General features: G+C 51.4%; 6 protein-coding genes and 1 pseudogene across 18 annotated transcripts; 6 read left to right on the top strand and 1 right to left on the bottom strand.

The window, feature by feature from the left end:
• Positions 1 to 9,455: 9,455 nt before the first annotated feature.
• LOC125428041 lies at positions 9,456 to 46,152 on the top strand (annotated as a pseudogene).
• Positions 46,153 to 67,164: 21,012 nt separating this feature from the next.
• LOC125429302 (semaphorin-3F-like) lies at positions 67,165 to 120,625 on the top strand. Of its 6 annotated transcripts, none has more exons than XM_048490299.1 (18): positions 67,165 to 67,399; positions 69,227 to 69,352; positions 85,858 to 86,012; positions 86,832 to 86,894; positions 88,733 to 88,852; positions 90,004 to 90,097; positions 91,531 to 91,650; positions 93,042 to 93,181; positions 95,826 to 95,940; positions 98,573 to 98,642; positions 98,748 to 98,892; positions 100,284 to 100,506; positions 102,470 to 102,558; positions 102,643 to 102,684; positions 105,118 to 105,275; positions 106,333 to 106,400; positions 117,950 to 118,083; positions 119,770 to 120,625. In XM_048490299.1, the coding sequence occupies exons 1-18, from the start codon at positions 67,180 to 67,182 to the stop codon at positions 120,205 to 120,207; spliced, it is 2,520 nt and encodes an 839-aa protein (XP_048346256.1). In that variant the 5' UTR covers positions 67,165 to 67,179; the 3' UTR covers positions 120,208 to 120,625. The 6 variants fall into 6 exon arrangements, 5 of the variants coding, with proteins under 5 accessions (XP_048346256.1, XP_048346257.1, XP_048346258.1 ...); XM_048490300.1 differs by lacking the exon at positions 67,165 to 67,399 and adding an exon at positions 67,874 to 68,317; XM_048490301.1 differs by lacking the exon at positions 67,165 to 67,399 and adding an exon at positions 68,356 to 68,483.
• Positions 120,626 to 122,879: 2,254 nt separating this feature from the next.
• Positions 122,880 to 149,986, bottom strand: KDM5C (lysine demethylase 5C). Of its 3 annotated transcripts, XM_048491422.1 has the most exons (28): positions 149,359 to 149,986; positions 146,626 to 146,703; positions 145,036 to 145,158; positions 144,558 to 144,728; positions 144,100 to 144,234; positions 141,823 to 141,891; positions 141,296 to 141,419; positions 141,025 to 141,206; positions 140,204 to 140,362; positions 139,890 to 140,009; positions 139,524 to 139,682; positions 139,204 to 139,385; positions 135,767 to 135,929; positions 135,556 to 135,675; positions 134,620 to 134,814; positions 133,888 to 134,069; positions 131,868 to 131,992; positions 131,279 to 131,426; positions 130,930 to 131,026; positions 130,417 to 130,775; positions 130,149 to 130,287; positions 129,873 to 130,052; positions 129,634 to 129,774; positions 127,830 to 128,366; positions 126,013 to 126,070; positions 125,540 to 125,739; positions 124,801 to 125,004; positions 122,880 to 123,742 (listed from the first exon to the last, which is right to left on the bottom strand). In XM_048491422.1, the coding sequence occupies exons 1-28, from the start codon at positions 149,845 to 149,847 to the stop codon at positions 123,737 to 123,739; spliced, it is 4,845 nt and encodes a 1,614-aa protein (XP_048347379.1). In that variant the 5' UTR covers positions 149,848 to 149,986; the 3' UTR covers positions 122,880 to 123,736. The 3 variants fall into 3 exon arrangements, with proteins under 3 accessions (XP_048347379.1, XP_048347380.1, XP_048347381.1); XM_048491423.1 differs by lacking the exon at positions 141,823 to 141,891; XM_048491424.1 differs by lacking the exon at positions 141,823 to 141,891 and having other exon boundaries at positions 144,100 to 144,231.
• A 151-nt stretch (positions 149,987 to 150,137) lies between these two features.
• FAM3A (FAM3 metabolism regulating signaling molecule A) lies at positions 150,138 to 178,418 on the top strand. Of its 5 annotated transcripts, none has more exons than XM_048491425.1 (10): positions 150,138 to 150,391; positions 167,398 to 167,519; positions 168,165 to 168,275; positions 170,208 to 170,231; positions 171,654 to 171,777; positions 172,181 to 172,239; positions 172,320 to 172,370; positions 172,689 to 172,773; positions 176,204 to 176,330; positions 177,676 to 178,418. In XM_048491425.1, exons 1-10 carry the CDS (start codon positions 150,285 to 150,287, stop codon positions 177,772 to 177,774), a joined length of 909 nt encoding a protein of 302 aa, XP_048347382.1. In that variant the 5' UTR covers positions 150,138 to 150,284; the 3' UTR covers positions 177,775 to 178,418. The 5 variants fall into 5 exon arrangements, with proteins under 5 accessions (XP_048347382.1, XP_048347383.1, XP_048347384.1 ...); XM_048491427.1 differs by lacking the exon at positions 150,138 to 150,391 and adding an exon at positions 160,544 to 160,697; XM_048491429.1 differs by lacking the exon at positions 150,138 to 150,391 and adding an exon at positions 160,552 to 160,701.
• An 8,167-nt stretch (positions 178,419 to 186,585) lies between these two features.
• On the top strand, positions 186,586 to 192,207 carry SLC10A3 (solute carrier family 10 member 3). Of its 2 annotated transcripts, none has more exons than XM_048487175.1 (2): positions 186,586 to 186,654; positions 190,332 to 192,207. In XM_048487175.1, exon 2 carries the CDS (start codon positions 190,479 to 190,481, stop codon positions 191,781 to 191,783), a length of 1,305 nt encoding a protein of 434 aa, XP_048343132.1. In that variant the 5' UTR covers positions 186,586 to 186,654; positions 190,332 to 190,478; the 3' UTR covers positions 191,784 to 192,207. The 2 variants fall into 2 exon arrangements, with proteins under 2 accessions (XP_048343132.1, XP_048343133.1); XM_048487176.1 differs by lacking the exon at positions 186,586 to 186,654 and adding an exon at positions 186,865 to 186,884.
• A 26,232-nt stretch (positions 192,208 to 218,439) lies between these two features.
• UBL4A (ubiquitin like 4A) lies at positions 218,440 to 228,408 on the top strand. Its single transcript, XM_048491620.1, has 4 exons — positions 218,440 to 219,922; positions 222,692 to 222,797; positions 225,445 to 225,650; positions 227,769 to 228,408. The coding sequence occupies exons 1-4, from the start codon at positions 219,875 to 219,877 to the stop codon at positions 227,877 to 227,879; spliced, it is 471 nt and encodes a 156-aa protein (XP_048347577.1). The 5' UTR covers positions 218,440 to 219,874; the 3' UTR covers positions 227,880 to 228,408.
• A 5,870-nt stretch (positions 228,409 to 234,278) lies between these two features.
• On the top strand, positions 234,279 to 237,300 carry LAGE3 (L antigen family member 3). The gene is made up of 3 exons (XM_048492279.1): positions 234,279 to 234,409; positions 235,720 to 235,848; positions 236,851 to 237,300. Exons 1-3 carry the CDS (start codon positions 234,381 to 234,383, stop codon positions 236,960 to 236,962), a joined length of 270 nt encoding a protein of 89 aa, XP_048348236.1. The 5' UTR covers positions 234,279 to 234,380; the 3' UTR covers positions 236,963 to 237,300.
• Positions 237,301 to 284,363: the final 47,063 nt, after the last annotated feature.

The following is a 284,363-nucleotide window of genomic DNA, read 5'->3' as shown; positions in this document are numbered from 1 at the left end:
CACCACCCCCAGTGCTACCCTTCACCCTGAGAGGGGAAGGTGGGGGTGTGGCAAGCAGGGGCAATGGGAGGGGAAGGTGGAGGGTGGCTGCAGGGGTACCATGAGATATGAAGAGTGAGGTCAAGGGTACCCTGACCTTGAAAAGGTTGGGAAACACTGCTCCAGACAGTCCCCCTGCAAGAAAACAGCTGCACTGGAGAATGGTCACTACAGCATTATGGCCCCTCTTCTCCCCAAAACCTGTTTGACCCGAGCTCCATTCCCAAAATCTCCAGGAATTTCCCAGCCTGAAGTTGGCAACGCTAGAGAGAAACCATGGCAATGAAATTGGTACATAAATCTTTTGAAGGAGAAGTCATTTTGTTGTACAGGTAGATAATAGACTGACCTTATTTGATAGCATCAACTGTGTTGGTGTAAGGAATTCCATAGACGCTTTCCATAGACGCAGAAATAAAAGGCTTTGGGAGTAAAAGTCCATTTATTAAGACATCTTAGAAAGCTCAAGTACACGCAGTGGCAGGAATGACACTTCCCGCCAGAAGCACAGGTTATAATACCAGTCACCCCATCCCCCCTTCCTGCTTCCCATGGGAACAGAGGCTTCATCTCCCCACAAAGATAAAGTCTCCCTGATGCATCTGGCCCCTCGCCCGCGCTGTGGAATCCACTCAAGGTTACTTCACCATCAACACCATTCAATCCTTTACCCTCTGCCTCCCTAAAGAAGACCCTTTCCCCCAGGTTTGTTGAGCGTGAAAGCAGCAATAAGGGTGGGGCTTCAATGTTTTCGAATAAACCCATTGATTATACCCAGAGGAATATCATCCCACCCAAGAAACTAAATATTGCAAGCGCTTATGCATTAAAATGCGAGAGTCCAGGATAGCGCCAATTTCAGAGTGTTTGTGGCCATCAATAATAGTCGGTGGGCCTCTCCGCTGGTCGTACAGGCATCGGAAGCGGAGCCTCCCTTGAGCAAGCTTTTCGGAATGGAAGACAGGATGGATGTTACTAAGAGAGTTAGGCAAATCTAAGCGGCAGTGACATCATTAATCACTCTTTAGTAATCTGAAAAGGTCCCACAAATCTCTTGCCAAGTTTGGAATATCTATGCATCGCCTCTGAGATTTTTTTGTAGATAAATACACCCAGGAGCCCACACGCGAGAGGGAACTGAAATAAGCTTTATCCTTGCAGTTTTGGGAGTCCTTTGCTTGTTGTAAGGCGGTCTCGATCCGACTTCCATCCCTCGGGCTAGGATGAAATCCATTGTTGAAATTCTGGGGTCCAAAGTAGCCGCGGCAGTTGTAGGCAACGGGCGGAAGGAGCCACCAGACACAATTTCAAAGGGGTTTTCTTTGTACTACTATGAACCGGGTGATTGTTATAGGCGCATTCGCAATCGGAATAAGCTCGCTCCAATTGTCTTGGTGGTAGTTGGTGTAACAACGTAAATACTGCTCTAGGGTGCTGTCCGCTCTCCGGCCTCGGCCACTTTGAACGTGGTAGGGCGCAGCCGGGCGCCCCCCAACAACCCCAAAACGCTTCCAGAACTTTGAGATGAATTGCTGCCGGAGACCACCTTAACGGGGGCGGAATGGAGACGGTAAACATGTTGAATAAACAGCCAGCGTGCCAACTTAGGAGCGGAGGGGATGGAAGCACATGGAATAAAATGGGCTTGCTTAGAAAATAAGTCTACCACCACCCACAAAACCAGATTGCCATGACTTTCGGCAAATCTGTAATGAAATCCATGGAGATGACTTCCCAAGGCGGGAAGGCTACCGAGAGGTTTCAATAGTCCATGGGCTTTCCGATGGTTTTGGCTTCTGCACAAACCGAAAGCAGCCTTTAATGTATGCCTTCAATGTCTTTGCGCGAGATTGCGCTGCCACCAGAACTGCCGGGCGGGCTAAGTGCAGAGTTTTCTTTAAAAGCCAAAATGTCCAGCTGAACGGGCATCGCAAGCTTCAAGAACTTGCTGGCGGAGGGGAGGCACGCGATCAACATTCCCTCCTCACCAAACTCCATTCTCCAAACGCACTGGGAGTCTCCCTCGCTGCTGGAGGCTCACGCGAGCCCCGCCTCTCCAATTCCCCGCAGAGGGAAAGGAGAGACGACTGGGAACGGGGTGGAGGGAGAAGTGGACGCTTTGAGATCGGTGACAGCCAACCCCAACTGGGAGGGGTAAGAACAGTGCGCGGAATGTCTCGTAAGGCAGCCCTACCCTCCCTCGGTAGGCGAGCTGCCAGCCAGTTTTGTTGGTTTTCCCAGGGAAAAATGACTGTAAAGAGAAACGAAAGAAATCGCCCAACGGTTGTTTTATGGACATCTTGAGGGGGGTGGAAAGAGCTGCCAAGCTTTTATGATCCCACCAACTTGAAAGGGTGCTTAGCCCTCCAGCCAGTGGCCAAGTGGAGAGTGCTGCTCTTTGATGGCCGCAGTCTCCCTTGTCTCCCACAGTCCAGTTGAGTTCGCACCAGAGAATTTTTTAGACAAATAAGCACACGGAACCAGTCTACCATCTTTATTTTTTCTGCAACAGGGTTGCCCCAAGTGCTTTGTCCGGAGTATGGCCCACGCGGAACCACAAACGGAGATCCAGATCAGGGTGCTTTTAGGATAGGCCTGGTAAATGCAGATTTTAATAGTTGAAAGGTTGTTTGACATTTCTCAGACCAAAAAGGGGCCCCGGCTTGGCGGACAGTGGATCTTTACCCTTAGTGCGAAGAGGTCTGTGAGAGGGAGAGTCAGTTCAGCAAATTGTGGGCATAAAATCACTTATAGAAATTAGCAGAACCAAGAAAACGCAATTGAGTTCTTATGGGTTGGTGGGGCAGGCCATTGGAGGACTGCTTCAATTTTAGTAGATCCATTGTTAAGCCCTCGGGCTAGATCCGTAACCCAAATAGTCAATGGAGGTCTGATGAAAGCAGCATTTGGAGAGTTTGGCAAAGAGAAGCACGTTGCCGGCCTAATACCTCAACCAATATTTCATGCTCTTTCATAGTTTATGAAGTAAATTAAAACGCCATCTAAGTATACAACCACCCTCAGGCTGTGCAATCATGGAGAACTTCGCTGATAAGGGCCATGAAAAGCCCGGGGCCCCTAATTCCTTAACCCGGTAATGGCATTATTAAATATTCAAACTGTCCAAACTTCTGTGTTAAACGAGTCAGGTGTTCATATCCTTCAGCAATTCTGACTCTGTAGTAAGCTTCTCTCAAGTCCAATTTAGTAAAATGCGCCCTTTGCCGAAGTGCATCTAAAAGGTCCTTGATCAAAGGCAAAGGATATTTATTGGACAGGGAGACCGCATTGAGACCTCGGGATAATCTGTGCAAGTCGCGAAGACCATCTTCTTTTGACAAACAAAACGGAGCAGCGCAGGGTGTTTGGTAGCCCGTCGATGAACCCGCTGAAAGAAGGTTCTTATCTAAGAAGGCACGCTCCTCATTGGGACTCATGCAAGTAGATCTCTACCTCTTGGGGCAGTTGTGCCCCTGGTTGTATGACAATTTTACAGTCAGTCTCTGTGGGTGGCAACCTGATCTATCTCGCCCTGAAAAACTCTGCCAGGATCCTGATATGCAGGTGGGATGCCAATAGAATCGGAGCAATCACTGAGGAAAGCCAGAGAGGGGTGTGTCAGAGACGCTGGGCTTTCCCAGTTCATGTGTTCACCAGGGAGGGTCAGTGAATTCTAGGATCCTTTTCCTTCCAAATGAATTTTGGTTCATGTAACAATAACCGCTGCATGCCCAAAACTATGGAGGTTTAGCTACTGGCCAGAATGAAATTAATTTCTTCCCCAATCGTCCGCGCAACGGAGGAGGACCGGCTGTGTTTTGTACTGGGCCGATCTTCTTCGCTCGGTGGCCGCCGCCCATTTGGGTGAATGGTATGGGCTTAGCTTTCAGGGGAATTCGGCCCAAACCGAGTCTCTCGCCACCTGGGGCCGATTAAGCAGTGGGAGCAGCCGAATCCACAAGAGCCGGTGGCTATAATGCGAAAGTGCGTGTTTAGCGGGTTGGCCAGAAATGCTTGAACAGTAATGGGAGCTGCCTTCACTCACCGCCAGGAGTCGGGCCCATGGCGTCCATGGGGCTGAAGAAAGACAAACAGCTGCTTCCTCCTCTGGGTCGCCTTCGTCACCGCTTTTAGACGAGCCAGTGGGAGGCGTCCTGACCTATGGGTGGTTTGTTGACGGAGTGCGCTGAGCTGGAGCGTTGGTTTTGCTTCTGGGACAGTTGGCGGCTAGATGACCTGGCTCCTCCGCAGTAAAGACTACAACCCAAGCCGGGCTACGTCAGAGGTGGTTTCAGGAGCGCTGGGCTTGATTTGGTGGACACAGTAGTGGTTTTAGGCTGCATGGCCTCCTTGACGAAATGATTCCAAACGAGACGCCACTTGAGACCCCAACTGGATCCAATCTGCAATGGTACGAGGGAACCCGTAATTAAAACACCGCTTTCATCGAAGTTTGCTGTCCACAGCATCCGAGAAGTATTCGTGATTTCATGCTCAGGCCACTCAGGAGGAAGTCGAAAGCAGAGCCGCCGCGACGAATTCAATGGACAAATTCTGCAAACGGGCGGTTGCCTTGCTGGATGGTTTTGATGGTATGGATAGCTTCATTCTCAGCCGTTTTGATCTTGAAAGCGCCAGCTTCTTAAAGCTTGGAGGAATGCGGCACTGTACGAGTCCTCATCCTGCAAATCCAAAACAGTCAATGCAATCCAGTCGGGTTGCTGCCCCATCCAGGACTACCGAGCCGATGTCCCGTGATTTTTCGCTCAGACCGGGTATAGATCATCATAGTCTTCCAAGTGGGCATTGAGTTGCAAGATGAAATAGGAAGTTTGAAGCGTCCCATCAAAACGGGCTGGTATCGGGCTTATAGTAGCCCCGCTCGACGGCTCTTTTGGCTTCGCTGGGGAGGTGGTTACGCCTGGTTGAGCAGGTTGGGCAGGCAGCTGTTGTACGGGGCCGGAATCGGGCGGCCATGTGCCGCTGGCTGGCAGAACCCAGGCACGGGCCCCTGGCACCGCATGATCAGTGACAGCATAGGCTCCAACTTGGGGCCCCTGGTCTGCCTCCTTAGTTCCTCTTCTAACGCAGCCAGCCCTCTCCGCAGTCAATGCATCTTGGTGCGATGCAAAGCAGCTTTTCCGGCTCTAACTTAACCAGTTCGTTCCGCTTAAGGGCTTCAGTGAGTTCACTTTGCGGCGCAGAGCCTGAACGCCGCTGCCGCTTGTAAATCCAGTCTGGACTGTCTGTGACTTTATCATGGACTGACAGATTCTGGGAAGCATATTGTCGTTGAGCGCTGCCTTTGGCACGGTCCAACTCGAAGCTGGACTTCTCTTTATGCTGCTGTTCCCGGGTCCCTCTGCAGAAGGCTCTTTTGCTGCAACCAGCCTCGCTCCTCCTCCCATAGCTGGCGCTCACGGTTCCATGCCGCTTAGCCTCTCGAAGTCGCTTCCCACTTTCATCCCAGTCTTCTCTCGATGGGAGAGGAAATCGTCCGCTGGGGAATGCAGGCTTTCTTCAGACTCTTCGTCATCAGGAAGCTTAGCCATCGAGAGACACCGTGAGCCGCTGTGAGCCACCGGTGGCTCCCCTCGAGGCACTCCCAGGTGCGGTCAGCCGACCGGATGGGGTCCGACTGGGAAGCTGCACGGATACCCCTCCCAATTCCAGGTTGAGTCCCGGTGTCCTTTGGACGGGCCCCAGTGCTGTGCCACGGTGGTTCCTTGGGAGCATCACCAAATACGAAGTCCAGGAATCGCTCACCGACTCCTGGGTTGCCGCAGATGAAAGGTGGTCAAGCCCGCCCTCCATGACAGGTTGCATCTGAGGTTTGTAATCCACACGGTGAACCGGTAGAGATCCGGATCCACAGGCGCCATCCATGGATTAGCGCCCAAACGACTCATGGAAATCCCCATCGTCAGCTGCCACGGCCCCTCGCTCCAACGGAGTAAAGCGAAGACTCGCGGTTGATACGAGGACGGAAAGAGCCACCAGCGAGGCCCGCTCTCCCGCCGGTTTCTAGATCCAGAAGGGAAGGTCGGAGCCCTCTTTGGGGCTACCGCATCTTCCGCAGTAACATTCAACCTCTCCATCGCAAGACAAGAGGTCCACTGCACAAGAATATAGATGAATTAGGATTCCTGCCACAATGTAAGGAATTCCATAGACGCAGAAATAAAAGGCTTTGGGAGTAAAAGTCCATTTATTAAGACATCTTAGAAAGCTCAAGTACACGCAGTGGCAGGAATGACACTTCCCGCCAGAAGCACAGGTTATAATACCAGTCACCCCATCCCCCCCTTCCTGCTTCCCATGGGAACAGAGGCTTCATCTCCCGCGCAAAGATAAAGTCTCCGCCGATGCATCTGGCCCATCGCCCGGGCTGTGGAATGCACTCAAGGTTACTTCACCATCAACACCATTGAATCCTTTACAGTTGGATTGACTTAGACATATAATAGATTCTATTATACATTGTTATGTTAATGATGCTACGATTCGTGTATGTATGTTATTAATTATAAATTGCAAATAAAATGTCAAAAAAAATGGGTATAAAACGGTTCTGGGTGTCTGGGGCAGAATTTATTATTTATTTGTTTGGAAGTGCCTCACATTTATGTCAGCCTTTAGCTCATTTGTAGCCCAGGTTTCTGAGACTCCACGTGGATGACAGAGTAAAAAAAGATTTTTTTAAAAGCAGGATAAAGGTAAAGTTTCCCCTTCAGTCGTGTCCGACCCTGGAGTACCACTGCGAGCAGTGGTTTCATAGGCAAGCCTCTTTGTGGGGTAGTTTGCCATTGCTTTCCCCGGCTATTTACCCCCTAGCTATGAGCTAGGTCAGGGGTAGGGAACCTGCGGCTCTCCAGATGTTCAGGAACTACAATTCCCATCAGCCTCTGTTAGCATGGCCAATTGGCCATGCTGGTAGGGGCTGATGGGAATTGTAGTTCCTGAACATCTGGAGAGCCGCAGGTTCCCTACCCCTGAGCTAGGTACTCATTTACTGACCAAGAAATGGATGGATGGCTGAGTTGACCATGAGCCAGCTGCCAGGATATCTGACCCACAGGGGGCTCGAACTCCTGCCCGTGTGAGTGGCAGTGCAAGCAACCGCTACGCCACACGGCTCCTCTAAAAGCAGGATAAAATAATCCAATGGACAATTACTCCTTCCACCTTGAAATAATCAAAACCTGTGGATTGGAGGGGCTGCATGTTAGAAAATAACATGTCCCTTTGTACGACCGATAGCCTTTCTGTCACCTTTCCTCCACTTCCACTATGGGAAATTGTGGAAGAATCGTAGGCCAAAATAATTTCTAATAATCTTTGCTCCTGTTTTCTACTTCCTTTGTCAGTCAAAGGGTAATGATAAAGGGGCGGGGGGGGGGCAGATCTTGCTAGAAGGAAAAACGTTTGAGACATAAGCAGCCTAGGAATGCAATTCTTTTGCAGATGGAATTCCAAGTATATTAAAATCAGAAACCCCCCCACCCCCAGCACATTCCTTTAGTCTGCCTCCCCTTCCTCTTACTTCAGCTGCAGTCCCTAGGATAAAAATTAAAAGATATTTCTGGGGGGCAGGGCATTGATCCATAAGGCTTTCGGTTGTTGTTTCAGAAGTGCAAACTTTGGGAAATTGATTTCTCTCGAGCATGTTCAGTTCCTTTGACCAGTTTTTAGTTGTTGTTTTTTTTGCCATTAAAGGGATTCTGCTTTGCTGAATCCGACCACAAACCCCTTCACAATCTATAACACACAGCAGGATTGCCAACTCCCAAGAGTTTACCAGTTCGGCAGAACACCCTACTGGGATTAGAAGAGCTGCCAAAAAACGGACCGGAAAAATTATACAAAACACACGTATGCTGCTAAAGTGGCATTCAATGTATTACCCTCTTATATTTCTAATCATACATAAAATACAAGTGCAACAATGCTTATTTGTATTTCTATTCCAAGTGGACTTCCTTGGAAGGAGCGCAGAGATTTTCTCACGCGTGCTGAAACAGTTCACTCTCAGTTTAGTGCACACTCAAAACAGTCCAACGTATTAGTCTTGCTCTTCATATATTTGTATCCAAAACCATAGTCATAGGATATTATCCTGACATTTACAAAGTTCTTATTCTTCAAGAGTATGTTGTTATTCTGGATACGTGGCTGAAATCTTACGTGATCTCCTTCTGGAGTCCATTTAAAGGAGCCTTGTTGCAATGCGGAGAAAAATTCCGCAAGCAAAAAGTTCAGCAAGCAGAAGCTAGTCGCGTAACTAAAGCTTTTCGATGCCTTCTTCAGTGCTCCGTATTTGCCATTATCCTTGTCATTCTAAATCTTGTTACTCTCTTAATGGAAGAGCTGCCACATGTGTGAATTTATTTAGGGAGAGACAGTCCTTCAAATATGTGGGCTTTAGAGAGGGCTTCTAGCACCCTGAATTACTCACAAATAAGCAACCAGTGTAAAGACATCAAGGATGTCATGTGTAAACTGAGGTGCCATACTTTGAACCAGCTGAAGTTTCTGGGTTGCCTTCAAGGGCAGTCCCATGTAGAGTACATTAAAATAGTCTAGCCTCATACCATAGCATGGTATAATGTCAGCTGAATCCAAGAAGGAAGAGTTTCTGGGTTGCCTTCAAGGGCAGTCCCATGTAGAGTATGTTAAAATAGTCTAGCCTCATACCATAGCATGGTATAATGTCAGCTGAATCCAAGAAGGAAGAGTTTCTGGGTTGCTTTCAAGGGCAGTCCCATGTAGAAAACGTTAAAATAGTCTAGCCTCATACCATAGCATGGTATAATGTCAGCTGAATCCAAGAAGGAAGAGAACTTGTGTGTCAGGAGTAGTAGTAAGCAGAATGTTTGGCTTCCATTTGCTGGGGGTTTTTTTCCAAAGAACTAGAGCCCCAGAAAACCTCCAACCTCTTAACTGGAGGAGAAAGACTTGGAACGCTTCAAAAATTTCTGCCTCATCACCAGCTTTATTTCTGTTCTGTATTCTTTGGATTCATTTTCAGCCTGTTATCCTTCACCACTGCATCCATATCCATCAGCATGGTGTAATGGTTAACAGCAGTGGACTTTAATCTGGAGAACCAGGTTCAATTCCCCACTCCTCCAGATGAAGCCTGCTGGGTGACCTTGCAGAAGTCACAGTTCTCTCAGAACTCTCTCAGCCCAAGTGGAGGCAGGCAAAGATAAACCACCTTTCTTGCCTGGAAAACCCTATGGGGTTGCCCATGTGGGGTTGTCATATAACCATATGGGGTTGCCCATAAATCACCTATGACAATGGCACATGCACACAGCCCTTCATATCAGTACCATAACTTATGCCTTGCTGATCAAATAATCCTAAACAGAAGCAAACAACTGGCTGTTATGGATTTTCCAGGCTGTGTGGCCATGTTCCGAAAGTTTTGGCTCCTGATATTTTTCCTGCGTCTACAGCTAGCATCTTCAGGGGCTTATGACGGTAAGATGTATTTCTGTCCGTGACACATTAGGGGCAAAAACTGTGCCTGCGCATCCCGGAAAACCCAGAACAGCCCGTTGATTCTGGCCACGGAAGCCTTAAACAATCCATAGAAGCAAATCCCCGAAACTCAATGCAGGCAGCTGCGGTCTCTGCATTCTGACTTGGCAAATTAATATTCTGTTGGCAAATGGCCCTGACTTCAACAGTTTTCTCTTATTCCAGAACATAACATAGAATTATGTTAGCAGCCCTGATCTGCAAATATTGATTTTATTCTGAACATACTCAACATGTTGAGAGAGAGATCAGTGGAAGGCAGTAAAGCCAGGCTGGAGGAGGGCCGGGGAAGAGAAATCTATTTAAAATAGAATGCAAAATAGGGCTGGGATTCATCCACTGGCACAGGAGTTCCCAAACCTTTTCCGGCTGCTGCCCCCTTGGCTCCCAGGCTGCATCCCTAATGCCCCCCCCCCCACTAGATCACACACCCCTCTTTCTTGGTATTAGGTCTACTGCAAATTCAAAACAACTTCAAACACTGTGAACACATGTATGCATTTTCATACATCAAACATAACCTAGTAAAAGTAAAGCAGTGTATTGAGCTGTTCTAGCACCTCTCACGAGGGGTGGGTACGACTGCGTCTCACCAGTTATGGCTTCACAGTTTTAATGGGATGGATGTGCCTGGTGCAGCCAAATCAGCTTCTCAAACATCAGGCTGCAAGGCACTAAGAAGAAGTCTTCTTGATAGCAGAGCCAGAAGTAAATTCGTCCCACTTCTGGACCTTTTGTCTGACTAAGGATTAAACTATGTTTTATTTTTGTGTTAGTTAGGTAGAAGCCAAATGTATTAGATAGGAAATAGGATTTATAAGTTTCTCTGTATCTGTGACTGCATGGAACCTCCTTGGCTCAAGGCAGAAGCCCACCTCGGCCCCACCTGAGCCTGTCCTTTCACGTGTAAAGGTCCCTGATGGGCACACACAAAAGAAGATCTCGAAAAGCGCCTGCCAACTCCGGCCAGCAGGCAGATAAGGCCATCGTCATCAAGCCTCCGCTTTCTGACCCCTAACACCTGGAAGATCCTCTTTTGTGATTCTTCCCGCCAGGGCATAGCGTCATCGCTTCTTCGCCTCTACCCGCGCCAAAACCCGCAAGAAGGAAATGCCTGTTGAACTCTGATTGGTCCCTGCATGTCGCAAATGCATGATTGGTTGTTTTGAATTTTGTTAATGAATGGTGGTGGGCTGTCTTGAGTTCTCCTCAGGCTCCCGACGGGAGGAAATGTATTTAAGATGTTGTAAGGCTGCTAGGCAGCGCAGTGGCCTTGTGGAACGGAGGTGCTGACACTTAGGTCAGCATCTCAATAAACCTTCCTTTTTATTATCATCGCCTTGTCGGGTCTTGCTTGGGTTCCTGGGCGCTGCCGAGAGCTGGGTACCTAGGAGCCTGTAAAAGTTACCAAGAGCAGCGCGGTAACATTCTCTTGCCACGTTCAGTCATTTTCGGGCTGTTTCTCTTCTTGGGAAGAAGCTGGGTGGCTGCACTGAAGCCCCGCTCTACTCGGCAGTGCCGGGGAGCAGTCAGGAAGGTCTTTTGGAGAGAACCGGGGCCCAGAAATTGAGTCCTAAAGATGCCTTTGGTGGCTCTTTGCCTTGGCTGCCGCCACCCACCCTGCTACACAGCAAGGACGGGGCTGCTGCTTTTCCATTGGGAAAAAAATCTTGCCTTGCAACGCAGCAGAGGTGGGGCTCTTCGTCCCTCTCCCCCGAGGAGGGAAGGGTGTTGCTGCTGCTCTTCCTTTAAAACTCGCCAGCCACCATGATGGAAGGACAAGACTTTTTCCCCTTTTTTTTAATAATTTTTTTTTATTGTATAGAATACTTGTACATTTGTTACATTCCATATCTTCATTCCATCTATACATTTTTCCATTTTCTCCCCCCCCCTCTTTTCTATTGGTTATTTCATGCAAGCAGTAGGAGATTCATTCTTCTTATTCTCTTATTCCATAGTTCTTCGTTAAATACAGCTTCTTCCTGTAAGGAACCTGAAAGGACCAGACTTAAAGTAACTGTAACAGTTCTTTATTTCTTAAACTTCCAAGATGCACAATACAGGAAATGCAGACTCTGACCTTTCCCCACCAGACGGCTGCTTTTACGAGCTTCTCTGGCCCCCGCCCACAGCACAAAGTAAAGTCCCCCAGAACTCCAACCTCCAAAGTAGGTTCTCACGCGAACAGAAAGTAAGACTCCACACGCATACAGTAAGCACAGATAGGCAGCAAGGTTAACGATAACAGAAATCCTGGGCACGCAGCCCAGTCGGAGGAATGTTACCAAGGCCAGGCTGGTGGACAGAAAACAGAAATCAACCCACAACCTTACAGTTCCATCCATTTTTCATACACTGTCCATAGCTTCATGATATCTTCTATTTTTTCTTTCCATACAATGTTTTTTGTCAGTCTCTCCAAGATCTCTAACTGTATTTGTTCCCAGATGTATTCCAACCATTTTGAGACTGTCCATTTCTTGTTATCTTTCCAGCCCAACGCCAACACTGCGTGTGCTGCTCTAATAATTATTTTATACATTGGTTCCAAACTTCTATTCACTCTTATATCCTCTATTATCCCCACAATTAGTCAATCTTTATTTACATCAATTTTTACTTTTACCAACTGTTCTACATACTTTTTCACCACTTTGCATTCTATCCACATATGAATATAATATGCTCCTTTTTCTCCACAATGCCAACATTTTGGGCTTAATCCTTTAATCATATAGGCTAGTTGTATTGGGGTTCTGTACCATTTAAGTAAAACCTTTCTTTCTAGTTCCACATATTTTTCAATCTTTAACTTCTTCATACTGTCCATAATTCTTTCTATTTTTTCTTCTTCTAAAAAATTATCTTTCTCCCATTTTTGTTTACAAGACTTTTTTCCTGCCAGCTGGCACAGGAATCCATGCACCGCCCCCCGCTACTGCCTCAAAAATTTTGCTACCCCCCCCTTCTGCTCCCAAATTTTTCACCGCCCCCTTGATGCTTCCATTGCCACCAGGGGTTGGTACTGCCCACGTTGAGAATCCTGGCACTAGCAGGAGCGTAAAATTTAGGGCAGCGACGTTGAGAATTGCACGCTTGGCTCCAAAGCTACCGTCAGAGCTCTATGAAGCTGAAGTCACAGGTGCATCTTCTGTGAGCTCAAAGGTTCCATCCCAGCCTTCTCGGGCACCGGTTCTTGAGGCCCGGGGCCCACTTGGGCCTGTAGACAACTCCATACCATCTCATCGTCTGTAGGATGCCCCTTTATGACTCCCCGGCTTCCTTCTCCCACTGTGAGGAAGGATGAAACTTCTCCTTGGGCTCTGGGCCCTCTCCCACCTGCTTCGCTCCTCCTCCAGTGGTAAGTAAACCAGGCAAGGAGACTTTGCATCCTGTTTTATAGTGCTGAGAAAAATAGGGGAAGGTTAGTGGAGCCAATTTCCAGGTGAGGCCTGGAATGAAAATGACAATTAGTCACTGTTAGTCTTTTGAGCACAGAGATCAGTTCGTCTGGAGAAAATGACCACACCAGAGGGTGGACTCTGTTGTATTGTGCCCCCGCTGAGCCCCTGCTCCCAAGCTCCACTCAATTCAGGCCGTGTCCCTCAATCTGCAGGGATGTCCAACTGTACAAACCCGCTGTTATTTGGGATTAGATAGTGGAATGAGGGGAGTAAGGGCAGTTAGCTCGGAATATTTTAAAAACGCCATTGTGGTGTGGCCCATTACCATCTGTGACTACCAGCCTCCAGGTGAGGTCTGAAGACCTCCTGGAATTACAGCTCATTTTCTGAGACTACTATGCAGATTTACCTGGAGAAGATGGCTGCTTTGGAGGACGGGTGCTGTTGCTTTGTGCCCCACTGAATCCCTGCCCTCCTCAAACTGCATTCTTGATTCTCCAGGCATTTCTCATTCCAAGGTCAGCAATCCTACCATCATCTCCTTTTTTGTAATAAACACCGTCGCGTGTGGGGCTCACCTGTTTGCACATCCATACTGTCACCGCTTTTTCAGTGAGGTCTCTGGCCGTGTGTGAACTGTCCTTGACTATTACTATTGAAGGGAGCTTATCAGGACTGTCCTTATAGTCTCAGTATCTGCAACATCCAAACTTTCCAACTCTGGAGCACGACTGCCTCATTCCCCAAAGGGGGTACTCAGTGACGGTAGAATGTGTCATCCAGTTTGCAGCTGACTTATGGCGACCCCCAAAGAGTTTTCAAGGCAAAAGGTAAACAGAGGTGGTTTGCCATCGCCTGCCTCTGTGAAGCGACTCTGGACTTTCTTGGAGGCCTCCCATCCAAGTCTTAACCAGGGCCAACCCTGTTTACCTTCTGAGATCTGATAAGGTCTGGGTAGCCTGGACCATCCAGGTCAAGGCAAGAGACTAGCAGAGGTGGTTTGCCATTGTCTGGCTCTTCATAGCAACCCTGGAATTCCTTGGTGGTCTCCCATCCAAGTACAAACCAGGACCAATTGCTTTTGAGATCTCATAAGGTCTAGGTACCCTATGCCATCCAGGTCAAGGCAAGAGACAAACTGATGACGTTTGCCATTTTTTGCCATCCAAGTATGAACCAGAATGAACCCTGCTTAGATCTGATGAGATCCAGCTAGCCTGGGCCGTCCAGTTCAAGGTAGCGAGCTATGGTGCAGATCGGTAAATGGTGATGGCGAACCTATGGCAAGGGTGCCAGAGGTGGCACTCAGAGCCCTCTCTGTGGGCACGCGCACCCAGAGTTCATCAAGTGGGGGGGCAGAAAATCTCCCCCCCACACACACACATCTAGGCTGTCCTGGGCACGATCCTTTACCTGGGAGTAAGCTCGGTTGCTGGCAATGGGGCTTGCTTTTGAGTAAACCCTCCTAGGGTCGTGATTCACCCATTCAAAGTGTGGCACGGTTGCTTCACCAAGCTTACTCCTGAGTAATGGGCACCTCAAAGCCAACCGTATTGTCTAAACTAAAACCTCAGTATTCAGATTAAATGGCCGTGTTGGCACTTTGCAATAAATGAGTGAGTTTGGGGCTGCAATTTGGGCACTCGGTCTCGAAAAGGTTCGCCATCGCTGTTTTAGAGTCTCGCCTTATGGCCCCTCCTTTACAGGACAATTTCAAGTGACACGCAAAACCACAGTCTTCTTTTAGGGTGTGTGGCTGAGCACATGAGCCAGAGCCACGGTCTTCTACCCCAGAGTTCATCCTTGACAGCACCGTTGGTACAGGATCCTACCCTGCTCTGTTTCCATGCAGCCTGTGGCAACCAACAACCCTGGGCCATTGGTGACGATTCAGTCCACAAGCAGATCCAAGACCTAGAAGCACCATGGTTGGTGAGCATTGCTGGGAATGGCCACAGCTGCCAAGGAGCTGTTGTGAACAACTGGTTTATCCTGACAGCAGCCAGCTGCTTCCTGCTCATGTGAGTAATGGAAAGTAACGGGGACCTCCTCTCTGGGAAGTATTATGAACTGCAAAACTGCCTTATAATGAGGCCAGCGATTGAGCTGTCATGGTCATTTGTCATTAGGGTCTACGCTGAGTGGCAGCAGCTCCTCAGTGACTCAGGCAGAGAGGCCTTTCCCAAATATACAGCAGTATTCATTCATACCATGCCCCAAATAAGGGAAGTAGTCTCTCATGCACTAAAGCTAAATTGCATTCCAGCTAATAAAAGCTCATATTACATGCATTGTTTTACTCCTCCATAAAAAAATTGAGTTCTTTTTCCTTTTGCACAAGGGCTGTCTCTTAACAATAAACAATTATCTTGAAAGATTGCTTTAAGAAGGAATCATCGAATCCACCGTAGTTGAAAACAACCCAAGAATGTGCCATAAAGATTGCTAGTAAATGCTTGTGTAACCTCAGCTTGTGGGTTCTGTGGGGCAGAACTTGGAATGAGTTTGCAGCAACAAATTTTTAAAAAACAAAATGGTTTACTTTCTTAACACATAACATATAACATCAGCATTTAACATCACGTTTCAAGGTCCTGTTCAGGTTGCATTTTCAAGTCCTTATATTTACAGTCTACTGATACTGCCAAGTCCAATTCTTTTTTGCAAGTGGGTTGGCTCCTGAAGACTCCAAGGGCTTGATGAACAGGATTCAACATGATGAAGGTTTCCAGGAGAACTCTCACCCATTACTACCACAAAAGGAAACCCTGAAACAATAAACTCCAACATTTACAACATAGCAAAAATAAACAACTACCTTCCCAGTAGTTCCCAACAATATTGCAGTTTACCTTAACAAGGTGTTAAGGGCTTATACAACCAAGGTCCGAGTCTGGTAGCCTTGTCTCCTCCCACTACATGAGCTCTGCAGCCTTCTCCTGCCTTGGGTCTCCACCCCTTTCTGGGTCAACCCATTCTGAGCATGGGGGTTACACTTGCTTCAGTGTCTTTATATCCAAGTAGTCCGCAAGGCACTGCATATATCTTTTGGTATTCTGGATAAGGTATTTGCATTTTATGTTATGTATAATTAATAAGAATTAATCACACAAAGAGTCTGATCATTCAGTCATTTATTTTTTCGGTACAGTATTAGTGAAGAGCAATTTTAAGGCCTCTGACATGTTGAGAAAGTAAACAAGCATGGGGCAACAGTGGCCGAGTAGGCATTATTTCCTTGGACTTTCAAAAGGCTCTTGACAAGATACCTCACCAAACACTCCTGAGAAGTGTACTGTCAAAGAAGGATCTCGCGGCTGGAATCGACTGGCTGTTGTGGGTTTGGAGCTATGTCTGGGAGCAAAAACTACCAGACCACGGCCATGTAGCCTGGAAAAACCACATCAGCCACTTCTGAGTAAGCTTAAGACATATTAAATATCTGCTAAAACGACAGGCAGTGAAAGAGTAGGGATAATGGACAGTTCTTGCAAAGGAAGGAAGGAAGTAGTGGGGTTCCACAAAGATAGATTCTGGGGCTGGTACTATCTAATTCAGAGATGTCCAACTCTGGTGCCCCAGATATTCATGAACTACGATTCCCATCAGTCCCTGCCAATTGGCCATGCTGGTAGGGGCCGATGGGAATCGTAGTCCATGAACATCTGGGGCACCAGAGTTGGACTCCCTTGATCTAATTTGGTTATAAATGACCTGGAGCTGGGGTGAGCAGTGGAGCAGAAGGTTGTGGATGATACAAAATTATTCAGGGTGGTGAAAATTGAGTCTGACCGTGAAGAGTTCCAAGGGAAGGATCTCCGCAACTTGGGTGAGTTGCCAGCAATGCAGCAAATGAAATTAGATGTAGACGAGTGTCGGATGCTGCACGGTGGAACAGTAACCCCCAACTTTGAGCTCTTTCTAGTTGCTCAGAGGCTGATTACCCACTGCAGGCTGTTCCCTGCCCTTGCCCCATTCTGGGGCAAAAAGATGCACCAGAAGTGCTCTTGCTTTCCCCGCGGGAAACGAGAAGCATGCATGCACGGGGCAAGAAGAGGCACATCGGGACAAGACATCTTGCCCCAGAGCGCTTCCTCTCTCACCGTGCCGCAAAGAGAAAACGCTCTGGGACAAGATTTCTTGCCCCTGTGTGCTTCCAGTCCCACCACACGCCAAGAGACCCGGTAGATAATCAGCCAGAGTGGCTTTTACTCCACTGCACTTTCAAACAAGGCTATCCGTCTTGCTTGTTGGTTGTTATACCTGTATCTTGTCCATTATGTGTCTGTGGCAATCCTGCAGGAGAAGATCTTGTTCACTATTTATTATCTTTCCCTTTGTAAAATGAGCCAAGGATTCAAACAACACGAGCTCATTCTATGCTGAGATTCAGGCTAAGTTCCCAACCCCTACTCTTGCACTGAGCCGACTCCTCTGTCATAGCTGTTATGTCCTTTTTATTAAATAGTGCTTCCTCAGATCTGTGTGAGAGGGTAGCTCGTTTCCTACGGAGCGCTATAAACCTTTGCATTGTCGGAAACAAGTGCCAGTTTTAGGTACTGTAAAATATGTAATATGTGTATTTATCTAAGTTTGTTTTCTACTCTATTTTATATTACTTTTCAATGTTAATCAACTGTGTCTTCTTTTAATTATTGTAATGAATTATATGTTTTGATGTCAATAAAGGGGTATGTATCTATATATAACAAAATGGCTTGTGGTCATAATTTACTACCAGACTGTGATAAATTGATTTTGCTGCTAGTGGATGGTAACCCCGTCATCATTTATAACACGCCTTTCTTTGCTTCGGCTGCAAAAAAATCCTGTTCCAAATTGATCTTTACAACAAATTAATACATACAGTTGTTTACTATCAGGGCACCCAGCTGATATAGCTCAGTATGGTTTCATAGCTGTTTTACCACTTTTATATATTGCTTTATTGTTGTATATCTTACCGATTATAAAACACTAAGGGATGGAATGGCCAATGATGAACCCTCCACCAACAAGGGAACAGGACTCACGAATTGGTGGAGGGTTCGTTGTCGGGCATTCCACCCCCCCCCCCCCCCGGAGCAGTGGTGCTTTGGCGCTGCTGCTCCAGAGATGCACGTCCACTCGCCCTCCCCCCCCCAGCAAGCTCTCCCAGCCTCCCCCCCAGCACCTTGGCCCAGCAATCAGCTGATCTGCGGGCCAGCAAGTCCTCCCTGCCACCCCCCTCCCCGTCCCCAGCAAGCCCTCCTGGCCTCCCTCCCTCCCACAGCGACCACCTCGGCCTTGAACAAGCCCTCCCCGCCTAGCCTCTCCCACCCCCCAAAGACAACGCAGACTGAGCCTGTTATGAGCCTTCCCATCCCTCTGCCCGCCGTCTCCCATCCTCCAAAGACGCTGGAAAACCCAGTCCCCTGCCTACCCTCACCCCCACCCGTCCTATCTAGGCCCAATGTATTCCTCACCCTGCAGCAGGCTTTACCACTAGTGATTCTATATTTGTATATTTCAATTGATGGGATCCTATATTGCAATGGCCTTTGGCTATAAACAATGAAGTGTATGGTAACTGGTTACTAGCTTGGCTTGCATTAAATGTTAGTGGCTGGTTTTCCTTTGCAGGAAGCCAAACTATGTGGAGCTGATCACGGCTGGTGGACATTTTTCCACGCTAACAGTGAGTCAATTCCTGTCTCATCGGGGCTTCAGTTCATGGGCACAGCCTCCCAATAACGACCTGGGACTCGTCCTGCTAGGCCAGCCAATCGACTTAAGAAGAAGAGGCTTGTGGCCAGTCTGCATCCCTGATGGGAAAGAAACTCTCCTCACGTGGACGCAGTGTCGGATCTATAAACGAGACCAAGATGGTGAGTTTGAGGGTCTGTTATCAGGGTTGGAAGGAGGGATTGTGCTTTTGAGAAAATGGAATCCAGGCTTCATTGGTGGAGGCCATTTGAAAAGATAAGTTCGAAAAGTGATCAAAAGAGCTGAATATGTCTGTCAGACATTTTGACTAGGATTTGAGAAGTGTTATGGGCCCAGCATCCCAAGACTGTCAAGATGGTAGTGCACACAGCAATGTAACAAATCTAAAAACATTTGGCAGTGCTGAGGAAAAGTCAGAAACTAGAACTGAGCAGGACTTTCCGAAAAGGAGAATTTGGATTTAAAAGAAATACTCTTTTTTAAAAAGTGTCAAGTTTGGAAGTGGGGCATCTTGAGCTGGGGGGGTCTTCTCTCCTTCCCCGCAGGTTCCAAGACACGGTTGAAGAGGATTGCTGTGTATATTCTGATGACGTCAGAGTGTTCCACACAATGGCCGGGCACAACGGAGCGATGGAACTTGTGCATGGCAAGACAAATCCATAACGAGGCAGGCTGCAGGGTAATCAATATGAACAGGTTTGAAAATAGGGCTGTGGAAAGGGAAGCAGTGGCGTAGTGGTTAAGGGCAGGTGCATTCTAATCTGGAGGAGCCGGGTTTGATTCCCCGCTCTGCCGCCTGAGCTGTGGAGGCTTATCTGGGGAATTCAGGTGAGCCTGTGCACTCCCACACACACCAGCTGGGTGACCTTGGGCTAGTCACAGCTCTTCGGAGCTCTCTCAGCCCCACCTACCTCACCTCACAGGGTGTTTGTTGTGAGGGGGGAAGGGCAAGGAGATTGTCAGCAACTTTGAGTCTCCAACAGGAGAGAAAGGGGGGGGGGTATAAATCCAACTCTTCTTCTCTTCTTCTAATGCAGGGGTCCCCAACCCTTTTCAGCCTGTGGGCACATTTGGAATTCTGACACACCCCAGTGGGGGTGCAGAAAGCAACAAAATGGCAGCTGCAGGAGGTGGAGCCAGCCACAGAATGGGGACCTCAGGTTAACTTCAGAAACACAGTGGTGTGTTATGGTGGCAGCTGTGGTGGTGGCAGCTGCTGCCAAAACAACATTTTTTAAATCTGCATAGCCAATCAAAACTCCAATTGGCCAAGCAGAATCCTTGAGCAGCAAAAGTCGTATCTGGCCCCACCCAGGCAGGTGACAGAAAAGGTGTTGGTTGGTGCCACGGTGCCCATGTTGGGGACCCTGCCCTAATGAGTAGTCTGTCTGCTTTCTGAGACCTGGCAATACCTCTCGGATGTTCCCTCCAGCACTTAGGAGCAGCGGTGGCATAGTGGCTAAGAGCAGATGCACTCTGATCTGGAGGAACCGGGTTTGATTCCCAGCTCTGCCGCCTGAGCTGTGGAGGCTTATCTGGGGAATTCAGATTAGCCTGTACACTCCCACACACGCCAGCTGGGTGACCTTGGGCTAGTCCAGGGGTAGGGAACCTGCGGCTCTCCAGATGTTCAGGAACTACAATTCCCATCAGCCTCTGTCAGCATGGCCAATTGGCCATGCTGGTAGGGGCTGATGGGAATTGTAGTTCCTGAACATCTGGAGAGCCGCAGGTTCCCTACCCCTGGGCTAGTCACAGCTTTCTGGAGCTCTCTCAGCCCCACCTACCTCACAGGGTGTTTGTTGTGAGGGGGGAAGGGCAAGGAGATTGTCAGCCCCTTTGAGTCTCCTGCAGGAGAGAAAGGGGGGGATATAAATCCAAACTCCTCCTCTTCTTCTTCTTCTTCTTAGTGCCATGAACTCCCAAAACTCTTTTGAGAGATCCCTACTTGTTCCTTCTGTTGTCGGAAGAAAATAAAGGGGATCCTTTTGATTTTATTGCCTTTGTTTCCCCAACCTGCAATTATGCTCCAAATCACTTAGGACTTCTTGTTGTAAGAACCGTTTGGCTGAAATTGTTTGGATTTGGTTTTTGGTGACGCATCAAGAAACAGTGAACCCAAATCAGCTAGCTTTAAAAGAGCACAATGCTTTGGCCAGCGTAGAATAATCACCAACGTCGCCATGCATGACTCTCATGAAGACAGGGGAAAGGACCCGTCCACAGACAAGGTCACGATTCCTACATGCAGAGAGGAGAGGAGGGGCTGTGGCCCAGTGGAAGAGACTCTGCTTTGCATGCAGAAGGCTCCAGGTTCAGTCCCCGGCAGCATCTCCAGTTAGAAGATCTGGCAGTTGGTCTTGTGAAAGAATGCTGCTGGCAACCTGAGTACTGAATGTTAACCTTACTAGACCAAGGCTCTGGTTCAGTATAAGGCATTTTCATGTATGTTTGTGGCGTAGCGGTTAAGAGCAGGTGCATTCTAATCTGGAGGAACCGGGTTTGATTCCGCTTGATGCCGCTTGAGCTGTGGAGGCTTATCAGGGGAATTCAGATTAGCCTGTACACTCCCACACGCGCCAGCTGGGTGACCTTGGGCTAGTCACAGCTTCTCGGAGCTCTCTCATGTGGCCTGTCACCCCAGCCCTACCCCCAGGAGCAAGCTTGGCTGTGTGGGGACTCCCAGTCAGTCCCAGCACATCAGTCTGAGCTCCTCTGACCCACCCATGTTAAGTGCCTGCCCTACTGCCCGGCCTCCAGCCCCCCCTAGTGCAGAAATCCTTACAGGCACAATCCATGGCAAACTCGAGAAGGGGGTGCATTCAGCTTTCCAAGCAGCCAATGCAGCCTTCCCTTTTCCCTATTGGGAAAAAGACCCAAGAACCCTCAAAGGGCTGCAGGAACAAGTGCTGCTTTGAACAAATGAAACAGAAGCCATTTGCTTTGTGCCAATTACCTGTGTGTGGCTTGCACATTCCATGTAGCATGCTTGCTGGCAAGGCTCCAGCCTCTTTGCAACTTCCAGTGCAAAGGAATTCCCACCCTTTCAGAGACTCTGCACAAACTGAAGGGACTGGAGAAGCTTCTCCTGAGAGCCACACAGGCATGAGAGCTGGACTTAGCAACAAGCAGGGGGGGCACAGGGCACCTCTGAAGTCAGGGAAGTTTGAAACTCCTCCTCCTGTGCTCCCCAGCTGGGGGAGAGGCAACCAGGCAGGCTCTGTGTGTGTTGGGGGGGGGGGGTCAGACCTACCTGCAGACTTTTGCTGAGAGTTCAGCTACTTAGACCACCGGGGAGATTTCAGTGTTTGCCTAGGTTTGGATTACTGGATTCTACCGTTAGACAGTTTAGATTGGATTAAGTTCGTTCTATCTATCTATCTATCTATCTATCTATCTATCTATCTATCTATCTACTATCTATCTATCATATTTATTTATTATATTTATTTATTATATTTAGATACCGCCCTCCCTACCTTGAATAACGTCAGGACAGTCCGTCCATTTCTCATGACTTGATCTGTTTTCTTCCAGGAATCAATGACTTGTCATACTACCACCAGGCCAAAGCTCTATTAGGAATCACCACACCTATGGTCTGCGGCACCTAGGTGAACACCTGCTCATATGATGGTGAGTCTAGAGCAGCTGTCGTAATCTGGCTACATAGTGTGGTTTCCTAACACCTGTTTATTTCCTAATAGTTCTTCTCCATAGCAAAGGCCCATCTTTTTTCTCTCCTCTATCTCATTGGAGGGACAAGGCCTTTCACAGAAACCAGGTGGCATTACTGCCTGTATCTGTAGGGCATCCATGGGAGGACAATGCTTGGCCGGAACCTCCCAACATTCTGTGATTGGCCCTAGGGTTTGCCAGGTTACCCAGCCACTGGCAGAGGTGGGAATGGGGGGAGGGGCATGGGATTTATGAATTGAGCTGGGGAAACTCCGGAGGTTTGAGGTTTGGAGCCTGGGGTGGGCAGGGACCTCAGTGGGACACAATGCCGTGGAGTCCACTCCCAAATCATCCATTTTCTCCATGGGAACTGATCTCTCTGGAGATGAGCAAATGTCTGGAGGTCTCAGGCCATATCTGAGTCTAGCATCTCTAAATGGCAGCCAAGTTGTTGGTATTCCTCCCTGTTCTCAGAGAATCCAAAGCATTACACTTTCCAACAAGATGTGAAACCCTGGTCAAGAGAATTATATATACAAGGGTGACAGGTAAAAACAGGAGTATAGAGATATAAGGAGATTTTTTTAAAATTAGAGGGTGGTAGACTGGAGAAGGTATATCAGAGACTTGTAGTTAGGAAAATGGAGCCAGGACAAAATCTGAGTTTTGTGCCCACCTATATGTCTTGGACACCCTCCCCCCACGACCAAACAACATTTTTTGCACCAGGTCATCTCAAAGTCACCATCCTTATTATAGAACTTGTGCCCCAACACACAAATCTGAAAACACCCAGGGCTCCCTAGTTTAAACATTGAAAGTGATGCTATTTTTGAGCCGAGGGAAATCCACCTGAAATGGCATCACTATTAATGTTGTTTAAACTAAGGAGCTAGATTCTCTTCAAATCCACCTTAAAGGAGACTCTGGGCTCCCTAGTTTAAACAACATTGAAAGTGATGCTGTTTCAGGTGGGGTCCCCCCCCCCCAAGTGGCGTCATTTTCAATGTTGAGACTGACCAATAAGGTTTTCTAGGCTGCTACGTGGCGTGGTCTGGTAGATCTTGTTCCCTAACGTTTCACCTTCATCTGTGGCTGGTATCTTCAGGGTGTATCACAGAGAAGTCTGTTATACACTGTGTCCAGACTTCTCTTATAACAGACTTCTCTCTCTGTGATACCTCTAGAAGATGCCAGTCCCACAGATGCAGAAGCTGGCTTTGATAGGAACAAGATCCTACCAGACCCGGCCACACAGCCTAATAAAACCACAACAACAAGAGATGAATCTCTGGTTGTGAAAGCAACTATGTCTTCCAAATATTTGTATTTTTGCAATCTAGGGGCCAGATTCTCCCCTTTAAATCACTCCAAAGGGGTGGGTTTAAAGAACCTAAGGAAAAATTTGAGGGGTGCATGTCAGAGGGCAATGTTTAAGTAACAGTGGGAAAAATGTTAGGCTATCTTGGGAGACTCTTGCCTTATAAAACCACGTAGGTTTGAGTGAAGTTTGGTTCAGGGGTTCCAAAGTTATGTACCCTCAAAGGGGTAGCCATCTACTGTAAGCCCATTGGAAACAGTGGGGATGGGGACACCCATAACTTTGGATCCCCTGGACCAACCTTCACCAAACCTGGGTGGTATCAGCGGGAGACTCTCATGGATGGAACCATCAGGTTTAGTGAAGTTTGATTCAGAGGGTCCAAAGTTATGGACCCTCAAGCCGGAGAACAACACCATCTACCATTAAGCTCCCATTGGAAACAATGGGGGGATAGAAGTCCCCTCCTTTTGGGGGGTCCATAACTTTGGACTCCCTGGACCAAACTTCAACAGAGCTTGAAAGCGAAGGTATCATCCAGAATTGTCACCTGACAATAGCCTGGGATTTCGGTGCCACTAGCCCAAAACTGTGCCCCTGCTGTCAACAAGGCAAAAACACTAAAAATACCCCAAATTAGAAGTGAACCCATTTTTTTCTGCACCGATATTAGTGACAGCAGGACATTTGTCCCCAGATGTCTCTATTGTATCTCGCCTCTGAGGGTTATATAGCAAGAGGCTGGAGGAATTCATGGATTTACAGCTGATCTCAGGTATATAAATGCAGCTTATTTATTCATTATTTATTTATGGCAAAAGCGTCATTATTTAAGTTCCTGGAGAAGAAAATGGCTACTTTGGAGTTAGACTATATGTGTGTACTTATATAACCTGGAGTCTGTCTCCTCCCTCTGAGCCCGTGGTGAGGGAGACTGCGCCTGGGGCGCGTGTGTGCTCAGCCCGCCACCCCACCAGTGGTGGGATCCAAAAAATTTAATAACAGGCTCCGAGGGTGGTGGGATTCAAACACAGAAGCTGCACCTGCAGCACCTCCAGTCCCTATTGGGCAGGGAGGTTGCTTTAGTAACTCCTTCTCGGCACTCAGAAAAAATTAGTAACTCAGTAAAAATTAGTAAAAATTAGTGAGAACTGGTTGGATCCCACCTCTGACCTACCATGCCGGACCGCCCCCACCATGGCCCTGCACCGCCGCGCACCCTCTGCAAGACTGTCCCCTGCACACTACGCCACTGCCCTCCCTAAATGCCACTTTTCCAGGCTCTGCCCTCAGACTTTCAGGTATAATTATCCCTTCCACATTGCGACTTTCACCGTCACAGTTTTAATATATTGTGGGTTGGCATAAGAAATTAAATGAGAAATGTTGGAAAGTTTTGCGGGAGCTGCAGATGACATGCAAAGGCCAGCGGACAACACAGAAAAAGTTAGAAACTCAGAAATGCATAATATATATGTATAGTATTGTATAACATCAACATATTTTTATCTTTTAATACCATAAATATACACAATTTCTTTTTTTTTAAAGTTAAAATTAAAGAAAAATAAAAAATCAGACTTATTCTCTGTACAAAAGGAGGACCAACGTTTTTTATGTGGATATCCTGGTTGCAGGGGGTATTGTACCCAGTGGTGGGATTCAGCCGGTTCGCACCACTTCGGCAGAAACGGTTGTTAAAATGGTACTTGTAAACAACCAGTTGCTTAATTATTTGAATCCCACCGCTGGAACCGGTTGTTAAATTATTTGAATCCCACCACTGATTGTACCCGTAACCTCAGCAATGTGGAAAGGATAAGTGTATGTCCAAACCTGGACTGTTGTAACCCTATTACAACAAATGCAAAAATTAGCAGATGGAGTTTTCTGACATTTTCTCTGTAGCAACTTCCATTGCTGAACAGATGAGATCTCATGATTAAAAGTGTCTGGTTTGTTGTGCCTTAAATCTATTGTTGTGGAAACTTCAGTGCAAGCTCTGGTCCATGTATCTCCTCTTAGATACATGACCATGTTTACTGGAGATAGTCTCAAGCTTTAATTGGGCAGCGGAATAATAATTATGTGACTCTACCATCCCATATGGAAGGAGCAGAGTTAATGCCATAGAAGGATGGGGTTTGAGAACAGAGTGAGGAGCTTTGGCAAATGGCTGAGCAGATAGCTGATGGGCCCTTGGGAGAAATGCATTCCAGGCTGAGAAAAGAGAATAAACACTCGCATTGAGGGGAAAAACAGAACCACTGGGGGAATAAATGCTGTAGAAGAGGGAGGAGGGGCTGGCCTCCCATGTGCCTGATCAGAGTGTCCCTGGGCCCTATAGGCAGAGTGAGGCAGCCCTGGGCAAAACCTGAGTTGGATGCCCCATGAAGTGACCACTCCCTACAACCAAAATTTTTTTTGCACCAGGACATTGGTGCCTGCAGAGGTGCATTTTTTAGACATATCAACACCACAATTTCATGCCATAATCAGGAGACTGTCCTTATGCTGCTCCCCATGTCTGGTGAGGTTTGGTTCAGGGGACCAAAGTTATGGACCCTCAAGGCTGTAGCCCCATCTCCTAATAGCTCCCATTGGAAACAATGTAGTAGGATGGGAACACCTCTTTTGGGTGCTGCTAGCCTAAAGAAATTTCGCCCCTGCAGGCCAAAATGGAAAGCCACTAAAATACCCAAAAACGAACCCAGCATTTTGATGCCCCCACAAGGTGATGCCCTGGGCAGCTGCCCACCTTGCCCAATGGGCATTACGGCAGTGCCTATAGGGCAAATAGTTCCCTGGGAAATTTTGGAGTCAGAGAAAAAATGGTGCTGTGAGGTGAAGTCCCTTCTTTCCCAGTGCCTCAGTTCTAGTCCAAGCCAGGACTGTGCCCACTTTGAAACTGAGTTCCCATGAAGATTCACCGCTACTGCCTGATTGCAAGTCCCTCACGTCAATCACACATAATGTCTAGAGCAGGTCTAAGGAACAGAATCAGGGAAAACTCATGAGGAGTGTTACACATTTTACATCAGATAAAGATAACTGCTGTTTTGATATAAATTTAAGGTGAAGGTTCTCTTTCCATTTTTTAGCATTTTCAAAAAATTTAAAAGATTGAAAATAGGTACAAATTGATCAGCCAAAGGCAGCCTGCCACTCCTCTTTATTTACTTGTTTACTTAAAGTTTGGAGATCATATTTTACCTCAGAAATCCCAGCAGGCTTGCCACAGAAGGAAGAAGAAGAAGAAGAAGAGTTTGGATTTATATCCCCCCTTTCTCTCCTGTAGGAGACTCAAAGGGGCTTACAATCTCCTTGCCCTTCCCCCCTCACAACAAACACCCTGTGAGGTGGGTGGGGCTGAGAGAGCTCAGAAGAACTGTGACTAGCCCAAGGTCACCCAGCTGGCATGTGTGGGAGTGTACAGGCTAATCTGAATTCCTCAGATAAGCCTCCACAACTCAAGTGGCAGAGCTGGGAATCAAACCCGGTTCCTCCAGATCAGAGTGCACCTGCTCTTAGCCACTGCTCTTAGCCACTACGCCACTGCTGCTCCCATGGTGACTTGGAACCATTTTCCAAGTCACACAAGGAGGAAGAAAAGAGGGAAGAGGACAGCCGAGGCTCATAAACATGCTGGTTGTTGTTCCATGTAACTCCTGCTGTGGTATCCTTTCCCAGGTATGGCATTCATACAAGTCCGTTCCCCCCCCAGACAAAATAATCTCTCCCTATTTCCTGCCAGGTACATGCTTTTCAACACCCCGAAGCACAGCCAAGCTGACAAAGAAGCGGGCGTTGTCCATCTCCCCACTCTCTGATGCCAGTATTGACCTGCAGACCGTCATCCGCACTTCACCCAATTCCTTGGTGGCCTACATCAACTCCCGCTGTGCCTCAGCCAGTGGCTCCTACGGACACCTCTCAATCAGTACCGTCAGGTAGGCACTCATTTCTGGGAGAGGTTAATGGAAGACGGGGTCTTCCTCGATCCATCACCTGTGCAGCACTAATTCCCTCCCTTCTCCCCTGATATGCCTCTTCCCCAAAGCCTCTTCCTGGCTTTCTTCCATCTCACTGGTGTAGAAGACTTCAAGAAACATCACGTTGGGGTCCATTGCTTTGAGGAAAGAGGCATGCTGGGAAGAAGAGGCACTCTTTGAGGTTACAGAGTGATTTCTTGGCACAATAAGAATGGAAGCTTGTTCTTCTGCCAGTCCCCAATGGTGAATGACTGCTCAGCAGTGAGTTCCTGTATCTTTTAAAAGCATGGAGTCTAGAAATGTGTTTCTTGAAAAATGAAAACAGAAGTTCTCAGGAACCAAAATTCTGTGCCCAGTGCCACACTTTTTCATCCCAACTGTGGAATCATGGTGGGCTCGTCCACGTGCCCATGCTGTCCTATAAATGCAATCCTATAGCAGCTTTCTTGTGTCATTGTTTTAGCCCTTCCATTGGATTCCAGAGCCCCCTGGGCCGCAGAGAAAGCCAGGGGGATGTCGTTTAGTCTAGCCATCCATGGTTCCCTATGGGTCTCGAGCACCTAAGCTGGCCCGGCCAGGAATGATGCACCACATGCCGCCACCGTGTGGGATGCTCAAGCACTGCCAGGTAAGGGGGTACCAAATCTGCCATCCCGCCCTTCTCAGTGCATCATTTGAAGCATGTAAATACCAAACGCCCCCCAGTGTGATCCTGTCATTCCTGTTGGGCAGAGCATTTAGACTAGGTGGCAAAATCAGGGGTGCTTTGGCGCTCTTGGTGAGCCCATGGGGCCAGGCAGGCCTATCCCGGGGGAGAAGGTGGGGCTGAGACAGGAGGAGATGGGCCTCGTTGGAGTTGTTGGGACCATGGTTGGAGAGAGCCATCACCTGGAGCTCTCACTTAGTCTCTTTCCCACAGCTGAAGTCAGGAGCCAGGCACAGGCGACCCTCTGGATGCCCACAGGCATAGTGCCAGTGCTGGGAGGTGACATTTCCAGCCCAGCCTCTCGCGAGGACTCAGGTGAGCCACAGCCAACCTACTTGCCCTTGCAGACAGACACCTTCCAATGCCTCAGCTCAGTTTCAGGGTCTGAGCAGTGCTCAGAAGAAGAAATTCACATAGTTAACATTGCATAACCGTGGTGTTCTCCCTCTCCCCTGCCCTACTGAACCTGCCAATCTCACTGTCAGGAATATTTGTGGAGTTATTATTATGTCCATCTTGATTCCTATTGGTGGACTGAAAAGGAAAGAACCAATCAACATATGCATAAGAGCACATGGAACACCTTTTCCTTTATGTTTAGTTCCCCCTCTCCCCAGATTCCAAATGATGACAGTAGAGTGTTCTATATTTGAAGACTCCCATGCTAGGTGGAAGAAATGTTATAGAAAAGAAACAAGGCAGGAAGAATGAATTACTTCAGTTTCTTCCCGGGCATGTTGTTTTTCTTTGTGGAGAGCAGGATGAGGGAGCATTCAAAGATGAGATTCTTCTGTCAGCCGTCTAAAGCGGGGTCTGGCTCAGGAAGAACTGTACCCTGTGTTTGTGCTGTACAAATAGCTCTGCTCCAAGAGTCAGGCCAAGAAAGCAGACCACCTGTGCCTGTTAAGAACCCTGAAGGTCGGTTCTGAGGAGCCAAGAAGCGGAAGGGACTTCAAGCCACCAGTCCTTCCACCATCCCTGTGACAGAGGGCCGAACTACATGTTACATATCCCTCAGAACATCTCCAGGTTGGGTGGGGACTCATATTCTGAAGTGGCATGCTTCTGCAGTTTTGTAGGTCCCATTTAGATCAGGACTGTGGCGTATGGAAAGAGGGGACTTAGACCTTCCTCCCCTGCTGTTTTCATGATCTGAAATAGCCCAAGGCAATACTGTTTGTCTTTGGGGGCGGGGGGGGGGGGGGCTGTATGAATGTGAATGAGCCTGACCTGGATGGTCCAGGCTAGCCTGATCTCTTCAGATCCCAGAAGCTAAGCAGGATCTTAGTATTTGGTTAGTATTTAGATGGGAGACCACCAGGGAATACGAGGCTCGCTATGCAAAGGAAGAAGAGTTTGGAGTCTGGATTTATGCCCTGCTTTTTTCAACTGTAAGGACTCTCAAAAAAAGCTGACTTTTACAAACTCTCCTCTCCACAGCAGACACCTTGTGAAGTAGGTGGGATTGAGAGACTTCTGAGAGAACTGTGACTAGCCCAGGGTCACCCAGCAGGTGCATTCTAATCTGGAGGAACCGGGTTTGATTCCCTGCTATGCCGCCTGAGCTGTGGAGGCTTATCTACCAGAATTCCAGATTAGCCTGTGGCTCCCACACCATCAGCTGGGTGACCCAAGATAGTCACAGCTTCTCGAGACTCTCTCAGCCCCACCTACCTCTCACAGGGTGTTTGTTGTGAGGGGGAAGGGCAGGAGATTGTAAGCCCCTTTGAGTCGCCTACAGGAGAGAAAGGGGGGATATAAATCCAAACTCTCCTTCTTCTCTCATGGTATTTTAAAATGACTTTAAAATGGCGGTGGTGCCCTTACATCTAATTTGGCCCTGATTCCCTATCCTTATCTCAGGAAACATGGCACTTCAGGACATGACCTGGGGACATCCCTGAGGAAAACCTCTACCTGACCTGGGAACATCCCTGAGGGAAATGTAATGTGTCAATAGGCCCATGGGCAAACAGGAAATGCGGAGCTGCTGGCTCCCTTCCCTCCCTCTAGTCATCATCTCTCCCTTGGCTGATCTTCTCTAGCAGTTGGTTGAGAAGGAAGCTTAGCTGCCAGAGAGTGTTTGAGATTCCTTGGGTTTGCATTTGCTTGTCAGAAGCAAATGCCTGAAATAGCGCTTCAGTGGCTTTGCCCATAATTATACCTTGTTCCTAGGATGGCCAGCCTCCCACTGGGACCTGGAGTACTCCTGGAATGACAATCAGTCTTCAGACTGCAGAGATCAGTTTCGGAGGGGGAACTCTGTGGCTTCACATCCCTTCTGAACTCCCATCCCTCCCCAAGCTCTACCCTTCTGAAGCTGCTCTCAAAAAGCTCCAGGGCTTTCCCCGACCTGGGGCATTGCCCAGCCTAGAAGTTGGAATATTTCTAGTAAAAGATGCAGCAACAGCTGCTTTCATGTGCCAGTGCTGTCTAGTGTCTAATGCCGTTCTGATATTACTAAGAAAATCCTGGGTTTTCCTTCCATATCTCCTGTGGTGATCCTTCAAAACAAGCAAGCATCCAATCTGATCCATAGGGGTTCACATGCTTAAGGACACTGAAAGAGAGACTGCTCCTTTTCTGCCCGATTCCTTATCGGGTTCTTCTTTAATGGCATAAAGATTGCAGATTATTTTATTGAGACATTGAAATATTGTTTAAAATGTTTTCCAAAAGCAGCCTTAACCCTGCCAAAGATGTCGATGGACTACAATCACTCAAAAGCAAAAAAACGAGTGGTCTGGAATTTAGAATAATGAAGCCTTGGAAGCAGCAAAGGATACATTAAAATCATACACTTGAGCTGCTATAGAAGATGACATTCAAGAGAATATGGGATAATGGTTTCAGGAGATCCACAACTCTCAGGTGGCTACCAAGAGCCCACCCTGAAGGATTTGTGTTTTAGATTGTGTGCAAGATCATTTTTGTCTGGGGGTGGTGGCAGCGGTCACTTGTTCGGGTTGGGTGAGTGGATGAGGGGGAGCTATTGTAATGTATTGTGTTTTATATTTCTGTTGCCCCATAGCCTTGAAAAAGGGGGCATTATATGGATACAAATAAACAGAAGCGTGGAAGGAAGATGATCTATTCCTCAGCTCCAGTAGAGGAGAAACTTGGCCATGAACCCAGGCCTATTTCTGCCCACCCAGCCACACAATGGGCCTTTCCCCACTTACCTTCTGCTGTGCGCTACTCTGGCCAAGTAGCCTTGGGGTCTATGACACTCCCCACTACAGAGGCTGACGACAAGCGCCAGCCATGAGAAAAACACCCATCTCAGCCCCCTCAACACACATCATTCCTGGCTTGTGAGGGTTGTCGAGGGGAAGCCAGGCGTGCCAGAAATGGCCAGTGAGTGGCGTCTGTGAGAAAGGTGGTAGAAGGAAAAGTGGGGAAACGGCCAATGTTTGCAAGAGACCATGGGAAAAGCATGATCGTGCACTCAACATATGGTGCTGCCTTATGGTGAGCCAGATCATTGGTCTTTCTAGTCCCATGGTGGCGAACCTTTGGCACTCCAGATGTTATGGACTACAATTCCCATCAGCCCCTGCCAGCATGGCCAGCCCCTGCTAATTGGCCATGCTGGCAGAGACTGATGAAACATCTGGAGATGGGTCCTGCTCCTGTTCTAATCTAATCAGTGGCATCTCTTCTGAATCTACAGCAGAGGTGTTCTCTATTCCTGCTGTCTCTGAACTGGAAATGTCACAGACTGGAACTGGGACTCTGAAAATGTCAATCTGGTGTGCCCTACCACTGAGCTGCAGCTCCTCTAATGGGCCCAGAACAAAATGGCACAGCTGCAGAGGCGTAGCACGGGGGGAAAGTGCCTGGTGCGCTGGTGCATCCCATGGAGATACCCCCCTACCGCTTAGTCGTCCATCCCCAGCCCTCTTGGAGCGACGCCTCTGCACAACTGCACAGTAGTTTTCTGTCCTGTAAGGACAGCAAAACATTGATTCTCAAACTTCAGGAGGCTACAACAAACTACTACTGGATGCAGAAGCGTGGACAACTGTTTTCCTCTCTTCCCTGTGAACTCTGCCTGTGGAAAGTGAGGGTAAGACGTCGGCCTGGTTATCACCAAGCTACCCCCAAGAACTTATAAATGGGTATCATGTCTTACCTCCATCTCAGGATCCTTTACTAAGCATGCTAGACCCCCGGGACGAGCTGGAGAAGGAAGACGGGAAGGTGGAGGCGGAAGCTGTGTATGAGACCAACTGCCACTGGGAAGGGTGCTCCAAAGAGTTTGACACCCAGGAGCAGCTGGTGCATGTGAGTTGATGGGGCACCAATGCGGGGGACTCTCCGGTCAGCTGGACGGGTTGTCTCACTCACCCCTTTCTTTTGAGACGGGGCGGGCTTCACCAAACGTGTCCTCGAGCCGTTCCCACTTAATCTGTGTAAGACATCAGGATAAGAACCAAAGGCATAACGGAGTATAATAAGGGTAGCCGCCCACCTTCATGAGGTGACGAAGCTGCTGTGATCTTCCAGGCAAACGTCAGGCCAAAGTGTCCTTTCTGCGGTCTTCTGCAGGAAACCAGAATGGCGATGTGGAGACTCAGCCTCGCACGGCCAGGACATGAGCGTCTTGTCTCTGGGCTCAATAAAAATATCTATGTCCCTGCCTCCCTGCTTGTAGGTCAAGGCTAGCTCAAGCCACTCTGTTGCCCAAAGTAGGCCATCTCCCATGAGGCCAGGGAAGATGCAGAGCAGTAGTGGTGGCAGGGATAAGAGCTCGTGTATCTAATCTGGAGGAACCGGGTTTGATTCCCAGCTCTGCCGCCTGAGCTGTGGAGGCTTCTCTGGGGATTTCAGATTAGCCTGTACACTCCCACACACGCCAGCTGGATGACCTTGGGCTAGGCACAGCTTCTCAGAGCTCTCTCAGCCCCACCTACCTCACAGGATGTTTGTTGTGAGGGGGGAAGGGCAAGGAAATTGTCAGCCCCTTTGAGTCTCCTTCAGGAGAGAAAGGGGGGATATCAATCCAAACTCCTCCTCCTCCTCCTCCTCCTCTTCTTCTTCTTCTTCTTCCTCCTCCTCCTCCTCCTCCTCCTCCTCCTCCTCTTGATACCATTGCTGAGGTTCAATCTGGTCTCCAGGTGTGGCACCTTTGGACCCAGCCTTGGTCCCAAGAGACAAAACAAAGTGAGGCTCTTCCCCCGCATCTTGGCTGCTTTTACCAGGCAAAAAACATAGAATCACAGTGTCCAAGACCTCTTGTGAGGTGGGTGGGGGTCTGAGAGAGTTCTGAATGAACTGTGACTAGCCCAAGGTCACCCAGCAGGAATGTAGGAGTGGGGCAAGAAATCTGGTTCACCAGATAAGGCTCCACCACTCAGGTAGAGGAGTGGGAAATCAAACTCGGTTCTCTGGATTAGAGTGCACCTGTTCTTAACCACTACACCACGCTGGCTCTCCTCTCTGGTCTGTCCTGGATCTGAGGGGCAGCAGGGTGACGGGACAGAACACAGGCACCCTCCCATCTTTGCTGCAGAATTCCACAAACCTCTTGCAAGGGCAAATACAAAAAGAGCAACACACCAGGAAAGAATACATAATTCATGGCCAATGAGTGTACATAAAATATTATTTGAAATGGCAGTGACAAAATATATACAATAACTCAGATCAGTTTCTGTTTACAGTGATGAAAACGTAACGTATTCAATAGGCCAGAATGCTTTCCTGTTCTGGCATTTTTCAGCCTCAGCCAGTTAACGCCATATTATATAATGCACTGTGACAATTACAAAACCAGTGAACTTCGACACAGCTGGATGAGGGAAAAGAGGGGGCTTAACTCCCCTCAATCACACTTACAAAATGTGTATTGAGAAGGTGGAGACCTGTCAGTCTTCAATATTTTAGAATATTAAATGTAGACAATTTAGGGGAGATAAGCCCCCCTTTTCCCCCCATCATAATTCATTGGGTTTTAGAAATTTATAACAGTCTTATACAATGGGACGTTAATTGGCTGAGGCTGAAGAAGACCACCAAAACAGGGGGAAAAAATTCAGATCTGTCTTGTCTATTGTATATGTAATGCTTTCATTGTTGTGAACAATGTTGACAGAGATGATGTTGACAGAGAATTTTCTCTCTTTGCATATAGAACCAGGGGGGCATTCATTGAAAATGCTGGCAGGAAGAATTAGGACTAATAGAAAGGCACTTCTTATAGCGTCTGATTGGTGTTTGGAATATGCTGCCACAGGAGGGTGGTGATGGCCACTAACCTGGATAGCTTTAAAAAGGGCTTGGACAGATTTATGGAGGAGAAGTCGATTTATGGCTACCAATCTTGATCCTCCTTGATCTGAGATTGCAAATGCCTTAGCAGACCAGGTGCTCAGGAGCAGCAGCAGCAGCAGAAGGCCATTGCTTTCACATCCTGCATGTGAGCTCCCAAAGGCACCTGGTGGGCCACTGCGAGTAGCAGAATGCTGGACTAGATGGACTCTGGTCTGATCCAGCAGGCTAGTTCTTATGTTCTTATGTTCTTAACAACAGTTGATAATAAAATTATTGTATACATTATATCACTGCCATTTCAAACAATAATTTATGTCTACTAATTGGGCATGAATTGTGAATTCTTTCACAGTGTAGTGCACTTTTGTATTTCTATTTGAATTCTTTCACAGTGTATTGCACTTCTGTAATTGTGAATTATTTCACAGTGTAGTGCACAGCACTACTAGAGAGATTTGTGGAATTCAGCAGCAGAGATGGGAGGGTGCCTGTGCATTGTCCCCTCTCCCTGCTGTCTCTCAGATCCAGGATGGATCAGAAAGGAGAGCCAGCGGGGTGTAGTGGTTAAGAACAGATGAACTCTAATCTAGAGAACTGGGTTTGATTCTCCACTCCTCCACCTGAGTGGTGAAGTCTTATCGGGTGAACTAGATTTGTTTTTTCCTCCACATTCCTGCTACAGGTGACCTTAGACAATCAGTTTGTTCAGAACTCTCTCAGCCCCACCTGCCTCACAAGGTGTCTGTTGTGGGGAGAGGAAGGGAAAGGATTTTGTAAGCCACCTTGAGTCTCCTTACAGGAGGAAAGGGGGGGGGGGTTGTCTATAAATGCAAACACTGCACTACTACTATTGCTAATGCTACTAGTAGTAGTAGTTAGCATATTGAAGAGGCTTTTTCTCCAGTCACTCTCAGCCCTTCTTGTTCCCTCCTCCCTGCCCTCTGCCTGGCTGCAACCAGAGAGGGAATTGGCCGGCCAAGTGATTTAGCCCAATCACCAATCAGCAGCTTTCATGGCCCAGGAAGAACAAACTTTGACCAATTTGATCCAAGTCCAACATTCACACCACCTTCCCATGCCATAGGTTATTTCAATAAAATGAAATCAGCGGAAAGCCACTTTAATCGGTTACCAGCCCTGATTTACAGTCATAGTTTCTGGTCCCGTCCTCAGTGGACCGGAAGAACATCTAGGTTCGCCCCTTAACTCTGCTAATTTAGAAGAATGTTAGGGAAGGAAATCCCTTGCCCCATATGAATGGCGAGCTGCTGACTCCCCAACCTCTCGCGATGCTTCTGTCCCCTGCCTCTACAGCACATTGCTGCTGAGCACATCCACGGGGAGAAGAAGGAGTTTGTGTGCCACTGGTTATGTTCTTTCCTTGAGAGCAGCTGACCCTTTAAAACCCAGTACATATGCGTCCACATGGTAGCCACAGGAGAAGCAGCACAAGTGCACAGTAAGTGGGACTGGAGGGACCGAAACAGCTAGCAGGTTTGGGCTGGCTATCTGGGAGGTCGGCTGGGTTTAGCAGTGAGAGAATGAAGTGTGCCACATCAGTTTCAGTTCTAGAGGGGTATATTCTGGGCCTGCTTGTGGAACATGGAAACCAATAGAGGCAGCAGCTGTGGTTGTATGCAGCCACTACTAGATATACGTTCTTGGCCATGAGCAGAGAGCTATGGGACTGTTGAATGGTCATTACCACCAGTCTATGGAGCAAGCTGCTTCTTCTGACACCAAATGCACTGCGCAAGAACAAGAAACTGGTACACCAGATGCAGGGGCAGCCTTTAAATCACAGTTTTCATTGTTTTCATAAATAAAAGACAAGTGTATAGCCCAGGGGTAGGGAACCTTTAACATTCAAAGAGCCATTTGGACCGTTTCCATGGGAAAAGAAACACTTAGACATAAATAATTTTGACATATAAAATAAAGACTAACACTATATATTGGGGTTTAAACTTTTTTATTCGCTCATTCCCAGAAGTGCATGGATCATGCATACTGCCACAGAGCAAGGATAAGCCGGCTAAGCCTCTCCAGCCGCCGAGCCGCCCGCTCCCCATGAAGGCGAGGAAGCCAGCGGCCAACCGACCCATGAGCAGTTAGTGCGCCATGCCTGCTGCCTGCAGGGCGGAGCAGGAATGAAGACTGTGCTTGGCTCATGGAGCCACAGTGCAAGGGCAGAAAGAAGAGCCGCATGTGGCTCTCGAGCCATGAGTTCCCACCCCTAGTATAGCCCTTACAGAGCAATTAGGTGCCAATGCCATGAGGAAAAAAATGTCTTGGCCCAGCCCTTTAACAGAGGCTTGCGATGCAGAAGCGGGTAGATGAAGCTTTTCTTGGCACAGAGGTAATATCACCTGGTAAGTAGCATCCCATGAACTCTCTGTTAAAGGGCAGGGCATTTTTCTCTCCAGGTTGTGGTCAGCTCAGTAAATAAACCACCACATCCTTCTAAGTCCGTTAAGTATCCGGGCTTGTTTAGAAGGAATTATTATCTCTGTGTTAAGGACTGAACTGGTAGGCTGTAAAGAGGAAGCACAAGGATGGATAGTGCCTGAGTGAACTCTCAAGGCTAGAGAGAGGTAAACAGGTTTTAATGATGGGGGGGGGGGGCAAGGGAGGTGTGTGTGAAGCTGCAGGCGGAGAAGGGAAGTTCCTGCATTGGGGTTGGAAGAGATCACGGCCCTCAAGAGGTCTCCCCTGCCAACCGTCCTCCCTGTTACCACGCCCAGTTCGAGAAGGGTGCAACAAGGCCTACTCACGGTTGGAGAACCTGAGACCCACCTGCTTGCGGCTCCCACACAGGAAACCCTATGTCTGCGAGCCGCGAGGGGCTGCAATAAGGCCTTTCCAGCATACTCGGACGAGGGCCAAGCACCAGAGACGGACATTCAATGAGGGTACAGCGTATGTTGCATTGGCTGCAATTGAGCAGGGACAGCCCCTTGTTGACAGATGTTGGACACCCGGTAGATCCGGTCCCTATTCCAAATCACTGATTTGATTTTATCCCAATTTTTTCCATTTGAGGCTGAATTTTTTTAGAGACATTTTTCCAAAAGGTTATGTACATCATGCACTAGAGGGTCTTCCTGTTTAGTCCCCTCCCAGTGGGAGTCTATGTATCTTGTCCCTAGGTGTGCATGTATGCAAATGGACATGCATGGACACAAAATGGCAGTGCCTGTTTCCATTCCATTCCCACCTTGTAACACCTATCCCGAATGGTTGCATCAATTGAGCTACAGCCAACCAGATCCATCAGGAGATTAAGCATTTTCCTTTAGGAAAACTTTTGGTCTACTTTCCAAAAGTTAGCTGTATGAGATATAGCGACAGATGACTTGACTAGCATTAATAGCCCTTGGTAGGTGGAGAAGTGCTTTAGAAATGTGTTTGTGCAGGGTCACCCTTAATGTATGAGAAGTGGGAAGTAAATACACAAAGCCCTTGTTTGATCTGTATAATGTCAAAGCAGTGATGCGGCGGCAAGCCCTGACACATTTCAAGCGGGGGGATAAGTCGATGTTCAACTCACTTAAAAGGTGACATACAGTGCAAAAGGTGACATATAGCAAGCTTTCCTGGGAGCATACCCCATTGAATAGACCTGAATAGGATTCAGAGCAGACCTGCTAAGGATCCTCTATTACAGTGCAAGCTGAACCAGTTACACCCTTCTCACATTTATGGTGAAGTCAAGAAAGTGTAACTCTGCCTAAGGAAAATGGTGCCTGGGGACCTGCTTCGGAGCCAGCCAGGTCCTTGCACCCGGCTTCTCCTGTGTGGCACCCTGCGGCTCTCTCCCGTGCCAGGGCTACACTCCCGCTGTCTTTGCCTCCGCTGCGGAGCCTGCCAACAGCCGCAGTTGCTGCTGCCTTCACACACAGAGATGCGGTACTGGTGCCTGGGAGAAGCGAGCAAGTGAAGCCTGCCAGGTGGGTCCAGCCAGCCAGCCAGCACCACCCCCTCATGGTTGCAGCTGCCAACACCTGGTGGTTCTCTCCGTGAGGCAGCAGCAGCTGTAGCTACTCCAGCAGTGGTGGTGGTTGCTGCTGCCTTCATGGAGGGCTGGCAGCAGCAACCATGGGGTGGGGTGGGGGGTGTGTGGCTGGCTGGCTGGCTAACTCCCGGCTGGCTGGCAAGTACTGCGGCACTGCGCCGCCACCGTGCGGCACCAGGGCCGCTACCATGTGGGAGGTGATTTTGCGCCCCATGTGACAGGATGGCATGCACCCCTGCTGGAGCTCCTGCTGCAGAACCAGACTGCATGTTATGGTTACCCGCGGGCTTAATCCACGACCCACCAATACTATTTTACAGGAGAATTTGACAATTAAAATAAAATCCTCATGGTTGTTTGGTGCCAGAAAAGGCGCAGGCGGGGGAACAAGCTTGCTTACTCATCAGTATCGACACTCCTGTCATTTTTCTGAATGGTCAGTTTCCTTTGTAAAACGGTATGGATAGCCACGCATGTCAAACCATGGATGCCAGGTATGGTTCTGACTCCTCCCATCCTACAATATGGTTCCAACCAAGACATCATTGGGAGGGTAGATTGACCAAAAGAAGGTTAATGTGTTCCATGAAGCTTGTTAGAGAGTTCTGATGATCGCTGGTGTTCTGGCAGAAACCCTCGTCTGCAAAGATCCCTAGCTGCACCAGCTACGGACCCCAACTCTTTACGTAAACCGCGTCAAGGCCAGTTACTTACGGGCGGATCTCCGTCACCAGAAACATCAGCGGCGACACTGTACTGGCAACCCGGTTGCTGGCTGCAGGAGACATGAAGCAAGAGAGGGATAGCGAGGGGCAGGGAAGGAGGGAGGGCAAACTAATGGTGCCTGACTCCAAACTTGGTAAGCAGGGAGGTTGGTTTACATGAAAACTGGCTTAAATCAATGAAGGAGTGGGTGGAGGCCACACTTGGAGTGACCCTGACCTGTTTTTCAGATATGTACATGAACTCTTCGTTGTCTATTGACTGACTAAGGCCCCTTCCGCACAGTTCCAGGAGAGCAGGTTGCAGGCGGGATAAAGTAACCCGCTCTCCTGCTGTCCCGTTAAGCTTGCCTCCGTGCAGGCAGCAGCCAGGCCAGGAAGCAATGCATGCGCCCAACCATGGAGATCGTCTTTTTTTTTAAGTCACCTCCCGTGCTGCTTGGCTACGGAAAGGATCTTTAAGAAACAGAGCGCTGGGGCAGCTCATGAACGCTGCAATCCCCTGCGTTAAAACTAAAGAGAATCGCTGATAGTCGCGATGCTTGCAATACCTGGGTTAGAGGCGATGGGGCTGAACTTCGCGTTAGGTAGAGATCGTCACGAGTTCCTCCACAGCACAGTTTCTCACAAATGGTTAAGCCGGGTTTATTGCCTTGTCTTGAAGGGGCCTAAGATATTTTACCACTATCTTTCACAACCAGAATACGTTTTTTGGGGGGTGAAGTGCATAAAAGTTCAATTTTAAGAGCTTGTGGCTTGAATCCCCTGCTTAGCCATGCTTTTCACTAGATGCTGCTGGAGATTCACAGGCTGCTCTGACATTCCTTTCATAATGAGGCACTTGACAGCTAATTGAAAGACTCTGGTCTAGCACAAGCAGGGTGTCCAGTGTCTGAGAAAATGGGCTGCCATGGGACCCAGGAGGGAAACAATACGCGAAGCAGCGGTAGAGGGATACGCTAATAACATGCTATGGCGTAAAATTCAGACCGTTTTGAACCAGGTGCTTTGAAAAAAGAAACCTGTAGCAGCTGAACTTTTCCTTAACATCCTGATTTCCATTTTCCAAAATGCAGTTCAATCTAAACAATTAGGATTTTTAAAATCGTGCATGTTTCTATCCAGCTCCTTGGTAGTATTGCAGGCGGAATTGGTTAGGCGGAAGGGAATTTCTGCTTTTTTGTGGGGGCAGAAGTGAGCTCCTGGGGAGCGTAACATGGATCCTCAGAAATAACAGTCCATTTTAATCTAATGTAGAAGGCTTATCTGCATTGAACTTACATTGTTTTAGACCAGTGCGACCATGCATTGCTCCTCCCAAGACATCAGAGATGATAGGAGTTTGGTGGGAGGGGCCCAACTCTAACTCCCTCACAGTATTATGATGATTCCTAGGATACTCTGGGAGGAATGACTCCTTTTCCATTTAAGTGCAGTATGTCCTGACTTCCTGTCTTGAACATTCTCTGAAACCTTCAGCAAGGAAGGTTATCAACCTCAGGTATTAACAGTTGCATTCTTCTGGAGATTGCAGTGGATCTCAGACAACATATCAGCTGCACTGGGGGGGGGGGTTTAGCTTTAGAAGGCGGGGCATCAAGCCCTGTCAATCTCCCCTTCCAAGCATCCCTCTCTGTATCCTCTCAGGTCTCCGTGAATCTCCTAGCTTGAGTTGGCAACCCTGTGACTGCAAGGATCTGCATTCCTAGGCGGGTCGGTTGACGTAGAATGAGTCCCGTCATCTGGCAGAGCTGAGGCTACAGCCTTGAGTGGTGGTCCCGGCACCTAAAATTTGTTCCCACCAGCTGCGACTGGCCTTGACTCACCATGTAAAAGTTTGGTTGACTAGTCTACCAATTAGGCTAGTAGCCCTATTAAAATAGCGATACTTTTTTCTGCGCATCTTTGGGTGTTTTGTCACTGTGCATCTGCCAAACAGCAAGAGGGAATTCATTCATTCATTCATTCATTTCATTCATTCATTCATTCATTTATTTGTGGTTAAACTTATATACCGCCCTCCCGAATCAGGAATGATGAACAACAAAACAAAATAAGAGGCACATAAACCAAAAACAAATCCAATAAATATTAATTAAGTTAGCTCTATATAGATAAAATAGCACCACTCCATGAAAAGCGCCAGCATACTAAATCAACATAATAGATGAAGCCTACTGACAATCCCCTAAAAGGCCAGAAGGAGGCTGACGGGATCCACTGATATTTACAGATGTTTGCAGAATTAATGTGAGGACCACCGTGATCGCTGGCCCCAGTCCCTTTAACCACGAGCTGTGTCTGTGTGTCCCCCCCCCCTCCCACCACCCAGAGAGCCACCCAGCCCAGCCCAGAGACCCAGTCTTCTACAGCAGCAGCTCTCCGCTTGGACAGCACCACCAACAGCGACAGTGGAGATGACGCTGCTTGAGCGGCAGCTTGGAGGACCTGTCCAGCTGGAAGAACCCTGGGAGCCAATAGGGACCTCTGGGCTCGCCGACTGCTAGCAAGCTGGAGAACCTGCGCATCGACAAGCTCAAGCAGATCATAAGCCCTTGTCGGGGAAGGGAGTCAAGCTGCCACCATCTGGAGCAGGTGCGTGGGCAAGGCCTGGGTGGAAGCTCAAAAAAAATGGACCTGGGACAGCAGCAGCAACCTGGTTGTCCAGGTTCTTCCCTGGATACTGCCTCAGGTGTGGCGTGGCAGTTAGAGGAGATGGAGCTAGCATCTGAGGCCTCCCAGTCTAACCTCACAGGGTTGTTGTGGGGATACCACCATGGAAGGAGGCTGCATTGAGTCCCCTATAGGCAAAATGGCAATGCTTATAATGAGCGCTCCAACATGCATGAATCGTGGAGCACTTAGAGGTGGCTATGAAACATCCTGCCAGCCAGTTGCAGCAGTTTTGCTCAGGTAGAGGTATAAAGCTGTGCAGCAAACTGTAAGATCTGTCAATGCAGAGGGCAGTTTAATGCCCCATTAACACCTCCCACCCTTTTAGCAACAGGTGAGAGGAAGCAGCAGTCCTAAAGGCTGGATACCAGTCCTAGCCATATACCAGTGGTGGCCGAACCTATGGCACGGGTGCCAGAGGTGGCACTCAAACCCTCTCTGTGGGCACTTGGCATAAAACAAGATACCCCCATACACATCTAGGCTAGCCTGGGCCACTGGGCTCGGTTATTAGCATTAAACCTAAGACCTGGTTTGGGAAGCAGTGTAGGTAACCCTAAAAGCTGTTATTACTGATTTTCATCACAGAGAACTAAAGCGTGATCCTTTACCTGAGATGGCTTCGGTTGCTGGCAATGGGGCTTGCTTCACAGGTAAACTTCCTCTAGAATTAAGTGATTCACCAGTTGGAAGAGTTGCACAGTTGCTTCAAAGCAAAGCCGCAAAACAAAACCTCAGTATTCAGGTTAAATTGCCATGTTGGCGCTGCGATAAATAAGAAAGCGTGTTTGGGGTTGCAATTTGGGCACTTTCGGTCTTGAAAGGGTTCGCCCGTCCTGCCTATCGTGGGGTCCCATTTGGCTGCCCATAGTGGGAGACTTCCCACTAATTGCAGCCCTTGCCCACCTGTGCTCAGTGGACCAGCAGGTGGGAATTTTCTCTTGAAGAAGAGAAAGAAAAAAAAAAGAAAAAAATAAGGCCACATTTACTGAAAGTTCTGACTGCAGTATTTTTTTGGCAGTGCTAGAGCTATTGTCATTTCCATGCAACTTTAGAGGTGCCAGAACTCTTAGTCAAGAACTTCCTGAGACCCAAGCGTGGTGTAGTGGTTAAAACGGGTGGACTTTAATCTGGAGGTGGACAGATTCTCCTCTCCTCCCACACCTAGATGCAGGGCTTATCCTAGTGAACCAGGGGGTGTTTCCATACTCCCTACATTGCTGTTGGATGCCCTTGGGCTAGTCACAGTTCTTGACACCTCTCTCAGCCCACCTACACTCACAAGGTGTCTGTTTTGGGGAAGGGAGAAAGGAGCTTGAAAGCTACCTTGAGTCCCCCACTTACAGGAGAAAGGGGGGGGGGAATAAATCCAAACTCTTCTCTAAGCTGCCAGGCCTTATTTCTTTTTATTTTCTCCCCGCCCCAACACACTTCTGCTGGTTGCTATCTAAAAGGAGAAACGGTGCAAACTCCCCACCAAAAGAGTCTTGCCTTCACCTATTGCAGTTTTAATTTGCATTTGTTTTTCTCTGTCCTGGTAGCCTATTTGTTTAAGCTTCTTCACAGGCACCCCAAGAGATGCCTGTCCCTGTGTGAGCCCCCTCCCGTATCTCGCACCCGGCGCATCATGGGCTGTCCTCGGTGACCTGCCCTCCTTGCCCATACCAGGAGCATGGCGGTAGCACTACCAGCACCATCAGTTCGGCCTACACACCCGTCAGCGTGGATTTCAACCCATGGTGTCGCCATATCTGCGGGAGGCCCCTAGGCTAGGCCCCAGTAGTGCGACCCCATGTCCCCTGATGCCTCCAAAGGCTCTAGCCGAAGCCAGCCACTGTGAGTGAGGTCTTCCGGGGCTTAGGAACCTGGCGCCAGCCCAGCAGTACCGACTCAAAGCCAAGTATGCTGCTGCCACCAGGTGGAGCCGCCTCCAACTCCCTCTACCCAATATGGGAAAGGGCTGGTCAGCCCAGCTTCGCCGAGGGGGGGGGATTACTCCAGGCGCCGGCCCACCCCTTTCATGCGGAGGCACAGTGCCAATAGGTACCGCGGTTACAGCAGCATCCTGCACCAGCACCTAGCACCCCATCCCACAACCTCGTCGGACCCAGCGACCCCTCTCAGACTTGGTGAGGCACACCCAGCTCCAGAGTGCTTGGTTCAAAAGTCTCAGCAACATGAGCCCAGCCAGCATGGGCAGAGGCGGCGGGCTGGCTGATCCGGAGGCTCGGCGTAGCCTGCAGCGCCACCTCTCTGCGCCCGCGGCCGTAAGCATCCCAGCGAAAATGTCTTTTTTTGGAGAGTGCAGCCATGGAGGCGGCCGGCGGCTGGAGAGCGGAACTGCTTGAGATAGAGCGTTACCTCAGCTACCAGGAACAAAACTACCGTGCCAAACCACTTGAGCATGGAACTCAGAAGCTGATGCTGTCCATCGGGGGGGCACCCCAGGGCAATCTCTGACTTGCAGAATCCAGTCCGGTGAGCCACGGGCAGCTAGAGGTAGCTTTGAGCATGAATTCCTTTAACCTCCTGCCAGATGAACCCAGCATTCCCACCCGGCCTTGCGGCGGTGGGATTCCAACAGCTCAGGGATGAATCCTCCCACCTCCCGCGGGCATGGGGCAGTAGTGCCACTCTGCCCAGTACCGTCCCTAATGCAAGCACCTGGGGTGGAGCCCGGCAGCGATGGCGGCGGGGGGGGGGCATTCAGTTCAAGGCCAGCCGCTTTGTGAACAGCAGTTCCAGTGGCGGCGCCAGCCCTCGCCGCTTGCCAAGGCATGAAGCAGCTGTCCTATAGCCAGGCCAGTCAATGTGCGGGAGAGACCAAGTACCTGCCGGAGAGCCAACGGGGCCCTTGCCCGGCGCTAGGGCAGAAGCCCCTGGCAGGAGAGATGCTTGAACCCGATGCTGCAAGTGAAGGAGATGATAGTGCGGAGTTACGTGCAGTCACCTTGGGCTCTGATGAGAGGAAACCACAGCCAGACAGCGACGTCACGATGGGTGTGGACGGAATGGAGAGCGGGCAGTGCCAGCAGCACCAGCAATACCCGGGCCCCAAGTGCCCCAACTACCCTGCAAGGCGCCCGCAAGTCATGGAGGACAAAGCACTTTCCGGTTCCAACAGCCAGTGTTACAACCCAGGGATGGCCCCACGCCCGCCAGGTGGACCCAAGCCACTGAGTCGGCAGAGCAGCCTGAGCTATCAAGGGAGTCCCTCTTACGAAGCCTCCGGCAATGCCAGCCCCCGCCGGATGATGCGCCTGCCCCCTCTCCACGGCCCCGAGGAGGCATGTTACGTGCAGCTGGGCAAAGCGGCCGGGCACAAGCTAATGGGCCCCCACCAAAGGCATCACCCCCCACCCAGCTGCGTGGCTGAGGATCCGGGAGGTCCCTACCCGCCTGGGCTGGAGGGCCTGAAATCAGACTCTTTCTCTTACCTGCCAGAGGAACAGGTGTCCAACAGCTTGGACACCCTGGACTTGGAGAACACCCGCGGACTTCCGCGGCCATCCCGGATGAGGCTGAGGGTCGCCGGTAGGATTCCCCGCCTGGCCCGGTCCCCAGCCCAGCATGGCGTGGGGATATGAGCTCCATGCTGAACTCCTTGGCCGGGGAGAACCAGTTCCTGAACACCCTGTCCTAGTGGGGAAAGCCCTACGGCTGCAACGACGGAGTATTTCTTCTAACTAGAGCCAGACTGGCATGAGAAGGTACCAAGGTAGCTCTTACTGGCCTGAACTTGGTAACTTATGGCCAGGAAGGAGCTCTCAACTGAGGGAAAAAACTGAGACAGCAGCTTCCAGGTTCTCTCCTGGGACCAAACTGCACTTGCTGTGCCTGCTCAGACCTCCTGAACCAGCGTTGGCCTTCAGTCAGGGGCTGAGCAGATGGTGATGGGATGAAGGATGGGAAAGGAAGTGGATTCTTTTGGTCCACTCTCCCAGCTGGTAGAGCAAACTCAGGAGCTCATAAAGTCTTCTGTTCTCACCACACCATACATGGACACACAAACTACCGCACTGAAACTGGCACGCTTGGTGAGCACAATCCCAAAGTGCCTCTTCCCCCTCTGCCCCCCGCGAGAGGGCTGCCCACAGGCGTGGCTGGTTCCAGAGTTTGTTGACACAGCCTTTCTAGAGGCCCCTTCAACAGCGTACATTTCTCCACTAGCATAGAAAAGATTTTTTAGATTCGATGTTTGTCTCGTCTGGATTTTCCTAGGTCAGGGTCTGCAACCTCTTGGCTCTCAGATGCTCTTGGACTGCAATTCCATCAACCCCTGCCACCAGGGCCAATTGGCTGATGGGAATTGTAGTCCTCGAAGCTGACACTGGTGAAACCATTCTAAATTAAGATGTGTGGGCTTAAGCGGGCAGGATCCTCAGGCCCCTTCCGCTGCATAAAAATAATGGTTTTCCAAACCCTTTCACAACTGTTTTGCAAGTGGATTTTGCTGTCCATACAGCTTCAAAGAACACTTTGGCTTAGTTTGAAGTGCATTATTCTGCATGTCGGAATGAGCCCTCAGTTGTTTATTAGTTTTCATACGGGATCCATGGGAATGGTAGATGAGTTCTTCAGAGTATATTAAGTCTTTTTTGATCAGAGGGCCAGCTGGGTGACCTTGGGCTAGTCACAGCTTCTCGGAGCTCTCTCAGCCCCACCCACCTCACAGGGTGTTTGTTGTGAGGGGGGAAGGGCAAGGAGATTGTAAGCTCCTTTGAGTCTCCTGCAGGAGAGAAAGGGGGATATAAATCCAAACTCTTCTTCTTCTTCTTCTTCTATATACTTAGGGGACCCTCCCTCCTTTGAGTGTGCAGAAATATATCATTTTGTAAATTAAGAAAAAAAATTAATGGCCTGGTAAGGACTAAGCATACTCTTACAGGTGTGGAAGATTAGAGCAGGTGAGAGTCAAAAGTGTGGAAAATCCCTGAGGGAAAGGGAAGAAATCGACCTCCTCAAACCCTTCAGAGATGATAGAATGACTACATTTTAGAATTTGTCTCATCCCATTTCTCCTGCCTCTCTTGTTGCAGGTGCCTGTAGGTAGCCCCGTACTCTGTCATGACCTGACCAGCACCCGCTGGGAGCTGAGGGGCATCGTGAGCCAGGATGTGACCAACTGTACAAGTCCAGTCCTGGCTTCCCAGATTGCTCCTCATCTAGAGTGGCTATGGCAGCAACGGATATTGAAGAACCCTTTCCCTTCAACCCCTGGACACACTGAGACCACTACAAGCACCATACCTACTCTAGCAAAGGAACAGTCTTCGAGTACAGCCCCACGATTACTAGTAATTGAAACACCCACGACAGCTAGCCAGCCTCCCGCAATGGGCCTACAATTACCTGTGACACTCCCATTTGCAAAACAGATATTTGGAGTACCCCCTACAACGGCGCAGGTCAAGCAATCACGATCAAAAGCCGTAATGCATAAAACTGCAGGGCACTCGGCAACTGTCAAATCCTCCACGGTGCAATCGTCTCCCTCAAGAACCAAGCAAACAATCTTTGTAATATATGCATCAACCAAACGCTCGTTGCCTGTAACACCTACAATGACCAAGTTGACTGTAATATCTACAATGGCCAAGTCGCCTGGAAAACCTACAAGGAGGAAGTCCCGTCCCCGAACCTCAACGCCAAGGGCTGTGATTACAATTACTGCACGCTCCACAGTTAAAAAATATCGAACACGGCGGAAATTTAAACTGGCATCAACCAAAGCACGCTTCACAACTAACAAAAAATCCTCTGTTATTCCCTCAAAAAAACATTTACCTCACAAAACTAGAAAAACAACGCCTGAAAAATCTACTACAGCGCAGTCATCCAGATCAGTAAGGACAGCATCCTCTGTAGCCTCCCCCACAAGTAAACTATCCCCCGTAACATCCATAAGTCACTCATCCTCAGGCTACACTAACTGTTGTACATTTACAACCTGTGATAATAATTCCAGCTACCACACGGCCATCTTTGACATCTCCAGCTTCAAAAAAAGTGCCCCCTACAGATCCTCTGTCACACAGAAATCCCTTGCTCAGATGTCTGCAGCTGGTCCTTTCATCGCAGCTGGGCCACACTTCCCTGTCCCCACAACCCCCATACTGGTGCCCCATACACACATGACCATGGAACCGTGTGAGATGGCATGGAATAGCACATCTCAGACCTACCAGCTTAACAAGATGGCAGATCTGATGGACCACAAGATTGGTGAGTACAGGGGTGGTGAGATAGCCAGTAGCTTCCCAGGGCTCATCTCACTGAAGGACATCTGAAGAGTTAGGTAAGAGGACGCTTGATGGGTCAGACCCAGCGGTCCATTTTGTCCAGCACCCTGTCTCACTTAGTAACCAGCCACTTGCTCAGGAGGGCCAAAACAGAGGTCTTACCCTGATGGATCTTAGCACTGCTGTTTAGAAGTTTGCTGCCTCTGGACGTGGGAGTTCCCTGTCGACCCCATGGATGAATCTTCCCTCCATCTAATCCCAAGCTTAAAAAGCCATCTGTGCCCATGGCCATCACTGCATCCTCTGGCAGTGAATTCCACAATTTAATTCTACATTTAAGTCATCACATATCACTGAAAGACTCTACACCAATCATTTGAAGTCTGAAGGCAGACAAATCAATTTATAACATTTCGGTCTTTCCCCGTCAGGGTCCTGTCTGAGGCCTGGCTTTGCCCCACGACGCCCAAGCTGTTCTGAGGCCGAGGTTGGTGAATTTCCTTGGGTTGTCTCTCTCAGGCTGTCCATCCAACGCTTCTGTTCTGGTTCCATCCTCAATTCCTGGTGGATTTTAACCTCCACAGCCAACTGTGGCTACCTGATGTGAGTGCCCTCTTCTCCAGCTCCTGGCAGGCTCAGGTTCAGGTATGTTGTTTAAGAATGCTACTTAACACACTGCTGCCATTTCCCCTTGAAGCCCTGATGACATCAAGAATCCACGCGGTAGCCTTCAAATAATGGTGGTTTCAGAATTTGGAGTTTTCACTTTCTTGAAAGGGTGAGCGGGCTCGAAAGGTCTGTGTGAGGTTTTCAGCAGCCGCACTAGAATTTCTAAGGGTATCCTTCTGATTACAATTCTCAGCTGGGTGAAAAGCCACTTCCTAAAGTGTTGGTGTTTGGGATATGCTGCCACAGGAGGTGGTGATGGCCACTAACCTGGATGGCTTTAAAAAGGGCTTGGACAGATTTATGGAGGAGAAGTCGATCTATGGCTACCAGTCTTGATCTGCCTTGATCTCAGATTGCAAATGCCTTAGCAGACCAGGTGCTCAAGAGCAGCAGCAGCAGAAGGCCATTGCTTTCAACTCCTGCATGTGAGCTCCCAAAGGCACCTGGTGGGCCACTGCGAGTAGCAGAGTGCTGGACTAGATCAGGGGTAGGGAACCTGCGGCTCTCCAGATGTTCAGGAACTACAATTCCCATCAGCCCCTGCCAGCATGGCCCTGGACTAGATGGACTCTGGTCTGATCCAGCAAGCCAGTTCTTATGTTCTTATGGTGGTAGAAGAGAAGGGTACTTGTGTGCAGCCAAAAAAGGGGTCAACAAACAACAAACGCAACCCGAAAAACAAGCTGTCCCTTGACATGTATATTTTATTCAATATATATTTTAATCCACTGTGCTACACATTGTGATTATTGAAATTGCGGCTTTGTGTTTATAGCATGTTTTATGATTTTGTGGTATTGTACGTCTTCTCAGATATGAATGGGTTTTTGGTTGAGATTTTTATGTATAGTGTTTTATTGTTTAGAATAGAGCACAGTGCGATAAAATATATATTTAGCACACATTAAGGGATAGTTTTTAGACTTCTCAACCTTTCTGGTTCCTGGAGAGAATGTGAAGAACTTCAGTAGTGAAAAGAAAATATTTGAAGTCCCAGTATGTACACAGAAGCACTGAGACAAATATTCCTTTGAGCATGTGTGTTACAGACTGTGGTTGAAAAATTGCGTTCCAAATAACATGGCTGTGTGATTCGTAAAACTGTGCCTTAAAGGACACCATGTTATACACCTATACCAACTGAAGGGGGGAGTCCCCAGACAACACTCGTCCCCTCCCCATATATGTTCTGTGACATAATTCCAAGGGAAGAAGAATTTCAGCGGTTTGGAGGATGCAGCTGATAGGCAAGAGAGAGGAATCCTAGAAATATCTTTGGAGTCCTGACACGGTGTTAAGCGCAACCATCAAATGGCTGCTACAAGAGGTAGAGCCAACCACAAAATATCAGGGAGTGAGCGTCATGCATAGCTGGAATAGCAACTCTTCAACATTTCCAGCAGGAGCTCTGTCTAACAGGATGCATTTTAAAACAAACATCTTTAAAAATATTTTCTTGCGTATTTAGAGGTTCCTTTCAGTCATGCAATGAAGATCCATGGATTGGGTAGCACTGACTTTGCAACCTCGTGTGTTCATGTGTATACCCACTATGCTGGAAGAGGTTGGGATTCGGGGCCCTTGTGGTCTCTTCCAACTCTGTGATTCGATTCTATGATAGGAAAGTTTATTATGTGCATATCTTGATGAATGCTAATTGATCTGCAGTTCCTGTTTTAATCCAGATGGCTCAGATCCTACGAAGCAGGAGCAGAGTTATCTTGCAAAATCAGTATCTTTCCAGTTTCCTATGGTTGTCTTCTTTGCCGCCGCCCCCCCCCCCCCATAAAAAAACCCCAAATTCTGTCCTTGTGAGTCAGGGACATCTTGGGGGTCAAAGTGTGTGTGGGGATTGCGGTGAGAATTCTGCCCTCCCCCTCTTCTGTGAGCAGATGTGCCTACTGGAAGCTGGAAGAACATGGAGAGGATTCTATTGCGTGTCCCACACATCAGATGTCTGGAAAATGCTGTGATAAACTCTGCTATTTCAGCATTACAAAGAGGTTCCACACCAATAAATAACGTTTCGCACTGCCTCCTCCCCCAGATGGTGGGATTCGTAGAGCATCATTTACAGGAGGAGAGAGCCCTGTAAAAGCACAGCCGCGCTCACCGCAGATTCAGCAAAGACATGTCTTTGGACAATTGGAATCTCTGGTGATGAAAGAAGCCAAGGACACTGGAGCTGAGACAGCCTCAGCTCAGCGGAAGAACAAACACTGAGCTTGTCTAGGGCTGCCAGCTCTGGGTTGGGAAATACCTGGAGATTTTGGGGGTGGAGTTTGAAGGGAGGCGGCAACTCTGCAGGGTATGATGCCATAGAGCAGTGATTCCTAACCAGGGTTCCGTGGTACCCTGGGGTGCCGTGAGCATGTCCCAGGGGCACCGCAGCAATGCTACCGCCCCCCCCCACCTCACCCTGGGAGGGGAAGGTGAGGGGTGGCAAGCAGGGGGAACTCGGAGGGGAAGGCGGGGGGGAGGATGGCAGGGATACCGTGAGATACGAAGAGTGAGGTCAAGGGTCCCGTGACGTCAAAAAGGTTGGAAAATGCTGCCATAGAGTCCACTCTACAAAGCAGCCCTCTTATCCAGGAAAACTGATCTCGGTCACCTGGAGATCAGTTATAACAGCAGAAGACCGCCAGGTGCTGCCTAGAGGTTGGCAACCCTAATCTTGCCTGAAATCCCAGGTTCGAATTCTGCCTGTGGTCACCCACGTTTTATTTTACATGACATTTCTGTTCTCATTGCCACCTACCGTGTGAGTATTGAGCGTTGCGATATCTTGAAAAGTGGGATGAAACATTTGGATCCATTAGGGACAGAAGTGTGCTTTTATAAGTTTCGTAACCTGCACTTTACGTAAGCTGCCTTGCGCAACCTCCCCCCCCCACTTTTTGGAATCAAAAGGCAAAATAAAAGCTGAAATGTGCTCCAGGCGGACATCTGCCGTTTGTGAGATATTTGCATCTGTTTCTGTAACAAGCTTTCTCTTTTCCTGTCTCTGTGCCCCTGATTCAGAAAGAATTCGGAAGCTTTGGTGCTAGTGCCGGCTGGGCCAGTAGATACCTTGGAAGGAACAGGCTCTGTGCCCGAGCGCCAGGTTCTCAGGTACCGTATATAGTGGCGTATAAGACTACTTTTGAACCCTGGGAAATCATCTGTAAAGTCTGGGGTTGTCTTATACGCCGGGCGCTGAGCGGGTGGTACTGAGCGCCCAGGATCTGGAGCAGCAGCTCTGCTGCTGCTGCTGCTACCCCACGCACTGGGTTCAGTTCCTCACTCCTGAACACGAAACTTGCCCTGCTCTAGCTTGGCCAGCCGCCTGCCTGCCTCCCTGCCTGTGCAACTGCAGCCCGTCGCCACCACCTGCCATGATCCTAGTGCAACTGTCAGTGCGCCCCCCCCCCCGAGGGGGAGATGATCTGGAAACTTGGTGAATGTGAAAGGGGGGGGTCAGGTTTCTCCTCTTCCTCTGAGTGGGAAAATTTCCCCAAGTTGTTCGGAGCACGATTCTTTGGAGTTCTCCTAGAGACGTCCAGCAGCTGCATGCCATAAGCATTTGACGTAGTCTTATACGGCGAGTATATCCCAAACTCTATATTTTAACTGGAAAAGTGGGGGCGGGGGGTCGTCTTATACGCCCAGTCGTCTTATACGCCGGTACCCCAATGCGCTGGCAAACAAGGATCATCCCAGCTTGGGGCTTTTACAGCTGTAGAAACCACTGGCATTTGGGGCCTGCATCACACCTGTCCAGACATGGCACGTATGAGAGAAGATTTCAGCAACTTCTGGCTGCCGAGCTGGACTGTGTTGCAGGGTGAGCAGCAGTGCCCAACAACGGTTTTGAGTTAATTTTCTGTGTGGATTGAGCCTGATGATCTGCTCTTGGTCTCTGGATTACTTAGTGGCTGCGGCTGGGAGCAGATGTGAAAGCAAGGGATTGGACTGAAAGGCCTTTACAAGGCTCTGTGACTCTGGCCCCTTCCACATTGTAGGAGTCGACCTTAGATGGACTTGGGTCCAACCCGAGTCCTCCGCACAGACGTAGCATCGGACTCGTGTCTGACTCGACTCACCCCCCTCTCGCCGTTGAATTTCCGAGCTCAACTGGGGGGTCGAGTCGACTAGCGAACTCGGGTTGCGCTCGAGCCGAAGCCGGCCGAGTGCGGAATATCCTTGCCTCGACTCTGCCAGCCAGCCAATCATAGCTCAGTATTTGCCCATGCGCAGAAATGGGAGACTCGTGGCGGCGGCGAGAAGCTTTGGGCATGCGCAGAAACAGGAGACTCGTGGCGGCGGCGAGAAGCTTTGGGCATGCGCAGGGAGGTGGTCCCGCCCTCTGAGCTCGGCTCCGGAGACACGAGTCAGCTGCTGTGCGGAGGAACGGGAGGACTCGAGCTGAGGTACGATTCCGCTGACACGAGTCGACCCTGAGTCGCCTCGTGTGTCCGGAAGGGGCCTCTGTCAGCTGCACAGGATGAAGCAATGCTTAGAGATCTCTGGAGTGAGTCTTGGAGGACAGGCCTTTCATTCCCCACTCAGAAGCTAACCAGGGCCGGCCTTTGCTGGTACTTGAATGGGAGACCACCCCAGAAATCTATGTAGAGGCAAGCAGTGGCAAACCACCTCTGCTTTGTTTCTTGGCTTGAAAATTGTACTGGGTGGCCATGGGTTGGCTGTGGCTGAACAGCAGTTTCCATCACTGCGAGGATCACTTTCGAGCACTAATTCGGTGGAAGTCCAGACCCCAGTAAACAGAGCAGAGGTCTGGAAGTTTGAGGTGAAAGACCTGAATTCTGGATCAATACATGCATTTCAGCCTTCCTCACCTCGGCAGCACCCTGCGAAATGGGTGGCCAGTGTAGTGAAGTGATGACGGTGTCAGATGGATCCCTGATCTTGAATTCCTATTCTCTGCCATGAAGTTCACTGGGTGACTTGGGGCCGTTTATGCTCTCTTTACCTGACCTACTTCACAGGACTACGGATAAACCGAGGTTGGGAGATTTATGTAGACTGCCCTGCACTCTGGTAGATGGGTGTGTTATGATTGCCAGTCGGCCTCCTTCTTCCTCCCAGCCAATTCCCCCCCTCACTTAGAATTCCTCATTCCTCCGAGCCATATTTTCTTTCGGCCCCTGCTAAGCTTCCAACTCTGAGCTCCTGGAGGCTTGGGGGTGGGGCCTAAGGAGGGTGCATCTTAGGGACGGGAGGGCCCTCAGTGGGGTATGATGATACCATAGAGCCCACCTCCCAAGAGACTTCCTTGAGGCCTACTCATTCTTCAGCCTTAGGCGTAGGATCTTGACATGTGATCTCCAGACTCTGGAGAGATCAGTTCTTCTGCAACCTGTGGCTCTCCAGATGTTCATGGACTACAAATCGGAATTGTAGTCCATGAACATCTGGAGAGCCGCAGGTTGCGGACCCCTGCTCTAGAGGAAATGGCAACTTCTAAGGGTGGATCCTATGCCATCCCGCTGAGCCCCTCCTCAATTTTCTCACTCCTCCAGGCTTCAACCCCCACCCCCCCTCCATGAATTTCCTAACTTTTGAATCCCGGAGTTTGAATCCCTATTGTCACCCTTATTGTCTTCTTGCCCTAGAGGCCCCTCCAGACTGCTGAGACGCCCTGTGACCATCTTGAACATCAGCAGCTGCAATGGCCTGGAAGAGACGTTGCCCGAGGCCATCTTCTGTATCAAGGCCCAAAAGGACAAGGAAGGACTCTGCAAAGTGACAGGGACAAAGGTGTCCTTTTGAGTTGTGCTCATCCTTGATTGAATGCAATTTTTGAACTGATGCACTTAATTTATAGTCACTGATGATATGGATTTTAAAAGCCCCCCCCCCCCCCCGCCATTTGTTCGGGACCAGTGAAATTGGCAGGGAGGTCCGAGCACATTATTTTTCATCTACTGCACACTTAGGAGGAGGACCATGTTGCCTGCAATGATGCGCAACCTCCCACTCGTGGAAGCAGCAGGTGAAAAATTGGGAGGGGGTGTAACTCATGCAAGACTGTAGTTTTACTTTCAGGTACGTGCCCAGAACTGACTCAGTCATGATTCTCTAAGAATTGCCCCATCCAGCGTGGTGTGACTCATTCACATCGGTCCCTTGCACACATGTAGAATAATGCACATTCAATCCATTCTCACCATTGTTTGCAAGTGGATTTTGCTATTCCGCACAGTAAAATCCAGCTTCAAAGTGCATTGAAAATGGATTGAAAGTGCATTATTCTGCATGTGCGGAAGGGGCCATAATTTCTATTTTGGGGAGATTGAGGGACAGGGATATTGGGGGAGCAGCAGTCAGCAATGGCATGGCCTAACGCCCAGGAAAACTCCGGAAGTGATGGGGTCAGCACACAGGCGTAGCTACCATGGGGACATCCGGGGACAAGCGCCCCGGGCGCCACCTTGTGGTGGGCGGAAAAATTGCAGGTTCGTTTGAAGCTTTCTGTATTTTTTACTGTTTTTTCCAATTTTGGTCTGCAGGAGGCACAGTTTTTAGGCTAGTGGCACCAAAATTTCAGGCTATCGTCAGGTGACTCTCCTGATGATACCACCCAGGTTTGGTGAAGGTTGGTTCAGGGGGTCCAAAGTTATGGACCCCCAAAGGGGGTGACCCCATCCTCCATTGTTTCCAATGGGAGCTAATAGCAGATGGGGCTATCATTTTGAGGGTCCATAACTTTGGACCCTCTGAATCAAACTTCACTAAACCTAGGTGGTATCATAAGGATAGTCTCCTTCTGATACCACCCAGGTTTGGTGAAGGTTGGTTCAGGGGGTCCAAAGTTATGGACCCCCAAAAGGAGTGCTCCATCCCCCATTGTTTCCAATGGGAGCTAATGGTAGATGGGGCTACCCTTTTGAAGGTCTATAACTTTGGACCCCCTGAACCAAACTTCACTAAACCTGGGTGGTATAATCAGGATAGTCTCCTAAAGATAGCCTAAAATTTTGGTACTGTTATCTTAAACATTGCTCTCCTGACAAGCACCCTCAAATTTTCCCCTGATTCTCTCTTTAAATCCACCCCCTTTGGAGTGGATTTAAAGGGAGAATCTGGGCTCCCTAGATTAAAAAAAACATTGAAAGTTGAAGTCGACCCACGTGGTCAGCGCAAGAACGAGACGAGACGCGGAGATAACATCTGGTGGAGATCGCCAGCAGCGGGAGCGCGGAGGTCCGTGTTCCTAGCGAGTCTCCCGCGTGCTGGTTCCTGGCACCTTTTATTATGATTCTATCGGGGGCGTGTAGAAGGGAGGAACGGAGGGAGTTCCGGGAGAGCGGGAGGTCGGGAGATCATCATGTGATGCATGATCTCACCTGGCTACGTGCGGAGAGGAGCGTAAGCGTCTGAGCCTAATCCTCACCTGGGGGCAAGACCATTGTCCCTGCGCCCGGTGACTGAGCCAGACAGTTCATGACCCGTGACTCATAGGGGGATGAGGAGTGGGGGTGCGGTGCGACCAGAAGGCCGTAGGAGCGTAGGTGTTCCAGCGCTCGACCACGGTGCTGCTGGGTCAGCGGTGCATTACTACAAAAGTATTGTTGAAGGCTTTCACAACCAGATTCAACTGATTGTTGTGGGTTTTACAGGCTGTGTGGCCATGGTCTGGTAGATCTTGTTCCTAACGTTTCACCTGCCTCTGTGGCTGGCATCTTCAGAGGTGTATCACAGGGAGAAGTCTGTTATAAGAGAAGTCTGGACACAGTGTATAACAGACTTCTCTCTGTGATACACCTCTGAAGATACCAGCCACCCCCCCCCCCCCCCCAAAACCACCCCCCCCCCCCCCCCCCCCCCCCCCCCCACCCCCCCCCCCCCCCCCCCCCCCCCCCCCCCCCCCCCCCCCCCCCCCCCCCCCCCCCCCTCCCACCCCCCCCCCCGCACTTGACCCCCCCCCCCCCCCCCCCCAACCCCCCCCCCCCCCCCGCCCCCCCCCCCCCCACCCCCCCCCCCCCCCAACCCCCCCCCCCCCCACCCCCCCCCCCCCCCACCCCCCCCCCCCCCCACCCCCCCCCCCCCCCACCCCCCCCCCCCCCCACCCCCCCCCCCCCCCACCCCCCCCCCCCCCCACCCCCCCCCCCCCCCACCCCCCCCCCCCCCCACCCCCCCCCCCCCCCACCCCCCCCCCCCCCCACCCCCCCCCCCCCCCACCCCCCCCCCCCCCCACCCCCCCCCCCCCCCACCCCCCCCCCCCCCCACCCCCCCCCCCCCCCACCCCCCCCCCCCCCCACCCCCCCCCCCCCCCACCCCCCCCCCCCCCCACCCCCCCCCCCCCCCACCCCCCCCCCCCCCCACCCCCCCCCCCCCCCACCCCCCCCCCCCCCCACCCCCCCCCCCCCCCACCCCCCCCCCCCCCCACCCCCCCCCCCCCCCACCCCCCCCCCCCCCCACCCCCCCCCCCCCCCACCCCCCCCCCCCCCCACCCCCCCCCCCCCCCACCCCCCCCCCCCCCCACCCCCCCCCCCCCCCACCCCCCCCCCCCCCCACCCCCCCCCCCCCCCACCCCCCCCCCCCCCCACCCCCCCCCCCCCCCACCCCCCCCCCCCCCCACCCCCCCCCCCCCCCACCCCCCCCCCCCCCCACCCCCCCCCCCCCCCACCCCCCCCCCCCCCCACCCCCCCCCCCCCCCACCCCCCCCCCCCCCCACCCCCCCCCCCCCCCACCCCCCCCCCCCCCCACCCCCCCCCCCCCCCACCCCCCCCCCCCCCCACCCCCCCCCCCCCCCACCCCCCCCCCCCCCCACCCCCCCCCCCCCCCACCCCCCCCCCCCCCCACCCCCCCCCCCCCCCACCCCCCCCCCCCCCCACCCCCCCCCCCCCCCACCCCCCCCCCCCCCCACCCCCCCCCCCCCCCACCCCCCCCCCCCCCCACCCCCCCCCCCCCCCACCCCCCCCCCCCCCCACCCCCCCCCCCCCCCACCCCCCCCCCCCCCCACCCCCCCCCCCCCCCACCCCCCCCCCCCCCCACCCCCCCCCCCCCCCACCCCCCCCCCCCCCCACCCCCCCCCCCCCCCACCCCCCCCCCCCCCCACCCCCCCCCCCCCCCACCCCCCCCCCCCCCCACCCCCCCCCCCCCCCACCCCCCCCCCCCCCCACCCCCCCCCCCCCCCACCCCCCCCCCCCCCCACCCCCCCCCCCCCCCACCCCCCCCCCCCCCCACCCCCCCCCCCCCCCACCCCCCCCCCCCCCCACCCCCCCCCCCCCCCACCCCCCCCCCCCCCCACCCCCCCCCCCCCCCACCCCCCCCCCCCCCCACCCCCCCCCCCCCCCACCCCCCCCCCCCCCCACCCCCCCCCCCCCCCACCCCCCCCCCCCCCCACCCCCCCCCCCCCCCACCCCCCCCCCCCCCCACCCCCCCCCCCCCCCACCCCCCCCCCCCCCCACCCCCCCCCCCCCCCACCCCCCCCCCCCCCCACCCCCCCCCCCCCCCACCCCCCCCCCCCCCCACCCCCCCCCCCCCCCACCCCCCCCCCCCCCCACCCCCCCCCCCCCCCACCCCCCCCCCCCCCCACCCCCCCCCCCCCCCACCCCCCCCCCCCCCCACCCCCCCCCCCCCCCACCCCCCCCCCCCCCCACCCCCCCCCCCCCCCACCCCCCCCCCCCCCCACCCCCCCCCCCCCCCACCCCCCCCCCCCCCCACCCCCCCCCCCCCCCACCCCCCCCCCCCCCCACCCCCCCCCCCCCCCACCCCCCCCCCCCCCCACCCCCCCCCCCCCCCACCCCCCCCCCCCCCCACCCCCCCCCCCCCCCACCCCCCCCCCCCCCCACCCCCCCCCCCCCCCACCCCCCCCCCCCCCCACCCCCCCCCCCCCCCACCCCCCCCCCCCCCCACCCCCCCCCCCCCCCACCCCCCCCCCCCCCCACCCCCCCCCCCCCCCACCCCCCCCCCCCCCCACCCCCCCCCCCCCCCACCCCCCCCCCCCCCCACCCCCCCCCCCCCCCACCCCCCCCCCCCCCCACCCCCCCCCCCCCCCACCCCCCCCCCCCCCCACCCCCCCCCCCCCCCACCCCCCCCCCCCCCCACCCCCCCCCCCCCCCACCCCCCCCCCCCCCCACCCCCCCCCCCCCCCACCCCCCCCCCCCCCCACCCCCCCCCCCCCCCACCCCCCCCCCCCCCCACCCCCCCCCCCCCCCACCCCCCCCCCCCCCCACCCCCCCCCCCCCCCACCCCCCCCCCCCCCCACCCCCCCCCCCCCCCACCCCCCCCCCCCCCCACCCCCCCCCCCCCCCACCCCCCCCCCCCCCCACCCCCCCCCCCCCCCACCCCCCCCCCCCCCCACCCCCCCCCCCCCCCACCCCCCCCCCCCCCCACCCCCCCCCCCCCCCACCCCCCCCCCCCCCCACCCCCCCCCCCCCCCACCCCCCCCCCCCCCCACCCCCCCCCCCCCCCACCCCCCCCCCCCCCCACCCCCCCCCCCCCCCACCCCCCCCCCCCCCCACCCCCCCCCCCCCCCACCCCCCCCCCCCCCCACCCCCCCCCCCCCCCACCCCCCCCCCCCCCCACCCCCCCCCCCCCCCACCCCCCCCCCCCCCCACCCCCCCCCCCCCCCACCCCCCCCCCCCCCCACCCCCCCCCCCCCCCACCCCCCCCCCCCCCCACCCCCCCCCCCCCCCACCCCCCCCCCCCCCCACCCCCCCCCCCCCCCACCCCCCCCCCCCCCCACCCCCCCCCCCCCCCACCCCCCCCCCCCCCCACCCCCCCCCCCCCCCACCCCCCCCCCCCCCCACCCCCCCCCCCCCCCACCCCCCCCCCCCCCCACCCCCCCCCCCCCCCACCCCCCCCCCCCCCCACCCCCCCCCCCCCCCACCCCCCCCCCCCCCCACCCCCCCCCCCCCCCACCCCCCCCCCCCCCCACCCCCCCCCCCCCCCACCCCCCCCCCCCCCCACCCCCCCCCCCCCCCACCCCCCCCCCCCCCCACCCCCCCCCCCCCCCACCCCCCCCCCCCCCCACCCCCCCCCCCCCCCACCCCCCCCCCCCCCCACCCCCCCCCCCCCCCACCCCCCCCCCCCCCCACCCCCCCCCCCCCCCACCCCCCCCCCCCCCCACCCCCCCCCCCCCCCACCCCCCCCCCCCCCCACCCCCCCCCCCCCCCACCCCCCCCCCCCCCCACCCCCCCCCCCCCCCACCCCCCCCCCCCCCCACCCCCCCCCCCCCCCACCCCCCCCCCCCCCCACCCCCCCCCCCCCCCACCCCCCCCCCCCCCCACCCCCCCCCCCCCCCACCCCCCCCCCCCCCCACCCCCCCCCCCCCCCACCCCCCCCCCCCCCCACCCCCCCCCCCCCCCACCCCCCCCCCCCCCCACCCCCCCCCCCCCCCACCCCCCCCCCCCCCCACCCCCCCCCCCCCCCACCCCCCCCCCCCCCCACCCCCCCCCCCCCCCACCCCCCCCCCCCCCCACCCCCCCCCCCCCCCACCCCCCCCCCCCCCCACCCCCCCCCCCCCCCACCCCCCCCCCCCCCCACCCCCCCCCCCCCCCACCCCCCCCCCCCCCCACCCCCCCCCCCCCCCACCCCCCCCCCCCCCCACCCCCCCCCCCCCCCACCCCCCCCCCCCCCCACCCCCCCCCCCCCCCACCCCCCCCCCCCCCCACCCCCCCCCCCCCCCACCCCCCCCCCCCCCCACCCCCCCCCCCCCCCACCCCCCCCCCCCCCCACCCCCCCCCCCCCCCACCCCCCCCCCCCCCCACCCCCCCCCCCCCCCACCCCCCCCCCCCCCCACCCCCCCCCCCCCCCACCCCCCCCCCCCCCCACCCCCCCCCCCCCCCACCCCCCCCCCCCCCCACCCCCCCCCCCCCCCACCCCCCCCCCCCCCCACCCCCCCCCCCCCCCACCCCCCCCCCCCCCCACCCCCCCCCCCCCCCACCCCCCCCCCCCCCCACCCCCCCCCCCCCCCACCCCCCCCCCCCCCCACCCCCCCCCCCCCCCACCCCCCCCCCCCCCCACCCCCCCCCCCCCCCACCCCCCCCCCCCCCCACCCCCCCCCCCCCCCACCCCCCCCCCCCCCCACCCCCCCCCCCCCCCACCCCCCCCCCCCCCCACCCCCCCCCCCCCCCACCCCCCCCCCCCCCCACCCCCCCCCCCCCCCACCCCCCCCCCCCCCCACCCCCCCCCCCCCCCACCCCCCCCCCCCCCCACCCCCCCCCCCCCCCACCCCCCCCCCCCCCCACCCCCCCCCCCCCCCACCCCCCCCCCCCCCCACCCCCCCCCCCCCCCACCCCCCCCCCCCCCCACCCCCCCCCCCCCCCACCCCCCCCCCCCCCCACCCCCCCCCCCCCCCACCCCCCCCCCCCCCCACCCCCCCCCCCCCCCACCCCCCCCCCCCCCCACCCCCCCCCCCCCCCACCCCCCCCCCCCCCCACCCCCCCCCCCCCCCACCCCCCCCCCCCCCCACCCCCCCCCCCCCCCACCCCCCCCCCCCCCCACCCCCCCCCCCCCCCACCCCCCCCCCCCCCCACCCCCCCCCCCCCCCACCCCCCCCCCCCCCCACCCCCCCCCCCCCCCACCCCCCCCCCCCCCCACCCCCCCCCCCCCCCACCCCCCCCCCCCCCCACCCCCCCCCCCCCCCACCCCCCCCCCCCCCCACCCCCCCCCCCCCCCACCCCCCCCCCCCCCCACCCCCCCCCCCCCCCACCCCCCCCCCCCCCCACCCCCCCCCCCCCCCACCCCCCCCCCCCCCCACCCCCCCCCCCCCCCACCCCCCCCCCCCCCCACCCCCCCCCCCCCCCACCCCCCCCCCCCCCCACCCCCCCCCCCCCCCACCCCCCCAGAACATCTGGAGAGCCGCAGGTTCCCTACCCCTGGGCTAGATATAGGCACGGGGCCAGTTTTGTGTAGGGTTGTCACTTCCAGAATTTTCCAAAGGTTTTGTGGGTGGAGGCGCCTCAGGTAGGGTGGGGTTTGGGGAGGGGAGGGACCTCGGAGGGGTAGAATTAGGGTCGCCAGTTCCAGGTTAGGAAATACCTGGAGGTTTTGGGGATGGAGCCTCAGCAGATTTGGGGAGGGAAGGGACGTCAATAATGCTGTAGAATCCACCCTCCCAGGAGGTGTATGTAGTTTGGAGATCAGGTGTAACTCTGGGAGATCTCCAAGCAACCCTTGTGGATGGTTTATGGGCTAATGGGATGGGAGTCAAAGCAGAATGGGGGAGGAAATGATGTGGTTTTTTTCGGGGATGGGTGGGTTTATGGATAAGTTTGCAGTCTGCTGCAGATTTGATTAGCCTCCCAGGTTCACCAGTTGCCAATGACTGCCTTAGAAGCATGGGGTTTGTAGAACATGTGGCAGCAGGACCCCTGGCTGTGGGGAAGGCAGGGTGTCGGAGAAAGAGGTTTCGGAAAGAGAGCACACGTAGGCTTGGAGCAAGAGAGAGGAAAGAACACCTGGCATTCCACAGTTGGGGGCCCCAGGCTGGAATCTGCAGCCTGTGATTTATCATCTCTCACTCTTCTGAAATGCCGTGTAATTTTAGGATCTCTCCTCCACACCTTGTCTTCTTCCTGCTTTTTTGTCCGGTGTTTCAAATAGAGACTGTTCGAGTCTCAGTCAATCAATCAATCACGCCTTTATTAGCATAAACTGTTCTAGTCTCATGGGACCCTCACTCCTCCCTTGCTCTTCTTTTCATTCTGGAGGCCCAAGAACACCCCTTTTTAAAAATCAGATGCCGACACAGGACAAGGTGTCTGCCATGGTCAGACTTTGAGCAAGGAGGAAGAGTTTAAGAAGAGGAGGAGTTTGCATTTGTACCCCTCCCCCCTTTCTCTGCTGTAAGGAGCCTCAAAGGGGCTGACAAACTCCTTCCCCCACCCCCACAACAGACACCTTGTGAGGTCCGTGGGGCTGAGACAGTTTGGAGAGAACCTGGGCTGGTCCAAGGTCACCCAGCAGAAATGTAGGAGTGGGGATACAAATCCGATTCACCAGATAAGAGTCTGTCGCTCATGTGGAGGAGCGGGGAATCAAACTCTGTTCTCCATATTAGAGTCCACTCCTTTTAACCATCACACCATGCTGGTTCTCATTCTAAACTCACCATGTGCCACTACCAACAAGTTTCTAAACACAGATGTTTTTTTTTTAATGGGCAAGGTTTTTGCCCAACAGGGATTCTGATTGGCCACTGGAGATATCCTGTCACTCTTCAAGAGAAGAGCATTTGCATATTTCCCCCTAACTCCCTCATATTTAGTGCAATGGAAGAGCGAATGAGCTAACCGGTTGATTTGAGTTACAGGAGCAGAATCTCTTCGTGCCCTCTATTTTTTTAAATCTACCATATAGCAGCGCTGGGGGCAGAACATTGAACCTAGCCAATGATCTGGCTCTCCTAAGGCTCGGGTCCAGCATTATGCACATATAATCTGCTAGGCATCCATTTGAATGGAATGGAGGTGTTAAAGGGTGGATATGTTTTGGATGCTGCTGCAAATAGGTTTTGAAATGTTTCTAGTCATCTTTCAAACTGTTATCGGTTTCAGCATGGGACAACATACCCAAAGATTCACTAGAAAGGCCAATTTCCTCAATGTTGTTGGTCATTCATGGGAGCCGGTTGGAAAATTTGGATTCGGTGATCGTTAAATATAAATAGCTTGAAGGGTCCTGTTGAAAATGGATGCGCGACCAGAACCTAAAAGTTGCCCCACGGGGATTCTGATTGGCCACTGGAGATTTCATTGGTTGAACCGATTTTTTTTTTCTAATGTGGCACTGGAAGCAGATACCCCCCCTCGCCAGAGTTCTTCACCCTGTGACGGAAGGTGATCTGCAGCAACCATTTTGTGACTATGCCCACCATGCTGTGCCAGAATTTGCAACGTGCTCACGGGCTCAAAAAAGGTTGGGGACCTCCTACTCCAGCAGATGGCTGAGAGTTATTTGGAGAGGGTTGACTCCTCAGTCCACGGACCACCCTTAAGAGAGGGGCTGCCGGCCTGGTTCTCTGGCCAAGCCACCCGAAGCAACTAAGTTGCGACATCACGAGGTAGGTGCAGAATGCCCATGCGCAGCAGGGGCTCAGTTCACCCTCAGCCAGCACAATGGGGGAGTAACCCTTGCTCCTGGATTTGCCCTTCTGCCAGTGGGGTCGACTAGGGGGGGGGGTCCCGGTGCATTGCTTGGGGTGAAGGGGGCAGGGGAGACCTTCACGTGAGACCCTGTCTCAGGGGCAGAACTGTCAGAACAAATGTCTGATCTACAAAATCTAAATGACAGGTGTCATATGACCACCTCTGTATGACAGCCTCTTTCTGGAGCTAATTGGAAAGGTTTTCTGATTGGTTGACGAAATGCATATAATGCAGCAGTGTGCTATGTACTGTGAGACTCTTGTCTTCTCGTCGTCTGGCGAAGCCCTTTGTCAGAGAGAGCAACATTGCTGTGAACCTAATAAAGAAGGACCGCTTCTGGGAAGCTGACATAGCTGTGTGCGTCTCAGTTCCTGCTGTGTGTTCCAGTGTGAGTGTTGCGCATCCCTGCCATCTGAGGTGTGAACCCTGCTTCAGTACCGCACCCCTGAACAGAACATATGCTTGGTCAGTGGTAGCACATCACCAGTTACAGGAACCAGGGGGAAGATGGAAGGGGAGGCCTCTTGACTTGCGACCTCAGCTCAGTGGTAGAGCATCTTCTGGGCAGGCCATATATGCATAGGTTCAATTTCCAGCAACTCCAATTACCGCACATGTAGGTGGAAGTAGGAGATCTGAAAGGCCTCTGCCTGGGATCCCTGGACAGCCCGGCCATTTTGAGTAGACAACGCTTTTTTTGTCCGAGGGCGTTCTCAATCTTTGATAGGCCGAGGGTGTGTTCAATCTTCCTTCCAGCCTTGCTGATAACAAGCTTGCCCCAGCTCTGCAGAGCGGAGGCTGGAACATGGTCCTGCGTGGAAGTGGGGATCTGGAGCCTCTGGGATTTTCCCAGCTATTAGCCTATGCTGCTATAGGGGGTGCGGGTTCGCCTACCCCTTGTTCTCGCCCCGTCTGCTTCCGACAGATTTGCGCTCCACAGAGTGTTGCTAGGAGCCTCCGTCCCCATGGAACGCCTTCCACCAGCACCTGCTGGCAATGCGAATAATCACACAGCCCCTTCCCCTAATCGGGAGCTAATCAGCCCCTTCCCCTAATGCGGACCTGGAGCCGTGGGAACTTTTCCTGCTGTGTGTGGCATGTACAGAAGATGGGGGAGAGAGGGGGCAGGAATTGCTCATGCCTGGGCAGCGTTTCCTAACAATAAGCCTGTTGCATGAAAAGAGGCATTTGCTGAGACGTTTGGGCAGGCTGTGGGGGAAGGGGACCTCTTCAGATTTTCCCACTGGGCTTTGCTGCTTTTACTTTTTAAACTGGAATATTTCTCATTCTCTGGGTGTGCCTTTTCTTTTTTTTAACCTGCTGCCGTCCTCCAGGGGAATATTCTAGCAAGCTTGGGGTGTGCGTGTGTGCGAGATGCTGGCTGAGAAACAGAAGACAAAGACAGCACCCCAGAGATAAAAATATGTAAATCTGTTTGGGCACAGGCATATCAATTACCACAGTAAATGGTATGGCCTTCCTGTGTTTGCAAACAGGGATCGTCTGACAATCGACAACCAGGCAGCCTTTAAAGGTGGTGTTTTTGATCATGAAAGACCTGTGAAATGAGCTTAAAACTCCGGCAGGGGGAAAATGCTGACGGTATTCTGCTACCTGCAAAAGAAGAAACTAACAAATGCCTTCCTTTTTGTATAAAGGACAGGACTCTCTAGATTCAAAGATATCTGAACCAAACAAAGGCCAGATATCTGAACCCAAACTTTGCTTTGAGTTATGACACCAATCTAGAAGACCTCTATTTAGGCCTAGTATCCAGCGTACAGAATTCCAGCGAACTCAAAAGCTTGCTTGCTGCTTTGTAGTAAAAGTCTTTTTCAACTATTGCTTTGGGTGTTTTTCTAGCAGACCCCTGGAGTTACCTGCTCCAGTAACTCCCACTTATAAGTAGGCTTCTTGGGTTACTTGGAAATCGACATCCTTGTATGTATTAACGAGAAAACATGCTCACACAAGAATAGGAGGTGATCTTAGTGAACTGGCTTTCCATTATGTGCCAATGAATCAAACACGCTGGGCGTGAACGATATTTATATCTTCCAAAACCGGATCCTGTGCGTAGCGCCAGTCTTTTTACAGCCCCCCGGCCTGCTACGTGCTTGTATTGTCTTCAACTAAATATATTTAACAGGAGTCTTGCAGGGGGCTTAGAAAAGCAACAGGTTTGTATCTGAACATCAGCTTGGAGTCCAGTTCACGAAACCTTATGCCCGCATAAAAACTTGATACTCTTTAAGGCAGGGGTGAATAACCTATAGTTTCAGGGATCTTTATGGAACCAAATATGTCCTTTTAAAAAAAGAAAGAAAAGAAAGTGAATTCTTTCTGTGGATGCAGGTGAGAGGCTGGAATAACCGGCATGTGAAGAAAACAGGAGGAAAAGATCTTTGTGGAACCAAAGAGATAATTTGCAGAACGGGAAAGGAGAGAGGGGAAGAGTTGCCAGTAATGCAAGCGTGCACCACGCACAGATTTATGCCACGCTCTAAAACAATTTCACAGCATGCTGCTGTGTATATTTATTACCTACTGTGCAACCTTGTGTGTGCGCCACTGCCAAATAAAAGAGATCCTCAAAACCAGCATTTGGGCTGCAGAAACGCTGTGAATTACGAATTAACATGTTGATCGTGGGTAAGTTTGGTTGTGTATTTTCAGTTACTACGGTGGGCTTTCTTATACCGGCGCTTGTAGATCTCTCCCTCTGAATTTTGGCGTGGTTTGCTAGTTTGCTTAATTAGAAAAGACTGCTGACCTCCTGCATGCTTAGGGCTAATGGGGCTTCTCCTCTGACTATATACATCTTCTGTCTTCTGGGTGATTGGTTGGCTGTGGACATCAAGAAAATGTGCCAACCTGGAGCTGGAGGGGCAGCTTGCCCAGGAAGGGGAGAGGCACTTCTCAAACCAAGACAGGCTCCACCAAACCAGCAGGCCAGGAGGAGGATGTGTGGCCACCCACACCTGAGAGTCTCCTACACACACACACGGCATGCATGGATTGTTGAACATTGAATCAACCGGCTGTTTTCCGAGTTTTCCAAGCAGGGTGGCCTTGGGCTGCCTCCGAAGATGCCAGCGATAGATGTGGGCAAAACAGTGGGAGCAGCAACTCCCAGAACCACTCAGCGCCACAACCTGGGAACGACCAGCCGGGTCCGGAGAAGGCTGCAGGAGAGGCCGGAGCTTTTTGCAGGCTCCCATGAGGAGTGCCCCTTTCTGCCTGCCACAGGCGCCAAAGAGAAGGTGCAGTGCAACCCAGGCCAGCCAAGCCAACCGGAGCAGCGTCAAGGTGTCTTTCTTCTGGCCTCTTCCCCCCCCCCCCCATCTGCAACACCTGACATCTCGCCCTCTCCAGCTCGCTTGCCAGCCCCCCCTCCCCTGCTCCTGGCTGGGGAGACACCCAAGGCGCGGCCGGCTATTGAGCAACCCTTTCAGAGGCCTGATATCTCCCCCCCCCCCCCCCGCTGGCCTGTTCGCTTGGGGCGCCGGAGCCGAGATTCGCAGCCAAGTCCCGGCAGGGTTGCCAACGTCCAGGTGGGGCCTGGAGACCTCCGGAATCACAACAGCTGGTCAGACAACAAAACCTCCCGACTGCCCTCCCAAGCCCCCCCCCCCCGGGATTTCGCAAGCCGGAGCTGGCAACCCCGCCGCCACCACCACCACCCGCTAGGCTGTTGTTCCTCTAGTATAGCCCGTGATTGCGCGGCACTGCGGGGCCGTCCCTAGGAGGCTGTGCTGTGGCGAGGCTGGCAGCTCCGGGAGGAGCGAAGGGGTTAAGCCGTCCCGGCACGTCTCGGGGGAGGCCGCTCGCCCGGCGCTGCTGATCCGCGGCAGGAGACGGCGGCGGCCGAGCCCATTCGCTTTCGCGCGCCCCCTCCCCCCAGCGGAGCCCGGCCGGGCGGCAGGCCGGGGGGCGGCGGTGTCCCTCCTCGCTCGCTCGCTCCTGGGCCAGGACGGTGGCGCCGCCGCCGACCAGAGACTCTCTCCCCGGGCGCGCCTCTGCGGCACACGCCGGCCCAGTCTCACCCGGGCCCCGGGTCGCCTTGCAAAGCCGGCCGCGCCGCGGGGGAGCTCCGGGAGGGGGGCGCACCTCTGCGGAGCCGCAGCGCCGCCGGGACCCTCCCGCCGCCCGGCCACAGGCGTCTCCTCCCGTCCGGCAGCGGCGGAACAGCCAGCCCCGCGGACGCCGACGGGGCTGAGTCGGCAGGTAAAGCGCGCGGGGGGGGGGGGGGGGGGGGGGGGGGTTGGTGCCTCCCCCCGGGGGCCTCCTGGTGCCGAGCGGGTGGGGCGGCCGTGCAAGCGTGCAGCACCTGGGGCCGGGCGGGGACTCCCCGCCCCGGCATGCACCTCTCCCGTGCCTGCACCTGGGCCAGGTATGGAAGCGGCAGGTCGCGGCACGCTGCGCGGGGGGGGGGGGGGGGGGGGCGGGGGCGGGGGGGGGGCCGGGCGGGGTGGGGTGTTTGGGGACAGGAGCACCCCTCTGGGGACTCCCGCTGGCGGGTGGGGCTGCTGGCATTGTCGCCTGGCACCTGTTCCGGGGCACGGGGAAGATTATAGCCCGGCCGGGGCGCGGGGAGAGATTGCTGCCGTTCCTGCCCCCCCGTGCGGAGAGTGATGGCGGCAGGAGGCCGCGGCCGAGGCGGGGAAGGACCCTCCCCGAGCAAGACGGGAGGGGGGGCGCCAGTAGGGGGCGCCATGGCCGAGGGATCCGGGACCGGGGGGGGGGGCGGGCTGTGGACGCGCTCCCGCAGGGGGCGAGTGGGGGTGGGGTGTTTGGGGACAGGAGCACCCCTCTGGGGACTCCCCGTCTCTGCCCCCAACTTCAAAGTGCCGCCAGCCCGGGGAGGGGGAGCTGGCAGGGCCTTTGAAGTGCCCATCAGCCGCGGCGTCCGCTCGGGTTACAGCTGCTTGGCGGTCTGCCCGGTGGGACGGCCGGGCGAGGGAGCAGCCTTTGATCTCCGTGACTCCCGTGCAGCAGAGCCCTCTTTCCAGCAGCCCCTTCCCTGCAGCAGAGCTTCAGGCAGCGTGCATCGCTCCCCCCCCCCCACCCCGCCGCCGCCCAGGGCACCAAGCGCTCCAGGTGTCCCCAGGTACCCACACCCTTCTCTTCTCGCAGGTGTCTCCGCCGCTCCCTCTGCTATGGGGTCCTGGGCGACCCGCTTCCTGCTCTGGTTGCCCTTCTTCTGCAGCCTGGTCCAGGCCAGCCTCAACGGTGCCCCCCGACTCTACCTAACCTACAAAGGTAAGGGAGACTCCGAGACTCAGGTGAGTCCTGGGGAAAGGCAGGAGCTTTTCAGGATGGGGCTGAAGATCGTGGCTCTTGGGACCCAAACAAGGTGTTCTTTTGACCTAAGGACTGAAATAATGCTCTGGTGGTCAGTGAGGGGCCACGATCCTTTTCATTTTGCCCCATGTAAGCGACAGGGAGGGAGAAGGGGCGAAGCTGTAAAGTGGCCCTCAACAGGACTGCTCTGATTATACTTGTGTGTTTTGTTTATGTTAGAATTTTGTCCGGCCATCCGGTCTGAATGTAAGATTTTATGCTGAGAAACTCATGCCCTGATAAAGCTGCAAGCCCTCCTAATCACTAAAACTGTCCCTCCATTAAAAACTGATGAATCAAATGATTTTTCTGCTGAGTATCTGATTAAAATAACACAGATTTGCATATAAATAAAGCAAAAGTTCTGAATGACATCTTTGTGTTTTGATTTTACGTGCAAAGTTTTGCAACCTACACCCCTTTGGTATGAAAATCAAGGAGAGAGTCCTCTTTGAAGATGCCACATAGTTTTCTGTAATCAATTACAAACTTTATCGATGGTTTTGTAAAAAAAATGTGAGCAATTAAAAAAGGTGTCCCAGTTCACTGTGCGGAACGTTTTTTTAAATGATTCTTTCAAAAAACATTTATCTATCAATTGCCCAACTTGATTGGTTGATTTTAAAGGTTTCTATTCAGCCTTTCCATCCAAATTGGATCCCCAAAACATTGTGACGTGTCTATGTGTGAATGTCTGTGAGAGAATGCATTATTCAGATTGTCAGTTGCGATTCTTGATGGTCTCTTGAGTAACCCCAACTAAGTTGTTTGTAACTTTCATATATGTTTTGGGGGCCAAACAACTCTTCAGAATAGTTTGTATTTAGCCATTGATGTTTCAATGTCGTTAAGTATGCAACTGTCAGTCAGTCAAGTATTTATTGTTTGAGCCATTGGCTATAACAATACAAAAATACATGCAGTTAAAACAGTAACTTAGTTAAAACAATAATTTAAATTAAAACAATAATTTAGTTTTACATTAAAATATAAATTATTAGTGTTCGCAATCTCTAAATTAAAATGCCCCATCAAATACGTCAGATGTTTTTGCAGCTTCTTCACCTAGTCTAAGTTAATCTCCAGTACTTTACAACATTAGTTCAAACAGCGCTTTAAATACTTTGCTCGTAGTTTCCTAGCCGCCAGGGCAAAGAGAGCCATCTTATAAGAAACATAGGAATCAATATCCGATAATAAGAAAATCAGTTTCTCATCATCGGACAAAAAAGCTGTCCCAGGTAGTATTGGCCCCAAAAACCTTTTCCTTATTTCAGAATATAAAGGACAGGAGAGTATGTAGTGGAAGAGATCCTCAGGCTCTTGTTTTCCACAGATACAAAAGCGCTGAGAAAATGGTACTCGTGTGTATCTGCCACTAAGCATGGTGGGAGGGGGCTGGTCATTTAGGCGGCAGGTTTTGTTGCGATGTGGCAGCGTGAAAATAGGTAAACAGAAAATATCTGACTGGATAGAGATAGGTCAAAGTAAATTGACATTTAAAAAATTCTACTTCCTGGCTACGCTCTGTAGGAACAGCAAACAGCAAAAATGATGACAGTATTATATTTAAGTCCACGAAGCAAGACCGCTTAGCTGCACGTCAGATGGGACACTTCCTTATTGTCAGAGATTATAATGAATTTGGATGCTATTAGTGGGAAGGTGACCTTATAGAGAAGCGAGCAAGACTGTTGATACCATACTAAGGAAATGGTCATGCCACAAAATGAGCAGATGCCAGAGGGCTCGTCTGTTTGCATTGATGAATTGATAAAGGAATTGATAATAAAACTGCAAAGATTGTCATGCCCTTATATAAAGCCGTGGTGCGACTGCACTTGGAGTACTGTGTCCAGTTCTGGTCGCCGCATCTCAAAAAGGATATTGAGGAGATAGAAAAAGTGCAGAGAAGGGCAACAAGGATGATTGAGGGACTGGAGCACCTTCCCTATGAGGAGAGGCTGCAGCGTTTGGGACTCTTTAGTTTGGAGAGGAGGCGGCTGAGGGGGGATATGATTGAAGTCTACAAAATTATGCATGGGGTAGAAAATGTTGACAGAGAGACATTTTTCTCTCTTTCTCACAATACTGGAACCAGGGGACATTCATTGAAAATGCTGGGGGGAAGAATTAGAACTAATAAAAGGAAACACTTCTTCACGCAACGTGTGATTGGTGTTTGGAATATGCTGCCACAGGAGGTGGTGATGGCCACTAACCTGGATAGCTTTAAAAGGGGCTTGGACAGATTTATGAAGGAGAAGTCGATTTATGGCTACCAATCTTGATCCTCTTTGATCTGAGATTGCAAATGGCTTAACAGACCAGGTGATCGGGAGCAACAGCCTCAGAAGGCCATTGCGTTCACATCCTACATGTGAGCTCCCAAAGGCACCTGGTGGGCCACTGCGAGTAGCAGAGAGCTGGACTAGATGGACTTTGGTCTGATCCAGCTGGCTTGTTCTTATGTTCTTATGAACAGCTTTGTGTTTGTATTTGACCACCAATATTAGTGCCGACTTCTGTGGCCAATTGTTATTGTGTGCACGTTTATGTAGACGTTAAATATACTATCATTTTGCACCACCAGGTTGCTGTTCCTACCGCAAACATATTTTTTGATGTTGATGAACATGAAAATAGGACCTTGGCTGTTGATTCTTGTGCAGTTTGGTGCATGAGGCAAATGGACATGCGCACCTGGTGTATTATACTGGCTGAAATGTTGGGCTTAGCCTGGAGACATGAAGGTTAAAAGGAGGGCCACGAATCAGTCACTGTCCTGGAGCCAGAACCTCTGCCAAGGGTGGTTTTGAGGATAAAATGATAAACATGCCCCATGAATACCGCTCAAAGAGGAAAAGCGGGAGACGTGCTGGTGCGCAGTCTAGGCGGAGGAAAGCATCTAAATGCTGGCACATGCGAAGCTCAGGACCAGGGGTCTTCAAACTATGGCCCTCCAGATGTTCATGGACTACAATTCCCATCAGCCCCTGCCAGCATGGCCAAGTGGTAGGGCTCATGGGAATTGTAGTCTCTGAACATCTGGAGGGCCATAGTTTGAAGATCCCTGCTCAGGACCCCCAGTCCCATCCTTCTGGCTGAGCGTTTCTGTACAAGTGACTCAATGAAGCGTTTGTGACTGTGCGGCTGCAGGTATACACGTGTCCTGGAAGCCAGCAGGCAGGCGTTTTGCAAAACATGTGGATTTCTCTGACATAGGCGCCATGGAGGGCACTGAACTGCCAGGGTGTGGTTCTAGGGTTGCCTGCTAAGGACTGTCAAGTCCATTTTCATGACGGGATCAGGTCAAAGTCTGTTTTTGCTTCTAGCAGGTTTCGAAGTAGCAAGCGAGGGGGACGGTGCCCCTCCTCTTCCTTCTCATATGGTAGCTGGAGGAATGCAGTTGTTGAACGCGCAGAGGTTTTTCCTCTGGCTATCGCAGCTAGTGGCTGCTAACAGCTCTGTCTCCTGTAAGTTCACTGAATCCTCCCTCCTCCTCCTCACAGCTATTGATATGCGCTAACGTACAGAATGGTTTGGGAATGCCTTTTTGAAGCCTATCGATTTTAGAGACACAGACCCCCAGGATAATTTATTGGATGTACTGAACATTTTTGGTTCATTGTTCTCTGATTTTGGAACCCGTTTTTATTGCATTGTTCATTGTGCAATTTATACCGGCCTTCGTTGCCTTGTTTTCGGATTCTGTCGTCCTTCTTGCGTCTCCATGAGAAAGGCCGGCTACAGATGAAGTAAAGGACCCGTTCCGTAGACTGAGATGGCGGCCCAAGATGAGCGTGCAGCAGCCTCGTGGGACCAGCGGCTAATGTGTCCATGTGCATATGTATGCATTCATGAGGAGTAGAGTACTGAGAACAATGGAACCACTGGTTCTGAGGGTGCATAACTGGGTATGTGCGGTGGCCAGCAGATATACTCCCATGTAGGGTCCTGCTCTGAGGCATTCACAGCTCAGTGCGCAAGCAAAGATCATTTGTGTGGACCCAGGTGTTTTAGATGCATACTGGAGCAGATTGGGAGTGTAAAGCCGTTCTGAAACATCTGGCCAAATGGCTGGCCGTTCCCCAGGCCCACCTTGGCTTAGAGCCTTGGTGGTGAACCTTTGGCACTCCAGATGCTATGGACTACAATTCCCATCAGCCCCTGCCAGTATAGCCAATTGGCCATGCTGGCAGGAGCTGATGGGAATTGTAGTCCATAGCATCTGGAGTGCCAAAGGTTCGCCACCACTGGCTTCGAGCCAGGGTGCAACACATGTTAATTGAGGCTGTACCTAGCACTGCAGATCCCTTGATAGGAATGGAGGGATGGCTCACTTAGCAAAGTTGCTCCTGCCCACTGGTGGTCCTCTTGGGCACTTCCTTCCTGGTAAGAAGAGGAGGAGGATTTTGAATTCATACGCCACTTGTTTCAACTGTAAGGAGTCTCGAAGTGGCTTACAGACTCCTTTCCCTCCCCACAACAGACACGTCGTGAGGTCGCTGGGGCTGAGAGAGTTCTGAGAGAGCTGGGACTAGCCCAAGGTCACCCAGCAGGCTTCATGTGGTGGAGTGGGGAAAATAAACCCGGCTCACGTGGAAGAGTGGGGAATCCAACCCAGTTCTCCAGAGTCGAGCCCATCGCTCTTCCTGACTACACACTGGCTCTCAAGTTCCAGGGCCAATTTGCCCCTGAGCACTCACATTTGTCTGATGGTAAAAACCGTCTTGGGGCTTGTGGGATGTACGTGCACGCAGTTCTGGCTGCGTCTGCTGTCAGCACACCCGGGGCCAAGTCCACATGTCTGCAGAGGTTTCTGCTTGTTCTTGGCATGCGCATAATCTTTACGATCCGCTGTTTCACGCTGCAACTCTGGTAAAGGGCAGGAAAGATGCCTGGGTTTTTACTTTTGTTGTGGATTGTGCCTTAGTACAGGTGTGCGTGCGTGTGCACTTCGGCCATACAGTGCGCGCGTGTGGGGTCTCATGCCTTTTCTCTCTCTCCTCCCCCATATCTCTCCTGGTGACCTTCCTGGGTTGCCCCTATGCTTTCTGTTCTCGGGGATTCCAGGATCTGGTTACTTGCCAGCCACAAGGGGAAAGGATTTCCCAGAAGGGCTTAAAATACCCGGGATGCCTTACAGCGAAGGGGCTGAAGCACGCTTGGATGGATTCCCCCTTCCAGAACGCATTGTGGGGAAGGGGAAGCGAGCCCTCTGGGGGGCAGAGAGGAGACTATTTAATGGAGGGGAGGGGGGGTGGCGGCACATGCCACTCCCTGGCTATGGACACCCTACCCGCTCCTGTCACTATAGCTGCCTGCCCCCTCCTTGCCTTGAATCTGTTGGGGCTCGCACAGTGTGTGCGCGCGCGCAAGAGAGAGAGAGAGTGTTCCTTGGCCAAAGGACAATTCATTCCTTTTGGCAGCGGCAGCCTGGCTATAAAAGGCGAAGCCCTGGACATCACTCGGACCTCTGGGTGTGTGTGTGTGTGTCTGTGTGTCTGTGTGTGTCTGTGTGCAAGTGCGTGCCCACATATGTGCTGGCTTATGTTTGCATGAACACTTCACAAAGACCAGCAGCCACGCGTAAAAGGAAGCCGACGTAAGACGTGGCCACTGAGGGCGTGTGCGTCCTGAACGTTTGCGCGATGGAGGTGTGTTTGGGTCATTTATTTGCTCTAGATTTATTTCCCACCCATCTCCAAAGTCCCCGGGCGTGGCACAGCCATAAAGCACCATAAAAACACCATCATGAAATCATGCTAAAAACTCTCCCCCACCACCACCACTCCAACCTACCCTTCTAAAAATACACAGCCATCCAACCCACATAGGGGAAAATAAACCCAGCTCATGTGGAGGAGTGGGGAATCAAACCCCCAAGAGAGAGCAGATACCAGAATGAAAGGGAGTATAAGGGGAGGAGGGCGCTCATATACCCGGGTATAGAGGGCCATCTTGGACAGGCGCCCGAATTCCTGCAGAGTTGGCACCTGGAGGGCCTCCAGGGGGTGAGGGTTCCAGAACACTGGGGCCACAGCAGAGAAGGTCCTCCGGGCGGCCCCCAGCCCTCTGGATTTCAGAAAGCTGAACCAGAAGGGGCCCCTTGTTGACTTCAGTGCCTGTGCAGAGAGAGTGGAGGAGCGTGGATTAAGTGTGATCATACGTATGGCGAGAAGCATGCCTTCCAATTGGCAGAGGTGGTTGTGCTGTGAACTTGGGCAGGGTCTGCCAAGGAGCTGTGGAAGAGCCAGTGCAATATAGTGATTAGGGTGCCTGACTGAGATCTGTGAGACCCAGGTTCCAGTTCCCATCAGAAAGCTCACTGGGCAATGTTGGGCCAGTCACACACTCTTAGTCTCTCCTACCTCACAGGGTTGTTGTGAAGATAAAATGGATGCAAGAAGAATATAAGGTGCCTTAGATCCATTGGGGAATAAAGACAGGGTATAAATGAAGTAAATAAAATGTGTGGTTGCCCCATGCAAAATGGGTACAATGAGTAAGGGGTTTTTTGGGCCGCCAATTAGGCTGTTGTGTAGAATCTGGGCAGGGGCAGGTCACAGGAACCCCTGGAGCAAGCTGAGCTGAGTGCCCCCTGTGGTGTTGGGCAGGGGGGTCCTGCACTTGTTGGCATCTGGACTCGAGGCCAGGGCTGCGGGAGGTTGCTGCGGCCCTGTCATTTCCTTGACACGTGTGGCCCTGTGGGGTAGCAACCAACCGTGAGCATTCCCAGTCATTCAGGGACCGGTCTGCTCGTGAGTGTAGAGGATATATTTGACAGGCTAGACATTGTCAAGTGGACATGTATAATGTGCTGTCAAGTCATAGCTGACTTAAGATGGTCTCCCTTCCAAATGATAACTTGGGCCGACCCTGGCTAGCTTCTGAGAACCGACAAGATTGGGCTAGCCTAAACCCTCCAGGCGAGGGCAGAGACTATGGCCCCTTCCGCACACACAAAATAATGCATTTTCAAACCACTTTCACAACTGTTTGCAAGTGGATTTTGCTATTCTGCACAGCTTCAAAGGGCACTGAAAGCAGTTTGAAAGTGCATTATTCTGCATGTGCGGAATGAGCCTAACAGAGGTGGTTTGCAATTGCCTGCCTCTGTATTGTGACCCTGGGCTTCCTTGGTGATCTGCCATCCAAATAATAATAACCAGGACTGACTCTTCTTAGCGTCTGAGATCCAATGAGATCAGGCTAGTCTGGGCCTTCCAGGTCAGGGTGTAGACAAAGAAAGATGGTTGGCCGTTGCCTGCCTCTGCGTCTTGACTTCCTTGGGGGTCTCCCATCCAAGTATTAATTCCAGGGCTGATCCTGCTTAGCTTCTGAGATCTGATGAGATCAATTCCCAGCCCAAAAAACCCCTCCAGGTTGTGGCAGAGACAAACAGAGATGGTTGACTGTTGCTTTCCTCTGCCAAGGGCACACCATTTCTAAATCAGATAAAAAAATACTGCTGCTACTGATGTTCGTCATAGTAGTTCATGGTGTCCTGGATAAATAGGTGAGACATTTTTCTCTAATGGGATGCAGAGTGCTTATTGTTGGAAGCAGTTTACTCTGAAGAAGATGAAGAAAAAATAATGCATGACATTTATAACACTTTCTGGAATGTAGCAGTATTGTCTCCAGATTAGAGAACATGTGTGTGAGCGCTGAGGTCATGACACAGTGACTTGCTAGGGCAGTGGTGGCAAACCTATGGCATGGGTGCCAGAGGTGGCACTCTGAGCCCTCTCTGGGGGCATGCGCGAACAGAGTTCATTGTGTGTGTGGGTGTGTGTGTGGGGGGTATTTCCCACATCTAGGCTGGCCTGGGCTGCTGGGCTCAATTATTAGCATTAAGCCTAAGACCTAGTCTTGGGGAAGCAGTGTAGGTAACCCTGTTAAGCACTGTTAAACCCCACTGATTTTCATGTGAACAACTAAAGCATGATCCTTTACCTGGGAGTAAGCTCAATTGCTGGCAATGGGGCTTGCTTCTGAGTAAACCTAGGGTCGTGATTCACCTGTTGGAAGAGTTGCACGGTTGCTTCAAAGCAAAGCCACCAACTACCACCAAGCTTACTCCCGAGTAATGCACGCCTCGGAGCCAACCATTTTTTCTAAACTGAAACCTCAGTATTCAGGTTAAATTGCCGTATTGGCACTTTGCGATAAATACGTGGGTTTTGGGTTGCAAATTGGGCACTCGGTTTCGAAAAGGTTCGCTATCACTGTGCTAGGGTCACCCCCTGGTTAATTTGGGGGCCAAAGGGAGTTTGGGAGGAGATCTGTTTACACAGATGTTTTAGTCCACCCATACTATGTTCAGGGGCATTCACATGATATCCTGCTTCTATTTCCCCCTTGCTTTGCGGCAGTCCTTCTTAAACCCGGTTTGGTACCAACTTTTTAGAAAGATTGCAGTCAAAGGGAATAGGAAGGTGTGTATTTTTCCAGATCTTGCCTGGATTGGCACCATTTTCCTTGGTAGGTCACTATAGCATTGTAAAACCATAATAATCTATTGCTACAACCAATAGGTCTCACTTGCATTAAAAAAAACCTGTACCCCTTTTTATTGTGCAGATATAAAGGGAAATGTGCAACCTAGTTTTTCCCTAATAATTTTGGAACAAAAAGGGACTGGTGCATTTCTGGTTTAAACTATACCTGGGAACCTGTGTATCAGTGTTTCCCAACTTTTTCCACTCCCCCTTGGCAATCATTCCCCTAAAATTGTACCATCATATTAGCAAACCCATTGCTTTTTTTTTTTGCGTGCAGCAATTTGTGTATTCGTGTATATTTTGTTAGAGTGTATATTGTGGACTGTCTTTGAATTCTTCGGGGATAGGGCAGTATACCTTTCAAATTAAATCAATAGTTGACATAATATTACATTCTCCACATTAATTCGTGGTGTGGTACCCATGAGCGCCGTGAGCTCCAGGTTGGGAACCCATGCTGTAGATCATGCCAAAAGATTGTCATGACATCATAACACTACAGTTATCTAGCAATTCTCTCTTTTTTTTAAAAAAAAAGCCCTTTTGTGGACTAGTAGGGAGTGCACTGAAGCAAGGAAATGCAGGGACACTTCTGTTGTGGATGCTTCCTCGCTCTACAAATCCTTCTGCATTCGCAACAGCGGCAGGAACTATGTGGAGGGTGTTCTCTCTGCAGATGCAGCCTAGAGAGATCTTTCTGGCACACAGCTCAGTCATTTATCCACTGGATTATACTGGCTCCTGGCGATACAGTTTGTCATTATAAATATTTCACCCGTGGCCTGCAACGGATGCTCCAGCTGGTTGACAGAACACAGTAAAGCAGACAGTTAAAATGAAAAGGAGAGAGGAAGGAGAAGTCATGTTTCACTGATGGGAATGTGGAATCAGTGAGCTCTTTCACAAGCCTAAGAGCATTCTCTGGGCACCTTTTTTCAGGGATAGCAAAAAGCCTGAAGTTTGGAATGAACTTGAGAGCAGCAGATTCCGACATGGGGGTCACCACACCAAAGGTGTCCTTGTTTCCTTCGTTAGGAGACCCCTTTGGGATTCCCAAACTGGGGACTATATATGCGCCTGGAGGGCATTACAAAGGGCCAATGTCTTGCCCCAACATGCTTCCTCTTGCCCCACACTTGTTTCTCGCTTTCTGCGGAGGAAGCAAGAGCACTTCTGGTGCGACTTTTTATGCCAGAGCGGGGTGAGGGCGGAGAACAGCCGGCAGCGTGAGAATAAGTCATAGGGTTTCATTAACCGAAGAGTCCTTCTTGCCAAGACTGTCAATCTCCAAGGCTGTATTACTCCCTTCAATGAGTTTGGTGAAGTGTTGGTATTTTCTCCTTGTGATATAAGGGTACACGTTTCAGGGAATCCTTCCACCGCACGCCTGTACGGCGAATTCGATTCAGCGTAAGTCACAAATTACGAATACACCGTAAAATTCATCTCAGTATTGTTGTCAATTGGGGTCTCGTGCATGTTGAGAGTAAATGGTACTCTTATACAATGAGAGGGACAAATTTTCCCAGCATTCTTTGTATTTTTGTGGCTACATATGTTACCGCGCTGCCCTTGGTAACTTTTACTACCTCCGAAATGCCCAGCTCTCGGCAGCGCCCAGGAACCCAAGCAAGACCCGATTACCTATGAAAGCATAATAAACAAGGAGCCAGTTTATTGAGATGCCGACCTAAGCGTCAGCACCAACCGCTCCATCAATAGCCACTCCGCTGCCTAGTAGCCTTGGTCTTAAATATTAATTCTTCTCCCGTTTGTTCTGGGGAGAACCTAAGACAGTTCCACCACCATTCATATTAACAAAATTCATAAACAACCAATCCCATTGCATTTGCAACATGCGTAGGAACCAATCAGAGTTCGATTGGGTTTCAGCGCATAGAGTAGGGCGAGGCTTTACTGATGACGGTATGCCCTGGCAGTGAGAGGAATCCACAAAGGGTCCAGCTTCAGGTGTTCGGGGTCCAGGAAATGGAGCTTGATGAGCTGATGGCCCCACTTACTTCCGTCTGCCAGCTGACGGGATTTGCGCAGAATGGTGAGAAAGTCCTCGTTCTTTTGTGTGCAGCCACGTCCATCAGGGACACACGTGAAAGGACGAGCTCAGGTGGGGCCGAGGTGGACTCCTGCCTTGAGCCAAGGAGGTTCCGCGCAGTCACAGATACAGAGAAAATTATAAATCCTATTTCCTATCTAATACAGTTGGCTTCTACCTAACTAACACAAAAATAAAACATAGTTTAATCCTTAGTCAAACAAAAGTCCAGAAGTGGAACAGATTTACTTCTGGCTCCGCTATCACATACAAAACACCATCCATTTTCTGAGGGGCATAGAGTCACAGGGCTAGGATGTAAACGACTGGCATGGCCCTTAGACTAGTGTTTCCCAATCTGTGGGTCGGGACCCAAAGGTGGGTCATGCAACCTCTGAAAATGACTCACAAGCCACCCACTCTGGTGGTCACCTCTGCCCTTTCCACTGCTCTCCTTTGTATTTTGGAAATCAACATTTGACCCTGGAAAACAGTAGCTTCCTTGACATAATTTTTGTTTTGCTGTCAAGTTACAACTGACTTATGGTGACCCCTGTTGGGGCTTTTAGGTCAAGAGATGTTTAGAGGTGGTTTGTCATTGCCTCCCTCCTGTGACAACTGTGACATTTGGGTGCTGGGTGGTTTCCAGGCTGTATGGCCGTGTTCTAGCAGCATTCTCTCCTGACGTTTCGCCTGCATCTTTGGCTGGCATCTTCAGAGGATCTCGTCAGATCTCAGAAGCTAAACTGGGTTGACCCTGGTTAATAACTGGATGGGAGACCACCAAGGAATGTCACAGTTTAATGTATTGTCGAAGGCTTTCACGGCCGGAATCGCTTGGGTGCTGTGTGGTTTCCGGGCTGTATGGCCGTGTTCTAGCAGCATTCTCTCCTGACGTTTCGCCTGCATCTGTGCAGCTGGCATCTTTTCAGATCCACTCTACGACATCAGCCACTAACTATAGGGGATGAGAGTGGGAAGTGTAGTCCACTTGACATCCCTGGAGGGGCAGCCTTGCGGGTTTGACACCTATATAGATGTATTGTCGGAAGAGGCTTTCACGGCCAGAATCCAGCAATAGCAAGTAAACACATGAAATGAAACCAACCCTGGACACAAAGAAAATGCATCAAAGCAATAGCAGAACACATGATAAAACCAACCCTGGACACAGATTATTTTGAGAAAGCCACAGGCCCCGAATTCTGGACCCACTCCTGACAAATCATGCTCCCGTCAACAGACTACTACTAAGAGAAGCTGACTAGAAATCCCACAAGCACATGGACAATTTCAACAGAAGAGGAAGAACCATGAAAAATGGAACAGAACTTGGCTGTAAGTTCTGAAAAACACTAGAGCCAAGACAGTGACTAATCATCTCCACATTGCAAACAATGCGGATGACTATAGAATAAATAAACAATCCAAAGGGAACAAAGGCCAGATACCCTCACCTGTTGACCCTTGCTATCTCCATTTATTTATATGCTACACTTCATTGTTACTCACTCTGCCAAATTACACATTTCCTACTAATATGATGCCCTCATTTCCTATTGACTTTTACTCCACAGGTATATATACTCCCACTTACTTTCTTTTCCTACCATCATCAAGATCCTCTGAAGATTGCCAGCCACAGAATTGCAGGTAGAAGCGTCAGGAGAGATATGCCGCCAGAACTGCGGCTGATGGTTACAGCCCGGAAACCACACAGCACCCAAGTGATTCTGGCCGTGAAAGCCTTCGACAATACATTAAACTGTGACATTCCTTGGTGGTCTCCCATCCAGTTATTAACCAGGGTCAACCCAGTTTAGCTTCTGAGATCTGATGAGATCATGCTAGCCTAGGCCATCCAGATCAGGGTATATAATACATTAGCTGGTATTTTTTCTTCACTGCATCAAACAGATGTTGATCAAGTAAAACATGACCTATGGTTATTTGAATGGGTTTCTAGAATCCCAGGTGGGGATCAGCAGAAAAGGAGAGGGGTGGTCAAAGGATGGAATGTAACCTCCATATGCAAAGACTATATATGGTGAAAGGCCACTTTCTTGGGGTTCCTACCTTGATACTTTGGGTGTATCACGCATACCCGGATGGTTGTTGGTTTCTCAAAAATATCTGGGATTTAGGATACTGTAGATGGGATGTGAATGCGGAACAAGGAGTGTACTTAAGGTCATGAGTTTGTCGCAGAGCACTAAAAGCCTTGTACCGAAGTCCTTGGATGGAGTCCCACCATCCCAAGTAGAAATTTGTTGGACTAGGTGGAGTCCCCATGTACGACAAGCGTTAGCAACTGCTGCTGGCCAAGATCCCATTCGAGTGCACATCCCTATGAATAGCCCAGAATTGTCAGAACTTGGAAGCGAAAGCTGGGTCAGATATGGTTACTTGGATGGGAGACCACCAAGGAAGATCAGGGTCACTGTGCAGAGGAAGGCTATCGGAAACCATCTCTGCTCATCACCGGCTTTGAAAACTGTGAGGGGTCACCATAAGTGGGATGCGACTTGACGCTACTCAGTTATCATTAGTTTAGACCAGGGGTCTGCAACCTGCAGCTCTCCAGATGTTCATGGACTACAGATCCCATCAGCCCCTGCCAGCGCATTTGGGCCAATTTTCGGTGCACAGGGGTCGTAAACAGCCGTGGCTCTCCAGATGTTCATGGACTCCAAGGCTCTTCTTCCATCAGCCTTCCTGTCTTTCAGCATGGGGACCTAGGTTTAGACCACTTCCTGGACTTTCGGGTCAGTCTGCATCCCTTTGCAGTTTCCCCAGCAGAATTGCCATTTTCAGCCAGGTAGATTCCAGGTTCAGATCTCATTGAGAATGAGAGAGATCCTTCCAAGAGGTCTCTAGAGATCCAAACAGATTGTATTCCCTTTCTGGGTTGTACTGTTTGTGGCAGAATGCACAGAAAAGTGGCTCTAGAACAGGGGTCGGCAACCTTTACCACCCAAAGAGCCATTTGGTCCCATTTTCCATGACCCCGAAAATCTACAAAGCCGGAGAGACCCCTCCACTCACATTTCCTTCCAGTGCTGCTCTCTAGGGCCTGCCCGATACTGCTGCCTCTCACGCTGCAGGACGCAGTGGCGCTGGGCAGAGAAACCCCCTCTGCCTGACTGAGCAGGCAGCCGCTTGCTCCGCAGGGCAGAGGGGGGGATGACAGCTGTGGTCTGCCCGGTGCCATTGCCTCTTGCACTGTGGGAGGCAGCGGCACCAGGCAGGGAAACCCCCTCTGTCTGTGGGGCAGAGGGGGGATGGCGGTTGCTCTGGAGGGACACGCCCGTGCTACCCTCCGACCTCCAGGCCATGCGGAGCCGCAGTATAAGGCTGAAAGAGCTGCATGCGGCTCCGGAGCCACGGGTTGCTGACCCCTGCTCTAGAAGAACCTGACCTGGGTGATCCAGGCGAGTCCAATCTCATTGGCTTTTAGAAGCTAAGCAGGGTCAGCCCGGGTTAGTACTTGGATGGGAAACCACCAAGGAAACCCAGGTTTGCTGTGCAAAGGCAGGCAGGCAATGAAGGACCTTGGCTAGTCCGATCCTGGAAGCAAACAGGATCAGTCCTGGTTAGTACTTGCCTGGGAGATCACAAAATAGGTCCATGGTCACTCCTCAGAGGCAGGCAACGGCAAACCACCTTTGAACATCTCTTGCTTTGAAAATCCCCAAAGGCGTTGCTAAGCGTTGAAACTGTAATCTTCTGATGTAGGTGTTTTCACACCGCCGCCACCACCGGATTACCTCACCCACAGCAAGAGACCCTTTCCTCTTAGGTGAAATTGTCCCTCACGGCGTTAAGTTAGAGAACAGCATGTTAACTCGGACTGTACCATTTTACCGAGATATTTTATGAAATGAAAACGAAACAAAACACCCCAACCATCAATACACTTTTTTGCTTAATTTTAAAGCACCTTTAACCACCACCCTTCCTTCAGGAGCTACAAGTCTCCTACAGAGATAAAAGTAGCGAAGTAACTGTTCCCCCTTCTTTTTCAACATCAAATTCAAAACCAATCCCGATGGCAGACTATCCCTGAGATTATACTCCTAAGAGCCCAAGCTTAGATGGATATACACAGGGCTCGTTGTAATTTATTTGCTTATCTCCTGTACTGCAAGGAGAGGTTTCTCTTAAAATTCCCGACTCATAAGCATTTTGAAATGCCCCCACTGTTCTATAGTGGGTGCAATCTATGGAACATATATTAGCTTCTAATTGCCCCAAATAATGCAGAAGAAGCTAGGACCAGGCTTTTGACTTTCCTTCCTGCTAAGTTTAAGGAATACTCTGTTGCTGGGAAGGTTGCATTCCTACTAAACAACTCTTCTTCTGTGATTTTAAATTCTGTAGCTAGGTTCCTTTTAGGAACTTTGGAATAATACCTGTGATGGTTTTATGTATGGAACATTTGCCTGGATAATGCTGGTTGTTATATTTGGTATTGCGTGCTCCTAATAAAGCGTTTTATAGGTAGGCGTATGTATGTAACTACCACTCATGCAGAGTACCACTCATGCAGGGCAGGAAGATTTCTCCAGGAAAGCCTTTAAGGTGCTCAGGAGAGATCCAGCCCTTCTCTTCCATGCTCAGATATTTGTTGAGTTTATAAAATTCCCCATGGTCCAAATTTTCTTACACATGATTAGGGTTTTATGCCTTCCTTTATAATTCATGAAAGTTGAGGTGAGTTTTCTAAAATCTTAGCTTCAAAATAGTTTTTGTTCCTCCAAACGAGTGGGATTTGGCGAGGGGTATAAATATGCCCCAAACGCAGTATGGCTCAGGGTTTGTTTTTTCCCCCGGAGGTTAGTTTGAAGTTACTTTGATGGCTGGTTATCTATGAGCTTCTCTGAATGTGGAAAACCTCTCCCATGAACTCTCTGTAGTTGTTTATAACCACAAATAATCCTGTGTGTACATTCCTGGAAGGGAATTAGCAACATGTACCTTCAGTGTTATATAATGATCATTTACATCAGAACTGGGTATGCATGATACACCCGTCTGCCGGGCACCCAGCCACGAACCTGCCTGCCATTTATTGGGGAGGGGTTTTGAGGCTCACACCTGTCAAGTGTTAAGTCTTGTGGAATTTCATCAAGTTTCCTGAGTTCGGAGCTCTCTCTTGGGAAAGGGAGTGGGGACTGGATCAGAGCAGAGCCAACAGAAGAGGAACTTGGTGACTAGATATTCTGGGGTACAGTTCCTCGATTTCTTTTTTAACAGATCTCAACTCCCGGTTCATTCATGTTGACTTACTCTCCCCCCTCCCCCACCCACAGTCTGTCCTTACCGAAATCCTCAGAAATCTGCTCTTCTCCTGGGCTTTAGCCCACTTATCCGGAGGGATTAGGCCAATTTCTGTCCCTGGTCTCTGAATTCTTGCCCAGAATTGACAGCAGAGCTTTACAGGGCCCGGGTGGGCAATGGAATGGGTCTCTGCTGTCCTCTGGTCCCGTCCCCAAGGTCACCACAGGTGGGAACCACACCATGCCGCTCTCTGATCTGGGTCCGTGGAATGTGGCCAGGGGGATTGCTCGGGATTTAGGCTCTTTGCTGTACCAGCCGCTGAGGGGGCCCCCACACCCACGTCGGCTCCGCCTTAGCCACTTCATGGGACTAAAATACCCCCTGAGCTCAGCTTGGCCCGGCCCAACCCAGCCATCCCATGGATTAACGTGCTCCAGCTGGTGCCCTTTTGGCAAGCAAAGGGGAAGGTTAGGCTTTCTGGGGGGGGGGCTCCATTTGGGAGAAGGGAAGGAGGTCAGAGGATCAAGGGATGAGGATCGGCTATGGCTTCGGTCCTTGACTTTGAGGCACTCTTTCCTCAGAGCTGCTGGAGACCCAGCCTTCGTCCACTGGCTGCCTTCCAGCCTGTGACCTCCGGATCTTGTTGGTGGACCAGGACCAAGGACGGCTCTACTTGGGCGCCCGAGATTACCTGGTGGCCTTGGACCTTCACAATATCAACAAAGAGCCACTCATTGTAAGCTGGGCAGGGGGCCGCTGCGAGGATATTGGGAAGAATCCCACCAGATTGGACCAAAATGCCCGCCATTTTGTTTCAGCTGTGGCTAGCTGAGTTGGGTTGGGGGCAAGCTGCCTAGCATTGCCAATTCCAGTTGGGGCCTAAAGATCTCCTGGAATGATAACCAAACTCCAAATGACAGAAATTGGTTCCCTTGGAGGAAATTCCTACTTCAGAAACTGCAATCTATGGCAGTATCCCCTGCTGAGGTCTCACCCCCACACACATAACACACAGATCCCACCTTCAGGAGCAGCAGTGGCGTAGGAGGTTAAAGAGCTCGTGTATCTAATCTGGAGGAACCGGGTTTGATTCCCAGCTCTGCCATCTGAGCTGTGGAGGCTTATCTGGGGAATTCAGATTAGCCTGTGCACTCCCACACACGCCAGCTGGGTGACCTTGGGCTAGTCACAGCTTCTCGGAGCTCTCTCAGGCCCACCTACCTCACAGGGTGTTTGTTGTGAGGGGGGGAGGGCAAGGAGATTGTAAGCCCCTTTGAGTCTCCTGCAGGAGAGAAAGGGGGGATATAAATCCAAACTCCTCTTCTTCTTCTTCACCACGGGTCCATCCCCAAATACTTGGGAATTTTGCAGACTGGAGTTGGTAATCACCAGCCAAGTCAGGGTCATGAGACACGGCAGGCAGGGTTGGAGGCTGATATCTCATTGCTCCTTAGAAGGGCCGTGGAAAATGACCAGAGTTCTAGGGAAAGTGACCAGAAGATGCAAAGGGGAACCGCTTCACCTTTTCTAACCCCACTATTCCTTTTCCCTCCAGATTCACTGGCCGGCACTACCGACCCATCGGAATGAGTGCCGCTTGGCTGGGAAGGGACAGTGGGTGAGTGGCAGTTGCTTGAACCTGGCCTAGCTGTAGACTTGTATGGTCCATGACTGATATTTATTACTACGGCCTTTTGGCCAACCAATAGTTTAAAATCAGAGTACATGTGAATACATAGCACTCCACTTATACAAAAATATAATATAAATTAAAATCCATTATAAAATCTATTAATAAATAACATTAGCTTCAGGCATTATTACAGTCCTCATCACACAGTGCGGCTCTTTGTTTTAATAAGGAACTACGCTTGTTGTGTACCCAATATACAAAATTTAGCTTCACCTTCTGTGAAATGGGCAGAAACACGATCTTCTTAATAAATATTCTTACAGAGATTCGTATCTGGAGTTATCTAGATGAATGGACACTACGACGAGTTAACAATGGTTGGATCAACAGCTTCCTTTCACCTTCATGTAACTTGCAATGCAGTAAGATATGTGACATTGAGTCTACTTCCCCTGAGCCGCACACACATGTTCTCCTGTGCCTTGGAATATTTTGGAATCACATGACTGTGAACTCTTGTGATGGCTGAGCTGATGCGAGAGGTCTCTGCCTATTGCAGTGGTGGCGACCCTTTGGCTCTCCAGATGTTATGGACTACAATTCCCATCAGCCCCTGCTAGCATGGCCAATTGGCCGTGCTGGCAGGGGCTGATGGGAATTGTAGTCCATAACATCTGGAGTGCAAAAGGTTCGCCACCACGGGCCTATTGAATCTGGCTCTTGAGGGTGAATGGTAGGGAGACAAAAAGGTTTTCCCCCTCCATCCATGGTGGGGAAATGGAAGTTCAGGTGCCCTCCCTGGGATTTAGTATTTATTTATTTCCGGTCACAGACCAATACCATTGAATAAAACAAATCAAGTTCCAGAATACTATCAATCAATCAGTATTTATTTGATAGCCATAGGCCTTTCCAATATAACAATAATATATCAACAGATGAAAACACAAACCCCGCTTTTAAAAGAACTAATTCCATGCAAATACACTGAGTGACAAGGAGAAACTATAGCCTTCAACACTTAGTAGCGAAGGCAGTAGAGAGGAAAACATAGTGACAGCTTGAAACAGTGGGCGTAGGAGGTTAAGGAGCTTCGTGTATCATCTAATCTGGAGGAACCGGGTTTGATTCCCAGCTCCTGCCGCCCTTGAGCTGTGGAGAGCTTTCATCTAGGGGGGATTCAGATTAGCCTGTACACTCCCACACACGCCAGCTGGGTGACCTTGGGCTAGTCACAGCTTCTCGGAGCTCTCTCAGGCCCACCTACCTCACAGGGTGTTTGTTGTGGGGGGGAAGGGCAAGGAGATTGTAAGCCCCTTTGAGTCTCCTACAGGAGAGAAAGGGGGGATATAAATCCAAACTCCTCCTCTTCTTCTTCTTCTTAAAAGTTATGAGGTTTATACAGTATTTACAATTTATAACTTAGCCTTTATGCCACAACCTTTCCAGAATAATAGAATGGAAGATGTTCAAGGGGAACAATAAAAATACATACAATTGTAAGCTTGCTGTAAAAATATTTAGAGAAATAAGTTAATCAAGAAAACTATTTAAATGCAACAACATTTCTTAAAAGATAACACTATTAGTAAAAAATATTTAGAGAAATAAAAGGAAAATATAGTTAATCAAGAACACGATTTAAACCCAAAAACATTTCTTAAAAGAGAACACTATTAGTTTTAAAAAGCAATGTGACCCGGCTATCCAGAAGTTTTAATTACATAGCCACAGAAACTTGCCACCTGACCTGAGATATTTGGCTTTTCATTGGTTACCAGTTTTTCTAACACTTCATGGTTTGCTTGCTTCCTTCTTCCCAGAGCGAATGCTTCAATTACATAAGACTTATGGAACCACTGAACCGCACGCATATCTACGCTTGTGGAACAAGCGCCTACCACCCGGTTTGTGCCCTCATCAACCGTGGCTGGCGCTCTGAAGTAAGCACCTAAAGTCGGGTTGGTAAAGGAGGCCGGGCTCTGCCTTGGGAAATGTCTGGAGACTGGGAGCGCAAAGGATGGGATCTGGGGAGAGGAGGGAATGCAGCAGAATATAACGAGACAGAATCCACCTCCCAACACAGCCATTTTCTCTATGGGATTTGTTCTCTGTAGTCTGGATATCAGATGTAAGATCTTTGCAACCCGCTGGGAGGTTGCCAACTGTAGATGGGACCTAGAGTCTGAATGGAGGGGGCTGTCCTCAGTTGAGGGCGTCAGGGTATATTTGGCTTGCGTGGCGTAGTGGAGTAGTGGTTAAGTGCTTGCACTGCCACTCACACGGTCAGGAGTTCGAGCCCCCTGTGGGTCAGATATCCTGGCAGCTGGCTCATGGTCAACTCAACCATCCATCCATTTCTTGGTCGGTAAATGAGTACCTAGCTCAGTGATGGCGAACCTATGGCACGGGTGCCAGAGGCGGCACTCAGAGCCCTCTCTGTGGGCACGAGCAAACAGAGTGCCCCCCCCCCACACATCTAGGCCGCTCTGGGCCGCTGGGCTCAATTATTAGCATTAAACCTAAGACCTAGTTTTGTGGAAGCAGTGTATATAACCCTGTTAAGCACTGTTAAACCCCACTGATTTTCATGCGAAGAACTAAAGCATGATCCTTTACCTGGGAGTAAGCTCAGTTGCTGGCAATGGGTCTTGCTTCTGAGTAAACCCTCCTAGGGTCACGATTCACCCATTGGAAGAGTTGCACGGTTGCTTCAAAGCAAACCCACCGACTACCACTAAGCTTACTCCTGAGTAACGCACGCCTCTGAGCCAGCCATTTTTTCTGAACTAAAACATCAGTATTCAGGTTAAATTGCTATGTTGGCACTTTGCAATAAATAAGTGGGTTTTGGGTTGCAATTTGGGCACTCGGTCTCGAAAAGGTTCGCCATCACTGACCTAGCTCATAGCTAGGGGGTAAAGAATACCAGGGAAAGCAATGGCAAACTACCCCACAAAAGAGGCTTGCTTATAAAATCACTGCTTGCAGTGGTACCCCAGGGTCAGACACGGCTGAAGGAGAAACTTTACTTTTACTGGATAAATTTCCATGCTAATGTCCAAACTGTCTTCTCTCTTCCCTTCCCTGAAAGGAGTATCTCTTCCGAATGGTACCTCGTTCACTGGAACCAGGAAAGGGAAAATGTCCTTATGACCCTCGGCAGAACAGCATGGCTGTCCTTATCAGTAAGTGCCTTTGAGTGAGTGCCAATTGCCCGGTATGCAGGTCCTTCACTATATGTGAAGTCTTGAGTGTTTTCCATGCACAAGGCGGATGTGGTAACAAGTAGCAAAATCCATGTAACAACTTTTTATTAGAGCTGGTAGAAAGGGCCATCAAGTCACAGCTGATTTACGGTGACCCTGTAGGGTTTTCAACGCAAGAGAGATTTGGAGGTGGTTTGCCACTGCTTGTTTCTGCATGGCAACCCTGGACCTCCTTGGTGGTCTTCCATCCAATCAGTAACCATGGCTGACCCTGATTAGCTTCTAAGATCTTATGAGATAGGGCTAGCCTTGGCTGGTCAAGTCAAGACAAGAAATGAGTAGAGGTGGTTTGCCACTGTCTGCCTCTGCATAGCAACCCTGGATTTTCTTGGTGGTCTCCCAGCTAAGTGGTAACCATGGCTGATCCTGATTATCTTCTGAGATCTGATAAGATAGGGCTAACCTTGGCTGATCAAGTCAAGACAAGAAATGAATAGAGATGGTTTGCCACTGTCTGCCTCTGCATAGCAACCCAGGATTTTATTGGTGGTCTCCCGTCTAAGAGGTAACCATGGCTGATCCTGATTAGCTTCTGAGATCTGATAAGATAGGGCTAGCCTTGGCTGGTCAAGTCAAGACAAGAAATGAGTAGAGGTGGTTTGCCAATGTCTGCCTCTGCATAGCAACCCTGGATTTTCTTGGTGGTCTCCCAGCTAAGTGGTAACCATGGCTGATCCTGATTAGCTTCTGAGATCTGATAAGATAGGGCTAGCCTGGCCCATCCAGCTTGAGACAAGAGACAAATAGAGGTGGTTTGCCTTTGCCTGACTTTGCATAGTGACCCAGGACTTCCTTGTTGGTCTCCAACCAAATAGTAACTATAGCTGTCCCTGCCTAGCTTCCAAGATCTGGCTAGGTCAGGCTAGCCTGAACCATCCGAGTCATGGCACCTTTCTAGCAGGGGCAGCCAAAATGATGGAAGACATTATGCCATGTTTTGACCTCATCAGGCCAGCCGTCAACAAAACATAAAGAAGGAAGGAAGGGGAAAGAGCAGGTTTTCCAGGTCATGTTTTTAAAAACCCTGTTTGTCAGCTTTTGCACTTTAGAAGGAGGAAACAAACAGTAGAGGGGTGTCTTACTTTGAAACAGTATGTACCCGGGGTTTTGTTTTTTGGCATGGAGCTATCGGTTGTCCCAAATGGACATGGGGTCAGTTGTCTATTTCCCCTCATTCTTAATTATATATTTATCTGCTTTTGTGTGTGTGTGTGTGTGTGTGTGTGTGTGTGTGTGTGTGTGTGTGTGTGTGTGTGTGTGTGTGTGTGTGTGTGTGTGTGTGTGTGTGTGTGTGTGTGTGTGTATATTTGGATTAGGCTCTCAAGGACTCTCTTTCCCCGTCTCCTACGCAGATAACACTCTGTATGCCGGTGTGCACGTGGATTTCATGGGCACAGATGCCGCCTTGTTCCGCACCATGGGGCCACGCCCAGCTGTCCGCACTGAGCAACATGATTCCCGTTGGCTCTATGGTAGGACTGTTTGACGGCCAGGCGTTCCACTTGTGGCCAAATGGCAGGGCATTTAGCTGATGCAAGAGTCCATGAATGTTAAAGTAATAATAGAGTATTAATCTGTTTTAAGTAAGTTTGAACATGTCCTTAGGTTGCCTTTAAATACTGGCCGTATTATTGTGGCAAAAGCTTTCGTGGGCTAGAGATGTTGGAAGACTAGAAACTGCAGAACACTGGAGGTGAGAAATCCTGCCAAGTTGCTGCCGACTTTCAGTGACCCCTTTCCTGGTGCCCACGGACCCCTTTCCTGGTGCCCACCATGTGTTTTTAGAAAGTGGGTGAGGCCAGGCGGGGCTTTTGTCCAGGAAAGCTTCTGATTAGCCTGGAGATTTGATTGACTATGCAGGCAGCGGCTGTCATGACAGCACAAAGACCTTTGTTGTGTGGGTAAGCTGTGGCAACCATTTTCAGCCAGCTCTGCCTCTGCAGCAAACTTTAGTGGCAGTCATTTTGTGGCTCCCTGCCACACTGTCAGAATTGCAAAGGAGCCCACTGGCTCAAAACTGCAGGCACTCCGACTCTCCCAGAGGGATTTCAGGGCTAGAGATGTTCACAAGTGGTTTCCCAGCATCTCCCTCTGCATAGGAACTGTAGACTTCGTTGGGGGTCTCCCGCCAAGTACCAACCATGGTAGACCTTGCTTAGCTTGCATGATCTGGCTAGCCCGGGCCATTCAGTTACGAGCTGCCGAAAGCCTGCACCACAAATACGTGAAAGTCCTTAAGTTGCCACAAGATTTTCTCTTTCTCTTTTCTCTCTTGCTGCATCCCACTACCGGGGCTGCCTTTCTGGAATTTCCTTTCTGTAAGTTGCTTTGAGAGCTTTTTTAAAGATGAAGGAAGGCATAATATGTTGATTAAAAAAGTAAATCATGGGGACAAATAGCGGCTAGGGAATGCCAAAGGAGGGGGCAGTGGAGGACTAGAAGTTTGATTGGGTGGGGCTGGAGGGGTAAGGGTTGCCAGTTCTGGGTTGGAAAATTCCTGGGGGTCTGGGGTGGAGTTTGGCGAGGGTTGGTGCTCCGCAAGCCGTAGAGCTCACCCTCCAAAGCAGCCATTTTCTCCACGGTATTTGATTTCTGAAACCTGGAGATCAGGGGTTAGGGTTGTAGTTCCAAGAGATCTCCAGTCCCCACCTGGAAACTGCCTTTCCTCAGAAGGTCTGTCAGTGGATGTCTGTGGATAGCCAACCCACAACATGAGTGCCGTGGATCTCACACTGCTGAGACGCTTCACTGTGCCTCGTCAGGTTCGCAGACCCCTGTGGACCACCTGTGGCTTAAAGCTCTTTCTAGCGCCACCAAGTGGTGAACCAAAGTAACAGCCTTTCTCTCTCCGTCTCTGTCCCAGATCCTGTTTTCCTCCATGCCCACGTCATTCCTGACAGCTCTGACCACAACGATGACAAGCTGTATTTCTTTTTCCGTGAGAAGGCGCTGGAGGGTGCCGTGGGGCCTGCTGTGCTGGCTCGAGTGGGACGGGTTTGTCTGGTGAGCGACCCTGCTGGGACGGTGGATAAACAACCAGATTTGCCTTGAGGCAGAGGAAAATTGGCGGCTGTGGTGATATCAGTGCATGTTTGTTTGGTGACTGTTGTTACTACAGCTGTCACCTAGGGTTGCCAACTTTGGTTTGAGATATAGGCAGTTGTGGGATTCAAATAATTTAACAACTAGTTCTGGTGGTGGGATTCAAATAATTTAAGTGTGTATTAAGCATGTAAATCTCTCACAAAACACCTCCAGTGGAATCCACCCCCAAACAGCATCACTTTCAATGGTGTTTAAACTAGGGAGTCCAGATTCTTCTTTTAAATCCACCTTAAAGGAAGAATCTGGAGTCCCCAGTTCAAACAGCATTGAAAGTGATGCTGTTTTGGGGTAGATTCTCCCCCACCCTGAAACAGCATAACTTTCAATGTTTAAACTGGGAACCTCAGATTCTCCCTTAAGTCCACGCCGAAGGGGGTGGATTTAAAAGGAGAATCTGAGGAAATTTGGGGGTGCCTGCTGTCAGGGGTGCAATTGTTAAGCTAGCAGCACCAAAATTTCAGAGTATATTTAGGAGACTCTCTTGATGATACCATCCAGGTTTGGTGAAGTTTGGTTCAGGGAGTCCAAAGTTATGGACCCTCAAAGGTGTAGCCCCCATCTCCTATTAGCTCCCATTGGAAAAAATGGGGGATGGGGGCACCCGTTTTGAGAGTCCATAACTTTGGACCCCCTGAACCAAACCTCACCAAACTTGGGTGGTAGCATCAGGAGAGTCTCCTGAAAAATCCCTGAAATTTTGCTGCTAGCCCAGGGGTCTGCAACCTGCAACTCCGGAGCCCCATGCGGCTCTATGAGCCTTATACTGTGGCTCCACGTGGCCTGGAGGTCAGAGGGTAGCGTGGGCGTGTCCCTCCAGCCCTCCAGAGCAGCACTGGAAGGAAAGGTGAGTGGAGGGGCTGAACCGGAAGCATCTCCATGCGTGAGGGCGCTGCTTTTCATGTCCCCTCCACTCACCTCTCCTTCTAGCACTGCTCTGGAGGGCTGGAGGGACACGCCCATGCTGCCCTCTGACCCATGGAGGGTAGCGTGGGTGTGTCCCTCCAGAGCAGTCGTCATCCCCCCTCTGCCCCACGGGGTAGGCAGCTGCCTGCTCCAATGGCCAAGGGGTTTCGCTGCCCGGCGCCTCTGCCTTCCAGCACTGGAAGGAAAGGTGAGTGGATGGGCCGATCTGGAGGCGGCTCCATCCAGAGCCGCCTCTCCGGCTCAGTAGATCTTCTGGGCCATGGAAAACGGGCCCAAATGGCTCTTTGGGTGGTAAAGTTTGCCGACCCCTGTGCTAGCCTAAAAACTGCGCCCCCTGCAGGCCAAAAACTGAAAAAACACTAAAAAAATAGAAAACACACACAAACAAACCTGAAATACTTGCGCCCTCCACTAGGGGGCACCTGGGGACATAGGGTACCCCAAGTCCCTAGGCAAATACGCCATTGGCTGTAATTCCAAGAAAACTCCAGCTTCCACCTGGGGGTCAGCAACCCTATACCTGCTAGAGAGCTAAGACTATGATAGGTAATCCTACAAGAGCCCCAGTCAGAATAAGGCTTGTTAGAGCTGTCAACAGATAACTTTTGAACATGCTAGTTGGTTATCTTTAAACTCTAGCCATTTTACTATAGTGAAAACTTTCATGAGCTGGAACCATCGGGAGACTAGATTTTGCCACAGTCTATTGATGCCTTCAGGTTGCAGCTGACTTATGGTGACCCTGTAGGGTTTTCCAGGCAAGAGGTGAACAGAAATGGTTTGCCATCGCCTTCCTTTGTTTAGTGACCCTGGACTTCCTTGAGTGTCTCCTGTCCAAGAACTAACTAGAGTTGACCCTGTTTTGCTTCCCAGATCTGACAAATTTGGGCTAGCATGGGCTATCCAGGTCTCTGTTGAAATTAGCGGAATTTGAATAAAAGTCCAAAGTTCCCACGGCTAGTATTTCCCTGAAAACTCGAAGCATGGCGCATTATGTTGTGGGCAGAGTAAGGAAGCAACTATTTATTTGTATTTGCAGTTATTTCATTTATAACCAGCCTTTCCACCCATAGCAGTTTACACCATTCTCTTCTCCATTTTTCTCCTCACAACACCCATGTGAGGTAGGATAGGCTGAGAGTTTAGTCACCTACCCTAGTCCCCCACAAACTTCCATAGCAGAGTGGACATTCAAACCTGGGTCTTCCATATTCCTGAACAGATTCCTGAACTGTGGGGAATACTCTAAATATAGTCTAGGGCACAGATATTCCTAGAGAGCTGTGCTATGTAAGGGACCCTGTGCCTCTTGTGAAGACGGATCAAAGCAGAAACTGGGCAGCCATCTAGCTTTTGAATTTCTTCAGCTTAGGGGAGGGGTGGGGGGAAATAGATGACTTCTGAGACCCTTTTAAGCGCAATAACTCCGTGACTTCTCCTCTCCCACAATTTCGTTTCCACGTTTCACATGAAACTTTCATTTGCTGCTCTCTGCTCAAAGCCAGAGAAATTGGTGCAAACAGATGTTTGGTGTTCCCCATATCCTAGAAGCAGCTCTGCTTTTGACAGGGAGGGGATGTAGACCCTCTGGATAATGCAGATCTTTGCCCCTTTTCAGAATGACGACGGGGGGCAACGTTCCTTGGTGAACAAGTGGACCACGTTCCTGAAAGCTCGGCTGGTCTGCTCCGTGGTTGGAGAAGACGGCGTGGAGACCTTCTTTGACGAGCTGCGTGAGTCGGGTTGCTGACTCTGGCTTGGGGGGTGGAGGCTGAAAAGGGCCAGGTTTGGGGGGAAGGGAGGGACTTCGGCAGGGGATAAAGCCCTGGATCCCAAACTCCCCAGCAGCCGTTTCTTCCCAAGGGGAACAGATGACTGTAGTCTGGGGAGCTATTGCAACCTGAGAGAGCATCAACTTCCCCTGGAAGACGGCAGCTCTATGCATGAGGTTTGCAAAGCAAAGGAGAGGCAATGTGGTCTCGAAGGATGCGTTCATGAGCAGAGCAGGGGGTTGTGAAGAACCAGGGCTCCAGCTTTGTGGGAAATGTTTGGTTTTAATTAGAGGGAGAGATGGGAATCGAAACTCTGCCCCCAGGCCTGCCTAAAGATTTAAGCTGAATGGCTTCAAGCAGGCCTCGGCTGCAGTGGGTCATTCCTTTTCAAACATCTTCATCAATATGCAGTTTAAAAATACAGTTTCAACCAATATGCAGTTTAAAAATACAATTTTCATTTTAACAAATGATCTGCCTTAAATGGAAAGTCTTCCCACTTCTTCACAAAAACCAGATTAATCTCTTCACTGTGTCATCGTTTACTTACTTCCATCGTGCTAATATACTTATAACAGTATACTGTTTCTACCACAATTGAGTCCACCCGTTGCTGTCTAATGCATAAAGCCTCCGGTTAACAAATCTTGTTTACATTTCATCAGGCAGGAGAGAAATCGTTTCCAGCTGTTAAGATACCACTCCGGAGTCTTGTCCTCTTTATCCTCTTTGTTAATTTGTCCATTTCAGCTAAATCTATCAGTTTCTCCATCCATTCTTCTTTTGCTGGTAGTTTGGATTCTTTCCATTTCTGAGCAATTACCAGTCTTGCCGTTGTAACCATCTATACATGCTTATCCACACCCTGTGAGAAACCTCTCCCTTCATATGTCCCTGTGCACCAGCTACCATCAACAGGTCGCTGTTAGGTCTGGGACCTTTAGTCAATAAACAGACTCTGGACTCTTGATCTGTAACGTTAATTGAATGGCAGTGAAGTACCCCCCTTGAGAAAACCAGTTCTGTCTGATCTGGATTTCCTGGGTCCTTTTATCCTTGCATGTTCCTTCCTCCTGTTTTCCCAGAGAAAGTGTGAAAAGACTTGTTTGGAGGCTTCAGGCGCCTCAAGGTTACGGTAGGGATCGATGCAGCCACCTGGCTTGCCTCCCTCAGGCCAGCAGGAACATCCTGTTTCTCTGAAGAATGGCTCACCAGAGTCACTATCGTGGTTATCCACAATCTGTGTCAAAGCTATCAACATAAGAACATAAGAACAAGCCAGCTGGATCAGACCAAAGTCCATCTAGTCCAGCTCTCTGCTACTCGCAGTGGCCCACCAGGTGCCTTTGGGAGCTCACAGGCAGGAGGTGAAAGCAAGGGCCTTCTGCGGCTGTTGCTCCTGATCACCTGGTCTGTTAAGGCATTTGCAATCTCAGATCAAGGAGGATCAAGATTGGTAGCCATGAATCGACTTCTCCTCCATAAATCTGTCCAAGCCCTTTTTAAAGCTATCCAGGTTAGTGGCCATCACCACCTCCTGTGGCAGCATATTCCAAACACCAATCACACGTTGCGTGAAGAAGTGTTTCCTTTTATTAGTCCTAATTCTTCCCCCCAGCATTTTCAATGGATGCCCCCTGGTTCTAGTATTGTGAGAAAGAGAGAAAAATGTCTCTCTGTCAACATTTTCTACCCCATGCATAATTTTGTAGACTTCAATCATATTCCCCCTCAGCCGCCTCCTCTCCAAACTAAAGAGTCCCAAACGCTGCAGCCTCTCCTCATAGGGAAGGTGCTCCAGTCCCTCAATCATCCTCGTTGCCCTTCTCTGCACTTTTTCTATCTCCTCAATATCCTTTTTGAGATGCGGCGACCAGAACTGGACACAGTACTCCAAGTGCGGTCGCACCACTGCTTTATATAAGGGCATGACAATCTTTGCATTTTTATTATCAATTCCTTTTCTAATGATCCCCAGCATAGAGTTTGCCTTTTTTACAGCTGCCATGCATTGAGTTGACATTCCCATGGGACTATCAACTAAGACGCCTAAATCCCTTTCCTGGTCTGTGACTGATAGCACTGACCCCTGTAGCGTGTATGTGAAGTTTGGATTTTTTGCCCCTATGTGCATCACATCAGAAGAGAAAGGAAGAGAAAAGTCCCATTACATATCAATCAAGTTGCATATCAATCAGGTTACATGAGAGTTACAATCAGGTTACATACACCAGGTTTTGTTCCTGACATTCGCCTCTATTGGCTATCCCACTACTTAGGGTGGCCGGTCCAGCATCCCCCAGAGTCTGAGCCCTTTCCATTATGACTGCAGATCTGTGGTGGGCTCCCTGAAGGGGTGGGGGTGGGGGCTCTCACTTTGGAGATCTTCAGAAGGCACTTTGAAGCCAGGGCTTTGGAGAGGGTTTGAGTTGGCAGGCATTTTTTAAGGGGGGGGGTTATTGTCTTATCATTGGCTTTAGCTGGGGAAGTTGTGAGGTGCCGTGAACCACATGGAAAGGCAGGATAGAAATGTTTTAATAAATTAATGATAGAAGAGGATGCTCAGTCTCTGCGCTCCCCTGTGTGTGCCCAGGAGATGTTTTCCTTCTGCCGACTCAGGATGAGAAGCACCCGCTGCTCTACGGGGTGTTCTCCACTTTGGGGTGAGTGTCTGCGATTCTAATGGAGTTTCAGCAGCAAAGAACGAACTGTGCAGTCAAACGCAGGCCTAACCCGTCTTCCCTGTCCCTCCGTCTCCCTTCCCCAAGGTCGGTGTTCCGGGGTTCTGCTGTCTGTGTTTATTCCATGGCTGACATACGCACAGTCTTCAACGGACCCTTTGCCCACAAGGAGGGGCACAACTACCAGTGGGGGCCATACACAGGACGCGTTCCCTACCCCCGTCCCGGAGCTGTGAGTATCCAAAGTCCCCACCCCCTATTTCAGACCCTTGATTCTTTATTTCCTGCTCCAGACATTCTGTTCCCATAAAATTATGGTGTGGTTTATTGTATTGTATTGTATTGTATTCTTTGATTTGTATATAAAAAAGTCCTGTTCACAGTACAGGCTAAAAACGGCCTGAGGAATTACAGTTCCCAGGAGACCTTGGGGCTCACAAGGTCTCCTGGGAAGTATAGTTCCCATCAGGCCGTTTTTAAGCCTGAACTGTGAATAGGCCTTTTTTCCAGCCTGAAAATGTTCTAGGAAAAGGAAAGGAACTAAGGTAAGTGTGGGAAGGGGGGAGGCGCCATGGAGGGGCCATGGGGGGGGGCAGAAAATATAGACTGCGCACTGGGCGCAGTTTGGGCCAGCTACACCTCTGCCTTCATGCTCACCCAAAAGCTAGAGGGGCGCCTGGCTTGGTAGCTCCCACTCCTGCCCCCTTAGTTCGTAGCAAGTCAGTGAGGGGGAGCGCACGTTCAGCAAAAGCCGGAATGAAGTCCCAGTAGAAATTGGCGAAGCCCAGGAAGGATTGGAGCTACTTGCGTGTCCTGGGGGCCTGCCATTCAACCACCGCTCTAATTTTCTCCGGGTCCATCTCCACCCCCTGGGAGGAGATGCGGTAGCCCAAGAAATCAAGCTTGGTCTTATGAAACTCGCATTTGGACAATTTAGCATACAGTTCGTTCTTTTGGAGACGTTTCAATACCTCCCTTACCAGGTGTATGTGGTGTTGTTCATTTTCAGAATATATTAGCACATCATCCAAATACACCACCACCACCCCTTGTACAACAGATCATGTAAAATCTCATTAACAAAGTTCATAAAAACACCGGGAGCCTCACTGAGCCCGAAAGGCATTACGAGGTACTCAAATTGCCCTAAGACAGTATTAAAAGCAGTCAAGTGTTCATGGCCTTCAGCAATGTGGACCCTGAAATAGGCCTCTCTAAGATCTAGCTTCGTAAAGATTTTTCCCTTCGAGAGGCAACCTATGGGGTCCTTGATGAGCGGCAGAGGGTACTTGTTGCAGAGGGAGACCGCATTGAGCCCTCTGTAGTCAGTGCAAAGCCTGAAGGACCCATCCTTTTTCTTCCTAAACAGGACAGGGGCCCCCATGTGTGAGGTGGCCATGCGGATAAAACCTCGCACCAAGTTCTTGTCTATAAACTCTCATGGAGCTGTGATCTCGGTAGGGCTCATGGAGTAAACCTGCCCTTTAGGCAGCTTAGCCCCGGGGATCAACTCTATTTTGCAATCGGTCTGCCGGTGCGGCGGCAGCTTATCACATTTCTTTTCCTCAAGCACTTTACGTAAGTCTTTGTAGGTTCTGACCTTCCTCCCACTTTCTTTTTCAGTGCCCCGGAGGCACCTTCACCCCAGGGCTTCGCTCCACGCGGGAGTTCTCTGACGAGCTGGTCACCTTCGTGCGGAACCATCCCCTGATGTACAATTCTGTTTACCCGCTGCAGCGCCGCCCCCTGTTGGTGAGAACCAACGTGCCCTACAGCTTCACTACATTGGCTGTTGACCTGGTGGACGCGGTGGATGGACGTTATGAGGTGCTCTTTCTCGGCACAGGTATGCCCAGACTTTTTGCTCCAGGAGGGCACTAGCTGGGAATATGGTGCTGGAGGTTCTCTTTTCCCATTCTGTCAGTCCTCCACTTTTCATAGGGTTCCCATCCCTCATTTGGAACATGCAGGCTGGACAAGAGAGTTGAACAGTACTACGCTGGTACGGAGGGGTGACCGAGAACAATTGAGAAGTCTTTTGACTTAATTGTGAAGTCTTTTGACTTTTGAGAAGTCTATGGATAATTAAAAAGTGACTTGCTTCTTGTGAGACTTAAACAAGAGCTTGTCTGATATGTTGGCTGCTGTGTGTTGAAGCAAAGGGAAATGGCGTGCATGTACATGCTACCCGTCTTCTGCTAACGTACATGTGGCACAGTTTACTAGAAAGGTGATCTTTGAAAACCTCAGTGGGAATCAAAGTTGCCGAAGAGCAATGTGATTTTTCTCCATGCACATCTTCCTGGTCAGTTTTGCCCCAATTCTGCATGCCTCTTTGAATCCCTTAATGGACTCGGAATACCTTGAGCAGCTACCTGTGGGCTCGATTCTGCACGAGACAGCAGATTCTCTGGTTGACACTTGGCAGTTGTGAACACACGAAATATGCACGAACCTGGCAGTCTCTGCCCACTTCAGGACCAGTGAGGTCCAGTTGGTGCTTGTCTAGTCTCCAGTGGCATTGCTGGGCTTCTGGACTGAATGGAGCAGCTATAACTTTCAACTAGTTACTTCCATATGCCAACACTAAGCCTTGAGCCAAGAGAACAGACCAGATTCAAATACTGAAATGCCTCAAGTCTCCTGTAAGTGTGTAAGTGGGACCAGCGTTTGGGACTATCTTTTAATGTGGAAACATCCAAAACCTCAACTGAGTTCACAGTCAGAGAAAATGCCGTCGTTTAATTAGCTTTTTGAGTGGAAAGGTACACTGTTTTGTTTGTCCTATGTTTCTTTTGCCCATTACTGTATATACTCGTGTATAAGTCGACCCGCGTATAAGTCGAGGCACTTAATTTTACCACAAAAAGCTGGGAAAACTTATTGACTCGCGTATAAGTCGAGGGTGGGAAATGCAGCAGCTACTGGTAAATTTCAAAAATAAAAATAGATACCAATAAAATTACATTAATTGAGGCATCAGTGGGTTAAATGTTTTTGAATATTTATTTCAAAGAAAAACAGTAAACTAGCTCTGTAAGTGAAAAAGAGGGTCAACAAGAACAATATGGTATCAACAATAACTTTAAAAGTACAAAAACCTTAGTTCAATCAGCAACCAAGCTAAAACACAAGAGTTAAAATCCTTCAAAACTGGATTCCTTATCATCATCTGTATGTCCAAATGTAACCCAACTTAGATTTTAAGAGGGATATTTTCAGAAATGGAAAATCTACTATTAGCTTCCATTGTAAACAATGGGGGATGGGGCACCCCTTTGGGGATCAATAACTTTGGATCCCCTGACCCAAACTTCACCAAACCTGGATAGTATCATAAAGAGACTCTCCTGATGAGACCAGCCAGGTTTGGTGAAGTTTGGTTCAGAGGGTCCAAAGTTATGGACCCTCAAAAGGGTAGCCTCATCTAATAGCTCCCATTGAAAACAATGGGGAATGGGGGCACCTCCTTTGGGGGTCCATAACTTTGAACCACCTGAACCAAACTTTACCAAACTTGGCTGGTATCATCAGGAGTGTCTTCTGAGGGTACCCTGAAATTTTGGTGTCGCTAGCATAAAAACTGCGCCCCCTGCTGGCCGGCAAAGTAAAAACACACAAAAAAAATTAATGACCCGCATATAAGTCGAGGGGAGCTTTTTCAGCATTAAAAATGTGCTGAAAAATTTGACTTATACATGAGTATATACGGTAGTTTAATTCTGCCTGTGATAGACGGATGGAGAGAAGGGCTGACAGCTTTACTCCCCTAGGCGTTTTGTGTCTAACATTGGATCTTCTTCCTCCAGACCGGGGCACAGTGCAGAAAGTGATTGTTCTGCCCCAGGAGCACGGGGTCCTGGAAGAGCTGACCTTGGAAGAGGTTGAGGTGTTCAGGGTGAGTGGCAGCTCCAGATTTAGACCAGCCTCCTTGGCGTTACTGTCCCTTTTTCTGAACGGTTTCCCCCTTCTCACCCTGCAGAGTCCTGCTCCAGTGAAAACACTGTGGATATCCTCTAAACGGGTAGGTTGGTGGTACGTGTTGCCAAGCAGTGGAGAAGAACTTCAGCTTTCTGGGTTTCTATGACAACGGGAGACATCTTCTTGGGGTCTCTTTCCCCATGGTGAATCGTGAAAGTATAGAAAACCGAGTTCTGACCATTGCTGCTTTTACCATGAGGACAAGAGTAGATCATTTGCATACCTGCTTTATACCCTGCCTTTCTATCTGTCGGGAATCCAAAGCACCTTTCGTTATTCTTCCTTCAGTTTTTATCCTAACAGCAATCTTGTGAGGTAGGTTAGGCCTTGTGACTGGCCCAAGATCGCCCAGGAATCTTTCATGGTTGAGTGAGGATTTGAACTTGCATCTCACAAATCCTAGGCTGACACTCTGACCGCTACAGCACAGTGGCTCTGTTGATTTCCTACAAGCATAGAGAAATTCTAAAAGAGCAACTGCTTAAGGAGCAGCAGTGGCGTAGGAGGTTAAGAGCTTGTGTATCTAATCTGCTCTGCCACCTGAGCTGTGGAGGCTTATCTGGGGAATTCAGATTAGCCTGTACACTCCCACACACGCCAGCTGGGTGACCTTGGGCTAGTCACAGCTTCTCGGAGTTCTCTCAGCCCCACCTACCTCACAGGGTGTTTGTTGTGAGGGGGGAAGGGAAAGGAGATTGTCAGCCCCCTTGAGAAAGGGGGGATATAAATCCAAACTCTTCTCTTCTTCTTAATTGCTACCGTCTTTAGGGAAACATTGAATATAACTAAATCCTTCCAAATCAGAAAGTTTCCCTCTTTCTCTTGTAAAGAAGAACATCTGAAGAAACCGTCAAGAATTAAACATGACAATGGCAGCCAGGTTGATGTATGATCAGTATTTGCATATCTCATTTGTTCAGCAGATAGTTAAAATTGAGGGGTAGGAATCATTGAGGTGTGGGAATCACGAAACAAACAGTTTATCAGAACCCATCAGAAACTGTGGAATACGATCTGACTGTATACTCAACCAGATTATCAAATTGTAATAGTCTTCTGTTGTATCTTGTCTACACCTTAAACGTTTTATTTGGTCACTTTAAGATTTTTTAATGTGTGCTATTAATATTTATAAATGTGCATTGGCTGCATGTTAGAAAAGCCAGGCAGGTAGCTGAAGGGCCCTGTCTCCAGGTGTGCAAAAGGAAGGAGTTATAACCCAGACACGTCCCAAATGCGGTGCCCATGGATGCCTGGGTACCACTGATACCTTTTCTGGTGTCCACCAAGTGTTTTAGGAAGGTGTTTTTTTTTAAGAGCTTTTACCCGGCAAGGCTCCTGATTGGCTATTATAGATTTAACTGGCTGTTCAGATATTGTAAACGTTGCTTTGGCAGAAGCTTCATCACATTACTGAAGATAAGCCATGGCAGTCGCTTTGTGTCTAGCTTTGCCTCCTGTGGCAGCCATTTTGTTTCTGTGTCCACCAGGCCATGTCAAAATTCCAAATATGCCCTCAGGCTCAAAAAGGTTGGAGGATCCCTGCGTTAACCTTTTATTTCTCCAAGGATGTCGTAGTTGGCCTCAATGTTCCCTATAAGCTACAAGGGTGCGCAGTTGCCATATTGCAACCGTGTGGATAAGAGGCCACCCATCAAGGGGTTCTCTGCTCTCCCAGGCAACTCAGTTCCATGCAGTTGTGGGGAACGGAGGGAACTATTAATTGGCATACCTTGTTCTTTCCTCCTCCTTTCCCCCCCACAACAATGCTGTGAGGTAGGCTCAGCCAAGAGAGTTTGAAAACTCCACGGTCCCCCCGCAAGTTTCATGGCACAGCAGGAATTGGTGCCTGGATCTCCAAGGTCCTAGTCCAGTGGTGGCGAACCTTTGGCACTCCAGATGTTATGGACTACAATTCCCATCAGCCCCTTCCAGCATGGCCAATTGGCCATGCTGGCAGGGGCTGATGGGAATTGTAGTCCATAACATCTGGAGTGCCAAAGGTTCGTCACCACGGTCCTAGTCCATTGTGCAAACCACTGTACCTTGCTGGCTTTTCTCCTGGGAATTGGGATTTATTTTGTTTTAAACATTTATCAGCCACCTTTCTTCCTTATGGAGGCTGAGGCAGCTTACAAACCTAGATAAAATGTTATAAAATAAAATAACATTAAAAACACTAAACCCAAAATTCAAAATCACTACTGAGGACTGGTACTAAATGGAATTAAATGCAGTCATGCGTAAAGCCGCCTTCACCTGCCTCCTGAAGATCAAAAGTGTGTGTGTGGGGGGGTGGTGGTGGTGGTGGAGTCGGGCTCACCTTCCTGGAAAGTTGTTCAGAAATGTGGGGCCACCACTGAAAAGGCCCTGGCCATCTCTCAAGTACCCAGCAAAAAAGCTTCTTTGATTGACGGGACAGTCTTTGGGCTGAGTTCCTGCTTCCGTGGCTCACTTGGCCTGTTCTCTTTTGCAGCAACAGCTGTATGTTTCCTCCGATGTGGGTGTTTCCCAGCTGAGCCTCCACCGGTGCCGTGAATATGGGGAAGCGTGCGCTGACTGCTGCCTGGCCCGGGACCCGTATTGTGCATGGGATGGGCAGCGATGTGCTCGTTACAGCCATACAGCTAAAAGGTACCCCTTGGAGGGAATACTGGCAGTTCTTTCTCAGCTGCGAATGCATGCCTGATTGGCTCAGGAGGAGGAGGGGGAGGGGGAGGAGGAGGAGGGAGGGGGAGGGGGAGGGGGAGGAGGAGGAGGAGGAGGAGGAGGAGGAGGAGGAGGAGGAGGAAGAATCCCGTGCTGAGGGGAAGTTGAGATAATAGAACCATCTAAATCAGGGTCCACAGCTTTGTACAATTGAAAAGTCAAACTGTGTCAGTGGTTACCAAGCCAGTACCAAACAGCCTGTTTTCATAACTAAAAATAATGCACTTTAATATTACTCCTAGATTCCTGTCCAGTAGTACCTTAGAGATCAACATAATTTTCAGGGTAAAAGTTCCCTTTATCAGATATAATATCAACATGTTAATGACCCATAAATTTCCTGCAGCCCAAATATTGGTTTGTTGCAAGCCCTTTAATAGGAAATGGGAATGTGAGGCCTCACAATAAGTAATAAAATATAGGCAGGAGTATCCTGCGATTGTTTTCATGTACTGGCATAAATTGTGCATGGTTTGATCTTGGATCTCTGGCTGTGCAGCATCTTTTAGAAGCTCCTGTTTCCTTCACATATGGTCATCTTATCGTAGCATCCCACCTACCCCTCTGATATACCTTAAGTGAAGGATGTGGGTTTCTTGTTTAACTAGCCACATTTGGCTCCAGAGCCACTGGTTACAGACCCTCGATCTAAATAAACCACATCACTGATGTCAGATATTAATTGAGTTGAAAAGTCAACGTATTAAAGTGACTTCAACTGCACAAAAGCTGATCTCGGTCATTGTGGAAGAGACTGGTTCCTTTGATTCCCCTCAAATGACGTAATGGCCATTTGCTGTTTTATGATGCGCTGGAGGGTCTTCATCTTTTATTGTTTTTATTCGCATTGCTGTGACTCCAGCAGTAAAAATGGAGCGATGACCACAAGTACCAAGCGGTGGTACTTTGGGGGGGAAAACCCCGCACTCCCTTTAGAACTGTGGTGGGAAAATACTAAGCTTGGGCTCTTGTCCTTGTAAAGGAGGAGTCGGCGTCAAGACATCAAGCACGGAGATCCCCTGAGGCAGTGCCGGGGCTTTAATGCCAAAGGTGAGTCTCTCTACACTTTGTTCAACAAAAAGAACCAAGTGCATGTGTCACCTCAGCTTATGGGTTCAGTGGGATGGAACTTGGAAGGAGTTTTTGCAACAACTAAATTTTTAAACAAAATTGTTTACTTTTCCTTAACATACAACACCCATCAAGGGTTAGCATTTAACATAACAATTCAGGTCCTGTTTAAGTTTCATTTTACGTCCCTCTAGTTACAGTCCGATAATACCATTTCTTCCTGCAAATGGGCGACTCATGAAAACTCCAGAGACGCTTGGTGTACTGGATTTGAGATGATGAAGGTCCCCGAAAGAACTCTTCACCAGTTACACATACAAAAAACCCCAAAACAATAAATTCTAACATTTACAATATATGTTAAAAAAATCTCCCTCCCCACTAGTTTCCAACAACATTGCAGTTACCTTAAACAAGGTGTTAAGAGTTTATAATAATCTTATCAAGGTCCCAGCCTGGTAGTTTGAGAACTTCCTTCAACTTCATGGCCCCCACTCTTTTTAACCTTTATTAAGAACATAAGAACAAGCCAGCTGGATCAGACCAGAGTCCATCTAGTCCAGCTCTCTGCTACTCGCAGTGGCCCACCAGGTGCCTTTGGGAGCTCGCATGCAGGATGTGAAAGCAATGGCCTTCTGCTGCTGTTGCTCCCGAGCACCTGGTCTGTTAAGGCATTTGCAATCTCAGATCAAGGAGGATCAAGATTGGTAGCCATAAATCGACTTCTCCTCCATAAATCTGTCCAAGCCACTTTTAAAGCTATCCAGGTTAGTGGCCATCACCACCTCCTGTGGCAGCATATTGCAAACACCAATCACACGTTGCGTGAAGAAGTGTCTCCTTTTATTAGTCCTAATTCTTCCCCCCAGCATTTTCAATGGATGCCCCCTGGTTCTAGTATTGTGGGAAAGAGAGAAAAATTTCTCTCTGTCAACATTTTCTACCCCATGCATAATTTTATAGACTTCAATCATACCCCCCCTCAGACATCTTCTCTCCAAACTAAAGAGTCCCAAACGCTGCAGCCTCTCCTCATAAGGAAGGTGCTCCAGTCCCTCAATCATCCTCGTTGCCCTTCTCTGCACTTTTTCTATCTCTTCAATATCCTTTTTGAGATGTGGCGACTAGAACTGAACACAGTACTCCAAGTGCGGTCGCACCACTGCTTTATATAAGGGCATGACAATCTTTGCAGTTTTATTTGAGTGACCTCCCCCCACTCCTGACAGGTCCCGATTTTCATGCTCCCAAGCTCTCCTCACATTATTTATCAATTCTGCTTTACGCGGAGGACTCTGTCCTGCTTTCACGTTCCAGGGTGGGTCTGAGGCAGCTCATGAAACAATTTTCTGAGTACTGCAATTCCAACAAATTAATAATTATCAGAAAACCCAAATTATGGTTTTTTCCAGATCCTTGAAAAAATACTACTGGAAATTAAATAACGTTCCCCTTGAGTAGGTTTATAGTTTTAAATACCTTGGTATCACCTTTTCGCATAATCTCTCCTGGATCTTGCATCGAAAGCCAGCTCTTACTCTGTCCTCTCCTAGCATTTCTGGAATTCTCTGCTTCTTTTATAGACGGCACTCACTTGTTCTGGCTGCACTGAAGATCTTCAACACAAAAGTTGAATCCCAACTACTTTACAGGGTCCCCATCTGGATCCGAGCAGTGAACCATGCTTTGAACATCTCTCAATCCAAGTTTTTCCACCAAATAATGGTAGTCCCAAACTGCGTTCCTTACGCAGCCTTGTGCTTAGAACTGGGGCAAAACACCTTTGAACTCAAAGCATGGCTTAGAGCCTTCAGATTCTGGCTCCACCTTCACTACATTCCATCTGAATGCTCCCGTGTCTCCTTGATACTTCAGGATACACAGGCTAACCCCTGGTTCTCTTTAATCGAGAGGAAGATCATATTCAGTGGCTTGCCTCTCGAATCACTCTATTTAATGTCCTGTTCAGAAGCATTCAATATGCTTAAAGACCGGCTTCTAGATCTGGAATTTGCACATTTACATCTAGCAGCCAAACAAACCTGCTCACCTGCACAATTCTTAATTCCATTCGAGCAGAACCGCATGGCTTATTACCTTTATGTTCTAACGAACCCCCGTGCAAGGAGAGCTCTTACCATTGACGATTCAACGTTATGCCCTCTGCCCTATTAAAGGGTAGGTTTACTAACCTAGAAAAATCTGCAAGGTTATGCAGCTGCAAATCCAATGTGGTTGAAACCCTGGCCCACCAACTTTTGCACTGCACCAGATTTGTTAAAATCAGATCTAAATATATCAATTTATATTCTCTTTTCCAATCTGGACTGTCAGATCTGATTAGGTTATCCTTATTGCTGAATAACTCGGACCCTAGTCTTTGTGAAGAGGTCGCCAATTTTATTATGGAGATAGCTGAGAGTACCCAATAGTATGTATCTGTTATGGTCCTTTTGGGGTCTTTTGTTTTTATTATCATTGTATTCATCTTGATTATGCCAATAAAGGCTTATGTATGTATGTATGCCTTCAACTTCATGAGTTCTGCAGCCTTCTGCTTCTTTCAGTGTCCACCCCTTTCTGGGTCATCCCATTCTTAACACAGGGGTTACAAATGCTCCGGCAGAGGTTGGAGCAGCGTGTGTCCATGTTGGAAAATAACCCGATTCTCTTGAGTGTTTCAAAACTTTATTTAAACACCGTTTCCGTCAGAACGATTATTATCTGTGCCAGGCAACATAGCACTTTGATAAAATAGCATTTATATTGTTCTGGATGCCTGTTATCAGGACTTCACTGTTTGCAAAGTTGCGCTCGCCATTTTCTTTCCTACGGCAGTTTAGTCATTTTAGGTTCTAGGCTTGATTTGATCTGAAACCCATTCATTTGTCTTTTTGGCAGTCCAGGATATCTGTAAAAAGCACTCTCCTCCAGCATTCCATTTCAAATGAACTTTGTTCCTGTGAGTTTTTTTCACAGTCCAACTTTCACACCTGTGGACAGATATGGAAAGTACCACAGCATGATTCAACTTGACCTTGGTTGCCAGCAACACATCTTTACATTTAAGGATCTTTTCTTATTCCTTCCCAGCTCCCCTTCCGAGCGTCAACCTCCTTCTGATTTCTTGGTTGAAGTCTCCCTTTTGATTGATGACAAGCCAAGGAATTACAAACCACTAACAATTTCAGTTTCGTCTTTGTCAGTCAGGGTCTCTGGGGTGGTTGCTGGCTTGTTGATGTTCAATGTTCAAGCACCGCCCCTCGCCCCTTGGGGATGGGGCGGTATACAAATCTAAACAATAAATACCAATCTATATATATAAAAAGCTAACAGTGTTTTTGTTGATGATAGTATACCTCAGTAACTGCTGGGCCAATTCCTCTGAAAATTCCCAGCCACTATAGTCAGCCAGGCGAGAGTGTTTTTAGATGTTCACATTCCTGAAATTTCACACCTGGCCGAGGTAAAATGCCTTTTTCCTGGCGCTCCATGGTAAAGGACATGCAGCTGCCTGTGTGTAACTGTCACCCTTAGAATGTTCGTGCTGCCTAGACTGTTCGCTCAGATGGCCAGATATGAGCAGTGGAAACAGCACATAGGCAGTAACTCGAGTGGAAATGAAACACATACACACATACACACGAGAGAGAGGGAAGGGAGGGAGAGGGAGGGGTGGTATGCAAGGGAAGAGAAGTGAGAGAGGGGAGACAGTGAGGAGTGGCATGCAAGGGAGGGGAGGCAGTGGGCCCAGCATCTTGATTCCCTAGCGGAGGGAAAGGGAAGGGAGGGTGGGGGAGGGGTGGCATGCAAGGGAAGAGAAGTGAGGGAGGGAGGGAAGAGCGGGGAGGGGCGACATGCAAGGGACGGGAGGGAGGGGCCAGGCACCCTAGATTCCCTGAATACTGTGGTTAAGTTAAGAAAACCAGGCATGGATTGCTCAGGAGTAAGCTCGGTACAGCAACCGTGACATACTTTGAATGGCTGCATCCTCAGAAGTGACACCCATTGCCACCAACCAAACTTACTCCCAGGTAAAGGATCATGACCAGCCAGCCTAGATGTGTGGGAGGGGTGCCTTTCCATTCCCCCCCCCCCCAAGGAATGCAGGCACACACATCACTGTCATCGCACAATATCAGGCTGCGAGTTTGCATGAGCATGTACTGCTGGCCTCTGCAATTGATTTGCTGCTACTGTTCCTTTCCCATTTCACCACAATAAGCCACAGCAACATGTGGCCGGGCCCTGCTAGTAAATAAATAAATGTCTTATTGTGGACATCCAAATAATGTGCCAGTCTCAAGAAGAGAATCTAAAATAGGAAGCATGTTTCTTGAAAGGATCGAAAGGCAGAGGCGTGACGCAGTGACGTAGGTATCGATTTTTTATGGGGTGGGTTCGGTGACTGAGCTGACTTTCTAGCTGTTCCATTCCATGCATTGTTTCAAGCAAGCCGGACACGTAATGGGAGGTGTTTGAACCCAAGAAACCCCCCGCCCCCCTTACCTACGTCCCTGCCACGTGATCTTTGTTTACATCCTCCCCAAGATAAGGGCTCTCCCAGCTTCCTAGAGGGGGACTTCACCAGACAGGAAGAACAAGGACAGAAGCACTGCTTTGGCCAGGAGAACCAAGTGAGAAACAGTGAAACAAGACAGCATGATTGGTTGTGGTGGGTTTTCCGGGCTGTGTGGCCGTGGTCTGGTGGATCTTGCTCCTAATGTTTCACCTGCATCTGTGGCTGGCATCTTCAGAGGTGTATCACAGCGGGAAGTCTGTTATACACTGTGTCCAGTGAGAAGGGAATGTTTTAGTGGATTATAAATTGTCATGTCCCCGGGTGAGGAACCAGTCAGTAAGTGTTTGGGTGGAACTTGTGATGCAAAGGTGTGGTTGATAGTATAGTATTATAGGTGGGGTTTTTCAGTCCAGGGAGTGATTCACATTAGCAGACAGCATGAGGTCAGTTGCCTTTAACTCCCCTGGGGCTTGTGGTTCGCAGATCTATTCAATGGGGCTTACTTCCAGGAATATTGTTTTGGGTTGCTGATTATGCAATCCTAATATTAAGGACCTCAAAGATCAAGAAATTGTTCAAGGGGCCACTAAATATAAAACTGCTAAATATAAAAAACACGTATGTATTTATTACAAATTAAAATCATCTACACTTGTAAAAGACCCATAATAGCTTACCTCATACACATAAAATCACAATTACAATACACAAAAGGGTCCCATGGGACACTTTTTTGACCCTTAAAACACACATGTTTCAGCCAAGTGGCCTTCCTCAATGGTCAAGAGCTGTATAATAATACAGGCAGATTCCTTATGGGCCAAAAACAGCAGTGTGAAAATGGTGTGAAAATGGTGTAAAAGGGTTTAAAATGGTTTTGAAGGGTTTAAAAAGGGTTTAAAAACCTTTTACACCATTTTCCCACTGTTTTCACACCACTGTTTTTGGCCCATGCGGAATCCGCCACAGTGTTTTAGCGAAGGCTTTCATGGCCGGAATCACTGGGGTGCTATGTGATTTCCGGGCTGTATGGCCATGTTCTAGTAGCATTTTCTCCTGACGTTTCGCCTGCATCTGTGGCTGATCCTCTGAAGATGCCAGCCTCAGATGCAGGTGAAACATCAGGAGGAAATGCTACTAGAACACAGCCATGCAGCTCGGAAACCACACAGCACTCCAATACACTGTTTAGCTACCAGACTACAAATTGCAAATATAACTTTTTTTTTTATTACTGAAACCAACTGTTGGAGAGTTGTAGAAACTGGTACCCAGGTCTTCCACACCAAGTCATGTCCTCGTAATTCTGCTACGGCAAAAATCTTACAATTAACTCAGTCATAAGAAATTCTTTTGCTCCAGACTGAAATAATTTCCTGCGACTGAGGCATTATGATCGTTTCCTGCAGCAGAATTGGGCACGATTGGCACAGTGTATTATACTCTAGGTTAAGAGGACGTGACTTTGTGATATTGTGTACTTAATTCCAGTTTCGTAGGGGTTTTTTTGCACTATGCATTCCTAATAGCCAGTTCAGCTGCTGAGGTTTGGGATGAGAGTTGAGTTGCTCTATCAAATTTTATGACGAAATGCAAGATAAGACTGAATTTCTGTCCTTGGGTTCAGTGCTTGAGAGCAGCCGGGAACGAGATCCTGTCTTAGCTGGCGGAGAACAGAACTTGAATCAGCAGCTTAAAGTCTTGGGAATGAGCTGGGCCGGATCAATGGGAGACATCTTCATAAGAGCACAGTAGGGAGAAAGTTTTGCGGTAGGAGAAGAAAAGATGTAACAGTACTGGGAGCCGGGATTCCAGGCTCCCCAGGGGAAAGATAATGCCAAGTAAGTTTCCCAAATGATATGATCCCACAGGTAGGAGATGTTTTGGGGTTCATAAGAAGTGATGACCCCATTGCTTTGAGTTGAAAGTGTATGCAGCCAAGCAGTTATCGGTCAACATGGTCCTTCTTAAAGCAGGGGTCTGCAACCTGTGGCTCTCCAGATGTTCATGGACTACAATTCCCATCAGCCCCTGCCAGCATCGCCAATCGGAGAGCCACAGGTTGCAGACCCCTGTTCTAGAGGTATGTTATTGTAATCAGGAGTTCTACTAGTAATATCTGTTCCTGTAACCACACAGAGGACTTCTTATCCATAGAAGCATAAGTAAACTCCCCAATTTGTTATTTACTTTTATTTTATTTCTTCAAATGTATTTAATACCCCATCCTCCCTGGCCTAAGCTGAGCTCAGGATGGCTAACAAGACATGGTTTAACAACAGTCATAAACCAGTAATTTAGATAATTAATGTATAAAACATTTCATAAAATTCCCTGACAGCAATTTAAAACAATCAAAATGATTTGCCCACATAGAATCCCAACTTCAACTGTTCTTATACATCTTATTTAGGTGAAAAGAAGGGTGTACGTTTTGAGGTAAAGATCAATTCACAGAAATCCATTTCAGGTCAGCAAAAAGACTCACTGTCCCTATTGGGCTGTGGACAATGGACCTAAAAGGTTTTTCTGAACTTGTTTGGTCTCATAACTGTAAAAATACTCCTTTTATCCTGCAGGTGGTAAAGCTGAATAACAGGGAAACCGTTCAGAACTTTCTAGCACCTCTTTCTAGCACCATGATTGATCTGCAATGTGGAGACCTTCAGAAATGGGTGGCAGATCTTTCCCTTCAGGATAACCGAGATTCCCATCACATTTATCCTAATGACCTCGTTAACTTCTGTGCTGCCTTTGTGCTTCCAGACACGCCTCTTAAAGGCCTGGCAGAACGTTGCTCATTGGAGTCCCTCAGCAATGCCTGGGGCAGAGAAAGAGCCATTGTGGTAGACCTAGAACCTAACCAATTGGCTATGCTGGAAGGGGCTGATGGGAATTGTAGTCCATAACATCTGGAGTGCCAAAGGTTTGCCACCACAGACCTAGACTTTCAGTATGTGTGGCTGTGTTACAGAGCTGTAGAGGCATGCAGAACTGTACTTTCTACCATTCCTCTTTCACCAGATGGTTATGTCAGAACAGGTTACCCATCTCCTATCAAAGGAAGCCACTAAGTGCCACTACTGGACTTTTTACCCTGACCTGAATGACCCAGGCTAGCCCGCGCTCATCAGTCATTTGAAGCTAAGCATGGTTGGCCCTAGTTGGTACTTGCATGGGAGACCACCAAGGAAGCCCACGGTTGCTGAGCAGAGACAGGCAAGGGCAAACCACCTCTGTTCATCTCTTGCGTTGACTAGGATGCTCCAGACCGGTCCAGTCTCATCAAATCTGCAAAGCTAAGTGAGGTTGGCCCTGGGTTAATGCTTGAATGGGAGACCACCAAGGAAGCCCAGGGTAGCTACTCAGGGGCAGGCCAAGAGCAGCGTCATTCACACCTTGCCTTGAAAACCCTACCAGGCTGCCATCGCTCAGTTAACAGCAGTTTCTCCTCCACTGGATCTTTGCCTGGAGATCCTTGATCTTCTGCAGTGTGCACAAGAGACCTTTCTAAGATTCTTTACCTCCCCCATCGTTAATCTTCTGCCGGATTAGAACTGTTCTGCGCGCAGGAATTTAAATCTGTTTCCAAGCATTCTGGAAGGGCTTCTCATGTTTGAAAGTGAAAAAATGAAAGGGATTAACCTGATGCTTCCATGACTCTCAGGACTTAGTGCTTGTCAAAATGCCTGTGGGACCGGGCTGAAGGGTAGCGTAACGGAGTGCAGCCAGGCGTTGCCCCCCTGAGCCACCCACATAGCAGCTTTGGCAGGACAATGAAGGGGATGCCGAATCGCTGCATAAGGGTTTGGCTCGTTTCCCAGTTATCAGCGGCCACAGTGGTGACCCGCCTCTCCCCACAGCAGTGCCATAAGGACTTGGGCTTGAGCCAGATGGTGGCAGCCGCAGCCCTGGGACAGAACAGACATGTCTTTTAAGGGGTTGACAAAATACCTTGAACTGGCCGCACCCCCTCAAGATAGAATGGCGATCGAAGCAGCAGTGGGATTCTAATTATTTGACAACCAGTTGGCATCCCCTGCCACGCCCCCACTGCCCACTTACCTGCTGCTGAAGAGCTTCTTGTGGGGGTGGAGGAGGGGGGAATGGGGCCTTGCTGGTGCTGCTCTGAAACCCCTCTAGAGGGGGCTCCAGGTCTTTTATTGCCTCAGCGCACCTGGGGGGCAAGGTGCCCGGCTGCTCAGGGGCTCTGAAAAATGCTTTTAACAACCGGTTCTCCAAACTCAACAAAAATTTCGGTACTGGTTCTACCGAACTGGTGCAAACTGGCTGAATCCCACTACTGGATCTAAGTAAAGACAAGACTGAGAAAGCCATTCTTGTCAATTATTTATTTATTTATTCAGTGTATATACCGCCATTCCCCTAGGGCCGTGGTTCTCAACCTGGGGGTCGAACGACCCTTTCACAGGGTCGCCTGAGACAATTGGAAAACGGTATTTTTATATTTTATATATGCCAATTTTATGGTTGGGGGTCACCACAACATGAGGAACTGTATTAAAGGGTCGCGGCATTAGGAAGGTTGAGAACCAGTGTCCTAGGGGCTCAGCTAAGTAGCAAATCCTGCACAGTATCAACATCAGAGCAGGAATTTGCACTTCTCTGCCTTAAAAGAGGTCTGTGTTTGAGAGAGAACGTATTGATGCTTTGGTGAAAAACGTGTGAATGTGAATGATAATTCAGTACTGTAGTGGGTCTTGCTAGATGTCGGAGGTCATCTATTGTGTATTGTGTTCCGCTTCTAGTGGATTTTATAACTGCTTTTTCCCAAAGTGAGAAATCAGGCATTTGCAGTTACAGATAAGGGTGCCAAATGAAGTCACAAATAGTTTCAGAGGGTAGCTGTGTTGGTCAAGGCTCAAGTCCAGGAGCACCAACAACATTTGGGGGTATGAGCTTTTGAGAATCAAGAAGAGGAGTTTGAATTTATACCCCACCTTTCTATCCTATAAGGAGACTCATAGGTGGGGCCAGTGGCGTATTTGCCTCCTTGTCCCTGTGGTCCACTCTTCTGGTCATGCGGGGGGGGGGCGCAAAATCAGCCCCCATATGAACAGGAAGACGGCAGTGGGGGGGTGGAGCCAGGCGCCCTTGACCCTGCCCATGTCGATGACTACTTGGGCAGGGTCAAGGGAGCTCACAACGAGGCAGCAGGAGAGCCCTCCACCCCGCCTATGTCGTCATCGACATGGGCAGGGTCAAGGGCACCAGGCTCCACCCACCCTGTCCCGCTCCCGTTCCCCCCCTGCTGGCTGGGCTCCCAGCCAGCAGCCCCTTCTGCTCCGTCCTCTGGGCAGGCCAGAAAAGACTGTGGTCCCCGGCCTTGGAGAGATCTTCCCTCTGTGACACACCTCTGAAGATGCCAGCCACAGATGCAGGCGAAACGTTAGGAACAAGATCCACCAGACCACGGCCACGCAGCCCGGAAAACCCACCAGAACCAGACTCCTGGACTGTCTGTGAGTGAGGGCAAGTGTTATTGGGACACCCCCTCCCATAACCAGAACATGCTTTGGGTAGGAGGCTAATATAACAATGGAATATAATTTTTGTAGTATTTTTTGACTAATCCAATGCAGAGAAGAGCCCTCACACTTGCTCGCTTCAATGTTTTCCCCTCCGCTTTATTGCGTGGTAGATTTAACAACTTGGAAATGAGTGAAAGGGTATGCTCTTGTGGTGAACAACAAATTGAAACATTGGCACATCAACTGCTTTGCTGCCCTAAATCTGCTAATATCAGATCAAAATATTCCAATATTCTTTCTAGGATACCTAGTGAAATGGGAGAATCAGGTAGACTTCCTTTCCTTCTGGACAATTCTGACAATGAAACTTGTGAATTGGTAGCACAATTTTTACTGGAGGTGATGCACAATCAATAATTTATATTCTATCTTAAACCTTTGTATTTGTATACCTTTTATCTCAGGTTTTTTATTGTGTTATGATTGTTATGCCAAATAAAGGCTTATTATTATTATAATTTTTGTAAAAAAGGAGAAACAGTGTTTCTAGTAGAGCTTCCATATCCTTAGCCTGAAATGTCTGCATCTCACTGACCAGCTTCCCGAAGAATAGCATTGAACATGCTTGTTGATTTTGCTAGAGACAGGACAACGTGCTCACGAAGCCCGTTTGCCGGCCTGGCTGCACTGACTTCAAGCTGACACTGTTTGCGTAGCATTCTTCTGTGTATTAACAGATGCCTGTATAGATGTGGACCATTTCCTTTTCAACCTGATCTTTGAGCTGTCCCTCCTTTTCTTTTCCTGGACTGGAGGGTCACCAGAATAGGAGGCAATTTTGGCCTCTTCCAAGAATGATGCATGCAAGCTACTCAGAAGAGGGAAACGGCTCCTGGGAGTGAGCATTTCTCAACCAGAGGGCCCCATTGTGGTGTGTGTGGGGGCACTTTTCCCCAAGCCGACTCGGTGCCTTTGGAAAATGGATGGGGCTGTTGCCAAGCATGGCTTCTTATTGGCCATTGGAGATCCCATTGGCTGTGCAGATTAAAAGTGGTGTTTCGGTGGCAGATGGCACCACAATGTTGATTTTATTTTCACCCCTCTTTCCTGGGGAATTTTTTTCTTCGCCTTTGCACTCCAGCTTCCCTTGTACCTGTGGTTTCACCTCCTAGGACAGCTATTTTGTAGTTGTACCCACTACCCTGGATCAGAGTTCCTGAAGTGTTCACAGGTTCAAAAAGTCTGGGGACCCCTGTTCCAAACTCTTCCCGTACTGAAGGGAGATCAGGCGTTAGTGAAACAGTACGGGGGAGGAATGAGGATATATGAGTGAGCCGGTGCTCTCATAACGCTAGAAATTTGGCAGCCTTGTTTCCTTGGGCTAACTAACTGAAAAATAAGCCCTTGTGCTGACGGTAATGGCATGTATGCAGTTATATGAAGAAATATAACGTGGACACTGGACTTAAGTGGACCTGTCTTTATTTTCCACCTTGTTTTGTTTTGGATCCTAGTAGAACAGCAGTTACCTGAACAGGTTCAGTATGGTTTGGAAGGTGGAAGTGTGTTTCTGGAGTGTGAACCACGATCTCCTCATGCGTCTGTCAAGTGGCTTGTGCAAACAGAGGGTTCTGACAAGCGTAAGGTGGTAAGTTCCTCTTCTCTGTTCTGCTGAAAATAAAGTTGAGTCTCTTGGCATATCCCGGCCTCCTGGCTTAGCTGACTTGGCAAAGGAAATTCCCAGTTCAGGCATCAGTGATGTTTTCTGAGCTGAAGGCTGAAGGCAAAACTGGGGCATCTCGGGGGGGGGGGGGGGGGGGGGGTTCTGACGTTATTTTTCAGTTTGTTTCAGTGGATGAATTGGGAGATTCTGGAAAACACTTATGCTTTCCAAGGCAGGGTGTTATGCACAGAAAATATACCCAAACTTTTTGTTATGGAAGATAATCTATAGGATTAGATGAATGGTTCCCAATCCTTTTTCACTCACTAACCCACTCACCAATTTCCCTAAAATTGTACCCCATATTAGCAAACCCACAGCGTAATTTTTTTTGTGTACCCCCAAATGTTTTGGTACATACCCCAGGTTGGGAACTACTGCACTGGATAATAGAAATTCCTATATATGCTGTAGACATATACAAATATATTTTCAAAGTTGTGTTTACTGTCTGAATGTGAATAGTTTTGGCAAATTATTGTGCTATCATGTTTGAAAAATAAATGACGGTGCTTTCATCATTAAATTCTTAACTTGATATGCAAACATACTGGCAGTTTGTGTCCAAATGATTCATTCATTCTCTTTCCAAACGACATAATTCGTTTTCTAGTTAACAGCTTTTATTTTTCCTGCTTTTCAGATGACAAAAATTAAGGTACTTGTAGCTAAGGTAGCATAGACCGCAGCAGTCTGGCGAGCTCTTTCAAGTACTGGGTAGATTTGTAGCTTTGCTTAGGGAAAAGAGGTATTTCTGTTTTTAAAAAATGCTGTCAATATCCCAAATAGTACATTTTATATGGCAAGTTATAAATTCTTAGGAAGAAGAATAAATTTGGATTTTACAAAGTGAAGATTGCTTATATTTCCGCCATCTCACCACCCAGTTTTCCAGAAATTGTACATCTCTGACATATTTATAAAAATCAAAACTGAACCATGTCCAAGCAATGGCTAGCAGTCAGTTCGACTGAGTAGCTTAACCCTTTACAAAATCAATAGTATGAGCAAATTCTACAAATGGGGCTGTGAAACAACTTGTTCCCTAATCTCTCCAAGCGAATGTCAAAGCATACAATCATTCATACTTTCAAAACAATGTAGACTTCTTTAAGCGAATTAAAACCCACAACTAGCTGCCAGTATGTGGTAATTATCTGACTTGGATAAATCTTCAAGGCTCATGGGAATGTGGTATTTTCGATGCACATTGGATTTGTCCTGTAGAAAGACGGCCTTCCATTCTCTATGCTGTTCTCTCTTGTTGCCTTGCTTTCATCGATTTGAAAGTATAAATGATTGCGGAGTCTGGGGCACTGGCTGTTCCACTGCCCCGTTTGGAGGACTTGGTTCACGCTATTGATTTAGTAAAGTGTTTAGCTATTAAGTCCCCCTGACTGCCAGTCACAGTTTGCACATTGCTCACTTTTGATTACAAGTGCACAACCCCCTCCCCATCTGTGTATTCTCTATGTGGCATCTTTGTAAAAACGCCTGCCAGACTGAAATACAAGCTGCCACCACGGCGAGTTACTCGAGAGCACCGATTACAAGGACAAGGCAGGGGAGTTACGGAATGAACTTTTAATTGTGCTCTTTCTTCCTTCCCAGTTGCCCCGGGACCGTGTGCTCCTACGAACGCCGCAGGGTGTGCTTTTAGGCCCAGTGGCTCCCACTGACGGCGGGCTCTACCAGTGCATAGGCACGGAGAACCGTTTCCGCCACACGCTGCGTCGTGTGCATTTGCATGTTTTGCCCCGGGCCTTGCTCGGAGAGGCCATCACCCAGCAGGCCCCGTCCACTCTCGGCATTTGCGAGAGCTACTGGCACCAGCTCAGCGGAGACCAGGACACCCGCCGCGGGCGGAGTGGCCGCCAATCCCCTTGGGACTCAGAACAGCAGGCCAACGGGGATCGAGCCGATCGCCACTCGTCAAATTGGACCAGAAGCAGCCCCCAGCACTCCCGGAGTGGCAATGGCCGGCGGCGGCACCAGCACCACCACCGCCCCAAGCCATGGACAGGCCACCGTTCCCCTCCTCGGAGCTGAGCTGAGCGGGAGCCTTGGGGGGACACCATCTGTGGTGGTAGAGAATGACATTCCAGTGGACTCGTGAGAGATGGGGAAACCCTTCCTTCCCCCAGGAGTGTGAACGCTATTGCTAACAGGCTGTGTGTTGTGTTGCATTGCGTATCCAGGCTAATTCCAGGGTTTCACAGGACCAGGGCCCACAGGTGTACATAATGACCAGCGCTGATTCCAGGGGCTTTGGCTTAAAGTCTATTTTTTACAGTGCTAATTTCCACCTCCCACTCCCTAACACGGCTGGCTTGGTTTTTCCTACCACAGTAGGGGAAGGGTGGGGCTGCTTTCGACTTTTAACCCCATGATTTTATTATTAACCCTGTGTTGCAGGAACGGATTGCAGAGAATAAAATGCCAGTTTATTTTCTAAACAAAATGCCAACAGGAGGGTGCTGTGGTGGGTTTTGTGAAAAGCAGGAAAGGTTCCATGTGCTAAGATGTTACCTATACCAGGAGGCTGTGCGTCAGGATTCCAGAGTGCTAAAAGCTATCCACAAGGAAGAACTTCCTGATCTTCAGGGCTGTTCGACAGCAGAATTCACTGCCTCGGGAGTGTGGTAAATTCTCCTTCTTCGGAGGTTTTTAAACAGACTGGATGAGCATATGTTGGGAGTGCTTTGATTGTGTGTTCCTGCATTGCAGGGGGTTGGACTTGGTGGCCCTGGTGGTCTCTTCTAACTCTTGAGATTCTGTGAAATCAACAAAAAAATAAGGAAAAATATTCCAGCCTGCTTCAACTCTTCCCCTGGCACTGGAGTTTATAGAATCAAAGAGTTGGAAGAGACCAGAGGGGCCATTAAGTCCAACCCCCTGCCATACTGGAATGCACAACCTGAGCACCCTTGGGAGATCATGATCCAGCCTCTGTTTAAAAACCCCCAAAGGAGGAGACTCCATCATCACACTGAGGCAGCCTATCCCACTGTCAAACAGTCCTTCGACAATGTCAGGAAGTTCTTCCTAATGTTTAGGTGGAATCTTGTTTCCTGCACCTTGAATCCATTACTCCTTTTAGTGTCTGGAGCTTCTGCCCTGCCCTGGATGGCCTTGGCTAGTCCAGTCTCCTCCTATCTTGCAAGGTAAGCCTGCTGTGCCGTGGGAGACCACCAAGGAAGTCCAAAGTCAATATGGGAAGGCAGCTAATGACAACCCACATCTGTTCGTCTCTTGCCTTGAAAACCCTGCAGACATACTGTTAAGTCCACTGTGACTTGATAGCACCACCACCATACACCTTTACCACCTAGCCAATTTCATAAGTTATTATGCAGGTTACAAAGAACGCCTTTCCTCCTGCACCAACTCTCCTTCCAATTGATTTTCCGCCAGCAACCCAACATCTACTCCATTTAACTGTTGCAATGACAGCCCATTTATTCTCAGCCTTTGCATGCTTTTTGTAACCCAGCTACTGATCTCCCTGGGCCACCATCCAGTTCGCTTCGGAGGCTTCCAAAAAGGCTTCTGTAGAAGTCCCCACCTATAACATTGTCTGGACCGGGAGTGTCCAACGTTGGCTCTCCAGATATTCACGGACCACAGTTCCCAGCAGCTCCTGCCAGGATGGCCAAAGGAGGGCCAGAGTTGGACCTCTCTATTTCCACAGCTGACACACTCAAAATTCTAAGAGGCTGAGAAAGAAAGACCGGTCCTGACTAGCCATGCTGACTTTTTCTGAGATGGTGTTGACTGATGTATAAAGGTGACAAGAACCAGGTAACTGACCTGTGAGATGACATCGCATCACAATGTTTATGAGGTGGTTAGCCATTGCCTTTCCTAGTCCTCTTCGCTTTACCCCATCAAGCTGGGTACTAATTTTACTGACCTGGGACAATGGAAGGTTGAGTCAACCTTGAGCCAACTACCTGCAACCAATTCCCACTGGGATAGACCTCCAGTCGTGAGCAGAGGTTTGACTGCAGCTTACTACTCTGCACCATGGTTTACGTATATTTATGTGTATTTCGTCATGAACACTTCCACCGATTCGGCTATGGCAAAGATTAGGCAAACAGGTTTAAAATTGCCTGTACTAGACATCCCCCACCCTCGCAATTTGCCATTGTAGTGGTAGTTCCTTCAAATCCTCTGCAGTACTTGGGAGTTACAGGGGTAACAAAAAAACAACAACTATTTCTCTTTTGCCACTTAACAGTTCTGCTCCCTCCCCAACTGGTTTCTTACTACAAAACTATTCAAAGAGGTGTTGATTTTGCACCCTTGACAATTGTGGTTCCTGCCTTCTTCCTTACTGTCTACAGCCACCAAATGGTTGCTCTGCCGGTCTGTTCATTTAAAGACTGTATGTACTCTGCTCCTGGGGAGGAAGGTCTGGAAATTTTCCCCACACCACTGGTGTAGCTCTTTCCAGGCTTTTCAACTAATACTGAAGAACTCAATGGCTGTAGAAAACAACTTAGAAATTGTGCTAGAGGACCCAAAGGGGAGAAAGCACCACATTCTGTCTTCCTCTCTGCCCCACAGTTGGCCTCCCATACAGCAGGAAAGGCAGCAAGGCAGACGGTAGGAACCCACTCGAGCCACCTCAGTTTCTAACCTCACCTCTGACCAATCTGGCTGCTGAACAATAATCCCCCCCTCCTGTCCTCCCCACAAAATCAGAGCAAGTTCCATAACCTCCAAAGTTTAATAATAATAAAAAAATCATAATACAATAAAATAACACACCCTGCCCTACCCCCAACAGCCCGCCCCCTCCCCCCACTGGAGAAAAAAAAATGGGAAAAGAAACACTAAAAAGAGAGACCAAAGACTTTAGTGTCAGAGCCTGAGGCAGCCTGGGGCCCATAACGTGGGGGGTGGGGTGGGAAAGTGGGGCAGAAAAGAGGCTGGAGTGGAACTGGAAGATTCCTTGCCCTTTCCACCACCCCGCAAAAAAGAACAGTGGTTACCCAATTCCTATAAAACCCAACCATTACCAGGGGGGTTAGGGATGTTCCAAGAGAGCTGTCCCTCTGTCCAACAGGGGGCGCCACCCCTGTTTGTGCCCAGGGAATGCTGGTATGGGAAGGCTGCTGCTGCCCTTGAGGGGGGCCTGGCTCCATTTTCTGTCTGAAGCGAAGAGCCGGGGCACACTGCTGGCTTCCTGCCTGCTTTGAGGTCTCTGCAAGGCTCTAGTCTGCATGGGGGCAGGGAGGTGCTCTCCACTGCTTCCGCCAAGGGAAAACAGGCAGGCCCTGTCCTCGCAACCGCGATGACCCCCTCTGCCATGCCTCCCCCTGCCGAGGTATCAACAATACAAAAGGAGGGAAAAAAGGAAAATGAAAATATTAACATCGTCTGAACAGAGTCCAGTGCAGGGCCAGTGCGGAGTCCCGGCGGGGGTGGGGGAAGCTGCAGCCCCCAGCTTCCGGGGCTGGGTGCCCCCCATGCAGAGTGTGAGTTAAACCAACAGGGTGGCATGGGGCTGCCCGAGTCCCTTGCAGTGCAGTACAGTCCAGGAAGGGGAAATCCAGGCATCTTCCAGCTGTCACAACTACTAGGAAAGAGAGAGGAAATTACTACGTGCAAATGTTGTTTTAATTTTTCAAATGAATTATTACCTCACCCCCCGCAAGCAGCGCACTGTTGACATACTTCACTTATAGAAACCAGGTTCAACAAGTCCAATCCCTGCACAATGCAAAAAGATTCACAGCTACCTTCCCCATACTTGCCCACTGCTCTGTGCCCAGAGGAAGGCCCTCCAGAATCCCCGGCCCATCAGGTCTGGAGAAAAATTCCTTCCTGATCCCAAAGTGGCTATCAGCATCACCTTGGACATGTAAGAAAGGGTCAGGAGAGCCGAGCGCGGACTTGCCCCTTCCTGCCCTCCCTCGTAGGTCAAAGGCTTTCACGGCTGTTGTGGGTTTTCCAGTCTGGGTAGTTTTGCTCTCAACGTCCCCCCTCCCCTCATCTATGGCTGGCATCTCCAGAGGCAGAAGACGCCAGAAGTCAGAGATGCAGGTGAAACGTTAAGAATCAGATTCACAGGGCCTACCAGATGGAGATGTTGGCTGAGGCCTCCCACAATCACCTCCCAACTTGTGACCAATGACTGACCACCATTTACTAATGTCACCTGGCCTCAGTCTTCACGCTTTCCTCCACCTCCTCATTTGCTTCCGTTGTCATCTGCCCCTTGTGCTCCCTCTCGTTACAGAAACAGAAGAATAACAAATCGGGGGATGTTGCAATGGGCTGATTGATAGCATATTTTGAGCTACCTAGAATTGTATGCTCTGATTTTAGTTTTATCTCATTATTATATTTTATATGTACTATTTTGGATGCTTGCAAGGCACTCAGAGCCAGACCATGGTCAGGAATGGGAGGGTTATAAATAAATACAATACAATGAAATGAAATGAAATGAAAATAAATAAGGAGCAAAATCGACAGCGTGAAACCACCACCACATTCACAGAATTCGCACTGCTGCAAGACGGCTCTCTACTAGCTTCAAAACCTCCGAAGAAGAGCTCGCCCCCTCCCGAGGATGCCCGTTCCATGGAGGAACCACTCCTTCCAGAAGCTCCCCCACCTCTGCCTTACCCCAACTCCATTGTGGCTGCAATCTGTGCCTGCTGAAGGAGGGGCCCCACCCTGGGTCAGCGCTGAGTCTGTCCCCCGGATCTTCTTTGGCTCTAATTCCTCCTTGGGCAGGGTGGGGTAGTCGCTGCGATCCGTCTTGCGCTTCCGCCGCCGCTCCGTCTCTCGGCCCCGCGCACGGGTGGCCCGCCGCTCCGCTTGCTCCAGCTGAAAATAAACAGCTCATGACAAATCCTGTTCATCTGCTGCACAATTTGGAGCACGTGTGGGGCTAAGTGCTTTGGGGCCTTGATGTCAATTATTTGGGGAGGGTTCTGGGTCTGAATAGTTCTTACTGGGGAGGTCCTTGTTCACAAATTAATGCCTTCCTATTTTGCTTCACCATTAGATAAACACCACCATTTCTTTTTTTAGCTCTGGGATGTAGACCTGCCCTCACCAAGAAGGCCATCAGGAATCGCCAGGAGCTAAAAGCAGGTGCTCAGTTTCTGAGCTGTCCAAAGCTCTACACACAAAGTCCCTCAGTGGTCAGGATTTCCCCAATATTCAGCAATGCTAACACCACAACTGCCAAGGAATTAGACCAAGAGGAATAGGTGTTAACTGCAGGAAGTCCGACTCTGGTTACAGAAGGTGCAATAACAAATTCACAGAGCCACATGTGGGCAGCAGCACACGGATGACGCCATCCACTGCTTGTCAGGGTCTGTTCCCACCCATAAAAGGAAAGGCAACCACTCACTTCGAGCAGCTGGCGGAACTTGTCGGTTTGGGGGGCGCAGGCAGCCTGCAGCAGGCGCCAGATGCTCTGGCTCTCGTCCAGCGTCACCTCCAGAAGATCCCCCTCCATTAGCAGCTCCTCCAGGGAGTGACGAGTTGCCTCTGGCAGCTCCAGCACAGGGCCCTGCAGCCGCGGCAGGTACGAGCAGAGTGTCTCCAGGTCTGCATGGGGGACACAAAGGGAGACTGAGAGCAAGAAGCAACCAAAATCAAGTGACACCACCACCACCCCCAGCTCCAGTATTACATAGGTAATGGATGCATCTTCCCCAGAAGCTCCCTATCCAGGGCCTGAAATAAAATGATCATGGCCTCCGCATACTTCCCACCCCAAGGGACTTACTCATTCCCGCCATCCGCAAGATGATTCTGTCCTTACTGATCCTTAGAGAAACAGGGAAGCCAGAATCCACCCAGTTTATCCAATAGTAATACCTGAGGCATAGGAGCCATTCTTTTCTGGTGCTGCAGAGTCCCCGTTCTCCAAGGAAACCTGGACGAGGAGGAGACAAAATATGTGAGACAAAAGGGTCTCTCATCGCAGCTCCAATACAGGGCCCTGGCAACCCTACAGATGGCACGAGGGGCTTCCTTGGCTACTGGGATTTGACGGAAGCCACGGCCCAGAGAAGAGAGGAAGAACATGTTGTGGGGAATGTGTGGCAGCGAAGCCTGTGACACTGGACCTCACTGGTGAAGTAGCCCAGAATGTTCAAGTTGACCATAGAACAAAACACCTTGCAGTGTAAATTTCCAAAAAGAAAAGACAGTTGTCAAGCCTGGCTGGAATAATAATTTTTTTAAAAACCATGCTTTTTAAGCGTGCAAGTAAAACACAAGGAAGCGATGCTAAGACGTCCAAAAGGAAGGACCAAGGGGTATACGACAGATCAAGAACCTGGGGAACAGGCAAATGAGACACAGAACTAGCACGAACAGAGGCTACCCAGAGAAAGGGCCTTATAGGGTTCAAAGGGGAGGAGGGACAGTGAGTATGCGGAGCTCAAGGAAAAGCTCCTGTTTTTTTCAGAGCACTGAATGAGGAATCAATGCTGACTCACAAGGCCAGAATGGCTATTGACAACAGTCCCTTGAACTATGGTAGGGAACTGCCCGGAAGTTCCCTACAGTTGGTGGAATGGAGCTGCTTGTGGGACCTCCCCCTGCTGGCGGCTGCCTGAGCTGCATGGTACCAAAACAGTCTCTGCAAATGGGAGGTCCCACGGGCCGCTTAGTTCCACACAGCTGTAAGGAACATCCATGCAGTTTCCTAGAACTGTTAGAGGGGCCGTTGGCTACCACACTGAAGAAAGGGGGCACAGCATCTCCACAGCCAACATGCTGACACAGAGAAACTTTGGTTTCCAACATCTTAACACGGGAACAGCAACCCCAGGAGACCCAAGCAGCAGCAACTGATTCTGACGCTGGACCACATACCCTGATCTGAGCTAACTAACCTATTCTCTGGTCCCAGGCTACGAAGAACAAACGAAAGGTTTCAAACGCTACCTTTGAACATTTGCATAATGTTTGCATAATAACAAACATTCCCCTTGCATGCCACCTCTCCCTCCCCTCCCCCTCCCTCCTCTGGGGTGGGTGGGCCATGTCCAGATGCCAGCCACCTCCTCCCTCTTGCATGCCACCCCTCCCTCCCCTCCCTCCACCAAAGGGAAAGCAAAGGAAATTAACAAGGAAAGCAAAGGGATCAGGAATTTCAGCCACCACAAGTGTCCAGTCTGTTAATATTTATAGGTTGTTTTACCCCTCACCACCCCATCTGCCCTCTTAATTTAAAAAAGTATCCAGGCTCTTCATAAGCTCCAGCTACAGCAAACCTAAGTTGTTTTTCGGTTAAAGCATGCACAAAACCTGCAATGAATACCAAAACAAATCTGCATTAACACACACAAAATCGGGCTCCCCCCCTGCCCGTTCTCAGTTTCCTTGTGAACAAATTTCTGTTCCTTCAGGACTTTTCCACACACCTTTTGCTCCCTCTACTGGTTGACTTGATATCAATCAGGTTTGTACCCAGCATTTAAACTGCAGGTTTTTACGCAGAACACAAACCTGTTTGATGTCAAAGCGACCACCAGATAAAGCAAGACATGGGTAAAACTGGACCACCCTCCCCCCAAAGAAACAAAAGAACTTGTAAAGGAGAAGACCGAGAAGGCAGAAAGGCTCATTCAGAACATTCCTGAGGGAAAGCAAACTGACTCCAAGAGTCTTCTACCCACACTCACCTTGGTCTGTTCATTGCAGCTACTCTCTTTGAGTGCTCCTGCCTCCTTGGCCGGGTCCCCGAGCAGCCGCTGCCGTAGCGCTGCCAAACACTCCAAGGCGGCTGTAACTTCAGAGGAGGCAAGGAGCTGGCGGGCCCGGTCCTGCCACGTAATGGCTCGTTCTGTCAGGCACTGCAAGGCCTCTCCCTCGGGTAGCCGCACGGGCAGCTTCTGCAGAGCCACAAGCAGTGCCAGTATCGTCTCCAGGCGGGGCCGGCGGGAGCGCTGGCACAGTGGGCAGAGGAACTTGGCTTCCCATTCCCACCATGCTGGAGAGGGGCGGGGGGTGCCCAGGCGGGGCCAAGCCACACAGGTGGTGTGGAACCAGTCCTGGCACAGTTCACACTGCAGCATGGCAGGGCTTGGGGGCTGGGAACACACACAGTACTGCCCCCCAGGAGGACTGTGAGCCGACGGCACGGGCTTCTGAGCATTGGACTGGCGAAGGCAGAGGATCCCTGCTTTCTCCTTCTGCTCACCCTCTTTGAAGGCCAGGATCTGCTGGCATAAGACACGATTGTCAAGAATGGACACAAAGGTATATTTCCCCTTCATGTCTACTACAAAAAAAAATCTCTGCTCCACATCACCAACAAAGGACACTACAGTTAGTTAGCAGAACAAATCCAAATGTTCCAGCCACACATCCCCAAACCCTTAATTCTACGCACACCTTCTGCTTTAGCAGTCCCCAATCTCTTTGATTCTGTAGCCACATTTGGAATTTGGACACAGTAGAGTGGGCAGAGCAACAAAACGGCTGCTACAGGAAGAGGAGTCAGCCACAAAATGACCGCCATAGCTTAACGTATTGTCGAAGGCTTTCACGGCCGGATTCAACTGGTTGTGGTAGGTTTTCTGGGCTGTGTGACCGTGGTCTGGTGGATCTTATTCCTGACGTTTTGCCTGCATCTGTGGCTGGCTTCTTCAGAGGTGTATCACAGAGGGAAGTCTGTTACACACTGTGTCCAGAGAGAAGGGAATGTTTTAGTGCGGTACATATTGTCCATGTCCCAGGGTGGGGAACCAATCAGTAAGCGTTTGAGTGGAACTTGTTATGCAAAGATGTGGTTGATAGTATTGTATTGCGGGTGGGGCTTAACAGTCCACATTTTCATGCCCTGCAGCAGCAGTAGTATTGGTGAATGCAAATCCTGTGTCTGGGTGGCCTTACCTGGGTGGCCAAACATTTCCTTCTCTCTGGACATAGCGTGTAACAGACTTCCCTCTGCGATACACCTCTGAAGATGCCAGCCACAGATGCAGGTGAAACATTAGGAACAAGATCCACCAGACCATGGCCACACAGCCCGGAAAACCCACCAGAACCTGCCATAGCTTAACTTCAGTGAAACATTTTAGATCCTTGTGCTGCGCTGGCAACTGCTGCCAAAACACCATTAAAAAAACAACTGCACAGTCCATCAAAAATCCAATACCCAATCAGAAGCCTAGCTGGGCAAAATGCCCACCCCGCCTTACACATGTCCTGAACATTTCGCAGGCACAAGACCAGATGTCGGTGGGCCAGGGGATTGGTGCTCTAGTCCCACCACAGCAGAATCACTGCAGGTTTTATCCCAATCCAATTTTTGAAAAAATAAAAAGCCTGCCAAGGAACGAGCCTGATTGAAGCCCCGAAGCCCCAATTCTGTGCCCACGTGCAGAGAGCAAGGTCCCAGATCTCCCCCCTCGCCCCTTCCTCCCTTGAGCACAAGGCAGCCAGTTTGGGGATGGACGTGGGGACCATGTTCAAGTCACTCACAACAGAGCCAGGATCCCGGAGTTCTTGTGCCGAGAGGCCCAGACTCTCTGTATCGGATTTGTACAGGCCCGGCTCCCTCTCCCGCTGCCATTTGGTGCGTTTGACACTGTCAGAGTCGGCGTCGGCACATGGACACAGCACCTAGCGGGAAGAGGCCGAGGGATGAAGCCAGGTTCTGAGGGGTTCCGCCACCCCTCCCTGGTCACGCGATCCCATCAACTCAAAAGTCAGGGGCTAACCTCGAGCAACATGTAGCAGGAGTTCTTCTTGAGGAAAGTCTTGGAGGCTTTCTCCCGCCAGGAGTGGGCGGTGGTCACTTGCACCTCGAGGTGGCGCAGCTCCTCCAAGCAGACTGGCAAATCCCTGCCCACGGCCACGAGCCCCTCCAGGTCGTCCAGGCAGGGGTAATGGTCCCCGTTCTGTAAGGAGCAGAGGAGCACGGGGTGAGGCCAGCAGAATGGGCTCCGAGAAGCGGCTGCCCAGCCACCCCACGTGTCCTCGCGGCCCCAGCACACCTGGATCTCCTCCATGTCCGCAATCCACGCCTGGGCTTTGGAAAGCGCCTCCTTGAGGGACAGGATGTTGGGCAGGTGCACCGGGATGTTTTCAGCTTCCTTGATGATGGCCTCTAGGGTGGCAGGCGGGTGCTTTTGCCTGAGAGTGTTGGGAGGGCAGGTATCAGACAGGGATTTCTACGGGTGTGATGCCCAACGCTCCACCACCCAGAATGCTACGGAGAAGCTCTGGCCACCCTGACCCCAGGCAACGAGAACCAAGCCTCACCTGGCCTCCAAGCACATCTGGGCCTTCTCCTCCCAGCGCTCTGCAATGGTCAGCAGCTCTTGCAGCTCAGCCATGGCCTTGTCCACGGCGGGACTGGCGGCCACCCCACAGCCAGAGGTGATGAGCGCCCTCATCACAGAGAGGGTGACTTTCTCCTGGGGAGAACGCAGTGTCTGCTTCACCTCCTCCAGCCAGACAGCCTGTTGCACCTGCCGCTCCAGCAGCTCCATCTCAGGCACTTCCACCCCTAGCTGCGTCCCCTGGGCGAGCAGCTTGTGAAGCTCTGGGGAGTTGCCGGGGAGATCCTGCAGGGCCTCCTGGACGTCCACTTGGAAGGCTTCCACTTTCTCTAGCAGGCCCTAGGAGGGGACACGTGTCAAGTCCGAGCCACACGCAACTGCAAAGGCAGCATGTCAATCTGGAGCTGTTCCAGTTGACCTCAGACCAGTGGCCTAACTGGCGCCAGGTTTCTCTGACTTGAGGCTGCAATACTAACCACCTCGCTTTGACTACCTGGACTTCCTTGATCTGGTGTATGACGCAAGGCAAGTTGCTCATTTGCTCCAGGAAGGCACGCAACTCCTCCACTGTCATATGGACGGCCGCTTCCCTGGAAAAGCAAGCAAGAGAAACGGTGAGATGAGTTCTAATGGGCTGCAGAACTTGACACCCTCACTTCCAAAAACAATAATCTATATTTTTGGATAGGGCAAGGCCTTCTGCAACAGAACTGCTCCATTGGACAGGGCACTTGGAAAAGGGCAGTTCCTTAGTCCTGTGGGATGAAGGTCGTGGGATCCTGGCCTCTCAACACTGTTCCCAGGAACAGAACCATTCTCTGTACAGCAGAGTCTCCACTCACCCAGTCTCTTGGCTGCTTAACAGACCCAGAGCCTCCGAGACACACTTCTCAGCTTCACTTAAACAGGACTTGAGCCGGTGAAGCAGCTCGTTTTCGGGGAACTTCCTCTCCCGTGCCTCCGACTCCAAGGCGCGTAGCTCTTCCAAGGCTGCAAAGACCAGACACTCAGCAGGGCTTTGGCACCAGTCCCGCCTCCCCAGCTATGCCTGCCACTAATGGCAGGGAACAAAACTAGGACGAAGGGGCCCAGGATCTGCCACAAGGCTTCAATGGGTTTCCAAACACACTTCTTACCAATATGGAAAGAAGTTACTAATCCTGCCACTTGACTGCTCCATTTCGCCTACTTCCTGTGATCCTCACTGGTCCCAGTGCTACCCGAGTGTTTACACTGCCTCCCCCTCCCCATTCATCTATTTGTAAGGCTTTACAAAAAAACCCCCAACAATGTCAACGATTCTGCTCCCACTGTGCGGCTTAATACAGATACAGAAAATGGAGGCCTTCTTCCCACCCAGACTCCACCAGAGACTAAGCCCAATATCTTCAAGACGTGTCAATGCCTTAGAACTAAGCTCGAGTGACCTACTTCTCTTGCGTCCATCTTCGACTTCCAGAGCAATCCGAACCTTGTTAGCCCAGGTATCAAAGCACTCTGCCCGAACTTTCAACTTGTGTAACATAGTTGGGAGCTCATCCAGGGTGTACCGATACCTGGGGGGTGGAGATTGAGGCAAAGAGGGGTTAGCCTGATCGCTTAGCTTACGGACATGCATCTGCTCAGCATTTATTGCTGAACTATGGATCTCTTTTCAAGTGACAACCACTCTTTAAAACAGCAGCAACAGTTCAGAGCATAGACCCTAACCCTTTGTAATTTAACTGAGCAAAAAAATTTCCTGACTTTGGGCTCAAGTAAAGATGTTTTTTATGTGTGCGTGCACTTGGATGTGGCCTGCCACTGCCTGCCTCTGAATGAGCAGAGGGAGTCCGGAGAGAACTGTGAGGGGCCCGAGGCCACCCAACAGGCTTTATGTGGAAGACTGGGGAATCAAACCTGGTTCTCCAGATTACAGTCTTCCTGTCAACCACTATGCCACACTGGCTCTCTAAAACAGATGTTGGCAATCTGGAAACCACATTTTTTATTTTCTTTATAAACATCTGAAAGGGTCTTGATGAGAGCCCCTTCACTGATACAAGAGTCTGTATTCTGTTTGCTGTCCCCCCAGCCCCGATCGGCTGCGGTGTGAGAAGAGATGCTGAAGTAGATGGACCCATGGTCTGATCTAGCAGGGGCCTGCTGATGCAGTTACTGGCCCTGGTTATTACCCCCAATCAAAGTCAGTAGCTGCTGAGTATTTCCTCCAATCAAAGTCAGTAGCTGCTGAGAAGAAAGTGGAGGAAGGCATTTCTATCTGGGAAATAGATGGAGAAAGAGTTTAAGTACGCAGATCCAAGTGAAAAACTGCACCTAAATGTATCTGATCTGATCACGTAGTTCCTGCATAGTGATCAGTTGAGCAAGGTAACTGTTCCTGATCCAGTAATCCAACAGACAGAAACTGTACCGAAACTTTAAAGTCAAAAGACTGCATCTTAAAAAACAATAGCAATGAACTGAAAACAACATTCATTAAAACTCAAAACACAAGGAAGTGTTAGCAGTGTTACTGAGTCCTCTGTACCTCCCAATTTATACATTCATTAGATGATAACTGTTCCTGATTCAGCAGGGAAGTTCTTAATTTAGCAGCTCTGAAAAGTTACACTTCCAACATTCCACTTTGGCAATGCTTCCATAACCAGAATTATGGCTGGGCTTTCTAACAAGCACCTTGTAGCAGGAAGAGACAATGTCTACCAAGCACCTTGTAGCAGGAGGAAACCACAAGGTCTATGTGTAAAAGATGACTAAAGGATGTCAACCGTTTCTGAACACATCACAGGCATCACAGGTTAAAACAGTCCAAGTAATGTTTCAGGAGTTAAATTAATCCACCATTAAAACCAGCTAATAAATCCTTGGCCATGACCTGGATAGTCCAAGCTAGCCAATTTTGGAAGTTAAGAAGGGTCTGCCCTGGTTATATGTGGAAGGGAAACCACCAAGGAATACCAGGGTGACTGCACAGAGGGAAGCAATGACAAACCACTTCTGAATTTCTCTTGCCTTGAAAACCCTACCTGGTCTCCATAAGTCAGCTCCAATGGCAAAATATATATATCGTTAAGTGTTCCCAGAGACCCTTCCAGACCACTCAATCCAGCCCCTCTAATCTGAGCAAGCCAAGTCGCATACATGGATCTAGCTGGAGCAGGAGCAGGGAAATGAACTGGATTCAACACTGACATTAGAAAACAAACAAGACATTTCTGACCCAGACTTGACGTCTCAGTCGCAGGATCGCACCTCAGCAGAAGAGGTAGCAATTTAAGTACTCTTGATGGTCACTGTTCAGACAGTGGTCTTAAAAAAAGCCAAGATAGCCAGTCACACTAGAAGCAGACACGCAACTCTGCGACGTGTTCTAGCCCAGCCCGCCACGGAAGGGAGATAGCTGGATGTTTACAACCACAGATCAAGAGGGAAGGGGCAGCTTGCCCACCTGAGGTACTGTCTGTTGCTAGGGCATTTGCACAAGTCATCGATGTGGTAGAGGCAGACGAGGCAATCCGGACAGTCGTAGCAAGCCAGTGCCGAGAGGAAGCAGGTCGTTTTGCACTTATCACACTGACGCTCGTCGTCTGGGAGCAGCTCAAAGGCCTCTCGTTCTGCCTCGGTGATACCCTGTGATGAGAGGAAAGGTAGGGATACAGAAGAGCTGCTAGGGTCCGTGGTGGCGATCATGCCAGCAGGGCCAATTGGGGCTGACAGGAATTGTAGTCCATGAACATCTCGAGTGCCATAGGTTCGCCACCACTATCAGCTAGGCCATCCACAGCAAGCCCAAAACAAGGCCAGGCTCTGTGGGCCGGCCTCCCTGGCCATCCATCCGTCTGTTCATTTATTTATTACTTTAGATTTCATAGACCGCCTCATCCCCGATGGGCTCTAGGTGGTTCACAATAACAGTATACAGTAATAAATACTAAAAACACATCTAAAAGCCATAAAAGTAACAATTCCAACAACAGTCAACCATTCCACCAAGGCTACCCCAGTTTCTCCAAGTTCTGCTCCCTTCCAGAGGAGTCAGGCACACAGGATCTTCCTGCAAGGACATCCAGTCATGCCACCAGACACTGGCAAACAGCAGCAGTGTTAGTTCACTCTTCCCTTTCATGAGTCACTTGGAGGAGTATTTTAGTATTAGTATTAAAGCACCTATGTCCCCCACCTTGTCAAGGAGAGCCTTCCGTAGTTTGCGCTCCTCCTGCACCAAGATGAACATCTCCTTATGCACAGCTGCCGCCAAATTCAGGTCGAGCTTTTCCGGACAGGCGGCCATCTTGCAGATCAGCTCCTCATGCGAGAAGACACAGTAGCGGCGGAGTCGCCGGTAGTGCTCAATGCACTGGCGACCGGCTGGCAACTGAGGAGGAAGAGGACCGGCAAGCAACATCAAGAAGAGTTGGTTTTTAGATCTTGCTTTTTTCCACTCCCTTCCTCCTCCCACAACAGGCACCTTGTGAGGCAGGTGATGCCAAGAGTTCTGAGAGAACTGTGACTGGACCAAAGTAATCTGACAGGCTTCGTGTGGAGGAAGAACGGAGGAAGAATGGAGAATTGAAGAAAAAGAAGAGTTTGGATTTATACCCCACCTTTCTCTCCTGTAAAAAGACTCAAGGTGGCCTACAAGCTCCTTTCCTCTCCTCTCCCCACAACAAAAATCTTGTGAGGTAGACGGTGCTGAGAGAGTCTTGAGAGAACCGTGATGAGCCCAAGGTCACCCAGCAGGAATGTAGGAGTGCGGAAACACATCTGGTTCAAGCATCTGCCAGGTGGAGGAGTGGGGAATCAAACCCAGTTCTCCAGATTAGAATCCACCTGCTTTTAACCACGACACCACACTGGCTCTCAACAAAGGACTTGGGCTCCCAACAATGATGGGTGTGTAGCAGTGGCGTAGCGCCAAGGGAGCGTGGTGGGGGCGCATGCGTGTCCCAGGCGCAGTTCCTCCTCGCTATGGCTCTGGTGTGTGGTAGAGATATGCACACCTCAGTGCTACAAGCCACAGCTCAGACTCCTGTTTCTTCCTGTCCCGTAGCCTGATGCAACTTTTCCTCAAACCAAGGACAGAATACGCACAAGTCCCGACTAGTGCTGTACTCACCCAGTCAGCAGTGCAGAAGTTGACTGCTTCCGCAAAGTTGTAGCCCTGGTTGAAACCGCTGTGATAAGCTCTAGGGAAGGTAATGACAAACTCTCCAGCGCACTGATTGGTGCGGACCACCTGCAGAAGTAGGAAGGGAGAGGGGATGGAATCAGGCCAGCTCCATGACAGATGGACAGGAGGGTGAAGGAAAGGAAGGGAAACTACTCACCGGGACTCCGTGAGCCATGAGTGTGTTGGGGTTCATGAGTGTCACCAACTGGTGCAACAGGTCTGGCTGGCTCTCAAACAGTTCCGGGGTTAATTTCTTCATGACATCTTCCAGATGTTCGGCAGCAAAAGATGGGACACCATACCAAGTCTTGGGCTCACCCCTAGAAAGTAGAAACAGAAGAAAAAATTACAGCTGTGAGAGACTACAAAAAAATAAGGGGAAAATGCAGGTCTCGCAATCCGCCGGGCTTTGTTCCTTAAGTTTTTCACATAAGTCGTGTGGAATATTTTTTCTGGATTTGCGCTCCTTAAGATTTGCCTCACAATGTTTTCTAAGAGCAGTGATGATTTTTATGCAAGACAATCTACAGCTAGTTTCAAGGATTCATTCAATCCTTGTGCTGAATTCTGTACACAAGTTGCAAGATATGCCGTATGTACCATTGCAATACACGTCCACCTGCCTTACATTGAATCAGACCATCAGTTCATCAAGGTAAGTATCATCTACGCAGACTGGCAGCTGCTCTCCAGGGTTTCAGGTAGAGAGATCTTTCACATGACCGACTTTGAACTGGAGATGCCAGGTCTTGAACCTGGGACCTTCTGTGTGCAAAGCAGATACTTGACCACTGAACAAGTCCATGGATAGCCTTTTTCACTGTGTCTGTACAAGCACAGTCCACATGATAAGCTTTTGTGTATTGTCTCTGGAATCAATTCAAAATCTATTGTGGGTTTTCCGGAATGTGTGGCTGAAGTCTGGTAGTTTTTGCCCACGTTTATGGCTGGCCTCTTCAGAGCCATGTCACAGTAAGAGGTGGTACAGTGTGGAGTGATTCTGTGGTGGGGGGTATTTACAAATGCAGTTGCAAATGCACCTGTTAATGAACTCCTCCTAGACACATGCAAATTTGCCACACACCCCTGTGAGGTGGAAACATATACCCCCACCTCACAATCACAACCTTCTGACAATGCCAGCCACGGGTGGGTTGAAACATTAGGAGAGAACACTACCAGACCATGGCCACATAGCCTGAAAAACCCACAACGGTCTAAACAGTTGGTTTACTATACAATTACAATAGTTTCCATTTTCAACTTTTATTTTCTTCATATTTCTTAGACAGCAAAAATCAAAATATATCCTGTTAAGTAGCACAAGGTGAAGCCTCCCACTTCAGTTTCACTGTAAATTTGCCATTTTCTTTCAACAGAAACAATGTATTTCTGTTTTTAAGTATGCTAAGAAATTACAAATGGTTCATTTTATTTTGGAGCAGCAGTGGCGTAGTGGTTAAGAGCAGGTGTACGCTAATCTGGAGGAGCCGGGTTTGATTCTGGGGAATTCAGATCAGCCTGTACACTCCAACACATACCAGCTGGGTGACCTTGGGCTAGTCACAGTTCTTCGGAGCTCTTTCAGCCCCACTACCTCACAGGGTGTTTGTTGTGAGGGGGGAAGGAAAAGGAGTTTGTAAGCTCCTTTGAGTCTCCTATAGGAGAGAAAGGGGGGATATAAATTCAACTCTTCTTCTTTATGTCCTTCAAGCAGTAAAGTAAGTTCAGGATTCCCCACAAATTTTTACTTTCTTCCTGAAAGAAACCGAGGAGAAGGTGTTTTCCTCCATGGCTTCAAAAGTCTTGACAGAATTTATTCTTATGTCAGAATATGCCAACTTCATCACTCCCTAAATGTGTGGAGATGTCTATCTGGGCTCCTTCTCCCATTATACAGATGCAGCTCTCTAAAGAGAAAGGCAGAGCTCTTAAGGAGGAGCCTGAACTAACAGAATGAAAGGCTTCTTCTGTATAACTGAAAATGTTACAATTCTATCAAAATTATATGCACTCATTATTGTGCACTCATTATTAAGCTTTTTAAAAATCACATTTCCTTTATATTATTGCTATTGCTAGTTATTGTTATTGTTATTATTAGAGTTTATATACTGCCCACCCCAGAGGGCTCAGGGTGGTGCACAACACAGAATAAAAAATAGAGCAATTTAAACCTAACCAATATACAATCATAAATAAAGATAGGCTCTATTCACATTAAAACTCTAAAAACCCCATTAAAAGACAGCCATCCAATTACAATATATACGACAGACAGCATCCAATGGCTAAGACCCTCCTAAAAGGGGAGTTCTACCTGCAATCCTCTGCAATTCTATCCATCATGCCACCATTTTCTTTTTCCATTCGGGTTCTATTACGATTTAATAAAGTATATATTTTTAAAAAACTAACTTCATCCGTTAAGAAAAACCAGACCCTGACCCTTTCCTGGTTTCAACAGCAACTTACAGAGTGATCATAAGCAGAGTTACTCTAGCTCAGTGATGGTGAACCTTTTCGAGACCGAGTGCCCAAATTGCAACCCAAAACCCACTTATTTATTGCAAAGTGCCAACACGGCAATTTAACCTGAATACTGAGGTTTTAGTTTAGAAAAAACGGTTGGCTCCAAGGTGTACGTTACTCAGGAGTAAGCTTGGTGAAGCAACCGTGCAATGCTTCGAATGGGTGAATCATGACCCTAGGAGGGTTTACTCAGAAGCAAGCCCCATTGCCAGCAACTGAGCTTACTCCCAGTAAAAGATCGTGTCCAGGCCAGCCTAGATGTGTGTTGTGGGGGGTGATTTTCCGCCTCCCCACATGATGAACTCTGTGTGCGCGTGCCCACAGAGAGGGCTCTGAGTGCCACCTCTGGCACCCGTGCCATAGGTTCGCCACCACTGCTCTAGCTGAAGCCCATTCATTTCAGTGGGCTCAGACGGGAGTAACACTGCATTGGATTGAATGGTTAAGATACAGCTCCTTTACTTTTCCTTGGCGTCTAGAATTTAAAAGGGCTTATTTGACTCTTTTTTGTGTGTCAAGTCACAGCTGACTTAAGTCAACCCTGCAGTGTTTCAAGGCAAGAGATCTTCAGAGGTGGTCTGCCGTTGCCTGCCTCCCAGTCACGCTCCTGGTATTCCTTGAGGGTCTCCCATCCAAATATTTGCCAGGGTCGAGGCTGTGTGCGTGCGACAGGCCCAAGGTCATCCAGAAAATTCCCACGGTGTGCATAAGGATTTGAGCATTGGCTTGTTTCCCAGATCCTAGTTCGACACCTTAACCCCTACACCACACTGGCTCTATCCTTTACACAACTTTCTCACCAACAGGGGACGCAAACCAGCTTACACTGTCCTCTTCTCCTCCATTTTATACTCCTAACAACCCTGTGAGATAGGTCAGATGAAGAGAAAGTGAGTAGTAGCCCAGGGGCACGCAGTGAGCTTCCATGGCCCAAGTAGGGATTCGAACCTGCATCTCTCAGGTCCCAGCCATACACTCTTAACATCAACACCACATGGACAGAGGAAGCCCAGCCTGACAGAACAGCCCCACTTCCCCCTCCCCTTGACTGTGATGGCTCACCAATGGAGGTAGTTAATTGAGTAACTCCAATGATCTTCAATGTGCCAGCAGAAAGCAGAGAAGACCATGCCCACGTAGAGCCACGGCACCTTCATGCCCGAAATATCGGCGTTGATGTGGCACAGCACCGACTGCTTCAGGACCGGCATCACGTTGAGGTTCCAACCGCTGGCTGCGTATTCCTGCAATCACAGGTGCTGGGCTAAGAAAGACTGTGCAGCCAGGGAGGCAGGCTGAGCTCAGGGAGAGAGGGGGCTAGAAAAGAGGCTCGCGATATTTTGAAATTGAGGGTGCTTGCCACCAGCAAGGGTGTAACGCACCTCCTCCTCAGGGGAGAGCTTCCTCTTGCCGTCATTGATGGGGAAGCCGCTTCCAAACTCCTTGGAGTGGATGTCAGCACCATACTCCACGGTCACGTCCTCTTCAATGCTGTTCACCAGGCGCCAGAACTCCTTTTCCACAAATTCCGTGGGCACCATCTGGGGAACGGGACAAAGGAGAGGGTCGGAATGACAGAGGACGCGATGTGGAGATTTGTCAGAGCTAGCAGCTGCAGGCACATCAGGGCAGAACATGCTGAAAATGAAGATGCAGGCGTGCCACACTTTTGGCACCTGGAGGATCTTTACCATTGTAGAAATGAAGGGAGGATATTGGTAGCTCTGGATGAGAAGATCAGAACTCACATGTACAGGCATGTTGAAGTAGTCAGCTTTGAAGGAATCGGCCATCTCCCCAAAGCTCTGCAGCGTGTACTCCCGAGTGGCCTGCTCAAAACCAAATGCCTCTGGGGGCCGCTTGCATTCCTATGAGAAACCGAGGAAGGGAAAGTAAGCAGGAGAGTCCAGGAGTGAAGGGTTGCCGAACAACCACGGTCAAGCTCGGGTTACTCTTCTTAGAAGTCTCATTAAGAATCTCTGGATCTAAGGACAGGGCAAAGGCCAAAGGGCTGACCAGGCAAAGAATGCCACTGTGCTGCCAGAGGCAGGGACCCCCTTACCGCCATGACGCATTTGGGGCACCTCCAGATGCCTTTGGGGATCTCAGGCAAGGGTGGCAAGAGGCAGAAGATGTGGTAGTTGTCATCGCAGCCGTCGCACAGCAGCAGCTTGTCGTCCTCGTCCCCCCGTGCGCAGATCCGACAAACGTACGACTCGATCTGGAAGACAACAAAGGCCGAGCCTGAGATTTGCAAGGACACGGTGAGGACTGATAGGACTAGGGCTGGCACTGCTTCTCCGACAGCCACGGCACCCGACACTCCAAAGTAAGAGGAAGCTGCAAACCTAGTGGGTCTCATTGGAGGTGCTACAGACACCATGAGCACAAAGTCACATCAGCCAGCAATTTGCCAGCATGAGCCACCTTGGAGGCATCACCAAGATGAAAACAAAGGAGGCGCCCGAGACATTATTCTGCAGATGTGCCAGCTGCAGCTCAGCCCCAGATCAAGCAATTAACAGGCTGAAGCAAAACAGCATTTTAAATGCCCCCATGGCTTGGGACCAGGGAACCTGAAGGCCCATCTGTCCCACTCTGACTGCCCCAATCCAAGGAGCTCATTTGGTGGGCATAGGAGACAGGGCCTTTTTGAAGGGAGATGCTCCCCAGGGCCTGCTAGCTTTTAATTCTTGAGGAGATGACTGAAGACAGTTTTACTTAGGATCAGGTTTGGTTAAGTTGACGAGCAGTCCTGAGCTGTGATTTTAAATGTTGGTTTTCAGATTTTTAGCGTATTTTACTTTACATCTTTTATCTACGCTGTCAGCTCCCTGGAGTTCTGAAAGGACCCACTCAACCTAAGTGGGGGATTTTACTTACAAACTGAGTGTTGTGGTTGCGACGCAGACGCATGGTCATCTTGGTGCAAGGCTCTGGACTGTGCCTCAGCTCCTCTTTCATATTTGCATAGCCACGGGGAGAGGCGGGCTCCAGTTTCGTCTCGGGAACAGGGGCCTCCTCTTTTACTATCACTGTAGGAGGGCACTCTGGCATCTCTTTGTCTGCAACAGGAAAAAGAAACACAGCTTACGACACAGAAGACCCCTCTTCCTCTGGCGCTCCAACAGCGTGCCTGGGACACCATTCCTACCTTTTTTGCGCATGTTTTTGTCTTTGGCCACGAGCCCCAAGCCCATCATTTTGGGGCCAGCGCCGTAGATCTGCAGTTTCTTCAGCTCTGGGTTCTTCTCGATGTCTTCTTCTGTTGGCTCCGGCTGAAAGGAGGACAGAATTCGAAACAAATGTGAAACTGTGAGAACTAAAGCATGTTGCCGAGGCCCACGAGAAAGCAGCAGCAAAGGAAAGCAACAGCAACTACGTAGTCAGGGTGAGAAGGAAAGAGCACCATTTACAAAAGCAGACGGGGATAATGCTACGAGAGCATCGAGTCAGTTCTTGGGAAAGAAATTTATCTTGTTGTGGAGCAGAGTTCCTAGCTAGATATATTTCAACTGTGAGACATGCCCAGAATGCACTGCAAACAAAAGCAAAGTAAAGCAGGGTAAGTTAGAACATTGAGATGCCTCAGGCCATAGTTCCCTTTTCAGGTGGCCCATGGACCAGAGTGAGTAAACACTGCAAGAGAGACAGATGCAGGAGGAACGGACAGATCAGTACCCATGCTTGAGGCGCTTGCTCGGGTACCAGAGCTGGGGTGCTGACAGATTCAGGGCACGATTCGGATTCCTGTAGGAGGGCGACAAAATGCGTGGGGAGCAGGGGGTCAACAAATGGACTCCAACAACTGCAGCCAGATGTCAACAAGAGGCACAACGTGGGGAGTTATTGCCAAATCAGAGTGACTGAAGGAGGCAGATGCTTTACCCCAACTCCTTTTGATTGGACATCTAGAAATGAAAGCTGCCAAAGAAGTCAATACATATATGGTGTAATGGTTAAGGACAGTGGACTCTAATCTGATGAACCAGGTTTATTTCCCTACCCCTCCACATGAGAGGTGGACATGAGCGGTGCCAGTGGTTAAGAGGGGTGGACTCTAATCTGGAGAACCAGGTTTGATCCGCCCCTCCTTCACCTCAAACCTGCTGGATGACCTTGAGGGAGTCACAGTTCTCTTAGAACTCTCTCAGCCCCACCTATCTCACAATGTGTCTGCTGTGGGGAGAGGAAGCAGTATGTAAGCCACCTTGAGTCTCCTTAAAGGTTGAAAAAAGCAGGGTATAAATCCAAACTCGTATCTCCTTCATCTATATACGAACCGGGAAGAAGGTGTGGTTCTGTTCAAAATATTTTAGGGGGGGAGGGGCTTGGAAATTTAGGGATAAACCTTTCATGCTCTCACCCTGACACAAGTGGAACAAGAAGGAGAAAGCTGGCTGTTTGTGTGTCACCCTTTCAATACCAAACATATATAAGCAAAGTTGGGGGTTCTAATCCACTGCCAGCAATTGAATCCACGCAGAGTAATTGCTGTGGATTGATTAATATGAAGGATATGATCTTATAGAGGGAGCACACCTCTACATCTTACTGCACCCTTCAGTGCAGGCTTCCTTCTTGATTCACTCAGTTGTGATGAGAGAGAAAAGAAATGGTCCAGCTCAGGGGTCCCCAGCCCTTCTGAGCCTGTTTGCACCTCTGGAATTCTGACACAGGGTGGGAGGCACAACCACGAAATAACCATCATGGGAAATGGAGCCGCACATGCACACCCCGAAGCAGCTCAAGTGTCAGGTGCAGAAAGAGTAGTTTTTAAAAATGTAACGGGAAAGGAGTTGGAGAGAGAATTAAACCAACACTGTAGCAGAGCTACCACTAAAACGACATTTTAATCTGCACAGCCAATCAGATCTCCAATGGCCAATCAGAAGCCCTGGTGGGCAGGGGCCCTACCTGGCCCCACCCACTTTCTAAAAGCACTTGCCAGGCAGGCACCAGGGAAGGTGTACATGGGATACTACGGTACCCCCAGGGATTTCACTTAGGAGTTCAGGAGAAGGAACTTCTAAGAAGCCTTATCCCTCTGGAACAGGCATCACCAAAATGGAGAAGGGGCAGGGACCTCTGGAAGGGAAAGATTAAAAAAGATCTGAGGTAACTATTAGTTTCGTCTGATACAGACCTAGCAACAGAACCTACCGGTAGCAGATTAAACTCACTGCACACTGTGAGCCCCAGACAGACAGAGCAGCAGAGCAGAGCACTAGACTAGGATCAGGAAGACAAGGTTTGAATCTCCACTGCGCCCTGAAAGTTCACTGGGTCACAGACTCAGCCTAACCTACCCCACAGGGTTGTTGTCTGGATAAAATAGAGGAAAGGGGAATGGTGTAAGCTACTTTGGAGCCCTCCTTGAGAAGAAAGGCAGGGTAATAAATGGAAGGGAATAAATTACTCGCACGCAAGAGAGCCAAAGACCCATTCTTCTAGATTTTGAACAAGCTATAACCATGTGATTGAGCATTTCCTAAACCCGCTTGAGACTGACAGCCAGATTCTTGTTTCCTTTCAGAACCGCAACCACATACAAAACCCCCCAAAACCTTCCAGAGAATCAAAGCCGACCAACAAGATTTAAAAATAAGTGGTTGGCAGATAGGATGAGGGAGGTTGGAGAGAAGGCAAAGTAACATCCATCTGACCCAAAAGGGTAGACTGCCCACAATTCCAGGCTCTCATCCACCTTGGTCCAATCACTTCCACAGCAGTCAGGTGTTATGTCCCAGAGGGGGTCAGGGAGAAGAGGCTGAAACATTCCTGGTCTTTGAAGCTTGCGGGAACAAGTGGGAGGGACGGACTAAAGCAGGGCTGGGAAGCAATAGAGTTTTCTGCAGACTCAGGGCAATGGGTGCACGTACCACAGCCCAGGAGTCAAGGGCTCACCCAATCCAGAAAAAGGCACTAATTATACCAAGAGATATGTGCTACATTCACCTCCTGCTGCAGACGCTTGGCCCGGCGCCCATAGCTGTTGAACTTTGAAGGCTGCACTGACTGACGCAATGGGATGCTGTGAGGCTTATACTCCTTGTCCTTCTCCTCGTTGTCAAATGGGTGGGTGTTGCACTGCTGGGAGACAGAGAGCAGCATTAAAGCCAAATGAACATCCTGACGGCACTTGCCATGAGCAGAAATCAGAGAGCAAGGGAGTAGGCCCAATCCCTGCCAGAGGAGCAACAGAACTGTGAACGGAAGGAAAGAGCTGGCATCTCTGTGCAGCTCAAGATCCTCCAAGAAGTGCCTTCCAAGAAAGTGGGACGCCAAACCTAAGGGAGGCTCCAAAACTTTGTTTGGGACTCCAGAGCGCACAAGCAGGAAATGGAAGGCAAAAAAAGAAAATAAAAAAGAAAGGGTAACATGAAGGTACTCCTACAGTAAGGGCTGCTGCTTACCACCAGATTGGCACCCGACTGGTACATTTCATAAGGGTAAATTATGCGCTCATAGTGGGAGCGAAGAAGAGAGCCGATGTTCTTTCCTGATGGATAAGAAAGGCGTTGGGCCACTCGTGCCCACCGGCGGTCCTTACAGATGGCTTCATATCCACCTTCCTCCATCACGATCTGAAACATCCAACAGAAAAATAGCAAACTTCCCCAGCTTTGCAGGTATCACTCATTCGCAACACAAAGTAAATCCACTTTCCCATAGACTATGGGAACATAGACTATGACAGTATGGTCCTGGCCTCTTTTAAACCTCACCTCCAAACTATGACCCAAGTTTCTCCCAATCCTAGCCTCGGCCTTCCAGTCACCCCTGTCGATACCTACCAAAGGCGGACAGAAAACAAGTTCGACCACCTGTTCCCAAGCTTTAAAAGGGTTCGCCCCCTCCTCAGTCTTAGGGAGGGATTCATTTCCAACTTACTTTGCTTAGGCTGTACAAATCAAGAATTCGCCTCTCTACGTTGGGGATTTTCAGCGAGGAGCCTTGGATCTCCCAAAACTTGGCAATCTGGTCCAGGTAGTTCAATTTCACCCTGGTCTGTGCCTGGCAGTGTGAATACAAAAAACTACAATCAGTATTTCTCTCAAATCAATAGCTCATGTAACAAGAGCTTCTCATAGGAATGGCATCTTTTGGCTACTACTTTTTCAGTTTGCTTGCATGCCACCATCTTTGACAGAAGGAAAGACAGCACACTGATCTGTACTGGTACTTGCCCCGGGTTTCTGTGAAGGCACAGAAGATGCCTGCGCTCCTTTCTGCCCCCACCCCCACATGTGCTCTGACAGGGAGGGTTCACTCAAGAACCAGAATTCTGAATTAAACCTTTGTCAGTTCTGCTGCCAAATTCTAGGCTAGCTGCTGGGGAAAACCAGGCATCAAGTCCAAAGAGAGACTAGATCGTTTATCTTTTTTTTTTTAACTCACAGTCAGGACTCATGCTTTGTACCTACTTTTTAAAAAACCAGAACTTTACAGCCTCTGGCTGATCTCCCAACTTCACAACTACAAAAAGCCTATTTTTAGCCTGTTGAAAGTTCACTCGTTTCACTAGTGCAACTATAGTCTTCTACATCACTCACAAAAACAAGTTCCAAGAATACATAAAATCTTGGAAAATACAAGATCCCTCACACTGCAAACGGAAGATGATGATCAACTCTCACAATATTATAGAACAATATTTTTATATATAATAGTTAGATTTGAGTCCAGTAGCACCAGCGACCAACGAGAGTTTCAGGCCGTGGCCAGCGCCCATGTGGGCTGAGAGTTTGGAGAGGACTCTGACTGGCTCAAGGTCACCCAGCAGGCTTCATGTGTAGGAGTGGGGAGTCAAACAATTCTCCAGATTGGAGTCTACAGATCTGAACTACTACAGAGCCACAGTGGCTCGAACCTAAATATAAGTGTTCAAAAACAGTTCCAAAATCAAATATGTTATATTCCCCCATAAGTACTTTGTCTCCATAAGACCGTACCAGGCTGCCATTGATTGACTAGAGCAGGGATGTTCAACTCTGGCCCTCCAAGTGTTCATGAATTACGATTCCCATCAGTCCCTGCAAGCATTATGGGAACTGTAGTCCATGAACATCTGGAGGGCCAGAGTTAGACATCCCTGGACTAGGCTATTATAACACTACATCACACTGAAGTTAATCAGCTGGATTTCAAAAACAGCAGCTTTAAAGTTGATCCTTCCAACAGCTCAATACTTTCTGCAGTTGAACTCATTAACTACAGTTGAACACAATTTTATATTCATTGATAACAGTAACAAGCTAATTGAGGAAAATAACTGTACATTTTTAGAAGAGAGAGATGAATGCTTAGAAAATGACCATTTTTGCATAAAATAGTGCAGGTTTTCTTGATATTCAATTTCTGAGATTTGTGCTTACCTCATCTTTTTTGCTCTGGAACTCCCCCACCTGCCTGGGTTAGGCAGCCTTTTAGTCCTTTAGAAACATACCCAATAGCACCATGCCTGCCAAAAAAAATCCTCACCTCCAATTCATTGAGCCTCTGTATCCGTGGGGTAAACCGGAAGTTATCCACTTCCACAGCAAAGGGAGGCTGCCAGTCCTGGAGAAGAGGCAGAAAGGCCACATGATTAAGATTATAATGCTTCATGCGCACAACGCGAAGTCCTCTATCTGTACCCTGCCAGAATATCAAACACCCTTGGCCCCATCACCTACAACGCAAGCTGCTGGGAGCAATGATAAAAAACCCCCAAGTGTTCCCTTGCCAGTGCAGAAGCAGAGCCTCGCAGGACTCCAATTCAAATTCGCGGCCCCATGAGCTTATGAATAAGAAGAGGTTAAACACACTGACACAGAAAGCCTTGACAAATAGGAAAGAACTTTACGTTACACTGGGAAAAACCTTGTAATACAGAGGCAAGTTGGGTTGACATTTGAAAGAGACCTAGGTTTCCACATGGATGCACACTAGTGAAGCATAAACAGATGATGCACCATAAAGTGTGTTGCTCTGCATGTGTGTTCATCTTTCTTCTTGGCTGTTATGGTCAGGGATACTAACTGAAACACAGGACACAGCCGGTGCATCTTTAACCAGTCCACAAATATTCTTCCTCAAGGCACTGGACTACTCTCCTGATGTTGAGGCCTAGATGTTTCAAGGGTGGGGGAACTGCTTATCATCATTAGCTATTGAGGACAGGAAGACAAGGGAAGGTCTGTGAAAGGGGGGCGGAATCCAAGGCCGCCTAACAAAAGCTTCTTGGAAGCGAGTCAAAATGATGGCTAAACATATTAATTGCTAAAGGCTGAAATGACTATCATTATTTTCCTCCATAAGTCACACAAACACAGCCGTTTCTTATATTTGTCATAGTAGTGAGGTTAAGAGGAAGATTTTATTTGTTTCCAATAGCAAGGCGAAATCTGCGAAGGAGTTTGAGGGAAGGAGGCAGGTTAAAATGGAAAATTCCTAGTTTCCCTAATGCAAAGCTGAAGTCTCTAACTGAGAAGATGAGAGGGTTATCATGCCTAACATAATCCAAAATGCACACTGCAAATCTAACTGGCAAATCTTAAATGAGGGCTTATAAAAGTGTCTCCCAACCATTCCCAAAATCTAGAAATGGAACAGAAAAATTAACCACTCCAGCAAGTTATCAGTTTCCAGAATCACACCAGCAGAAAGACTCCCAGGCTTCACTAAGCTGAGCTATAGGTTTGACATCATCAGCTAAAGGGTACCAATTATTGAGAACAACAACAGTCGGGACCAAAGTATACTGTCCTGAAGGAAAATACAAGGGAAATCCATTTAATAAGACAGGCCCTTAACTCGCACAAAGCCATTCATTGGATGAACAGGGACAGATATGCTGCTGCTTCAAAAAAAAATCACAATGGCCCCTCAGTGAGGGCAAGGGAACAGGAGGGGCCAGCTGAACTCTGTCCCAAGTGCTTTTGTGGGACCAGAGAGTATGAGATGCTGAAGAACTGATGAGTGTGAGAGAGAAAGGCCCCGCTGCTAGATACATCAAACTGCTGCATCAGTTTCAAAACCTTATCCTGTTTCATCATCTCTTGCAATCTAGGCCCACAAAAGCATCACTGGTTGGGAGCAGCAAAGTCTATTAGGGAAATAGGAGGGGCTCTCCTACTTCCAGGCTTCTCCTCCCCCCTACCCTTCTGCTTCCTAACAAAGGCTCTGCCACTGGCAGCCATGTTGGCCATGTCACTGTTATTAAAAACACACGGGGTAAGGACACAGCTTTAGAATACACCGTGACAACTAGGTTTCCTGCACTAAAATAACTCAGCAGGAAAAGGATAAGTAGCACATCAAAAGCAGAGAAAGCAAGGATATAATTTAAAGTCCCTTCCTGCTTGATGACACATCAGATGACATTCTAGTTTACTTTACAGGTGAGGCCTAGCTACAGAAAACTAGGATGCAGGGAAGAGTATCTTTAATAGATTGAGGTAACAAAACTAAATGACCCTATCGACAACTTGGTAAAAAAACACCACCCTATAATATCAGCTACATCCTACCCCATTCACCCCCACACCCCATGGGTATAAAACCTACCAAGGCGCCCTACAAGAAATAAGAACCTCTTTGAGTCTTGACAGTCAAACTAGAAGTTCAGGCCTTTTCTCAGCTTACACCTAAAGTGCCTGTTACCTACCCATGCTGCACGTAGGCAAGGAATCAGCATTTCCTGTCCATTTCACCAGCACACCCAACTACATCACAACTACACCATGAGTGGAACGCCTGTGTCAGCAGCATGTTCAGGATCACTGCCTCCCATATCTCTTCACAGCCATTCAATTACCACCATAGATGCAGGAATCCCCACCACCTGACTGACCAAGGTGCCTCCTACCACACCAGCCTCTCAGAGCCATACACTTTCCACCACCTACTCGAGGCTTCCCGTGAATCATGGCTGCCCTCAACAATTTCTTTCCGGTATTACCAGGGCCCCGCGCCACCAAAGATGCTGCCCACCCTCTGTTCTACTTACCATCACCACAGCCTCCAGTGGACTTCCACCAGCAACTTACCAGCCAAAACTATGGCAGCTCAACCCTGTATTCCACCTGAAAGGTGACCACGCTCCCCTTCGTTGATCGGTGTGGCTACCCAGAGCAATCGCTATTGCCAGTTCCAAGCATCACCCACCACTCTAACCCACCTTCCTTAAGCCTGCATCTCTCCCCCCCCACACAACCCGCCCCCTATACTTACAGCAGGGGGGCGTATCTTGCAGATGCCACTTTTTTCCGCGATGGGCCGGATTTTGGCAATGTAACCCAGAGGGTCGCTGAATTCCGCCCAGCTGGGCTCAAAGACGGGGCACTCGGGAGGCGGCAAGAAGTCCTCCGGGGGCAGGGGGGGCTCCGGCTCCCCGCCGGCCCAAGGCGGCCCCCGCTCCCCCCAGTCGCCCGGCTCGGCCCCCCACGAGCCCCGATCCGCCTCTCGCAGCGCCCGCAGGCCCCGGGGACCCCCATCGCCCGGCTCTGCCCTCTCGCCCCTGGCCCCCCGCTCGCCCCTGGCAGCCCTGGGGACGCGCTCCCCGCCGTCTCCCTGCTCCCCCCGTGTGCCGCGGGCCCCCCGCTCGCCCTTCTCCCCCCGGGCCCCGCAGTCGGCCTGATCCCCCGGAGGGCCCTTCTCCTTCCCCCAGGCCCCCTGGTCGCCCCCTTCGCTCGGCTCGCCCTGCTCCTCTCGGGGCTCCATGCCCTCCCCGCGCCTGCGCCCTCTGCCCCGGGGGGCCCCTCAGGGGGCCATGCCCGGTTCCTCCCCCTCACTCGAATCGCAGGCCTGACGGGCGGGGGTGGCCGGGTCCCCGGGCCGCGGCGACCCCGGCTGACCTCGCCTCCGCCGGGCCTCCCCACCCACCCACCCCCGGGCGCCTGCTGGGGGCCTCTCCGGCGCCTCGCCGGGCCCGACGCCGCGCTCGCCCTCCCCCCGCGCTCCACTCAGGGCCTGCCGGGTCCCCTCGGCCGGGCAGCCGCCGCCATCTTGGACTTTCTCAACACCCTCCACAGAGGCGGCCCATCAACAACAAAGCGTCTCCCTCCGCGGCCGCCCCCGGGGCCAAAGGCGCCTCCGCCACACGGGGCCGGATCCCCCTCGGAAAACCTCTTTCGTACAGGAAACCCCCCAGCAGAAGGATGGCCGAAGGGCCCCGGGTCGCCTCGGCCGCGACAGGGGCGGGAGGAAGGAGGGAGGAAAGTCCCCCCACGCAGAGGCGGAAGGATTCAAGCAGCAGAGGAATGAGGTTAGTGGGACTTCTTGCGCACGTTTAAAGGGTCGCATCGCGCCTGCGCCAGAGGATAGAAAACAGGAAGAGGGAGCGAGGAGGACGGAGTGGGCGGGGTTATGTGTAGCCCCGCCTACGTGGTTGTCGGAACGCCCCGAGGCCAGCGACTGTCAATGGGATTCGGTCCAGTTCCGTTTTCTTACGAGCATCGTTCCGTTATCGGAGAACTCAGCTTCGCCTTTGCAGGACTGTCGTCCGGTCTAAGAATCAGACCATGCATTCCATGTAAGGTCTGCTCATCTGTAGGCTATTGTTCAAGGTCGCTCGGTGCAGCAGCTGGGTTCTCCACGCTTGCTGTAATCCATCTTCCAGGAATCAGCATGGGATTTCTGCATCACACATTGGGCAATGGTAGGTGTCAAACTCGCGGCCCTCCAGATGTTATGGACTACACTTCCCATCATTCCCTGCCAGCATCATGCTGGCAGGGGATGATGGGAAGTGTAGTCCATGACATCTGGAAGGCCGCAAGTTTGACTCCTATAGATGTATTGTCGAAGGCTTTCACAGCCAGAATCCGCAATAGCAGAACACATGATAAACCAACCTGGACACAGAAATATCAGCAATAGCAGAACACATGATAAACCAACCTGGACACAGATTATTTGAAAACACAGAAATTCTGGACCACTCTGACAACCACTACGTCAGACTATACAGAGAAGCCATTGAAATCCACAAGCACATGGACAATTTCAACAGAAAGGAAGAAACCATGAAAACGAACAGAACTTGGCTGCCAGTTCTGAAAAACACTAGAGTCAAGACAGTGACTAATCATCTCCACACAAACACAGGATGACTATAGACAATAAACAATCAAAGGGAACAAAGGCCAGATGCCCTCACCTATTGACCTTGCTATCTCCATTGTTATATGCTACACTTCATTGTTACTCACTTGCCAGGCCATTCCTATACAGATGCCCTCATCTATTGACTTTTACTCACAGGTATATATACTCCACTTGCTTTCTTTTCCTACTATCAGATCCTCTGAAGATGCCAGCCACAGATGCAGGTGAAACGTCAGGAGAGAATGCTGCTAGAACACGGCCATACAGCCCAGAAACCACACAGCACCCCAGTGATTCCAGCCGTGAAAGCCTTTGACAATACAATTCACTTATATATTGCTGAAGATTTAGTTCTGGTCACTCTAGGCTGTATTTGGTTATTTTCCAGTAAGCTGATCTCCTCTCGAAAAGCCAGGTGGTCTTTGTTCGTTCAATATATCTGAAAACACACAATTGTCCTGCAACACCACTCAGTTCTGGTCACTCTAGGCCAGGGGTAGGGAACCTGCGGCTCTCCAGATGTTCAGGAACTACAATTCCCATCAGCCCTACTGGCATGAGCCAATAACTGTGGCCAGTGCCTGACGAGGCTTTGATAGAATTATGGATTCTAATTTATCTGGAACCGCAGTACCTGCTCTAACTATGTTACTGTATTTTCCAGTAAGCTGATCTCCTCTCGAAAAGCCAGGTGGTCTTTATTCGTTTAATATATCTGAAAACACACAATTGTCCTGTAACACCACTCAGTGTCCCTTTCAAATGCAAATCATAATTGAATCACTTTAGCTGTTCACTCTCAGTGCCTTCCTGTGTGAGTAAAGTACCACCAAGTCACTTCCGACTCATGACGACCCTATGAATCAATGTCCTCCCAAACTCTTATCATTAACTGCCTTGTTCAGGTCTTGCAAATGGAGAGAGATGGGTTGCTTTTAATAGTCAATACATCTCATGTTGGGCCTCCCTCTTTCCCTGCTGCCGGACACCTTTCTTACCATTATGGTCTTTTTCAGTGACTCTTGTCTTCTCATTATGTGACTAAAGTATGACAACCTCAGTTTAGTCATTTTAGCTTCTAGGGAGAGTTCAGGCTTGATTTATCTAGAATGCACTTTTTTTGTTTTGTATCTGCAACATTCTCTTCCAGCATCACCTTTCAGAGGAATATTTCTTCATCTTTCTTCACTGTCCACCTTTCACACCCATACTTTGTCATAGGGAACGCCGTGGCATGAATTAACATGATCTTGGTTACCAGTGACACATCCTTACACTTAAGAATCTTTTCTAGCTCCTTCATGGCTGCCCTTCCTAATCTCAATCAGAACCAGGCCTGTTAAATTTGGCTTACTCCCAGGAAAGCATTTTTTTTTGGGTTTCAGAGAGCAAGCCCCCAACATGGGAACCCCCAAACATGCTGTAAAAATACAGCTCCATTTGGCTCTCCTCTAGTACTGAAACACCACACATACGGTAGTAGTAAAGATGGAGTTCCAGAAAGTTTCCAGATGCTCAAAGGCATTTCTTGCATGTCAGTAGAGAAGCAGTCCTATGGGGTGGAAAAGGGCCTCTCCTGGAAGGAAATCCCATCTTCCTTCTCCTCACTTACAGTTCCAACAAAGTCTCAGCAATTAGAACAATAGCTGAAAGTATGGGAAGATCCACCAGGCAATCAGCCTGATCATAAAGCTATCAACCTCCTCAGACACAGACATTGCCAGAACTTTCCTCTCTGAAGTAATCATTATGGCTGTGTCTGGGCTTGCCTGTATATCTCGTATTATCTCGTGTGGCCGGAAGCTTCAATTCCAGCCACTCACAGTTTTCCTGCCTGGTAGTTAAGTCCAAACTTCCCAAATAAATTTAAACATTCTCCCCAAGATGGACTGAAGTACCTGATAGCGGAACGTTTTGGTATATAAACGTTCCCCAATTCCCCCAGCAATTTGCTAGCAGATTCCTCCTGTGACATCATTGCCTAGGACCCTCCACAAAGCCTTTGAGTCTCCGGTCCAATTCTATCTTCTTTCACTTTGTATCCCAATCACTGCTTGGAACTACACGAGGAGTGCAGCACTGCTATGTTTCTTCTTCCACCCCACATCCCTTGAGTGTCCTGGACCTCAGCCCTCAATGGATCAGGCTGACATGTTTTCCTTTATCCCTATTTATTGTCCCTTTTAGCAAATGCTTACAAGGTGCTAGGTAGCTTTGTTGGATTTATTATTGTATTGGTGTGTGCGTGCGCGCACACTGGATTCTCAGTGTGCCTTTTGCTATTTCTTCTTGCTAATTACGAGGAGAGACTCAGGGAGCTGGGGATGATTAGTTTGGTGAAGAGAAGGTTAAGAGGTGACATGATAGCCATGTTTAGATATTTGAAGAGATGCCATGTTGGTGAGGGAGCAAGCTTGTTTTCTGCTGCTCCAGATACCAGGACCAGGGGTAATGGGTTCAAGGGGAAGGAAAAGAGATTCCACTGCATCGTGGGAAAAACAGAGCTTCTTGATAGTAAGGGGCTGTTCAACAGTGGAATGCACCACCCTCAGGAGGTGTGGGGCGACTCTTTGCTTGGGAGGTTTTAAAGAGAGGCTGGATGGCCATCTGTCAGGAGTGCTTTGATTGTGTGTTCCTGCATTGCAGGGATTTGGACTTGATGGCCTTTGGGGTCTCTTCCAACTCTATGATTCTAATTTTCCCTAATAAAGACTTGCTTGATTCTCAGTGTGCCTTTGGCTATTCCCTCTTGCTAATTTTTCCTAATAAAGATCCTCTGAATACGCCAGCCAAACAGGAATTATATACTGAAATCACAGAATGGTCATATCAAAAGAGATGGGTTGGACCTGGCAAATCAAGAAAGCATAGCTACGCTAGGCTTAATCCCTCAGGAACTTCCTGAAAAGAAAGCAGCTAGACTACCTAAACAGGAAAAATACTCAAGCTATTGTAGACAAATGACCCCAACAGCAATCCTTGCAGTATTTAAAGTAAGCAGAGGTCAATCATCTGAGCAGATAAATCTCTCTGCCTGCCATCCAGCTTCGTGAGAGCTGGATTGAGCCACCAGCCCTTCCTTGTTACAGGTATTTAAAACTAGGTGTGGAGAGAAGGAGGCTTCAGTGGAGGAGTTAAAAGGTTCTTGGGCCACGGCTTGGAGTGGGCTGGACCAGTAGAACTAGGACCAGCCCAAGATGTTGAAACATTATCCTATTTGTCCCCCTGTCCCCGTGTATTTAAGTTTTTGTAAGCCACTTTGTCCCTACAGAGAAAAAAGTGGGAAATATGCAAACGCCATTAACAGGCATGCCGTTAATTCCCACAGTGAATCAGTATCTCACAGGAGGGCCAAGAGGCGGAAAGGAGGAGGGAAGCAGTTTTGAGAGGAGCAGAGTATTTACGTAAGCAAAGTTAGAGTGTATGCTGACGAGAGCAGTGGTTCCCCAACTTTCCTCTAGCCATTTTGGGCTACATGCCTCTTTGGCGCCAATACATTCCGAGTGCCTGCTTCCCCCCCCCCCAAACACATACGCACCCCTCTTTCTTGGTAGTAGGTCTACTGCAAATTAAAATCAACTTCTGTCACTGTAAACACCACATGCATTTCACAAATGAAACACGACCTAGTGAAAATAAACCACTTTATTGAGCTGCTTGAGCGTTATGAAAGGGTATGTTTCCATCTGGCCTGCTATGTCTTCACAGTTTTAACGGAACAGATGTGCACAGATATCAGGCTTTCAACATGAAGCACTAATAAGAAATCTTAGATATTCCGTCATTTTCAGCTTCTTTCTCTGCTTGGAAAGAAGCTTCAAGATGACTTTGCTGGCTTAGCTCTTTGCCTGTCCCCCTGATAGCGGAGCCAGAAGAGAATTTGTCCCACTTCTGGACTGATGGACGCGAACAAAGGAAGATCTCGGAGGAAGCGCCTCGCCCTGCCTAATCCCTTCAGCAGGCAGATTAATGGGCTATCAGCCAACAAGCTCTGCTTCCTGACCCCGACACCTGAAATCCTTTAGTTTTCCCCGCTAGTGACACGCCATCGCCTCTACTCTCTCATGTGGAATAAATCTGTCCCGAAGGGGATGCCTATCAACTGATTGGTTCCTTGTATGCTGCAAATGGAATGATTGGTTACTTTGAATTGTGCTAATGAATGGTGGTGGCTGTCTCTGTATTCTCCGGGCTCCCTGGCAGAGAAAGTGCGTGTATTACGCAGATGTTGTGCAGGCTGCTAGGCAGCAGAGTCCATGCCAATGGAGCGGAGGTGCTGACACTTGGAGTGAAATCCTCAATAAAACCTTTTCTTTTATTATACTGCGTGGGTAATAGGTCGTCCTGTTTTGGGACACACAGAAGCTGCCGAGAGCTGGGTACCTTGGAGCCTGTAGAAAGTTACCTGAGCAGCGCGGTAACACCCCAACAACCAGGAGAGTGCTGTGCAAAAAAAAAAAATCTTGCCTTGCAAAGCAGCCACGGCGGCTCTTGGCCTGATCTCCCCCTGGGCTCCAGTAAGTAGAGTGCTGCTGCTTTTCCTTCAAAACTCACCAACCACCAGGATGGAAAGACAAAACCTTTTTCTCTCCAGCTTGCTCAGAAATGCCTGCACCACCACTCTACCCCCCCCCCCAATTCTCTGTGTGTCCCCCTGATGTTTTCACCACCCCCAGAGGGCAGTACTGCCCACTTGGGGAATCCATAGACTTGAATCCCCACTGTGCCATGGGAAGTTCACTGGGTCGCCTTGGCCCACTCATCCCCTCTCACCCTGGCCGATCTCATGAGGTTGTTGAGAAGATAAAATGGAGGAGAGGAGAATGATATAAACTGTTTTGGGGTCCCACGGGGGTTGGGGAAGGGCAGGGTATACATGAATTAAATAAAGAAATAAATCGAAATCCTCAGCAAATGCAGGCAGGATATAATCTAAGCAAAGTATATCCTCTACAGATTCTGCAATCATATTAAACTGGACAAGAGTACTGTAAATAAACTCATTTTAAACCACTTTGGTGGTCCTGCCACCCATCTCGACAGTCCCCAAGCAAACTTTCCCAGACAGTAGTTTCCAGAAGGAATGGCAAGCTAACCGGAACACCAAATTTTATTCCTGAAGGGTAGCAGACAATCGCTGCCACTTGCGATCCTACGGGATTATGGATAGAAATAAGAGTTGGGGCAAGGAAAGATTTGTTTCAGTGACTGTAGGGAAATGGATGGCAGGGACCAGCATCAGGGTTTAAAACGAGTTTATTTACAGTTAACAATGTGATCTATGGGCCCTTCCGCACATGCAGAATAATGCACTTTCAATCCACTGTCACAATTGTTTGCAAGTGGATTTTGCTGTTCCGCATAGTAAAATCCATCTGCAAAGTGCATTGAAAGTGGATTGAAAGTGCATTATTCTGCATGTGCGGAAGGGGTCTATTAGAACAATTAATACCTGTCTAGAAGCTCTCAGGCTGAACTCTCTCAGGTCTCAGTTCCAACTGCTTCTCCTGGGTCTCTTAACTCTGCCCATCAATTCAAATTCTTAAAGGCACACATCACCACAGGGCCCAAACTCATAGCTGTCTTTTGAGATTATTACTTGTTATCTTTTCAGGGGGCTTGACAAACATTATGTTGTTCAGGAATCAGAATTTGGAAGGGTGTCTTTTGAGAGGAAGAAGAGGACTTTCTGAAATGCGCGACCGGGCATAAAATACACAGTTCCTGGAAAAAGATACATCGTTCTAAAAGAATATTTGTGTCATTAAAAATATGCAGGCTGTACAAATATTCTATAGTTATTAGCTCTCCATAGACTTGTTACTGCCTGCGTCTTCTCTTTCTTGTGGTGTGTGGAGTGTATGGCAGAAGGGTTATTATTTCTTTTAAAGATGGTTTCCTGATTATTCCAGCCCAATCTAAGGCAACTTGTCTATTATTAACAAGGGTGTGAGTTCTGCTGTAATGCTGTGTTTGTGCATCTAAGGCTCTTCTCCCCCCCCCCCCTCTTGTCCTTAATTCGTTTATACATTCCTCACTCCGAATAGTTTTGTTAATGCTTCTTGAGTGAAGCCTTAAAAAAGAAAATTCTTCTGCATTAGTGCTGTCAAATTCCCAGTTCTGCGGATTTTCTCTCACTTTATGCAGGCTTTCTAAATGCCATGGCATGTGACTATAAGCAGCAAAATACAGATCAGGAAAATGCATAAATATGTTATAGCAGCCTGCGCTCTACATGCAAATTATGAGCATGTGCCGCTGTGCACTTTCTTTTATGAAAAGCCCTGAGTGATTCAAGGCGTAACTACACATCATATTTTGCTAGCATCCTCCTAAAGTTGTTCTATTCATCAGATGGGAGCTGTCAGTTCTATGCTCGTAACTCAGTTCCTAAGAGTTCAGTGTCCCAGTTTGGATCAGGACCACAGGGAGAGAAGGGCTCAGGGGTCTCCTTTGCCATTTTCCTGACATGGAAGGGACCCAGGGAGCAACTATTTGCCGCACTGGGCGCAGATTGATTACACATATTTTGTAAAAAATTCCCAGTGAGGTAAAGAGTGGCTCCCTCAGACTATTTTGGGTTAGGACGATGGAGTAAGGGAAGCTGAAATATGCCTGAGAATCTTCTAAGCACAAATCTTGCTGCGCACATTTGATCAATCGGCCACTGCATGAATTCGCAAAGGACATGAAGAAAAAACATATGTAGTTAGCCCCTCAGACAGCCAGGAATGTTTGAGGAGAAGAAATGTAGGTCTGTCAAACCAGGCAGTCTGGAAAAGTAGAAGATGGAGTTTCAGAGAGAATGGGGTCTGCAGGAAAGATGAAACCAGAAGTGTGATTGAATGGCAGTTTTGTAGGGCGTGCATTTATCTGATGTTGCACAGGTTAAATTAACCTTTTCATGAATTTATTCACATGAACAGGCATTACGTGCTTCAGCCTGGGGATATTTTTCTGTGCTGTTCAGGCATGCTTTGTCTTTATGATGGATTGAAATATCACTCTATGGATGGGAGACAGTGGAGGAAGAGGACCATGTTCTCAGGCTGTTGTTGTCAAAGCAAACTCAGAAACTGATATTACTGTCCATGTTAACTAGTTATGTTCGAAGAGTGGTTGAAGAGTACTGTCGACAAGGCCTGGTTTACACATGTAGGAAGATGAAGTGGGAGAGTGCTTAAGGGGTAAATTGAGGCCAGGGGCGGAGTGAGAGGTAACTTCGCCGGGGGAACGTCTGCCCCCTGCACCCCCGCTCGCCAACTTCTTGGAATGCCCCCGCCACACCCCTGCACCAGCACGCGCCCAGGGCGTCTCCCCGCCCCCCGCCCCGTTGGCACTACGACAATGACTGAAGCCCTCCCGCACATGCAGAATAATTCACATTCAATCCACTTTCACAATTGTTTGAAAGTGGATTTTGCTATTCAACGCAGTAAAATCCAGCTTCAAAGTGCATTGAAAGTGGACTAAAAGTGCATTGTTCTGCATGTGCGGGAGGGACCTGAGTTATGCCTACTGCAGACAGTGCATTTCAATTTTGAACGTTCCTTCACGTTAAAAACAAACGTCCTGAAGGTAGAAAACTAAAGGGTATCTAAATGCACACACAAAGGAACTCTGAATCTAACATTTCTTCTGTGGTCTGAAGTGGGTACAATCAGTGATTGGGATTCAAATAATTTAACAACTGGTTGTTTACAAGCACCATTTTAACAACCGGTTCTGCCGAAGTGGTGCAAACCGGCTGAATCCCACAACTGGGTACAAACCATTCTGCCACCCCATTCTCTTGCAAGTGTGAAGCCTACCTCCCTCCCTCTCTCAACTATTTGAGGTAGCCACAGATTATTATTATCAGGTATCATAAATTATATGAGATGGTTTGACTCTCTAAAAGGAGCCGTGGCCCTCTGTTTGCAAGACCTAAGCAAGGATGTTGAAGGCTGTTAACAGTAGGACATTGGGAAGGACATTGATTTATGGGGTCACGTGAATGAGAAGTGACTTAACAGCACTTAACATGCACCCACATCATAATTAATGGATAGTGAAGGAGACTGCTTCAAGCCTATTCCTATTTTATTATCATATTAGATTCAGTGGTGTTTACTCCTTGCTAAACCTGCACAAACCTTAGCAAGCATATTTTAAAAACATACATTTAATCCTTCAGACAATTAAAAACAAGAGGCTTTTAATGAGAATCTGTGAATCGGGAATGCCTCATTCCAGCCAAGCACAGATTTGACGGTGATAAAATGGGAATGAGGTCAGTAGTATGGGTGGAAAGTCTCAGCAAGGACATTATATGCACAAAGATGGAGCGTCAATAAGGCACCAACAAAAGAGGACTGGATTCTGAAAGTTACAGAATATGCAGAAACGGTGAAGCTGATGACATTACTAAGAGATGACAATTTTGGACAGTTTTTCACAAAACTGGAAACCCTTGACAACATAATGTCTTTTGAAAAGCTACTCAAATAGAGAAATAAGTGTCAGGGTTTGAAATCTAAAGAAAGCAGTAGATTGTAATTACCAGGAGACATTTAATGTTAACATGTTAATTATATGTACTGATTTTAGAGTAAACTTGAGTCAAATATGAGATGCCTGGAAGTCACTATACAATGTAATGGGCTGTATTTTGTTTCTTTTTTTTTTTGTCTGTGTGTTTTGTGTGCTTTTCATGTGAGAAATTACACACACACACACACACAGAGTGGTGGGATTCAGCCGGTTCGCACCATTTCGGCAGAACCGGTTGTTAAAATGGTGCTTGTAAACAATTTGAATCCCACCACTGTGTGTGTGTGTGTGTGTATAGGTTTGTAATTAGCAAAAATGCATATTAAATTGGTCCATATGTATAATTAGGACTATGCTTAGATCACTGAGTATGCATTTAGTTTAGCATATCTGATTGGTAAGGTTTTTATCCTAATTTAAAATCTTACACGGAAATTGTACGTTTGTAGTTTTTAAAATTAAATGTTTGCGAATGTAAACCCCTTTGATATCAATCTGGTCAGGGACTGGCTGTCCATAAATATTCCGATTCATGCGCCCGTGATCCTTTCTCGAAAGTGTTCCCCTCAGGAGCGATCCTGTCCCTCAGATCCATCTCGAGGGGGTCCTGAGCAGGGATCCCTCCTTCCTCAGATCACGGAGTCCCTTCACGCCCTCCTCCTTTCCCGAAATCGTTCCGACGTGGATCTTAGGGAGCGGATCCATCCCTGCTCCTCCTGAGGGGGAACGGGGGAGGAGGGGATGCAGGAGACGCGCCTCCTCCACGCCCACCGACGCGGTCACGGGCTCGCGGCCCTCGCAGCCTGGGCGGAGCCTCCACCAGACACCGGCGTTGCTTCAGGCCGGCGGAAGGAGCGGCGGCGGCGGCGGCCGTGACGGGCTGAGGAGCCGGGCCCGAGGCGGGAGCCATGAGGCGGTGGCGCGCGAGACGGGCAGGTTTCGCCGTGGGCGCGGGGAAGGGCCGGGGCGGCGGAGTGGGATTGGGAGTGGGAGGCGCGAGTGATGGAGGCGGCAGGGCCCGGGGTGGGGGGCTGCGGGGGAGGGGCCGCCACACGCGGGGTGGTGGAGATTGCGCGGGAGTTGTGCGGTGGGGGGCGAGGGGGCGGGACAGGCTGCTGCTGGAGAGGGTGGGGAGGGGCGGCACGCGTGGAGCTGTGGGGCGGCCAGGGGTAGCACGGGAGGGGGCGGTGGGCTGGGGAGCTGTGGGGCGAGGGCCAAGGCTGAGGACGTGCACAAGGGTGTCAAAAGAGCCTGTGCGCGTTGGCGGGAACTAGGGCCGGGTGACCTTTGTCCAGCGGAGCGAAAGGTCGTCGTCCCTTTTTCTCCTGGCTGGAATGGGCTTCGTATTGCTCCCAATGGCGTGACAGGCGCTTCCTCCTCCTCTCCAGAACATAGAAATGCCCTGCTGCTGTGGTCACTTTGCATGTAATGGCGAAAGGCACTGGCAGTTGCCGGGTGGGCGGGCTGGCAGGGGCGTAACGAGGCAGCCCTGGGCAAACTGTAGCCCTGGGCAAACCCTGAGTTGGATGCCCCCCCCCCCCGCAATGGGCGGCCACTCCACCACGGCCAATTTTTTTTTGCACCAGGACATTGGTGCCTACAGGGGGTGAAGTTTTTAGACATATCAGCACCAAAATTTCAGCATATCATCAGGAGACATGTCCTTATACACTACTCCCAAGTTTCGCGACGAGTCCAAAGTTATGGACTCCCAAAGGGGGTTCCCCATCCCCCATTGTTTCCAATGGGAGCCAAATAGAGGAGACTGAGGGGCTACAGTTTTGAGGATCACTTAACTTTGGCCCCCCTGAACCAAACTGCACCAGACCTGGGGAGTATCATCAGAGCAGTCTCCTGATGAGACCCCGAAAACTTTGAGACTATGCCTTCAGAAATGTGTCCCTCCCCAGCCTGCAACCCCCATGGACAGCAATACAGAAAACTCAATGCAGAACAAAGATTCTTGGAGCAAATTTCTGGGAGGAATGTTCCTGCAGAGAGCATTTTTGGATGTATCGGCACCAAAATTTCAAGGGGTATCATCTGGAAACGCTGTCCTTATGGTACCCCAAGTTTGGTGCAGTTTGGTTCAGGGTCCCAAAGTTATGGACCCTCAAGGGGTACCCATCCCACATTTTTTTTGCTAAGGAGATGGGGCTACCCTTTTTGAGGGTCCATAACTTTGGACCTGAACCAAACTCTCACCAAACCTTGGGGGAACCATCATGACAGTCTCCAGATGATACCCTGAAGTTTTGGTGCTGATACATCGAAATACCCTCCCTGCAAGAACATCGAAATTTGCCCAAAGAATCTTTGTTCTGTGCCAGTTCTACATTGCTGTCAATGGGGGGTTGCGAAGCTGTTGAAGAAACACATTTCTGAGCACAATCTCAAAACTTTCAGGGTCTCATCCAGGAGACTGCCTAATGATTCCCCAAGTTTGGTGCAGTTTGGTTCCAGGGGGGGCCCGAGTTATGGACCCTCAAGAGCTGTAGCCCCATCTCCCTATTAGCTCCCCATTGGAAACAATGGGGGGATAGAACACCTTTGGGGAGATCCATAACTGAACTCCCCTGATCAAACACTCACCAGAGCTTGGGGGGTAGCATAAGGACAGTCTCCCTGATGATTCCCAACTGAGAAATTTTAGTGCCATAACTAAAAACTGCGCCCCCTGCAGGCCAAAAATGGAAAACCATTAAAAATACCCAAAAACGAACCCAGCATTTTGATGCCCCCCACAAGGTGATGCCCTGGGCAGCTGCCCACTTTGCCCAATGGGCATTACGCCAGTGCGGGCTGGCTGGCTGGCTGGAGTAAACTCAAGGCTTTTTGGTGGTAGAACAACCCAGTGTTGAGTTCTGGCACTTTTGGGGGAGGGCTGGATCTCCCAAGCCCTGAGAAGGAAATTGGTGGAAATCCATGCAGCCCTACACATGGGTATGACCAGTGGTGGGTTTCGCACCACTTCGGCAGAACCGGTTGTTAAAGTGCCTCTTGTAAACAACAGCTTGTTAAATTATTTAAATCCCACCACTGGGTATGACACTTCTTAAAAACCCCAAAACCCAAATAGGCACTTGTAATATGAGAGATTTAAAGGAACCAGCATGGGATTAGAATCAACATCCTGAGGACTGAATTTGTGGATTGAGATGCCTCAATTGTGGAAGGGTCTTCGAAGGTGGGTATGGACACCCATTCAAAAGTGGGGTAGACAAAAAATTGGTTCCAGGATATCCCCCAAACAATGAAATGAGTGAGGCAGATGGGGCTGGGCTTAAATAAATAAAGTAGAATAAGGGGAAAGGCTGTTCCCCTAGGTCTGATTCTTTAAATGGCAAGGCTGGGAATCTCTTGCAGCTCTAAGACGGGAAAAGACCCCCCTGCCTTTCCTGTCATTCTTTGCCTGAAGCACCCAAGAAGTTCAGAAGCAGTGTGAGACCATCCTTAGCGGTAGTTGCAAGGCAAGGGGTCTTGTCTAATCTCCTCTTGCCCAAGTCCTGGGGCCAGAACAGATTTCAGAAAACAATACAAGCTTCTTAGCTGGTTAGACTTTAGGGGAATCTCTGGTAGTTTTTACAGCCCTTCCTCAATGTCCCAGGTACTTCACTATAATTGTTTTATAGATTGTGCTCACAATACCTCTTGGATTATGAAAGTGGAACTGAGCAACTGATTGACTTAAACAGATTTGTCCAAGGATGATGAAATAGGAATTTAAATCCTTCTTCGAGATTATTCTCATTGTACTGTGCCGGTTTTGATGTGTAGCCCTTTCAGTTTTGTCTCAAAGATTTAAGGTGGTATTGTGGGGGTGTGAATTGTGGCATGATTCTGCAGGCATGTAGATTGTTTTTTAAACATAGACATTTATACCTAAATCATGTACAGGTACACAGGCAGTGCAGTTACCTGGATGGCTCTGATAGGGCGGAAAGGTGGGATGTGAATGTTGTAAATACTAAATAGCTGGAAGTAACATTCACTGTGTTTCAGCATGCACATGGGAAGAACATCCTTGCATGCAGTCTTTCTTGATATGCACTTCTAAGCATCTAATTTGGTTTAAGTTGATATGAATGAGAACCATGAAAAATCAGGGTTTTGGTATGCACATCCTGAGGCTGACAATATGTACTGTCCCTTTTTGAACAAAATGGTGGCCATGTGTATCATGTTCATCATGTGTAACACATTATCTCCATATATATGGTAAACCATACTCTGGCCAATCTGTGATCAGGTTCCTTCCCCCTACTTTTTTAAAATTTAAAGACAGTTGGGGCAGGAAGCCAATAAAAATCCACACTGGATAGGGCAGTGATGGCGAACCTTTTTGAGACCGAGTGCCCAAACTGCTACCCAAAACCCACTTATTTATTGCAAAGGGCCAACCCGGCAATTTAACCTGAATACTGAGGTTTTAGTTTAGAAAAAATGGTTGGCTCTGAGGCATGTGTTACTCGGGAGTAAGCTTGGTGGTAGTCGGTGGCTTTGCTTTGAAGCAACCATACAACTCTTCGAACGGGTGAATCACGACCCGTTTACTCAGGTTTACTCAAAAGCAAGCCACATTGCTAGCAACCGAGCTTACTCCCAGGTAAAGGATCGCGCTTTAGTTCTTTGCATGAAAATCAGTGGGGTTTAACAGCGCTTAACAGGGTTACCTACACTGCTTCCCCCAAACTAGGTCTTAGGTTTAATGCTAATAATCGAGCCCAGCGGCCCAGGCCAGCCTAGATGTGTGTGTGTGTGGGGGGGGCGATTCCCCCCCCCACATGATGAACTCTGCTTGTGCGTGCCCACAGAGAGAGCTCTGAGTGCCACCTCTGGCACCCGTGCCATAGGTTCGCCATCACTGGGATAGGGTCTTAATTTTTAAAAATTAAACAAAAGCTGTTTTCCCCGTGCTTCTTTCCTGATTTTAGTGTTGCAGGGGAGAGATTACAGCTCCTCAAAATCACAGGTTGCAGCCACTCTTAAATTCTAAACAAATACAAAAACCACTGGGGAGCGTATGGATGGATGTTCTGCGTCAAGTCCTCACTAACCTGTGCCTATGGAACGAAGCTAGCCCCTGTGGTAATAAACATTAGGTTGCCCTTCCCACCCTATTCTCCATTTGGAGCTTACTTTGGAAAATAAGTTTATAGTTGATCTGAAATGCAGAAGCAAGATTCCTATCGTCCTATCATTCGTCTCTTGTACCGTCTCTTGTATCACTCTTCTCTTCCGCATGGTCTCTTGCAGAACTATTTTGACCCCCTGTTGAGACTATGACGGGTCTGTCCTGTCCTCTGTCTACAGTGAAACCACGATTCCTACCTGGCTACCCTTCTTAGGGATGGACCTTGTGTTTACTTTGCAGTGGAAGAACTTGATTTCTACTCCAGATTGTGTAAATCCATCCTTTGCATTCTCTCATGTAGAAATTTCTCCCAACAGCAACTGCAGTTGTTAATAAATAATATTGCTTTAGAAGACCAGAAGATTTTTTTCAGTTTGCCTAGGTTGGGGGGTTTCTCCTGGGGAACTCCAGGTACGCCACAGTGGTCGATTCCGCACAGCAAATGTATAATGGGTTGCAGTCGTTATAAAGGAACCTGTTTTCCTTTTTCCCATTCACACGTGTGCCATTCAGATGGCGATTGGATCCCATGGAAATAATCTGGGTTGCTTTCATGCCTTCACACTTCCATTTTAAAAAAATTTCCTGCAACACATGCATAGCTACGCAGGCATGCAGAAACGAACCCCCACAGCCATGCTGATTGTCCCACCACGCATATGCAACACACAAAATTAAAAGAGAAAGGGACCTCCCTGCAATGGCAGGAGGAAACTCCCTGACTGTGGACAGCGTGGTGGAAGAGAGGGAAATAAAGCACCCCTGCCTGGTTTTTGGCGCAGGAGCAGCACCAGCCTGGGATTTTGCAAAAAGGATTGCTAGTTTAGTGATTTTCAAAAATCCAAGATTGAGGGAAATAAAATGGGGCAGATTTGTTTTGGGGTCTGGGCCTGTGCAAAATCCCCCCCCCCCCAACGGTTTATATAGCATGGTACGCCCCCTATATTTGCCCTGTTCAGAATACTATGGTTGCAAACTCCTCGTTAGAAAATACATGGGCATTTGGGGGGTAGAGCAAGGGGAGTCTGGGATTTGGGGAGTGGAGGGAGGTTGGCAAGCATGCAGTGCCATAGAGTCCACCCTTTAAAGCAGCAGTTTCCTCTGAAGGAGCTGATCGGTCCTCTGAAAAACAGATGAGTTCTCCAGACCCCACTTAGAAGCTTATTTATATGGACCCCTGTGCACCAATGGCTAATCAATTCCCGTATCTAATAAAACTATGACCAATAATCAAAATGTCTTCAAATTGTCTAATTTACGGAAGAAATCCCAAACCAGAAGTCTAATAGTCATGTACTCAAACTCACAAATTTTAACTTTTCCAAAACACAAGCCAGAGCAGCTCAGATTCTCTAATAAACATGAACTTATCATAAACATGCAGCTGATGATTGCTTATACACCCATATATCCAGCTGTAAGCTTGTAATCTTGACAAAAAAAGTGACCTAAGTCGCTGTCTCTTTCAGGCGTAGGTCACTTTTTTGGTTATCAGAATTTGTTTTTGTCAAGATTTGCAAACTTAGAGACTTCTGGTTTGGAATTCTATATATGAAAGGTTGTTGCTTTACTGAATACAGGAATTTCTTCGTCATTGGTGCAGAGTGGTCCATATAAATATCTTTAAGTGCACTTCTCCCTGTTTATTATAATGGTGAACCCACCTTGAAATTGGCAACCCTGTCTTGGAAGAAAGGTAGGACAGAAACATGATGAGCTAACTTGCAGGTGACACACAAGAGCTCCATTTAGAAAGGCTATACCAAGATCTGGGAGACCCAGTTTTGAATCCCTTCTCTGCCATGGAAGCTTGATGTGTATCCTTGGGCCATCCTCATATTTTCAGTGTCACCTACCTAACAGAGTTGTTGTCAGGGTAAAATGAGAAAGGGGAGAATATTGTAAACCACTTTGGATGCTCATGGGGGAAGCAGGATATAAATGAAATTAATTAATTAATTGAGGGTGATGATCAAGGGATTATTTCATTTTTTCAGTAACTAAGATTTTATGTTAGTACTTATACTCTTTTCCACAAAAAGATGACAGTAAATTTATGTATTCATCCACCATTTCCTGTAGCTTCTTTGTAGTAAAATTCTCGACAGGGGTCACCCTGCAGAGCATTCTACTACAAAGAAGGTCCAGGAAGTGGCGGTTTAATATACAAAATTACTTTTTATTATTCTGAGCTTTAGCAGCATCCACAATTTAAGAATAACCAGAAAACAGGGATTGGTTATAATTCCCTGATGAGTGGGGAAGATTCACATTCTTGCTGTAGAGTGTATGAAATGGAAGCAAGCAAGACTTTTTTATTTCGACTAGCTTGCTGGATGTTAATGGGGGGGGGGTCGGATTTGTCTTTTATGTTTTAACTGATCACGTGATTGATCGTCTCTGAGTCTTTAGGATGGTGCAGGCTATGCAACAACAACAAAAATATTTTTTTAAAAGGTGTTTGGGCTGATTCAGGTTGTGCTTTCTTATTTCTGCAGCTTGAAAGGGACATGTGACCAACCCGTAGCAGAATCTTTCTCCTGCCCTGGCACCTTGGGAGGGCAGGAGCGTTGGGTTCTCTGTGGTTCCAGACATTGGCAAGGGACCATGAGACTGGCAGGTGAGTTCTAGCAGAGGAACTCAGGCCTGACTCGTGTTAGATCTTCCCTCAGGTGGAGAGGTATCTTCCAAAGTTCAGCATTTCCCAGACGGTTTGGCCCAACTCAGATTGATACCGTGGAACACAGAGAGAGGGCTTCAACCTTCTCCCCGCACCACACATTTTTCTGACCTGAAGGCATTCTGGGTAGCTGCTATTTTCCCTGCTGGGGAAACGTAATGTGTAACTCATCAGGAGACGTGCAGTCACAGTGGGGCAAACTGAGCCTCCTGGTGGATTTCAGGTGGGGAAAATGGTGGCTGGGATGAAACTAAAGGCCCTCCTTTCCCCACACTCTCACAGTCTCAATCTATTCCCAGGCCTTTGAGGTACCAGGGAAGTGAGTTCCCAGCAACTGCTGCCTCTGAAAGAGAGGTCAGGGAGAATTTTCAGCTGCCTCTCTGAGGGCAATGAGGTCAGGGAGAATTTTCAGCACAGCCCGTTTAATAAACGTTGTGACTTTCTAGGTCCTCGAGTCTTTTATCTCCAGGGCAGTGGGGGGCAGCTATTGTGGGCAGGACTGGAGGACCACGGTGTCTGGGTTCCATCCTCGAGGACTTGGTTGTGACTTCTGCCCGTCTGATGTTCTCTTCTCAACTGCCTCAGGTCCACTTCGTGTCGTGGTGATCATCTTGACAGCTGGCCTGACCTGGATCCTCGTCAGCATCTTGTTGGGTACCCAGAGTGGCTTTTCTCGCCTGCAGCAGCTCCTCAACAGTAAGAAGTTTGGCTGCAAAGTAATGGAGGAGAGAAATAGAAGGAATTGAGGGCTAGGAAGTGTTGTGTCTAACCTGAAATATGATGTGCTGCCCCACTGGTGGTCCGCTATTTGGAGCTGGCTGCCTGGGGGATGGTTAAGTACTATTACTTATATAATAGTATATATTTATATATATATAAATATATACTATTATATAAGTAATAGGTCGAGGGGGAGGGCGGAGCGGCTGCGGCGCCTGGGCTCCCTGGGCGGAGCCTGGGGCAGGACGATGGTGAGGCGGCAGCAGAGAGTCCCGGCAGACAGATAGGCGGGGATGCAACAACAACAGGAAGGGGTTAGGGCCTTTCTGATTCATGTGTCTCTGTACTTTGCTTCCATCTGTTTTTCTAGGTGAGATGAAAAAATAGGTGGTGGCTAGGTTGCTAGATCTAGAGGCAGCTGTGTGGAATTAGTAGGAAGGTTCAGATTCCTTTGAAAGACAGTAGACCTGTCCTTCTTGAATCTATCAACACCTATTAGCCAGGATAGCTAAAGCTTACCTCTGATTTCAGAAGTAACATACTTGCAAAGTCTAGATGTCGATAGAGATCCGTGAGAGAGAAAGGCTGGATCCCACCCTGGCTTGCTTGTGAACCTGCACCTGGCTAGCAGCTGTGGCAACTGAAGGCTGAATTTGTATAGATATTGATGTGACCCACCAGTGCATTTCTTTGGTTCTATATGCTGAGTTAGGGAGGGAGCTGTATGTTGCTTTGATCTCATTGTGAGGACCTCGCCTTGCCTGGTGTTATGCCATCCAAACGAGGAATAAAGCAGAGAGACCTTTATTGAGCTCTGCTGAGCAGAACTTGCATCTGAGCGCCCTCTGATTTCTCTCTGCATTCATTCACTGGAAGAGCCACCAGAGAGAGGCTGAATACTCCATCACAGCAATTGTTTGTAGAATATTGAGATACTTTCACAATTTCCTTCACAATTTCTGATTGAATTAGTTGAAATTATCCTGGAACATAGCTATTTCAGGTTTGACAGCACTTTTTATGCGCAGAAAAAAGGATTGAGTATGGGGTCACCTCTAGCACCCAGTGCGGCCAATTTGTCCATGTGTCATTTTGAGACCCAATTCATATTAAATGCAGATGTTAGCCCTTATCATAACCATATAGTATATTACAAATGCTATATAGACTACTTGTTATTCATCATTAAACCAGGGATAAGTTTTGAGGACTTTCACTTAGTCATAGCTGTCAATACCTGTAAATTTTCCCGATGAGGCAGTTATTGGCTCCTCGTGGAAAGCTCAGGCTAGCCTGACCTCAGAAGCTAAGCAAGGTAGAGCCTGCTCAGAATTTGGATGTGAGGCCAACATGGAATACCAGAGTCCTTCTGCCAAGGCAGGCAAACACCTCAGTTTGTCTCTGCCCAGACCTGGATGGACCACACTAGTCCAATCGCATCAGATTCTGAAAGCTATGCAGGGTCAGCCCTAGTTAATATGTGGAAGTCCAGGGTTGCTACACAGAGGCAGGTCATGGCAAACAACCTCTCAAGGTTTCTTGCCTTGAAAGCCCTACAGAATAGCAATAAGTTGGTTGTGACTTAATCAACAACAACAAAAAGCCACCCCCCAAAAAATGGGCCGGGGGGGGAGCTGTGTCTGGTCTGGAAAATGGCCACGGTCCTGATCTTCATCAGCCCTTTGCACAGGGGAAGCCGGCCAGTGCGTTGCCTGCCCCCGTCCCCTTGGAGCTACGCCTCTGGTCTGTCTTGTGTTGCTCTTTGAATATTTCCACTAGATCTCATTAAAGCAAAACCCTCAAATGGCGAACAATTTCACTATGGTGTTGTGTTCCTGAGGAGTGATGGTGAGGCAAGACAAGCACTGTGGCTCTTGCTGATATTACTCTTTCTTTGCTTCCCTGTAGATCCCGAGAGTCCTCCCAGCGCAGGTAGGTGCCTTTGGGTTCGTTCTCTTGGCATTCTTCCCCATCCGTCCCTTTTGCAAATCTTTACCCCTTTTCTGCCCTTGTTAAGAGCCACCAAGGAGTGGGGTTCCAAGTCTCACAGCATACTCTCCTAAGTTGGGGAGCACTTTCATCTGATTTCCTAGTATCTGTTATCACCTTGAGTCTCTTTCTCGAGAGGGAAGGGGAGGCAGCTGATTTAAGGTGTGATGTAAAATCTCCAAGGAGTTGTTTGTGGGGTGGAAGTTATTTACCAATGGGGGAGTCAACTTATGAGTTCGCTGTTCAGTCCTGTAGCCCCACAAGCTGAGGGACAGATAGATTGTCATATATCAGTTGCCCACTTTCAAGATGGATGGTGTGGTTGATTCCCTGCCCCACTCCAATAAGGGCTGAACTTGGGATGGTCAGAGAGCGATTCGTACAAAGCGAGTTCCTAAGTATTGCTCAGGTCAGTAGGAGTCCAGGGTGCAGTAGGAAGGGTTCGAGTGAAGCCCAGTTATGAGCATGGTGGAAAAGTCTTTTTGGTGGAAATAGGGCCTACACCTTGGGAGGGTCAAAACTACATTGTCACACCCTTTCCTGCTATGTGAGAGGAGATGGCCATCTTAACAGTGCAGTTCTATTCGGAATCACTCCAATGAGCTCGTACCAGGGTCACTCTGCCTAAGACCATACTGCAAGAGGCCACCAGGCTTGGTGGCGAAGAGCCCTTCCAAACATGGGATACGGTGAAGCGGTTCAGCCAGCGTGGTGTGGTGCTTAAGAGTGGCAGACTCTTATCTGGTGAACTGTGTTTGTTTCCCCGCTCCTACGCATGAAGCCTGCTGGGTGACCTTGGGCCAGTCACAGTTCCCTCAGATCTCTCTTGGCCCCACCTACCTCACAAGGTGTCTGTTGTGGGGAGAGGAAGGGAAGGAGTCTGTAAGCTGCGTTGAGACGCCTTACTGGAGAGAAAGGTGGGATATACAGGAGGCAGAACTTCTTGAGTTTACTCCTCTCGGTTTTGTACAGGAAGGATCCCCAGTTTCTTAATCTTTCTTTGCCTGTATATAAGTTGTGCCACACAGCAGGCCAGACAAATCCCACAGTCCCTAAATCCCTGTGCTCAGACTGCACTTCATGCAGGAGTAGGAAGAAAAGCAGGAATTTATTAAGAGGTAATGAGACACAGTCAGCATGAAGCGATATAAACAAATCCCTCAGGGGCCTGAGAGAACTTAAGCACTGGCTTAATAGTACAAGGTGGAAATCCCTAACATCTTGACAGCGTCTATTACAATTTATTTTGCTTTCCTCCCTCTCCTTCAGGAGGACAGGAAGTCATAATAAACCTCGACGCAAATGTTTCTTCTTCCTGATCCTTGTCTCATTGTGTGCCTCTTGTCTCGCGCACTTCCTTTCCAGAGCCCAGGCCCAAAAAATTCAAGTGCGGGCTGTCCCAAGCCTGTCCAGACCAGACCTTTGCCTTCAGGATCACCAGTGGGGCAGCGAATGTCATTGGGCCCAAGATCTGCCTGGAGGATAAGATGTGAGTGTGTGGCGTCAGAGGGAGGAAGCCAGTCGTTGCTGGAACCCACCTGACCGGGTTTGACAAGGCAAAGCCTGTGAGCTGCACCTGCCTGCGGGCTGCCTGTCCCAGAGGGCCTTGCTCAGAGGCCTGTTGGTGGAAACTGTTCCTAGAGTTGCCACCTCTGGCTTGGGAAATTCCTAGAGATTTGGGGCTGGAGCTTCAGGAAGTCGGAATTTGGGAAGGGGAGGGAGCTCAGTGAAGTTACGATTCCACAGAGTTCACCCTCTGGAGCTGCCATTTCCTCCCGGGGAGATGATCTCTGTTGCCTGAGAGGTCAGCTGTAGTTCCAGAGGACCTCCAGTCACCACCTGGAGGCTGGCAACCCTAACTGTTCCCAACCTGCCGTTTGCTTTTCTTTCAGGCTAATGAGCAGCCTGAAGGACAATGTGGGCCGAGGCCTGAACATCGCACTCGTCAACGGTGAGGATGGTGGCTTTGAAGGTTAGGGGCTGGAGGATGGGGCCACTCTTGACACTCATGCTCTTCTGCTCTGCTTGCAGGAGTGAATGGGGAGCTTCTGGATGCCAAGTTCTTTGACATGTGGGCAGGAGGTAAGTGGGAGGGGCCTAACGTGTTTTTGTATAAACAGCTGCCAAACAGCCGCCTGACCCCATATGTCCCAAGTAGGCCTCTACAATCTGCAGAGGCTAATTTACTGGTCATCCCCCACCCCTCAATGACGTGGCTGGCCTCTCCCCGGGCCAGGGCTTTTGCTGAGTTTCACCTCAATGAATCCGAACTCAGTGCTGGCTTTTGTAGCTTTTCTGTGCTGCTGCAGAATTCTAGGGTGCCAGCAGTCTATGTGGAATTTGGACGAATGACGGCAGAGACCTAACTGTTCTGTATCTCTTTCTCTCCGTCTCTTTCAGATGTGACCGAGTTGTTAAAATTCATCCGGCCGCTGCATGAGGGGACGCTGGTATTCGTGGCTTCGTATGACGACCCTGCCACCAAGTGAGTGAGTATGACTGGGGACAGCCAGCATGGGTTGGAAGTCACTGTGCTGCTACTTGCCTTCAGTGTTCAGGCATGTCTGCAACTTCTACCCAACCTGTCTGAGGTTGCTGAAAACCACTTGCTTGGCGTCTGATCTTCTAAAGCTGTTGGCCTGCCCTGCCTTTGCTTATTTTATTTATGTGTTTTAAAATTTTGTTCGCCTTTCTTTGGGATTCATGGAAACTCTTAGATTGTTTAGATCACCACCACTACCCAGAGGCGTAGCAAGGGGGAAACGCGCCTGGTGCACCGGTGCATCCTCCGCCATGCCGCAGAACACCCCCACCATGCCCCAGAATGCCCCCACCATGCCCCTGGAATGCCCTCACTGTACCCTTACATGGACGCACCCCTGGGGTGCTGCGCCCCACCCCCCACCCCCTTGGAGCTATGCCTCTGCCACTACCCCTTTTGTGAGCTGGTTCTTATGAATTGTTACTGTGTATTGTTGAAGGCTTTCATGGCCAGAATCACTAGGATGTTGTGGGTTTTCCAGGTTGCATGGCCGTGTTCCAGTAGCATTTTCTCCCGACACTTTGCATGCATCTGTGGCTGGCATCTTGAAGACTTGTTCATTTCTCTTTCTGTTTTATTTGTGTACTTGCTTCATTTGCACTCTGTCTTTCTCCTTGAGATTCCAGACAGATTATAATGTTGGAAAGCAATAGAACAAACAGATTATAAAGTTAGAGAAATATGAATAGTATAATATGTCCACTAATATGCCTAAAATTGGTTGTTGTGGGTTTTCCGGGCTGTGTGGCTGTGGTCTGGTAGATCTTTTTCCTAACGTTTTGCCTGCATCTGTGGCTGACATTTTCAGAGGTATATCACAGAGAGAGGTGGACACAGTGTGTAACAGACTTCTCTCTGTGATACACCTCTGAAGATGCCAGCCACAGATGCAGGCAAAACATTAGGAACAAGATCTACCAGACCATGGCCACAACAGCCCAGAAAATCCACAACAACCAGTTGAATCCGGCTGCGAAATCTTTCGACAATACATATGCCTAAAATTGTCTGCAGTGTGTGTAATTGTGCCTGTTTTACTTGAAAGCCATCTAAAAAGCTGAGGCTGAAAATGGTAGGGGGCGAACATCTTTCCAATAAGTATAGTTCCTCCACTGTATATCTCCCGAGCTTGTGTGAGTGAGGGCAGATACCTAGCAGTCATGGTTCTTCCTGAAGAGCTAGGAGGAAATCTTATCCTGTTCTCAGCACTGCATCCAAACAATGTATAATTTCAGTCACAAGTCCTTTTCAACAGAGCTTGTGTCACATATGCATCAGGTGTCAAGTGATCATGGGAGGGACATGCACGTGTGAAGGTGCCCTCAAGGGACCAGTCTTTTGTGTTTGCAACAGTTGGTGCAAAAGAGCAACTTCAGGGAGGTGCAGATTCTCCCACCACTACAGGATGCAGACAGGAGGAGAAATTCCAGTTAGAATCACTGGCAGCCTTCAAGCAGCGGCTGGACGAACACTTTCAGGGATGCTTAGGCCATAGGTGTCAAACTTGCAGCCCTACAAACTTGCAACCCTCCATGCTGGCAGGGGATGATGGGAATTGTAGTCCATAACATCTGGAGAGCCATGAGTTTGACACTTGTGCTTCAGGCTGATCTTGCATTGATCAGGGGGCTGGATTAGATGGCCTGCGTGGCCCCTTCCAATTGCATGATTCTGTGAATTTTCTGTTGAGGTGTGTCATTGTAGGGCCCTTTAAGAGCCCTGGAACATGGCTGCGTTAAGGCAGGAGCTCCTGACCTTGTGGCACTTTGAGAGCACTCAGTGGCACAAAATAGCAGCCGTGGGAGCTGGACCAGTCACAAAACACTGAGAAATTGCAAGCCAAACCTCCTACTATTATGGAGACAGCCATTTTCGAATGGGTGCTCCCTGAAGGCACAAAGGTCGGGCTCTTCTGAAGCACCTTCTGCCCCAGAGAGACGGACTCTGGCGAGCATTGTGGGGTCCTCCCCTGCCCTTCATTGTCCTGCAACATGTTGCTTTTTTGTTGTGGGTGGTGTGGAGTTTGCCCTCTGTGTTGCATACTCGAGGTGTGTCGTCATCCCGTGAGCCACTTTAAATGGGACCTTTCCTAGCTGTCAGATCTGCTCAATTCCATCAGCTCCTAAATTGGACACTTCTGTAGCAGGCAGGTTTGCCATGGCTGTGGTCAGTGTGCCAAGCGGGGAGGGCTCCATTTCAGGCAGGAGTCCCCCAGCGGAGTAATCTGCTGCTCCTGGCGTCGTGTGGGACATGCCAAGGGCACGGGAGTCCTCGTTCAGAACAACATCCTTTCCCCACAGCCAGCCCACCTGCAACAGAAGCACTGAAGAGGGGCTCCAGAGGTGCAAATAAATGTTTGCTGCTCTCAAGATGCATTCTGGGAAACATGCTGATGCAATTAGGACCATAATTAATCCAGCTTTAGTGGTGCAAAAATAGGATTGTTTGTTATGTAGTGGATAAAATATCCGGGAAGCCCAAGTTCAAATCCTTACTCTGGCCTGCAAGCTTGCTGGGTGACCTTAGGGCAATTGTACACTCTCTGCCTGGCCTACCTCACATGGTTGTTAGGAGAAAATGGAGGACAGGAGAACAGTGTAAACTGCTTTTGAATCCCATTGGGGAGAATGTTGGGGAATACATGAAGTAAATAAAATAATAAATCACCTTATTTAATCCGGTTCTGGTGGTGCAGGCTTAGGGTTGTGTGACCTTAAATGTTGGCGTAGATGTTAAGAGCAGGTGCATCTGGGGAACCGGGTTTGATTCCCTGCTCTGCCGCCTGAGCTGTGGAGGCTGATCTGGGGAATTCAGATTAGCCTGTACACTCCAACACAGGCCAGCTGGGTGACCTTGGGCTAGTCACAGTTCTTCTGAGCTCTCTCAGCCCCACCTTCCTCACAGGGTGTGTGTTGTGAGGGGGAAGGAGTTTGTAAGCTCCTTTGAGTCTCCCATAGGAGAGAAAGGGGGGATATAAATCCAGCTCTTCTTAGAAGAGAGTGTCAGACAGTGTCACTAGAAAGAGCTACAAATTAGAAACAGCTGGAAGGGATCCCAAGGGTCATCTAGTCCAACCACCTGTACAGTGCAGGACATTCACAGCTACCTCCCCTCAATGACCCCTGCACTTTGCCTGCAAGGTGGCAAAAAACCTCCAGGATCCCCAGGCCAATCTGGCTTGAAAGAAAATTCCTTCCTGGCCCCAGAGTGGAGATTGGCTTTCCCCTGATTGGAATGTAAGGAAGGGCCGAAAGAGCTGAACACCAATTCATCCCTTTCTCCCCTCTCTCTCATGATCCACCCGAATTCCTAGTGAGACATAAAATCAGCATTGCTGTGGCTTGCTTGTTCACAGTTGTCTCTTCCTCTCCAGAATGAATGATGAAACCCGCAAAATCTTCACCGAACTGGGCAGCAGCGTCGCTAAGGACCTGGCCTTTCGGGACAGCTGGGTCTTTGTGGGTGCCAAAGGGGTGCAGGACAAGAGCCCCTTTGAGCAGGTATTTTTATATTTATTTGGTTATTCACAGTCCACTTTTCTTGATTTTGATTTTATTTGAAATTTAATTTATATACCGCCCTCCCCTGGAGGGCTCAGGGCGGTGTACAACACAATAATAAACAGCAATACATTAATACAGTAGAACTAGCATGAACCATGGAGAAACAACAATAAGCCAGTAACAATAAACCCTAACATAGACCAACAGCAATTCAATAATACTTAATACACAGTAATACTAAATATTCCTATCACAGGTCAACAATTCAACAACAATGCTAAGACTCAAGGAGAATTGCATTGTGTAAATCTAGAAGAGTCAAGATGTGCCATCCAGTGAACAGTACCATAGGTTTTAGACTACAGAAATCTGAAAGCAAAGTGAAATCTCAAACAGAGCATCGGCTCTTAAACATAATACATTAAATGGTGTAGAAACCACCTAGTCTGGAGGATGCTTGCAGTGATAGGCAGCAAATGTCAGGCCTGGCTCCCGCCTGGGCCTGGCATCGGCCACACCTGCGCTTGCTGAGGGCCCTTTCTGTTTTCTGTGGTTATGCTTGTAAGTATGCAAACTTCCCTCCTTCCCCGCATTTCCTGGAGAAGGGAGTGAGTTCTATCGCTGGCCTTGGCCTGAACACATGACAATGCTGTCTTCACACTGTTCTTTTCTTATGCAGGCTATTGTGGGAACTGGTGGGGACACACACACCCTAATGGGCAATGTTTGAAGATATAGACCTGCTGCAAAAGCATGAGTGCCAAGGTCCTGACACAGTTCAGTAAAGCCCTTGAACCATTCTGGAGTCTCAATTGTTGACTGGAGTAACAGACCCCGACAGCAGTGCAGTAGCATAGGCCACAGTCCCTGTGCCTTTACCAGTGCACCTTTCTGACCATCACAGTACAGTCCTATTTAGCATCTGCAAAAAGCCCTCTTTAATAATCTTCTTTTACAAAGTTTGTTAGAAAGGCAGGAGAGTGGGAGTCTCCCTGATCTCATCAGAGAGGCCATTCCGTAAAGCGGGGACCACAGCAGAGAATGCACAAATGTTATCAGTTTTGCCCATTTGCAGGATGGGATGAGCGAAGCTGTTGTGAACGAGCCTAGTGGGAGAAGCAGTCCTGCACATGTGCGGAACTAAGGCCATGAAGGTCTTTGTGTGTCATAGTCAGCACGGGGCCTTTTTTTACCCCAGAGTCTGAGATGCTATTCTGGAAGGTTGGTTGAAGGGGAAGGGACAAAAGGTAGGAATGACAAACCTTTAGAGGGCTTCTGGGAAAAGAGGCAGCTGAGGAAGTGCCAAACACCCATGTAAACACTCTTCTTGCTCTTTCTGTAGCATGTCAAGAACAGCAAGAGCTCCAACAAGTATGAGGGCTGGCCTGAAGCACTTGAGATGGAAGGCTGCATCCCCCAGCGAACGGCTGACGTCCATTGAAGGCTTCCCTTCTTGGAGGCCGCAGGGTCTCTGCCTGTGTGGTGCAGGGGGAAAGGTATCCTGGCTGTCCACGGGGTGTCTCCCCAAACAGTTTCAGCAGTCCACACTCCTCCTCTGGGGCAGCCTCTTCAGGCAATCTAGTTTTCCTTTCCAAAGGGTGTACCTAAACAGATCCTTGCGAAGGAAGGTTTGTACCTCTGGACCAGCCCCCAAGCTTCCCCTAGTGCCTTATTTCTCTCCTGGGCAAAGGAGGTTCCCTACTGTTATGGATTCCAGGAGGAAGTCTGTGCCCTCTGCTGACTGCTGGCTGAGGAGCTGTGCTCTGGGGTAATGCATGGCTGCCCTTCTTCCCCTTCGCAGTCTGCTAAAGGGACCGGTTAGGTTTTGATGTAGTCCTCTGGACTTGTTAATGCCTCCCTGACTAGAACGTTCCTCTTTTCAGGGCAGTCAGTTTCTTGGTTTGGTACTTTTGAAAGATGCCTTGTTGCTGTTCCTTGAAAGGCAGTGTTGGTACTTTGCATTGAGAAGGAAAGAGATCTCTTGGTTCATTGCTGTTCATAGTAGAGGTAATCAAAACTGGATTATCTTTGTAAAAAACTAAACATTGTTGCTAAATGGCTTCTCTCAATAAACAATGGACAGAGGTCTTTGAAGGTTGTTATTTTTATGGGTGCGCCTATTACTTACCTGCAGGGGTCACTTGTTCATCAGTTGTGAGTCGTGCAATGCCAAAGAGAGGGACACTCGAGCACTAGGATTCCTCCTGCGCTGCCTGATAGCCCAGCCCAATTTTGTCAGAGTGTGGAAGCTATATATTAAAGAAGTACCAGCTGTACCAAAACAAACTGATTTCATTTATTCATCAGAAACAGTTAATTTCACAAATTAGTAACCTGTGTACCAAATATACATAAATAAACAAAGACTTTCAAACAATGTGTACATTCATCATTTAGTGTCCATTCATGTCAATATTGTCCAAATCAAAAGTTTGTTTGTTTGTTTATTTATTTATTGGTTTTATACCCCGCCCTTCCCCTCATGGGTTCAGGGCTAACAACATTTAAAAGTATACAATCAGTTAGGAACAATAAAACCAACAACATGGTTACACTGATACCTGCCTCACCAACTATATCTTGCTAGAAAGACGGAGACAGATGACTCCTTTTTACTTGAGTGTCATAGACTCTGGTTCTATATTATTTTTCCATAGATAGACAGTTTGAAAGAAATACTAGTGAACAGTAAGGTAATCTTCTGAAGAAGAAACCCCAAAACAAGTGATCACCGGAAGCCTGTTAAGAATCTTAAGGACTTGGAAGCAATTAAAAAAGAACCTAAGGGTTCGAAACAATCAGACCGAAGTAGAGATTCAACCATTCTGAATAAATTGAATCAGAGTCCATCATTTTGGCAAGATGTTGCCCCTGTAAAGAATAAAAATGTGATTAGGGCAGCATGGGACAATTTTTTGTTTTGAACAATTTTGAAATGAAGTGACACTAAATGACACTCTGGGGTCAGGAGTCTGGCACGATCCAGGAAGTTTTTTCACCTGCCTTCTGAACGGAGTGAGATCCAGTAGGGGGCAGCAGCTCCCCCTGTCTTACCACTGTACAGAATTGGAAGGCATCTGGGGCTCCTACAGGGCCTGGTGTGTTCACACTTGCACACGTGTCCAATCAGTGAGGTGAGTCAGAAGACCAGGTAATGATGTCTCTAAGAACAGTGGCATCAGCAGCCCTGCAAATTCACGGAAACAGGGAGGGCAATTTAGAGGTCGAGACAGCGTGGCTTTTGTGTTCTTAAAGGGAGAGAAAAGCCCAGCATTGCAAGGGAAAGATTGCACTGAGACTTCAGTGCCCTTTCGTAGGGGGTCAGGAAAGCATCTGTCTTCTGGGATTGTTCTTCCATTGCGTGTATCGAGCATCTTTTTTGCTGAAAAAGGGCCAGCAAGCTAAGAGGAGGGGCCTTGAGGTTCCTAGCAGTTTCTCCTTTCCCGTCCCTTTGGTCACCCAAGGCATAGTCTTCAAGGAAACTGTAAGTGTTCAGGAATATACTCCTCTACACAAGGAGTCCCTGACCTTTTTCAGCCTTTGGGATCCTTTCAAATTCTGACACAGTGTTGTAGGCACAGCTACACACTGGCTGCCACGGGAGCCAGAGCCGGCCTTCAATGGCTGTGGCAGCTTCCATGTAATGAGCTGTGGTGGCAGCTGCTGGCACTGTTGTAATGCCCATTGGGCAAGGTGGGCAGCTGCCCAGGGCATCACCTTGTGGGGGGCATCAAAATGCTGGGTTCGTTTTGGGGTATTTTAGTGGTTTTCCATTTTTGGCCTGCAGGGGGCGCAGTTTTTAGGCTAGCGCCACCAAGATTTCAGCGTATCATCAGGAGACTGTCTTTATGCTACCCCCCAAGTTTGGTGAGGTTTGGTTCAGGTGGTCCAAAGTTATGGACTCCCAAAGGGGGTGCCCCTATCCCCCATTGTTTCCAATGGGAGCTAATAGGAGATGGGGGCTACAGTTTTGAGGGTCCATAACTTTGGCCCCCCTGAACCAAACTGCACCAAACTTGGGGGGTATCATTAGGGCAGTCTCCTGATGAGACCCTGAAAGTTTTGAGACTGTGCCTTCAGAAATGTGCCACCCACAGCCTGCAACCCCCATTGACAGCAATGCAGAAAACTCCATGAAGAACAAAGATTCTTGGGCAAATTTCTAGGATGTTCCTGCAGGGGGCGCATTTTTGGATGTATCGGCACCAAAATTTCAGGGGATCATCTGGAGATGATGGCACCCCCCAAGTTTGGTGCAGTTTGGTTCAGGGGGTCCAAAGTTATGGACCCTCAAAGAGGGAACAACCCCCCCCATCTCGCTATAGCAAAGAGATGGGGGTGGGCACCCCCTTTTGAGGGTCCATAACTTTGGACCCCCTAAACCAAACTGCAGCAAAATTTGGGGGTACCATAAGGACAGTTTCCAGATGATACCCTGAAATTTTGGTGCCGATATGTCTAAAAAGGCACCCCCTGCAGGCACCAATGTCCTGGTGCAAAAAAAAATTGGTCGTGGTGGAGTGGCCTCCCATGGGGGGGGGGGGGCATCCAACTCAAGTTTTGCCCAGGGCTGCCTCGTTACGCCCCTGGCTGCTGGTGAAGCAACATTTTAATAAATCTACACACCCAATCAGAAGCCTTGATGGGCAAAAGCCCCACCCACTTTAAAATACTTGATGGGGACCAGGAGAGGTGTCATCAGGCAGCAGAGCCCCACGTTGGAGGCACCTGCTCTGCATATCCACCCGAAATGGGCTGAGGAAACAAAAAGGCTGGATTTAAGTCCAGTTGCACCTTGAAGAACCAACAAGATTTTCAGGGTATTAGCTTTTGAGAGTCAAGGGGCCCTTCTTCACATAGCAAGTATGTCAGGTCACCCAATAAGCTTCAGGGCAAACAGGGCTTTTTTGCCTGCCTGGCACACACTCACCTGCCATATCACTAAGAGACACCCTGAGCCCGTGAATGGCAGCTGCCAGGACTTTCTTGCTCTGGGTTTTGTTGGCTAAAACTGCACATAAGAAATACTTCTCCTAAACACAATGACGTAACTTCTTTCAGAACCAACAAAATTGAATCTCTTATCCAATTAAGGCTCTGGGTCATGTTTCCTAAAGGACCGAGTTCCCTTTAAAGTCATTCTCATTTTGAATACTTCTGCCCCAGGAGCACTTTAGCCAAGGACGTAGGTAAGGGTTTTTTTTCCCTCGGGTTCAACCCCCCCCCATTGCAAGTGTGAAGCTCCACCCCCCATTTGTGTTTTTTGTATTTTTAAGTGTTTTTTCAGTTGTTGGCCTGCAGGGGGCGCAGTGTTTAGGCTAGCAACACCAAAATGTCAGGGATTTTTTGGGAGACGTTCCTGATGATACCATCCAGGTTTGGTGAAGTTTGGTTCAGGGGGTCCAAGGTTATGCACTCCCAAAGGGGTTGTTCCATCCCCCATTGTTTCCAATGGGAGCTAATAGAAGATGGGGCTACACCTTTGAGGATCCATAACTTTGGACTCCCTGAACCAAACTTCAACAAACCTGGAAGGTATCATCAGGAGAGTCTCTTACTGTTGCCACCTAGGTTTTGTGAAGTTTGGTTCAGGGGGTCCAAAGTTATGGACTCCCAAAAGGGGTTTCCCCATCCTCCATTGTTTCCAATGGGAGCTAATAGAAGATGGGGCTACACCTTTAAGAATCCATAACTTTGGACCCCCTGAACCAAACTTCACCAAACCTGGGTGGTATCATTAGGAGAGCCTCCTAAAGATACCCTGAAATGTTGGTGCTGATAGCATAACAGTTGCACCCCTGACAGCAGGCACCTCCCAAATCTCCCCAGATTCTCCTTTTAAATTCACCCCCTTCGGCCACACAGTATGCAGAAACAGACCAGTATCTACATAAAAACTCCCAACCACCACCCACAACAAAAGGGTATAATCAAAACTTTGACAGATCGTGCAAAACAAATGTGTGAACCTCACCACCTCCCTGATGAAATCAACCATCTAGACTGGGCTCTGCAGGCTAATGGCTACTCCACAGTGGGAATCAGAAGAGCTTTAAGAGAAACCCAGAGGAGAAACAGCCCCCCACAGGAAAAATATTTCTACCATACCTCAAGGGAATCACAGATCAAATAGGGAAACTGATGAAAAAACATAACCTACAATCTTCAAATCTACCAGAAAAATACAGTAGGTGCTACGCTCAGCAAAGGACAAGAGAGACCCTCTCACTTCTCCAGGAGTCTATCGCATACCCTGCAGCTGTGGAAAGGTCTACATTGGAACTACAAAACGCAGCATTCAGACTCGTATTAATAACCATCCTGAAAAATCTGCAGTAGCAGAACATGCTCTAAACAAAACGGGACATAACATTCTATTTAAAAACACTGAAATTCTGGACAACTCTGAAGGTTACTATGTCAGCCTACACAGGAGGCCACTGAAATCCATAAACACCAAGAAAACTTTAACAAGAAGGAAGAGACTCTGAGAATTAACAAAACTTGGCTACCAGTAATTAAAAACACCAGTCTCAAAGGCCAAGGGCATGCTAGGTTCATGGACAATGGACTCCACCCGGACACAGGGTTTGCATTCACAAAGACTGTTGCTGCTGCAGTGAATGCAAATGTGAATCACTCCCTGGACTGAAAACCCCCACCTGCAATATAATACTATCAACCATACGTTTATATAGCAAGTTCCACCCAAACACTTACTGACTGGTTCCCCACCCTGGGACATGGACAATATATACCCCACTAAAAACATTCCCTTCTCACTGGACACAGCGTGTAACAGACTTCCCTCTGTGATACACCTCTGAAGATGCCAGCCACAGATGCAGGTGAAACGTTAGGAACAGGATCCACCAGACCACGGCCACACAGCCCGGAAAACCCACCAGAACCAGTTGAATCCAGCTGTAAAAGCCTTCGACAGTAGTACATGTTATTTCCTGCTCTAATTTTAAAATGTAAGGACATTATCTGGGACATTAACTTGCTGATCAGATTGACTGTGGTTGACTAACAGCCCAACGGGGAGGGGCAAAGCATGTCCCAGAAGTGGCGTGGGCCTGCGTCAATGTGTTTGTCCACCCTGCCAGCATACGTGGCACCTATGTTGGCAAGGAGGCCAATAGGGCAGCGGGCAGGGGGGATTGCACATCTTCACGGTGCCTGACTTGAAAGAGGTTGCCTCTCCCAGAGCTGTGGCAGCATAACGGATGATGCTGGCAGGACTGGGGGTGGGCTACTTGGCTTCCATCGGGCTTTTGGCCCAAGAATGTCCCCCTCCTTAGTCACAGACATAAGTCAATTTTGCCCTGTGAGTGCTTTTTAGGTGGAGTTTTTCATGTTTCTTGTGCCTTCCTGTGTCACCTGAAATACTTTTGGAGATGATGATGATTATCAAGAAGGAGGAGGGAAAAAAAGTAGTTTGGGTTTATACCCCACCTTTTTCTCCTGTAAGGAGACTCAGGGGGGCTGACAAGCTCCTTTCCCTTCCTCTCCCCACAATAGACACCTTGTGAGGAAGGTGGGGCTGAGAGAGTTCAGAGAGGACTGTGACTAACCCAAGGTCACCCAGCAGGAATGTAGGAGTACGGAAACAGATCTGGCTCACCAGATAAGAGTCTGCTGTTCATGGGGAGGAGTGGGGATTCAAATTCTAGATAACATCCCCCTGACAATGGGGCACAGTGTGAGCGATTCTGAGTGTTTTTGCCACTGCATTGTATTGCATTTATATCATTCTCCTTTCTTGCATTTTATCCTCACAACCCTTTGAGATAGGTTAGACTGAGAGAATGTGACCGGCCCAAGGTCACTCCTCAAGCTTCCACGGCAGATGGGGATTTAAACCTGGGTCTTCCAGATACATATATATTAAATGTATATATTTATATATGTGTTTCAACTATATCCCTGGTGGAACAGCTCGGTCTCACAGACCCTGTGGAACTGCATTCAATCCCACAGGGCCCTGGTCTCATTGGACAGAGCATTCCACCAAGTTGGGGCCAGGGCTAAAAAGCCAGCCAGACTTCTTTCAGGCCAGGGCCCACAAGCAAATTTTCACTAGATGACCAAACTGTCTGCCGAGGAACTGGAGAGACAGTCCTGCAGTATGTTGGTCCTAGCCTAGACCATTTAATCTATCTATCTATTGGTCGTGGTGGGTTTTCCGGGCTGTGTGGCCATGGTCTGCTGGACGTGGTATGGTGGATCCGGGCTGTGTGGCTATGGTCTGGTGGACTAGGTGTGGTGGATCCGGACTGTGTGGCTGTGGTCTGGTGGATGTGGTGTGGTGGATCCGGGCTGTGTGGCTGTGGTCTGGTGGATCCGGGCTGTGTGGCCATGGTCTGGGGGACGTGGTCTGGTGGATCCGGGCTGTGTGGCTGTGGTCTGGTGGACGTGGTGTGGTGTGGTGGATCCGGGCTGTGTGGATGTGGTGTGGTGTGGTGGATCCGGGCTGTGTGGCTGTGGTCTGGTGGATGTGGTGTGGTGGATGCGGGCTGTGTGGCCGTGGTCTGGGGGACGTGGTGTGGTGGATCCCGGCTGTGTGGCTGTGGTCTGGTGGACGTGGTGTGGTGGATCTGGGCTGTGTGGCCAAGGTCTGGGGGACGTGATGTGGTGGATCCGGGCTGTGTGGCCAAGGTCTGGTGGATGTGGTGTGGTGTGGTGGATCCAGGCTGTGTGGCTGTGGTCTTGTTACCCACTGCCAGGGGAAACTAGAAAGTGATTTCAGAGTGATTTCAGCTTTGTCAGCAATGAGCGATAGTGATTTCAGAGTGATTTCAGCTTTGGCAGCAGTGAGTGGATGCAGAGGCAGGCTGCCTTCAGAGCAGAGGTTCTTTATTGTGATTTCAAGCTCTTTCCAGGCCAGACTGCCCAGTACAGAATGAAACACAGCTCTTTTTGTACAGTTTTTCACCCAATCAGAGGAGGAAGGGGGCAGTCCCCTGCCACATAATACAGACAATCTAAAACAAAGAGGAGGAAGACAGTCTTTTGTTTTTGCTGATGGGATTAAGTCCCAGAAGAAAGGCTGCCAATGAATCTTGAGATCCTAGAAGTGGAAAATTCAATAGTCCAATGGGTCTTGAGATCCTGGAAGTGAAAATTCAAATAGTCCAATGGGAAGTAGGGTGATGTCCTCCAAACGGCCAAGGCACACCTTGTAAGTCCAAGTCTGTTGTTGGTGTTGACAAATTTATCAGATTGTAAGGAGGAGTTGTCCTTATTTTGCATTTTCTGATCTACTTCCTTGTTACCTAGCTAAAATAAAACTACTAAAATCCTAAGAGGCTTCTTCTATTAATACAATAAAGTAAGAAGAATATTTCTAATCCATTTCTCTTCTTGCCTATCACTTAAAGTAACTCTATAGAATCCCTTAACCTTATAACAAAGAACCTCCAATACAGTACAAGCCCATATAAACATATAAGCAAGAGTATCCTAAATTAACAGTAGCAAAACCTTAAATCAACTGGAGAACCTAGCCAATGTATAATCCTAAACATTTGGCAAATAATAAATCCAACACTGAGGGGCTTACATTAAACCTTAAATGGGACAAAGGCAAGAAGGAAACCATGTGAAATATCAGCACATTTGTATATACATGTTCTTTCCAGGACTTGTGGAAGCTTTTGGACAACACTGGTCTCTTTGCTCTGATCCTTAGCCAGTGTAGTTTGGTGGCAGACTCAGGAAAATATTTTTCCTATTTTCCTGGTGGTAACAGTCTGGTGTATGTGGTGTGGTGGATCCCGACTGTGTGGCCGAGGTCTGGGGGGACGTGGTGTGGTGGATCCGGGCTGTGTGGCTGTGGTCTGGTCGATGTGGTGTGGTGGATCCGGGCTGTGTGGCTGTGGTCTGGTGGACACAGCCCGGAAAACCCACCACAACCAGTTGAATCTGGCCGTGAATGCCTTCGACAATACCCATTCAGGTGTCAAACTCGCGGCCCTCCAGATGTTATGGATTACAGGTCCCATCATCCCCTGCCAGCATGAGCAATTAGCCATGCTGGCAGGGGATGATGGGAACTGTAGCCCATAACATCTGGAGGGCCGCGAGTCTGACACCTAATGATTAGTCCGTCCGTCCGTCACACACGTACAGGCCTACGCCTACAAGTCCCAGCATGCTCTGGGCGCATGGGCGGAGCGCCCCGCTGTTTCGCATTCTGTTGTGGGCGTGGTCCTGATTGTGGGGGGCGGAGTCGGAGGAAGGAGGGAGACGAGGGCAACCGCAGCCAGCCAGCGAGCGGTCGGCTTCTGCGTTGGGGCGGCGGCGGCGGCGGCGGCGGGTGAGCGAGGGTCGGGTAGTGGGGAGGTCAGGCTGGGGCAGCCGAGGAAGGGGGTGGGGGCTCCTGCTGCGGATCCTTCTCTGCGGCGGAGGCAGCAGCAGCAGCTCATGGGCAGAGCGGGGCTGGGGAGGAAGAGGAGGAGGAGGAAGCAGCGGCATTTGCCGGGGAACTCTGCAGGTTGAATTCTTTGGTTTGGTCTGAGCTGCTGCTGGTGGCTCTTCTAAGAGCCGGTGGGTTTGCTCAGGAAGAAACAAGGTGTAGGGGTGTGTGTGTGTGTGTGTGTCTGTGTGTGTGTGTGTGTTTTGGGCGGCGTGGGGGGGAGCTGGCGTGCAGGGAATGGAAATAGGGAGACGCCGTTAGGGGAAGGGGGGTCCGGAGGCTGGTCCCGCGGATCTCCTATAAACGGAGAGCCCGGGAGAAATTCGACGGCGCAGCTTCTTTGCCAACAGGTGTTTGTGGCTTTAAGGCAAAAGTGACTCAGCTGAACACAGACCGGCGGGGCGGGGGGGGGGGGGGGGGGGGGGACAGGGAAGAGAAACATCCTGTATTGCATTTTTTCTCTGCTTCTCCTTTCTTTCCCCTGCCTGGCTCCAGATCCGGTTCAGCTCTAGTTGGCTGCCTCTCTGATCTGGATCGGCGCTGACTGAGTTGGGGTCTGGCTCCTGTTTTCCGGCATGGTCTGGAAATAAGGGGGTGGCAGCATCTTTATTTGCACGGCTTTTCAGGAGCGGCGGATGATGGTGCATTTTCCGAGGGAGGGAAGTGGAACCCCCAAGGGCTGTTGAAAAGTGTTTAGCCTGGGGACAGCATCTGGGAAACTTTGCAGATTCTTTTAGGATAGGCCAAGGATGCCTTAGGAAAGCCAAACGTGTAGGGTGGCAGGGGACGCTTCTCAGAGCTCTAAAGTCATATTGACGTAAGCAGGGTAATTGCTCCTCTTTTAGCAACTGCTTTTGACTTGTGCATATCTCTCTGGGCTCACTGACTTTTGCTGCAGTAGAATATAAAGTTTGGCCAAATGCTATGTACTGAGTGCATGAAATCATCCAAGGTTGGCGGCCGTTTGCATTTTTCTGACTCCCCACCCCCACCCCAGTGTCTGTTGCTTCCTTTTATTTCTTCCTCAGTGCATCAGCTCTGATATCTCTTGACTGCAGATGCATAAATAAAAATGGGGTGTTACCCAGTTGGGGACCTCCTAGATCAGTGATAGTGAGCCTATAACACTCATGTGTCAAAGATTACATACCATGATATTGTGGGAGACACATTAGTGTCCCCCCAACATCCAACAACTGTTCTTTCTGTTTCAGTCCTTTTTGTAATCAATTGGCATTTCTTTATATAATACATAGCCCAACACATGATAGGACTGTATTTTTTAAAATAAATGAATATGTAAATAATCATTTCTTTTTTGTTCGTGTGTGTGTGACATGCAACAGAGTTAAGTTAGACATTTTCCAAATTTTTGACACACTGAGCCCAAAAGGTTTGCTATCACTGTCCTAGATGGACCTTGTACCGTTTTCTCTCCCACACTTTGCTCCCACAGCCCAGGGGATACCTTGGGCTTGTTTCTGTGTTTAGACCATCCTTAGGTCGATGTTATTTACCACACAGAGCCCTATGATTAGATTTATCATTAAAATGTTTTAATGGTAGTTGACTATGTTTTAAATGTACGTTGTGAGCCACCCCAGACCCAAAAGGGGAAGGGTAGCCTATTAAAGTCAATTAAATAAGAACATCTCAAACAATCTGAAAAGTATTGTCAAAGGCTTTCACATCCGGAATCACTGGGGTGCTGTGTTTGGTTTCTGGGCTGTATGGCCATGTTCTGGCAGCATTCTCTTCTGACCTTTGTGGCTGGCATCTTCAGAGGATCTGATAGTAGGAAAGCAAGTGGAGTATATATACCTGTTGGAGTATCCAGGGTGGGGGAAAGAACCATTGTCTGTTAACAAGTAAAGGGGGCAATTAGCAAGTGGGTGGATCCCACTCAACACATGTAAATCTAGCTTGCTAATTGCACCCTTTGCTTGTTAACAGACAATGGTTCTTTCCCCCACCCTGGATACTCCAACAGGTATATATACTCCACTTGCTTTCCTACTATCAGATCCTCTGAAGATGCCAGCCACAGATGCAGGCGAAACATCAGGAGAGAATGCTGCTAGAACACGGCCGTACAGCCCGGTAACCACACAGCACCCCAATCTGAAAAGTATTTGGTGTCTCCAAGAGCCCTGTCAATTTGACCTCCCAGATAAGAGGCTGCCTCACCACAGCTTGGAGTCTGCCTTGTTACTGGTCCAAGAATTTCCCAGGAAGGCCCAGCTGTGAAACCCCTATCCTCCTCTTCCTCCTCCTAGTGTGCCGGTCTCTGCTTCCAGGGAAGTTTAAAGCCTTTTTGTTCCATTAGGGAAGTCTGGGCAGTGAGACTTGGTAGAGAGGGGTTCTAGAGGCTAGAATATATGGCTGTTTTTACTGTTATTTATTTATTTATTGTTACTTTTATATACCACCCCTCCCCCAAAGGGCTCTGGGCAGTGCTGTTTTTACTGTTTTTACTATTTTATTTTTCACCACCCTGAGTCCTGTGGGGGAGGGTGGGATATAAATTGAAAAAAAATAAAATAAAACTAGCAGCCCCAGTTTGGGGTGCTGGCAAACAGAATGTCCTGTTTTGTGCCAGGAGATTGGCTGCCTCTGTTTAGTCCCAGTGTGCCTTTCTTTATGGGAGCTGTCCCCTAAGCTACTTGCCTTTAGGGGAAATAATATTTGTGCCATGGGAGAAATATGCATGCCCTGTTTAGCTCCTATTATTGTCCAAGTATACTGAATTAACAAGTCTCGGGGTTCACTTCGAGGGCAGACACGTGTGGAGTGCCCTACTTCTTTTCCCAAAAGAGGGACCCAAAGAATTTTACAATATGGAGGCTTCACTTCAAAATAATATGGACAAAATAGAGCGGATGCAGAAGAGAGGGCTGAGGTTGATCAGAGCAAGGTCATCTACGAGGAAAGGCTGAGGGACTTGGGAATGTTCAAGCTGCAGAAGAGGATGTTGAAAGGAGACATGGTTTCTCTCTTCAGGTACTTGAAGGGCTGTCACTTAGAGGATGGCAAGGGAGCTGTTCCTATGGGCAGCAGAGGATAGGACTCACAATAATGGGTTTAAATTACAAGCAGAAAGACATTGGCTGGATATTAGGGGGAAAAATTACAGTAAGAATTAGGGGACAACAGATTCTTTGAGGACAAGCCAAGGAAACAGGAAGCCTCAGGAAAGTAAAATGTATAGGGCAGAACAGTAGAACCAGCTGCCTAGGGAGGGGGTGAGCTCTTCCTCACTGGCTGTGGTTGATCAAAGACTTGTTAGGGAGGCTAGGGGCTGATCCCGCATTAGTCGTGGGGTTGGAATGAATGGCCTGTATGGCCCCTTCCAACTCTATGAGTATGTGATTCTGCTCCTCCATTTTATCCATACCACAACCCTTTCTCTGAGAGAGTCCAAATAACTGGTCACCTGGTGGGCTTTGAAGGCAGAGCAGGATTTGAACCTGGGTCTCTCAGCTCCTAGTCCAGCACTCTGACCTCTGCGCCACACTGGCCCAGTGATGCATGGGATTGTCTGGTCCGCCGCCTGAAGACTCTCTCTCAACTCCCATTAGGTCGAATGCCTCTACGCCATCGTCGTTGGGTCAAGAGAGGACAGCCATGGACCCGGACCCCAACGGAGGATGATCCCTGACCAAGGAACCCCTGTTTTGTGGGTGCTGGAGGGGGACAGAGAACCTTGAGTGGAATGAGCCCCTGCCATGATTGTGCCAGCCGCCTTCGCCATGCCCAGGGCAGCCTCACTCGTCCTCCTCCTCTTCCTGGTGGGGGGCTGTGCTGGGGAAACAACAGCTGATGGCCCCTACCTTGGTGTGGGGGATGGCACCACTGTGGAGTTTGACTTCCCCGAAAACAGCCGTGGCATCTTCATGGTGTCTTGCCGCTATCCGGGGCCAGAGGCATGGCTGAATGTGGCCTCTCTGGAGCCTACGGTCCTAGTCGTTGAGAATGTCAGTGCTTCCTGGGGAGGGGGATTTGTGGTGACAATCCAGTCCACTCTGCCTGGTTTGGCCCCACTGCAGCTCCAGCTGTTGGATCAGAGCCGCCTCGTAGAGGAGCGAATGGATTTCCGGATCCACGTCTCTGCTGGCAGCTCAGAGTCAGCCCCCCATTCTGGGCTGGGCCACTTCTCGGAGAACCCGGTCCTTTATGCCCTCTTGCCTCTCATTTTCCTCAACAAATGTGCGTTCGGGTGCAAGGTCGAGGTGGAAGCTTTGAGAGGCCTGGTGCACCAGCCCCATCCCGTGGTGCTCGGCATTCTGGGCCAGTTTGTGGTCATGCCCCTGTACGGTTACCTCATGTCTGTGGCCTTCTCTTTGCCTACACCCTTGGCCTTGGGGTTGGTCATTGCGTGCTCCTCACCTGGCGGCGGCGGCGGCTACCTGTACAGCCTTCTGTTGGGGGGCGATGTGACAGTTGCCATTTCCATGACCCTCCTGTCGACAGTTGCCGCCACGGGGTTGATGCCGCTCTCCTCGGCCTTCTACGGCCGCTTGCTCGGTGCTCATGAGACCCTCCACGTGCCCTTCCTCAAGATCCTCATCACCCTCCTCTTCATTGCGGTGCCCATTTCGACTGGCATGATCGTCAAGTGGAAGCTGCCCCGCCTTTCCCGCCTCTTGCTTCTCCTCATCAGGCCGTTCAGCTTCACCCTCATCGTGGGAGGCCTCTTCATGGCTTACCACATGGGAGCCTTTATCCTGGCCCACGTGAAACCCCCCACTGTGCTGGCCGGCGTCACTGTGCCCGTCTTCGGCCTTCTTCTGGGTTACCTCCTGGCTTGGTGCCTCGGACTGCCTGGGCCGCAGCGGCGGACAGTGAGCATTGAGATCGGGGTGCAGAACAGCTTGCTGGCTCTTGCTGTGCTGCAGCTGTCCTTCCAGCGGGCCCAAGCAGACTTTGCCTCGCAAGCTCCGTTCATTGTGGCCCTGAGTAGCACGTCGGAGATGCTGCTGCTGGTTTTGGGGCATTTGGTGTACAAGAAACTCTGCTGTGCCGGCTCCTGAGTGCCTCTTGGGAAAGGGAGGTGGATACCAAAGATGTCAAGCGTCGGACACGGCCTACGGGGAGACGTTGATACCAAAGGCGTGGGGGGGGGGGGGGCTGGGCTTCGTACGCCCTCTTCGGAGGGGTGTGGGTTGCAAGCCCTCAAGTCCAGAACCCCTCTGAAGGACGGCTCGGAGACCAAGAGGGCCCTTTCAAGTTGCAGGAATCTTATGGCAGCCTGCATGGTCAGGCCTTTAAAAAAAAAATTCTTCCCCTTCTTTTAATCCATTTGTCTTTCTCACCAACAAAAAGTGGCTGTAGGGATTGAAGGTGAAGATGTAAAACCGGGAGGCATAAAAGAAGGGCGGGGAGGAGATGGTCCTCCCCCTGTTCTTCACTAGGAATACAGGGTTTGAATAAAAGGAGATCAAAGGTTTTGCATTCTTTGTGTCTGGGCGTCTGGATTTTTAAGGTCTCATGACAGAAGTTGGAAAAGTGTGTGTGTGTGTGTTAAGGTAATAAAGATATTCAGACAGAGGGTAGAGGCAGGAAATATTTCTTGCCCCCCTCAGGGGCCTGAAGACTATATAAGAGAGATGTCACAGCCGTGGGTGTATACACCGGAGTTTAATAATGGTTTGGTAGAGGTGTCAGTGGGGATGGGGTACTCTTCAAAAGCCACGACAGCTTTCACATGAACCCAGCTGGTTTGGCTTGAATCCCACAAAACATTCCTTTGACAAAACAGATTTCCTGTCTACAGAGCTCACCCTTTTCCCTACAGCCCAGTGTGCCCTCTGAAATGCTGCTCCTTGGGACCAGGGAGTCCACAGGAACTGTGTGTGTGTGTGTGTGGAGGGGAGGGGAGGGGGCGTTCTGCAGAAATCTCTCCCTTCTTCCATTGTTCAAAATCCAACCCTTTGTCTCCAATGGAAGGTTGTGCTAGAAAAGCTATTCTTAGGGGTTGCCGTCTCTGAGCTGGGAAATGCCTGGAGGTTTTGAGGGCGGAGTCTGGGAAGGGAGGGGTTTAGGCAGAGACAGAACCTCAGAGGGTATAATGCCATAGATATATAATGCAAATGGTATAATGCAAATGGTTGTTGCCTGGAGCACAGTTCCAATTCTGAGAGATCCAACCCTAGCTATTCTCCATGTCAGCCATTCTCAACCAGGGTTCCCTGGTACCCTGGGGTGCCGTGAGCATGTCCCAGGGGTACCACAGCAACACTACCGCCCCCCCTCATTTTTGTGGTGTCTCCCACTGGCGCCAGCAAGGACATGGAGCTGGCCCATGGGGCAGGGCCAGCCACAAGGTCAGCAGCCACCCCCACCCCCAGTGCTACCCTTCACCCTGGGAGGGGAAGGTGGGGGGTGTGGCAAGCAGGGGCAAAGGGAGGGGAAGGTGGAGGGTGGCGGCAGGGGTACCGGGAGATATGAAGAGTGAGGTCAAGGGTACCCTGACCTCGAAAAGGTTGGGAAACACTGCTCCATGTCCTCCTTCCCAGCTCCCTATAGCTTACGTGCTGGCTATCTACACTGCTAGGGTGTGGTTATGTAGGGAGCAAGCTGGTCACGGTCCCAATTTGGCAGTCTTTTCTCTACCCTCAGGATCATATATATGATGTGATAACTGGGGAGAGACTGGAAGGGTTGGGGGCATGATGCATCTGGAGCCCCTGATGTAGAGTACAGTCCAGCCCAGTGTTATGTCTCGGACCCTTAAGCCAGCAAACGAACTCTGAGGTATTGATCAGAAGCTTTTATTGAGCTAGCTTTGAAGTACCACACCGGTAAAGCCAGTTCTGACTAAGCTGGCATTCACAGTCCCCTTTATCCCCCAAGCAAGTCCCCCTCCTGTTTTCCCAAGAATTTCGGAGCTAAGACAGTCCCCAAGGTTGCCAGCAGATAGCAAGAGAAAGGCCACCTGTCTTCCTGCCTCACAAGATAACAAAAGTATCATTATTCCCAGGGGAAGCCTAGTTGTCTACAAGCATGTGAAGCCATAAAGCAAAGATCAAGGGAAAAAATGTGCAGATGGTTACATATATCTCAATAGCAGCAGCAATGTGATATTTTAAGCAGATACATGGTTCTGGGAATGCCTCCAATCAACCCTGACACCCAGTTTTCTGCCAGGGTATGTGGCCTTCCATGATAACTCTTCGGCCACTGTGTAATATGGGATGCTGGGCTGGATAGCGGGTCTGATCCAGCCAGGCTTTTCTTGTACTGCTCATTTGCTGCAGTGGGGGATGTCCAGCAAAGTTCTCCTGGCCTGCTACCTGAGCGGACTGGTGAATTTGCTCAGTTTCTCTCCTTGAGGCTTAATCCGCTTCCTCAGCTATTCCCACGACTCCTTGTGAATCCCTTTAGTGTGTTTTCAGAGCTTTTCTGCTCCTTCCCTTCAGTCCTCCCATCCCATTGCCTGATTCCTGTCCAGATCAGGGATGGTGTGATGGTGTTTCAGTTACCTGTATTTACTGTAGAGCCGGAATGTAAGGCGATCCCCCTACGAATAGGTCATGCGATCAAAGATTTTTATAACGTTACATACCGTTATTGTAATTTGTACACAGGTTCTTCTTTTTCTTGGTAGCACAGAGTGAAGTCGGCCCGCGGGGGTCGCAAGGAAGAGGCGAGACGCAGCGCTATCATCCAGTGGAGAGAGCCAGTGGCAGGAAGCGTGATCCGTGGATCTGGCAACTCTGCCGTGGTCTGGTCCCTGGCACCTTTTATTAGGGTTTCAATAGGGGCGGACCAGGAGGCGGGAGAGCGGGAGAATACTGTATAGTACATGACATCATGGGGTGGCCTACGTGCGGGAGGAAACGTTTGCGTCTGGGTCTAATCCATACCTGAGGGCAGGCGCCCCTTTGTCCCTTTGTCTGGGACATCTGGTGACCGTGAGTCAGGTAGTTCATGACCTGTGACTCACGGGGGCCTGGGGGACAAGTGAGCGTGTGCGCCCAGAAGAACACAGATGGCACAGGCATTCCTGCGCTCTTTCTGAGGCTCTGCTGGGTTCGCGGGGCTCATCCCTACAACAGAGGAAGGACTAGTCTTTTCGGGCAAATAGGGTATTAAGAGTAAAATAGACCAATCCATATCCTGAGAGCCTGCTGAGCTAAATTTTGGCATTGGGGATTTATGACTGGGGATAGAGAGTGTAGTGGCAATAAGGGCTTGATTCAATCAAGCACAGTTTCAGTTGACTTTCCTTTTTGTGAGAAGTTGCAAACATGGGGCTCAGGGAGACTTCAGAATATTGTAATTTGCTCCTCTGGAGAGTTTTGAAAGAAGAGATTAGAAATGTGTCCGTGTTCTTCTGGGAGGGAACTCCAGGCAGAGATGGCAGGAAGGGGATTTGTGGGGGATAAGAGGACCTTCAGACGGAACAAGGCGACAGCGCTGGGTTCACCACACAGCTCCCGTGTCTTTTAATCTATTACTGGACTTTACCCGTTTGATCGGCTCGCTTGGCTATTTCCATTACTCTGGACAAAGGTTACTTTCCATTCTCAAAGTAACTTAGTAGTGGACAGGTGTCATGTTTTGCTTACCTACTTGGGGTATCCCGTGTCAGCCCAGCCCAGATCTACTGCCCTTCAAGCAAGCGTGGATCAATTGTTACCAATAGTCCAACTCCTACTCAACCCGTTGGGTAGCAGAACTGTTCACGTTTCCACATGACACCTTCCTTTTTCTACCCCAGGAAGTATTCCAATTACGGTAGTTCAAAATGGAGGGTTTGAGTGTAGGGGTGCGTTAGCGAACCCAGTAGAGCTTCAGAAAGTGCACAGGAATGCCTGCGCCGTCCGTCCCCTCCTGGGCTCACACGTACGCACATCACGAGATCCCCCAGACACCCGGGTCACAAGATGCCTGAATGTGGATTCGACCCAGACAGGAACGCTTCTCCCTGCACGTACGCAGCCCTCCACTGAGTCATGAATTGCGCAACTTTCTCCCGCTCTCCCGCCTTCCCCAAACCCTTAATAAAGGTGCCAGGGACCCCAGCTCGGCAGATTGGCCAGACTAGCCAGAGCCGCTGGCTTCTCTCCACCAGTTTCCTGATATCGCTGCGTCTCGCCTCTTCATTGCATCGTCCGTAACGACTTCATTTGAGGGTCAAATTCTACTTAGTTATTGTAGTGGATGGCCAGATGGCACTCCCAAGTGCACCAGAAGAATAGGTGTTTGGGGGATAGAAGAAAGTAGAAATCACTGCTTTGTTCTCAGTAGAAATGGCTGCCTGATGTGTCCTTATAATGTGACAGGCTTCAGACTCCATAATGAGGTGCAAAGGAGGCATCGGATTAACCAAGAACAAAGTGGAGGAAGGGACAAAACTTGTATCTTGAAACAAATATATGTTACAAGCAATTGATTTATGACTGTGGTTGCCAAAGGCCCTGGAGAAAAAACTCCCTGTCCTTTAATTGAGGGTCAAAGTGTGGAATGGACAGGTCAAGCTTTTTCATAGAATGGAGGTCGGTAATATCACTTTGTAAACAACACTGCTTGATGCCTCTGTGGAAGGAACAGGACAGTTGGCCTGAACTGCTGGTTTCTAATGTTTTATCTTCCTGTGGTGTGAACCTTCAAAGTATCTAGTTCATCTGTGGTTGTAATGGCCGGTCACCCACTCAGATGGACAGGGTTAGAGTTGGCGAGGGAGGCTATAGCTTCATGTATAGCAGTTGAGCGCAGTTGTGTTCCTACAGGAAAAAAATGTTTTTCTATGGAAAAAAAAGAAAGTGCCAGAATGTGGGAACACACAAAGCTGCCTTATAGTGAATCAGACCATCAGTCCGTCAATATCAGTCTCGTCTAGTCACACAGCCAGTGGTTCTCCAAGGTCTGAGGTAAAGGGCTTTCGCATAGTCTCCTGCCCGGTCCTTTTAACTGGAGATACTGGGGATAGAATCTAAGCCTTTAACATGCCAAGCAGATGATCTACGATTGAGCCTCAGCCAGTGGTGGGACACTGTGGCCTCAGCCCTTCCCAATTTTTTTCTAGTACAGCCTAGTGACATTTTACATACTAATGAGCTGGCTGATTAGCCCCATCTCTTCAGAGCTTGGTAGCTAAACAGGGGTCTTGGCTGAGAGGCCACCAAGAAAGACCAGAGGGGAAGGCAATGGCAAACCGCCTATGCTCAGCTCTTGCCTTGAAACACCCATGGTCCTGAGCTTGCCTTAAACCAGTTGCAATTTTATGGTGCACTATTATTATTTTAAGTACGAGTCAATTTTTTTGTCTTTTGAAAGATGTCCCATGGTTCTGTTTGACTATGGCCCCTTCCGCACACGCAAAATAATGCGTTTTCAAACCACTTTCACAACTGTTTGCAAGTGGGTTTTGCTATTCCGCACAGCTTCAAAGAGCACTGAAAGCAGTTTGAAAGTGCATTATTCTGCATGTGCGGAATGAGCCTATAGTGCACTAATATAGCTATGCATTTCAGGAATGGGAACTTTGGTTTGCCCAAGACCGATGTGAACGTTGAAGGTCTGTAAGTAAAGGTACCTGTGGCAAGAATTAATATGAAGGTTTTGTTGTGTGTGTAGAAGGGAGATAGACAATTGACTGCTCTCCAAAGGGATATTCATTTCGTATTCCTAATAGTACAGTCAAAAAGCAAGCCTCTGTTTCCAGTTTATGGGGAAAAAATGGAGCTCCTCATTTCCAATGTTATCAGTGGGCAAGTTGGCCCATTTTTTATCCTGCTCTGCCTCTTAGGAGACCAAGCAGAGCACAGGCGTCTTGGCGCCTCTATGTTTTCCTCACAAAAAAAGGTGAGGTAGATTCAGCCGAAAGGCCATGTGAAATAACTGGCCCAACCAGGATCTGAGCCCAGATCTCACATATCCTAGCCCAGCAACATACCCACTACACCCCACTGGTTGCAGGTTTTTTGTGTTGTTGCCAAAACCAAGGAGTCAGTTGAAGACATTGAGGCTCCAGTCAGGGTGCCCAGCTCTGCTATGAGGTTTTTTCAGAGAAGGTACTTAGCACCCTCTGAGAACCAATGTGGTATGATGGTTAAGAGTGTTGGCCTAGATCTGGGAGGCTCAGGTTCAAATCCCCACTTTGCCATGGGACCTTGCTGGGTGACCTGAGACCAATTACATGCGCTCAGCCTAAATTTACCTCGCAGGCAATTTATTGTGAGGTTAAGGTGGAGGAAAGCAGTAGGCTACTTTGTGTCCCAATTGGGGAGAAAGGTGAGGTGTAAATGAATAACAATATTGCTTCTGTTCTTGTAAACGTAGATTTCACCATAGAGATTATCTTCTGACCTGAACTGAAAGATGACAGGAGATTTGTGAATTAATCTGTTCCAGAATACTCCACTTGTATCCCAGTGGTTATCTAGTTCTGTCCCCAAGGCACTGGGATCCACATGGAGCATTCTAGAACAAAGAGGGTCTAGGAAATGGTGCATTAATTTTCAAATGTGCTGTCTTCTTTCGGTGAGAAGGAGTATAGTATGTGTATTGTCGAAGGCTTTCACGGCCGGAATCACTGGGGTGCTGTGTGGTTTCCGGGCTGTATGGCCGTGTTCTAGCAGCATTCTCTCCTGATGTTTCGCCTGCATCTGTGGCCGGCATCTTCAGAGGATCTGAAGTATAGTATATGTGCTGGCCGTGATTTAACATAATCGGCATTCTCGTAAGTTATCAGTTCTCCTCCTTAGCTCACTTTACAAAGCAATCATAAGCAGAGTTACACCCTCCTAAACCCATTTAAGTCAACAAATTTAGACTTGTTGAACTGCTTATAATTTTACTGGTAGTTCTTGATTCTAAAAATCCTCTCCTACTTAGCTGTTTTCTCCTGTGTCGATGAAAACATACTGCAAACGTCTCTTTGTTACCCACTGCCAGGGGTAACTAGAAAGTGATTTCAGAGTGATTTCAGCTTTGTCAGCAATGAGCGATAGTGATTTCAGAGTGATTTCAGCTTTGGCAACAGTGAGTGGATGCAGAGGCAGGCTGCCTTCAGAGCAGAGGTTCTTGACAGTATCTCCAGTTAAAAAGACCAGGCCACAGGTGGTGAGGAAATTCTAAGCAGTTTTAATTACCTAACAGTACTGGGAAATCAGCACCTTATCTAGTTTCCCTCTCCCTGACAGAACATCCTGTCTGATCCCTAGCAAACCGCATGTGTTGGACCCAGGACCTTTTCATAATGCAGCTGCCGAATATAGCAGACCTTCATATTCTGATCACGTGAAAAAGTTTATTCTGCCATGGCCACCAGAAGCAAGCATTTTCTGCACTGGGCTTGAAGGCTGACATTTCCCCTTTTGCGTACCGATTTACCCATCATTTGAAGTGCCTCTTTCCCGAGAGTCCTTGCTGTTCCTCTTTTGGAGTGAGTTAGTAACCACACAGCACCCCAGTGATTCTGACCGTGAAAGCCTTCGACAATACATATACTATACTCCTTCTCACCGAAAACTTGCTCGTTTTGAATGCTGTGCTAACAATGGTGTATGTTTTAATTTACTCTTTTGCAAAAGAATCAGGCTGTAATTGGGTCTTCGGTTTGGACCTACAAGAATCACCTTTCTGACCCATGGCAGGGCTCTTAGTCATGAGGAATCCATCCCAGTTAGCTGCTTTCTTCTGCGTTGGTGAAGACATCGTCTAAGAGACCTCGAAACCATCCATATGAACCATATGAATGGCTATGAAGGCTTTGTCATAATTATCCAAGAAATTGTGGAGAGGGGGGACTACTTAGTCCACCCCACAAATTCTCTCCTTTAGGCAAATTTAGGAATCCCAAATTCTCTCCTTCAGTGAGCATTCAAGCAGGCCAATCCCCTACTCGGGACAGAGGGCAACATGGTTCAGCCAGATCTCATCAGGTCTTAAAACTAAGCAAGGCCAGGCCTTGGAAGGAAGACCACCAAGGAAATCTCTGCAGAGAAAAGATGGCGGCAAACCACATCTGCTCCTCAGTTTCCTTGAAAGCCCCCGCCTGGTGAAAAAACGACCATCCTGAGCTTATGTGACAGAAGCCAGTTGCGCACAGGGCTGATTGGCTTGAACCAGGGAAGTCACACCCCTGCCACCCAGTGCAGAAGCATTTCAGTATTTGAAATATTTATTGTTTCTGTTTTAATTAAGGGTGGATGCACAGACATCTTAATTAAAGGAATGTAGAACAGAGTGCTTTCAAAAAACTAAATGGAAAGCCTGTTGTTCTCAAACAAATAGGGGGAGTACGAGATAAATGTTCAAAAAGCTGGCCAGTGATCTGTCAAATGCATATTGCTGAGGTAGAGAAACCCAAGATGAACTTAAAGAAGGAAAAATGTATTGAATCCTGTCTGTATTTACTTAGTATATTTAAATCCCACCCTTCTTCCAATCATCTCAAGGTGGTGTCTATAATTCACACATCCTCCATTTTATCTTCACAACAGTCTTGTGAGGTATCTCATGCTGAGAGAGAAAATGTGAGTCATCATGTGAGGCTCATGATGAGCTGGAATTTGAACCTGGATCGAGCTGGGCACGGTACAACATGAATACATCTTGCTGGCTGAATAATACCTGTATATATAATTATGAACATATTCAACAACAAATCAATAATTGTGTATTAGAGCAGATCTATATATTTGGAGTATGCTCATAATGCAGAATCTGTATTATTTCATATTGCAGATGTTGGATTACAGTTTGAATTTGCCTTCTGTCCACATATTTTAAAGAAACACACACAACAAATAGGCAGGTAAATAATTAGGAAGTCAGGAACAGAGGTTAGCATTTGACCTGACATGCTACTTATCTGTTCAGGGACTTAATTCTCAGTGGGGTGTTGCCACAGCTGCAGTCTGAAACAATAAAGTCCCAAAAATGTTGTACTACAGGACTTATCTGTGAATTTAGATCAGCACTAGTATCCAAGAGCTATCTCCACCCACATTGTTGTAATAGAAATGGTGCTTCTTCTCCCCACAATTGCTGACTGAGTTGGTCGGAGACAAACAGTCCAACCCAGCTGTGTTATGACTTCCAGTTGTGAACAATGGCTTTTGATGAATCCTCCTTTGAAAAGCTAGAACTACAGTAGGATTTATTTGAAAATAGAAGCCCTATCCAGCCCAGCATGCAGAATCAGCGTATTGTGAAGGCTTTCATGGCTGGAATCACTAGGACCATGGTGGCAAACCTATGGCACTCCAGATGTTCATGGACTACAATTCCCATCAGCCCCTGCCAGCGTGGCCAATTGGCCCTACTGAATCTCCATAAGACAGCTATGAATTGATAGCACACAGACATACAAATGGCCCTGACCTGAACAGCCCAGGCTGATCAAATCTCGTCAGATTTCAGAAGCTAAGTATTTTGATGGTAGAATGTTAAGGAAGTCCATGGCTGAGACATGGAGGCAGGCAATGGCAAACCACCTCCCAATATCTCTTGCCTTGAAACATCTATACACTTGTCATAATTCAGCTGTGATAATAGCAAAACAAACACATACACATGAACTCATGAAGTTGCCTTATACCAAATCAGACTATTGGTCAATCATGGTCAGTATTGCCCACTGTCTTCTATAAGACAGCTTCATAGCCATTCTGATACTTGGCTGGGAGAAAAGCAGCTGAAGCTTGGCCATGCTGGCAGGGGCTGATGGGATTTGTAGTCCATGAACATCTGGAGTGCCATAGGTACGCCATCACTGCACTAGGATGTTGTGGTCTTTCCAGTTGTATGGCCATGTTCCAGTAGTATTTTCTCCTGTCGTTTTGCCTGCGCCTGGAAAACCCACAACATCCTAGAATCAGCATGCTCCCCTGCACGCACACAGCTGGCCAATTTTTCAAGTGTACTGCATGCGATTCTTCACTTTCATTGACCTTAAAGGCAGGACTCCTTCCAGAGCAACGAGACACAGACTTAGCTAACTGAGGGATCCGCCTAGGTCTGTAGTGGCAAACCTATGGCACTTCAGATGTTCATGGATTATAATTCCATGCTGGCAGGGGCTGATGGGAATTTTAGTCCATGAACATCTGGAGTGCCATAGGTTCGCCACCACTGGCCTAGGTCATTCCTTGGGTCCCTCTGGCTTTTTGAACTTCTCAGAAATTTGGGAATGCCATTTACAAAGGGCAAAACGATGCTGCTTCATCTGTGAACATTTGCATAAGAGCATGGTAGGGTTGTGTCATGTCCTGTACATTTCTCAATAAGGCAGACTCGGTTGCAACAACATCTCATTGGATGCAGCAAGGAGCAGCAGTGGCGTAGGAGGTTAAGAGCTCGTGTATCTAATCTGGAGGAACCGGGTTTGATTCTCCGCTCTGCACCTGAGCTGTGGAATTCAGGGGAATTCAGATTAGCCTGTGCACTCCCACACACGCCAGCTGGGTGACCCTGGGCTAGTCACAGCTTCTCGGAGCTCTCTCAGCCCCACCTATCTCACAGGGTGTTTGTTGTGAGGGGGGAAGGGCAAGGAGATTGTAAGCCCCTTTGAGTCTCCTGCAGGAGAGAAAGGGGGGATATAAGTCCAAACTACTACTCCTCCTCCTCTTCTTCTTCCTCTTCCTCTTCATGTATTGGCAGAGAATTGGAAGAGACGCATTCAGGGCGAAACTTTGTCCAGCCTGAAAACTGGTGCAAAAACCCTAGCAAAGCTATGACAGCCCTTCCATCCAGTTCCAATTAGCTGATACAGATGTGCACCCCACGGTTAACATACTCTGAAGGTCGTCCATAACAAGCAGACCAAGCCAAAGCACTGCAGATAAAAGAAAATGAAAGAAAGCATACTGAATGTTTTCCAGATATCAAACTTCCTGCTCCCCCCCCCCCGAGACTCATGACAAGAGCAGACAATTAGGTCTTGACAGGTTACTAGGACCCCCTCCCCCAACCCTGGCCACCATTGGGAGAGAGAGTGGTTGCCCAGATTTAGGTTGGGGAATTCCTAGAGATTTGAGGATGGAGGCTTACAGGGTACAATGCTATAGAATCTACCCTCCATAGCATCCATTTTTTCCCAGGGTCTGTAGTCTGGAGCTGAGCTGGTCTCTGTAGTCTGGAGCTGAGCTGTAATGCACCTAGTGTGTGGTTTAGAAATTGGCGTAGAATTACAGGGAACCTGAACTTCCGATTTAAATGGAAACTAGATTATAGTTTTCCAATCCTACTAACAATTGTAGGAAGTCAAGGAAGGACCAGTATATTGTGAAATTGTTGCTGTGACTCTTTTCTGCTAAGTAGGGTCCCATGACCCACTTCTGATTAGACTTCCTGATAGGTAGGGTGGCCAGCTGGAGATCTCTCGGAATTACAACTGTTCTCTGGCCGACAGATTGGGTTCCCTGGAGAAGATGGCTGCTTCGGCAGGCAGACACTCTATGGCAGCAGAGGTGTCCAACTCTGGCGCTTCAGATGTTCATGGACTACAACTCCAACTGCTCTATGACATGATGCCCCATTGAAGTCCCTCCGCTCCTAAACCCTACATGCCTCAGGCTCCACCCCCAAAGTCTCCAGGAATTTCTCAATCCAGAGCTGGCAACCCTAGCACCAGGCCTTTCTGATGGAGGAAAGTCTTTTATTTACTGAAGTCTATTTCTGCAGGAGGGATTGATGCTGAGGAGTCCTAAAATCCAATTCTGAGTGTGGAGGTGATCGAGATTTTGGCTGCATCCTCCCATTGTGGGATATCACTGCTATAATAGTCATTAGCAACTCGATGTTCTTGGTCAACAAGGAAGTTCGGCCACTGGGGATTGTTATAGCACAACAATGCTGTAACACACAAGTATGCTGTCTGACAGGAGTGGGTGCAGCCGTTGTTAGAATGTAAGCCAGTTTCTTGGGCCAATTTCTGCTCTAGCCTTAACCTACCTCACAGGGCTGTTGTGAGGATAAAGTGGGGGAGAAGAGAATGGTATTGCAAGTTGAGTTGAGTCCTCCTTGGGAAGAAAAGCAAGATTCAAATGTGTAAATAAATATTGGACTTGAGTCTACTTTGTCAGATAAATGGAATGGGTCTCCACTAGGCAGACTATTATATATGAGGTTATAAAGAAAATAAATCACACAAGTAAGGTTAAAGAACCATGAAGTGCAGAAAGAACAAGATGAGATGTAATTATGTTCAAGAAAATTACAGAGGCCATTCACTGTGCATTGACAATCTCTCCAGTTTTATTAGGAAGTCTTCCTTGTATTGGGCAGGAAGAGTATATATAATTCTTTGCAGCTAGTTGGTTTTATGTGCTAAATATGTGCTAAAGTGACGGCTTCTGGCTGGGCTACAGACACAAAAATGCCCTGATGTTATGGGACTCCAGTGGGGTCCCCAACCTGGTGCCCGAGACCACCGTGGCACCAACAAACACCGTTCCCAGCTGCTGCCAAGTGTTTTTAGAAAGGGGCGAGACTGCTTCTGATTGGCTTCTGATCAAGGCCACTGGAGATCTGATTGGCTGCGCAAATTAAAATGATGTTACGGTGATAGCTGCTACCACAGCCCACCCTCTTGGATCAGAGCTCTGACTGTGCCTAAAGGCTAAAAAAAAACACATTGGGGACCCCTTGGGCTGCAGGAATGGAGTTTTTCCGGGCAAAGATTCTGCTTTGGCAACTCTCTTCCTCTCCTTGGGTTTCCAGTTCCTCTCCCATACAGGCATCACCGGAACTGGGTCCCATTTATTAGAAAAGGGACACCTTACCTCTGAGTCTATGAATCTCTGGGCCCACCTATTCCATGGTACTAACAGGGGATCATTACGGGCTGGCCACTGTGCCAGAAAATCCCAAATCTGAAAGACAGTCTCAAAAAGAATAACTGCAGCATCTACAAGACAAACCCAAAGTCTGCGGTACTTCAAGAAGCTAGATGGTATCTGACAGTATTAAACTGAGAAATTGCGATTGCAACATATGTCTTTAGGACTGCAATCCCAAAGACGTTTTCCTGGGAGTAAGCCCCATAGAATAACATGGGACTTTCCTAAGTAGGACCCTTCAGGGTTGCTCTCGGGGTAGCATTGCCAACTTCCAGGTGGCATTTAGGGATCTCCTACTGTTACGACTGACATCCAGGAGGCTGAGGTCAGTTTCCCTGGAAAAAAATGGCTTGTAGAGGAAGGCCCCTAAGGTCCTACATTGTGCTGAGACCCCTCCCCTTATTAAACCCTGCCCTCCTCAGGCTCCACCCCCAATATCTCCAGATATTTCCCAATCCAGAACTGGCAACCCTGCCTTTAGGTCTGACATCTCTCTTTGCCTTTGTTTATTTATTCAACAGGCTGACTACAAATACGGATTATTCAACAGCTGCTCCCCAGCAAAGTCTCTGCACGCACCATGATGCTATTATCCTCTTTTCCCTCTGGGATACTGAGAGAGTGGGAGGGGGTGGACTTATTTGCAAGCGAGGAGGTTAATCTAAGATGACAAGGCAGGCAGGTGCAATGTAATCCTCCCTGGCACACCTGGGCATGCACACCTTACTGGTGGCGGGACAGCAGAAGGAGAAATTTCCATGCGATAAGATCGTACTGAGTAATTGCCTCGCTTTACAGAGGTAAAGACACCTTTCGCCAGAGCAACTCGAGAGAGAGAGAGATGTTTTAGTTACAGCCCTGGAGACAAACCTGTGATATAAACATCACAATCTACATCTAGGGTACCAGAAGGCTCGCATGATAAGCCACCTTGGTTTTTCTCTCTGAAATGAGGAACATGCTGTCCATGTCTTAAGCATTACAGGTATCTCCTAACAGGTATAAAGGTAAAAGTAGTCCCCTGTGCAAGCACTGGGTCTACTTACCCATGGGGTGACATCATCATGACATCTATTGGGCATGCTTTGTTTACTGGGTGGTTTGCTGTTGCCGTTCCCAGCCATCCATACCAGTGATTTCCAACCTTTTTTCACTCAGCAACCCATTTCCCTAAAATTGTACCCCCATGTTAGCAAACCCATTACATAATAATTTTGATGTACCCCCAAATGCTCTGATGCTTACCCCTGAGGGTACGTGTACTCCAGGTTGGGAATCACTGATCTACACTAACCGATACAGTCGTTAGGAATCTCTGGCACTTATATGTTGTTATGCCTGTCTCTGTGATAAGAAATTCCGGGGATAGTTCTTGCTTGGCCTTGTTACCTTTGGCAGTTTTATAATATTTACTTTATGGGAAATGAGGGACTTCCCATAAGAACATAAGAACAAGCCAGCTGGATCAGACCAGAGTCCATCTAGTCCAGCTCTCTGCTACTCGCAGTGGCCCACCAGGTGCCTTTGGGAGTTCACATGTAGGATGTGAAAGCAATGGCCTTCTGTGGCTGTTGCTCCCGCCACCTTGGATCAAAGTTAAAGGCATTTGCAATCTCAGATCAAAGAGGATCAAGATTGGTAGCCATAAATCGACTTCTCCTCCATAAATCTGTCCAAGCCCCTTTAAAGCTATCCAGGTTAGTGGCCCATCACCACCTCCTGTGGCAGCATATTCCAAACACCAATCACACGCTGCGTGAAGAAGTGTTTCCCCTTTATTAGTTCTAATTCTTCCCCAGCATTTTCGCAATGGAATGCCCCTGGTTCTAGTATTGTGCAGGTATAGTAAATTTCTCTCGTCAACATTTTCTTACCCCATGCATAATTTTATAGACTTCAATCATATCCCCTCAGACGTCTCCTCTCCAAACTAAAGAGTTCCAAACGGCTGCAGCCTTTCCCCTCATAAGGAAGGTGCTGCAGTCCCTCAATCATCCTCGCCTCAGCTCTTCTCTGCACTTTTTTCGTCTCTTCAATATCCTTTTTTGAGATGTGGGCGCATCAGAACTGAACACAGTAATTCCGCGCGGTCGCATTCACAGCTTCTTTATATAAGGGCATGACAATCTTTGCAGTTTTATTCTCAATTCCTTTCCTACCATTATCCCCAGCATAGAGTTTGCCTTTTTCATTGCAGCTGCCATACAATGATTTAATAATTCCATGGAACTATCAACTAAGACAGCCTAAATCCTCTTCCTGGTCTGTGACTGATAGCACTGGACCCCTGTAGCATGTTAATGTGAAGTTTGGATTTTTTGGGCCCCATGTGCAATACTTTGCATTTTGCCACATTGAACTGCATTTTGCCATTTCTTAGCCCACCACCTAATTTATCAAGGTCCGCCAGAGCTCTCCTCGCCAATCCTTTCGTGGTTCTCACCACCCTGCTATGGTTTGGGTACTACCTGCAAACCGGCTACCACGCTACCACCCTACTTTGTGTCATTTATGAATAGGTTAAAGAGCACTGGTCCCCAATCACGGATCCTTGAGGGACACCACTCCCTACATCTCTCCATTGTGAGAATTTCCCATTTACACCCACCTTTGGCTTCCTGTTTCTAAACCTAGTTTTAAATCACAGGAGGACTTCCCTCTTAATCTCTTCATTGCTGAAGTTTTCTCAATAGTCTCTGGTGTAGGGAACTCTGTCAAAAGTCTTTTAAAACCGCGTAGACACTTAATGTCCACTGGTTCCCCTTATCCACATGCCTAAATTTACATCCCTTTCAAAAGAACCTGTAGTAAGTTTCAAGACCGGATTTGCCTCTTCAAAAGCCATGCTGACTCTGCTTTCTCAGCAGAGTCTTGCTTTTCTACATGTTTTATAATTTTGTCTTTAATGACAGATTCTACTAATTCTACTTCAGGAACAGATGTCGCAAACTGACTGGCTCAGTAATTTCCTCGGTCCCCTAGATCCTTTCTTAAAGATTGGTTGTGACATTGGCCCATCTTCCAGTCTTCAGGATGGAGCCTGATTTCAAGGACAAGTAGCATATTGAAGTTGAGAAGATCAGCAATTCCTTACGCTTGTTCTTTTAAGAACTCTTGGGTGAATGCAATCTAGCTAGGGGATTTGGTAAACATTTAGTTTATCAATGGCTGCCAGAAGAACTTCTTCCTTGTCTACCACTATCTTTGTTAGTTCCTCGATTCGCCTTCCTAAGAAGCTTCTGGTTCAGGTGCAGGAATTTTCTCTCACCTCCTCTTAGGAGGTGAAGACAGATGCAAAGAATTCATTCAGCTTTTCTGCAATCTCCCTGTCATCTTTTAGCACACCCTTTGTTCCTTTGTCATCTAACGGGCCTACCTTTCCCTTGCTGGCTTCCTTGCTTTTTTGATGTACTTGAAGAACTGTTTTGTTGCTGGTTTTGATGTTCACAGCCATGTGTTCCTCACGCAATCCTTTTTTTGCCTCCCTTTACAGCTAACTTGCTTCTCTTTTGCCACCATTTGTGTTCTCTCTGGTATTCTTTATCAGTTATGTTGGACTTCCATTTTCTAAAAGACATCTTTTTTTCCTCATAATTTCCTCAACGTCCCTGTTAACCATGGTGGCTTTTTTTGGACTGGGCTGCCTTTCCTAACCTCAAGTGGAACACATTCCAGCTGAGCTTTTGTGACTGTGTTTTTTAAATAACCTCCAAGCATCTTTGGATATTTTTAGACTCTCTTGATTTCCCTTTCAGCCTTCATGTACTATCCCCTCATCTTTGAAGTAGCCTCTCTCTGAAGGCAAACAAATTACATTAGTAGTTGTCACTTTGTTCAAGTGATGCAGAGATACTCGGAATTCGGATGCCAGCATTGTGGTCGCTTGTTCCCCATCGGCTCAACAATACTGGATCTCACACCAGGTCCTAACCACATAGAATTAGGATCTAGGATCACTCATCTCCCTGGTTGGTTCTACAACCATCTGCTCCCTAGCCACAGTCATTTAGCATATCCAGGGAATGTTCTCTCTCTCCTTACTATGACCTGAACATGCATTTTCCAGTTTATATGGGGATAAAGTTAAAATCGCCCATTATCACACGGTATTATTTTGCTTTTGTTGGCCTCTCTAATTTCTTTTTTTCCATCTGTAATCCTCTTGTCGCTTTGGTCAGGGGGGGCGACTATATATTCCTAATGTTAAATCCATGCTTCACCCCTGGTATTGATATCTCACAGTGCTTCTGTAGGGGAATCAGCTGCCCCTGCATTGTCTATTTTATAGACACTATGCTCTCTTTGATGTAGAGGGCCACTCCACCCCCAATAGCTCTGTCCTATCCTTCCTGTAGAGCCTGTAACCTTATGGGGATAACAGCATCCCACTGGTTCTCCTCTATTCCACCATGTCTCTGTGATTCACTATATCAATGTCCCTCCTTCAAAACTCTGTACCCAGCTCCCCCCCATTTTAGGTCTAATGCTTCTACCATTAGGCATAGAGACACTTGTATACTCTGTCTCTGTCCCTAACCTTGGATTTCCTATGTGTTTTGCCCCTCTAGCCTTTTGTAGACACTATCACTCATCACATTGCTGTGCTCTTCACTTCTGTATGTGGTTGATTTAAAAAAACCTCCTTCTCTGTCTGCATCCCATGGACTCTGTATTCTCCAACCTAAGTCACCTCCCAGCTTCTGTCGGCTTTCCCCTCAGGGATCAGCTTAAAAGCTGTTCTACACCTTTTTTTTTTTTTTAATGTTGGAGCCAGCAGCCTGGTTTCCTCTTTGGTTAAGATGAAGCCCGCCCCTTTGTACAGGCCTGCCTTATCCCAAAAGGTTCCCCAGTTCCTGAAACAAATCCTGAGAACCCTCTGCCTTGCACCACCTTCTCATCCACGCATTGGAGACCCTGTATCTCGCTGCCTTAGCTTCGCCCTCTGGCGCCGCGGAACAGAGTAGCATTTCAGAGAATGCCACGCCGGGAGACCTGCATTTTATCCTTTTTCCTAGCAGCCTAAATTCGTAGCCTCAGAACCTCCCGCTACATTTCCCAATGTCATTGGTACCAATGTGGACCACAACTGCTGACTCCACCCCAGCACTGTCTTAACAGCCTCACCAGACGTAGCTGCGACATCGCAGCTTAACCTTCGCACTGTGGCAGGCAAGTCACCATCGCCGGTCATCACGCATCTGTCACAAACCCAACTCTCTATATTCCTGATGATCGAATCACTCCACTACAAGCGATCCCCTTACCTCCTCGAAAGGGTATCCTCGAGTCGCGAAGAGGATATCTGACCACCAACTAAGGAAGGGGTCCCATCTAAGGGAGACATCTTCCCCACCGCAGACTGGCACCCTCTGTCACTCCAGACTCTCATTCTCCGGCGACATCTGAAGAGATGTCACCTGGGGAGTGGACCCCGCCGTAAGCTGGGTCCCCTGAAAGCCTTTGTTTGTTGCCCTCTGCCTCTCTCAGCTTCTCTTGCGGGTTCAAGCCACCTTTGGCTTCTCAAGACGAACGGACACGTGCTCCTTGTATGCCAGGAGTCATTGCAGCTTGGTGGCACACCCACGACTTCTGGCCCAGTGGCAGATAGTCATACATGTGACACTCAGTGTTCACTGGGAAGCCCCATCCCCCCTGCTGTAGCTTCCTGCGCCTTCATCTGCTTTGTTTATATATTTAGATATTAAACTTTTAGTCAGTGCCCCTTGAGCTATCTGTACCCTACTCTCCCTCAAAAATGTCCTTATTAATTAATTAATTTATTTATTTTTAAAAAAAGAAGAAGAAATTGCGCCACAGCCGCTTGTATGCCTGGTCTCCAGAGACTGAACTAAAGACTGAATGACTCACCTCAGGGCCCCACCTTAGCAGCCCAGGACAAAGAGTAACCCTGTTAACCCCTGTTAAGCCCCACCTCCAGCAGTCTCAGCTCTAGAAGCAATCTACAAGGAGAAGTAGAAACCCCTGCAAACCCCTCTTCGTTGCAAAATACACTGTTTTTAAAAAAGATGTGGCTTTGAGAAAAGCCCTCCAAAATGAACACCAGCAGGTCACTCTGCCTTCCTGGCCAGTTGCCTTGTCCACTGCTGCTCCTTTCTGCTGGTTCCAGAGACTGAACTAAAGACTGAATGACTCACCTCAGGGGCCCCACCTTTAGCAGCCCAGGACAAAGAGTAACCTCTGTTAACCCCTGTTAAGCCCCACCTCCAGCAGTCTCAGCTCTTAGCAACCTTACAAGGAGAGGGAAGTATGGAAAGGGAAGTATGGAAAGGGGTGTAATTCCATAGAGTTCAGCTTCCAAAGTGGCCATTTTCTCCAGAACTGGCTGGAACCAGTGTGGTGTAGTGGCTAACAGCAGTGGACTCTAATCTGGAGAGCCAGTTGTGTCAGGAGATTCCCCACTCCTGCACATGAGCAGCCGACTCTTGTCTGGTGAACTGGATTTGTTTCCCTGCTTCTACACATGAACTTGGTGGGTGACCTTGGACCAGTCCCAGTTCTCTCAGACCTCTCTTCTGTTGAAATTGTTGAAATGCTCACCATAACTTGAAAAGATAGTCCAAGGCAGGACAGGGCCTGCTAAAAGTAGGGGAATGGGGCCACGTTCCTGACCTCCAAATTAGTAATTTGCATATTTAGCAAAGGCTCATGGGTATGTTGTTGAAATGCTCACCATAACATGAAAAAATAGTTCAAGATAGGACAGGGTCTGCTAAAAGCAGACCAATGAGGCCACGTCCCTGATCTCCAGGGGGCAGGGGGCAGGGGGATCAAACTCAGTTTTCCAGATTAGAGTCCACCACTCTTAACCACTACGCCACACTAGCCCTCAAAAATGAGGTATAAATCCAAATGCCACCTCCTCCTCTTCTTCTCTTAGAAACCTGGCTTAGATCTCCAGCCACCACCTGGAAGTTCACCACCTTAGTGCAGGTGGAGGCAAGCACCTGCTCTGACAGACCAGTGGGTCCCCTTCCCCAAATCAGTTCCTGAGAGAGTCTAAAAACTGCTCTTTCTTTCCACACAGACCAGGGGTTTCCTCCAGCAGGTAGTTACAGGACGTTCACCAACTAGGCTGGGAGATTTGGGAGAGAAGTTGGAGTTTGAGGAGGGAAGGGAAGGGGCCTCAGTGGTATATAGCACCCTAGAGCCCACCCTACAAAGCAACCATATTCTCCAAGGGAACTGGCTTTTGCAGTCTGGAGATAATTCTGGGAGGTCTCCAGGCCCCACCTTGAAGTTGGCACCCCAATCACCAGCTCCCACGCTGCTCCCAGGGAAAAGCCACGAAAGGATTTGTCCGAGGCTTCTTTTTTAAAAGTTGATGATGGCTTCACATTGAAAGCTTTTCCTAATCCATGTTTTGCCTTCACGCCAGAACATAACTTGGTCAAGGGGGAAAGTAACGGAGATATTCCCTCCCCCCCAGTAGTCAGAAGTAGCAGTCCAAATCCAAATCCAAAACCTTTATTAGGCATAAAACCAGTGTGTTTCATGAATTCCAAATACAATAAAAAGATCATTATTGCACAACTTGCAGTACACAGAGTAAAAATGTAGCAACAGCTTCAGAGATTTCAGCATTAGAGTTATTTAGAAGCTTGGCCATTTTTAACTTATCAGAAAGGAGCATAAATCCTGTTGGGAATACAGTTCTCAAATCAGTTCTGATGTTGTTGTATTTTGAACAGTGAAGCAGAATATGAGAAAGTGAATCAGTTGTATCAGGACAGAATCGACAGCAACGCTCATTTTGTGGGATATTAGAGAAGCGACCTTGAAGATGTACTGACGGAAAAGAGTTACACCTTGCTCTAGTCATGACCCATCTGCAATTGTAATTTAACAAGCATGTTCCAGGTATATATAGCAGGGCTAGATTGCTGAGGGATAATCCCAAAGAATATTGGAGAGCAAGAGCTTTGCGCTTTGCTCAGGAGAAATTGATATTCTTGATCAAATAATCTAGACTTTAAGCGATGGTAAATCTCTGGAGTGGTGAGCATTTGTAGGGCCTCCCAAGAGAAGCCCAAGGAAAAGATCTTTTTTTCAATATGTAGCCACCATTTCGAAAGCTGAAGCTCTCTCATTTCTAACTGGGACAAACTGTTAGGGTCAGCGCAGAAACAAAGACGCAGCCAAAACTTAAAAGTTACAACCCATGCCCTTGTTTTTTTTTAGAAACAAAGTAGCAGTCATTAAAGACTGGTGTCAGACCTGCTCTCCCCCTTCAGCTGTGTGTGTGTGGGGGGTCACTTCCTCCAAGTCCTGATGGATGGTTGAACAGAGCCATTTCCTAACACTTGAGTAGGGTGGTCAACCAGGATATCTCCCACTATTACAACTGATCTCCAAATCACCAATATAAATGTATTTGGAGAAAATGGATGCTTTGGAGTGTGGACTCTGATACATTGTCCCCCACTGAGCTCCCTCCTCCTGTGTTCAGATCCCGCCACCCTTCTCATGTTGCAGACCTGGAGCTGACAACCTTACCCCTAAACGTGCAACGAGGAGAGAGACTTTCAGACCTGAAGAGCCTGGTTCTTGTTGTTCTCTGGTTCCTCAAAACCAGGGGTCTGCAACTCAGGTTCTGGAGACAAGATGCTCTTCAGTCTTATACTGCAGCTCCACTGCACCGAAGGTCGGAGGGTGGCAAGGTGGCATGTCCCTCTCCAGCCCCCCCAGAGCTGGAAGGAAAGCAAGGTGAGTGGAGGGATGTCCGTGAGGCAGTTCCATGAGTCAGCTTTGCCCAGTAGATCACCCAAATGGCTCTTTGGGTGGTAAAGGTTACCGACCCCTGCTCAAAACCATGCAGCTGTAGGCCAAACTTGTGGATTAGAAAGAGGCTTGCTAACTCCAGCCTGAGAAATTCTGGCCTATTAGGGGGCTGTGGAGAGGGGAATTTGGGAAGGGATTTCACCAAGAATCTATTGTGTACCAAAACTGAAGCTGCCAATTTCTTCAAAGGAACTGATCGTGGGAGTTGAGATTGGTTGTCATTTAGCCCCGCCCCACCCCAAGGTTGGCAAGTTCTAGAGTTCCAGGTCAGGAAAGCAGTGAAGGTTTTGGGGGATGAAGTCTGGGAAGAGCAGTACTTGAGAAATGGAGGGGCTTATGATGCTATACAATCCGCTCTCCAAAATTTCCATTTCATCCAGGGAAACTGATCTTGGCCTTCTGGAGAACGGCTATAAATGCAAGAGATCTCCAGATGCTACCTGGAGGTTGGCAAGCATATTGACAACCCTAGTTAGAGCTATAAATTCACAACATGAATTTATGATAACAATGCCAAGAAAGAAAGAAAAATTATATTATTGTTCCCAATGAGTGTTACGCCCTGAAGGCTGTTTAGGATGAATCCTACTGATTTAATCTTTTCCCGTCTCTAAAATTTAAAACTACTTAAAGTTTTAATCTTTGTTATTTTGTCACCTATTGCATTTAAGTTGCTGGAGAGTCAGTGGAGTGTAGTAGTTAGAGTGTTGGGCAAGGATCTGGGAGACCCTGGTTCCAGCCTCTGCTCTGCTGGGTGGCCTTGGGCCAGTCACACGTTCTCAGCCTAACCTACTTTGCAGGGTTGTTGTGAAAGTAGAGGACAGGAGACTGATGTAAGCTGTTTTGGGTCCCCACTGGAGTAGAAAGTAAGGCACAAATGAAGTAAATAGAGAAGCAATATCAAATATTTAACAATAGGAATGTTAAAACAGCAAATACACTGTGTTCTATTTATCCTTGTAGCTTCAATATAAGTATGCACAATGACGCTTATTAGCGGTGAAGCTACTTTGACTGCTAAACTAGGCAACGTGGCCAATGAACCTGACATCACATCAAAGATACTGTGTGTTTCAGACTAAGGTATCCTTTGTTTCTTCTCTATACACCTGTCACGCTTCACCTGTTCCACATAGACCTTTTTTTGAAGTATTATTTACTTTCCTGGCGGACATCAGGAAAACATATCCTTCAGGAGATGGCTAACAGTGTGTGAATAACATACCAGTCGATCTTGCTCCCTCCTTGCCTGTGCTTTGTTTTGCAATCCACAATGTAGAGTTAGGTTGGTGAGATTTTGTTCAAAACTGCACCAAGTCATAAAGCTCCATAGGTGGTCTTGGCAAGCCATGCAGTGAGCTTGCTGGGTGCGTATATTAGCACAGAAGAGACAGATTCTCAGTTGCTTTTTATATATGAGTTTACTAACTTTAAAGGGAGGGCTACATGGAGATAAAATAAGAAATCCTTTCTTTCCTGTCACACATCTACATCACTGTACGTTTGGTTACATCTTGGTACCGATCTGCTGTCTAGTGCTCAGGGTCGTGGTGGCGGCGGTGTCTTGTCTGCTCAAAGAAACAGAGTTAACTTTATGACTTCAGATGTCCCTGTGCTCACTAACATGTAAGCAATGGCTATCTGACTGACCAATAGCTAATCAATAGATTAAACAGCTAATCAATAGATTAATCAATAGATTAAACAGGCATTAAACAGTGACTTCAGCAACTTTTTTACGTACAGTTAACCCTTTTATAATTGAGTTGTGACAGACACTAGCAAACTCCCAACATCTCAGTTAGCCATGAATGGGGCCTTAGTCAGTAGATCCATATGATTGGGCTTCTTATTTGGGGTGGAGGGGAGTGGGGTACAACGCCACAGAGCCCACCCTCCAAAACAGCCATTTTCTTCAGGGGTACTGATCTTTTTAATGGATCTGGAGATCCCTTGCACTACCTGAAACTGTTTGAACTCTGTCTCTGCAAGTGCCTGCCAACAGCACGCAGGTTTGATTTTCTCTGTTTACAAAGAAGTGTCGCAAAGAATAAGCGTTCTGGATACTCAATCCTCTCTCCTCTTCTCCCTCCAAGTAATGTTATCCATCTTGGAGAACTGAAGTAACATTTCATTCCTCCTTATTCAGATTACATGATTCGTTTGAGCGACAGAAATAGAGATTGTAACCGGAACTGGAAGGGACAGCAAAAAGTATGCACTTGGCTAGAAAACAGACCTGCAAGAGATTGAAATGTGTGTTTGACACTGGCACACTTCTAAGAACTGGAGGTTTAAATTATGGGGGTCAACCAGTGGTGGGGTTCAAATAATTTAACAACCGGTTCCGGTGGTGGGATTCAAATAATTGAACAACTGGTTGTATGCAAGTACCATTTTAACAACCGGTTCTGCCGAAGTGATGCGAACCTGCTGAATCCCACCACTGGGGTCAACTCTAGGTTGGGAAATTCCTGGAGATTCGGGAGTAGGGTTGCCAACTTTGGGCTGGGAGATTTTGCTGTTGGAAGCTGAGGAAGGTGGGTTTGGAAAGAGAAGGGACTTTAATGGGGTATAATGCTATAGAGTTCACTCTTCAAAGCTGCCAATTTCTCCAGGGGAACTGGAGAATCATAATCTGGACATCAGTTGCAATTCTGGGAGATTTCCAGCCCCACCTGGAGGCTGACAACCCCATATTTCGTCAACCCACTAAACAGCTTAAAAACTCTTTGATAGAGATGTCAAATCAAGGTTGCCAACTGGCCTGGAGAAGAATGTCCTTTCTAAAGGCTTAATGTGTGGAACTGGGCAGTTGAAGCTTTTCATGGCATGGAGCATTGGAGGTCAATAATATTACCAACGCATGGAGCATTGGAAGTCAGTAGTAATATCAATAACATTCCATTAAGCCTCAGTGAAAGGGACAGGGCATTCCTCTCCCCCTCCACACAGCTGGCCATCCTACCTACACTGCAAGCACACCTTGCAGCACAAGCGTTAGCAGCCCTCAGAACTGCACGTGAGAAAAGGAGCGGGGCCCAAACTGCTCCTGATGCTTGCTGGCATGAAGCGCTGCCAAGGCTCCGCCAACGCCAACTTACAGCAAGCCCCTGAAGTTTTCAAAGCCAGAGGTGGTTTGCCACTGGCTGCCTCTGGGTAGCAACCCTGGACTTCCTTGGTGGTGTCCTGTCCCAGTCCGAACCAGGGCCAGCACTGCTGGAGCAGCAGTGGCGTAGGAGGTTAAGAGCTCATGCATCTAATCTGGAGGAACCGTGTTTGATTCTCCACTCTGCCGCCTGAGCTGTGGAGCCTTATCTGGGGAATCCAGATTAGCCTGTACACTCCCACACACGCCAGCTGGGTGACCTTGGGCTAGTCACAGCTTCTCGGAGCTCTCTCAGCCCCACCTACCTCACAGGGTGTTTGTTGTGAGGGGGGAAGGGAAAGGAGATTGTAAGCCCCTTTGAGTCTCCTACAGGAGAGAAAGGGGGATATAAATCCAAACTCTTCTTCTTCTTCTTCTGCTAAGCTTCCGAGATTGGCCTTTCCCAGGCTACCCAGGTCAGGGGATATTTCCAAATAGCCCCCCCTCCCCTCTAGTGCAGGCAGCAAACTTGATGGCAATCCACTGGTTCTCACCTAAGCAGCAACAGAAATCACGATGGAAGAGACCTGCTTCGGGAGATCTTTCCAGAACAGCCAGCGTGGTGTAGTGGTTATGAGCAGGTGGGCTCTAATGTAAAGAACAAAGTTTGATTCTTCCCCACTCCTCCACTTGAAACCTGCTAGGTGATCTTGGGCCAGTCACAGTTCTCTGAAAACTCTCTCAGCCCCACCTGCCCCACAAGGTGCCTGCTGTGGGGAGAGGAAGGGAAGGAGTTTGTAAGCCGCGTTACAGGAGGGGGTGTGTGTGTGAATCCAAATCTCTTCTGCCAACCATGCCTGATCCTTTGGTGATGTGCTAAGACACAGGATCCAAGTATTTGTGTTAGCTTTTTCGAAACATAAAGCCAGAAGGGACCTCAAGGATCATCTTCTAGTCCAACACCCTGAACAACACAGGAAATTCCCAGCTACCTCCCCCTCCCTCCCCTCTCCTCCCTGTAGGCCCAGCTCTTTGCCCCTCCCCCCTCGATTTCTTGTGATGAAAGACCCTGCGTTTGCAAGTGAGGGCTTCCTGCAGCCCCTCTTTTCCCGTTTCAAACATCCACTCCAGCAGAAGAACTCTGTGCTTTGAGACCCCGGACAGGTGCGTGGAGGCTCCTGGAGGCACACCTGCGATTTGGGTGTGGCCTGTAATGAAAGTGGGGGTGGGGATGGGGGCGGGGCGGGCCTTGTCTACGCCACTGTTGGGGAAGGAGCCCTCCAGTGGCCAAAGCACTGACTGCAGAAAATGCATGTCCGACTTCGACAGGGGCGCACTTGCTGCTTTGACGACTGCTCCATCCCATAAGAGGATGAAGGGTTGTTCCACACCGCGTCGCAAGAATTCACCTGGTTTTGTCCTGGAATGTGCAGGAGTCGGCAGAATCCACGTCATGGACTGGATCCTACGATACTTATCCATTATGACGCTCCCTGAGCAAAGAGCTGCAAGCAAAGGGGGGGGGACGGGGGGGGCTGCTTCTCGCTTGCTCCACGAATGCCTTTTAAATTCTGCCCTATCTGGAAACTGCAGTTTGGGACAAGAGTTGAAGTCTGGGGAGGAATAAGTGAAAGGGAATCTCTGTCAGCCATTCCTTCCTGCCCTCTCCAATTCCCAAGTGACGCGGGGGGGGGGGGGGGGGATGTGTGAGCCTTCACACCAGCACTCGTTTCCAGAGAGTATTCCTTTATTTAAAACAACATCCAGGAATTGACAGTACTCCTCCTCCTCCTCGTTCACGGGGCCCGCTGGACGCTTCCGCCTCTAGGGCCCCGCCGGCCAATCAAGTGGGAGGAGGAGGAGGAGGAGGAAGGGCGCCGGCCCAATCGGCGCGCTGTGTTGGGCGAAAGGCGCGGCCATTGGGCAGGAGGCACCGGGGAGGGTCTGCCGCCATTGGCTTGAGGTGGAGACCAAGCCCCGCCCCCGTGGGATGCCCTCCTCCCTTTCCAAAACGGCACCGGAGGCAGCAGAAGTCCCTCCCCCACCCACAGATCCCCTTTCAAGCACGCTGCTTTTCACCCCGAACTTCCGCCACACCTGCCTTGATTGGGGACCCCCCGTCCTGATCAGCTGCAGCAGCTCAGCAGAATCAGCCCCACAGAGCTCGGGTGAGCCGACCCCTCTCCTGCCCCCCCCACGGCCATTGCCATCGTTATAACGATCGTTGTAACGGCTATTGCTAAAACGGCCACTGCTGTCGTGTAACGATCGTTATAACGGCCATTGCTAAAACGACCATTGCCATCGTTATAACGATCGTTATACGGCAGGGTCAGGGTGGCGTGGTCGGCGGGCGGGCGGCCAGAGTCCCCCCAGCGACGACCACGACGTTATAACGATCGTTAACGGCAGGGTCAGGGTGCCGTGGTCGGGGGGGGGGCGGCGGGCGGCCAGAGTCCCCCCAGCGACGACCACGACGAACCTCCAGCTGCGGCAGCAGCGGAGGAAGGGCGCCGGACCAATCAGCGCGCTGTGTCGGGCGAAAGGCGAGGCCATTGGGCAGGAGGCGCCGGGGAGGGTCTGCCATCATTGGCTTGAGGTGGAGGCCAAGCCCTCCCCCTCCGCCCTTTCCAAACCGGCACCGGCGGCAGCAGAACTCCCTTTCCCGCCCCCAGACCACGCCACCCTGACCCTCCACGTCGTTATAACGACACCCCCTTGTCATTATAACGACCCCCCCACAGGGGCCCCGATTCTCTGTTCATCAGCAAGACTCCTTTTTTTTGTTTTTCACGGCAAAAGAGAGCTTGCAACTCCCATGTGTAGAAAACAAATTGGTGAACATTTCCATTCTTTATCTGTTGAACTTCTGCCTGTCCTGTGGTTTAAGAGGCAGACAAGCTATGGCGGTGTGGCTGCATAATTTTTCTAGCTCCCGCCTCCCTTTAAAAATAAAGTGAAGAAAAGAAGAATTTAACTTTCCTTGACCTTATTTATATGTCCTGTTTCTCCCCTGGTGAGCGCACCGTCTGCGTTTGAGAACCTGAAATCGTGTAAGAAAACCAACGAGACCTTCTCCCTTTCCTTACGGTAAAACCTTCCATTCACCCGACCTCGCTGTCGCTTTACAACCGCAACAATTGGCCTCTCTGTGATAATGCCAGTCACGTGACAGGGCAAACGACCGTTTCCGGCCCTCTTCCTGCCTCGACGAGTTATTTCCGCCCCGCCCGAGAGGCTAGTTCCGCTTCAAACTTCTCTAGCCCTCCTCTCTATGGCAGCCGAACGTGCTGCCCTTATCGAGCGAGGGACTGCCGGGGCTCTCCTTCGCCTGTGTAGCCCCCTTTCTCCATTCTAGGCCGCTCTGTCTTTGGCCCTCCCTCCAGGCGTCTATGGTTCAATTAAAGGGGCCGCTCGGCTTGAAGGGCTGCGGGATCCCGAGATGCTGCTGACGGTGAAGGCGCTTCAGGGCCGGGAGTGCAGCCTGCAGGTATCCCCTCCTCCCTTGCGGGCCAAGAGGTGCTGGGCCCGGCCCACGTCGTCCTGAGCTCCCCCGCCCAGAGGCCAGCAGGGGAAGGGAGGGAAGGAAGCCCCCTAGGAGGACCTGAAAGGGGCGGGGGAGGCTTTAGCTGCGGTTGCCAACTCCCGGTGAAGAAATTCCTAAAGGTTTTTTTTGGGGGAGGGGGGCGCCTGGTAACGGCGGGGTTTGGTGAGGGGAGGGTCCTCACTATGGGATGATGCCATTGAGCCCACCCTCCAAAGCAGCCATTTTGTGCAGGGGGACTGGTCGCTGTTGTCTGGAGACCAGTTGTAGTTCTGGAAGATCTCCAGTGTCCACCTGGAGCCAGCAGAAGAGTGTAATTTGGAGGGGCTGCTGTAATCCTGGCTGAGCTCTGCCTGAGATCATGGAAAGGCCCTGCCAGTAGGAGTGGATAAGGCGGTGGCGAACCCATGGCACGGGTGCCAGAGGTGGCACTCAGAGCCCTCCCTGTGGGCACCCGCAAACAGTCACCCCCACCCCACCCCACACATCTAGGCTGGCCTGGGCTGCTGGGCTCAATTATTAGCATTAAACCTAAGACCTAGTTTTGGGGAAGCAGTGTAGGTAAACCTGTTAAGTGCTGTTAAACCCCACTGATTTTCATGCGAAGAACTAAAGTGTGATCCTTTACCTAGGAGTAAGCTCAGTTGCTGGCAGTGGGGCTTGCTTCTGAGTAAACCCTCCTAGGATCATGATTCACCTGATAGACACAGGGCAAGGCCCTGTCCACAAAGCAAAAGCTCTGACCGGTTACAAAAATAACCATCCGAAAGCTTCTTCAGTGTTCAGAGATGTATTGTTTTCTTTCAATTCTGCGCAGAAGAGGGAACTCTCCTCTGTTAGCAACAGGGAGGAGGTTCAAAGGGGCTGTTGCTTGTGTAACATAATTTATACCCTCTTACAAACATCCCTCCTTGTCTTCTGACCATTGGCTAGATTTGGAATACGTACACATTGCCATTTGAATCTCCACTCCTCTCCAAAGCCCACCTTGCTTTCCACACCTTGTCCATTCCCATATTTGGTGAAACTTACGTCAAAAACACCTTACGTAAAAGGTTTCTATAACAACTACTGGTTTCTATTTTACCTTTATCTGTATTTGTGAGCTTCTGCTAATTCCTTTTCTCCTTGGTGGGGCCCTGTTTTCCCAAACCACCTGAAAAACTCAGTGTCAGGCTGCCCCATGAGTTTCGTTTCTTCCAACTAAAGTAAGCTTCTGAAGTGCTTGGTGCCCAGTGATTTACTCTCATATAACTTGTATGATTAAATACAATGGCTTAAAACATCATAAACCAGTGATGGCGAACCTTTTTGAGAGCAAGTGCCCAAACTGTAACCCAAAACCCACTTATTTATCACCAAGTGCCAACATGACAATTTAACCTGAATACTGAGGTTTTAGTTTAGAAAAAATGTTTGGCTCTGAGGCATGTGTCACTCAGGAGTAAGCTTGGTGGTAGTCATTGGCTTTGCTTTGAAGCAACCATGCAACTCTTCGAATGGGTGAATCATGACCCTAGGAGGGTTTACTCAGAAGCAAGCCCCATTGCCAGCAACCAAGCTTACTACCAGGTTAAGGATCGTGCTTTATTTCTTTGCATGAAAATCAGTGGGGTTTAACAGTGCTTAACAGGGTTACCTATATTGCTTCCCCAAAATTAGGTTTAATGCTAATAATTGAGCCCAGCGGCCCAGGCCAGCCTAGATGTGTGTGTGTGGGGGGGCAATTCCCCCCCCCATGACAAACTCTGTTTGCGTGTGCCCACAGAGTGGGCTCTGAGTGCCACCTCTGGCACCAGTGCCATAGGTTCACCATCACTGTCATAAACTATATGTTCATATCACACCCATTGGAAGAGTTGCACGGTTGCTTCAAAGCAAAGCCACCGACTACCACCAAGCTTACTCCCAAGTAACGCACGCCTCGGAGCCAACCGTTTTTTTCTAAACTAAAACCTCAGTATTCAGGTTAAATTGCTGTGTTGGCACTTTGCGATAAATAAGTGGGTTTGGGGTTGCAGTTTGGGCACTCAGTCTCAAAAAGGTTCACCATCACTGGAAGGTGTTGTTGATGGATTAAGGGGCTGTGTTGGTGTGGGGCAGCTTCGAGTATTCACCGTACAAGACCAAGGATCCTGCGCCTCTTGTTATGGAACGGCTAATCTAGTGCTGCGCCAAAGCACTCAAAGCATCGTGTATGTGTGGGCGTGATAACACAATAACACTGTAAGGATGGGCCTTTATTAGACTGCTTCATTTTGCTGTGATCAAGTAACAAGTGCAGAATGGTTGGTCGGCAGAGTTTTCAACTTCTGGTTCAGCTCCTGCTTTTTGCAACTAAGCTGTGGCCATTCTTTCCCGAAGCTCTGCCCAGACAAAAGCTCTGTGTCAAGACAGCAGATCTTCATGTAGAGAAAAACACATGTTTGCCTTTCATGCAACTGTGAAAGCCACCAGAACACAGCCACAAAAAGTTGGCAGCTGTCAGTTAAACCAGTACAAAAGATCTTACCCTGGAGCAACGGAGAACTTTTTGGGAGTAGGAATTGGGAGTGAAGGGAATCGTCTCTCATTCAAAGGTAGGGATTGCTGATGCGAACCCTTTCTGACAATGGCTAAAAGTCTTCTCGGGCATACCCTCCCCTCTTCCTCCTCCCCACCAGCATGTGTTCATTTGTGGTCCTAGACCTACGTCATCGCCACTTCTCTTCCCAGGTATCCCCAGACGAGCGTATCTCCGCTGTCAAACACCTGGTCTCAGAGAAGCTGAACGTGCCCGTGTCCCAGCAGCGCCTGCTTTTCAAAGGCAAAGCTTTGGCAGGTGGGTGAGTGAGCATGAAGTAGATGGGGGGGGGGGGGGGGGGCATTTGTTCAGACTGGGGTTGGAGTGAGGTGATGTTCATTCCAAAAGCCACAGGTGGCTTCTTTTGAGGAAGAAAGTATCTAAATGGCCCCAAGTCCAGTTCCTGGTATCTCCACCCATAGAGCTCAGGAAACAGGTCTTGAAGAAGGTTGCCAAGTTGCTAAGCAGTAGAAGAGCTGGATTTGAACCCACTATCACTTTCAAAACCAACAAGATTTTTAGGGTATGAGCTTCGTTATCTCTGACTTGTGGAAGCTCATACCCTGAATACCTTGTTGGTCTCAAAAGTGTCATTGGACACTAGCAGGTCTTCAGAAAGACCTTTTCTGAGAACCGTGGCCAGTCAGAAGTCTGAATGTTGCACTAGGCAGGCCAGTGGGCTGAGCCAGTATAAAATAGCATCAAAGTAATGCCCATTTTCTGGCAAGTTCAGAACATTAGCAGTATATGCGCACATATATGTTCTAGAGGAATGGTTTTTACCAACATGGTGTAGTGGTTAAGAGCGGTGGACTCTACTGTGGAGAACCGGGGTTGATTCCCCACTCCTCCAAATGGGTGGCGAAGTCCTATGTGGTCAACTGGATTTGTTCCTCCACATGAAGCCTTCTGGGTGACCTTGGGCCAGTCATGCTTCTCTCAGAACTCTCTCAGGCCCACCTACCTCACAAGGTGTCTGTTATGGGGAGAGGAGGGGAAAGGAGTTTGTAAGCTACCTTGAGACTCCTTACAGGAGAGAAAGGCGGGGTATAAATCCAAACTCTCCTTCTTCTTCCAAAACTTTTTGCTAATGCACCTCTCTTGGAAAAGATCTTATGACCCACACCTCCCGTGAATCCATCCTAAACTGGAGGCGGCGTGAATTTGCATTTTTTAGGACCCAAAAATTCAAACTTTTTTTTTCATCCAGAGCCTTATAATTTAGGCTCTACGGTAGCCTGAAAATGCATACTCACTGAAATGAACACAGACACAAGCAATGAAACAGTTTCGTGGAAATAATTTTTGTGTATGTAAAATTTGCATGGAACAATGTATAGTTGAGAGATGACTCGCACCTCCCTGGAGCAGGCGGACCTGATAGATTAAGAACCCCATTTCTAGAGGGTGTTGTCTGGTCTGCTTGAGGTGAGGATGTGTGCAGCGTGTGTCGAGGGATACTGAATGCTGCCCTGCCCTTGCCTATTTGCCACATGTGGACAGAGAACCTACGTGCAAATGAGCTGCACATGCACAAGGAGGAAGTGTGTGCCTGATTGCAGAGGTCTGTGTGGCTTGTATGCTTTCTGCCGCTCAGCAGAGGACACGCCCTGGAAGGGAATGGGTAGGGTTAGTGTGTTCACTTTCCTTTACCGTGTAGTTGCTCAGTAGGTCAGTATATTGTGCGTACGGGGCTTCTGCGTGGCTCACAGTGACTATGTTGTAGGACTCCTGTGCCCCAGTGGTACTGGGGGAGAGGCATCTGAGATTGGTTTGGGGGATAAGAGACGTACAGTATGTTGACCTGAACAGCCTGCTGTTGTGAAAGCTAAGCAGGGTCAGCCCTAGATTGTACTAGGATGGGAGGAAATCTGGGGTTGCTACAGAGGCAGGCAACGGCAAAGTGCCTCTGTTTGTCCGTTGCCTTGAAAACCCTAAAGGACCTCCATAATTCTGCTGTGACTTGAAACCAGAAAGCAAACAGAACCAGGGTGTTGCAGATGGAGATGGGAATGATAAGGTAGAATAAGTTTTGTGGAACTAAGTTGGATGGAGGGTTGGTGAGCATTTTAGCCATTTTTTTTAAAAAAAGCTTTTGTCTACTTGCTGAAGGAGGCTCTTGTTGTCCCCCGAGTGGCCCCATTAAGATCCTCTGTGAACCAACGGGGCCCAGTGATTTCTTTTTCAGCTGCACGGATATCTCCCGAATGTCCTGGTGGAGAGTTCTGATGGCAGCTGGTGGTTTCCATCTTATCTGTTTCTGTGTGCCATACTCTTCGTGAAGGGTTATAACCTGTGTGCTATACTCTTCGTGAAGGGTTATAACCTGTGTGCTATACTCTTCGTGAAGGGTTATAACCTGTGTGCTATACTCTTCGTGAAGGGTTATAACCTGTGTGCTATACTCTTCGTGAAGGGTTATAACCCTTTGTGAAGGGTTCGAATGCCTTCCGCCAGCGATAGTCACATCCCCTGGTTTGCCAGTATCCTTGCAGACATCTGTCTAGCTCCGTAAGGGTGCTGCAATTTTGGGCACTGGGGGAAAATTTATGAGTCAGAACAAAAAATGAAGGAGAGGAGGACAGCGTTGTAAGCTCCATTGGGTCTCCCCTTTTGAAGGAAAAGCAGGGTAAGAGTAACTAAAGAAACAAAGACCTATTTTGTGATCGATATGAAGCAACTGGAAACTTTGCCCACAGGGAGCGTATTCATAGTCTCTGGTGGCAGCAGACGATTTTGAATGGCTTGTGAATCCACAGCAGAAAAGGGGGTGCAGCTTTGTGAAAGTTTCAATGAGATGGCAGCCAGGATGTGGCTGTCATGTCCCCACCCCCTGCCCGCCCGCCCCCTCTACTCCCAAACGTGCCGTTTCCCCATGACAGGCTACCTTGCTTTTTCTTCCCAGATGAACACCGCCTCTCTGATTACTCCATTGGGCCGGAGTCCAAGCTGAACCTGGTGATCAAGCCGCCGGAGAAGGCGTCCCCCGAGGAAGTGGGCCGCAGATGTGGCTCCCCCCAGACACCTGCTGTTTGGCACACACTGGCTCAAGTCCTGGGCAGGCATTACAGTACAGCCGATGCGGAGAAAGTGCTGGAGCAGCTGCAGAAGGTGAATTGTCAGGCGGTGGTGGGAGAGTCGGGGCGGGGCGGGGCGGGTCCCCTTGGGCTTTGCTCAGATTGCTTTCTGTAGCACCTGGGCTGTCCCCTAACATCCACAAAATTCAGCGGATTACCTGGTAAGTATGCTTGGCTTAGTGGTTTCAGTCTGCTTTCGTGCATGTCGAATAATGCACTTTCAAGGCATGATGGCGACTGTTTTCAGCTGGATTTTACAGTGGGAATTAAGAAACCCCAAGTGTAAACAGTGGCTGAGGTGAATTATCCAATGTATATAAAAGCAACCAGACTCTTGCAGAATAGTTTTTCCCCCTCAGATGGTTAGCTGTGGTAGGCTGCTTTGGCCAAAAGAACGGTGTCTTGTGGCACTGTGCAAACGGATGAATGTATGATGGTGTCAGGCTTCACAAGCGCCCAGGCCACAACTCACATTGTTGAGGTGCTGCGAGTCTCTCTTTGGCCAAAACTTTTGAATAGGATTGCGATCTTTGTTTTGTGGATCCTTCTCGAGAGAAAAAATTTCCAAGTATTTAACGGGCAAGAGAACTGAACAACAGACTGGGCTTGGCTGTGTGCCGCCATTTTGCCATTTCTGGCAGTCAGATGTGACTGAATAGACTGAGGTGTGAGTGGGAATTAAGGCTCTGTCTCTGAGATGGTCTCTGGAACGATTGCTGAGGGTTGCACTGGTACACAGTCAGGTATGAACCAAAGACTGTGATTTGTCCGAGAACCTTGAATGAGCAGAAGAAGGGATGGAATTTCTCCCAGAACACAAGTCCGGTCGCCGAGTCGAATGGGCTGTGTTGGCTCGTCCTGTTCAGTTTCCCATCTCCTATAGAATCCGGGGTGATTTAGCTGCTGGTTGCGCATCATCTCGACAGGTTAGGAAAGCCGGGCTGAGTGTCAGCAAATCCCAAGTGCTGCTTGTAGGCAAAAAAAAAAGAGGGATGCGGTCCACAGGAACGGAATCTTGGGACTGCAGTCGGTCAGAAGTTGAATGCAGGTCAGTGTTATTTGCCCACCAAAGAAGGCGGCTGCCGTTTTAGGCAGCGTGAAGATGAGAATAGAATCCAAGTCGCAGGGACTGGGGGCTCTGCGCTGTTCCGAACTAGTCAGACGTCATCTGAAGGGTTGTGACTCAGTTCTGGGTACCACTCTTTAAAAAGGAAGAAGGTGGAGACAAACTGAAATGGATCCAAAATAGGCTGACAAAGACGGGCCAGGGAGAAAGGTTGAAGGAGGAGGAGGAGTTTGGATTTATATCCCCCCCTTTCTCTCCTGCAGGAGACTCAAAGGGGCTGACAAACTCCTTGCCCTTCCCCCCCTCACAACAAACACCCTGTGAGGTGGGTGGGGCTGAGAGAGCTCCGAGAAGCTGTGACTAGGCCAAGGTCACCTAGCTGGCGTGTGTGGGAGTGCACAGGCTAATCTGAATTCCCCAGATAAGCCTCCACAGCTCAGGCGGCAAGCGGGGAATCAAACCTGGTTCCTCCAGATTAGAGTGCGCCTGCTCTTAACCACTACGCCACTGCTGCTCCAGCTGAAGAGAACTGGGTTTGTTTTGTGTAGAGAAGGGGAGACCAAGGGGAGACGTGGTCATCATGTTCAAGTACCTTGAAGGTCTAACGCATAGAAGAAAGCAGAGACTCGTTTCTGCTACCCCAGAGGGCAAGATTAGATATCAGTTGAAACTATGACGAAACTTCCTGACAGTTGTACAGTTGAATGGACTACCTAGCACAGGGGTAGGGAATCTGCGGCTCTCCAGATGTTCAGGAACTACAATTCCCATCAGCCCCTACCAGCATGGCCAATTGGCCATGCTGACAGAGGCTGATGGGAATTGTAGTTCCTGAACATCTGGAGAGCCACAGGTTCCCTACCCCTGACCTAGCAGGAGTGGCGGGCTCTTCCCTTGTTGGAAGTCTTCAGCCAGAGGATGGACAACTGCTGCAGAGGATGGCTTTAATTCTGGATTTTGAGGGGGTGGGACTCGATGGCCTCCGAGTCCTCTTTTGAGTCCAGAACATGGAGGTTCTGTCACAGAAGTGACTTTCCTGATGGGGCTCTGTTTGATTTTTCTCTTTCCCCCCCATCTCTTCCTCAGGATTACGAGCGGAGCCTGCGGCTGCTGAGCTTAGATGACATTGAGCGTCTGGCTACACGGCTGCTTCACCCCGAGGTGGCGGAGGCCGTGGAGATGGGCTTTCTGGATTAGCTGCCGGACTTGGGGATTGACCCCCGTCAGCTCCTTTGGACACAGAGCCCCCAGGCCGGGCCCAAACAGAGGGCTGAATGGGAACGATCCCTCTGGACTGCTTTTAAAGGGGGAAGGGGGCTTAGACCATTCGTAACCCCTCCCCATCCATTAAAGGTGGTGACGGGTGAGCTTGGGCTGCCCGGTCTATTCTGTTCAGCTGAAATGGGGTCACATCGAAGTTTGGAGGGGGGGGGGTCGCTTGCCCTGAGAGATGCAGCCACCTCAGATGTTGAGGCTAGTTCTGTTTCTATATAGATTTTTTCCCCTTCATCACCAAAGTCCAGCCTCCCCACCCCCTTGGTTGATCCTTATTGCGTAAGCCAAAGGCCAGTTCCATTAACAGCGTTCCCCAGAATTTGCAGGCAAGAAAAATCAAATCGCAGTTGAAATTTTTAATACTTGTTTTGAAATCTTGAGTGACTGTTCTTTCCGGTGCCACAATGTAAACTTGAAGAATAGAATAAAGCGAACCCAGGTCCCAACGCAATCGGCAGCTGTAAGTTGCATCCATAATTTTTTTCCTGACAGTTTACATTTTTTTTTTTTTTGGCCATCCAGTCACAGCTGACTTACAGCCACTCGGAGGGTTTTCAAGGGAAGAGGCTTTTGCTGGTGGTTTACCATCCCAATTCTGGTATGCCTTGGAGGTCTCCCATCCAAATGCTCGTCAGGGTTGAAGCTGAGGGTGTGTGGCAAGCCCGAAGGCACCCGTAAGCTTCCACAACGCAAGTGGCGATTCAGAAATTCAGATTTCCCACGCTCTAGTTTGACAGCTTAACCACTGTGCCGCCTTGGCTCTCAGTCTACATATATACTTCCCAAAAACCATATTGACTTAATCCAATAAGTCTCTCAGTCTGTGAACTATAGAATCCTTAAATCACTGAAAAATACTCAGTGTTCTTCAGCTTCAAATTTTTGGTGCAGTAACAGTGAAAAAAAGGCATTTTGTAAGTTAGTTAAAGAGTGACTAACTGGTACCTTCCAGGAGGAAGCAAACCATATCGGTTAGTGGTTTGTTTAGCTTAACATGCGTCAGAGCTGGTCTCTGAGCTGCAGAGGTGTATCTAGGAAAAATGTAGCCCAGTGCAAAATCTGAGTTTTCCGCCTCCCCCCCCCCCCCACCGTATGGGTAGCCGCCCTCCCCCACCACGACCAAACAACTGTTTTTTACACCAGGTCTTGAAGTCAGTGTTTGGACCCAGTGGGAAGGAGGAGGGATGTGGGGGGGTGATTTTCCGCCGCACCCCGCACCTGACTAAATGGCTGCACCCCGGGGACATTTGACCCCATATGTCCTCCTGGGCGGTACGTCCCTGCTGATCTGTAGAGGAAGCATTCAGAGCAGATATGAAATAAGATCTCCCTCTGTTCCTCACATCTGAGAGAAGATGCTCACAAATGCTGAATCTGCAGAGGATCAATTCTTGTATTTGTACTACCTACTATAAATATAACCTTCCAGCAGGCAGTGCCTAAGATTGTATTGTATAATATTTTCAAGAAGTTTTCAAATGCAGAACTCAAGGAATCGGAGTTCCTGGAACTGAAAGGGACCAAACCTCAGCTTTTGTACAGGTTCACAATTTTCAGCAGTGATTTCACCAAACAGAAATGGCTGTTGTGTGTGGGATCCAGTTATCCAGAACCCAGAAGTTTGCCCAACCAGTCTCCCTGGCCACTGTAAATGTTTCCTCACGCATGTTTTTCCTACTGAGGGGACACACCCAGCCTCCTAACATTTTGGGGATCTTTGTTAGTTTTCAACTATAAACCGTCCCCTCAGTTTCCAGGTCTCCTACAGGTCACAAGTGTATAGGCTTTGGTTTTCTCTTGTAAGGTTAAGTTTTGTGGTGCACAAGTTGATTATTGAGATAATTGAGGGTGGATTGATAAACTACTAAGAAAATATATTTATTTACAGCAGTGGTTCTCAACCTGGGGGTCGCGACCCCTTTGGGGGTCGAACCAGCCTTTCACAGAGGTTGCCTAAGACTCTCTGCATCAGTGTTCTCCATCTGTAAAGTGGATAAATGTTAGGGTTGGGGGTCACCACAACGTGAGGAACTGTATTAAAGGGTCGCGGCATTAGGAAGGTTGAGAACCACTGATTTGCAGGTTAGTTCTAAAGGAACAAACCCGCAGCCCAGGTCTGCGGGCAAGACAGAAACCTGGCTGCCGGACAGAAATGTAAACCGGTTATGACTTCAGAGAGTAGTGAGACTTCTCTGCAGTTCTTTCAGACACAAATGTGGTGTAGTGGTTAAGAGCAGTGGACTCTAATCTGGAGAACTGGGTTTGATTCCCCGCTCCTCCACATAAAGCCTGCTGGGTGATCTTGGGGTAGTCACAGTTCTTTCAGAACTCTCTCAGCCGCAGCCACTTCACAAGGTGTCTGTTGTAGGGAGAGGACGGGAAAGGAGTCTGTAAGTTTCTGTTTCAGGAGGGGAAGGAGGGGTATAAATCCAAACATCTTCTTTTTATTGACTAGCCACTAGGTTGGATCTTCTCTCACATGTTGGATTTTACAACCTGCCTTAAGCCCAGAGTCACTAAGTTGTTCAAGGTCTGCTCGTTACCCGAGACAGGCCTAACAATAAGAGCACTCTCTTCTCTTCCAGAGAACCACTTGGCCACACTACCAGGTAGAGCTACGCTTGCTCTGTTTGCTCTGTTTCCTGAGCCAGACCTCATTGTCGAAAAATAAAAGAGAAAAAAGGGAAGAGAGGAGAAAAAAGACAAAGAGAAAAGGAAAGGAAAGAGGGAGGCTGTTCCCAAGAGCTCAACGGCTCGCTCGTGCCACAGATTCTGGATTCCTCCCCCCCCCCCCCGAACTAGGGGGGTCTAAAATCCAGACCCTTCCAGGCCACCTGTCAAATTTAAGGTCCCCAATATCTGGGGAGCCAAGAGTGAAGAAAAGCCTGGTCTTCAGCTGGCAAAATAGCCCCCATCAGCAGTGTGGGGTCTGGGAACACTTGGAGGTTCAACCAAAGTGAAAGTCCCTCTCTGAGGTCCTCGCTTCTCCTGTGTTCCCTCCAACATCTCACCCTCCCTTCTCAAAAGTGGCCAGATGCTGCAGCTGCGCTCCTGTGTGCAGGTTTTCCTTTCAGGGGCAAGACTGTCCACCATTGCCCGGAAGCTACCTCGTTTGGGAATCCCGTTCCAATCGGGAACAATAACTATGCCGCTGCCTGGGCAAGGTAGAAATACTAGTTTCCTCTCCTTTTCAAGTTCAGGAATTGTATTTATTTCACACTCCCTACTTTTTTCTCCCTAGTGGGGACCTGAAACACTTTATGTCGATCTCCACCCTTTTAATCTGCAAGACAGTCCTGCGAGGTAGGTCAGGCTGAGAGGCTGTGTCTGGCCCAAAGCCATCCGCTTCCACCGCAGAGCTTCCACCGCAGATTGGGGATTCGAAGCTGGGTCTCCCAGACCTCAGTCCGGCACTCTAACCACTAAGCTACACTGGGGATGTAAAGCTGCAGTAAAATTTGTTGACATTTCTTACGATATTGGGGAGGGAAGTCAGGAAACGGATCGTTCGGCCCTGAGTATTAAACTCCACTCACTGGTGGGAAAGAACTGGGAAGCAGAGCTAAATCTTCATAAGTAGCAGTTTGGATGTATTTATGGGAAGGACTCCATCGTGCAGCTGCATCCTCACGTTGACACGCTCAGTCAATATTCTGAACCCAATTCTTGGCAGCTACAATTGCCAGTGTCCCCTTACACGATTCCATCCAGGCAGACCCACCTTCCTGTAAGGCTACAGCTCCCTGCCACAACAGCTGCACCTGTTGGACAGCTGCCTACCATCCAGCTGGGACCAGCACAGGAAGCAGCTGGGGGCCTCAAGGAGAGTGTTGGCTTGCTTCCTAATGTGTTGGGAAGCATTTCTTGACAATGGCAAGGTGCGGTGTCAGACGGCTTGGTCTCTGGGGTCGGGGCCGGGGTGGGGGTGGGGGAGAACACCAGGTGTGTTGGTAGGGAGGGGCCTCCCAGGGCAAGACAAAGGTGACAACTCACCCTACAAACTGCAAAGTTTCTATTTAAATCCCGTCCTTCTCCCAAGATTTCTGTGAAGGTAGGCAACATGTTTGTATTTTAAGGAGGAAACTGTGCAACACATGCTTGAGCATTTGAGAAAGCACAAGTATCATAATTCAACTTTCTGCACATTCCCAGAGCAAACCAATAATTCCACGTTCACGGGGGGTGGAACAAATTGCTCGTTTCTCTGATTACAGGTTGGGTCACGCCTGCTGGCCCCTGAGGCCCGTCTGCCAGAGACTGGTTCTTGCCTAGTAATTAGTTGATGCCTGCAGTGTTTAGTGAGACTTGAGCAAATGCTCTGCCACAGATCGGAGACCACAGATCAGGGTCCCCAATGTGGTGGTGCCTGTGGGCCCCATGGACACCTTTTGTGGCTCCGGCCAATTGTGCTTAGTAAATTGGTGAGGCCAGGTGGGATCTGGCCAGTAGGGCTTCTGATTGACTGTAGGAGATTTGATCAGCTGTGCAGATTATTACTGGATTGTGTGACTGGCACTTGCCAAATCCCAACAGACTGCCTCCTCAGAGTCAGGTGGCATCAAAGTTCTACCTGTGATACCCGCGTTGGCTAATTCACACGTGCACAAGCTTCCATGAACCGGGATCTGGAGGGGGTGCATGAATTCTTCCCTTGCCCATTACCCGGCCCCACCACGTGAGACAGAGGCTGTCTTCCCCAGGAGCTGAACACGCACGTGTGAAACTGTTACAGTGAATTGCCAGTAACAATAAGTGATTTCAGCTCAGCAACTTAATGAGGCGCAGGGAGCAGGCATTTCTTCAAAGCAGGAAGGATTTTATTGCAAGTGATTTCTTGGCACAGCTCAGCAAAAGGACCTCCACATGGCTGTGCATCAGCCCCTTTTATACATTTCCCAGTAACCCAGAAAAGGGGTGTAGGGCAGTCCCACCCCCACAGTGCAAAACCCAGGAAGGGGGCGGTCTCCTTCCATCTAATACAGAGAAAATATCCTAGAACACAAAAGGGAGAAAACAATCCCTTTGCACATGCTGATGAAATCAAATCTCAGAAGCAAAGCCTGCACCTCTTTGCCTGAGGTGGTTCCTTGGGAGTGTTAGACAAAGACCAGTTTAAATGATCCAATGAATTCTTGGATCCTGAAAGTAAGGATGTGAACAGTCCAATGAGCTTCTGGATCCTGAGAGTAAAACTTCAAACAGTCCAATAGCAAATCAGGGTGACATCTTCCAAGGCTGGGTGACCCTTGGGTGCTGGCAACAGATTCGATTAGGAAGTCCAAAGAGGGTCGTTGTTCTTGTCAAAGGGTCGGCTGGGCGTTGGTCTAAGCAGCATTCCAGAGTCAACTTCCTTGTTACTTAATATCAGACCTTAACTGGCTATTGCTTCTATTCTCAGACACAAATTTCAAAAATAACATTTCTAACTTAAACATTAGGAAAACCTTAAAGGATAAACACACATACTTATACTTATAGGCAGGACTGTACATCTACCTACTGGCAGGGCTCGCTTAAAACTAATAGAACCTTAACCTAACTGAAGAACCTTATTAAACTAAAATCCTAAACTGCAGGCATAAACTTAACTAAGAGAAGCTTTTACTACATCCTAGAATGACACAAACACAATGGAAATCATATAGCATTGACACAATCATGCATATACATTCTTTGTGAACCTTATGAAGGCTTCTGAACCACACAGGTCTCTGTATCCGGGCAGGGAGCCAGTGTAGCCAGGCAACCTGACTTCAGGAAAATATTTTGTTTATTTTCCCATCGGTAACAAAACCATGCAGGGAGCAGCAGTGGCGTAGTGGCTAAGAGCAGGTGCACTCTGATCTGGAGGAACCAGGTTTGATTCCCCGCTCTGCCGCTTAAGTTGTGGAGGCTTATCTGGGGAATTCAGATTAGCCTGTACACTCCCACACATGCCAGCTGGGTGACCTTGGGCTAGTCACAGTTCTTCGGAGCTCTCTCAGCCCCACCCACCTCACAGGGTGTTTGTTGTGAGGGGGGAAGGGCAAGGAGATTGTCAGCCCTTTTGAGTCTCCTACGGGAGAGAAAGGGGGGGATATAAATCCAAACGCCGCTGCCTCCTCCTCCTCCTCCTCCATAGCATTATTTAGGGACCGCAACCGAGGAGGAGGAGGCGGCTTGCAAAGGAGGGGGATCCCTTGCTCAGGAAGCCGGAGGAAGCCTCATCCGAGGGGTTTTATTTCTTCGCTCTTTTACTAGCAAAAAGCGTCATATCCTCATAAGCGCACCAAAAACGTAACAAGACCCCGCCCAAAGCCACGCCCCTGCCCGGCAGGCGTCTTCCTCCCGGGAGCAGAGGGGCGGGCCTCGCCTTAGCCACGCCTTCTCCGCCCGCGTGTTCTGCCCGGCCGTGCCCACGTGAAGCTGCTGGCGGGTCCAGCGATGGCCGCGCCCGACCCAGGACTGGCCTTGTATCCGACCAGGCGAGGGCGGCGAGGGCGGGGCGCGCTGGTGCACGTGTGAACGGTCTCCGCGGGAAGGAGGAGGCGGGCTGGAGATCTCCGTGTCGGCGGCTTTCCCTGTGCCAGCGCGGCCTGCGTGGGAGGAGCTTCCTTTCCCTGCAGCCTGGCCAGCGCTGGCTTGGAAAATCCCTGGGGCTTTGGGGTGGCCGAGACTGGGAAGCGTGGAGTTTAGGGCAGGAAGGAGCTCACAAGGGATCATGGGGTGCCGCTCTAGGGTTTTTATTTCTCCTAGACTCTATGGCACACCCTACAGGCTGCTCTTCCAAACTGTGACCTCACCTGGGGGACCCTCTGGGTAGTCTGGAGAGCTCTTGCAATTCCAGGGGAATGCCAGGCTGTACCTGGAGATTGGCACCCCATCCCCTGAAGCGGGTGATTGCTTAACCTAAGGTGGGGGCTTCCCAAATGGAGAAAGTGAGGAGGAGAGCGTCACTGTATGCCCTTTTTCTGGCGCATTCAACTGGCCGCAAGATAAACAGGAGATCTCTCTATCCCCCCCCCCCCCCCCGTTTCTCCAAAGGTGGCTTCCCTGATTTGCCCGTCCTCCTTGCAATAACCCTGCAAGGTAGGCTAGGTGGAGTGGCAGCACTATTGGGTCAATGATACCCAGGGAGCTTCATAGAATTGTTGCATTGGAAGAGACCACCAGGGCCATCCAGTCCAGCCCCCTGCCATGCAGGATCACACAATCAAAGCACTCCTGACAGGCGGCCTTCCAGCCTCTGTTTCAAAACCTCCAAAGAAGGAGACAACTCCACAATCCAAGGCAGCGTATTCCTCCGCTGAGCAGCCCTGACTGTCAGGAGGTTCTTCCTGACGTTTAGGAGTGATCTCTTTTCTTGTTCTTTGAATCCTTTCCTCCTTGTCTCAGGAGCAGCAGAAAACAAGCTTGCTCTCTCTTCAACACGGCACCCCTTCAGATATTTAAACATGGCTATCATGTCACCTCTTAACCTTCTCTTCTCCAGACCAAACGTACCCAGCTCTCGTCTCTCCTCGTAGGGCATGGACTCCAGACATTTTAGGCTCTTCTGATTTGAACCTGGGTCTCCCAGATCTATGGCTGTTGTGCCACCCTGGGCTCTCATCATGCGTGCCACTTTTCTGGGACTGAATTCAGGCCCCTGCTAAAATTCGTTTTTTAAAAATAATAAAATCAAGGCCCATCTAAGGGCAGCAAGACAGAGCAGATGGGGTGGGAGAGCTTTCACGTGATCTCTTGTACTTTGTATGTTCTTTAAGATTGCCTCCAACCTTAGTGAGCTCAACATTCCTTTCCCGTCGTTGCTGCTGGCCCGGATCGCTCTGGGCTCTCTCTCCCCGGATCCTGAGCCCCGTAAAGGAGGAATCAGCAAGGAACTGAGCGTGACCGAGAATGTTTTGCACGTGTGAGTATTGTGTGCCCCTTCACAGAAGCAAGGTAAGGGGTCTGCTCCTGGGCAGGTGAGAGTCTTGTGCTCCAGAAGTTCTCCCGCGTAAGTGCCAACCAAATGAGATGAGTGTCATGGTAGCCTAGAACTTGGGAGACACGAATTCGAATCCCTCCTCAGCTGAAACTGACTGAGCAATTTTGGTTTGGCCTGACCTCACAGGATATGGGGAGATCCGGGTGATAAATGAGATACAGAGGAAGGAGCCACACAGGGGCACTGTGCACATTTATAGCACCTATTTGTTTTGGTGAGCTTTGCTGGTAGATGCAGTTAATGCTAATTATTAAGGGGGAAAGGGGGAGTTCTCTGCACAAGGCGTTTGAAATGGCTGTGAAACTTTGCTCCCAAGAGGGGTTGGATAGGCTCACACTGAAGATAAGGGGAAAGGGGGAGGGACTGGCAAACAGCAGCATCAAGCAAAGAACTGGAATGCCACAGTGACTCAAGCATGCGGTGTTGGGGGTCGTCCCGTTAACAGTGCAGGAGACTTTGTTGACACAGCCAGTGTTCAATTCCCCGCTCCCCCATGAAGCCCGCTTGGTGACAACAGGCCAGTCGCTGTTTTCGCAAAAACTCTCTCAGCCCCACTTGAGCTTGTTTGGAGGTTCTAGCAGGGGAGCGCAGCTATCGTATACCCTCGACCGAAGAACGGTACACTCCTTCTATCTGGGATGGTCATCCTCTTCCACTGAGCGCGCAGCTTCGGGAGGTAGGGGACACCCGCCTAGCCAGCCAGATCAGCCGAATCAACCCTGGCGATCAATGGGGGGACAGATGTCGCAGCCAGATCGCCCTCACATCCTCTCAGCCCCACTTGCATCACAAGATGTCTGTTGTGGGGAAGGCGATTGTCAGCTGCTTTGAGACTTTTTAAAAGTAGAGAAAAGCGGGGTGTAAGAACCAGCTCCTCTTCTGATGCACAGGTTGTGACCTGAGCCATTCATCCGTTTCTTCCAGGCGCTGGAAAGCAGAGGAGGCCCGAATCCTGCGTGTTTCTGTCAGTTCTTTTTTGGACCATCTCTCCTTGGTGGTGGAGACGATGGAGCTCTTTGGGCCTCCTGTGGCTTGAGAAGCTCCAGAAAAAGATGGAATTCCGAATGGCCTCGGTTGGACACAGAACTATCCCAGAGTTCACTGATGCTGAAGGAAGCACGAGGCCGTCTGCCTTTGAAGCCAGGTTGATAAAAGCAGGTGTTTCCACTGATGTGCAGGAAAACTGGCACACTTTGTGAACTGGCCAGCCCAGGACTGCCTTAGCGTAAAATAACTCCGATCTGGAGCCACCTGTGCGACTTATTTTCTTGTCTGTGGTGTGTTTATGGTGAATTGGAATGGTTGGTTTTGATTCATGAGTTGAATCTGTCAAGTTATATATAAGCAAAGCCTTAATAAAGATTATTTTTGAGACTTCTGGATTACTGTGTAGGGGGGCTTTGGCAAATTGACAGGCACTGCTCCGAAAGGGAATGTCACCTGTTGTTTAGAAACAGGAAACCGGGAAACTGGTTTTCATCACTGCTGTGACTAAAACAATAATCTGCAGCGGTTCAGAATCAGGCCCAGGTTCAAAATGCACACGGTGCTTTTCCCATTTGTGTTTTGATTGTGGATACTGGACTTGCTCGTTGTCACACTACAGCAGGGATCCCCAGTTCGGTGCCTGAGAGCGCCATAACCTTTGTCGTCTGTCTCATCTCTTGTTTCAGGTTTATTTTCTCGCACTCCTCTTTCCCAGTGTATTTTAAAAATTGCCCCTTTTCTCCCCTGCACTTGATCTTCTTGTGTGTGTGTGGTTCCACTTCTTCTGACAACCATTTTGCAGTTGCGTTCACCACCCTGTGTTAGAAAGGGGCGTGCAAGCTCCAAAAGGTTGGGAACCCCTGCACTATAGTATGGAAGCTGAAACAAGTGCAAACGGAGAAGCAAGCCCGATTGTGTTCAGTGGAGCTAACTCCAAAGTGAGACTGCATAGGATTGTGACATTACAAGTGTTGTGTTTTCCTACTAGCGGAAAGCTGCACAGCAGCATGGGATTTGTAGTCTTAAAGCGGTGTAATTGTGCACAGTACCATCTTGCAAAAACCTAATCAGTGCGAATCAAAGCAAATTCATCTAGCCAAGAAAAGATGTGCTAGTACAGGTCTGTCGCCAGCTATCAGTTCTTGATTGTTCTGACGTGGACCAGAATAATATGATGAACTGCAAACTAGTGTTGAATGCTAAACAGTGTCTCGCTCTGAAAGGTGACATCTCAAGAAAAACAGATGGTGTTGGCGAACACTGTTTAGCATAAACAGGCTGTTTCACAAAATATCCGAAGAATGAGGGCAGCACAAACACAGCACACCCTGAAAATGTGTGGCATGAAATATCCAGTGTGGAGCTGATGGAAGAACGGTGGAATGTTCAGACATTTTGGGGTAAACATGCTGGGTAGTCATAACGTAGCTGGGATGCACAGAAATATTCTGTTTTTACTGTGGAGGAGAACACCTTGCTTGTAGCTACTAAATGAGTTTCACACTAACCAGGTTAGGGTACAGGTCTAAACATGAACGCAATGGGGCTTGTGTGCCCCACCCCCAATCCACCCCCATCGTGACTTGAGGAAGATGGGGTTCACAAAACAGGGTCCACACTTCAGTGAAGTCCCGGAAGGACAAAATCATACATAAATCAGTGCTAGCGTCGAGTTATCGGCAGTGGCGTAATGGTTAAGAGCAGCTGCATTCTAATCTGGAGGAACCGGGTTTGATTCCCTGCTCTGCCACTTGAACAGTGGAGGCTTCCCTGGGGAATTCCGATTAGCCTGTGCACTCCCAACACACGCCAGCTGGGTGACCTTGGGCTAGTCACGGTTCTTCGGAGCTCTCTCAGCCCCACCCACCTCACAGGGTGTTTGTTGTGAGGGGGGAAGGGCAAGGAGATTGTCAGCCCCTTTGAGTCTCCTACAGGAGAGAAAGGGGGGGTATAAATCCAAACTCTTCTTCTTATTCTGAAACAGAATGCCAGGAAAATGGCGGAAGGGTTGCTTAGAGACTGCCGTGCGTCATGACAGCATGCATAAGAAAGGCCTATGTGGGTGTCAGAAACATGATACACCCTGTCTGGAGGCCCCCTGGATTTTGAGGCCCCAAGGCTTTGGCCTGCTAAGCCTACAGGTAAATCCAGCATTGCTGAGACCCCTTCTGGAAGTGTGCTGTATCGGTCTCCTGTGGTCTAGCTCAGACTCCACTGACATTGGGTGCCCTGTGAGACCAATCTGCCTTGTTTGGGACCCCCTGATACCATCCAGCCTTTCTGATATTGGAATCTCAGTTAACCTAACTGAGAAGATAAGGTCCTGAACTTGAAGTATCTCCCCTGGGGCCAAAGAAAAGAAAAAGGTCCCCATTCTCCACAACCCATCCTGCCTGCAATTAAGACCCTTTCTTTGGTCTTGGGTGTCTCTAGGGGGCTTTCCGCACTACAGAAGGGAGCTAAGGTCGACTCGGTTCCCTTCAGTGGGGGGCAATTCCAGGCTGTCCGCACAGCAACTTACTTGGCCCCCTGGAACCGAGCTAAGTGGGCGGGATCATCTTGGTGCCTGTTTTGCTCCTCGATCGTGATTGGAGCTTGTGTTACCACGGGAAAAGGGAGCGTTCTTTTTTTTTTTTTACAGTTTACAGTTACATGCATGCCACGACTCTCCCATTCTGCGCATCCTGATTGGTTGAACAGATGAGGTCTTGTTTCGATGCGTCCGCACTTCGGAGCTTCGAAGCGGTATTGACCTTGTTCCAGCAGAAAGGTGCAGTTCTGAGGGGGGGGGGGGGAAACTGAGACAAAACAACATTGAACTCAGTTGCAGTGCGGATACACTGAGGTGAACCTAGATAGAAACCAGTACAACTCTGTCAGTGCGGAAATCCCCTAGGTCAAGTTCTTCGGAACTTCTGATACCTCTACTTCATTACTGGCCACAGTATTGAGCATTCCTCATTAAAACCCTTTTCTGCAACTAGATCTTGACAGGACGTATTTTGTGGACTGATGGTCGTCTCTGAAAGAAGAGAAGAAGAGTTTGGATTTATATCCCCCCTTTCTCTCCTGTAAGGAGACTCAGGGGCTGACAATCTCCTTGCCCTTCCCCCCTCACAACAAACACCCTGTGAGGTAGGTGGGACTGAGAGAGCTCCGAAGAACTGTGACTAGCCCAAGGTCACCCAGCTGGCGTGTGTGGGAGTGCACAGGCTAATCTGAATTCCCCAGGTAAGCCCCCACAGATCAGGTGGCAGAGCGGGGAATCAAACCCGGTTCCTCCAGATTAGAGTACACCTGCTCTTAACCACTATGCCATTTCTGCTCCTTTTTTAAAAAAATTGTTTTTGCTTTTAGATTCATAATTTCTTTACTTGTAAAATAAATCTAAACACTGACATTACACAGAAAGTCTAACAAGTGTGTTTTATCTCTGAATGTAAGGTCAGGCCACCAGACTTCAGTCATAGTTCTCTCAGAACTCTCTCAGCCCCACCTACCCAACAAGGAATCTGTTGTGGGGAAGGGAAGGAGATTGTAATCCACATGGACTCCTTTCGGGTAGAGAACAGGGGTATGTAAAAACCAAGTCTTCCTCAACTATGGGCTGTGACTGTCTAAGGGACTCTGGCTCAGTGCTAGAGCACCTGCATGGTATTGTCATGACCCTCTAGTGTCTTATCCTGGGTCCTGCCATATTTCTGTCTACTGAATGCTTACTGCTTAAGCAGGCCTGGGAATGTTTCTCTGTACCAGACTGCCCTCATCTCTGCAGCTGCAGAGGGGGCTAGTGGCAGCTGCAGTGTTTTCATCCCAGTTTTCACCGTCTGAGGAATGTGTGTGTTTGTGTGTGAGTTTGAAACAGTGCCTTCCCTCTTTAGGGGAGGGAAAGGGGGGATTGTGGGCCTGACACAGAGGCATGCTGGCAATAAATGGTGCCTGAGGCAACCCCCTGTGTGCCCTTCGCACCCCCCTCACCCCCTATTGGGGGGTGGGTGGGGAGTGGATAGCAGTAGCCAGCACCGGATGCCCCTCAGCAGGCTCCTGGCCTGGCGCTGGCTGCTGCTGGCAGGGGCATCTACCTGCCAGAGGGATGCAGGCTCCCAGCCCTTGACCATGGCTTGATCATGTGGGGGGGGGGGGATGATTTTGATCACGTGATCAATGGGTGGCGCCCAGGGACATGTGACTCCACATGTCCCTCTGGCACAGGGGTAGGGAACCTGCGGCTCTCCAGATGTTCAGGAACTACAATTCCCATCAGCCCCTACCAGCATGGCCAATTGGCCATGCTGACAGAGGCTGATGGGAATTGTAGTTCCTGAACATCTGGAGAGCCGCAGTTTCCCTACCCCTGCTCTGGCAGGTACGCCCCTAACCTGACATATCTGTGCTGGAGGATATAAGGCTTTGCCTGTTTTAATGTATTTGGTTCCGACAATATAAGTCAATGGCTTTCTTGTGGCTGCCATCGATAAATGAGAATTCTGCTTTCAAAGTATCGATTCCTTCACGGGTCAAGTCTGGGGTCGCGATGGGTATGAAGAAAATCCCAGGATCAACCCCCAACCCCTCCAATGAAAGTGATCAGGTCACAGAGGATGCAAAAGGCTTGAACCCCTGCCGAGTGGCTGCCAGGCTGAGCACGATACGCCCCTTCCCGGGCCGGTGTTCCGATTCAGTTGACGGCGGCTTCCTGTGTTCATGTATTCGGTGGATGTTTATGAATAGACTCCCAAGGAACTGATCCCCATCTCGTTCGAGAAATCCGGGCTTCACTTCCCCAAGAAAGGGAACAAGCAGCACCCGATCAAGGCGTGGCGTCCTTGGCAGCTTTCCACAGGTACCTGGTCCAGTTCAAATCTCAGTCTTTGCAATGGGAGGCGCACAGGCCCTGTCACACCTTATGTTCTTTTAAAGGGCGTGCACCTGAAGAAGTCACTTTGCCAGGGCAACAAGGACATGTTTACAGACGTGCATTCACCGCGCACGCATGTGTGATTGACTGTAGCCTTCTAGGTTGTTCATTGGTAGGAAACAACCCAGGTTTGGCCTCTCTTTCTCTTGAGAGGGCAACAGGCCGGCTGTGGTCCTGGATACCTGAGAGAGTGCATCTGCCTATATCAGTGGTGGCAAACCTTTTCGAGACTGAGTGCCCAAATTGAAACCCCAAACGCACTTAGTTATCGCAAAGTGCCAACAAGGCAATTTAAGCTGAATACTGAGGTTTTAGTTAGAAAAAATGGTTGGCTCCGAGGAGTGCGTTACTCAGGAGTAAGCTTGGTGGTAGTTGTTGGCTTTGCTTTGAAGCAACCATGCAACTCTTAGAACGAGTGAATCACGACCCTAGGAGGGTTTACTCAGAAGCAAGCCCCATTGCCAGCAACTGAGCTTACTCAGATGGTGGGGTGGGGTGGGGGCGACTTTGTTTGCGCGTGCCCACAGAGAGGGCTCTGAGTGCCACCTCTGGCACCCGTGCCATAGGTTCGCCACCACTGGCCTATATATTCCTGCCCAGGAACTGAGATCAGAAAAGCAGGCCTGCCTGACTGTCCCACCACCGTTGAAGGTTAGCAGGTGGGGGCAGTCGGCACGGCCCCAACACTGTGGAATGCCCTCCTCCAGCAGTTTGCCAGGTGCCTATTAGAATTTCGGTACCTGGTGAAGACCGTCCTCGTCCCCTGGGTGTTTGGCTGACTCCCCCCATTGAGAGATGTCCATACCCCCCTTCCTTTTTAGGGTGGGTGGGCGGGGAGATTTTAGATTGTGCTTGGTTTTTAGGATGAGGTTGTGTTGTGATGAGGATGGGGTGGTTGTATTGTGGATTTTTATTGTGATTTTATGGCTGTATGGTTTTTTTTATTGTAACCCACCCTGAGACCACAGTAAAGGGCAGAGAAATGAATGTAAATAAATAGAAATAGTTCAGAGGTGAAAAGACTGTAAAGTCCTGGGAGCTTTAAGGATGGGCTGCGAAGCCTCGTCAGCATTACTAACAGTGACATAATCTCTGTCTAGCAGCATGAACGGTGAAATGCTGTTTGACGGGGAGAAGCACGATGCCCCCTCGCTGGGCCTGACAGCCCTCCCCTGAGCCGCCTCCTCATCCTTCCTCCCACCCCAAACACACTTTCTCCCATTCCTAAAAAGGTCCTAAGCAGGAATCTCAGAATTCCAGCTTAGTGAATCATCCCTTGCAGGGTCCTCCAGCGGTGCCAATTTTAGCTGGCTGAAAACGTTACACATGCCAACGAAAGATCTCCCCCCCTTGCTTATTCCTGCGGGTTGTGGCATTGTGACCTCTGCAGCCAAAAATGCATTTTCCGTTCATCTCGCCTGCGCCCTCATTAATTATGCTTTTCTAGCTACCATTTCTGGGGAGGAAGAGACAGCAGGGTGCCAGGACTCCTGGGTCCACTGGAAGATGGGGAGGGGAAGGAGAGGGATCCAAGTGAACCCGGGCCCTTAGATCATCTTTACTTTAAAAGGAGTGAGGAGTGTTTTGGGGAGGGACAAATGGGGGAAGGTTGCCGGGTAATCAGGGAACACCAAGCACGATGGAATCGGCTCCAGATTGGCCGAAATTCTTTTTTCATCCACCAGATGGCACCCTTCCCCACTGTATAGGTCTCCACCGTCTTGACTGGCTCCGTTTTCTCCCTTATTTGTTTTCAAAATGGGGAAAATGTTTAGAGGGCTTGAACCCCCACTCCAAACCCAAACTGCTTTGCAAAATAGGACTCGCGGCCGCTATTATAACCACTCCTGATTGCTACTCCTGCATAGATTTCTTCCTTCCCCGGGAGCTATCAGCAGAAGGGTGACCCACCCTGGCCCACCCCACCCCAACTTTAAGCAGCTGTTGAGGCTTTTCTGTGCCTCTGGGGAGCCCTGAAGCGCTCTGCTGTTTGCAAAGGCTGGCCTTCCTGCTTTAAAAAGGGGAGGGGGCTCAGTCACATCTGGGCTCTGGAGTGGCTGTTCATCACCCTCTTGGGGACCCAGGCAAGCCAGGGCAGATGGTCAGGGAGCACAGGTCTGTGGAAGCTGGTGAAGGGATTCCACAGAATCCCTTTCAGACCTCACCTGCAACCCATTTTTCTCAGACTGGAGATCTCTCCTCCTATCTCTGGATTGTACAGTGGAAGGGGTGGCAGGGTGGGGTGGGGGTTGGAGAGGAACCAAACCCCCCTCCTTTTCTTCCTCCCAATCTGATGCATCCGATTTTTCTCTTTTTGGGCTGAGCAGGAATCTGGACTGTTTTGTGAATGTGAAGAAGAAGAAGAGTTTGGATCTATACCCCACCTTCCTCTTCTGCAAGGAGTCTCAAAGTGGCTTTCAAACTCCTTTCCTTCCTCTCCCCACAACAGACACCTGGTGAGGTAGGTGAGGCTGAGAGAGGTCTGTGAGAAATGTGACTGGCCCAAAACCGCCCAGCAGGCTTCATGTGTAGGAGTGGGGAAACAAATTCAAGTCACCAGGTAAGAGTCTGCTGCTTCTGTGGAGGAGTGGGGAATCAAACCGGATTCTCCAGATTAGAGTCTGCCACTCTTAACCATGTTGAAAACAGCAAGTTGAAAACAGAGAGGCACAGTAATGAGAGGTGTAGTAATGAGAGCATCAAATTAGGACCTGGGGAAATCTGGGGCTGAATGCCCCCGCCGCTTGGTGGGGGAACGTGGCTCTCTCAGACTGACCTACCTCACCGAGAATTCTGTTCTGAGAATAAAATGGAAGATGGAAGGCTGTAATGAGCTGCTTTGGATCTCCACTGGAGAGAAAAGCAGGATATAAATATAGAAATGTTTTAAAAGTTTTCTTGAGGGATGTCCCTAGATCATATTAATCAAGGGCTACCCCTTAGCTTAGATCATATTTTGCCCACCTGTAAGCAATGTTAAAGGCTTTAGCAGCGGAGATCCAAAGGTGGACTCATCCTGACAGAAGGCCTCTGGTTTGGTTTGGGGAGAAAGAGGTTCTATGGCAGTGGTAGCGAACCTATGGCACGGGTGCCAGAGGTGGCACTCAGAGCCCTCTCTGTGGGCACGTACAGAGTGCCACCCACCCCACCCCCACCCCCCCATCTAGGCTGGCCTGGCCTGCTGGGCTCGATTATTAGCATTAAACCTAAGACCCAGTTTTGGGGAAGCAGTGTAGGTAACCCTGTTAAGCACTGTTAAACTCCTCACTGATTTTCATGTGAAGAGGGCACTAAAGCATGATCCCTTCTACCTGGGAGTAAGCTCGGTTGCTACGGCAATGGGGCTTGCCTTCTGAGAAAAAGCCTCCTAGGGTCAATGATTCACCCATTTGGAAGAGTTGCACAGTTGCTTCAAAGCAAAACCCAATCGACTACCACCAAAGCCTACTCCTGAGTAATGCATGCCTCCTCGGAGCTCCAACCGTTTTTCTAGAACTAAAACCTCAGTATCCAGGATTCAGAATTGCTGTATTGGCACTTTGTAGATAAATAAGTGGGTTTTATGCTGCAATTTAAAATTCGGCCCTCGGAATTAGAAAGAGGTTCGCCATCCACTGTTCGGCTATATGGGATTAGTTCAAAAGCTATGAACTGGATTTAGGGGAGCTGCAGAGGAGGGCTTATCGGCTTCTTGCCGCTTAAGGTAAGCCGCATCATTATTACAGCAAAATAAAGGAATGAAAGCAAATACAGCCAAAAGCCGTACGATGATGTGTTTTGTTGGGTCCCGATAAGTAGAAATTGCATCACATGGAGAGCTGTGTATTTGTGCCTGTTGGGCATGGCTTGCCATTCCTGCCCACTAAACTGACAAGACCTCAGAAAACAGGCATACGGCAAGGGTTGCCAACTTCCAGGGGGTAGCTGGAGACCTCTCGGAATTACCACTGATCTCCAAACAAAGATCCCTTCAAGAGAATGGCTACTCCAGAAGGTGGGCTGAATGGCACGACGCCCTGCAAACCCTGCCCTCCCAAGCTCCCATCCCCCCAAATCTCCAGGAACTGGCAACCCTAGGTTGTCCTGGTGCAGAGCTCTTACCTCACCCCATAGATCTCCCCTTCCCCTTTCCTAGGGCTGAGGATCTGGCCCAGGCGTCCAGGTCCCTCCCTCCCCCCCTCCCCGCTGCCTCTCCCTGTCTCAAGATGCAGTTGGCATGGAGTGCCAGTTCCGGATCCGATTAATGTGCTAAAAGCCCCTCGATCGTAATTAATCTTTATGAGGCCGCTCTGAACTTCTATCTGATTTGTATGATAATCTCCCCGACTCCCTACCCAGAGGTGGGGAGGGGGAACGTCAGGGCGGAAGATTCATAAGCCGAGAGAGGCGGCTGGGTGGGTGGGGCACAGCGCCTGGAGGCCTTGGCTGGTTTTAAATTAGAGATGAGTGTTACAGGGATGCGGGTTCTGGAGTGCCACGCCCTGAGGGGGCAGAGGATAGGGGCGAGGGGTGCTGTGTGGCTAGTAGCTAGTGAAGCATCCAAAGACAACTCCTCCCCTTGATTCTGGCTCAAGTAGCCCGGCACTGGAGTTCTGTGTAAAGACGAATGTGGGGGTAAAGAATCCAAGATTGCTGCTTAGACTTCATGGCTCCTGTGAATGTGACCGTGTGGAGGAAATGCCACCACAGGGCGAAAACTAGCACTCCAGAGACATTTTGCGCTTATTTGTCTACTTAAGGAGCAGCAGTGAAGCGCCGAAGGTTAAGAGCTCAGTGTCTCTAATGCTGAGAAACTGGGCTTGTTTCCCCCGCTTCTGTCAGCCTGAGCTGTGGGAGGCTTATCTGGGGGATTCAGATTAGCCTACGCACTCCCACACACGCCAGCTGGGTGGAACCTATGGAGGCTAGTCCGCATGTTCTTCGAGCCTCTCAGCCCCCCACCACCACCTCCTGGGCACAGGGTGCTTGTTGTGAGGGGGGAAGGGCAAGGAGCTTGTCAGCCCCTTTGAGTCTCCTGCAGGAGAGAAAGGGGGGATAGAAATCCAAACTCTTCTTCTTCTCTTCTTAATTATCCCCTGCCTTTCTCCCCAATGGGGATCCAAAGGGGCTTACCCTGTTCTCTCCTCTATTTTATCCTCACAACCACCTTGTGAGGCAGTTTGGGCTGAGAGAAAGACTCTCCTAAGGTCGTCCAGTGAGATCTTCCATGGAACAAACGGGGATTCGAACTCAGGTCTCACAGAAACTAGTCCAAACCTGCTAACCACTTCACCACACTGATAGATAAATATGGTGAAGCATGAAAAGGGCCTTCTTCACCTGAACTCGGAACTGGCAGCTTGAGCCAGGGTGGCATTTCCCAATCCAGTGCTGACAATGCTAGATAGGGTGGCCAACCTCCAGTTGGGGACTGGATAACTCCAGGAATCAAAATTGATTTCCAGACTCCTCCTCTGGAGAAAATGGCAGCTTCGGAGGGTGAACTCTAGGGGATTAAGCCCCACTGGGGCCCCTCTGCAAACCCTGCCCTCCCCAGATCCCACCCCCAAGTCTCCAGGTATTTCTGAACCTGGAGTTGGCAACCTATACTATATGATGTTGCAGAACCTGGAAAGAGCAGGTGTCTCAGTTCCCCCAAGGACATGCTCTTGCTGCACACGTGTGAGGAGCGTGGCCCTGCAATGTGTCCTGGGGAGCCAGGCACACCCCCCCCCCGCCGTGCCCCCTAGCTACACCACTGTGCACATGGTTACTTCCTGCCTCCTGCCCCACCTAGCTGTGATGCGCTCTGGAGGGCTGGCTCCCCCCCCCTTTAACTGCAGCCCCCAAAGCAACAAGTTCCAGGCAGGATTATTAACAGCTGCGCCGCTCCGCTCTAGCCGCTGCCCCCGAGCCTCTTCTCAGACAGGGAAGCAATTAACAATGTTAAAGGCTTTATTAATGGTGCTGGGAGCCCACAAGGTGAGGCCTAATGAAGCAGGAGAGCGTGGCAGGCAGGCGGCAGTGGCGGCCGTGGCTACGGGGCGGCAGTGCTGGAAGAGGCTGGGGTCAGCAGTGGGTTTCCTCTACAAATCACTCCTTGCCCCACGAGGGACCTGGGAGTTTTGGAGGAAGGAAATGCAATCCCTTGCGAGCCACAAGGAAAATCTGGGCTGCTAGCTCCACTTCATTGCAAGCCATGTTGCCAGCTGGAGAGGTTCGAAGGTGGAGCCCAGGCAAGCGAGGTTTTCTCCAAATCCTACCTTTCTCAGGCTCCATTCAGGGTGAGGTTTATCGGCAGGCTCCAGGGCCTCAAGATCTAGGGGGCCTCTGGCCAAGACGTGCCATGTTTCTGATGCCCACGTTGGCCTTTCTCACACATGCTGTCACAGCGCACTGTAGTCTCCAAACAGCCCTTCCGTCATTTTCCACGCACGCCATTTCAGAATAATATTGTCTTGAGCCAATCACTCGACACTAGCATCGATTTATGTATTGATGTTGTCCTTCCGGAACTTCGCTGAAGTGGACGTGGACCCCATTTTGCGACACTATTTTGTGGATCCCGTCTTGCTCTAGTCGTGAGGGCGCGGGATTGGGAGGGCCTCTCTTCATCTAGTCGTGAGGGCGCGGGATTGGGAGGGCCTCTCTTCATCTAGTCATGAGGGCGCGGGATTGGGAGTAGTTTAGGGCCTCTTCATCTAAATCTGGTGCTGGGGCTGAGATTCAGGTGGAAGGATTGCATGAAACTGAGAAACAGGCACAGGGTTCAACTTTATGCCCGTCAGAGGAGGAGACAGGGATCATGTCCCGTCCACGGAAGACCGCTCAACTCTGCCCTGCAAGCCCTTTTTGAAGGTGTTCTGGTCCACCCTAAACATTCAAACTGATGGGGAAGCACAAACCCACCTTCTGAGGAGAGGGAGGGAAACGGGAGATGCAGCTTGACTTACGGGGGAGCTTCCAAATGCTTCCTTTAGTCATGAAGGTGGGGGCCGAGGCCTCAGCATGGAATATCTTAGTAGGGTGGTTGGTTCTGGTGGTGCTCCAGATGTCCATGGACTACACTTCCCATCAGCCCCTGCCAGCATGGCCAATGCCATGCTGGCAGGGGCTGATGGGAATTGTAGTTCCTGAACTTCTGGAGCACCACAGGTTGGCACCCCTGGTCTAGGGCCTCTCTTCATCTAAATCTGGCGCTGGCTCTACCCCCAAAAACCTGCAGCTGGCAACCTGTCAGGCGGCACACCTGATATCAAACGGGATCCTGGTTTCTGTCATGGTAGTGGGTTCTCTCTGCTTTCAGTTCCGGCTGCCTTAGTGCTTTGTCACCTGTAGATTGTGCCCAAGCGCCAGTTGGGCTGATAGCCCTTCCTATGGCCTTGAGCACTGACGGCTTTCACGTTCCTGTTCTATAATGCCCAGAGGCATAGGTCCAAGGGGACGGGGTGTGCGTGCGTGCGATGCACCGGGCGGGGCGTGGTGAGGGCGTTCCGGGGCAGGACGGGGGGGGGGGGGCAGAAGACGTATCGGTGCACCGGCCCTTTCCCCCCTTGCTACGCCTCTGATAATGCCTGTCTTTGATATTTCTGGGGGATGAAGGGAAGGGGCACACCTTGGGGGGCATAAGAGGGAGCTTGGGAAACCCGCTGAGCCCGCCCCTCTCATTGCCCTGTGCACTGGCTGTGTATTTGACCACCTGCCAGCCCCCTCCCAGGGTTCGATCATACTCCCAAGGGGTATGATGCCAGACGTCTCTTGCTATTAACTATTCTTTGAAGGTTACTGCTGCTATAGTTTTAAGGTTTTGTATTATTTTTAACTGGGATGATTTGATTTGTTTTTACTGTGTTTGTTGTTGTTTTGCTGTACACCGCCCTGAGCCCTTCGGGGGTAGGGCGGTTTATCAAATCGAATACATACATAAATAAATGAAATAAAACTTTCCTTTGAAAATCAGCACCTATTTTAGCCCAGCTGCTTAAGCCATTGGGTTGGATCCTAGAGATCTGGGCCACTGATGTTGGCATCCCCCACATCATGTACGGAGCATTTTCCTGACACAAGAGGCGCTTGTAGGATCGGGATAAGGCCCCTTGTGTTGTGAGCTGGTGCACAAAGGGCCTGTCAGGTGCCAGTCCATTCACTTGTATTGGGCAAATAAGCCAACCCAGCTCAAACAAGAGACTTTCACACAGCCAGACCTGACCTCATTGGCTACCGTACAGCTTAAATTAAAATGCTGCCAAGGCACAGCCAATTTATGGCAACCCAGTAGGGTTTTCAAGGCAAGAGGCGGACGGAGGTGGTTTGCCAGTTCCTTCCTTTGCAGAGCGCTTGGTGTTACTGGGTGGCCTCCCATCCAAGTACTAGCTGGGATTGGCCCTGCAAAGGAGACCTCGGTTGCCCCAAAGGCTGCTGGGAGCATGAAGCAACAACCAGACTCCCTTTGAACATTTAATAGCCAGCAGCTGTTCAGATCTGTCTGTCATACTAATAGGGGCCCTGCTCCTTCCGTTGTATGGCAACCGTTATTGTACGGTGCTTGGAACCAAGGGGAAAAGTGGGATAGAAATGTTTAATAAATAATAAAGCAGAATAAAAGTCTGGAAGGTGTAAAGCTGGAGATAACACTAGTGACATTTACGTACTGCATTCATACCTTGCTGTTTTCCCCAGTGTGGTGCTAAAGTGATTTACATAGTTTCTCCAGTTCTACAATCCCTCCTTTCTGAACATGTACATTTAATATTTGCCAAAAGCAGTTGAAGTCTTGTCAGTACCTCCCTTGAGCAACACTGCAGTTTGGTGGTCTGACTGTTAAAGCGCAGGGAGACCTGGGTTCAAATTCTGCACTGTAGCACCTTGCTCCTGAGGTTCTCTCTCAACCTAACTTACAAAGTTGTCATAAAGCTAAAACTGACTGAAACTATGAAGGGTGTCTTGTGCTCGCTGCAGGAAGGAGGGGCTCAGAATGCAATAAAATGGTGGCATTTCTACATGCTGTTGTACAGGACTGTTAGAGAAGAAGAAGAAGAGTTTTGGATTTATATCCCCCCTTTCTCTCCTGTAGGAGACTCAAAGGGGCTGACAATCTCCTTGCCCTTCCCCCCTCACAACAAACACCCTGTGAGGTGGGTGGGGCTGAGAGAGCTCTGAGAAGCTGTGACTAGCCCAAGGTCACCCAGCTGGCGTGTGTGGGAGTGTACAGGCTAATCTGAATTCCCCAGATAAACCTCCACAGCTCAGGCGGCAGAGCTGGGAATCAAACCCAGTTCCTCCAGATTAGAGACACGAGCTCTTAACCTCCTACGCCACTGCTGCTCCACTGTTAGACAACAGAGCAAGATTGGTGCCCACTGCTAGCTAGCTAACTGCAGGTTAGAACTCTACTCAGGTTTGCAAAAATGGAGCCAGTGTTGCATTCCCAGAATGTATTTCCCAGGTCCTGAAATGAGAGCAATCTCGAATGTTAAAGCTGCCAAACTTTGGAATTAGGTCAAATCCAATGTAAGGTCGAGAGACTCAAGAGGTCCTCTCGTCTATCTTCTTAACTGACTGAATTATGCCAGTAAATATGATGGGCAGCAGCTTGTATTCTTTTGACAGCAATCCTTTCGCTGCATCGTTTTGTCTCCCGCTGCAATGACTGCTTACAGCATCACCGCCAAATGGCACGCTCCCGCGATTGGCTTGATTTCCGGGGTTGCGCTCTTGAGACCGCTGTAGCTCATCTCAGATGCCGGCAAGTCTTTACCCCCTTAAGCAAATCATGTGTGCGTTTGTGGCAGATGTGTTCCCCACACAACAGAAGTCTCTGGTGTCTGCGGGGGAACATTCCTGTGTCGCTGTGACTGGTGTTGACATGAGGAGAAAGTGTGAACAGGAAATACGGCGTGGCCATTAACATATGTGCGCAGCAATGCTCTTCCAAATGTGAAAATGAGGCAGACCCTCTCAACGATTTGGCTACAGGAAAATTGCCTGAAAGGAAAACCGGCTTTGGCTGCTATTTCAGAAACATCTGCCGCTCTCTGCTCTTGGCCAAACTCCATTACCATTCTCCTCAGGTGGATCTTGGGATGTAGAATAAACTAGAGGCCTAAAGCCGTGGATTTGGCTGGCCACGATCATGTATATCTCTGCTTGCTGCCCATTCCTGCTAGCGGTCGCTTCTCCTTTCAGCTGCTTTCCTCTCCCCCCCCCCCTCCATTTTTCTGGATGGCTCCCAGCACTCCTCTTTTAAACACACCGGTTCCCTTGGCCAACTGCCTTCAGAGGCTCCCTTTTCGGGGGGCCCTGACATCATCTTCGCCTCCACTATCCTTGCCTAGGTTCTGCCTGGCTGTCCTGTGGCACCTTCTCAAGTAAAATTGCCAACCTTCAAGCAGCCCAGATCTCCCAGATGTAGAAAAAGAAGAGTTTGGATGTCCACCCCGCCTCTCTCCCCCTTTCCCACCACTTTCCCCGCAACAGACACCTTGTGAGGTAGGTGGCGCTGAGAGAGTTTGGAGAGAGCTGTGACCAGCCCAAAGTTATGCGAGGAAAAATTACTCCGCCTGGCTCAAAAGAACAGCAATAAAAGCCATAAACTCTAATAGAAATGATTAAACGCACTATATCCAATAGGCCAAATCACAATAATGCAATACACGAACAACACTAACAGGCAGAAAAGGGACCCCAAAATATGTACTCGCTGCATAAATCCTTGCAATTCCGTTGCAAGCATCAAGCAGATCTCCAGTAATCAAATCAACTGAAATGAAATGAATGCTTGTCCTTCATCAAAACACTGGAATATATCCAAATCAGTCGGCTGCTTGTTGCTCTGGTGGTCGGGGGCTGAAAGGACTCCAGTTGCCAGATCTCACCTGAAGATCATGTAAAAGAGAATAACTGGCCGTGCATAAGCATGGATAAAGATCAAAAGTTGGAAGTACTCAACTTGCCAGATGTTCAGCTGGATGACGCGTCAGGAGATGAGCTGGCCACATGTATGCATCAAATAGATATCAGTAGTGCGAACTTGGGTAAGTTAAACACTTTCAGCCTTCAGCCTTTAGCCACAGCAATTATATACAGAAGGTATCAAGGCATCTAGCCCAAAAGTTTCACTTCAGAAGATTCTCAAACTAAATGCATGTTATACTTAACGTTTATGGTTTTACTGCTGTTCTTTTGAGCCAGGCAGAGTAATTTTTCTTTTGAGCCAGGCAGAGTAACTGTATATTCATACTGTTTCTGGCTCATTCTTTATACTAGCCCAAAGTTACCCAGCAGGTTTCATGCGGAGGAGCGGGGAAACAAATCCAGTTCACCAGATGAGAGTCTGCCGCTCATGTGGAGGAGTGGGGGATCAAACCTGGTTCTGCAGATTAGAGTCCACCTGCTCTTAACCACTACATCACAGCGGATGTCACAGATCAATTCCCATGAAGCAAATGGCTGCTTTGAAGGAGTTACTCTCACACGAGTGCTCGACCCAACCCACATCTCCAAATCTGCAGGAATTTCACAACCTGGAGTTGGCCACCCTATCAACAACCTCTCAAGATGGCAACTGGAGACACTTCCTCTCATCTTTAACATTAGGACACATCAGAAAGGAGTTGCGGCTCCACAGCGGAACATCTTCTTGAAATGCAGACGGGCCCTGGTCCAATTCCCAGCATTGCCAGTTTGAAGTATGGGGCGGCAGTTGAGGTAAAAGGCCTCCGCCTGAACCCTGAGGAGCTGCTTGCCAGTCTGAGGGGACTCTTTAATTTGGAGAGGAGACGTCTGAGGGGGGATATGATTGAAGTCTATAAAATTATGCATGGAGTAGAAAATGTGGACAGAGAGAAATTTTTCTCTCTTTCTCACAATACTAGAACCAGGGGGCATTCATTGAAAATGCTGGGGGGAAGAATTAGGACTAATACAAGGAAACACTTCTTCACGCAACGTGTGATTGGTGTTTGGAATATGCTGCCACAGGAGGTGGTGATGGCCACTAACCTGGATAGCTTTAAAAAGGGCTTGGACAGATTTATGGAGGAGAAGTTGATTTATGGCTACCAATCTTGATCCTCTTTGATCTGAGATTGCAAATGCCTTAACAGACCAGGTGATCGGGAGCAACAGCCGCAGAAGGCCATTGCTTTCACCTCCTGCATGCGAGCTCCCAAAGGCATCTGGTGGGTCACCGTGAGTAGCAGAGAGCTGGACTAGATGGACTCTGGTCTGATCCAGCTGGCTTGTTCTTATGTTCTTAATACTGACTGGTTCCGTTCAAGATACTCCCTTGAGTCCCCTGCCAGAAGCTGCCTCACTGGACCACGAGAGGAAACATCTTGGGAGCTGTCGGGAGGGAGTCTGGGTTTTGAGGAGGGGAAGAAACCGGAGTCTGGGCCATCCTCCAAAACACGCCATTTTAAACAGGGGAACTGATGTCTGTGTCCGGTGATCAGTTGTAATTCCGGAAGATCTCCAAGCCACAGCTGGAAGACAGCGTCAAGGCCTTGTCAAGATTTTAGTTCTTTCTTGGCCCTCGCCATGAGACTGTGGGGTGGACTGGGAGAAGGTGGGACCCGTGACAGCCTAGCGTGTTATGCCTAGTTTATTATGGCACTGTTTCCTGAGTTTGTGTACTTTCACTGGTAGGTGCACAATGTGCACCTGGTCCTTCTCTTTTGCCTCGGCATGGGAGGCTCCGCACAACCTGAGAATGCTTCTAGCGATTTCAGCCCACTGGGCTGTCAAAGGAGGGGGCTTGAGGGTTGCTTGGAAAAGGGATACTAATCCATAGCCGTGTAGTGGAACCAGAAGTGTATCGAGGGGAAATGGCGCCCGGGGGCAACACCACCTCCGGGCGCCCCCCGGCCTCCGTGCAGGCCAGCTTTTCCCCTCCCCAGTGTTGCCAAGTCACAGTTGATGTCTGGTGACCCCAGCAAGGGGCTTTTGAGGCAAGTGAGAAGCAGAGGTGGTTTGCCATTGCTTTCCTCTGCAGAGTCATCCTTGGTGATTTCCCTTCCAAGTGCTGACCCTGCTTAGCTTCCAAGATCAGAATATACCAGCCAGGCCGCCTTCTCTCTCCAAACCACCTGCTCCTTGATCCTTCTCCATGGAAATGCAGAGATTCCAACTGGGACACTGTCTGCATACTAAGCGGGCGTTCTCTGACATGATTGCTAGCTCTGGCTTGGGAAATTCCTGGAGATTTGGAGTGGGGGGGGGGGTGGCACCTGGAAATGTAGCTCAGCAGGGATGTGATTTCATGGAATCCACCCACCAAACCTCCAGACAGAGTTGCCAGCTCCAGGTTAGGAAATATCTGAAGAATTTGGAGGTGGCACCTGAGGAGGGCGGGGCTTGAGGGAGGGACATCAAGGTGACCTAACGGCATAAAGTCCACCTCGCAAAGCAGCCGTTTCCTCCAGGTGAACTGACCTCTGCTATAACAGTGGGAGATTGCCAGCCACCTCCTGGACATTAAGCTAAAGCAATTTGGCACAGCATAAGTCTGGCAGTCACAAGATGTACCATCTTCAAAATCATCAATACAGCTTTGCTTCTGTGGCACAGCAACATGGTGGTCCACCTGGAGGTTGGCAACCGTACCTCCCAGGGAACTGTTCTATGTAGCCAGAACAGTTCTAGTCACAGGAGAACTGCAGGGCAGACTGGAATTTGGCAACACACCAGTCACGGCCTCTCTAATCTCCCAGTTGTGTGTTCAAGAACAACGTGTGCTGGAAGAAGGAGAAAATAGCCAGGGCAATACAGGAACAGATTCAGGGAGCACAGCACCACTGAGAGCCAGCGTTAATGGCAGGTGCACTCTAATCTGGAGAACTGGGTTTGATTCCCTGCTCTGCCACTTGAGCTGTGGAGGCTTATCTGGTGAACCAGATTAGCTTGTGCACTCCAACACACGCCGGCTGGGTGACCGTGGGCTAGTCAGTTCTCTGCGAACTCTCTCAACCCCACCCACCTCACAGGGTGTTTGTTGTGGGGGGAAGGGAAAGGAGATTGTAAACCCCTTTGAGTCTCTTTACAGGAGAGAAAGGGGGATATAAATCCAAACTCCTCTTCCTCCTCTTCCTCTTCTTCCAGGGTGCCTCTCTTCCCCATGGCTGGCATCGTGGGTACTTCCAATCAGAGGGTGCGGCATCAGGCCTGTTTAATGGACACCCGTGACATCCAAGGCTGCTAAAGGATTGTAACGTGAAGTAACAGAGTAACACATGCTTCCACTTTGTAACCCACTGAGATAGATTCTCCCCCCACCAACCCCCAGTTGGAAAAGCAGCAATTAAATAGATTAAGACAAATAAATGGATCAGCAATTACACTCTGGATGCTGCCTAACAGCTTCCATATGACTTCCAGCAGCCTCCTTTTCCGCTCACGGTTGCCAACACCCCCCCCCCACCCCCGCCACGAGAGCCTGCCTTCGTTTTGTCCATCTCACTGTGGCGCAGCATTTGATCCTCCGGGCTAGAATTGCTCTTGGGGCAGCCAAGCTACTTGCTGGCTCAGATCCGGTTTCCTACTGGGCCTATGCGCTGCGGTTGTGGTAATCTGAACCTCTGTGGGGTTTGGATTACTATTTGCCGGCCAAAAGAGAAACTTCGTTTTCCATTTGGGGTCAATTTTGAGCCTTGTTCACTTTGTCCAGAAATGGAGAAACGCCAGCAACATCAGATGAGGTTCCAGCAGCGGACCATTTTAATCTACTCCTCAAAAAAATGGACTTCTGTCCCCTCCCTGAACCGGGGGAGGCCTGAACTACCTCTCCTTCAGTGAGCCATATCTGAAGCAGAGCGGACCCCCCCTCCCATCCTTTCCTTCTCCCCCTCCCCAGTCCTTTTCTGAGATCACTGCTGCCTCCCCTTCTCAGAATTTATATCTTGGCTCTTTTTTCGCTCTGGACTTTTTGAGACAGAAACAATAAAATTTCATTTACGAGGCCATTAGCGGCGGCTGGCGGGTGAAATCACCAACTTGGGGAGGGGGCGAGGGAACACGGTTGTGACAGGCCCCGGGTGGGATTGATGCTTCCCCCCCCCCCCCGCCCGCCATCCCTGCATTCTGCTCTTGATAAAATGTTATGTGGCGCTGCCAGCCACTAATGGACACCAGCGGCTGGCAATGGCATGAATCACACACTGTGGCAGTTCGGGAAATGTTGTAACCAAGCAGCAGCAAGCCCCACCCACCCCGCCCCCACTACTAGGCATTGGGGAGTGGGAGAGAAAACTGGAACCATGCAGTGGTATTAAGGGAAGTGCTGTTTGGAACGCTTGCTAAATTATGAGGAAATCATCCATGACCACTTCTCTGAGGTCTGCCATCTCTCATTCCAACTGTACCTGAAGACACCCCATCTTTAACCCCTATCAGACACGATGCGTCATCTGCACCTGTCACTCACACAAGATGGGAGCAAGTTGTCTTCCTGTAGAGTTTTCTGGACATTTCTAAAACTTAACAAGCCTAATGCTAAACAGCAAACAATACGGTCAATGCTGAGAGTTCTCCCCCTGATGCACACACACACTTCTATTTGGCAACCGTTCGGCCCAAGTACCAATTCACACCCAGCAAAACAGGACAAGGGGGCCGAAGACCCCTGATTGAGAGCACAGCCCTTTTCCTTGTTGAAGAAATGCTTTCTCATTTGTCCAGAGATAGTCTAGGCGTGTCCTGCATCTTGGTATTAACTGGCGTATCGCCACTTGGCAGCGTACTATTCATGCATGCTATTCACTTAAACTCCACCTGCCTCCCTGATGGGAACAACAAAGTGGCTTAAAGATTCTCCTCTCTTCCATTTTACTTTCACAACAACTCTATGAGGTAGGCTAGGCTGAGTGCAAGTGCCTGGCCCAAGGTCTTCAAGCAAGCTTATCTGGCAGGGCAGTGATTTGAACCTGGGTCGTCCAGATTCTGACATGCCAACCTGTGCAGTCTGTCAGGCAGATGCTGTCCACTTATCTCTTCAGAGCAATGGGCATGGTTTGCAAACTCTTAGCCAAAGACTGCCTCGACATCGTTTATTCATACACAGGGTCCTTTCTAGCAGCTGACCAAGTATGGAATAACTTGGGTTATTTATTTATTGGCTTTATTCACTGCCTTTTCCCAGATGCTCAGGGCAGTAAATACATCCAATAATAAATAAATATTGGATTTATTGCGTTAGCTAGTAGCTTGTCTTGACTGCAGACCAGAAGCAATTAAATACAAACATTTCTGCTTACCAAACTCTTTCAAGAATACAGTTTTAGAGAGTCTTGTGGCAGGGGTCTAGCCGCCAGCCACAGCGTCTGTCAGCCCCTGTCATGGCGCCCACCAAGTCATTCTGCAAAATGGGTGGGGCCATGTGGAGCTCTTGCCCAGGAGGGGTTCTGATTGGCTGGGCAGGTTACATCAACTAGAGGAGGTGTGCATTTTGCAACAGCTAAACTGAAAAAAAATCCTGAAAAATACCTTATTGTGTTTTTTTGGGGTGGAGGGGGGGGGTTAATAAAAAAAATGGTGGCCATTTAAGAGAGCCCAAAAAGCAGATTCTCAACAACGCTGCATTTTTTCAGCATTATTCCGGCCGCTTTGGCTCAGCTGCCATTAACCCCCCCCCCACAAAACGCCTCCCCTTTCCGTCCCATTCCTTCCGAGGTGGCCAGCAGGCAGGCAGCGCACAGCTGAGCATGGGGCCTTGGGTTGGCCAGGCCCAGCGTGCAACTCTGAACCACCAGTTCAGCAGTGGCGTAGTGGCTAAGTGGGAGCAGCAGTGGCGTAGTGGCTAAGAGCAGTGGCTAAGAGCAGGTGCACTCTGATCTGGAGGAACCGGGTTTGATTCCCAGCTCTGCCGCCTGAGCTGTGGAGGCTTCTCTGGGGAATTCAGATTAGCCTGTGCACTCCCACACACGCCAGCTGGGTGACCTTGGGCTAGTCACAGCTTCTCGGAGCTCTCTCAGCCCCACCTACCTCACAGGGTGTTTGTTGTGAGGGGGGAAGGGCAAGGAGATTGTCAGCCCCTTTGAGTCTCCTACAGGAGAGAAAGGGGGGATATAAATCCAAACTCCTCCTCCTCCTCCTCCTTCTTCTTCTTCAGTGAAGCCCACGTGGCCATGTGTCGAGACCCCACCCCCCTTGGTCTTGCTGTGGGCTCCCAGGGGAGTCCAGGAAACTGTGGCACCAGTTCATTCTCAATTTTTCTCACGCTTGCTTTGCTAATAGCAACCATTTCTTCCCACAGCCAGACAGCACCTGGACCCTTATCGGAGTCCTAATCTTGGAGGAACTGCACAGCCCGAGAAATTGGATGCTTTCGCTTTCAGGAAAGTCTTTAGAGGGAGGGGATGCATAGCAGGGGATAGAGGCTGCTGTTTAGTGTGAATCTGTATGATCCAGCAAAGAAACTCTGGAAAGTACCTGTTTGGTACTCTGATGCAATTAAAGTGATTTCAGCGAACCCAGAGGTGGGATCCAGCAGGTTCTCACAGGTTCCCGAGAGTAGGTTACTAATTATTTGTGTGTGCCAAGAGGGGGTTACTAATTGGTGATTTTGCCACATTATTTTTGCCTTAGTTACGCCCCTCCTCTCAGCAGTAGCACGCAGAACTTGAAGCAGTCTAGCAGGAGGCGCACCGATGTGCATGGCATCCTGCGCCTGCGTGCATTCGTTTCCCGCCCAAGGACCGGCGCAGCAGCTGCATCCTTGCCACAACCCCGCCCAGCAATGCCCTGCCCCCGGAATGCCCAGCCATGCCCCTGTTGTGCCCCGCCTAGCCCCACTGGCGCTACGCCACAGCTTGAATCCCACCACCATGGGAACCTGTTACTAAAATTTTTGGATCCCACCACTGAGTGAACCTGAGTCTGATTACTGTGAGGAGGTCAACGGGCACGAAAGCTGGCCTCAGCCAGGAGAAGCCCAGCATTCAGTTCTGCACCACCTGCCACCTTCAAACCCATGTGGAGTTAAGTTGGAATTTTGGGGGGTTGGGTTTAATAGACCCCCCAATTTTAAAATTCCTGGGGATTCAGCTTTCTTGCAGGGTGGATTTTGAAAATTTTCTGGGAGTGTTAAACCCAACTCAGCTCCGATTAATATTTGGATGGGAGAAGACCAAGAAACTCCAGGCTTGCTATGTAGAGGCAGGCAATTGTAAACCACCTCTGCGAAACTCTTGCCTTGAAAACCCTATTGGGTCATTATAAGTTGGCTCAACTTGACAGCAAGCAGGATGGAGTGAGGTGGTGGGAGCACCAGGGAGAGATTTGTTCCTAGAAAAAAATCCAGTTTCCTCAAGCACAGTTACTTGTGTCTCAGCTGTTGGAGAACATCTTTCCCACTGAAGGAGGGACAGGTTGTTATCCCACATACCTGGAATGTTAATCTATGGCCGATTACGCAGTGAACGCTTACCTCAGGACTCTTCTCTGCACAGTGGGCTTGCAGAGGTCTCTCTTTGTATTTCTCTGTTTACACATTGAGGAAGTAGACCAGTGTCTGCCCTGCAGTTGCTTGCTGAAGTCTCAACCAGTTTCTCCTTTTGCTGCTTCTCTTAAGTCTGCTCATCAATAGCCTTAAAGGCACAGATCTCGCTGATATTCTCTTCCGCTGCTTTCCCCTTCACACATTCTCTCTCCCTCCCTCCCTCTCACTCATTCACTCCACTGCTGCTATAAGGGAGAGGCTTGTTTTTAAAATAGAAGCTTGTCTGTAAGGAAGTTTTAAAAACGCCCTCCCGATAATCAGGGAGGGCAGAAGCAGAGCGCAGGAGGTGTGGTGGAGCCAGAAGGAGACCCTGTTTGTGCTGTTCCTTTGCAAAAGCCCACTCTCTGTTATTTCTATATGGATGTAGCGACACAAGCATTTAGAGAAGCAGGAAACAGTCAGCAATAGGATGGAGGGTAAAGAGGAAGCATACAAAGCAGTGCAAGGGAGTGAGGGCTGAGACTAGGGGGGATGGGTGTGGGCAAAAGGAAGAGGTCTGGACCGCTGTTTTTTGCCGCTAACAAATCTGCCTGCTCTGGCTGCGAAGCAAAATTAAATTCGTGCAAGAAGTGGTCTCACTTATTGCGGGGAGAATACAAAGTGAAAGTGGGATTTGAGGAAATACATCTGTGCAAGAAATCTTGCGGCCACACACATTTGCCCCCATCGTGCAGCAGATTCCTTGGGTGTAATCGGGCTATCACAATAACATTCAGTTTTACAGAATATGGTTAGTCAACCCGAAAGAGATAGACTATCCCAGTCTGTTTTATGCCTTAAAGAAGGGGAGGTTTCGAAACTAGGTTTCTCACACCATCAGGGAACTCCATGCACCACACTGTCTAGGAAGAACCCGCCCCTCCCAATCGAATTATCCCTGGAGCGCAGCAGGCTCTCAATTCAGGAGACAATGGTCTCCACCTCCTCAGTTAATGCAGGGGGCCTTCTGGTCTTACCTGCATTCCCTCATGCGTACATCAAGCTCTCAGTAACTGGATGGGGTCCAGTAGTAGTAGTAGTAGTAGTAGTAGTAGTAGTAGTAGTAGTAGTAGTAGTAGTAGTAGTAGTAGTAGTAGTAGTAGTAGTAGTAGTAGTAGTAGTAGTAGTAATAATAATAATAATAATAATAATAATAATAATAATAATAAATACCGCAATTTGAAAATTGAGCTTCAGTGTCTACAGCACAAACCAGCTGAGGTTGTCCCAGTGGTAATCGGCACGCTGGGCGCCATCCCGAAAACACTAGGGCAGCACTTGAAACATCTTCGAATTGACAAAATTAACACCTGTCAAATTCAGAAGGCAGCCCTGCTGGGATCCGCACAAATATTACGCCGATACATTACAACTTCCTAGGCCTCTGGGTGAGGCTCAAATTGTAATGAAGGCCAACAACCAGCTAAAGATCTGCCTGCCTCTGTGTAGCAACCCTGGCCTTCCTTGGGTATCCCCCATCCAAGGCTAACCAGGGCTGACCCTGCTTAGCTTCCGAGATCTGATGAGATCAAGCAAGTCTGGACTGGTTAAGCTGCACAAGCCGTCATAAGAACCCACACGACACTAACCAAATCAGATGACAGATGTTAGCGTCTGCCTGAGTGCCAGTCTGGTACAGCGGCTGGAGTGTTAATTAAAACCCCATTAAAGCCTATGGAACAAAGCGTCATTTCCAGTAGCACTCAGCTGCAATGAGCTACAGTCGGGAGCAGGGCCCTCTTGCCTTTTGCCGCTCCTTTTGGCTTCAGTGTCGGGCACCCAAACCTTTCCTTCCGAGTCCTGCAGATGTCCCAAACCCAGCCAGACCACTCCAGGAAGTCCTCCCTATCGCCTTGTGGAGCGACCCCATATGCCAAGGGCTCTGCAGGGGATTCTCAGCCCTAGTGAAAGCACGCTCACTCTGTTTTCTCTCCTCCCCCCCCCCCCCCGGCTGCTGCCACGTGACCCCAGCAGATGGAAGCAAGCAGCGTGCCCCTGCCCGCTCACACCGTCTGCTCCTGCTGATTATTAATTATTCATCCCCCTCTGTGGGCAAGCAGCAGACACAAGGTTAATGGATGGAGGCAGGGGTGGGATTCCCTCTTCGACACCCCACAGCCCACATAAACCATTGCTGGAGAGTAAGGTCAACAGGAGGCTGGTACTAAGCAGACGGAGGGGGGGGAGGGGGAGGGGAAGAGTCCAGTGCATTGTATTGATTGGAAAGGCCCTCAGCGTCAGTATTTGGGGGAAGTACCCCCAAATCAAGTAAAAACAAAACCAGGGCTCTTGCACAGGGACGTAGGTATAGATTTTTAATGGGGTGAGTTCAGGGGGGAGGGGCCATGCCCCCACCCACCCCTGGGGGCGTGACCATGCCTCCCCAAGCCCCGCCCTGGGCCTCAGTGCTTATAAAAGCAGCTTTCCGAGGCCAGGGATGGCAGACTGACCCTGCTTATCTTCTGGGATCAGGCAGACTGGGCCACCCAGGTCAATGCAAACACCGATATGTAGCTGATAGTTGCATCTATCTCACACTCCACTAGTGGGATTTAACATTCTTACGTTTTAAAAATCAAACTGATGTCAGAACTACAACTCCCAACATGCACCAGTTCCCGGCGTCCTGGTTCCAAAGCGGGAACGCAATAGTCAATGAAGAAGAGTTTGGATTTATATCCCCCCTTTCTCTCCTGCAGGAGACTCAAAGGGGCTTACAACCTCCTTGCCCTTCCCCCTTCACAACAAACACCCTGTGAGGTAGGTGGGGCTGAGAGAGCTCCGAGAAGCTGTGACTAGCCCAAGGTCACCCAGCTGGCGTGTGTGGGAGTGTACAGGCTAATCTGAATTCCCCAGATAAGCCTCCACAGCTCAGGCAGCAGAGCTGGGAATCAAACCCGGTTCCTCCAGATTAGATACACGAGCTCTTAACCTCCTACGCCACTGAGAGCCAAGGGTGGGGTAAAGGGGAAGAGGTGATCGGACCACCGCTGCTTCGAACCTGCATTAAATGCTGGAACCGAGGACGGGATCCTCAGTTCCAGCACCCTGTAGCTAGGGCTAGCCAAATCAATAAAGTTTTCCTTCCAAGTAAACTTTGTCCGAGTGGTTTCAGCCTTACAACTGACCCTCTGAAGACGCCAGCCGCAGATGCAGACGAAACGTCAGGAGAAAATACTACTGGAACACGGCCATACAGCCCGGAAACCCCACGACCCCGCAGCGATCCTGCCTGTAAAAGCCTTTGACAATACATCAAACTGGAAAAGCAATCAGTCAGAGAACAGACTTCAGCGCCACGCAGCAGTATTGGAGGGAAGGGCTGAGGAGGTATCCTTGCAGTGAGGACAGGGGGTTCGAAATGAGAGAATCTCTGCTTTGAAGCCGTGAAATGTTCAAGATGTTAAAGCTGGGAAACGTTCCAGACATTCACAGAATCCTCTGATCCCCCCCGTTACAGAGGCTGATTTCTAGAGAGATCATGATCCTGTCCCTTGATCCCAAATGGGACAGCGGGGTGTGTGTGTGTGTGTGTGTGTTGGAAGTTTAGGTTTGCCAACTGTACTTCAGTGAATTCCTGGAGATTTGGACGTAGGGTTTGGGGAAGGAGCCCAGGAGGGTATGACACCACAGAGTCCACTTCCAAAGCAGTCGTTTTCTCCAGGGGAACCGATCTCTGTCTGGAGATCAGTCAGAATCTGGGGAGGTCTCAAGCCCCCACCTGGAAGTTGGTAATCCTAGGCTGGCTGCAGACTTAGCCAGGATTGCCAAATGCGGCAATTCTCTCCCATTGCATTCTCTCCCATTGCAAAGCCAAACTGACAACCAGAAACCACAGAGCCAGTGCGGTGTCGTGGTTAAAAGCGGTGGACTCTTAATCTGGAGAACCAGGTTTGATTCCCCACTCCTCCACATGAGCAGTGGACTCTGATCTGGTGAACTGGGTTTGTTTTCCCACTCCCCCACATGCAGACTGCTGGGTGACCTATGACCTTGGGCCAGTCACAGTTCTCTCAGAACTCTCTCAGCCCCACTTGCCTCTCAAGGTGTCCGTTGTGGGGAGAGGAAGGGAAAAGGAGTTTGTCAGCGGCTTTTGGGACTCCTTATAGTTGAGAACAGGGAGGCATAAATCCAAACTCTTCTCTTCGTTCCACAGTGCAGACTTGGGGTAAGGCACGGTTTGGCTCTGCCCCGAAGAAGAAAGCATCACTGACACTGTTGAAAATAACTTCAAAGGGCCATAAACCGGGGGCGGGGGCAGACCCGCCAGTGATCGACAGGAAACACCAGAGCAAGGATTTGCATTCCCTCATCTTGGAGGATTACAGTGTGGACGATTGCAGCTTGGAGAGTGGGGAGCCAAGACCCAGCGTTTGAGGAGAGAAAGACTTTCAGCAAGGAGGCGAGCCGACCGCAGAGGTGAAGCCAAGAGAGGAACTGCCGTGGCCAGAGCTGGGACTCAGGCAAAGGGGCTGGCGGCTCCACGGCAGCTGACGGCTGTCAGAGCAGCAAGTTTAATGGGGCCGGGCGTTTCATTTCCCTGAGTGGTCCTTTGGAGGCCTGCGCTGTCAGGACTGATGGATCCAGATTGAATTAGCCGGGGAGGGGATGCGCACGCCAGGTTTGTTCCCCCCAGGGGGAAAGGCAGCTGAAGCAGACGGTCCCGTCTGTCGCCACCCAGTCACCAAGCTCAATATGGAGCAAGATCCCCATTGTCCTACAGAAAATTGGCACAGTGCCATTTTAACCCTTCCCATTCTACTCAGGGGCAGGTCTAGCCAGGGACCATGCTGAGGATGTGGGGAAGGGGTCATCCCAAGGCATTTTCTCACTCCTAAATAGTCTGACCAAACCACTCAAGGAGTACAGCTAAAGTTTTTTCTCCACCTTATTCAAGGGGATGCATGGGACCCAAGGGCTACTAGTGGCTAACCCTGCTTTAGACAGGTGTTTTATGAGGAGGAGGGAATAGCCATTCCTGTTGAAGGGGTGGATCAGCCTCTCTCCATCTTTCATTAATTAATGCAGGGGTCCCCAACACAGCGCCATAGCGCCGGCTCCTTTCCTGGTGTCTGTCAAAAGGTTTTCAGAAAGTGATGGGGCTTCTGCCCAGCAGGGCTTCCGATTGGCTGTTGGAAATTTGAACGCCTGTGCAGTATTTTAAAAGATGCCACCATGCCCACAAATATCTTTGCTGTGAGAGCAAAGCTAAGCGGTCTGTACGCAAGAAAACATTTTAAAACAATCTATTCATTTTAAAAGGCACCCAGCTAGACCAGTTTGGGCCCGAAATGATAAAGTGTTAATTAGAGTTACGTATCACCTCATTCCCTGACATCTGTGTTTGTGCCCACTGCCCTGTGCCACAATTTTACAGGTGCTCTCGTGGTCCAAAAGGTTGGGGACCCCGGTTAATGCACCACATTTATAGTATCATGAGCCCATGGTACCCTGGCATACCCTCTGTATGGCAGACCCCATGCGTGGTTTCCTGTAGCCTCCCACCATACCACAGATGAAAAGGGACCAAGTCTTACACCCATAATACTCCTGTTCTCTCACCAAGGATCAGTGGCTGATCCCATTACTTCTAAACACGGCAGAAAGCGCTTCTCTGCCCGTTGTGTTCATTTATGCTGTTGTTAACACTGATCTGAAAGAAAGTTAGATTTCCCCTCCTTTTAAGTTAGACATACTCTAAAAATATACTGACCTATAATTGGTTACCACTCATTCAGGGTGTGAAAAGGGCGAGATTGCACATGTATGATTTTACTTACACCCTGCCTTCCTCCCCAATAGCGACCAAAGCAACTTATATTAGTCTCCTCTATTTTATCCTCACAACAACCCTGCAAGTTAGGTTGGGCTGAGTGTACGTGACCATCCAGTGGTCATCCAGTGTGTTTCTATGGCAGAGTGGGGGTTCGAATCTGGGTCTCCCCGATCCTCATCTAACACTCTAATCACAGCACAATGTTTCAGTTTTAATTTTCATCTAGCGGCAAGGAGGCCACATTTATAGTATCATGAGCCCAAGGTACGCTGGCATACCCTCTGTTTCGCATGCGTGGTTTCCTGTAGCCTCCCACCATACCACAGACGAAAACTTCCAAGGGAAGGGGTTGGAATCTGAAGAGTGGTCATTTTAAAAAACAGGTGTGTGTGTGCGTGCAGGTGCACAGTCAAGTCATAGCTTATGGTGACCCTGTAGGGTTTTCAAGGCAAGTGACATTCGGAGGTGGCTTGCCATTCCCTGCCTCTTGGGTGGGCTGAGAGAGTTCTGATAGAATGCGACAGACCCTAGGACCCCCAGCAAACTTCTTGTGGAGGAGTGGGGAATCCAGAGGCGTCCAGGGTCCATATGGTGCCCCCCAGGAGCCCCACACACCTGCAGAGTGTGCAAAGTTGGGCCTCCCCCACTCCTTGACCTCCCTGGAGATCAGGATGTGGCCCCATCCCCCTGCTTTTAGCAGGTCTAGGCCTGTCTTGAACTATCTTTTCGAGTTATGGTGAGCATTTCAACAACATACCCATGAGCCTTTGCTAAATATTTATGCTCACCATATTTATGCTCACCATTAACTTGAAACAGAGTCCAAGGCTCTGACCTTGGAGATCAGGGATGTGGCCCCATCCCCTCTGCTTTTAGCAGGCCAAGTTCTGCCTTGGACGATCTTTTCAAGTTATTGTTGAAATGCTCACCGTAACGTGAAAAGATAGTTCAAGGCAGGACAGGGCCTGCTAAAAGCCAAAGGGAGGCCCAACTCTTCATCCTCTGCAGGTGGGGTGGGGTCGTTCCTCCCTCCCTCCATGTAGTGGGGAGGGTGGGGCTGACTCTTGGGTCACGTGGGGGGCCGATTTTGTGCCTCCACATGACCAGATGGCGTACGCCCGAAGACAAGGGTTACCCCACATCCCCGGGCAGATACGCCACTGGGGGAATCGAACCCGGTTCTCTGGATTAAAGTGTCGCTCTTAACCACTGAACGACTAAACTGAAGCTACTGTACTTTGGTCAGATCATGAGAAAAGAAGAGTGACCAGAAAAAGACAATAAGACTAGAAAAAGTTGATGGCAGCAAGAAGAGAGGAAGACCCAACATGAGACGGATCGACTCGATCACGGCTTCCAGTTTGCAAGATCTGAACCAGGCTGTTAACAAGGGGACACTTTGGAGGTCATTCATTCATAAGGTCACCATAAGTCGGAAGCAGCTTGATGGCACTTAACATACACACAGATGCCTCCGAAGCATCCCCCGCCCACTGCCAGTTCACCACGGGCAGAAACCAAAAATTCAGGACTGTTCTTGGTGAACAGGTTTCTTTGGAACGCCTGAGCTGCAATCTGCCCTGTAGACAGGAACCAAGTTGCCTTCTAAACCTTTCCGTCCACTACACATTTTACAGGGTGCTGTCCTTGTACTACTGTCCTTTCAGGACTTTTCTTTCTCCATAAGCACAAGCATTTTATTGTCATTGTGCACGCACAACGAAATTTACAGCAGCATTCCTCGATGCACACAATTTCAGACTCATACCCCATCCTCACTTTCCCCTTCCTCCACCCATCCCTACTCAGCCCCAAACACATCAACACGAAGCCGCGGAGTTCAGCATCGCCACAGCTCTAGAGTAGAAGCTGTCTCTAAGCCTCTTTGTCCTAGTTTTGATAGACCTGTATCGTCTGCCGGATGGTAACAGTTCAAAAAGAGAGTGTGCTGGATGAGACGGGTCTCTCAGACTACTTTGGGCTTTTTTTAGGTTTTGGGAATTATAGAGTTCTTCCAAGGAGGAGAGAGGGCAGCCGATAATCCTCTGAGCAGTAGTGATCACCCTTTGGAGCGCCTTCCTATCTGCCACTGTGCAACTGGAGAACCATACACAGATGCAGTAGGTTAAGACACTCTCTATAGCACAGCTCTCTTCCTACTTCCCTAGTTTTCCCTGCTCTCTTCCCAGCATCTGCTCTCTTCCTACTTCCCTAGTTTTCCCTGACAGTTAAAACTTTGTAAGCCACATTCATGCTCAGAAGGTGCAAACAATGTGACCCCCCCCCCTCTTCCCAGCTACCCAGAACCCCCTAGCGGCTGCTAATGAGACCCCTGATGTGCCCATGATTTATTTATAGCGCTCAGAAAAGCTGCCACCAAATTTTCCCTTTTATCTTGTCACTGCCTCCCCTCCTGGGCACGGCTGGCTCGCCTCACTCCCACATCAAAACCCCACCCACGCATATATCAGCCCTCCGCCCTCAAGCCCCCCACAAATGCCGAGGGGAGCCCCTCGATTGCATTCTTCAGCACAGACCCTGGCCTCATTCTTCACACATCAGGAGTTTAAAACCCTCAAGACCCAAGAAAGTATTCCAACAACCTCCTCCTCCTCCCCAGGAAGAAGAGCACACCAACGGCTCACCACTGCAAGAACACCCATCTTAGTGCTAAATATGCGCCTTCAAATGCCAAGTGAAGGGCTGATGCTCCATTGAATGCTTCTATGACACATTCAAGATGCATAAAACATGTTAGGGAGGCAAGATTCCTTCACATCCAGTGTAGCCCAGAAGATCATCAATATGAAAAGGGGATCACGGTTATTCCAGAACAAACATGCATTGTCCTGTGCAAGCAAGTAAGGTTAGCAACCAACTGACCAGTGGGGAAAAAGGCTTTGTGAAATGGTGCTGGGGCTCACCTTGGGCACCGCATCCCACCCCCCACCCCTTGCTGCACTCCACCCCCTCACAACTGTGCCCCTGTCCCCAAGCTCCCTGTGGAGTTCGGGGCAGCGTGCAGTTTGAATGCCCGGCAGCTTGACCTGGGTGAGCTGAGGCCAGCCTCAGGGCCTGCCTCGCTCCTTGCAGGGTCACAGTTCCTTTCAACTGCACTCTACCCCCGATCTCCATGTGGAGTTGGGGGCAGGGTGAGCCCCGCTGGCCGGCGTTCAACTGTGCCCCTGCCCCCGAACTCCACAGGGAGATCGGGGGTAGAGTGCAGTTGAAAGGAACTGTGACCCTGCAATGTGCTCGCCAGGAAGTGGTGCCCGGGGCTCTACCACCCAGCCCCCCCCTCGCTACAGCATGGCTTTGCTTCAGGCCAGCTGACCAGACAAGCGAGATACTGGTCTGTTTTTTCAGATGTACACATGGATGTATAGACCACTCCTATGTTGCACCATTAGACCGACAACAAACTGCTGGGCTCTGTTCTCAATGTCGGTAGAGGCCTGCTGCATCAGAACAGAGGGCCATCTAGTCCAGCATCCAAATGGATCCTCTGGAGGTTCAACAAACTTGTCACAGAGGCTGCGGTCTTCATAAGATCATAAAAAACAGCCCTGAAGGATCAGACTACTGGTAATTGTCCATCTAGTCCAGTGGGTATTTAAGGAGGCACCCCGTCATTTGCATGTCAGGTGGGTGTATTGGAATACCCAGTACCACCCTGTAATGAAGGGGGCCCCAAGCTTTTTAACAGGGGTGTAGCTGTTTAAAATGGCACCCAGCATAAGCCCTGGGCTCCACCCCCCAACAACTGTGCCTGTCCCCTCAACTGCAACCCACTCATTAACTCCCCATGTAATCTGGAGCATGGCACAGGAGAAGGGGGATAGCCCTGCAAAGCGCCCTCCCCCATGTAACCCTAGGGAGTGGCACTCAGGGATCCAGCCCCCTGTACTCCCTAGCTACGCCACTGCTTTTTAAATCTGCAGGCACACTTGGAATTCTGAGACAGCATGGTGGGCACATTCGAAAAATGGCTGCCCCAAAATGGTTGTTGCAGGATGTGGAGACAGCCTCAAAATACCTGATAGGGCAGTGATGGCAATCCTTTTCGAGACCGAGTGCCCAAATTGCAACCCAAAACCCACTTATTTATCACAAAGTGCCAACACGGCAATTTTACCTGAATACTGAGGTTTCACTTTAGAAAAAACTATTGGCTCCAAGGTGCACATTACTCGAGAGTAAGCTTAGTGAAGCAACTGTGCAACACTTCAAACAGGTGAGTCATTACCCTAGGAGGGTTTACTCAGAAGCAAGCTCCATTGCCAGCAACTGAGCTTACTCCCAGGTAAAGGATCCCGCTTTAGTTCTTCCCATGAAAATCAGTGGGGTTTAACAGCACTTAACAGGGTTACCAACACTGCTTCCCCAAAACTAGGTCTTAGGTTTGATGCTAATAATCTCCCTGAAATAATTATACTATTATCACACTGGGGGCCTGGCGGGGGGAGGGGTGGGGGGGGGAGAGGGAAGTAAAACTTTCGCTTTCCAAAACCCAATAACCCCCACCACACAAAATAGAAGTAAAAAGGCAGTCAAGGAAAGCAATCCTAAGCAAGAATACTGTGCGAGGGGTGGGATAACTCCAGGAAAGCTAAATTGGTGGAGCAGCCATCTGATCTGCGGTTTTTCCTTCACATGTCATCACAGCACTTGACTTCCCACAAAAATGCAACAGGATCAGAAAAATAAAAGCAGTTCTAGCAAAGACCTTGGTGTGCTTTTTAAAAAATTCTAAATGCACCTCGCTTCCTCCAGCCTAGGCTTAATCTGCCCAGGTGATTGGCAAAAAACTTGGGTCTGAGCGTTTCCCTGGTGTTTGGAAAAGCACACATTTTGTTTGTTCAATCCCTCGAGCAGCAGCAGCCAGCCTGCTCCAGCCTCCAGCAGGTCCTGCGTGCACCCTCCACTCTGCCCTGAGCTGCTCCAGCGCCTCCACCCCACCCCACCCCTCTACCTCCACCCCACCCGCTCGAGCAGGGGCCAGCCTGCTCTAGCCTCCAGCAAGTCCCGCGTGCACCGCTCTGCGCCTCTCTAGCATCTCCACCTCCTCTGTCTCTGCCGCCCCCTCGGGCAGCAGCCACCCAGAGCACAGGCCCCTGGACGGCCAGCTGAGTCCTCCCTGTTCGTCGCAGTGCGCGCACATTGTGCCCAGTGGCCCAGGCCAGCCTAGATGTGTGTGTGTGGGGTGTGTGTGTGATCCCCCTCACATGACGAACTCTGTGCTTGCGTGCCCACAGAGAGGGTTCTGAGTGCCACCTCTGGCACACGTGCCATAGGTTCGCCACCACTGTGATAGGGCTTACCTTCACACACTGAAGATCCTTTGGCTGTGGTGCCAGCTGCTGCTAAACCAACGTCTTTAAAACCCTAAACAGTCAATCAAAATTCCGATGACCAATCAGATGCCTTGCAGGGCAACAGCCCCACCTGGCCTTGTCTACTGTTCAAAAATACTTAGTGGGCACCAGTAAAGGTGCTGGTGGGCCCCATGTTATTGAAAGGAAAAGCCTCACAGCTTTCTTGTAAGCTAAGAGTCAGCATTTCCTGGAGCAGGTGCAATTCAAAACAGACACCATGATTGGTCAGAGGAAATGAGTCCTCTGATGAATGGAGGACTGCATATATGCGATCTCGGTGTCAACGTGGAAGGGGGAGGGTGGGACAACCCATTCCAACAGGATTTCTCTCTCGTGCGGTTCTTCCTGCTCCTCCCTACCCTCCCAGGACATCACAGAAGAACATTTTTTTCCAGGCTTTTATTTAGCAAAAGAAAAATTAATTATAAAATGAACCAATAAAAAGCCCATGCAGCTGCAGGGACGTCCCCCCACCCCAAATTCCTTGGCCCCCAATAGGGGATTCTTTTTGGAGGAGTGGGGGGGATCCGCGTCCCTCCAGACTGCAGTGCAAATATTTACAGATACTCAAAGGATGAGAGGGGAAAGATGGAGGACTTTTTACACTGAAATCTCTACACCCGGGGAATGGAATCATTTACAGCCAATAATCTTAACGAGATGCAATAATAAATTAATGAATAAGGCACTGCACCCAGTGAGGGCACAACAGGTGGGGGTGGGGGGTGAGCAGAGGGGGAGGATGACAGGTAAGGATTAGAAATATCCAGTCGCCATGGTTACCAAAACAGAACAAGGGCAAATTCCACCAGCTACCAACAAAGGAGTGGGGGATCAGGGAATGGACCCCAGGATTGGGAGAAGAGTGGGAGGTCCACAAACATTTTGGGGGTGGGGGATCTCAGTTTAGCTGCCAGCTTGGAGGAGGGAGGGGCAGTTCTCTGGCTGCACCCCCCAACCCCACTACTTACTCTGAGTTGCCCCTTCGAGTTCACGTGCAGAGGAAAGGTTATTGCTTCTGGGCTGACGGTCAGGGAGCGCCCCCTCCTTCGGCCAGACCAGGATTTCTGCCTCCGAGGGCAAAGGTCACATATCTCTTGCCCATACGGGAGTTTGAAAGGTGAAGTCTGTCATTTTGGCCAGGGCCACCAGTCAGGGCTGGAGGTAGAGTCCTTCTGGGTGCATCTAAGTTTGTTTGTGCCCCCCGCCCCGCACTTCCCCCCTCTCCCCAGCATTCTCAGCTATTCCCAGAAACTAGAGTGATGACTTGTTCAAGCTTCTGTCGCAATTTATGTTTCCGGCAAGCAGCGTCACGTTCCAGCGCTGTCAGGATCTAGGGGGTGGGCAGGAAACAGGTTGGAAAGATGGGGGTCCGGGAGAAAGGAGGGGCAAAGAGAGAGGGGGAGAAAAAGAAAAGGTCAGGAGGGTTAAAGCCTCAAATTCCCAGGAGCAAAGAGGGAGTACGATCTGGGCTCTAGGATGGAGAAACCCCTGGCAGAACTGGAAAGGTAGGATGGGTTGAGTGCACTGCGGCAGGGAGAGATAACACAATGGGCTCACCGGGCCCATCTTGGCACCTTGAGGCAGTCTTAAGTTGGAGGCCCACAACAGCCTTCGAAGAACACTCGCAGCCGCTTGACAGACTTTGCTTCCTGCGATGTACACACAAATATTTCTTTTCATCCTCCTGCTGTCACCTCAACCAAAAACGTTTTTTTGAAACAAAAGAAAAAAATCTTCCGAAGCTGGAAGGGAGATACCTTTAAATGTCCCTCAATTTTCAGGGCAAAAAACAAAACATCACTAGACGTCATTCCTCTAGAACAGGGGTAGGGAACCTGCGGCTCTCCAGATGTTCAGGAACTACAATTCCCCCCCCCCCCCCCCACCCCCCCCCCCCCCCCCCCCCCCCCCCCCCCCCCCCCCCCCCCCCCTCCCCCCCCCCCACCCACCCCTTCAACCCCCTCCCCCCCCCCCCCCCCCCCCCCCACCCCCCCCCCCCCCCACCCCCCCCCCCCCCCACCCCCCCCCCCCCCCACCCCCCCCCCCCCCCACCCCCCCCCCCCCCCACCCCCCCCCCCCCCCACCCCCCCCCCCCCCCACCCCCCCCCCCCCCCACCCCCCCCCCCCCCCACCCCCCCCCCCCCCCACCCCCCCCCCCCCCCACCCCCCCCCCCCCCCACCCCCCCCCCCCCCCACCCCCCCCCCCCCCCACCCCCCCCCCCCCCCACCCCCCCCCCCCCCCACCCCCCCCCCCCCCCACCCCCCCCCCCCCCCACCCCCCCCCCCCCCCACCCCCCCCCCCCCCCACCCCCCCCCCCCCCCACCCCCCCCCCCCCCCACCCCCCCCCCCCCCCACCCCCCCCCCCCCCCACCCCCCCCCCCCCCCACCCCCCCCCCCCCCCACCCCCCCCCCCCCCCACCCCCCCCCCCCCCCACCCCCCCCCCCCCCCACCCCCCCCCCCCCCCACCCCCCCCCCCCCCCACCCCCCCCCCCCCCCACCCCCCCCCCCCCCCACCCCCCCCCCCCCCCACCCCCCCCCCCCCCCACCCCCCCCCCCCCCCACCCCCCCCCCCCCCCACCCCCCCCCCCCCCCACCCCCCCCCCCCCCCACCCCCCCCCCCCCCCACCCCCCCCCCCCCCCACCCCCCCCCCCCCCCACCCCCCCCCCCCCCCACCCCCCCCCCCCCCCACCCCCCCCCCCCCCCACCCCCCCCCCCCCCCACCCCCCCCCCCCCCCACCCCCCCCCCCCCCCACCCCCCCCCCCCCCCACCCCCCCCCCCCCCCACCCCCCCCCCCCCCCACCCCCCCCCCCCCCCACCCCCCCCCCCCCCCACCCCCCCCCCCCCCCACCCCCCCCCCCCCCCACCCCCCCCCCCCCCCACCCCCCCCCCCCCCCACCCCCCCCCCCCCCCACCCCCCCCCCCCCCCACCCCCCCCCCCCCCCACCCCCCCCCCCCCCCACCCCCCCCCCCCCCCACCCCCCCCCCCCCCCACCCCCCCCCCCCCCCACCCCCCCCCCCCCCCACCCCCCCCCCCCCCCACCCCCCCCCCCCCCCACCCCCCCCCCCCCCCACCCCCCCCCCCCCCCACCCCCCCCCCCCCCCACCCCCCCCCCCCCCCACCCCCCCCCCCCCCCACCCCCCCCCCCCCCCACCCCCCCCCCCCCCCACCCCCCCCCCCCCCCACCCCCCCCCCCCCCCACCCCCCCCCCCCCCCACCCCCCCCCCCCCCCACCCCCCCCCCCCCCCACCCCCCCCCCCCCCCACCCCCCCCCCCCCCCACCCCCCCCCCCCCCCACCCCCCCCCCCCCCCACCCCCCCCCCCCCCCACCCCCCCCCCCCCCCACCCCCCCCCCCCCCCACCCCCCCCCCCCCCCACCCCCCCCCCCCCCCACCCCCCCCCCCCCCCACCCCCCCCCCCCCCCACCCCCCCCCCCCCCCACCCCCCCCCCCCCCCACCCCCCCCCCCCCCCACCCCCCCCCCCCCCCACCCCCCCCCCCCCCCACCCCCCCCCCCCCCCACCCCCCCCCCCCCCCACCCCCCCCCCCCCCCACCCCCCCCCCCCCCCACCCCCCCCCCCCCCCACCCCCCCCCCCCCCCACCCCCCCCCCCCCCCACCCCCCCCCCCCCCCACCCCCCCCCCCCCCCACCCCCCCCCCCCCCCACCCCCCCCCCCCCCCACCCCCCCCCCCCCCCACCCCCCCCCCCCCCCACCCCCCCCCCCCCCCACCCCCCCCCCCCCCCACCCCCCCCCCCCCCCACCCCCCCCCCCCCCCACCCCCCCCCCCCCCCACCCCCCCCCCCCCCCACCCCCCCCCCCCCCCACCCCCCCCCCCCCCCACCCCCCCCCCCCCCCACCCCCCCCCCCCCCCACCCCCCCCCCCCCCCACCCCCCCCCCCCCCCACCCCCCCCCCCCCCCACCCCCCCCCCCCCCCACCCCCCCCCCCCCCCACCCCCCCCCCCCCCCACCCCCCCCCCCCCCCACCCCCCCCCCCCCCCACCCCCCCCCCCCCCCACCCCCCCCCCCCCCCACCCCCCCCCCCCCCCACCCCCCCCCCCCCCCACCCCCCCCCCCCCCCACCCCCCCCCCCCCCCACCCCCCCCCCCCCCCACCCCCCCCCCCCCCCACCCCCCCCCCCCCCCACCCCCCCCCCCCCCCACCCCCCCCCCCCCCCACCCCCCCCCCCCCCCACCCCCCCCCCCCCCCACCCCCCCCCCCCCCCACCCCCCCCCCCCCCCACCCCCCCCCCCCCCCACCCCCCCCCCCCCCCACCCCCCCCCCCCCCCACCCCCCCCCCCCCCCACCCCCCCCCCCCCCCACCCCCCCCCCCCCCCACCCCCCCCCCCCCCCACCCCCCCCCCCCCCCACCCCCCCCCCCCCCCACCCCCCCCCCCCCCCACCCCCCCCCCCCCCCACCCCCCCCCCCCCCCACCCCCCCCCCCCCCCACCCCCCCCCCCCCCCACCCCCCCCCCCCCCCACCCCCCCCCCCCCCCACCCCCCCCCCCCCCCACCCCCCCCCCCCCCCACCCCCCCCCCCCCCCACCCCCCCCCCCCCCCACCCCCCCCCCCCCCCACCCCCCCCCCCCCCCACCCCCCCCCCCCCCCACCCCCCCCCCCCCCCACCCCCCCCCCCCCCCACCCCCCCCCCCCCCCACCCCCCCCCCCCCCCACCCCCCCCCCCCCCCACCCCCCCCCCCCCCCACCCCCCCCCCCCCCCACCCCCCCCCCCCCCCACCCCCCCCCCCCCCCACCCCCCCCCCCCCCCACCCCCCCCCCCCCCCACCCCCCCCCCCCCCCACCCCCCCCCCCCCCCACCCCCCCCCCCCCCCACCCCCCCCCCCCCCCACCCCCCCCCCCCCCCACCCCCCCCCCCCCCCACCCCCCCCCCCCCCCACCCCCCCCCCCCCCCACCCCCCCCCCCCCCCACCCCCCCCCCCCCCCACCCCCCCCCCCCCCCACCCCCCCCCCCCCCCACCCCCCCCCCCCCCCACCCCCCCCCCCCCCCACCCCCCCCCCCCCCCACCCCCCCCCCCCCCCACCCCCCCCCCCCCCCACCCCCCCCCCCCCCCACCCCCCCCCCCCCCCACCCCCCCCCCCCCCCACCCCCCCCCCCCCCCACCCCCCCCCCCCCCCACCCCCCCCCCCCCCCACCCCCCCCCCCCCCCACCCCCCCCCCCCCCCACCCCCCCCCCCCCCCACCCCCCCCCCCCCCCACCCCCCCCCCCCCCCACCCCCCCCCCCCCCCACCCCCCCCCCCCCCCACCCCCCCCCCCCCCCACCCCCCCCCCCCCCCACCCCCCCCCCCCCCCACCCCCCCCCCCCCCCACCCCCCCCCCCCCCCACCCCCCCCCCCCCCCACCCCCCCCCCCCCCCACCCCCCCCCCCCCCCACCCCCCCCCCCCCCCACCCCCCCCCCCCCCCACCCCCCCCCCCCCCCACCCCCCCCCCCCCCCACCCCCCCCCCCCCCCACCCCCCCCCCCCCCCACCCCCCCCCCCCCCCACCCCCCCCCCCCCCCACCCCCCCCCCCCCCCACCCCCCCCCCCCCCCACCCCCCCCCCCCCCCACCCCCCCCCCCCCCCACCCCCCCCCCCCCCCACCCCCCCCCCCCCCCACCCCCCCCCCCCCCCACCCCCCCCCCCCCCCACCCCCCCCCCCCCCCACCCCCCCCCCCCCCCACCCCCCCCCCCCCCCACCCCCCCCCCCCCCCACCCCCCCCCCCCCCCACCCCCCCCCCCCCCCACCCCCCCCCCCCCCCACCCCCCCCCCCCCCCACCCCCCCCCCCCCCCACCCCCCCCCCCCCCCACCCCCCCCCCCCCCCACCCCCCCCCCCCCCCACCCCCCCCCCCCCCCACCCCCCCCCCCCCCCACCCCCCCCCCCCCCCACCCCCCCCCCCCCCCACCCCCCCCCCCCCCCACCCCCCCCCCCCCCCACCCCCCCCCCCCCCCACCCCCCCCCCCCCCCACCCCCCCCCCCCCCCACCCCCCCCCCCCCCCACCCCCCCCCCCCCCCACCCCCCCCCCCCCCCACCCCCCCCCCCCCCCACCCCCCCCCCCCCCCACCCCCCCCCCCCCCCACCCCCCCCCCCCCCCACCCCCCCCCCCCCCCACCCCCCCCCCCCCCCACCCCCCCCCCCCCCCACCCCCCCCCCCCCCCACCCCCCCCCCCCCCCACCCCCCCCCCCCCCCACCCCCCCCCCCCCCCACCCCCCCCCCCCCCCACCCCCCCCCCCCCCCACCCCCCCCCCCCCCCACCCCCCCCCCCCCCCACCCCCCCCCCCCCCCACCCCCCCCCCCCCCCACCCCCCCCCCCCCCCACCCCCCCCCCCCCCCACCCCCCCCCCCCCCCACCCCCCCCCCCCCCCACCCCCCCCCCCCCCCACCCCCCCCCCCCCCCACCCCCCCCCCCCCCCACCCCCCCCCCCCCCCACCCCCCCCCCCCCCCACCCCCCCCCCCCCCCACCCCCCCCCCCCCCCACCCCCCCCCCCCCCCACCCCCCCCCCCCCCCACCCCCCCCCCCCCCCACCCCCCCCCCCCCCCACCCCCCCCCCCCCCCACCCCCCCCCCCCCCCACCCCCCCCCCCCCCCACCCCCCCCCCCCCCCACCCCCCCCCCCCCCCACCCCCCCCCCCCCCCACCCCCCCCCCCCCCCACCCCCCCCCCCCCCCACCCCCCCCCCCCCCCACCCCCCCCCCCCCCCACCCCCCCCCCCCCCCACCCCCCCCCCCCCCCACCCCCCCCCCCCCCCACCCCCCCCCCCCCCCACCCCCCCCCCCCCCCACCCCCCCCCCCCCCCACCCCCCCCCCCCCCCACCCCCCCCCCCCCCCACCCCCCCCCCCCCCCACCCCCCCCCCCCCCCACCCCCCCCCCCCCCCACCCCCCCCCCCCCCCACCCCCCCCCCCCCCCACCCCCCCCCCCCCCCACCCCCCCCCCCCCCCACCCCCCCCCCCCCCCACCCCCCCCCCCCCCCACCCCCCCCCCCCCCCACCCCCCCCCCCCCCCACCCCCCCCCCCCCCCACCCCCCCCCCCCCCCACCCCCCCCCCCCCCCACCCCCCCCCCCCCCCACCCCCCCCCCCCCCCACCCCCCCCCCCCCCCACCCCCCCCCCCCCCCACCCCCCCCCCCCCCCACCCCCCCCCCCCCCCACCCCCCCCCCCCCCCACCCCCCCCCCCCCCCACCCCCCCCCCCCCCCACCCCCCCCCCCCCCCACCCCCCCCCCCCCCCACCCCCCCCCCCCCCCACCCCCCCCCCCCCCCACCCCCCCCCCCCCCCACCCCCCCCCCCCCCCACCCCCCCCCCCCCCCACCCCCCCCCCCCCCCACCCCCCCCCCCCCCCACCCCCCCCCCCCCCCACCCCCCCCCCCCCCCACCCCCCCCCCCCCCCACCCCCCCCCCCCCCCACCCCCCCCCCCCCCCACCCCCCCCCCCCCCCACCCCCCCCCCCCCCCACCCCCCCCCCCCCCCACCCCCCCCCCCCCCCACCCCCCCCCCCCCCCACCCCCCCCCCCCCCCACCCCCCCCCCCCCCCACCCCCCCCCCCCCCCACCCCCCCCCCCCCCCACCCCCCCCCCCCCCCACCCCCCCCCCCCCCCACCCCCCCCCCCCCCCACCCCCCCCCCCCCCCACCCCCCCCCCCCCCCACCCCCCCCCCCCCCCACCCCCCCCCCCCCCCACCCCCCCCCCCCCCCACCCCCCCCCCCCCCCACCCCCCCCCCCCCCCACCCCCCCCCCCCCCCACCCCCCCCCCCCCCCACCCCCCCCCCCCCCCACCCCCCCCCCCCCCCACCCCCCCCCCCCCCCACCCCCCCCCCCCCCCACCCCCCCCCCCCCCCACCCCCCCCCCCCCCCACCCCCCCCCCCCCCCACCCCCCCCCCCCCCCACCCCCCCCCCCCCCCACCCCCCCCCCCCCCCACCCCCCCCCCCCCCCACCCCCCCCCCCCCCCACCCCCCCCCCCCCCCACCCCCCCCCCCCCCCACCCCCCCCCCCCCCCACCCCCCCCCCCCCCCACCCCCCCCCCCCCCCACCCCCCCCCCCCCCCACCCCCCCCCCCCCCCACCCCCCCCCCCCCCCACCCCCCCCCCCCCCCACCCCCCCCCCCCCCCACCCCCCCCCCCCCCCACCCCCCCCCCCCCCCACCCCCCCCCCCCCCCACCCCCCCCCCCCCCCACCCCCCCCCCCCCCCACCCCCCCCCCCCCCCACCCCCCCCCCCCCCCACCCCCCCCCCCCCCCACCCCCCCCCCCCCCCACCCCCCCCCCCCCCCACCCCCCCCCCCCCCCACCCCCCCCCCCCCCCACCCCCCCCCCCCCCCACCCCCCCCCCCCCCCACCCCCCCCCCCCCCCACCCCCCCCCCCCCCCACCCCCCCCCCCCCCCACCCCCCCCCCCCCCCACCCCCCCCCCCCCCCACCCCCCCCCCCCCCCACCCCCCCCCCCCCCCACCCCCCCCCCCCCCCACCCCCCCCCCCCCCCACCCCCCCCCCCCCCCACCCCCCCCCCCCCCCACCCCCCCCCCCCCCCACCCCCCCCCCCCCCCACCCCCCCCCCCCCCCACCCCCCCCCCCCCCCACCCCCCCCCCCCCCCACCCCCCCCCCCCCCCACCCCCCCCCCCCCCCACCCCCCCCCCCCCCCACCCCCCCCCCCCCCCACCCCCCCCCCCCCCCACCCCCCCCCCCCCCCACCCCCCCCCCCCCCCACCCCCCCCCCCCCCCACCCCCCCCCCCCCCCACCCCCCCCCCCCCCCACCCCCCCCCCCCCCCACCCCCCCCCCCCCCCACCCCCCCCCCCCCCCACCCCCCCCCCCCCCCACCCCCCCCCCCCCCCACCCCCCCCCCCCCCCACCCCCCCCCCCCCCCACCCCCCCCCCCCCCCACCCCCCCCCCCCCCCACCCCCCCCCCCCCCCACCCCCCCCCCCCCCCACCCCCCCCCCCCCCCACCCCCCCCCCCCCCCACCCCCCCCCCCCCCCACCCCCCCCCCCCCCCACCCCCCCCCCCCCCCACCCCCCCCCCCCCCCACCCCCCCCCCCCCCCACCCCCCCCCCCCCCCACCCCCCCCCCCCCCCACCCCCCCCCCCCCCCACCCCCCCCCCCCCCCACCCCCCCCCCCCCCCACCCCCCCCCCCCCCCACCCCCCCCCCCCCCCACCCCCCCCCCCCCCCACCCCCCCCCCCCCCCACCCCCCCCCCCCCCCACCCCCCCCCCCCCCCACCCCCCCCCCCCCCCACCCCCCCCCCCCCCCACCCCCCCCCCCCCCCACCCCCCCCCCCCCCCACCCCCCCCCCCCCCCACCCCCCCCCCCCCCCACCCCCCCCCCCCCCCACCCCCCCCCCCCCCCACCCCCCCCCCCCCCCACCCCCCCCCCCCCCCACCCCCCCCCCCCCCCACCCCCCCCCCCCCCCACCCCCCCCCCCCCCCACCCCCCCCCCCCCCCACCCCCCCCCCCCCCCACCCCCCCCCCCCCCCACCCCCCCCCCCCCCCACCCCCCCCCCCCCCCACCCCCCCCCCCCCCCACCCCCCCCCCCCCCCACCCCCCCCCCCCCCCACCCCCCCCCCCCCCCACCCCCCCCCCCCCCCACCCCCCCCCCCCCCCACCCCCCCCCCCCCCCACCCCCCCCCCCCCCCACCCCCCCCCCCCCCCACCCCCCCCCCCCCCCACCCCCCCCCCCCCCCACCCCCCCCCCCCCCCACCCCCCCCCCCCCCCACCCCCCCCCCCCCCCACCCCCCCCCCCCCCCACCCCCCCCCCCCCCCACCCCCCCCCCCCCCCACCCCCCCCCCCCCCCACCCCCCCCCCCCCCCACCCCCCCCCCCCCCCACCCCCCCCCCCCCCCACCCCCCCCCCCCCCCACCCCCCCCCCCCCCCACCCCCCCCCCCCCCCACCCCCCCCCCCCCCCACCCCCCCCCCCCCCCACCCCCCCCCCCCCCCACCCCCCCCCCCCCCCACCCCCCCCCCCCCCCACCCCCCCCCCCCCCCACCCCCCCCCCCCCCCACCCCCCCCCCCCCCCACCCCCCCCCCCCCCCACCCCCCCCCCCCCCCACCCCCCCCCCCCCCCACCCCCCCCCCCCCCCACCCCCCCCCCCCCCCACCCCCCCCCCCCCCCACCCCCCCCCCCCCCCACCCCCCCCCCCCCCCACCCCCCCCCCCCCCCACCCCCCCCCCCCCCCACCCCCCCCCCCCCCCACCCCCCCCCCCCCCCACCCCCCCCCCCCCCCACCCCCCCCCCCCCCCACCCCCCCCCCCCCCCACCCCCCCCCCCCCCCACCCCCCCCCCCCCCCACCCCCCCCCCCCCCCACCCCCCCCCCCCCCCACCCCCCCCCCCCCCCACCCCCCCCCCCCCCCACCCCCCCCCCCCCCCACCCCCCCCCCCCCCCACCCCCCCCCCCCCCCACCCCCCCCCCCCCCCACCCCCCCCCCCCCCCACCCCCCCCCCCCCCCACCCCCCCCCCCCCCCACCCCCCCCCCCCCCCACCCCCCCCCCCCCCCACCCCCCCCCCCCCCCACCCCCCCCCCCCCCCACCCCCCCCCCCCCCCACCCCCCCCCCCCCCCACCCCCCCCCCCCCCCACCCCCCCCCCCCCCCACCCCCCCCCCCCCCCACCCCCCCCCCCCCCCACCCCCCCCCCCCCCCACCCCCCCCCCCCCCCACCCCCCCCCCCCCCCACCCCCCCCCCCCCCCACCCCCCCCCCCCCCCACCCCCCCCCCCCCCCACCCCCCCCCCCCCCCACCCCCCCCCCCCCCCACCCCCCCCCCCCCCCACCCCCCCCCCCCCCCACCCCCCCCCCCCCCCACCCCCCCCCCCCCCCACCCCCCCCCCCCCCCACCCCCCCCCCCCCCCACCCCCCCCCCCCCCCACCCCCCCCCCCCCCCACCCCCCCCCCCCCCCACCCCCCCCCCCCCCCACCCCCCCCCCCCCCCACCCCCCCCCCCCCCCACCCCCCCCCCCCCCCACCCCCCCCCCCCCCCACCCCCCCCCCCCCCCACCCCCCCCCCCCCCCACCCCCCCCCCCCCCCACCCCCCCCCCCCCCCACCCCCCCCCCCCCCCACCCCCCCCCCCCCCCACCCCCCCCCCCCCCCACCCCCCCCCCCCCCCACCCCCCCCCCCCCCCACCCCCCCCCCCCCCCACCCCCCCCCCCCCCCACCCCCCCCCCCCCCCACCCCCCCCCCCCCCCACCCCCCCCCCCCCCCACCCCCCCCCCCCCCCACCCCCCCCCCCCCCCACCCCCCCCCCCCCCCACCCCCCCCCCCCCCCACCCCCCCCCCCCCCCACCCCCCCCCCCCCCCACCCCCCCCCCCCCCCACCCCCCCCCCCCCCCACCCCCCCCCCCCCCCACCCCCCCCCCCCCCCACCCCCCCCCCCCCCCACCCCCCCCCCCCCCCACCCCCCCCCCCCCCCACCCCCCCCCCCCCCCACCCCCCCCCCCCCCCACCCCCCCCCCCCCCCACCCCCCCCCCCCCCCACCCCCCCCCCCCCCCACCCCCCCCCCCCCCCACCCCCCCCCCCCCCCACCCCCCCCCCCCCCCACCCCCCCCCCCCCCCACCCCCCCCCCCCCCCACCCCCCCCCCCCCCCACCCCCCCCCCCCCCCACCCCCCCCCCCCCCCACCCCCCCCCCCCCCCACCCCCCCCCCCCCCCACCCCCCCCCCCCCCCACCCCCCCCCCCCCCCACCCCCCCCCCCCCCCACCCCCCCCCCCCCCCACCCCCCCCCCCCCCCACCCCCCCCCCCCCCCACCCCCCCCCCCCCCCACCCCCCCCCCCCCCCACCCCCCCCCCCCCCCACCCCCCCCCCCCCCCACCCCCCCCCCCCCCCACCCCCCCCCCCCCCCACCCCCCCCCCCCCCCACCCCCCCCCCCCCCCACCCCCCCCCCCCCCCACCCCCCCCCCCCCCCACCCCCCCCCCCCCCCACCCCCCCCCCCCCCCACCCCCCCCCCCCCCCACCCCCCCCCCCCCCCACCCCCCCCCCCCCCCACCCCCCCCCCCCCCCACCCCCCCCCCCCCCCACCCCCCCCCCCCCCCACCCCCCCCCCCCCCCACCCCCCCCCCCCCCCACCCCCCCCCCCCCCCACCCCCCCCCCCCCCCACCCCCCCCCCCCCCCACCCCCCCCCCCCCCCACCCCCCCCCCCCCCCACCCCCCCCCCCCCCCACCCCCCCCCCCCCCCACCCCCCCCCCCCCCCACCCCCCCCCCCCCCCACCCCCCCCCCCCCCCACCCCCCCCCCCCCCCACCCCCCCCCCCCCCCACCCCCCCCCCCCCCCACCCCCCCCCCCCCCCACCCCCCCCCCCCCCCACCCCCCCCCCCCCCCACCCCCCCCCCCCCCCACCCCCCCCCCCCCCCACCCCCCCCCCCCCCCACCCCCCCCCCCCCCCACCCCCCCCCCCCCCCACCCCCCCCCCCCCCCACCCCCCCCCCCCCCCACCCCCCCCCCCCCCCACCCCCCCCCCCCCCCACCCCCCCCCCCCCCCACCCCCCCCCCCCCCCACCCCCCCCCCCCCCCACCCCCCCCCCCCCCCACCCCCCCCCCCCCCCACCCCCCCCCCCCCCCACCCCCCCCCCCCCCCACCCCCCCCCCCCCCCACCCCCCCCCCCCCCCACCCCCCCCCCCCCCCACCCCCCCCCCCCCCCACCCCCCCCCCCCCCCACCCCCCCCCCCCCCCACCCCCCCCCCCCCCCACCCCCCCCCCCCCCCACCCCCCCCCCCCCCCACCCCCCCCCCCCCCCACCCCCCCCCCCCCCCACCCCCCCCCCCCCCCACCCCCCCCCCCCCCCACCCCCCCCCCCCCCCACCCCCCCCCCCCCCCACCCCCCCCCCCCCCCACCCCCCCCCCCCCCCACCCCCCCCCCCCCCCACCCCCCCCCCCCCCCACCCCCCCCCCCCCCCACCCCCCCCCCCCCCCACCCCCCCCCCCCCCC

Source organism: Sphaerodactylus townsendi, linkage group LG03 (genome assembly GCF_021028975.2).
Source record: "Sphaerodactylus townsendi isolate TG3544 linkage group LG03, MPM_Stown_v2.3, whole genome shotgun sequence".
Classification (NCBI taxonomy): Eukaryota; Metazoa; Chordata; class Lepidosauria; order Squamata; family Sphaerodactylidae; genus Sphaerodactylus; species Sphaerodactylus townsendi.
This window is presented reverse-complemented; position numbering and strand designations above follow the sequence as displayed.

Coding starts and splice junctions, on each gene's coding strand:
- FAM3A (XM_048491425.1), top strand. CDS start 150,285: ATGGCCGAAGGGCCCCGGGTCGCCTCGGCCGCGACAGGGGCGGGAGGA. Junction 170,232..171,653: donor CGAGAGTCCTCCCAGCGCAG/GTAGGTGCCTTT, acceptor CTTCCTTTCCAG/AGCCCAGGCCCAAAAAATTC. Junction 176,331..177,675: donor ACAAGAGCCCCTTTGAGCAG/GTATTTTTATAT, acceptor CTCTTTCTGTAG/CATGTCAAGAACAGCAAGAG.
- UBL4A (XM_048491620.1), top strand. CDS start 219,875: ATGCTGCTGACGGTGAAGGCGCTTCAGGGCCGGGAGTGCAGCCTGCAG. Junction 222,798..225,444: donor CAAAGGCAAAGCTTTGGCAG/GTGGGTGAGTGA, acceptor TTTTCTTCCCAG/ATGAACACCGCCTCTCTGAT. Junction 225,651..227,768: donor TGCTGGAGCAGCTGCAGAAG/GTGAATTGTCAG, acceptor TCTCTTCCTCAG/GATTACGAGCGGAGCCTGCG.
- KDM5C (XM_048491422.1), bottom strand. CDS start 149,847: ATGGAGCCCCGAGAGGAGCAGGGCGAGCCGAGCGAAGGGGGCGACCAG. Junction 135,930..139,203: donor TCAATTAACTACCTCCATTG/GTGAGCCATCAC, acceptor TCTACTTTCTAG/GGGTGAGCCCAAGACTTGGT. Junction 126,071..127,829: donor GCTGCAATGAACAGACCAAG/GTGAGTGTGGGT, acceptor CTCCTCGTCCAG/GTTTCCTTGGAGAACGGGGA.
- SLC10A3 (XM_048487175.1), top strand. CDS start 190,479: ATGATTGTGCCAGCCGCCTTCGCCATGCCCAGGGCAGCCTCACTCGTC.
- LAGE3 (XM_048492279.1), top strand. CDS start 234,381: ATGGCCGCGCCCGACCCAGGACTGGCCTT. Junction 234,410..235,719: donor CCCGACCCAGGACTGGCCTT/GTATCCGACCAG, acceptor CTCCAACCTTAG/TGAGCTCAACATTCCTTTCC. Junction 235,849..236,850: donor ACCGAGAATGTTTTGCACGT/GTGAGTATTGTG, acceptor CGTTTCTTCCAG/GCGCTGGAAAGCAGAGGAGG.
- LOC125429302 (XM_048490297.1), top strand. CDS start 68,725: ATGGCGGCAGGAGGCCGCGGCCGAGGCGGGGAAGGACCCTCCCCGAGC. Junction 86,895..88,732: donor TGGCTGGGAAGGGACAGTGG/GTGAGTGGCAGT, acceptor CCTTCTTCCCAG/AGCGAATGCTTCAATTACAT. Junction 106,401..117,949: donor CCGGGGCTTTAATGCCAAAG/GTGAGTCTCTCT, acceptor TTTGGATCCTAG/TAGAACAGCAGTTACCTGAA.